Source organism: Cetorhinus maximus, chromosome 21, assembly GCF_964194155.1.
Source record: "Cetorhinus maximus chromosome 21, sCetMax3.hap1.1, whole genome shotgun sequence".
NCBI classification, from domain to species: Eukaryota; Metazoa; Chordata; class Chondrichthyes; order Lamniformes; family Cetorhinidae; genus Cetorhinus; species Cetorhinus maximus.
In genome coordinates, this window is record NC_135899.1 from 12,023,294 (window position 1) to 12,236,038 (window position 212,745).

General features: G+C 45.6%; 2 protein-coding genes across 5 annotated transcripts in view; one reads left to right on the forward strand and one right to left on the reverse strand.

The window, feature by feature from the left end:
- LOC144695515 (allograft inflammatory factor 1-like) overlaps positions 1 to 17,148 on the reverse strand; it is a 24,979-nt gene extending 7,831 nt beyond the window's left edge. Inside the window, exons 1-2 of the mRNA XM_078566391.1 lie at positions 17,018 to 17,148; positions 7,553 to 7,614 (exon numbers count right to left, since the gene is read on the reverse strand). Coding sequence (XP_078422517.1) covers positions 7,553 to 7,614; positions 17,018 to 17,030 — 75 coding nt within the window. The 5' untranslated portion in view covers positions 17,031 to 17,148. The remainder of the gene's footprint in view (positions 1 to 7,552; positions 7,615 to 17,017) is intronic.
- A 42,423-nt stretch (positions 17,149 to 59,571) lies between these two features.
- Positions 59,572 to 180,676, forward strand: LOC144695683 (protein PRRC2A-like). 4 transcript variants are annotated; one of them, XM_078566620.1, is made up of 34 exons: positions 59,572 to 59,737; positions 85,294 to 85,466; positions 92,417 to 92,594; positions 99,769 to 99,889; positions 102,149 to 102,221; positions 104,172 to 104,315; positions 106,394 to 106,632; positions 108,659 to 108,744; positions 111,710 to 111,849; positions 113,270 to 113,360; positions 114,011 to 114,206; positions 115,845 to 115,940; positions 119,235 to 119,592; positions 120,167 to 120,339; positions 121,703 to 122,018; positions 123,903 to 124,089; positions 125,646 to 127,880; positions 128,653 to 128,867; positions 131,435 to 131,583; positions 132,529 to 132,697; positions 134,223 to 134,308; positions 138,272 to 138,508; positions 144,923 to 145,156; positions 146,629 to 146,715; positions 153,023 to 153,124; positions 156,234 to 156,396; positions 158,222 to 158,337; positions 159,436 to 159,572; positions 162,054 to 162,300; positions 170,460 to 170,570; positions 171,821 to 172,000; positions 172,124 to 172,221; positions 173,132 to 173,225; positions 177,266 to 180,676. In XM_078566620.1, exons 2-34 carry the CDS (start codon positions 85,352 to 85,354, stop codon positions 177,482 to 177,484), a joined length of 7,392 nt encoding a protein of 2,463 aa, XP_078422746.1. In that variant the 5' UTR covers positions 59,572 to 59,737; positions 85,294 to 85,351; the 3' UTR covers positions 177,485 to 180,676. The 4 variants fall into 4 exon arrangements, with proteins under 4 accessions (XP_078422746.1, XP_078422747.1, XP_078422750.1 ...); XM_078566621.1 differs by having other exon boundaries at positions 144,929 to 145,156; XM_078566624.1 differs by lacking the exon at positions 153,023 to 153,124.
- The last annotated feature ends 32,069 nt before the right edge of the window (positions 180,677 to 212,745 follow it).

The following is a 212,745-nucleotide window of genomic DNA, read 5'->3' on the forward strand; positions in this document are numbered from 1 at the left end:
TGATTAGTGCTGAGAAATGGAACGTTGCATTTCCGACAAACGTTCTCTCAACAACGACCACTTGCATTCATGTAGCATCATTAATGTAGTAAGATGTCCCAAGATGCTTCGATGGTGTGATTATCGAATAAAATTTGACAAATGGTGCTGTATATTTTATATACCTCAGAGGAATGCAGAGGTGACATTAGTTTCTAAGTGTGCAAGGTTTACAGTGCTTGAATATATCCGGTGGAGACACGATGGGCCGAATGGCCTCCTTCTACACTAACAATTCTTTGATTCTGTGATACATCTTTGCGGTCACAAAATGTCTGCACTCATGCTTACAGCAGCTTCTGTCGTGCCTGTTTACTTTGCTCTGAATTAACTCCCAGGTTTAACCAGTCAAGCACAGTTACCAGAATCACACAAGCAAACACAGAACAGTTGAACAATTTAGTGCCACAGGTGGCCTATGAGATATGGCTTGTTTTGTACCACTGCCCAAGTCAGATTTCTACCCACCCAACTCCTTGCACTGTCTCCTTTTCGGGCTCATTCCATCCCATCATCTCCGAACTGTGGATCTTCTCACTTCCCTTAGTCTTACTTCCTTTCTACAATCTCCAGGCTTTTGAAACCACTGCCTGACCTCACCTCACCACAGATGCTTAATCTACCTCACCTTCACGGCCTTGCACACACTCCCTATTTCTCTGTAACTTTCTCCAGCACTTAACACCCTCTGGGATGTCTGTACACCGCCCGTCTGTGCCTCTCACGATTTGAATCATTCCACTATTGGCAGCAGTGCCTTCAGCTGCCTGGCCCCCAAGCTATGGAATTTTCTTCCTAAGCTCCTCTGCACTTCCTTTAAGATACTCTGTTAAATCTATCTCTTTGACTAAATTGTCAAAAGATCATCTGTCCTAATATCTCCTTATGCGCCTCCACCTCAAATTCAGTCTGTTAATCGCCCCTGTGAAGCACCTTGGGACTTTGTTTCTTATGATGGTAAAGGCGCTACATAAATGCAAGTTGTTGACGTACTTTGTTCAAATCATGATATTGTTTTGCTATGTTGCCCCGACTCTGAACTTGGGCTTTCTCCCCTCAGAAAGGGTGACTTTTGGCAGTCAGTACCATATTCAATAGCATTACCATCACTGAATCCCCTCACATCAACATCCTAGGGGTTACCATTGACCAGGAGCTGAACTTGACTAGCCATATAAATACTGTGGCTACAAGAGCAGGTCAGAGGCTGGGAATTCTGCAGCAAGGAACTCACCTCCTGACTCCCCAAAGCCTGTCCACCATCTACAAGGCACAAGTCAGGTCTGTGATGGAATACCCTCCACTTGCCTGGATGAGCGCAACTCTAAAATTCAAGAAGTTCGACAACATCCAAGGTAAAGCAGCCCCCATCCAACACCTTTAATTTCCTCCATTGTCAGTGCACAGTGGCAGCAGTGTGTGTACCATCTACAAGATGCACTGCACGAATTCACCAAGGCTCCTTTGACAGCACCTTCCAAATCCACAACCACTACCACCTAGAAGGACAAGGGCAGCAGACGCATGGGATCACCGCTACTTGGAATTTCCCCTCCAAGCCACTCACCGTCCTGACTTAGAAATATACCGCCGTTCCTTCACTGTCGCTGGATCAAAGTCCTGGAACTCCCTCCCTAACAGCACTGTGGGTGTTCCTACACCTCATGGGCTGCAGCGGTTCAAGCAGATAGCTCACCACCACCTTCTCAAGGGCAACTAGGGATGGGCAACAAGCGATTGGCCTAGCCAGCAACAGCCACACATCCTACAAAAGATTTTTTTTTTAATCTCTTTTTTTTTCTCTCTGTATTATAAGCTGTTACATTCCATTCGGCTGTGTTTTTAAGTTTCAATTCCTCCCTCTTCCCTGCAATCGACTGTTACATGCCCCACATTTAGCAGCAGACACAAAACACAACAGGGCTGTCAGATCCACGGCGCACTGACATTCACCACACAGGAAATGTTACTCACTGCACCCTGCTCCAGAGCAGGGTTGGGAATATGCTTCTTGTCTTCTGTGTACTGACAGTAGACCACCCAGCTGTCAGGGTTTCGAACATTTCAGACACAGGAAGTCAAAAATGTTGTGGTTAATGTGGCCGATTTTGTAAGCTCTGCAGCCTTGGACAGTCACAACTCTGAGATCACCCAGAGGTGCACAGTGTGGGGGGGGAGTTGAGTGACAGGGTTAATCCTCTCCTAGAGACTTAGGAAAAAGGAGCCATTTCGGCCCCTCAAGCCTGCTCCGCCATTCAACTAGTTCATGGCTGATCATCTACCCCAACAGCATCTTCCCACACTATCCCTTGATGTCTTTAATATCAAGAAATTTATCAATTTCTATCTTGAACATACTCATTGACTGAGCCTCCAGACCACTCTGGGGTAGAGAGTTGCAAAGCTTCACCAACCTCTGAGTAAAGAAATTCCTGCTCATCTCAGTCCTAAATGGTCTGCCCCCTACCCTGAGACCATGTCCCCTGGTTCTAGATGCCCCAGCCAAGGGAAATACCCTTCCTGCATCTACCCTGTAAGAATTTTGTATACATCAAAGAGATCTAAACCCTCGAGAATCTAGGCCCATTCTCCTCAACCTCTCCTCAGAGGATATGGGAACTCAGATGGGACCAGGCTGCCCGGAGAATTACTAGACACAGGAAGAGCTGGTGGAGGGTGTTAACCCCCTCAGATGGGTACAGTTTATTCACTGAGTCACTGGGCAATTTCCTCCATTTAAACAGCTTAATAGTTATTAATATTCACTAACATTAGTACATCAGGAACAAGGTGTTCTTTTGGCCGTTTGACCCTTGTTCCTCCTGTTCAAGTTCAGCTGACCCCTGAATTATGGTGGTGCCATTCACATCCTCCAAACTTCCAAAGTGCTTTGCAGCCAATGCTTAGTTTTGTAGGCGCATGTGGCAGTCCATCTGTGCACAGCAAGAGCTCACAAATAGCACTGAGGTATAAGAGCAGTTAATCTGCCCTTTTTTTTTGAGTGATTTCGATCAAGTGAGAAACGCTGGCCATTGGGGAACTTCCCTGCTTTTGTCCAGATAGAGCTGTGGGATATCTCATGACCGCCCTGGGATAGCTGCAGGGCAATGGAAAGGCCCACTCAGGACCTCACTGGGGTGTCGACCTGGATTACGTGCTCAAGGCCTGGAATTTGACAGCAGCCCCCAACCCCCTCCGGAGCAGGATGGGAGGGGTGGGGTGGGGAGGAGGGGCCCCAAAATTAGGTGCCGTTCCAGCAATGCCATTCACGGCACCTACCCACCCGCCACCCACTGCAATTTTACCAGCGACAGGGGAGGTATCAGGCGGCCCGCTCACCCATGCGCCAGCTGAGGCCCTTAAGTGACCGAGGGAGACCGACACCAAGTGTTCAGCCCGCCAGATAAAACCTGACCAGTTGGTGGCCTGGCAAAAGTGGGGGCGGGTGCCCACTTTTCAGGCTCTCTGTGCCTATCAGAGACCACCCCCTTTTCCAAGGTATTTCCCTCCTCACACATTTCCATCCCTCTCCCCATCCTGTCCACTCTGGACCTCTAGCCCCATCACCTGCAAGACCAGACCCTGCGAGACACCAGACTCCCTTTGTTGCGGCCTCCTCACTTCCCTGGGAGACTAACTGCAGTCCCGGCAGTGGCCATTGCTCCTGGTGGTGCTGGTGGGACCAGAGGCCATCAGCCATTTGATTGGCTGACGGATCACAGAGGCAGGATTTCCTCTCCAGCTGGGGCAGAATGCACACCTCAAGTCAATTAACAGCTGATAATGACCTCGGGGCAAGCAGGCCAAGTGGAGGTGGGCCTCAACTTTTGCACCAGGAGGAGAAAGAGCCTGATCACCACATTTCTGGAGCGGGACTTGAACCTGTGACTTTCAGTGGTAAGAGTGCTGGTCACTGAAAGGCAACACTCTTGTCTACGATTCCAACATATCCACATGGGGATTTACTCTGTACCTAACCCCGTGCTGCACCTGCCCTGGGAGTGTTTGATGGGGACAGTGTAGAGGGAGCTTTAGTCTGTATCTAACCCTGTGCTGTACCTGTCCTGGGAGTATTTGATCGGACAGTGTAGAGGGAGTTTTACTCTGCATCTAAACCATGTTCTACCTTTCTTTTAATATTCATTCATGGGATGTGGGCTTCGCTGGCTGGGCCAGCATTTATTGCCCATCCCTAATTGCCATTGAGAAGGCCGTGGTGAGCTGCCTTCTTGAACCGCTGCAGTCCATGAGGTGTAGGTAAACCACAGTGCTGTTAGGAAGGGAGTTCCAGGATTTTGATCAGTGACGGTGAAGGAACAGTGATATATTTCTAAGTCAGGATGGAGAGTGACTTGGAGGGGAACTTCCAGGTGGCGGTGTCCCATGTCTCTGCTGCCCTTGTCCTTCTAGATGGTAGTGGTTGTGGGTTTGGAAGGCGCTGTCAAAGGAACTTTGGTGAATTCCTGCAGTGCATCTTGTAGATGGTGCACACTGCTGCTACTGTGTGTCGGTTGTGGAGGGAGTGAATGTTTGTGGATGTGGTGCCAATCAAGTGGGCTGATTTGTCCTGGATGGTGTCAAGCATCTTGAGTGTTTTGGGAGCTGCACCCATCCAGGCAAGTGGGGAAATATTCCATCACACTCCTGACTTGTGCCTTGTAGATGGTGGACAGGCCTTGGGGAGTCAGGAGGTGAGTTACTCATCACATGATTCCTAGCCTCTGACCTGCTCTTCTAGCCACAGTATTTACATGGCTAGTCCAGTTCAGTTTCTCGTCAATGGTAACCCCCAGGATGTTGATAGTGGAGGATTCAGTGATGGTAATGCCATTGAACATCAAGGGGTGATACTTGGATTCTCTCTTGTTGGAGATTGTCATTGCCTGACACTTGTGTGGCGCGAATGTTACTTGCCACTTGTCAGCCCAAGCCTGGATATTGTCCCGGTTTTGCTGCATTTGGACATGGACTGCTTCAGTATCTGAGGAGTCGCGAATGGTGCTGAACATTGTGCAATCATCAGCGAACATCCCCACTTCTGACCCTATGATGAAAGGAAGGTCATTAATGAAGCAGCTGAAAACGTTTGGGCCTAGGACACTACCCTGAAGAACTCCTGAGATGATGTCCTGGAGCAGAGATGACTGACCTCCAACAATCACAACCATCTTCCTTTGTGCTAATTATGACTCCAACCAGCAGAGAGTTTTTCCCCTGATTCCTATTGATTCCAGTTTTGCTAGGGCTCCTTGATGCCGCACTCGGTCAAATGCAGCTTTTACGTCGAGGGCTGTCACTCCGACCTCACCTCGGGAGCTCAGCTCTTTTGTCCACTTTTGAACAAGGCTTTAATGAGGCCAGGAGCTGAGTGATCCTGGTGGAACCCAAACTGGGTGTCAGTGAGAAGGTTATTGCTAAGCAAGTGCCGCTTGATAGCACAGTTGATGACCCCATCCATTACTTTACAGACGATGGAGAGTAGGCTGATGGGCAGTAATTGGCTGGGCTGGAATTGTGCTGCTTTTTGTACACAGGATATACCTGGGCAATTTTCCACATAGCCGGGCAGATGCCAGTGTTGCAGCTGTACTGGAACAGCTTGGCTAGGGGTGTGGCAAGTTCTGCAGCACAAGTCTTCAGTACTATTGTAGGAATATTGTCAGGGCCCATAGCCTTAGCAGTATCCAGTGCCTTCCTCTGTTTCTTGATATCACATGGAGTGAATCGAATTGGCTGAAGACTGGGGACTACTCGGCACTTCTGGCTGAAGATTGTGACAAATGCTTCAGGCTTATCTTTTCCACTGTTGTGCTGGGCTCCTCCATCATTGAAGATGGGGATATTTGTGGAGCCTCCTCCTCCAGTGAGTTGTGTAATTGTCCACCATCATTCATGGCTGGATGTGGCAGGACTGCAGAGCTTAGATATGATCCGTTGGTTGTGGGATCACTTCGCTCTGTCTATCACTTGCTGCTTATGCTGATTTGCACACAAGTAATCCTGTGTTATAGCTTCACCAGATTGACACCTCATTTTTAGGTACGCCTGGTGCTGCTCCTGGCATGCCCTCCTGCACTATTCATTGAACCAGGGTTGATCCCATGGCTTGATGGTAATGTTAGTGGAGGATATGCAGGGCCATGAGGTTGCAGATTGCATTCGAGTACAATTCTGCTGTTGCTGATGGCCCACAGCGCCTCATGGATGCCCAGTCTTGAGTTGCTAGATCTGTTCAAAATCTATACCATTTAGCACGATGGTAGTGCTACACAACACAACGGAGGGTATCTTCAATGTGAAGGTGGGACTTCATCTCCACAATGACTGTGTGGTGGTCACTCCTACCGATACTGTCATGGACAGATGCATCTGTGGCAGGCAGGCTGGTGAGTATGAAGTCAAGTATGTTTTTCCCTCTTGTTGGCTTCCTCCCCACCTGCCGCAGACCCAGTCTAGCAGCTATGACCTTTAAGACTCAGCCAGCTCAGTCAGTAGTGGTGTTACCGAGCCAGACTTGAGTGATGGACATTGAAGTCCCCCACCCAGAGTACATTCTGCGTCCTTGCCACCCTCAGTGCTTCCTCCAAATGATGTTCAACATGGAAGAGCACTGATTCATCAGCTGAGGGAGGGCAGTACGTGGTAATCAGAAGGATGTTTCCTTGCCCATATTTGACCTGATGCCATGAGACTTCATGGGGTCCAGAGTCAATGTTGAGGACTCCCAGGGCAACTCCCTCCCAACTGTATACCACTGTGCTGCCACCTCTGCTGGGCCTGTCCTGCCAGTGGGACATACCCAGAGTGGTGTCTAGGACCTTATCTGTAAGGTATGATTCCGTAAGGATGACTATGTCATCAGGCTATTGTTTGACTAGTCTGTGGAACAGCTCTCCCAATTTTGGTACTAGACCCCAGAAGGAGGACTTTGCAGGGTCGACAGGGCTGAGATTGCCATTGTTGTTGCCTCAATTGATGCCGGGTGGTCCATCCGGTTTCATTCCTTTTTTGTGACTTTGTAGCGGTTTGTTACAACTGAGTCACTTGCTAGGCTTTAAGAGTCAACCACATTGCTCTGGTCTAGAGTCACGTGTAGGCCGGTCCCGGTAAGGACAACAGATTTCCTTCCCTTAAAGGTATTAGTCACATCTAGTGAACCAGAGGGATTTTAACAACTATCGATAATGGTTTCATGGTCATCATTAGACTTTTAACTCCAGATTTTTATTGAATTCATATTCCACCAACTGTCATGTCAGGTCCCCAGGGCATTACCTTGGCTCTCTGGATTACTAATCCAGCAATAATACCACTACACCATCGCCTCCCCCTGGGAGTCTTTGAAACTGTCTTGTAGATGCTTCTTGCTGATACTTGGTGCCTGGAATAGACATTCTTTCACTTCCCAATATTAATGACCATTACCTCAATGAGCACAAGCTTATGCAGAATAATTGTTTTATCTCATCCCCATGTTTTTGAGCACCTTTCCCTTCTTTGTCTTTCTCCGTACCTTATTGATTTCTTCCAGGCGGTCATCCTGTTTCGCTTTAAGGATTCCGAAGGCTTTACCACCTGAAATATTGAAAAATAAAAGCTAATATTGAAAGAAGGAATCTGGACAAGGCAGTAGAATAAAATCTTTACTCTGTATCTAACCCCATGCTGTACCTGCCCTGGGAGTGTTTGATAGGGACAGTGTAGAGGGAGCTTTACTCTGTATCTAACCCCATGCTGTAGCTGCCCTGGGAGTGTTTGATGGGGACAGTGTAGTGGGAGCTTTACTCTGTATCTAACCCCATGCTGTAGCTGCCCTGGGAGTGTTTGATGGGACAGTGTAGAAGGAACTTTATTCTGTATCTAACCCTGTGCTGTACCTGTCCTGGGAGTGTTTAATGGGGAGAGTGTAGAGGGAGTTTTACTCTGTATCTAACCCACGCTGTACCTGTCCTGGGATGTATTCCAGTGGTTAAAGTTAAATTTAAGATGTGGTTAGAACGTCTAAGTAAACTGTCGTCAACTTGCAACTCACAAAGATAAAGATCATCAAGGGTTAGGATTCTGGGTAGCAAAATGACTTAAGGTAGTTGCTGTGGCTTTGGACTATTGATGGGGCTGTGAGCTATTACACGGGATCTATGGCAAAGAAACAGGCCATTCGGCCCAACCAGTCCTTGCTTGCTTTTAAGCTTCACTCGAGCCTCCTCCCATCTTTCCTCAACTACATCTACCATCCTAACCCTTCTCCCTCATATGCTTGTCGAGTTTCCCCTTATATTATACTATCTATTCACTTCAACCACCTCTTGCGGTAGTGAGTTTCACATTCTTACCACACTTTAGGCAAAGAAGTTTCTTCTGAATTCCTTATTGGATTTCTTGGTGACTATCTTAGATTGCTGGCCCCCAGTTATGCTCTTCCCCACAAAAGGAAGCATGAGGTCAATGTGCTTTCGGTCATGGCCGCGACAAAGCGAGATGGTTGTAGTTGACGGACACCAGTCATCACTGCTCCCGGGATGTTAGAACAGCAGTTCCACGGGGGAAAATTACATTCACATAGCCCTCTTCGATTGCTGCATCAATGACCTCAATCATAAGGCCAGGAGTTGGGCTGTTTGATGAAAATTTCACAATGCACTTCCTCGCTCACAACTCCTCCAGTGTTCATAGATTATAGAACAATACAGCACAGAAGGAGGCCATTCGGCCCATTGTGGCTCTTTGGTCATGCTATCCGGTTAGCCCCACTCACATAGCCCTGTAATTTTTTTTCCTTTCAAGTATTTAACCAATGTTCTTATACAGCCATTCCTTCATTGGAAAGAAGCAATTGGAAAGCAGTCTACATCAAGGCACATTCACACCAGCCGTAATACCCTGACCTTTTCCTGGCATCGCCATCTTTTGAGGGTCATGCCAGGCCAAAGGTTTAGCTGGACCAACCATGTCAAAACCATGGCTGCAAAAGGAGAACAGGCAACGGGGAGTCTACATTGAATGAGTCCCCGCTCAGTCCCTCAAACCCCCGCTGCCACCTAGAAGGCTCAAGCTAGGATAGCGATGGAGTACACACACCTCATCTCCACCACCAGCTCTACGTTTCCCACCAAGCCACATGCTATCCTACCTTACACTTACACGCCCATTCCTTCCCCCTTGCTGGGTCAGCGTCAATAAACCCACCCCACATGGACTGTGATGACTGAAGAAGATAGCCCACGTCCATCTCCTCAAGGGCATCGATGAATTGGCCATAAGTGAGCCCTTGCTCATGTCATCCACCGCCCTTCTAAAATATGTGATTATTCAGGTTGAATTGGTGAACTGTCCGCAAGCATGACCCAGACCTCCCTGTCGCTTGCCATTTCAACACTCCACCCTGCTCTCATGCCCACATGTCCGTCCTTAGCCTGCTGCATTGTTCCAGTGAAGCTCAACGCAAACTGGAGGAACAGCACCTCATCTTCCGACTAGACACTTTACTGCCTTCCGGACTGAATATTGAGTTCAACAATTTTAGATCATGAACTCTCTCCTCCATCCCCACCCCCTTTCTGATCCCCCTTTTTTCCAATAATTTATATAGATTTTTCTTTTCCCACCTATTGCCATTATTTTGAAATATATTTCCATCCATTGTTTTATCTCTACCTTTTAGCCTATTTCGATCCCTTCCCCCCACCCACCCCCACTAGGGCTATCTGTACCTTGCTCGTCCTGCTTTCTATCCTTAATGTCACCTATTAGCACATTCCTTAGATAATATCACAACCTTCAACACCTCTTTGTCCTTTTGTCTATGACATCTTTTGGCAATCTCCACCTATCACTGGCCCTCTATCCAGCTCTATCTGTCCCACCCCCTCCTTAAACCAGCTTATATTTCACCTCTTTTCTATTTTTCCTTAGTTATGTTGAAGAGTCATACGGACTCGAAACGTTAACTGTGTTCCTCTCCGCAGATGCTGTCAGACTTGCTGAGTTTTTCAAGGTATTTTTATTTTTGTTTTGAATTGGTGAACTGTTTGTTGCTAATTCTCCTTCTGCTACTGTTTCAAATTCAGTTTCCAACAAAACTAAGTCCAAACCCCGAACACCAAAAGCAAAAAATGCTGCAGCTACAGGAAATCTGAAATAAAAACAGAGAATGCAGGTCTGGCAGCATCTGGGGGGAGGGAAGCAGAGTCAATGTTTCAGCTCTGTGACCTTTCATCAGCAATGGGAGTACCCGGAGATGTAAAAGGGAAGGTCAGTGATGTTGGGGAAGGCAGGGGAGATTAAACCACGAATGGCATGAAGGTGATGGGCAAAGGGGGATGGTCATGAGACAAGCAAAGAAACAAAAGAGGGTTTAGAGAAATGTAAATGGGAATACCAGAATCACCACAAAAAAGCCACCATCCAGAGGCAGAGATCAAAAGTAAACCGTTGCTTCACCTGGGAGGAGCGTTTGGGGCTCTGGATGGTGAGAAGGGAAGAGGTAAAGGGGCTGGACCTGCATCTCCTTTGCTTGAATGTAAAGGTGCGGTGGGAAGGGGAGGGGTTGTTAGGGGTGACTGAGAAGTGAAACAGGGTGTCGCGGGGAGGAAACGGTCCCTTCAGAATGCTGAAAGGGGGAGGGCAGGGGAAGGTGTGTTTGGCAGCGCCATCACTTTGGACTTGGTGAAAATGGTGGAGGGTGACCCATTGAATACAGAGGCTGGCGCGGTGGAAGGTGAGGGCAAGGGGAACATTATCATGGTTCGGGGAGGGAGAGGTAGGGGTGAGAGAAGAAGCACAAGAATTGGAATGGACGTGGTTGAGGGCCCTGTCAACCGTAGTGGCGGGGGAACCCTCGGCTGAAGAAGAATGAAGACACATTGGAAGCAATGACACGAAAGTTGCCATCATCAAGAATAGTTCAACAGAGAGGGAGAAACTGGGAGAATGGAATGGAGTCCTTACAGGAAGCAGGGTATGAGGAAGTGTCGCCAAGGTAGCTGCGGGAGTCAATGTTTTTATAGTGAATATTGGTTGATAGCTTATCCCTGGAAATGGAGACAAGAGAAGTCAAGGAGGGTAGGGAAGAGTCAGTGTTGGACCACGTGAAGGTGAAAGAAGGGTGGAAATTGGAAACAAAGTTGATGAAATTGTCAACTTCAGGACGAGAGCACGAAAGGGTACCAACGCAGTTATCAATGTACGGGGAAAAGATGTAAGGCAGGGGGTCCGAGTAGGGCTGGAACAAGGAATGTTCCACGTATCCCACAAAAAGACAGGCATAGCTAGAACCCATACAGTTACCCATATTATTATTATTATCATTATTATTATTGATATTCAGAGGAACTGAGTGGAGTTACAGGAGAAGTTGTTCAGAGTGAGAACAAGCTCAGCCAGGCAGAGGAAGGCGATGATGGATGTGGACTAGTCGGGATAAGTTGAGAGCCCTCAGGCCCTATTGGTGAGGAATGGAGGTGCAGAGGAATTGAACGCCCATGGTGAAGAGGAGACGGTTAGGGCCAAGAAATGGGAAAATGTTAAAGTGACAAGCATGGGGTGGGGGGGTGATGGTTGGGGGGGGGCATCAGAAGAGTCGCAGGTGAGGTGGTTAAAGACTGGACAAGGGGAGAAAAAAATGGAGTCAAAAAAGGAAGAAATCGATTCAATGGGGCAGGAGCAGACTGAAATGATGGGTCCACCAAGGCAGTCCTGTTTATGGATTTTGGGAAGGAGGTTGAAGTGGACTGTCTGGGGTGGGGGCACTATGAGGTGGGAAGCTATGAAGGGAAGATCTCCAGAGGAGATGAGGTCAGCAACAGTCCTGGATACAATGGCTTGATGTTCAGTGGTGGGGTCATGGTCCATAGAATGGCAGAGTTGTTACGCACAGAAGGAGGCCACTTGGCCCATCACGTGTGTGTTGGTTCTCTGAAGGAGCAATTCACCTAGTGTCATTCTCCCACTTTTGCCCTGTAACCCTGAGCATTCTTCCTTTTCAGATAATAATCCAATTCCCTCTTGAATGCCCCTACCACACTTTCATATTCCAGAGGGGGTGGGGGAGGGAGGAGGAAGTGTCAGAGAGTTGGCGTTCAGCCTCTGCAAGGCAGAGTCTGATTCACCGGGCAGCAATGGCACCCCCACTCCCCACCCCCACACCCAACCCCTTGTCAGCAGGTCTGAGACAATGTTAGGGTTGGGCCTGAGAGATCCGTGTGCTGTAAGTCCAGAGGGAGACAGGTTGGGGTGAATGAGAAGAGCAGAGAAATTGAGACAGCCAACGTCGCACTGGCAATCCTCGATGAAAAGATTGAGAGAGGGTAAGAGGCCAGAGGGAGTGGCCCAGGTCGAGGGAGAATACTTGAGACAGGTAAGAGGGTCACTGAGCTGGGAGGAAGACTCCTGACCAGAGGTGTGGGCGGCAGAAGGAGAGTTCAGTGTCGTGTCGAAATCAAAATTCATTGGGCGTAAAGAAGCTGAGTCCTTTGCTGAGGACAGATCATTCAGAGTCAGAAACAAGAAGGTTAGAGGGTGAAAACATAGTGAGGGGTGATGCTGGAAGAAGGGATGGGGTCAGAGAGAAGTGAAGAGGGAGGAGGATCTGGAGGGGCGTTGGTATCCATGAGTTATTGAGGCTAGCGGTCCTTGAAGGAAAATAGCTTTTTGTCAAAGTGCTGGCTGAGGTGAAAGATGAAAGGGAACAGTGGACCAGCTTTGAGATAGGGTCAGTGCTGCTGAAGGGAGAGGCTGAGATTGCACACGTGGAAACACACGGCATTGGCTGCAGATATCAGGCTGTGGAGAGAACCGCGACTGGGAGGATTCTGAATGTCCAGGAGACACCTGCAATCAGGGGGCGGATCCGCAACATGAAGGGTTGGAATTTTAGTTGGAACGCATGCGGAATAAGCTGGAGGCATTTGCTCAGGGCAGAGAAGTGGCCGTGGAAGTGAGTTTTGGTGGACTATCTAACCAAACGAGAAGGGAAACAGAAAACAACGAAGGTGAACGGACAGGATAGAAGAGACGAGCAGGAATGCCGTCGGACTGAAGAGCTGAGCTTCTTCAAGGTGGGCATTCCTGGAAGAGAAAAGTGCCAGTGAATGAAACACGAAGACAAAAACAAACTAACTGCGGAGGCTGGATACCTGGAATAAAAACAGAGAATGCTGGAAACACTCAGCAGGACTGACAGCATCGGTGGAGACAGAGAGAGAGAGAAACAGGCTTTCAGGTCAGCGACCTTCCATCAGAACCCAGAGTATTTAGAGATGTAAGGGGTTAGAAACAAGGCGAAGGGAGGGCAGGGGAGGGGAAGGGAGGGGAGGGAGATAAAACAAAACGGAAGATCAATGATGGCGGGGGAAGGTAAGAGAGGTTTAACAACAAAGGGAATGATATTGTGAAACGCAAAAGGAGATGGTAATGGGAGAAGTAAAGAAACAAAAGACTTGCCCTGAGGCAAAGTAAACGAGGAAGATAGAGATTCATCAGCAATAGCTGCCATCCAGTAAAAAATGAGGTTCTGGTCCGTAACTGCTGAGCTCATTGTCAAGCCTGGAATAAGAGGTAAAATGCCCAGTTGAGCGCTTTTCCTGAAAACTAAATATGAATGTTCAGTTGGGTGATTTGAAACATCGCCTGCTTCAGTTAAAGATAAACGCTCACTCCCGGAGTGAAGTTCCTTTTGCGACTGAGGTTTGTTTGCTGGACGAGGGAAAAAAGGAAGATTAGAAAGAACTTGCATTTCTGTGTTGCCTTTCATGACGCCAGAGTGCCCCGGAGCACTTTACAGCCAATTCAGTGCTTTCTGAGTCGCAAAGGTAGCAAAATGTAGCACAGTCGGTTTGCGCACAGCAAGGTCCCACAAACAGCAATCAGATAATGAACAGACAGTCCGTTCTTTTGGTGACGTTGGTTGAGGAATGCACATCGACCAGAGCCCCCACCCCCTCCTCCTCCTCCTCCCCCTCCGCCACCCCAACAACCCCCACGCCCCTGCTTTCCTTCCATAAAGTATCTTTCTCATCAACCTGAGGGGCCCCACACGTCCTTGGTTTAATGTCTCAGCAAAATAATAAAAGAGACGCTTCTGACAGTGTGGCACTCTGTCGTACTGCACCATCAGCTTTGACTGTGCGTGTGCTCAATTCTCTGGTCCGGGGGTCACGAACCCACAGCTTTCTGATTCGAAGGCCAAGGTGAACTGGCGGGCGGACTGGCGGGCGGGCGGGAGGAGAGAGTAGGGAGGTGTGGTTTAGTCATGCAGCAGTCCTCATATGTTACCGCTTGACACCAGTTCAACCAGGGATATTTTAGACACGGCGGGTATCTCCCACCTCCACTCCTCCCTACCCTAGGCAGGCTGGGTCCTACTTTAATACGCTGGCTTTGCAGCCTGATGACACCTTTGGCCCCCTGCTATGTAATTTCTGCCCGAAAACAGGGTCAAAGCTGCTGACAAAACCTTGTGGGAGGCAGCACACAGGATAGAAAAAGCCAAGGGAAGTGTTTATTCCTTCCTTTGGTGACGATTCCTTTTGGAGTCAGGATTGCTCCACATGGTCCCTGCATGGAATTCTTAGGCTTCCCCAGGTCCCAGCCTCCTCTACCCCCCTCCCACAACTTTGGACCCATTCCCTCCCAGCCAGCACTAACCTTTAAGCTGGAACCATCCCCCATGCGGTGCTCCTGCAGCTTCTGCCTATCCACACGATCTCCTGCTCCTCTGGAAACTTCCTGCTGCCTGCCACCTGTTTTGACCTCTGCCCTCCGCCCTCTGACATGGCGCGGTGCAGACACGTTTAAGTGAGGCCGAGGCATTCGACAGACGGAGCCTCACACGCGACTCCTGGGACTCCTGATTGCTCCAAGCACACCCGGAGGTTAAAGTCAGGTCTACCGGCCAGACGCACAACCCTCTGGGGTCTCGTGTTCCTCCAATCCTGGCCCCTTGCACATTCCCTGATTTTCCATCATTCCAACATTGGCAGGCCATGCCTTCATCTACCTGGGTCCTAAGCTCCAGGATATCCCCCCACTAAAGTTGTCCACCTCTCTCTCTCTCTCCCACCCCTAACCCCAGCCTCCCCCGCCTCTCCTTTAAGAAGCTCCTTAAATCCCAGCTCTTTGGGGATGCATTTTGTTCAGATGTCCTACCATGTAGCTCAGTGTCAAATTTGTACAATCGCTCTGGCGAAGCTCTTTGGAATGTTTTAACAGGGCGCTACATAAATTCACATTGTTGCTTTCTTAACCACCGGACTTTGGATTCTGAATGGAAACAGCTTAAGAACAGAAAGCCACAGCCTCATGCAGCGCACCGGACAATGCAGCAAACAACCCTTCAAAAACGTCGCGAGTTCATTTTGAAGTTATGTCCTTCTGTGGTTGGCAATAATGTTGTCGCTCGAACAGCAATAAGCCTGCAACGCCCTGTCCTTCAAAAGGAAACACAATGTGGCAGAAAGCTTGCGAACAGCTCAGAGGCTCTTGTGTTAAACATGGGCTGGAGGTTATTTTCTCACGTCAGTTTTCGTCTGTTCACATTTTTATTTCAACAAAAAGAAACGCCGAGTTACCCAAAGTGTCTGCGGCGCTCCAAAGCTCCAGAGGATTCCCAACCTGCTCAACTACTTGCAGATAACAACTCGGGTTACAGCATCGAAACAATCCCAGGGAATGGGGAGGGCCAAGGCTGCGGGGTAGGGGGGGTGGGGGTGGATTTTAAAACAAGGATGAGAATTTTAAAATTAAGATGTTGTTTGACTGGGAGTCAGTGTGGGACAGTGGGAGTTGTTGGGAGTCAGTGCGGGACAGTGGGAGTTATTGGGAGTCAGTGCGGGACAATGGGAGTTGTTGGGAGTCAGTGCGGGACAGTGGGAGTTATTGGGAGTCAGTGCGGGACAGTGGGAGTTATTGGGAGTCAGTGCGGGACAGTGGGAGTTATTGGGAGTCAGTGCGGGACAGTGGGAGTTATTGGGAGTCAGTGCGGGACAGTGGGAGTTATTGGGAGTCAGTGCGGGACAGTGGGAGTTATTGGGAGTCAGTGCGGGACAGTGGGAGTTGTTGGGAGTCAGTGTGGGACAGTGAGCGCAGGGGCAACAGGGGGGTCCCAATGTTGCAGTTGGGCCTCAGCAGGTAGCCTCGGAATTCAGGAGGGTTGTGGGGCTCCCATCCCACTCCTGAGGCTTCAGCACAGGGCTGAGGCTTCCTGTGCAGTGCCGAGGGAGCGCTACCCCACCACTGTCAGGTGAGACGTTGAACCAGGGGGGGCCCTGTCTGCCCTCCCGGCGGAGCATAAAATGCTACAGCAGAGCTTTCTTGAGGAAGGGAAGAGCTGAGGAGTTCTCCCTGCTGTCCCCGGGATGACTTTTTTTAACCCCCTCAAACAACAGCGGTTGGGAAGTAAAAAAAAAATGACCCAGTCGCCATCGAATTCTGGGAGCTGTCTGTGAGCAAATTGGCTGCTGTGTTTCCGACATCGAGAGCCGCGGCTGCGTTTCACAAAGTACCTCGCTGGCTGCGAAGCGCTTTGGGGCTCCCCACAGGAGGAGAAAGGAAACGATGAAGCTTGTAAATGACGGGGACTGGTCCAAACCGGGGTTCCGCTTCGAGGTGAGCGAGGCCAATTCGGACCAGCGCCCGTCATTTCCGTCTTGGGGAGGAGAAGGGGTGACATCCCGAGCTTGCGAAAGGCATGATTGCAAATGAAGCCCCTCCTTTGCAGCTGGGCAACCTGCGGCGGGGACCAGGCCCTCTCCCCACCACCCCTAACCCCACCCCACCCCCCCACCCCCTTTACTTCGAGGCCCGTTCACAGGGGCAGGCAAGGCCGACGACAGGAGCATAAATGAGCACAATGAACAGATTGCCCTTATCAAAAGAACGCTGGAGATTCAAACCGCGAGCGGACAATGCTGCAGATACGCAGGAGAACCACCAACGTCTGCAAAGGACAGACAGAGAGCAGTTGAGTTTTTTTCTTCCCTACCTTGAGGGTTCATCGCTGAGCTGACTTTCGCCTTTCAGTCTTTCTGTCTTTGGACAGTAACTTGAGTGATTTTTTTTTTATCAAACCATAAGGAAACAATGAGTCCAAAGGAGAAGTTTAACTTCCTTCTGGTGATGTCACTGAAAGATGCTTACACTTTAGTTTTTCCCCCCCCCCCCCCGCCCCATCTCCCCTTAAAAAGGCAACAACATTCCTCTCTGAATTTTCACAATGACTCTCGCTTAAAATGAAACTGCACAGCCCCGGACCTGCTTTAAGACAGAGTGACCCGAAAATGATGAGCTAGGATTAAGCCCGGGCAGGCTGCTGAGTGAGCTGATCTCAGGGTTGGGAGGGGCTGTGGGGCGCGTGGAGGGAGGTGGGGAGGAGATTTCGGTGCGGGGGGTGGTGGTGGTCTCTAGATTGGACAAGGTCCGGTGCACTGAATCGTTTTTCAGCTGTGTGGCTCTTTGTGGGTAGAGTTAGGGGATTGTGGGTTCAAGCCACGCTCCAGAGACCTGAGCGCAAAATCTAGGCTGATACTCCTAGTGCAGTACAGAGCGAGTGCCGCACGGTCAGAAGTGCTGTCTTCTGCATGAAACTTTAAACCGGGGAGGGGGGTGGGGGGGCCCTGTTTGCTGCTCAGGTGGCACCGTTTAGAACGAGAGGGCAGTGGGAGGGGGGAGGAGCAGGGGATCCTCCTCAATTTCCTGTACCATTACTTATCCCTCAACTATCACTTCTGGTCATTCTCACGTCGCGGTTTCTGGGATCTTGCTGTTGCATAAATTGGCTTCGGCGTTTCCTACATTACAACCGTCATTGCACTTCGAAAACAGTTCTGAATTGGCTGTAAGGTGCTTTGGGGTGCCATTAGGTTGTGGAAGGTGCTATATAAATGCAAGTTTCCATGTTTGTATATGCCACAGGGCCTAGGTTCAGCTTTATGAAAGTTGACCATATCTCGAGCGGGCGACTGATAAGATACCGTACATTTCACATCACAGCCCATGTCCGATTTCTTCCCACCCACCACACCCACCCCTCCGCTTTCTGTCTTCCTTCTTTACCTCTGTCTCAGCTCATCGACTGCTGAAGCTCTCATCCATCCCTTCTTTACCTCTACACTCCAGTACTCCAACACACTCCTGGCTGGTCTCCCACATTCTACCCTCCATAAACTTGAGGTCACCCAAACCCCTGCTGCCCAGAGGGGGTGGTGCGGAGGGGGTGGGGTGGGTGGGAGTGGGGGGGCTGTGGTGCGGAGGGGTTGGGTGGGGGGGGGTGGGAGGGGGGAGGAGCAGGGGATCCTCCTCAATTTCCTGTACCGATGGTGGTGCGGAGGGAGTGGGGGCTTTCAACAGGGGAACGGCCTGGGGCCTGGGTTTTATTCTTTGACGGGTCTGCCCAATCGATTCCCAGAATCAGAGCCAATTCCAGCCAGCTTGCAAGTTCCACTTTTAATATTTGTCTCAGCGCCTCCCGGGGTGCGGTGGGGTGATTCAGTTTCCCTTTCATGAGTCCTATTCTGGGCCCTCAGCTCAACTGATGCGTTTTGCATTCGGTTCTCGCCTGTGGCTTTGCAGCTCGGGCTCCACCGAGTGTTACAGAGAGTCAAAGACAGGATGAGGTCCATCAGGAAGTGGCGCTCGCCCACACTTACCAGTCTAAAAAAAGATCCCAGCGAGTGCCTGGCTGACAGCCTGAACCCAGTGCAACGTGGCGGACGTTTCCAGGTTAACAAAGCATCACTGGGCCCATATTGGAAAAGGGCAGACGCAGACCAAGCATAAAATGTAAAGCTCCAATTTTTTTCACCCCCCCCACTATTTATTCATGGGACATGGGTGTTGCTGGCAATTTGTTGCCCACCACGGTTACCATCAAACTGAGGGCAGCCCAGAGTCAACCCCATTGCTGTGGGTCTGGAGTCACATGTAGGCCAGACCAGTTCAGGCTGTCAGCCAAGCATTTGCTGGTTCTTTTTTTAGACTAGAGTCTGTGGGTGAGCACTACTTCCTGATGGACCTCATCCTGTCTTTGACCCTTCCTCACACTCAGATTTCCTTCCCCAGAGGACATTAGTGAACCTGATGGGCTTTTGCAACTTGTCAGTGATAGCTGTCATGGTTCCCCCCCTCCTCCCCGCCCCCATGACTGGGAGCTACCTAGAGGCTTCAGGTTTTTATTAACTGAATTTAGATGCCAGCAGCTGCCCTGGTGGGATTTGAACTCTTGTTTCCACCAGAGCATTAAGCTGTGTTTCTGGATTACTAGTCCAGTGATATCGCCATGACACCACCATCTCCAGTTGCTTAGCAGCTGTCTCAGGTGCAGTTCCCTGTTTCGTGAATCTGCCTAAAGGCGTATGGATTTTAGAGTAATATTGTGCAATATTTTCTAAAGCACTGGGTCGCTATCAGCTGGAGAATTATGTGCCATTCTGGGCACTGCCCTTTAGGAAGGACATCTAGGCCTCGGAAGAGGGGTGCAATAGAGATTTATTTACTAGAGTTATTTTTTTTTATTCATTGATGGGATGTGGGCATCGCTAGCTGGGTCAGCATTTATTGCCAATTCCTAATTGCCCTTGAGAAGGTGGTGGTGAGCTCCCTTCTCGAACCGCTGCAGTCCCTGTGGTGTAGGTACACCCTCAGTGCTCTTAGGGAGGGAGTTCCAGCATTTTGACCCAGCGGCAGTGAAGGGACGGAGATCTATTTCCAAGTCAGGATGGTGTATGTGTGGCTTGGAGGGGAACTTGCAAGTGGTGGCCTTCCCATATGTCTGCTGCTCTTGTCCTTCTAAGTGGTAGTGGTCATGGGTTTGGAAGGTGCTGTCAAAGGAGATAAAATTGTTTCCAGGACTGTCACTAACCTCATCTCCTCTGGAGATCTACCTCCCACAGCTTCCAACCTGATAGTCGCCCAACCTCGGACGGCCCGCTTCTACCTCCTACCCAAAATCCACAAACAGAACTGTCCCGGCAGACCGATCGTGTCAGCCTGTTCCTGCCCCATGGAACTCATTTCTCGTTATCTTGACTCCCTTCTCTCTCCCCTTGTCCAGTCCCTTCCCACCTACATCCGTGATTCCTCTGACACCTTACGTCACATCAACAATTTCAGTTCCCTGGCCCCAACCGCCTCCTCTTCACCATGGACGTCCAATCCCTCTACACCTCCATCCCCCACCAGGCTGGTCTGAGGGCCCTTAGCTTCTTCCTCGAACAGAGGCCCGAACAATCCCCATCCACCACTACTCTCCTCCGTCTGGCTGAACTTGTTCTCACACTGAACAATTTCTCCTTTAACTCCTCTCACTTCCTCCAAATAAAAGGTGTGGCTATGGGTACCCGCATGGGCCCCAGCTATGCCTGTCTCTTTATGGGGTATGTGGAACATTCCTTGTTCCAGTCCTACTCCGGCCCCCTCCCACAACTCTTTCCCCGGTACTTCGATGATTACTTCGGTGCTGCTTCATGCTCTCGTCGGGACCTGGAAAAATTTATTAATTTTGCTTCCAATCTCCACCCCTCCATCATTTTCACATGGTCCATCTCTGACACTTCCCTTCCCTTCCTTGACCTCTCTGTCTCAATTTCTGGTGATAGACTGTCCACCAATATCCATTACAAGCCTACCGACTCCCACAGCTACCTCAACTACGCCCCGCTTCCTGTAAGGACTCCATCCCATTTTCTCAGTTCCTTCGCCTCCGTCGCATCTGTTCTGATGATGCTACCTTCAAAAACAGTTCCTCTGCCATGTCGTCCTTCTTCCTTAACCGAGGTTTTCCACCCACGGTGTCCAGCCCATCTCCCGCGCATCCGCCCTCATGCCTTCTCCTCCCTCCCAGAAACATGATAGAGTCCCCCTTGTCCTCACTTATCATCCCACCAGCCTCCGCATTCAAAGGATCATCCTCCGCCATTTCTACCAACTCTAGCATGATGCCACCACCAAACACATCTTCCCTTCACTCCCCCTGGCAGCATTCCGTAGGGATCGTTCCCTCCGGGACACCCTGGTCCACTCCTCCATCACCCCCTACTCCTCAACCCCCACCTATGGCACCTCCCCATGCCCACGCAAAAGATGCAACACCTGGCCCTTCACTTCCTCTCTCCTCACCGTCCAAGGGCCCAAACACTCCTTTCAAGTGAAGCAGCATTTCACTTGCATTTCCCCTAACTTAGTCTACTGCATTCGTTGCTCCCAATGCGGTCTCCTCTATATTGGAGAGACCAAACGTAAACTGGGCGACCGCTTTGCAGAACACCTGCGGTCTGTCCACAAGAAAGACCCAAACCTCCCTGTCGCTTGCCATTTTAACACTCTACCCTGCTCTCTTGCCCACATGTCTGTCCTTGGCTTGCTGCATTGTTCCAGTGAAGCCCAACGCAAACTGGAGGAACAGCACCTCATCTTCCGACTAGGCACTTTACAGCCTTCCGGACTGAATATTGAATTCAACAATTTTAGATCTTGAACTCCCTCCTCCATCCCCACCCCCTTTCCGTTTCTTCCCCTTTCCTTTTGTTTTTTCCAATAATTTATATAGATTTTTCTTTTCCCACCTATTTCCATTATTTTTAAATCTATACCTTTTATGCCCTGTTAGTCTTTCCACCCCACCCCCACTAGAGCTGTACCTTGAGTGTCCTGCCATCCATTCTTAGTTAGCACATTCGTTTAGATAATATCACCACCTTCAACACCTCTTTGTTCCTTTGCCTGTGACATCTTTTGATTATCTGCTCCTATCACTGTTTGCTTGTCCCTACAACCACCAGCACCCCCCCAACTTCTCCACCCCCCCACCCCCAACCCACCTTAAACCAGCTTATATTTCACCCCTCTCCTAATATTACTCAGTTCTGTTGAAGGGTCATGAGGACTCAAAACGTCAACTCTTTTCTTCTCCGCCGATGCTGCCAGACCTGCTGAGTTTTTCCAGGTAATTCTGCTTTTGTGCTGTCAAAGGAGGATGGTGAATTTCTGCAGTGCATCTTGTAGATGGTACACACTGCTGCTACTGTGCATCGGTGGTGGAAGGAGTGAATGTTTGTGGATGGGGTGCTAATCAAGCGGGCTGCTTTGTCCTGGGTGGTGTCAAACTTCTTGAGTACCAGGGGTGAAAGATTTCACTTGCATGAATGAGCTGGGATTATTCTCAGAGCAGCAACCGTTAAGAGGAGATTTAATGGAGGCGTTCAAAATCATGGTTTTGAGAGAGTAAATAAGGAGAAACTGTTTCCAGTTGCAGGACGGTCAGTAACCAGAGGAATCGGATTTAAGGTAGTTGACAGAACCAGAGGTGACGTGAAGAAACATTTTTTTTTGACACAGAAAGTTGTGATGATCTGGAATGCGCTGTCTGTAAAGGCAGTGGAAGCAGATTCAATAATAGCTTTCAAAAACGGAATTGTCTAAACACATGAAGGAGACAAGTTAAAGGTCTATGGGGAAAGAGCAGCATGATGTAGCATGATAATTCTACTAAAGAGCTGACAGGGCACAATGGGCCGAATGGTCTCTATCTCTGTGATGTATGATTCTATGGCCTCCAAGGAGCATATTTAATCTAACCCATCCATTGGGAAAGTGACGGGATTGGGTGAAACACTAGTTCCACAGCCCAACCTGTTTTTAATCTTCATTGAAGTCAATGGAGAGCGATATTGAGCAGAATACCTGCGAGCCACATGATCCCATGATAATATCACCCAGGGTGTGGAAGAGGGTGGCACAAATCCCACCTTGGCAGCTGGTGGAATTTAAATTCAATGAATAAAACCTGGAATTGGAAGCTAATCTCAGTAATAGTGACCATGAAACTACAATCAATTGTCGTAAAAACCCATCTGGTTCACAAATGCCCTTCAGAGAAGGAAATCTGCTGCCCTTACCTGGCCTGGCCTACAGGTGACTCTTAACCGCCCCCTGAAATGGCCTTGCAAGCCACTCAGTTCAAGGACAGTTAGGGATGGGTAACAAATGCTGGCCTTCCCAGTGACACCCACACCCCATCAAAGAGTTTAAAAAAAAGTTTGGTTAAAATAGCCACCAAAGGCCCCATCGGGTTAATGGGCAATCCTTGGATTGGCAGAAGATTGTAAGTGACATATCACCAGTGTTGGCTCCATGTTAATTATGAACTTGGACATAGGGAATACAATATTGGAATTGGAGGCAGCCCAAAAGTAAAAGTTTGGCAATGCAAGAAAGCCCAAGAGGGCACTGAATGCTTAAGGGAATTGGGCAGGCAAGTGGCAGATGCAGTTTAATGAGGAGAAGTGCATGATAGAGCATTAAAGCAGGGAAAAAGAAAGAACAGAATCCTGAATTATACAGCATAGGGAGCCATTCAGCCCATCATGTCTGTGCCAGCTCATTGAAAGAGCTTTACATTTAGACTCACTCCCCTGCTTTTTTTCCCATAGCCCTGCAAATGTTTCCTTTCTTTCAGTCTATCCCCACCAGCACTTTAATCTAGTGTAAGCTTGTGCTCTAAGCCTTAACTTTGAACTTTGGAATGGTTTCAGCATAGCTCAAGCGTGCTGTAACTGTGCAGCTTCCAATTATTCTGCAGGTGTTTTCAATTTCACTTACACTCCGAGCTTCCACTCTATCAGCACAGTCAGTCCTAGAGAGGAAACTGGTGGTTTATAGTAATGCCTTATTTCTCTTTTTGTTTTGTTTTTGCTTGAACCTTTTTACTAAGCGAGGCAGGAGATCATGGGATCGATCAAGATGTAGAGATGAAAATGAAACAACAATACACAGGAAGTTTATGATAATTGGTCACACCATAATTCAGTAGAGAGCCAAGAGAATGATCTCAGGTCACGGGGGGACTTCAGTTATGGGCATAGATCAGGAAAGCTGGGCTTGTCCTCTTTAGTGAAGAGCAGGTTGAGGGGAAGGTTGATAGAGGTGTTCAAAATCATGAGGGGTGTAGACTGAGTGGATAGAGAGAAAATGTTGCCTTTGGCAGAAGGGTTGAGAACCAGGCGTCACCGATTTGGCTGATTGATGAAAGCACCAGAGGCAACATAAGGAAAATCTTGCAGAAGTTGGTTAGGATCTGGAATTCACTGTCAGAGAGTGTGGTAGAGGAAGGTTCCATCGTGGCTGACAAAAGGGAATCCGATAATTATAAAAGTGCAGGGCTATGGGTAAAGGGCAGGGTAGTGAGAGCAGGTGAGTTGCTCTTGCAGAGAGTGTGCACAGACACAATGGGCAGAATGGGCCCCTTTCAGTGCTGTAACCATTCTTTGATCCTCTTCCATAATTCTATGCAAAGAAGGTCACTGGGTGCAGTGTGATGGGGACACCAGCAGATGGAAATAGAGAGAGAGGTAGCTGAGTGCAGTGAGACAGGGGTGCAGCAGACAGAGATAGAGAGAGGGGTAGCTGAGTGCAGTGAGACGGGGGTGCAGCAGACAGAGATAGAGAGAGGGGTAGCTGAGTGCAGTGAGACAGGGGTGCAGCAGCAGACAGAGATAGAGAGAGGGGTAGCTGAGTGCAGTGAGACAGGGGTGCAGCAGACAGAGATAGAGAGAGGGGTAGCTGAGTTCAGTGAGACAGGGGCACAGCAGACAGAGATAGAGAGAGGGGTAGCTGAGTGGAGTAAGACAAGGGTGCAGCAGACAGAGATAGAGAGAGGGGTAGTTGAGTGCAGTGAGACAGGGGTGCAGCAGACGGAGATAGAGAGAAGGGTAGCTGAGTGCAGTGAGATGGGGGTGCATCAGACGGAGATAGAGAGAGGGGTAGCTGAGTGCAGTGAGACAGGGGTGCAGCAGACAGAGATAGAGAGAGGGGTAGCTGAGTGCAGTGAGATGGGGACATGAGCAGACAGAGATAGAGAGGGGGGTAGCTGAGTGCAGTGAGACAGGGGTGCAGCAGACAGAGATAGAGAGAGGGGAAGCTGAGTGCAGTGAGATAGGGGTGCATCAGACGGAGATAGAGAGAGGGGTAGCTGAGTGCAGTGAGACAGCGGTGCAGCAGACAGAGATAGAGAGAGGGGTAGCTGAGTGCAGTGAGATGGGGGTGCATCAGACGGAGATAGAGAGAAGGGTAGCTGAGTGCAGTGAGACAGGGGTGCAGTAGTCAGACATAGAGAGAGGGGTAGCTGAGTGGAGTAAGACAAGGGTGCAGCAGACAGAGATAGAGAGAGGGGTAGTTGAGTGCAGTGAGACAGGGGTGCAGCAGACAGAGATAGAGAGAAGGGTAGCTGAGTGCAGTGAGATGGGGGTGCATCAGACGGAGATAGAGAGAGGGGTAGCTGAGTGCAGTGAGACAGGGGTGCAGCAGACAGAGATAGAGAGAGGGGTAGCTGAGTGCAGTGAGATGGGGACATGAGCAGACAGAGATAGAGAGGGGGGTAGCTGAGTGCAGTGAGACAGGGGTGCAGCAGACAGAGATAGAGAGAGGGGAAGCTGAGTGCAGTGAGATAGGGGTGCATCAGACGGAGATAGAGAGAGGGGTAGCTGAGTGCAGTGAGACAGCGGTGCAGCAGACAGAGATAGAGAGAGGGGTAGCTGAGTGCAGTGAGATGGGGGTGCATCAGACGGAGATAGAGAGAAGGGTAGCTGAGTGCAGTGAGACAGGGGTGCAGTAGTCAGACATAGAGAGAGGGGTAGCTGAGTGCAGTGAGATGGGGGTGCATCAGACGGAGATAGAGAGAGGGGTAGCTGAGTGCAGTGAGACAGGGGTGCATCAGACGGAGATAGAGAGAGGGGTAGCTGAGTGCAGTGAGACAGGGGCGCATCAGACGGAGATAGAGAGAGGGGTAGCTGAGTGCAGTGAGACAGGGGCGCAGCAGACGGAGATAGAGAGAGGGGTAGCTGAGTGCAGTGAGACAGGGGCGCAGCAGACGGAGATAGAGAGAGGGGTAGCTGAGTGCAGTGAGACAGGGGTGCAGCAGACGGAGATAGAGAGAGGGGTAGCTGAGTGCAGTGAGACAGGGGTGCAGCAGACAGAGATAGAGAGAGGGGTAGCTGAGTGCAGTGAGACAGGGGTGCAGCAGACGGAGATAGAGAGAGGGGTAGCTGAGTGCAGTGAGACAGGGTAGCAGCAGACAGAGATAGAGAGAGGGGTAGCTGAGTGCAGTGAGACAGGGGTGCAGCAGACAGAGATAGAGAGAGGGGTAGTTGAGTGCAGTGAGACAGGGGCGCAGCAGACAGAGATAGAGAGAGGGGTAGCTGAGTGCAGTGAGACAGGGCTGCAGCAGACAGAGATAGAGAGAGGGGTAGCTGAGTGCAGTGAGACAGGGGTGCAGCAGACGGAGATAGAGAGAGGGGTAACTGAGTGCAGTGAGACAGGGGGACACCAGCAGACAGAGATAGAGAGAGGGGTAGCTGAGTGCAGTGAGACAGGGGTGCAGCAGACAGAGATAGAGAGAGGGGTAGCTGAGTGCAGTGAGACAGGGGCACAGCAGACGGAGATAGAGAGAGGGGTAGCTGAATGCAGTGAGACAGGGGTGCAGCAGACGGAGATAGAGAGAGGGGTAGCTGAGTGCAGTGAGACAGGGGTGCAGCAGACAGAGATAGAGAGAGGGGTAGTTGAGTGCAGTGAGACAGGGGCGCAGCAGACAGAGATAGAGAGAGGGGTAGCTGTGTGCAGTGAGACAGGGCTGCAGCAGACAGAGATAGAGAGAGGGGTAGCTGAGTGCAGTGAGACAGGGGTGCAGCAGACGGAGATAGAGAGAGGGGTAACTGAGTGCAGTGAGACAGGGGGACACCAGCAGACAGAGATAGAGAGAGGGGTAGCTGAGTGCAGTGAGACAGGGGTGCAGCAGACAGAGATAGAGGGGTAGCTGAGTGCAGTGAGACAGGGGCACAGCAGACGGAGATAGAGAGAGGGGTAGCTGAATGCAGTGAGACAGGGGTGCAGCAGACGGAGATAGAGAGAGGGGTAGCTGAGTGCAGTGAGACAGGGGTGCAGCAGACAGAGAAATTGCAGCTGTGGAACGTGGGGTCTGGTGGATGCTAGTGTGACCCACAACAACCACCTCCGCAGTAGGTGACTGCAGCTTGAGGAGTTTCCACTGAGGGTCGATGAGCTGGAGGCCAAGATCCAGACACCGTGATGCGTCACAGAGGGGGTTAGCTTACCTGGACACTTTGTTCCAGAAGGTGGTCACACCCCTTAGGATAGGGTCTTCTGATTTTGTCCATGGTCGGGGATAGGACGGTGACAGGGGTGAGGCAGTCATGGGGATCAAGAAGGTAGGAGTTGAGGATCCTCAGCTTTTGCAATTGTCCAACAGTTTTGAGGTTCTTGATGTCCGTATGGATGGAAGGGGTAGCTGCAGAGTGGACGAGCAAACTGACCATGGTAGAGGAAGCCATTCAAGCCAGGGGCAGGGAGTTATTAGGAATGTAGTGGTAGCTGAGGACAGTATAGTCAGGGGAATTGACACAGCTCTCTGTAGCCAAGAGCGTGAATCCACACGACCATGTTGCCTGCCCGGTACCAGGGTTCGGGACATCTGCTCTGGGGTGGAGAGGAACTTGCAGTGGGAGGGGGAGGATCCAGTTGTCATGGTCCATGTTGGTGCCAATGACATATATGAGACCAGGAAAGAGTTTTTACATAGGGTGTATGATCAGCTCAGGGCCAAATTTAAAAGTAGAACCTCAAAGGTAATAATCTCAGGATTATTACCTGAGCCACAAGCCAATTGGCGCAGAGTAAATCCGATTCGAGAGTTAAATGTGTATCTCAAAGATTGGCATAGGAGAAATTCATGGGGCACTGGTATCAGTACTGGGGAAAGTGGGAGACGTACCATTGGGATGGTCTTCACCTGAACCGTGCTGGGACTAGTATTCTGACGAGTATTATAGTTAGGGCAGTAGAGAAGGCTTTTAACTCTATAGTGAGGGGAAGGGATCATGTGAGGGTATATGTGGTAAGTTAAAGGGAAACTACAAGATAATAGAGCAGGGCAGTGATTGGGTAATGATAACCAAAGTGTGGCAGGAAGGGACAGAGAGTATAAACCTCAGCATGCGCCAATAGATAAGGCCAGAGAAAGTAGGAAGAAACTTAAGCAAGGAGTCAGGAGGGCTAAAAGGGGTCATGAAAAGTCACTGGCAACCAGGATTAAGGAAAATCCCAAGGCCTTTTAGACATATGTAAAAAGCAAGAGGGTAGCCAGGGAAAGGGTAGGCCCACTCAGGGACAGAGGTGGGAATCTGTGTGTGGAGCCAGAAGAAATGGGAGAGATACTAAATGAATACTTCTCATCAGTATTCACCAAAGAGAAGGACTTAGCGGTTGATTTGTCTAGGGAAGATTGTGTAGATAGCCTGGATCATGTTGAGATCAAAAAAGAGGGGGTGTTAGGCGTCTTGAAGAATATTAAGGTGGATAAGTCCCCAGGGCCAGATGGGATCTACCCCAGAGTACTGAGGGAGGCAAGGGAGGAGATTGCTGGGGCCTTGACAGAAATCTTTGTATCCTCACTGGCTACGGGTGAGGTCCCAGAGAACTGGAGAATGGCCAATGTTGTTCCATTGTGTAAGAAGGGTTCAGGGATAATCCAGGAAATTACAGGCCGGTGAGCCTTACGTCAGTGGTAGGGAAATTATTGGAGAAGATTCTTCGTCACAGGATTTATTACCATTTGGAAGCAAATGGGCATATTAGTGAGAGGCAGCATGGTTTTGTGAAGGGGAGGTCGTGTCTCACTAACTTGATTTAGTTCTTCCAGGAAGTGACAAAGATGATCGACGATGGAAGGGCAGAGGATGTTATATACATGGATTTCAGTAAGGCCTTTGACAAGGTCCCTCATGGCAGACTGGTACAGAAGGTAAAGTCGCACGGGATCAGAGGTGAGCTGGCAAGATGGATACAGAGTTGGCTTGGTCACAGAAGATAGAGGGTAGCAGTGGAAGGGTGCTTTTCTGAATGGAGAGCTGTGACTAGTGGAGTTCCGCAGGGATCAGTGCTGGGACCTTTGCTGTTTGTAGTATACATAAATGATTTGGAGGAAAATGTAACTGGGCTAATTAGTAAATTTGCAGACGACACTAAGGTTGGAGGAGTTGCAGATAGTGAAGAGGATTGTCAAAGGATACAATGGGATATAGATAGGTTGGAGACTTGGGTGGAGAAATGGCAGATGGAGTTTAATCCGGACAAATGCGAGGTAATGCATTTTGGAAGGTCTAATACAGGCAGGAATTATACAGTAAATGGCAGAACCCTTAAGTGCATCGACGGGCAGAGGGATCTGGGTGTACAGGTCCACAGGTCACTGAAAGTGGCAACGCAGGTGGATAAGGTAGTCAGGAAGGCATGTGGCATGTTTGCCTTCATTGGCAGGAGTATTGCGTATAAAAGCTGGGAAGTCATGCTGCAGCTGTATAGAACCTTGGTTAGGCCACACTTGGAATATTGCATGCAATTCTGGTCGCCACATTACCAGAAAGATATGGAGGCATTGGAGAGGGTGCAGAGGAGGTTTACCAGGATGCTGTCTGGTCTGGAGGTTATTAGCTTTGAGGAGAGGTTGGAGAAACTCGGATTGTTCTCACTAGAGCAACGGAGATTGAGGGGCGACTTGATAGAAGTTTACAAAATTATGAGTGGCATGGACAGAGTAGATAGTCAGAAGCTTTTTCCCAGGGTGGAGAGTCAATTACTAGGGGACATAGATTTAAGGTGAGAGGAGAAAACTATAGAGGAGATGTGCGGGGCAAGTTTTTTACGCAGAGGGTAGTGAGTGTCTGGAATTCGCTGCCAGAGGAGGTGGTGGAAGCAGGTACGATAGTGGTGTTTAAGAGGCAGCTTGACAAGTACATGAATAGGATGGGAATAGAGGGATACGGACCCCGGAAGTGCAAAATGTTTTAGTTGACGGGCAATATGATCGGCGCAGGCTTGGAGGGCCGAAGGGCCTGTTCCTGTGCTGTACTTTTCATTGTTCTTTGTTCTTTGTAAATATGGTAAAAAGACAGAGTTAAAAGCTCTGTATCTGAATGCACTTAGCATTCATAACAAAGTGACGAATTGTTAGCACAAAAAAAAGTATGTATGACCTGATAGCCATTATAGTGTCATGGTTACAAGGCGATCATGGCTGGGACCTGAATATTGAAAGCTATTTGACATTTCAAAAAGGCAGGAAGCTAGGAAAAGGTGGCAGGGTAGCTCTGTTAATTAAGGATGTCATTAGTACAATAGTGAGAGATGACCTTAGCTCGAAAGAACAAGAAACGTCAACTCTGTCTTTCTTTCCACAGATGCTGTCAGACCTGCTGAGTTTTTCCAGCAATTTTTGCTATTGTTTCAGATTTCCAGCATCCGAGGTATTTTGCTTTTATCTTGTGTTTAAATGACTGCCAGTCCTCTTCCAGGAATGCCTACCTTGGAGAAGTACTGCTCTTCTCTCCGACAGGATTTTCGCTTGTCTCTTTCACCCTGTTCACCACCTGTCCCAGCCCCCACTCCCCCCCTTAAACAGTGTGTATTTCACCACATTTTTCACTTCTCTAGTTCTGAAGAAGAGTTATACAGACTCGAAACATTAACTCTGTCTTTCTGTCCACAGATGCTGTCAGACCTGCTGAGTTTTTCCAGCAATTTTTGTTTCTGTTTCAGATTTCCAGCATCCGCAGTATTTTGCTTTTAAGATATAGATTCAGCTTGGGTAAGAAAATGTCAGGGGTCACTTGTGGGAGTGGTTTATAAGCCCCAAAAAGTAGTTACAGAGTGCAGGAAGAAATAAATGGGGCGTGTAAGAAAGGTACTACAATAATAATGGGTGACTTTAATCTACATGTAGATTGAGCGAACCAGATTGGCAAAGCATGAAAAATGAGTTCATAGAGTGCATTTGGGACAGTTTCCAATTTCTTAGAACAGTGTGTTCTAAAGCCAACCAGGTAACAGGCTATTCTAGACCTGGTCATTTGCAATGAGACAGGATTAATTAATGAACTCTTGGTAAAGGAGCCTCTGGGTAACAGGAATCATAACATGAAAGCATTCATGTTCAGATTGAAGGGGAGAAGTGTGGGTCTAAGACTAGTGTTTTAAAGCTGAATAAAGGTAATTATAAGGGTATGAAGGCAGAGTTGGCTGAAGTAAATTGGGAAGTTAGGTTAAAAGGTAAGACAGTAGAGATACAGTGGCAAACTTTTAGGGGGATGTTGAATAACTCTCAGCAAAGATTTATACCAGTGGGAAAAGAAGGCTTTTTGAGAAGGATGCACCATCCGTGACGAAATAAGGAAGTGAAGGATAGTATCGAATTTAAAGAAACACTGCACAAATCTGCAGCGGTAAGTCAGAAGATTGATCAGATTTTAAGAACCAGCAAAGAATGACTTAAAAAAAATAAAGTGGGAGAAAATAGAGTATGAGAGAAAGCTATTTAATATAAAAATAGATAGTAAGAGTTTCTACAAGTCTTTGAATAAGAAAAGAGTAACTAAAACTAAAACTGGGGAATTGGTAATGGAAAACAAGGAAAATGGCAGAGGCGTTGAACAGATATTATGCATTCACCTGCACTGTGGAAGACCTAGGGCGGGATTTTCCGGCGGCGGGATCTTCCGGTCAATGGGCTTTTGGCTGGCTCACCGCATCCACCACAGCGGGACCTGCTACACTTGGGCCAGGAAAGACCCTGCCTCAGGAAACTTCCCGAAGGTACTTGAAAATGAAGAGGTGAACGGGAGAAAGGAACTTAAAACAATCACCATCACCAGGGAGAAGGTGCTGGGGAAACCATTACATCTAAAGGCTGACAAGCCCCCAGGAGCGGATGGCCTGCATCCTAGGGTCTTAAAGTGAGTGGTAGCACAGATCGTAGATGCACTGGTTATAATCTTCCAAAATTCCTTAGATTCTGGTAGGGTCCCAGTGGATCGGAAAGCAGCAAATGTCACACCTTTATGCAAGAAAGGAGGGAGACAGAAAGCAGGAAACTATAAGCCAGTTAGTCTAATGTAATAGGGGAATTGTTAGAATCCATTATTAAGGAGGTTAGAGAAGGACACTTAGAAAATCATAGTGGGATCAGGCAGCGTCAATATGCTTTTGTGCAAGAGAACTCATGTTTAACTAATTTATTAGAATTCTTAGAGGAAATAGCAAGCAAGGTGAATAAAGGGGAACCTGTAGATGTGGTGTACTTGGATGTCCAAAAGGCGTTTGATAGGTGCAAAGATCAAAGATTACTGCATAAGATAAAAGCACAAGGTGTCGGTGGTAACATATTAGCATGGATAAAGGATTGGATAGCTAACAGGAAGCAGAGAGTAGAGGTCAGTGGCTCTTTTACGGGTTGGCAAGTTGTAACTTGTGGAGTGCCACAGGGATCAGTGCTAGGGCCTCGACTATTTACGACCTATATCAATGACTTGAATGAACGGACCGAATGTGTGGTAGTTAAATTTGCCGATGACACCAAGATAGGTAGGGAAGTAAATTGCCAAGAGGATGTAAATGGTCTATAAAGGGATATAGACAGGTTAAGTGAGTGGGCAAAAAATTTGGCAAATGGAGTAGAACGTGGAAAAACTTGAACTCATCCACTTTGGCAAAAAGAAGAGAAAAGCAGTATACTATTTAAATGGAGGGAGACTGCAGAACTCGGTGGTACAGGGGGATCTGAGTGTCCTGATACAGGAATCACAAAGCGTTAGTAAGCAGTTCAGCAAGTGACTAGGAAGGCAAATGGCAAGTTGATGTTTATCGCAGTGAGAATGGAATATAAAATTAGGGAAGTTTTACCACAGATGTACAGGGCCTTGGTGCAGACCGCATCTGGACAATTATTTATAGTTTTGGTCTCCTTATTTGACAAAAGATATAAATTGCTTATGAAGAAAGGTTGCACGGTTTGACCTATACCCATCGGAGTTTAGGAGATTGAAAGGTGATCTTATTGAAACATATAAGATCCTGAGGGAACTTGATAGGGTAGACACCAGGAGGATGTTTCCTCTTGTGGAGGAGACTAGAACTCGGAATTTTAACAATAAGAGGTCACCCTTCTAAAATGGAGATGAGGAGAATTTTTTTCTCTCAGTGGGTCGTCAGTCCGTGGAATTGCCTTCCCCAGAAAGCAGTGGAGGCTGGGTGATTGAATTTATTCAAGGCTGAGTTAGGTAGATTTTTGATAGACAAGAGAGTCAAGGGTTTTGGGGGGCAGACAGGAAGGTGGAGTTGAGACCACAATCGGATCAGCCATGATTGTCGAAGGGCGGATAAGGCTTGAAGGGCCTTGAAAGAGAGTAACCGAGTGCAGTTAGATGGGGACACCAGCAGATGGGGATAGAGAGGCGGGTAGGTGAATGCATTGAGACAGAGACACCAGCAGATGGAGACACAGAGGAGGTAACCCAATACCCAATCACAGAATTGTTACAGTGCAGAAGGAGACCATTCGGCCTGTCGTGACTGCACCAGCTCTCCAAATTAGCAATTTACTTAATGCCATTCTCCCGCCTTCTCCTCATAATCCTGCGAGTGGGAACAGTTTCTCTCTACCTACTCTGTCCAGATCCCTCATGATTTTGAATACCTCTTTTGAAAATCTCTTCTCAGCCTTCCCTTCTGTGAGGAAAACAGTCCCAGCTTCTACAATTTATCTTCATAACTGCAGTTCCTCATCCCTAGACCCATTCCTGTCAATCTTTTCTGCAGTTTCTCCAATGCCTTCACATCCTTCCTAAAGTGTGGCACCCAGAACTGGACACAACACTCCAGTTGAGGCCAAACTAGCGTCTTATACATGTTCAGCAAAACCTCCTTGCTCTTGTGCTCTATGCTCTCGTTCCTCCGGCCTGGGTATTCTGCTGCGGGGAGGCAACATCACCGTCTCCGAGGTTAAGGAGGTGGTGGGCGGGCGCCTCCTCGTAGCAGACGTAATGTACAAGAATGCTCCACTCCGGTTAATTAACGTGTTCGCCCCGTCACAAGGGGCCGAGCGGCTGGAGGTTTTTCAGCAGCTCCCACTGCTGCTGGCGACCTCCAGGCCGGTCATTCTGGGCGGTGACTTCAACTGCATCATCGATGCGGCTGGACGATCCGGCAGGGCCGACAGCAGATTGGACGCTACGTCCAGATCCCTGATGGAAACAGTTAAGGATGCCAAGCTGCACGACGTCTTCAGCAACCCTGCAGACGGAGCACAGCATAGATACACCTGGTTGCGGCCAGACGGGTCCATTCGTTCCAGGATAGACTTCCTGTTTGTGTCCCGTGCATTCACAGTCAGATCCACCGAGGTCAAGCCGGTGTTCTTCTCTGACCACTGTCTCCTACTGGCGGACTGCCACTTAGAGAAGGACCTGAGGGTGGGCAGGGGGGCATGGAAGCTAAATGTGCAACTGCTGACCCCAGAGAACATTGAGGAGCTCAAGAGGGATTACAAAGGTTGGAGAACCGTGAAACACACTGGTGGGAAACATCAAGAGGTTTTTCATCCTCAAAGGCACCCAGAAAGCTAGAAAGGAACAGAGGGAAATGTCTCGACTCCAGAAAAACATGCAGAATCTGCTCCGGCTGCAGTCGATGGGGGTCGATGTCAAGGAGGAACTCCAAGAGGTGAAGAGCCAGCAAGCTTCGCTCTTTGGCTCGGAGGCCTCCAAGATCATCTTCCGTTCCAGAGTCCGCTCCATGGAGCAGGATGAGACGTGCTCACGTTTCTTCTTCCAAAAGGTACACAGAGAGAGCTCTGCGATCAGCAGCCTGAAGTAAGAAGACGGCTCAGTAAAGTCATCACAGTCTGACATTTTGAGGATCAGCAAATCCTTTTATGCCGGATTGTATGACGTGAAGCCCACAGACAGCACGGCCTCCCAGTCCTTCCTGTCCTCTATCACGGAGGTCTTAGACGACAGTACACGGGAGAGCCTGGACAAACCACTAACTCCTGATGAACTGACTAAGGCCCTTGAGTCCTTCGAGAAGAGTAAAACTCCTGGAAGCGATGGCTTGCCGGCGGAGTTGTATTCGGCTCTGTGGGACTTGATCGGCCCAGACCTGCTAGAAGTGTACGAGAGTATGCTCCTGGCCGACAGCATGTCAGAATCCATGAGGAAAGGCATTATCACCCCTCATCTACAAGCACAAGGGGGAAAGGGAGGAAATTAGAAATTGGCGACCCATTTCACTGTTGAATGTGGACTATAAGATTCTGTCCAAGGTCATCGCCAATCGGGTCAAATCCGTTCTGGAATTGGTGATTCACCCTGACCAGACCTGCACTGTGCCGGTCAGGAAGATGTCTGACAGCCTCACGCTGCTCAGGGATATGATTGCCTATGTACAGGACAAGGGTGTGGATACCTGCCTAATCAGCTTGGATCAGGAGAAGGCCTTTGACAGAATATCGCACACCTACATGGTGGATGTGCTCTCCAAAATGGGGTTTGGGGAGGGGATTCGAAATTGGATCCAACTGCTCTACACTAACATCAGTAACGCAGTCTCAATCAATGGGTGGGAAACAGATAGCTTTCCAATTAAAACTGGAGTCAGGCAGGGCTGTCCTCTCTCGCCTGTTCTTTTCGTGTGTTGCATAGAACCCTTTGCCGAGTCCATCAGGAAGGATCCGGGCATAAGAGGAATGATGATCCCAGGCAGTGGAGGCACTCAGGTAAAAGCCTCCCTGTACATGGACGATGTCGCCGTCTTCTGCTTGGATCCGCTGTCGGTGCGCAGACTGATCCACATCTGCCACCAGTTCGAACTGGCCTCGGGAGCCAAGGTAAATCGTGGGAAGAGCGAGGCCATGTCCTTTGGGAACTGGGCTGACCGATCCTTTGTCCCCTTCACTGTCAGGGCTGACGGCCTGAAAGTGCTGGGGATATGGTTCGGAGGGACCAGGGCATGCGTTAGAAACTGGAAGGAGCGAGTGTCTATGGTGAAAAGGAAACTGGGCATGTGGGAGCGACGCTCCCTCTCCATTGCGGGTAAGAACCTGGTCATCAGGTGTGAGGCACTCTCGCTGTTGCTGTAGGTCTGGCCCATTCCACACTCCTGCGTGGTGGCGATCACTCGAGCCATCTTCCGCTTTATCTGGAGGTCGAAAATGGATCGTGTCCGCAGGGACGCAATGTACAAGCCTCTAGATAAAGGGGGAGAAAACGTGCCCAACATCGCCCTCATACTGATGGCCACCTTTGTGTGTGGCTGCATCAAGCGGTGCGTAGACCCTCAGTATGCAAACACCAAGTGTCACTATGTGCTGAGGTTCTACCTGTCCCCGGTGTTGCGAAGGATGGGTCTGGCCACGCTGCCGCGGAACGCTCCAAGTAGTTGGACCGTGCCGTACCACCTGTCCCTCGTGGAAAAATTTATGCAGAGAAACACCTTTGACCACCAGTCCATCAGGCAGTGGTCAGCACATAACATCTTAGAGGCCCTGCGGGACAAAGAGAGGGTGGATCCTGTGGGATGGTTCCCCGAGCAGACTGTCAAAGTCATTTGCGGAATGCCTCATCGCCAGAACTTTCCAACAAGCACCAAGACGTGGCTTGGCAGGTGGTGAGAAAGGCCCTCCCAGTCAGATCCTTCCTACACGCCAGGAGTCTCACCCCCTCTGCACGTTGCCCTCGAGGTGGCTGTGGTGGGGAAGAGACTGTTGTTCACCTCCTGGGGGATTGTGCCTTTGCAAAGAAGGTCTGGAGAGAGATGCAGTGGTTGCTGTCGAGGTTCATCCCGAGCAGTTCTGTGACACAGGACTCTGTGCTCTACGGGCTGTTCCCAGGGACACACACCGAGACAAACATCAACTGCAGCTGGAGGATCATCAACTCGGTGAAAGACGCTCTTTGGTCTGCCCGAAACTTGTTGGTCTTCCAGCGCAAAGAGTTGTCCCTGACCGAGTGTTGCGGACTGGCACATTCCAATGTCCAGGACTACGTGCTGAGGGACGCACTAAAGCTTGGGGCAGCCGCCACAAAGGCGCATTGGGGAAGGGTTGCTGTCTAAGACCTTTCTGCCACAGGGCACCGAGGGGCTGGGAACTGTTTAAACCCCCTTGGGCTGTACAGCTCAAAATGAAAGGCTGTAAATGATTGTAATATTGTTTGTACTGATGCACCTGGTGATACATTTTGTAAAAGTTGAACCAGATTGTACCCTTGTAATGGTGTTTTTGAAATGGTTTGGAATGTGGTTGAAGATATTTTATGAATTAAGTATATTTTTGCAAAAAAAAAAGGTCTTCACCTGAACCGTGCTGGGACTAGTATTCTGGCGAGTATTATAGTTAGGGCAGTAGAGAAGGCTTTTAACTCTATAGTGAGGGGAAGGGATCATGTGAGGGTATATGTGGTAAGTTAAAGGGAAGCTACAAGATAATAGAGCAGGGCAGTGATTGGGTAATGATAACCAAAGTGTGGCAGGAAGGGACAGAGAGTATAAACCTCAGCATGCGCCAATAGATAAGGCCAGAGAAAGTAGGAAGAAACTTAAGCAAGGAGTCAGGAGGGCTAAAAGGGGTCATGAAAAGTCACTGGCAACCAGGATTAAGGAAAATCCCAAGGCCTTTTAGACATATGTAAAAAGCAAGAGGGTAGCCAGGGAAAGAGTAGGCCCACTCAGGGACAGAGGTGGGAATCTGTGTGTGGAGCCAGAAGAAATGGGAGAGATACTAAATGAATACTTCTCATCAGTATTCACCAAAGAGAAGGACTTAGCGGTCGATTTGTCTAGAGAAGAGTTTGTAGATAGTCTGGATCATGTTGAGATCAAAAAAGAGGAGGTGTTAGGCGTCTTGAAGAATATTAAGGTGGATAAGTCCCCAGGGCCAGATGGGATCTACCCCAGAGTATGGAGGGAGGCAAGGGAGGAGATTGCTGGGGCCTTGACAGAAATCTTCGTATCCTCACTGGCTATGGCTGAAATCCCAGAGGACTGGAGAATGGCCAATGTTGTTCCATTGTTTAAGAAGGGTAGCAGGGATAATCCAGGAAATTACAGGCCAGTGAGCCTTACGTCAGTGGTAGGGAAATTATTGGAGAAGATTCTTCATCACAGGATTTATTACCATTTGGAGCAAATGGGCGTATTAGTAAGAGGCAGCATGGTTTTGTGAAGGGGAGGTCGTGTCTCACTAACTTGATTGAGTTTTTCGAGGAAGTGACAAAGATGATCGATGATGGAAGGGCAGCGGATGTTATATACATGGATTTCAGTAAGGCCTTTGACAAGGTCCCTCATGGCAGACTGGTACAGAAGGTAAAGTCGCACGGGATCAGAGGTGAGCTGGCAAGATGGATACAGAATTGGCTTGGTCATAGAAGACAGAGGGTATCAGTGGAAGGGTGCTTTTCTGAATGGAGAGCTGTGACTAGTGGAGTTCCGCAGGGATCAGTGCTGGGACCTTTGCTGCTTGTAGTATACATAAATGATTTGGAGGAAAATGTAACTGGGCTAATTAGTAAATTTGCAGACGACACTAAGGTTGGAGGAGTTGCAGATAGTGAAGAGGATTGTCAAAGGATACAACGGGATATAGATCGGTTGGAGACTTGGGCGGAGAAATGGCAGATGGAGTTTAATCCGGACAAATGCGAGGTAATGCATTTTGGAAGGTCTAATACAGGCAGGAATTATACAGTAAATGGCAGAACCCTTAAGTGCATCGACGGGCAGAGGGATCTGGGTGTACAGGTCCACAGGTCACTGAAAGTGGCAACGCAGGTGGATAAGGTAGTCAGGAAGGCATATGGCATGCTTGCCTTCATTGGCAGGAGTATTGAGTATAAAAGCTGGGAAGTCATGCTGCAGCTGTATAGAACCTTGGTTAGGCCACACTTGGAATATTGCATGCAATTCTGGTCACCACATTACCAGAAGGATATGCAGGCGTTGGAGAGGGTGCAGAGGAGGTTTACCAGGATGCTGTCTGGTCTGGAGGTTATTAGCTATGAGGAGAGGTTGGAGAAACTCGGATTGTTCTCACTAGAGCAACGGAGATTGAGGGGCGACTTGATAGAAGTTTACAAAATTATGAGTGGCATGGACAGAGTAGATAGTCAGAAGCTTTTTCCCAGGGTGGAAGAGTCAATTACTAGGGGACATTGATTTAAGGTGAGAGGAGAAAACTATAGAGGAGATGTGCGGGGCAAGTTTTTTACGTAGAGGGTAGTGAGTGTCTGGAATTCGCTGCCAGAGGAGGTGGTGGAAGCAGGTACGATAGTGGTGTTTAAGAGGCAGCTTGACAAATACATGAATAGGATGGGAATAGAGGGATACGGACCCCGGAAGTGCAAAATGTTTTAGTTGACGGGCAATATGATCGGCGCAGGCTTGGAGGGCCGAAGGGCCTGTTCCTGTGCTGTACTTTTCTTTGTTCTTTGTTCTTTGTAAATATGGTAAAAAGACAGAGTTAAAAGCTCTGTATCTGAATGCACTTAGCATTCATAACAAAGTGACGAATTGTTAGCACAAAAAAAAGTATGTATAACCTGATAGCCATTATAGTGTCATGGTTACAAGGCGATCATGGCTGGGACCTGAATATTGAAAGCTATCTGACATTTCAAAAAGGCAGGAAGCTAGGAAAAGGTGGCAGGGTAGCTCTGTTAATTAAGGATGTCATTAGTACAATAGTGAGAGATGACCTTAGCTCGAAAGAACAAGAAACGTCAACTCTGTCTTTCTCTCCACAGATGCTGTCAGACCTGCTGAGTTTTTCCAGCAATTTTTGCTATTGTTTCAGATTTCCAGCATCCGAGGTATTTTGCTTTTATCTTGTGTTTAAATGACTGCCAGTCCTCTTCCAGGAATGCCTACCTTGGAGAAGTACTGCTCTTCTCTCCGACAGGATTTTCGCTTGTCTCTTTCACCCTGTTCACCACCTGTCCCACCACCCACTCCCCCCTCTTAAACAGTGTGTATTTCACCACATTTTTCACTTCTCTAGTTCTGAAGAAGAGTTATACAGACTCGAAACATTAACTCTGTCTTTCTGTCCACAGATGCTGTCAGACCTGCTGAGTTTTTCCAGCAATTTTTGTTTCTGTTTCAGATTTCCAGCATCCGCAGTATTTTGCTTTTAAGATATAAATTCAGCTTGGGTAAGAAAATGTCAGGGGTCACTTGTGGGAGTGGTTTATAAGCCCCAAAAAGTAGTTACAGAGTGCAGGAAGAAATAAATGGGGTGTGTAAGAAAGGTACTACAATAATAATGGGTGTCTTTAATCTACATGTAGATTGAGCGAACCAGATTGGCAAAGCATGAAAAATGAGTTCATAGAGTGCATTTGGGACAGTTTCCAATTTCTTAGAACAGTGTGTTCTAAAGCCAACCAGGTAACAGGCTATTCTAGACCTGGTCATTTGCAATGAGACAGGATTAATTAATGAACTCTTGGTAAAGGAGCCTCTGGGTAACAGGAATCATAACATGAAAGCATTCATGTTCAGATTGAAGGGGAGAAGTGTGGGTCTAAGACTAGTGTTTTAAAGCTGAATAAAGGTAATTATAAGGGTATGAAGGCAGAGTTGGCTGAAGTAAACTGGGAAGTTAGGTTAAAAGGTAAGACAGTAGAGATACAGTGGCAAACTTTTAGGGAGATGTTGAATAACTCTCAGCAAAGATTTATACCAGTGGGAAAGGAAGGCTCTTTGAGAAGGATGCACCATCCGTGACGAAATAAGGAAGTTAAGGATAGTATCGAATTTAAAGAAACACTGTACAAATCTGCAGCGGTAAGTCAGAAGATTGATCAGATTTTAAGAACCAGCAAAGAATGACTTAAAAAAAATAAAGTGGGAGAAAATAGAGTATGAGAGAAAGCTATTTAATATAAAAATAGATAGTAAGAGTTTCTACAAGTCTTTGAATAAGAAAAGAGTAACTAAAACTAAAACTGGGGAATTGGTAATGGAAAACAAGGAAAATGGCAGAGGCGTTGAACAGATATTATGCATTCACCTGCACTGTGGAAGACTTAGGGCGGGATTTTCCGGCAGCGGGATCTTCCTGTCAATGGGCTTTTGGCTGGCTCACCGCATCCACCACAGCGGGACCTGCTACACTGGGGCCAGGAAAGACCCTGCCTCAGGAAACTTCCCGAAGGTACTTGAAAATGAAGAGGTGAACGGGAGAAAGGAACTTAAAACAATCACCATCACCAGGGAGAAGGTGCTGGGGAAACCATTACATCTAAAGGCTGACAAGCCCCCAGGAGCGGATGGCTTGCATCCTAGGGTCTTAAAGTGAGTGGTAGCACAGATCGTAGATGCACTGGTTATAATCTTCCAAAATTCCTTAGATTCTGGTAGGGTCCCAGTGGATCGGAAAGCAGCAAATGTCACACCTTTATGCAAGAAAGGAGGGAGACAGAAAGCAGGAAACTATAAGCCAGTTAGTGTAATGTGATTGGGGAATTGTTAGAATCCATTATTAAGGAGGTTAGAGAAGGACACTTAGAAAATCATAGTGGGATCAGGCAGCGTCAATATGCTTTTGTGCAAGAGAACTCATGTTTAACTAATTTATTAGAATTCTTAGAGGAAATAGCAAGCAAGGTGAATAAAGGGGAACCTGTAGATGTGGTGTACTTAGATGTCCAAAAGGCGTTTGATAGGTGCAAAGATCAAAGATTACTGCATAAGATAAAAGCACAAGATGTCGGTGGTAACATATTAGCATGGATAAAGGATTGGATAGCTAACAGGAAGCAGAGAGTAGAGGTCAGTGGCTCTTTTACGGGTTGGCAAGTTGTAGCTCATGGAGTGCCACAGGGATCAGTGCTAGGGACTCGCCCATTTACAACCTATATCAATGACTTGAATGAACGGACCGAATGTGTGGTAGTTAAATTTGCCGATGACACCAAGATAGGTAGGAAAGTATATTGCCAAGAGGATGTAAGTGGTCTATAAAGGGATATAGACAGGTTAAGTGAGTGAGCAAAAAATTTGGCAAATGGAGTAGAACGTGGAAAAACTTGAACTCATCCACTTTGGCAAAAAGAAGAGAAAAGCAGTATACTATTTAAATGGAGGGAGACTGCAGAACTCGGTGGTACAGGGGGATCTGAGTGTCCTGATACAGGAATCACAAAGCGTTAGTAAGCAGTTCAGCAAGTGACTAGGAAGGCAAATGGCAAGTTGATGTTTATCGCAGTGAGAATGGAATATAAAATTAGGGAAGTTTTACCACAGATGTACAGGGCCTTGGTGCAGACCGCATCTGGACAATTATTTATAGTTTTGGTCTCCTTATTTGACAAAAGATATAAATTGCTTATGAAGAAAGGTTGCACGGTTTGACCTATACCCATCGGAGTTTAGGAGATTGAAAGGTGATCTTATTGAAACATATAAGATCCTGAGGGAACTTGATAGGGTAGACACCGGGAGGATGTTTCCTCTTGTGGAGGAGACTAGAACTCGGAATTTTAAGAATAAGAGGTCACCCTTCTAAAATGGAGATGAGGAGAATTTTTTTCTCTCAGTGGGTCGTCAGTCCGTGGAATTGCCTTCCCCAGAAAGCAGTGGAGGCTGGGTGATTGAATTTATTCAAGGCTGAGTTAGGTAGATTTTTGATAGACAAGAGAGTCAAGGGTTTTGGGGGGCAGACAGGAAGGTGGAGTTGAGACCACAATCGGATCAGCCATGATTGTCGAAGGGCGGATAAGGCTTGAAGGGCCTTGAAAGAGAGTAACCGAGTGCAGTTAGATGGGGACACCAGCAGATGGGGATAGAGAGGCGGGTAGGTGAATGCATTGAGACAGAGGCACCAGCAGATGGAGACACAGAGGAGGTAACCCAATACCCAATCACAGAATTGTTACAGTGCAGAAGGAGACCATTCGGCCTGTCGTGACTGCACCAGCTCTCCAAATTAGCAATTTACTTAATGCCATTCTCCCGCCTTCTCCTCATAATCCTGCGAGTGGGAACAGTGTCCAGATCCCTCATGATTTTGAATACCTCTTTTGAAAATCTCCTCTCAGCTTTCCCTTCTGTGAGGAAAACAGTCCCAGTTTCTACAATTTATCTTCATAACTGCAGTTCCTCATCCCTAGACCCATTCCTGTCAATCTTTTCTGCGGTTTCTCCAATGCCTTCACATCCTTCCTAAAGTGTGGCGCCCAGAACTGGACACAACACTCCAGTTGAGGCCAAACTAGCGTCTTATACATGTTCAGCAAAACCTCCTTGCTCTTGTACTCTATGCCCCTATTAATAAAACCCAGGATACTGTATGTTTTATTAACCACTCTCTCAACCTGTCCTGCCACCTTATGTGATTCATGCACATATACATCCAGATCCCTCTGTTCCTGCACCCCCTTTAGAGTCGTACCCTCTATTTTACATTCTCTCCATGTTCTTCCGACCAAAATGAATCACTTCACTTTTCTCCGCATCGAACTTTATCTGCCACTTGTCCGCCCATTCCACTAATTTGTCTATGTTTGTTTGAAGTCCTAAACTAGCCTCCTCATGGTTCACAACACTTCCAAGTTTCATGTCATCCGCAAACTTTGAAACTGTGCCTTGTACATTGAGGTCTGGGTCGTTAATCTACACCAGGAAAGACAAGGGTCCCAACACTGACCGCCAGGAAACGCCACTACAAACCTTCCTCCGGCCCGAAAAGCATCTATTAACCACCGCTCGCTATTCCCTGTCACTCAGCCAACTTGGTAATCATGTTGCTACTGTCCCTCTTATTCCATGAGCTATCACTTTGCTCACAAATCTGTTGTGTGGTACTGTATCAAAGTGAGACAGTGAGACACGAGCAGATGGGGGATAGAGAGAGGGTAACTTGGTGCGGGATCTATTTGGACGATGATGAAAAGGCTGTGAGAGAGAGCGACTACTCTGATAGCACGCACTTTGGAGAACATCCAGCTGCTTGCTGACTGCTTTGCCCAAGCCTTAAAATGCTTTGGCCTTACAATAAGTCTGAAAAGGTCAGAGATTTTATGCCTCCTTCTTCTTCTTCGGCAGTCTCTCAGGGTGGAGGATGACTGGCTTCTGCTCCGTTTCAATGGGTTCTGAGGTGGCCGATGGGTCTGATCAGCAATCTGCAGACCCTGCCACATGCGGGGTCAGCTGGATGAGGTGACTGGAGCTTTGCGTGCTCTCTCCAATGCCTCGACATTGCCTCTGCGCATTCCCGACGAAGTCTCTCAACGTGTACTGAATGAACCTTCCGGAATGATTCTCCGTTTTAATTGGTCACAAGCCTGGGACTCCCATGTGCCATCGGGGATGTATGACCTCTTCAGGGATGCTTTGAGGACATCCCTGAAGCTTTTCCGCTGCCCTCCTTGGGGATCCCCTGGCAGGACCGAGTTCCGAGCAGAGCAGTTGCTTCGGGAGTCTGGTGTCAGGCACACGAAGACATGTCCCACCCAGCAGAGTGATTAGCACCCCCACCCCCCCGCATTGCCGGGCATGTTGGCTTGGGAAAGGGCGCTGCTGTTGGACCCATTTTTCCTGTCATCGGATTTGGAGGGTCTTACAAAGGCACCACTGGTGGGCCTTCTCCAGCAGGTGCCTGCTGTAGGTTGGCCAAGGAAGCCAATAGGAGGTCAGAGATCACTGATGCCAACCTGCCCCTGGCCACTCACTCCAAGACCCCATAGCCACAATCAACAATACACCCCTCAACTCAGCTCAGAAGTTCTGCTATTTCGGGAGTGTCCTCTCCAACAACACCAAGCTGAATGATGATATTGCTCATTTCCTGGTAAAAGTAAGCTTGGCACTTTGGCAGGTTCACCGACAGGCTTTGGGGAGCACTCGGAGTTTGTCCCAAAGCAAAGATCCAAGTGCAGCAGTCAGTGTTTCTTACCTCACTTCTCTGTAGCTGTGAGGCATGGACACCACATAAAGCAATGAGAAACACGGAATCAGAATTACAGAATTGTTACAGCACAGGAGGAAGCCATTCGGTCCATCGTGTCTGCACTCCCTCTCAGAATGAACAATTTGCCTGGTGCCATTCTCCCGCCTTCTCCCTATAACCCTGCACATCCTTCCTCTACAGGTAACAGTCTAATGCCCTCTTGAATGCCTCGATTGAACCTGCCTCCACCACACTCTCAGGCAGTGCATCCCAGGCCCCAACCACTCACTGTGCGAAAAGTTCCCTCTCATGTCATTTCTGCTTCTAGGGCACATTATTTTAAATCTGTGCCCTCTTGTTCTCAATCCATTCACGAGTGGGAACAGTTTCTCCCCATCTACTCTGTCCAGGCCCCTCATGATTTTGAACGCCTCTATCAAATCTCCTCTCAGCCTTCCATCTCCGAGGAAAACGGTCCTAACTTTTCCAATCTATCTTCATAACTGAAATTCCGCAACCCTGGAACCATCCCAGTGAAGCTTTTCTACACCCTCTCCCAAAGCCTTCACATCCTTCCTACAACACGACACCCAGAACTGGGCGCAGTCCTCCAGCTGAGGCCGAACAAGAGTCTTATAGAAGTTCAACTGGATGCATTTCATCTTCATTGCTTAAGTTCTGTCTGCAACTCCAAATGACACGGCAAAATCCTGAACGCTAAAGTTCTTGCAAGGTGCCACGGACCTGGTATTAAGCGAATGCTCATCAGAGTTCAGTTTCACTGGGTCGGCCGGGTTGCTCACATGGAGGATTCCCACTTGCCAAAAGGGGTACTCTACAGCACCACAGGATGTCCCAAACTCAGACACAAAGACATTCGGGAAGCCAACCCCAGAGCCTATAAGTTGGACCCCAACAGGTCCAAATAGGGAAGTCTCTCTCGTCAAACAATCTCAACGTTTGACACGAACAGAGTCGTGTCACAAAGCCAAGGCCGTCACTCACCCCTCCAATAATGATTTCATATGTATCCTGGGTCTGCAATTGAATCTGAAAATCTAGATTTGGTTTAACATTACACATGCTAGGGGAGGTGGTGGTGTAGTGGTAATGTCACTGGACTCGTAACCCTCAAGGTTCAGGCCCATACTTTGCGAGGGGGCATTGGTTCAAATCCCACTGGTGGTATTAATGAGTCTGGAAATGAAAGCCTGTTCTGATCATCAATTGCTGTAAAAACCTACCACTAATGCCCTTTAGGGGAGGAAATCTGCTATCCAAACCTGGTCTAGCCTACACGTGACCCACAGCAGTGTGGTTGACTTTTAACCGCCCTCTGAAATGGTTGAGCAAGCCAAGGGCAATTAGGGATGGGCAACAAATGCTGGCCTTGCCAGTGATGCCCACATCCCTAAGAAAAGAATAAAGAAAAAATAATGAACACCAACCTAAGACGAGGAACAATTGGTCTCCTTTCCAAACACTCGTCAATCAAAGTGATGGGAGAATCCAGCATCATTGTTAAATGGTAATTTTCCTGTTTTGCCAATTATTTTAAACCTGTGTCCCCTGGTTACAGACTATTACTCCATTGAAAACCTTCCCCCCTTATCTACTCGACCTGAGCCATTAATGATTTTGAGTGCCTCCATCCAATCTCCTCTTAAGCTTCCCTTCAGTAAGATGAACTGTTCCAGTTTCTCCAGTCCCACACCAGAGACTCGAGCAGATAATCCCTGAGCGCACACTCCTCGTGCAGTACTGACAGAGTGCTGCACCGTTAGGGCTGCTGCCTGTCAGATAAGACCTTACTGCAAGGCCTCATCTGCTCCTTTGTGATCCCTTGGCGCGAGTTTAAAGAGGAGCAGGGGAGTTGGCCCCAGTTAGTCCTTGCCAATATTTATCATAGAATCGTAGAATGCTTACAGCACAGAAGGGGGATGTTCGGCCCATTGTGTCCATGCCGGCTCTCTGCAAGAGCAGCTCAGCTAGTCCCGCATGCCCGCCCTGTCCCAGTACCCCTGCAAATTTTTCCCTCTTCAGGTAATGATCCAATTCTCTTCTGAAAGCCACAATTGAACCTGCCCCCACCCCCCCACCACATTCTCAGGCCAGATCAGGAACACTCGCTGTTTAAAAAAAGATTTTCCTCATTGCTTATTTTACCTTATATCAGTGTTCCTTGGTAACAGTTTTTTCCTACCTACGCTATCCAGACCCCCCATGATTTTGAACACCTCCATCAGATCTCCTCTCAACCTTCTCTTCTCCAAGAAGAGTAACCCCAGCTTCTCCAATCTATCCACGTAACTGAAGTTCCTCATCCCTGGAACCATTCTCATGAATCTGTTTTGCACCGTCTCTAATGCCTTCACATCCTTCCTAAAGTATGGTGCCCAGAATTGGATGCATGGCTCCAATCAAAGTCAAACTATTCTTTAATAAAGATTCATCATGACTTGCCTGCTTTTGTACTCTATGCCTCTGTAAGTCGAGATGGCTGGGCAGGTGATGTGCTGTAGCTGTACGATGTGGGAGCTGGCAGATCCCATTGCGAGCCGCAGTGACCACATCTGCAGCAAGTGTTGGTTGCTGGAGGAACTCCGGTTCAGAATTGATGAGCTGGAGTCTGAGCTCCGGACGCTGCGGCACATCCGGGAGGGGGAGAGTTACCTGGACGCTTTGTTTCAGGAGGCGGTCACACCTGGTAGATTAAGTACCTCAAGTTCAGTCAGGGTCAGCAGGGTGTGACTGCAAGTGAGGCAGGTAGAGGGATCCTGTGTTCAGGAACAGAGGAGCCTCAGCTCTTGACCTTGTCCAACAGGTATGAGGTACTTGCTCCCTGTGTGGATGAGGAACAGGGCTGTAGGGAGGATGAGCCAACTGACCACGGCACCGTGGCACAGGAGGCCATTCAAGAGGGGGGAGCAAAAAGACAAGTGGGTGGTTGTAGGGGATTCTATAATTAGGGGAATTGATAGCATCCTTTGTAAGCAGAATCGAGACCCGCATGGTATGGTGCCTGCCTGGTGCCAGGGTGAGGGACATCTCTGACCGGTTTGAAAGGATATTGGAGAGGGAGGGGGAGGATCCAGTTGTTGTGGCCACGTCGGGACAAATAACATAGGTAAGACTAGGAAAGAGGACCTGTTTGGGGATTATCAGGCACTAGGAACTAAATTAAAGAAAGGTCCTCAAGGGTTATAATCTCCGGATTACTACCCGAGCCATGTGCAAATTGGCGTAGGGACGCGAGAATAAGGGAAGTAAACATGTGGCTAAAGGAGTGGTGCGGGAAAGAGGGGTTCCATTTCATGGGGCACTGGCATCAGTATTGGAACAGGAGGGATCTGTACCGTTGGGACGGTCTCCACCTGAACCGATCTGGGACCAATGTTCTAGCAAAAAGGGTAAATAGGGTGGTCAACAGGACTTTAAACTAGAAAGTGGGGGGAGGGAAGGGTAAAACTCCAAGAAGTATGACTAACGGGAAACAAAGTAGCAGGTTAGTATGGAAAATTATGAGAAAACTGAAAAGAAAGGAGAGCCCAGGAGAGGCTATTAAAGTCTCCAGAACACAAAATAGGACAGAGTGTTTGGAAAGGGCTAGGAATCTAACTACAAGCACATCAGATAAAGGGACGACAATGAGAAAGGGGGTGGAAAATACAGGACTGAAGGTGTTGTATCTGAATGCACGCAAAATGCACGAAAGTAAGGTAAATGAGCTTGTGGCACAGATTGAAATTGGCAGGTATGATGTGGTGGGCATTACGGAGACATGGCTGCAAGGGGATTAGGACTGGGAGCTCAATATCCAAGGATATACATCCTATCGAAAAGATAGGCAGGTTGGCAGAGGGGGCGGGGTTGTTTTGTTAGTAAGAAATGAAATTAAATCGATAGCAAGAAATGACATAGGGTCAGATGATGTAGAATCTGTGTGGGTAGAGTTGAGGATCGGCAAAGGTAAAAAAACCATAATGGGAGTTATGTACAGGCCTCCGAACAGTAGTCAGGATGTGGGGCACAAGATACACCAGGAAATAGAAAAGGTGTGTATGAAAGGCAAGGTTACAGTAATCATGGGGAATTTCAATATGCAGGTAGACTGGGAAAATCAGGTTGGTAGTGGATCCCAAGAAAAGGAATTTGTGGAATGTCTACGAGATGGCTTTTTGGAGCAGCTTGTAGTAGAGCCCACTGGGGAACAGGCAATTCTAGATTTAGTGATGTGTAATGAGGCAGATTTGATAAGGGAGCTTAAGGTGAAGGAATCCTTAGGAGGAAGTGACCATAATATGATAGAATTTACCCTGCAATTTGAGAGGAAATAGCTGGAATGAGATGTAACGGTATTACAGTTGAATAAAGGCAACTACAGAGGCATGAGGGAGGAGCTGGCCAGAATTGACTGGGAGATGAACCTAGCAGGAAAGACAGAGGAACAGCAATGGCAGGAGTTTCTGGGAGTAATTTGGGAGACACAGCAAAAATTCATCCCTAGGAAGAAGAAGCATACTAAAGGGATGACGAGGCAACCATGGCTGATAAGGGAAGTCAGGGACAGCATAAAAGCTAAAGAGAAAGCATACAATGCGGCGAAGAGCAGTGGGAAACAGGGGATTGGGAAGCCTACAGAGACCAACAGAGGACAACTAAAAAAGAAATAAGGAGGGAGAAGATTAAATATGAGGGTAAACTAGCCAGTAATATAAAAGAAGATTGCAAGAGTTTTTTTAGATATATATAGGGTAAGAGAGAAGCAAAAGTGGACATTGGGCCGCTGGAAAATGACGCTGGAGAAGTAGTAGTGGGGAACAAAGAAATGGCGGAGGAACTGAATAGGTACTTTGCGTCAATCTTCATGGTGGAAGACACGAGTAACATCCCCAAAGTTCAAGAGAGTCGGGGGGGCAGAGGTGAGTATGGTGGCCATTACCAAGGAGAAGGTGCTAGGAAAACTGAAAGGTCTGAAGGTGGATAAATCACCTGGACCAGATGGATTATACCCCAGAGTTCTGAAGGAGATAGCTGAAGAGATAGTGGAGGCGTTAGTGGTGATCTTTCAGGAATCACTCGAGTCAGGGAGGGTTCCAGAGGACTGGAAAATCACTAATGTAACTCCCTCCACTTAAGAAGGGAGTGAGGCAAAACACATGAAATTACAGGCCGATTAGCCTGACCTTGGTCGTTGGTAAGATTTTAGAGTCCATTATTAAGGATGAGATTTCAGAATACATGGAAGTGCATGGTAAAATAGGGCAAAGTCAGCATGGTTTCATCAAGGGGAGGTCATGCCTGACAAATCTGTTAGAATTCTTTGAGGAGGTAATGAGTAAGTTAGACAAAGGAGAGCAAATGGATGTTATCTACTTGGACTTCCAGAAGGCCTTTGACAAGGTGCCGCACAGGAGGCTGCTCAGTTAGATAAGAGCCCATGGTGTTAGAGGCAAGATACTAGCATGGATAGAAGATTGGCTGTCTGGCATGAGGCAGAGAGTGGGGATAAGGGGGTCCTTCTCAGGATGGCGGCCGGTGACCAGTGGAGTTCCACAAGGGTCAGTGTTGGGACCACAATTTTTCACTTTATACATTAATGATCTAGATGAAGGAACTGAGGGCATCCTGACTAAGTTTGCAGATGATACAAGATAGGTAGAGGGACAGGTAGTATTGAGGAGGCTGCAGAGAGGCTGCAGAAGGATTTGGAAAGGTTATGAGAATGGGCAAAGAAGTGGCAGATGGAATACAACGTGGGGAAGTGAGGTCATGCACTTTGCTAGGAAGAATAGAGGCATAGACTATTTTCTAAATGGGGAGAGAATTCAGAAATCTGGAGTGCAAAGGGACTTGGGAGTCCTAGTCCAGGATTCTCTTAAGGTTAACTTGCAGGTTGAGTCGGTAGTTAGGAAGGCAAATGCAATGTTGGCATTTATTTTGAGAGGACTAGAATAAAAGCAGGGATGTGCTGCTGAGGCTTTATAAGGCTCTGGTCAGACCACATTTAGAATATTGTGAGCAATTTTGGGCCCTGTATCTCAGGAACGATGCTCTGGCCCTGGAGAGGGTCCAGAGGAGGTTCACAAGAACGAACCCAGGAATGAAAGGCTTAACATATGAGGAACGTTTGAGGACTCTGGGTCTATACTCGATGGAGTTTAGAAGGATGAGGAGGGATCTGATTGAAACTTACAGAATACTGAAAGGCCTGGATAGAGTGGACATGGGGAAGATGTTTCCATTAGTAGGAGAGACTAGGACCCGAGGGCACAGCCTCAGAGTAAATGGAAGACCTTTTAGAACAGAGATGAGGAGAAACTTCTTTAGCCAGAGAGTGGTGAATCTATGGAATTCATTGCCACAGAAGGCTGTGGAGGCCAGGTCATTGAGTGTATTTAAGACGGAGATAGATAGGTTCCTGACTGGTAAGGGGATCAAAGGTTACGGGGAGAAGGCGGGAGAATGGGGTTGAGAAACTTATCAGCCATGATTGAATGGCGGAGCAGACTCCATGGGCCAAATGGCCTAATTTCTGCTCCTATGTCTTATGGTCTTATGAGTTCTCACCACCAAAGGAATTGAACCTTTAAATTCTTCCACGAGAATTACTTCATCAAAACTGGAAAAAGTTAAAGATGTTTTGAGCAAGGATGGGTGGGAGACAGGAGAGAATGAATTTTTTTTTCATTTTTTTTTCATGGGACTTGGGTGTCGCTGGTGAGGGCAGCATTTATTGCCCATCCCTAATTGCTCTTGAACTGAGTGACTTGCTCAGCCATTTCAGAAGGTGGGCAAGAGTCAACCACGTTTCTATGGGTCTGTAGTCACATGTAAGCCAGGGAAGACCAGGTAAGGACATCAGTTTTCTCTCCCAAAAATATGTTAGCGAACCAGGTGGGTTTTGTGACAATCCATGAGAGTAGACTAGCTTTTAATTCTAGATTTATTAATTGGACTTAAACTCCATGAGCTGCTATGTTGGGATTTACCCACGTCCCTTACAGCATTAACCTGGGCCCCTACATGTCCTGTGACATTACCATTATGCCACCATCTCCCCTGCCACAGTAGAGTTAGCCCTCCCAGGGCCAAAGAGAATGGTGATGGAGCAAGAAAAGAAACAGAGAAATAAAAAATGTGCCCAGAGCAGGTGTGTTGCAGTCTGAAAGTGAAAAAAAGATCAAAATTGAAACGTTAAAAGAAAAGGAAACAAATCTGAAATTGTTGAACTCAGTGTTGAGTCCAGAAGGCTATAAGGCGACTAATTGAAAGGTGAGGTGCTATTCCTCAGGTTTACGTTGATCTTCACCAGAACAGTACAGCAGACTGAGGACAGAGATGTCAACTCAAGAGCAAGGTGGAGAATTAAAATGACAGGCTATGGGAAGCTCAGGTTCACGCTCTAGGACTGAATGGAGTTTTTCTGAAAAGCAGTCACACAGGAGACCGCGTTGTGACCAGTGAATACAGAAGACTAAATTGAAAGAGGTACACGTAAATCATTGCTTCATCTGGAAGGAGTGTTTGGGCCCTTGGATGCTGAGGAGGGAGAATGTAAAAGGGCAGGCATTACATCTCCTGTGTTTGAATGGAATGATACCATGGGAAGGTGTAAAGAGAATATCATTTTTCCTAGTATTACTGTGGGATACTGTGAAGCAGGCTTGTGTGGGGGGCGGGGTGTTATATGTGTGTGTGTGTGACTAATTTAATTAAACTGAAGACAGTCAGACTGCAAGATTTAAATCATCAAAGGGGTTAATTGTAAAAGCAGACATTTTGAAATGGAGATACATGAGCTGAGATGAGGTCCCGGTAGATACAGTATGAATGGGAATTTGCATTAGGAGATAAGTGAAGAGTGATTTGTTAGCTGTTGAATTTCAAAGAGACATAACAGGAAGTTTTACAACTGGCAAAAATAGTAAATAAATAAGGTAAATTTATTAAGTTTATTTTGCCCCAAAGTGCTGGCCATATGACGACATGAAAGATTTTTATATTCCGGGAAAGGTAACTTCTAAAGAAACTTCAGAACAATGAGTTTAGAGATAAAGGGGGAGAAAATATATTTAAGGGAAGATTGAAAGCTGTATGAGGGGAGTGGCCATGTGCGATCTTGAAAGGTGTGCTCTGTGAAGACAGACCTGTGAAAAGCAGCCTCTAGCCATCCAGAGAACTGCTTGCTTGTTTGAGAAAGCAAGGTTTTGTTTTAGCCATGGATTTCCATTGTCGAGTGAGAGGGAGAGAGAAGCTGTGAAATATCTCCCTTATAGCAACAGTGGGTGCCTTGCAATAATATTGCTGGATGTTTTATAGATTAAGAATCTATTTGGACTGTTGTCTGGAAAATGGTGTTTATTTGGGAGTCTAGCCAAGTTGAAATCTTTTGTAAAATGTTGTAAGACTTAATTTTACTGTGTAACTGTAATCTTGTGTGGTTAAGTTTTCTTTTCTTTTGTTAATGAATGTTTTAATTTAATATTTAAAATCTCCAGAAGTGGCAGTAGAATCTTTACTTCTAACTCCAGTGCATATACCTTCTCGTAATAAAATACACATTGCAAATAGTTATAATAGCTTGGCCAAGTTTCCCTTTGGGATTTGGTCAGCCCGGCAATTGCCACCTACCATATCATAAGAAAGCGAACATGGTTTTGGGGTGATTGTAGAGTGGATTGTGGTGGTGGCATCATGCTGGATGTGACAGAAATAACAGAAAATTATCCATTGAATATGGAGGCTGATGGATGGAAGATGAGCACAAGGGAACCCTAGAAACCCTACCATGATTCTGGGAGGGAGGGGGAGGGATGAGAGCAGAAATGCGGGAAATGTGGAGGACAGTCAGGATCCTGTCGACCATGGTGAATCAACCAATCCTCAGTTGGACATTTCAGAAATGTTGGTGTGGAATGTCGCATCATCGCAGCAGATGCAATGGAGATGGAGGAACTGGGAGAATGGAATGGAGCCCTTATAGGAAGTATAGTCAAAGTAGCTGTGGGAGTGAGTGGGCTTATAATGAATATTAGTTGTTTACCTATCACCAGAAATGGAGACACAGATAGTCAAGGAAGGAAAGTGGAGATTCAAACATAGACCATGTGAAACTGAGAGAAGGGGGCAATTGGAAGCAAATCTGATTAAGTTTTCTAACTCAGGGCAAGAGCAGGACACCCCACTGACACAGTCATCTTTGTACCAGAAAAAGAGTTGAGGGTAGAGGCCTGAGTAGAACTGAAACAAGGAATGTTCCACATACCCTACAAAAAGAAAGGTATAACCAGGACCCATTTGGGTACACGTGGCAACACCTTTTATTTGAAAGAAGTGAGATGAGTTAAAGGAGACATTGTTCAATGCGATAACAAGATCGGTTAGGCGGAGGAGGGTGGTTCTCGATGGAAACTGGTTTGGGCCTCTGTTCAAGGAAGGAGCGGACAGCTCTCAGACCATCCTGGTGGGGATGGAGGTGTAGAGGGATTGGACGTCCATGGTGAAGAGGAGATGGTTAGGGCCAGGAAATTGAAAACTTTTAAAGTGAAGGAGGGCATGAGAAGAATTATGGATGTAAGTGAGGAGAGACTGGACAAGGGGAGAAAAAATAGGTCAAGGTCATGAGAAATCAATTCAGTGGGCCAGGAACAGGCTGAAACAATAGCTCCAGCAGGGCAGTTCTGTTTATGGACCTTGGGAAAGAGGTAGAAGCGAGCTGCATGGGGTTGGGGAACTATGAGGTGGGAAGCCGTGGAGGGAAGATTACCAGAGGCGATGAGGTCAGTGACTGTTCTGGAATCAATGGCTTGATGTTCGGTGGTGGGGTCACAGTGCCGGTGGAGGTGGGAGGAAGTGCCAGAGAGTTGGCATTCAGCCTCTGCAAGGTAGTGGTCAGTTCAGCCATATAAATACTATGGTCACAAGAACAGGTCAGAGGCTAGGAATTCTGTAACTCACCTCCTGACTGCCCAAAGCCTCTCCACCATCAGCAAACCACAATTTTTTTGTTGAGGTAACAGAAAGAGTTAATGAGGGTTATGGTTTTGAGGTAGGGTACATGGCCTTCCAAAAGGCGTTTGGTAAGGTGCAGCAAAGTTAAAGCCTGGGGAATAAAAGGAACAGGTGCAGCATGGATACAAAATTGGCTGAGTGACAGGAAACAGAGAGTAGACTTTTGGCAGTACAGAACTTGCGTATTACTGAAAAAGGACATTCAAAGGTTTTTGTCTTGCACTCATCAGGACAACAACTTATACAGCATGAGAAAGAGAGTGCTGATTGGTTGGCAAGTGGACTTTGATTGGTAGAGACATTGCCATGGAGAATGCACCACTGATGGTGAATGGCAGTTAACTGCCAAGCATTGTTTAAAATTAAACCAGGCAGCTTGACCCTGATTGGTTAAGGCATTGCACTGAAGAACAAGTCAGCGAATGGCTGTCACTTATTTTGTTTAGCTGAAACAGGTGCAATGTATATACATGTTCTTTCTGTCTGCAAAGAACACGGCCCTGTTGTACTAATATATGAAGTTTCTTGTAACTCTTTTTCTCATACATTTAATAAATTGCGGTTTTCCCCTTACATTGGTATTCTTACTAAGTGTCCTGATGAGTGCAAGACACAAAACTTTGACATGTCTCTTTTTTCAGCGTAACAGAGAATTTTGGACTGGAGGAAGGTATAAAGTGGAGTTCCCCGGGGGTTGGTATTTGGACCATTGCTTTCCTTGATCTATGTTCATGACCAGGACTTGGGTGTACAAGGCATCATTTCAGAATTTTCAGATGACATGAAACTCGGAAGTATTGTGAACTGTTGGGGGCGGAGGGGTAGATAGCGATAGACTTCAAGAGGACATAGACAGGCTGGTGGATTGGGTGGACATATGGCAGATGAAATTTAATGCAGAGAAGTGGGTTCAGGAGTAGAGGGACCTGGGGTGTATATGTACACAAATCATTGAAGATGACCGGGCAGGTTGAGAAATTGGTTAAAAAGGCATACAGGATCTTGGGCTTTATAAACCATGAGACCATAAGACATAGGAGCAGAAATTAGGCTATTCGGCCCATTGAGTCTGCTCCGCCATTCAATCATGGCTGATAAGTTTCTCAACCCTATACTCCCGCCTTCTCCCCGTAACCTTTGATCCCCTTACCAATCAAGAACCTATCTATCTCGGTCTTAAATACACTCAATGACCTGACCTCCACAGCCTTCTGTGGCAATGAATTCCATAGATTCACCACTCTCTGGCTAAAGAAGTTTCTCCTCATCTCTGTTCTAAAAGGTCTTCCATTTACTCTGAGGCTGTGCCCTCGGGTCCTAGTCTCTCCTACTAATGGAAACATCCTCCCCACGTCCACTCTATCCAGGCCTTTCAGTATTCTGTAAGTTTCAATCAGATCCCCCCTCATCCTTCTAAACTCCATCGAGTATAGACCCAGAGTCCTCAAACGTTCCTCATATGTTAAGCCTTTCATTCCTGGGATCATTCTTGTGAACCACTTCTGGACCCTCTCCAGGGCCAGAACATCCTTCCTGAGATACGGGGCCTAAAATTGCTCACAATATTCTAAATGTGGTCTGACCAGAGCCTTATAAAGACTCAGCAGCACAACCCTGCTTTTATATTCTAGTCCTCTCAAAATAAATGCCAACATTGCATTTGCCTTCCTAACTACCGACTCAACCTGCAAGTTAACCTTAAGAGAATCCTGGACTAGGACTCCCAAGTCCCTTTGCACTCCAGATTTCTGAATTCTCTCCCCATTTAGAAAATAGTCTATGCCTCTATTCTTCCTAGCAAAGTGCATGACCTCACACTTCCCCACGTTGTATTCCATCTGCCACTTCTTTGCCCATTCTCATAACCTGTCAAATCCTTCTGCAGCCTCCCTGCCTCCTCAATACTACGTGTCCCTCTACCTATCTTTGTATCATCTGCAAACTTAGTCAGGATGCCCTCAGTTCCTTCATCTAGATCATTAATGTATAAAGTGAAAAGTTGTGGTCCCAACACTGACTCCTGCAAAACTCCACTAGTCACCGGCCGCCATCCTGAGAAGGACCCCCTTATCCCCACTCTCTGCCTCCTGCCAGACAGCCAATCTTCTATCCATGCTAGTACCTTGCCTCTAACACCATGGGCTCTTATCTTACTGAGCAGCCTCCTGTGCGGCACCTTGTCAAAAGCCTTCTGGAAGTCCAAGTAGATAACATCCATTGGCTCTCCTTTGTCTAACTTACTCATTACCTCCTCAAAAATTCTAACAGATTTGTCAGGCATGACCTCCCCTTGATGAAACCATGCTGACTTTGCCCTATTTTACCATGCACTTCCAAGTATTCTGAAAGCTCATCCTTAATAATGGACTCTAAAATCTTACCAACGACCGAGGTCAGGCTAATCGGCCTGTAATTTCCTGTCTTTTGCCTCACTCCCTTCTTAAACGGGGGGAGTTACATTAGCGATTTTCCAGTCCTCTGGAACCCTCCCTGACTCGAGTGATTCCTGAAAGATCACCACTAACACCTCCACTATCTCTTCAGCTATCTCCTTCAGAACTCTGGGGTATAATGCATCTGGTCCAGGTGATTTATCCACCTTCAGACCTTTCAGTTTTTCTAGCACCTTCTCCTTGGTAATGGCCACCATACTCACCTCTGCCCCCCCGACTCTCTTGAACTTTGGGGATGTTACTCGTGTCTTCCACCGTGAAGACTGACGCAAAGTACCTATTCAGTTCCTCCGCCATTTCTTTGTTCCCACTACTACTTCTCCAGCGTCATTTTCCAGTGGTCCAACGTCCACTTTTGCCTCTCTCTTACCCTTTGTATATCTAAAAAAACTCTTGCAATCTTCTTTTATATTACTGGCTAGTTTACCCTCATATTTAATCTTCTCCCTCCTTATTTCTTTTTTAGTTGTCCTCTGTTGGTCTTTGTAGGCTTCCCAATCCCCTGGTTTCCCACTGCTCTTCGCCGCATTGTATGCTTTCTCTTTAGCTTTTATGCTGTCCCTGACTTCCCTTGTCAGCCATGGTTGCCTCGTCCTCCCTTTAGTATGCTTCTTCTTCCTAGGGATGAATTTTTGCTGTATCTCCCAAATTACTCCCAGAAACTTCTGCCATTGCTGTTCCTCTGTCTTTCCTGCTAGGCTCATCTCCCAATCAAGCTAGCTCCTCCCTCATGCCTCTGTAGTTGCCTTTATTCAACTGTAATACCGTTACATCTCATTCCAGCTTTTTGCTCTCAAATTGCAGGGTAAATTCTATCATATTATGGTCACTTCCTCCTGAGGGTTCCTTCACCTTAAGCTCCCATATCAAATCTGCCTCATTACACATTACTAAATCTAGAATTGCCTGTTCCCTAGTGGGCTCCACTACAAGCTGCTCCAAAAAGCCATCTCGTAGACATTCCACAAATTCCTTTTCTTAGGATCCACTACCAACCTGATTTTCGAGTCTGATGCCCTTTGTGACTGAAAACCCTGCTCCTTCACCGTGGCTCTTGTCTCGTAGTCAACACTCCAATGCAGTACGGGGGGAGTGCTATATTGGTCTTAGGTGCTGACTTTCACATGAGACATTGATCCAGTCTGCCTTCTCAGACTGACACAAACTTGGCTCTATTTCAAAGACAGTAGTTCTCCCCAGTTTCCTGCCGATATCAATAAAATGGATTTTCTGCTCGTTATCACGTTGTTTGTGTGCGGGGCCTGGTTGCTGTGTTTCCAACGTGATGACAGTGACTGCACTACAGCCAATGAGATATTTTTGAAAAGGGCTCTGGGACATCCTGGAGCAGTAAAAGGTGCAATAACTCATGTGGAGGAACAGAGTGTTAAAATTGCAAGGGAAGCAGCAGAGGTAGCTGATGCTTATCAGTGCAAGACAAATAGCTTTGACAAGAGTTTTTTCCAGCAATATGTAAATATCAAATGTAGATTATTTGAGTTTTTTGATGAGATAACAGGGAGGGTTGATGTTGTGTGCATGGACTTTCAAAAGACATTTGAGATTCAAAAGAGTGTTGGATAATTACCTGAAGAGTAAAAATTTGCAGGGCTATGGGGAAATAGGACCAGGTGAATTGATCTTGCAATGAGGGGCTGAATGGCCTTCTGTGCTGTAATCATTATTTGATTCTATCCTGACTGCCAGCCTAGGTTTTATGTTCAAGTCTATGGAGCGGGTTTTGAACCCAGAACCTTCTGATTACCAAAGAACTCATGCATCCATATGTCACATGAGTGAGCGGGTGAATGAAAGAAGGGGAAAAAAGTCAGCAAAAAGGAATAAAAGTAATGAAAGCTGGAGTTTAGTTAAAAAAAAAGACAGCCTGACGTTGAATCCTCCTGTCGCTAGGAGGAGACGTGCTGGCTGTCCGTAAAGAATGTGCCTGCGGGTCGGATCTTGTCTGCCTGCGCGCATCCCGTAGGTCCCGCCCCCTGGCTGAGAGCGCAACACCCCCATTCTAACGACAGTCTAATTTATGATAAGCAGATGCTAACGTCACGCAACGGGCTCCGCCCTCCCCGTAGGATAATTCCGGTCGAGGTGGGCGTGACCCGGCTGCAGCATGTCAAATATATGCTAATCATCCGGCACCCGATTGGCGGGCCGTGCTGCCGCACTGAGAATCATGAATGCTAAATAAGGATGGAGGGGCGGGGCCGGCGGAGCCATAGCCGTTAGGCAGCCGGGTATTTTTTTCAATGATTATATCAAGGGGGGGGGGGGGAGGAGGGAAGGGAAGAGCGAAATAGAGAGAAGGGATTAAAAAAAAAGGAAAGAGGCCGGTCGGCCGCAGAGCTTTACAATCCGTCTCCATCCGGAGCCCAGCGCCGCGTTATTTATTTTTTCATTCGTTATCCTGATAGTGTCGGCCCGGAAGAAGGAGCCCGGGTGAGTATTGCGAGCGGATGGTTGCCGGTTGGACGGTTATTTGGAGAGTCTTTTTGAATGTTTGGTGCCGGGGAGGATCCGGCCTGGAGCCGGGCGCCATTTTGTTTGGAGGATGTTTCAGACGGGACCGGCCGGCCGGCCGGCAGCTCGGCCACGGGGCTGGGGTTTGAGTGAGGGGTGGGAAATATTGTTAAACCATCCTTTTCCCCAGGACAGACAGGGAGAGGGAGTGGAGGCTTCCCTCTCTCTCGCTCGCCCCCCTCCTCCTCCATTTACAAGCCTTATCAAGTAACTCTATGCATCTTTATGTCCAGTAGAAAGCATATTTACAACAGGAGGGAGGTCAGAACCCAGTTTCGATTTTAAATCCTGTCTTGATGCGAATTTACAAATAACCCCACTCACGCCTTGACTGAATTTTCTTACTAAATATTCATTCCCCACCTGTTTGTCTTGAGTTCGTGCTTTTTATTCAAGTAGTATTTAATTTTATAACCCTTGGGTAGGAGGGTGATTGTGGGGTTTTTTTTCCTGAATGTGGAAATAGCCAGAATTAGGGGGTTGAGAGAGAGTGTGGTGGTCGTGTCTCTTTTCTGTGTTTCTCTCCATGTCCCTAATGTAGGGGTATAATCCTTCATGTGCTGGGTTATGGATACTGAGACAGTTGGGTTCCTGCTTTTTGTAAACCTGCCCCCCCCCTCCCCCTCTTTTCCCTTTAATGGTTATCTTGATACAGAGAGCAAGGGCTTTTTATTTATCATTTTTTGAAATGGAGAGAAATGTGTAGTGTAGTGGATTTTGGAAAAGGCTAGATGTGAGTGTGTGGTTCGCAACGTTGCTGTGTATATTCGTGTTAAAGCTGCCCTCTCCCAACTCTCTCTTTAATCTAGTTTAGCTTTACCATCCTTGACCCCACACACAGCCCACTTCATGCTGTTTAAGATTTTTATGATCTGATTTAAATTCATTTTGTTAAATTACTTCAATGCAATTTCATGCTCCTGTTGCTGCTCTTAACATTGGTGCACTCTTGCCCCAGCAGAGTAGACTCTCCTTTCTTCCTGTGCACCTGTTTTGTGGAACTTCTCCCAAAATCCCTCTGCCAATGATTTTAACTTTCTTCCCACCTCCCCCCCCCCGCCACAAGTGTCTGCCTTCCAGTAACATATTCTGACCCGTTCATTACACAACGCAATGGAAATAAAAGTTATGATGACCAACCACTACTAGGGGACAATGAGTGCATAATCAATATAAAAATAATACCTATCTCGTGGGTAATAGAAGATCTTTTAAGTACATTTATAATTTTTTTAAAAACTTGCCTTTAGCATTTTTGATGCCCTGGGGATGTTTGAACATGCCTTGCCATTACTTTTGCAGTGTAGTCGCTGTTCGGTTTTGTAGGCAGATGCAAAAGCATGTTTTTGTACAGTATGATTGCACAAGAAGAGGAGGTAAATCACTGGGTTATCCTTATGGCGATGGTGGTGGCAGAATAAACATTGGTCGGGATACCAGGAGAATTGCCCGCTCGTCTTCGTGCCTATAAAAGATCCCCCTGGCACTGTGATCAGGGAGCGAGCAGTTCATTTTAGTATTTCATCTGGAAGATGGCACCCAGCACTCCCTTAGCCCCACACTGAAATGCTGGTGCAGATGATGTGCCCAAGTCCTGGGGCTTGAAGCTGAGAGTTTTTGACTCGAGCAAGAATAACACCACTGAGCTAACAGAAACTTTACCCCTGCTAAAGTAAAAGCCTTGGGAATCCTTCTAGAATGTTCTGTTCAAGAGTGTCTTGAAACCATGGGTATTTATCATACCACAATGTTGAAACTCTCTCCTGTGCTTGCTGTTTTAATGTGGCTCATTTGAAAGGTTAGTAACACTGGCACCGTGTTATATAATACCTGATACACCTACCTTTTTTCCATTTCCTCCCCACCTATGGTGGTTGTACTAATATTTGAAAGAGTTTCTTCCTCGTTGCCATATAACAGGGATTGTGTGACTGAACATGTCAGTGATCAAATAACATACTACAACCTGGCACCTGGGCTTTATAAATCATGTACTAGCTATTAGGCCACACAATATAATAATGACTGAGTGTGTTGTATATTGAATTCTGTTTGTTGTAATGATTCTGGGATTTTAGTGTTTGAATTCGATCTGTTTTACCATTCACCTTGGCAATATCCCCTACAAAAATGATTGGTTGTTCTTTGTAACCTTGGCATTTGATTTAGTGATCGAGCAAGTCAAATTTTAAGTTGTTTGCAGAAACTTTGGAGATTCCAGTCTGTCCATTATAATGTGAAAATAAAAATTCTGCCTTATTATTACTGTTTTATATGCTGTATTCCACCATGCATTTAATAAGTGACATATGTCCGTTAAAACTGCCTGCAAGAGCCTTCATGAGAAGGAGCTTTTGTTAGGCAGATGGAAGGCTTGAATTGTTGACTTCTGTTTAGAGATTAATTTTGGCTAGATTTTCTTAATTCTCTCTGATGGGATCGATTGTGTCTTTTCCTCCCGTGTGTGTTGTATTTCGTACAACTCCTTGGTTGCCTGCCTCATATCCTGGGTTGTGGATGGCTGCAATCGTTATTGTGATGTCACTATAAGCCTTTTATAAGTAGTACTGGCTGGAGACAGGTCCCCAGGGCTCAACACAAACTTCACCAAAGTTGCTTCTTACTCATGTAAGTGAACCCAAAAAGTTTCACTGACTTCGGCTGAGTAAGTAGCTTCTTCAGATCTCACTCATGTATCAAGCCATTGTAGGTAGAAAATGGTGGTGAAGATTGTGTTCTTGGGTAAGAGTTGTGAATTCTTTAATCGTTTCTGATACAACATTTTGACCTAGGTAAGCTTCAGTGCATATTCTTTTTCTTCCTGTGTTCTCGTATCCAGTCATATCATAAGTTGAGCGTCAGTGACTGTCAGGAAATGCATCTTTGGAGGACATTGGCAGAATAATCTCACTTTTGATGTTTGAGGAAAAGGTTGTCTGTTTCATGCATTGCTACAGTCATTATACAATAAATCTTTAACTGTGCTAAACGTAGGTTTTCTTAAAATCCCATTTCATATGAATAATACCCATTGTGTGCAGAACCAGTTTGGCTTTGATTGTCAGATACTGAAATGGAACAGCTGTAATGCAAAAGCAATGATGTTCCCAGTTGTCATTTCTCATCCTCGACTATTGTCACTCAGATGTTGTAGAGGAAGGAAAGAGACTACTTTAATATTTGGCAGACTCTTAAGACCAGAACAAGTATGTCTGAAGATAGACCTGACTGTTTGCAACCTCGGCATCCTATTTGTCTCTTAGCTGAGCTTCCTGCTTGGCCTCCTCTCCGTCGTCAAGACCGCTTAATCTGTAATATTGCCCAGTTCCACCCCTGTCTTTGCTGCTGAAACCCTCATCAGAATGGTCTACTCCAGTGCTGTCATGGTGGCCTGACTACTTGTTCCATGCACTTAACTTGAGCTCGCTCAAAACTCTGTCTGTATCCTTACTCGCACCAAGTTCCATTCCCCCATCGCCCCTAACTGCTCACTGACCTTCATTAGCCTCCAAGTTCAGTCCAGCCACTTTGAATTTAAAATTCTCCTCCTTGTGTCAGGATCTCCCTCTCTCTAACCTCCTACAGTCCTACAACCCTTTGAGGACTGCATTCCTCCAACAACTGAATACCTTTCCACTTTCCTTTGCCCCACCATTGGGCTGTCCCTAAAGCTGTTTAGGCCCCAAGCACTGAAATTCCCTCCATAAGCCTCTCTGCCCTCACTACTCCCCCTCTCTTTTAAAACCCTCCTTAAAATCTATCTATTTGACCCAGTTTTTGGCTGTATAATATCATCTATGGTTTGTTGTCAAATTTTTCTTGATGAGATGTCTTGGGGTGCTTAACTTTGTTACAGCTGATGTATAAATAAAGTTGTGTGTGTGTGCTTAAATCTGGCATTTGGCTATTCCACTCTGCGTTTGCACCACTTGTCTCTGAGCCAGTGACCTTGTCAGATGGCGAGGGATTCGGTGGAGGCTGCAAGCTGAGATCTGTATGGCAAGGATTGATAGTCGCCTTTTACTGTGGCTTCGTTCTAACCAGAACAGCTATTTTATCTGAAAAGTGGGACTCGGCTGAGTCATCAGCTCATTGTGACGTGATCTTGGCATAAGTGCTTGAAGGCACCAATTTTTGTGTGTACCTGGTCTTTGAATCTCTATTTGTTGGTCTTGTATTTCTTATGGCTTGTATTTTCTGTTGTGGAATATCCTCTTGGGGATCCAAGTGTCCAGTGATCATGGTGTTTATTTCTATTCATGTGAAAAGAAATCTGGTGTGTCGTTTTGCTGGTTCCATTATTTCCTCCTTCCCTCCCTTTTGTCCAGAGCACTTTCTCTTCTGAAAGCAAGTAGGAAGAGCTCCGCGTCCAACAACCTGAGCAGCTGGTGAATAAAGACTTTGTCCACATCGCCCGCTCCCCAGGATCAGTTTTAAAATCGGGGAAGAGTTCTGCTTCATAAATAAACTGAATCATGGTGGCATTGCAGATATTAGACTCATGACGCGCCTTCCAGCATGGTAGTCACTGGATAATGAGCGGGAGAAGGGTCCTTTGTCCCTCCCTCCACTCAAAAGATGCTGAAGCAAATCATAGCTGCCCCAACTGGAACACCTGCTGAGTACCATGGTATTCAATGCAATTGTACCTGGAGCCTTCCTTGCTTGCCTCTATCTGCAGTACAGTTACCAAATGAGCCTCAAGAGGGACAGCGTTCTCTGCTTTCTTGCAGGTTCTATCTTAAACAGTTCCTGTTGTACAACTGGAAGGAAAATGACCTGGAAATCTAAAATAATGGAGACTTAAAATTTCAGCTGGGACCCTTTGCCAAAACTCTTGGTATGCATGTTTTGGAGCAATGGCACTCGTTCCATTGGGATCAGTTTAGCATTCTTGTAAAATCATCTTTTTTTAATAACCTGGCAAATGAGAGATGGATTTTCGTCTGAGGTCACTAGTGAGAGTGTGCAGTTATATGAAATTGTAGAAACTGGGGAGTGAGAGTATGTTCTATATTAAGGTGTCCAGCCTTCCTATGGACTGACTCGCCCAGCTGCTGCTTCCTGTTGTGTGTTTATAATTTTAGCTGTGTAGTTAGGGTGATGTTTCTCTGCTGTGCCTAAATACCAGACTATACTTTTCTCCACTAATGTCAGTGAACAGAGGAAGATGTGCCCCAGTGATTTGTCTGGTTGCTAACTGGCATGCTTTTACTGCACCTTTTTTTGCAGTAAGAAATTATTTTGTGAAAGTGGATGTTCTGGAGAAGGATCAATGTGTGTAACAAGCAGTTGTAGGCTCAGGGTTTTATGATTAGAAGGTTATATAGGGGCTAGTTAACTTTTTTCCAGAGTAGTTAGCATATTTTACCATGTGGCTACTGGAGCAGAGATTTAAAACCAAGTTGGATAAGTGTTTGCAAAAGGGATATCAGGGAAGATGGAGGGAAATGGGATTTGAGTTGGCTAATTGCAGTTGGAGATCCAGTGGTAGCATTGCACTGCTTCACTTTAACTTGAATCCTGTGTCCCAGTTTATGATTTGTTTCAAGCTTGTAAACTGGAAGGTGTTTTCTCACGTTCACCAGGGCTGCGAGCTTATAATCACCTGAATGTGTCAAAAGGCTTGAGGCTTTTGCTGACTTTTGGGGATTGCATTCTCAAATTTACCTTTTAGTTAGGCTGTGCAGGTTTATATAGTGACCGAATTAGTCAAGTCAGGGTTCTAAGCAAATGGGATCCTTTCAATTGTGTTGGAAATTTGAAAATTGTAACGCTTTCCTGTTGGTCCTGAAGGCTTTATTCAGCTGCTGTATGGATTCACGAGTAGCAGCAACCCTCTGGCATTTTGCAAGTGGTGAGTTTTGTTTTTTAAAAAAAGGCTTGCATTTATATAGTGCTTTTCACGACCATGGGCTTGCCAATGAAGTACTTTTCAGGTGTATTCACTGTTGTACTGCAGAAAACACAGCAACCAATTTGCGCACAGCAAACTCACACAAGTAGCAAAGTGATAATGACCAGATAATCATCTTTTGATGTTGATTGATGAATAAATATTGATAAGGACACTGATAATCATGCTCTTCTTTGAAAAAACACCATGGGATCTTTTTATGTCAACCCGAGCAGGCAGATGGGGCCTCGATTTAATGTCATCTCTGGAGTGGCGCCTCCGCACTGGAGTGTCACTGGATTTTTGTGCTCAAGCTCTTGAACCCGGAACCGGATTCAGAGGCAAGGGTGCTACCAACTGAGTCACAGCTGGCACTTTGTGAATCTGGGCAGAGACTGCCAGTTGGCAGCGCGAGAGATGTTGCATCCAAACATCAAGCTAAAGACACTGGATAGTGATTAAATGCAGGGACCCTGGGTCTTTTTTCTTTTCTCTTTTTGGCCTTGAGGCAAACTAGCACTGTAGTTGCTGTCTGGCTGCAGTGGTTTAACTCAGCACAGACCAGGGAATGGACTGGGAATCTTCATGGTCTGTGAAGTTTACTTTTGGGAAGGGCATATGTCAGCTAAGCTGACTTGTAATATTGGTGGAATTTCCACTGATGCAGAGATTAGACACAGATGATATTTTGCACAGGAAAAATGCAGCCAGACATGAAGTGCTTTGCAAAAAGAAAATCCAGCCACTTAATTCTGTGTCTGAAGTATGATCTATGGCCAACACAGTAGTACTCACAACCTTTGTGCTTTCTTCTCTTTTGAAGCATTTGAAGATTTAAGGATTAAAAGGGAGGCAGTGTGTTTTGTAAGACGTGATGTTTCCTGATGGCTTGCTGCAGTATTCTTTTTCACGGTATAGTTAAAAGTAATTCTGCAGTTGATTTAAAGGCCCTGTGATGTATATTCCGCCTCTGGCTCACATACCAACTCACTTGTCTTCCTTTGGAAGCAGCTGCTCAGACCAGACAATTGTTTGATTTCTGGTTGGCTTTCAGTTAACTAATCTGAGGTGGGGCAGGACTTGGCAGGACAAGAGATGCTGCAGGTGGGCCTGCATAAACCTTGGGAGATTGCTTTACCTAAATTGAGTTCCTAATTGCTTGTGTGGGTGTGGTGTGGGGTGAGATGGGTTGGACTTGATTGTGATGCCCCATCAGTTAAAATCGGTCTTGTGCTGTTTAGCTCGCACAAAGTTATGAAGAATGACCAGTTAGCTAGGATACTGGAGAGCCTCTGGCACCCTTGGAACTTGTACCCTGGCTTAAGTTGACACCTTCAAGAGAGGCATTGAGAATTAATTTTTGTTTTTAAAGTTGTTGGAGTTGACCTCGAATCATGTACAGTGCATTCCACATGGGGTAACCATGCCCCTAACATAATGGGACACAAAAATGCATTTGTATTTCAGCTAATGGACGTGTGCTCAGGGCCGTTTGTAAACACCTTGCACAAGAATCCTCACGTGTGTGAAGGCACAGCACAATGAACATCTATGTGTTAGCTTTGGAACATATTAACTTGAAACAGCAAACCGACCATTGACCCAGCTAGGATCACTGGCCTTGTGCAGCAAATCAGTATTAAACTGGGATGCCTGCTTGTTTTATCCGGTTGAAACTTGGAGTCGCATAGCAGAGAATGGCTTTTACTGTTGTCTGCTGGCTGACATCAGTGGGTAAATGGACTGCCGGCATCTTGACTTTTTTTTCCAATGACTTATTTTCCTCATATACAGGCAGACAGCTGAAGCTGTGCATTGTGGCATTATCTTTCCACTATCACAGCTATAATTTCTATAGGTGCAAATGGCCAAAAAAAAAACCCTGACCTGGTTTGAATGTTGAGGGTTAAAATCTGGAAGTTAAGTGTTAGGATAGGGCTTGCAATCTGCAGAAGTGATCTGGTGTGATCATTTGGGAAATGGCTTAATCTCTGCTTCATAGATTTGAAGGCACAAGATAAATGCACATTGTTGATTTAGGGGGTCATAGTTAGGGTGTGCTGCGGTGGGAATTAAACAGTGGCCATTTATCCTATGAGCGTTTAATACTGTGCAGTTGCAAGTTTGAACTGAGTGAAGCAAACACGTATCTTGGCCTAACGATAATTTGCTGCACAAGGTCAGTGCCCTTAGCTTCCTATGTTTCGAAGGTAACACATTTCACTCTGCCATGTTCCTGCATGCGCAAAGCTTATAAACTAGGGCTGGTGGCATTGGCTCATCTGCTTTCCTGCCCTCTTCGTGGGTTGCTGCTACCCTCCCATATCCAGCTCTCGCCTTGGAACTGCATCCTTTTCTCCTCCATCACCTCTGCTGTGTGGTTGTCAGCTTAGTGGAGCTGCAGGGAGAGATCCACGGCATAGGCTCAGTTAGAAGGAAAATCAGGATGGATAGTTTTATATTTGGATGCCTTCTGGCTGCTTTAGAGTGGGAAAACCATGGAGGTAGGTGGTCAGTCTCCCTGTACAGCAAGGATAGTGCTGGATCTCTGTGGCAACATGGGGAGAACCCAAAGGAATCACATTGGCCTTTCACAACGCTGTCTTGTGACATTCAGCTGTCTGCCTCTCTCAACCAGAAAGCATCTACAGTACCCCGTCATGTATCCTAAAGAGAGACAGGTTTGGATTTATATATCTACATCCACAACCTCAGGATAGCAGAACGTACTTTACAGCCAATAATGTATATTTTAATTGTAGTGTCTGTTGTGGTTTAGAAACCATTTTGCACAGAACCAAGTTTGTAAAAAAAATTCTTTAATGGGACGTGTGTCTCAGGCAAGGCCAGCATTTTGTTGTCCATCCTTAGTTGCCCTTGATAAGGTGGCATTGAGCTGCATTTTTGAGCTGCATTTGTAGTCAGTCTGGTTTAGGTACATGCACAATGCTGTTAGAAAGGGAGTACAATGTTTTTGAGCAAGCAACAGTGAAAGGATGGGGGATATAGTTCCAAGTCTGTGTGGCTTGCAGGGGAACTTGCAAGTGACGGTGTTCCCATGTGTCTGCCCTTGTCCTTTTTTTAGATGGTAGAGATTGATGGGTTGGAAGGTGCTGCCTTAAGGGGTTTGGTGAGTTTCTGCAGTGCATCTTGTAGATGGTACACACTGCTGCCACTGTGTGTCGGTGGTGAAGGGAGTGAATGTTTGTGGAAGGGGTGCCACTCAAGCTGGCTGTTTTGTCCTGGATGGTGTTGAGCTGCTTGTGTTGTTGGAGTTGCACTCATCCAGGCAAGTGGAAAGTATTCCATCACACTCCTGACTTCCACCTTTGTTAGATGGTGGACAGGCTTTGGGGAGTCAGGAGCTGTTATTTGCCACAGTATTTCCAGCCTCTGACCTGTTCTTGGAGCCACAGTATTTATATGGCTGATCCAGTTCAGTTTCTGGTCAATCATCAAATTCCCACAAATAGCAATGTGACAAATGACCAGATGACCTGTTTTTCAGTCGTGATGTTAGTGAAGGATAAATATTAGCCAAGGCACTGGGGAGAACTCCTCTTCTACTCTGAAATAGTGCCACAGGATGTTTGTGCTCGCCTGAAGGAGCAAGTAGGGCCCCTGTTTAATGTCTCATTTGAAAGATGGCATCTCCCACAGTGTAGCAGTCCCTCAGCACTCCACTAGAATGTCAGCCTAGATTTTGTGCTCAAGTCTCTGGAATGGTACTTGAAATTGTAACTTTCTGACTCCAAGGTGAGGGTACTACATCTGGGCCATGGTTCTGCCAGATGATCTGACTGCTAATTCAGTGTTTGCACTATAGCAGTAGTGTGTGCCATCTACAAGATGCCCTGCAAGAATTCGCCAAGGCTCTGTGGACAGCACCTTCTAAACCCATGACTACTACCATCAAGAAGGGCAAGGGCAGCAGATAGATAGGAACATCACCTCCTGGAAGTTCCCTTCCAAGCCACTCCACCCTGACTTGGAAATGTATCGCCATTCTTTCACTGTCACTGGGTCAAAATCCTGTAACTCCCTCCCTAACAGCACTGTGGGTGTACCTACACCACATGGACGGCAGCGGTTCAAGAAGGCAGCTCACCATCACCTTTTCAAGGGCAAGTAAGGACGGGCAATAAATGTTGGCCCAGCCAGCGAAACCCACACCCCATGAATGAATTAAAAAAAAACTTTGGCAAGGACTTTCCCAAATCATCCTTCAGTTTAGCTGTTTTAATTACATTGATGTCAACTATGGCTCGTAGTCAGAAAGTTGTGGGGCCAAACCCCACTCCAGAATTTTAAGCAGGTAATCCAGGCCTGCCACGTTACTATACGGGGCACCGTTTTCCAGAGGAGGTGTTAAAACTGAGAATCTTCGGGTGGCATAAAACTTGCAAGCGGTGTCATTCGAATAAGAGTTGTGGAATTCATCCAGTGTCCAGGCCAGCATTTATCCCTCAAACTGACATCTCCTCAACTCATCTAATCACTCCTCTCATTGGAACCTAGCCATGCACTCGTTGACTGCTGTAATTGCCTAAAACAGTGACCATACTTCAAATAGTTTGGTGGTTGTCAAGTGCCTTGAGATATGCTGTGGTCCTGAAAGGTGCTCTGTAAATGGAAGTTTGGTCTTTATCTACACCCTCTTTTACGTTTGACTTTGCAGTTTTGTCAATTTACCTTTGCCATTTGCCATCTTGTACATGTGCATTTTGAGGTCCTCTCTTGCCACAACTGAAGTCTTCCCTCAACAAAATCCTGTGACTCTAGAGATCAGCTTCCTAGCTCTTGTGATTTGAATCCAGGATTTGGGTGTTTACCTTACCCCTCTGTTCTCACTGGAATACTGATGTTGAATCACGGAACAAGGATGGGAGTGCCTATAGTTAAAATGAAAAGGAATAATTCTCGTACGCTTTTTTGCATACTTCAGTTTCTTTTTTTTTTAAAAAAAAAGACTTGACTACTTCAGTGCAAGTTCCAGTAGGATCTAACATTTCTGTACCTGCTACTCTGGCCTGTTTACTGTACCTGTGGTCCAGATGAGGGGCATGAATGCGTCTGGCTTTTCCTAACTGGCTCTTGTTCTGTACAGAAGTTAGCTTTCTCTGTTGTCCTTCCTGTGCTGCCTCCTGTTTGCTGGCTGCATAAAATAAGACATCTGTCACTGTGTACCTGGGAGAAATAATCCTATTAAATTTATAAACAATTGGGGATTATGATTAAAATTACTCGTTCCCAAAGTCACTTCATAATCCTGCTGGGGAAAAGAATCACTAGGGCAGGGTTGGCTGACGTACAACAACTTGCAATACCGCCTTTAAATGTAATAAAGCCTCCCAAAGCACTTAAGTGTCAACAGGCAACATTTGCTTCTGCATACATTGCAGTCTGATGTGTGTTATTACAAGTAAGATACCCTCAATATGCAATAATCAGTTCTGTATTTCACAGCTCACCGCCCTCCAACAGTAAAACCTTGGAACCATGTTCACTACCAGCTAAATATTATTTTACAGGAGTCTTGAAGATTGTGCAAGGTTGCAAGACAAATAGTGATTCATTATTTCCACAGAGCTGATAAATGAGAAAAATAAATTTTGAAGGGTATGGGGACTGAACAGGCAAGTAGGGATAAGTCGTCGTAGATTGTGGAGAAAAAGACTGGATCGGGTGAATGATTTGTCTGTGTGATAACATAGTAGAATGTCATGTGATCTCTACGCACCTGTACCAAATTCAAGATGGAACCCTGGCTGGTTCATTGAGAATGCCACTTAGTGATAGCAAAGTTTATTAGTCTTGATCTGAAGCACTATTGCTCTGATTTTTTTTTTCCCCTCTCTTTTTTTGGTTTTCAATCATCACACTATATACAGACTTCCCTCAAACGTGTTTAAAGAATCCATTGTGTCAAGAGAAGCTAGTGGAGCATTTGCATGGCTCTTTTTGCATGACATATTAGTTAAACCCTCCTTGAACATGCTGAAGTATTGTCTGGATTGAATTGCCATGAATAAAGTCTCATGCTTGGTTGATTTTAAAATTGGTGCTAGATTTCATTAGAGGCTTTGAAGAACAGCAACTGCATTTATACGGCATCTTTAAATGTGGTGAAATGTCCCAAAGCAGTTCAATGGAGCGTTAACAAAAAAAAAAATGTTGGCACTGAGCCTTATGAGATATAAGGGGAGGTAACCAAAAATTTGTCCAAGGCAGGTCTCAAGGAGCCTCTTAAAGGAAGAGAGAGGTGGAGAAGTTTAGGGAGAGAATTCCAGGGCTCGGGGCCTAGGTAGATGAAGGCACCATCACCACTGCCGATTGGGGAGAGATTATCAAAAATGCTCAAGGGGCTCAAATTGGAGGAGCACATGCCTTGGAGGGTTGTAGAGCTGGAGGGGGTTACAGTGTAGGAGGGGTGCAGGTCTGGAGGTGATTAGAGATGGGGGAGGAATGAGGCCATGGACTTATTTGAAAACCAGGATGAGAATTTTAAGATTGAGGGATTGCATAACTAATGAAAATGAGATTTCTGCTGTCATGCAGCACTGCTACAAAAAGTACAAGCAGTATGCACTTTATAAGAGGCAGTGTAGGTCAATGCTCATAGGGGTAATGGATGAACAGCACTTGGTGTGAGTAAAGACATGGGCAAACAGAGGTTTGGATGACCTCAGGTTTATGAAGGATAGAAAGTGGGAAGCTGGCTAGGAGTGTATTGGAATAGTCAAGTTTAGACGTATCAGGTGTGGAGTGTGGCAATGTTAGGGAGGTGGAACATGATCTTAGCGATGGTGCAGATGTGTGGTCAGAAGCTTGTCTTCGGTTTAAGTATGTCGCAGAAGTTACGAACAGACTAATACAGCCTCCGAGTTTCTAGGGAGTCAGTGACTAGGGAATGGAATTTGAGGTGTGGACTGAAGATGGCGGATTTGCTTTTCCCAGTATTTAGTTGGAAATTTCTGCTTGTTCAGTACTGGATGTTGAGCAAGCAGTCCGATCATTTAGAAACGATGAATGGATTGAGAGAGATGGTTGTGGTAGGGTGAAGTTGGATGTTGTTTGTGTATATGATTTTGGGTGATGTCACTGGGCAGCATGAGATGAGGAATGGTGGTTGGAGGGGGAGGGGTGTGAAGGACAGATCCTTGGGGGACACCAGAGGTGATGGTGAGAGAGCAGGAAGAGCAATCTTTGGCTATTCTCTACGATTGGATAGACAACGGAACCAAATGAGAGCAATCCCACCCAGCTGGATGAAGGTGGAGAGGTGATTGAAAAGGATGGCATGGTCAACCATGTCAAAGGCTGCAGACAGGTCGAGAAGGATGAGGAGGGATTGTTTTCCTTTGTCACAGTCGCAGTTGCATAGGATGCCATTCGTGACAAAGTTTTTTTGGTACTGTTGCAAGGGCAGAAACCTGATAGGAGAGGTTCAAATGTGGAGTTCCAAAAAGATGGGCACAGATTTGGGAGGCAGCAACACGTTCAAGGACTTTGGAGAGAAAAGGGAGGTTGGAGATGGTTTGCAAGGACATTGGGGTCACAGGTTGATTTTTTTTTTGAGGAGAGGATAAATGATGGCAGATTTGAAGAGGGGAGGAACACCGCCTGAAGAGAGAACCATTAACAATATTGGTTAACATGGGTGCCAGGAGGGGGAATTGGATGGCTAGTAATTTAGTGGGAGAGCAAGAGCTAGGTTTTGTGGACGAGATGAACTGAGAGGGCATGAGTGGAAGCCATGGAAAGATGCAAATTTAGGGCTGGGCAGTGAGGAATCACCAGAACAACAGTGGCTTTTTAATAGTGTCTTTAATTATTGAAAAGCCCCAAGGTGCTTCACAGGAGCATTATAAAACAAAATACAACACTGAGCCACATGAGAAGGTATTGGGTCAGATGACCAAAAACTTGGTCAAAGAGGTAGATTTGAAGAAGTGCCTTGAAGGAGAAAAGGTGGAAAGATGTAAAGGGAATTCCAGAGCTTGGGGACCTAGACAACTGTAGGTACAGCCACCAATGGCGGCAGTCCACAGGAGGCTGGAATTAGAGGATTGTAGACATCTTGGAGATTTGTGGGGTTGGAGGAGATTGTGAAGGAGACCCTGCTTATTCAGCATTTGTAGTGAACAGCGTTCACAATTGGGACTTGTACTTCAGAACTTGTGTTGAACAGGAAAATAGGATAAAGAGAAGAGGAATGGAGAAAATGATTAGTACAAGGGAGTGTCAGTGGAACGATGTAGCAGATGAGCTTGGTCAAATACTGGAAAGAAATGTGAATAGTTGAAGCATGCTGAGGCTAAAGGAAACATGAGAAAATGGAAGAAGTGGAAAACCTAGAAATGCTGTGCAAAAGATGATGCTAGCAAAGTAAAATGCTTCCGGGGTCAACAGTTATTACTTTTCCTTTGTTTTCTACTGCCAAACCCCCAAAGTGCTCGCTCATGCACAAGTGCAATTATTTGGCTGCTGGATGCTCAAAGTCTTTGTTCATGTGGTGAGACTTGGCAGGTTGTTCACCCACTGGAATACATCACAGCTCGTTCTGACCCTGCCCTCGTCGACTGTTCACACACGAACAAGCTTTCAGGTCGGATTTGTTGATCCAGATCAGGATTGATTGGGACTTCTGGCTGATTTTTTTTCTTGTTTTCCAGTTCAGAGGCACCCGTGTCCTGCCCTAACCTGATCAGCTAACTCGGTACAGGAAACAAGTTCACGGTTTTGTTTCAGCTCAGATACGGACCCCGTGGAAGCCAACCACCACCTATGATATCTTAACCGAGTGGCCATTCATCATGCACACCCCTCGGAAGTTAATATTGGCCAGCTAGTTGCAAAGTGATCGTGACAGCCAAGCCTGACTTTTTTTTGTGCCCTTTCCTAATGCCCATGTCCAGAGTCTACAGCAGGAGGTAGCAAATAGAAGTGGAGAAATCTGGCTGATTTTTTTCATCTTCTAAATCGCTGCTTCCCCTGTGATTCTAATGCTAATTATAGCCCTGGTTCAACTCCTGACACATCATAGACTGGGGGCTTGAATGTGGGACCTGGTGTTAGTATGGCTTTGCTCTCCACTGGGCAGTGCACTTCTGTCCAAGTTGTAAAGCAAAAACTCTTATTACTCCTCTTGCTGGGCTAGACTTTAGACTTTGGATAATGTTGTTGACTGGATATTACTGTAACTTGCTTTTTTGTGGCACCTTTATCCCCTTTTTGATGATCTTGTTTATTCCATTATTACACTATTTATTTAGATAGGAGCAGAACCTGCAGCACCTGTGATAGGCTCCATTTTATTTTTTAAAAATTAGCAAATGACATGTGTCAGCCTAGTCAGTTTCTTTTTCAAATATTACTGCTGAAATTGAGCTTCAGATCACACTTGGCCCAAAGGGTTCCCAATGGGTCACTAGTCACAAAAACAGCTCGGTGTAGCTGTATTGCAATTTCTTTCCTTCTGTTTTCAGATGAATATCTAGTTCATGGTTCATGTTAATATTTTTAGAGGTAATGATTAGTTCTGGGAAGATTGTTATGGTAAGGTAACTAAAATGCTGGGCTTTAGAGATTGCTAGACCACCTTCAAGAAAATGGCAGTTCAGAAGGTTACCATGCTTGTTTAGTAGAATCAGAATAGAAGAGATGGAGCCATTAAACAGCAGGTTGGCTTACTTAGCTGAAGAACTGGAGATATGATGCTGAAAGGATATTTTCCTCCTGTAGGAGAGACCAGAACTTGGGGACATGGCCTTAAATGGGAGACCCCTTATTTTTAAAATGAGAAAATGTTTTTTTATCTAGGAGGATCATGAAGGCAGAAGTAGGTAGATTCTTGACTAACAAGGGAATCAAAGGGTAGTGATGTTGAGGCCTCAGTCAGATCAGCCATTATCTTATTGAATGGCAAAGTAGGCTTGAGGGGCTGAATGGCCTACTCCTCCTAGTTCGTATGTGATGTCGACACTGCTTGCAGAGAAGTGCAGTCCAGAAAGATGTTTTGGGAGTTAGAGCTAAACTAATTTAAAATCTCCCAGTGAACCCTGAAAGGCTGCGTTGTCATGAGTTTGGTGGACCTTAAGGTTCTCTGGTTTCAATTTATCTCTGCGTTTGGAGGGAGAGGAGTTAGTTCCAGTGTGGACCTGGTATGGTTTGCAGTTCAGATGTTCTGGGAAGCTTAGAAAACGGTGGAAGGTCACTGGCTTTGTTGGAGGCAGTTGGGGCTCAGCAGCCCAGGGAACCATTTATAGCTCAATGCAACCAGGAGACTCGAGTTTGAAGGAACCCGAGGGCAGTGCCAACTTCTTAAAGCTAGTGGTTTGCCCAAGAATTGAAAGTGCCAGTAATTAAAGGGAATGCAGCTCTGTGAATCCCGTCAAATGCAGTCTCCGGACAAGAGGTGGGCAGTTGTTGAGGCAGTCTGAGTTGTAATGGCTTTGAGGGAATTTGGAGACCAGATCTTTGAAGGTGAAGAGTTGAAATCCCTCATGAGGGAGAGAGTTTTAATGCGATGTTGTGACTCAAAGGGTCACTGATGTCTGGGTGGCCTGCTGAGCAATCCCTGGGATCTGTCTTGGTTGCATCTTCCATTAATATGCAGTGCATGTTTACCACTTATAATTCTGAATGTTAGAGTACAAGATAAATATTGTGGATCGTTTTACTTTGCATGTTTTGGTTTTTCACTTATTTTGACTTTCGGGCAGTAGCCTACCTGTCAGTGGCATAGTAGATTCATCTTTGTTTCTTTTCTTGCCCTATCGCCATTCCTTTAGGCCCTGTAAGACTAACTTTTCTGTCATTCAATCACTGCTGTCTTCCACCCTATCACAGACTGACCTTTTGTCTTTGTCCCACCCACCCCTTCTATTAAATCTCTAATTTTTCGCAGTTCTGTTAAAGGTCACAGATCTGAAATGTTAACTGTTTCTTTCTCCACCGATGCTGCCTGTCCCGCTGAGTATTTCCAGCATTGTTCCTCTTTTATTTCAAACTTGGCATTACCTTGGTTCTGTCCTTTAATAATCCTTATGAAGCTCTGCTACCATGACACTGTTGTACCATTAACAAGCGCACATCACTGTTTCTACTTATCAATCTTGGATAGCCTCAGCTGCGTTCACTTTGCAGTTCTTTTGTAGATGCTAGTTTTGTTTTAACCTGCCATGATAAATGTTTTGAAATCACTCCCCTAGATGTTTGAGTTTACTGTGCACAGCCTTTCTCTGCCAGAGAGTGTGAAGTTGCTGCACGATTCATCTGTAAGTGGATCATTAATGATGGATTGGAGTACTTTAAGATTCGGATAATTGCATAATCCACCAGAGTAAAGCTTGAACTGTTTGTACCGTTATCCAAAACCCAAGTGTTTGTAGCACATTCTCCAACATCCATGCTGTTTTTTAGTGTCTGCTCTTGAGCCTTTTCATTCAGTTTAGTTTTGCATTCACCTCTTCTATAGCCGTTGCTATTATAGCCAACATATTTTGATGATTTTATGTTTGTTGTAACATGAGATACTTAATAGGACTCTATATAATTGGTATCTGGGGGTGTATTATCTCTAGACCAATTTAACATACTGGTATCAGTGCAACCTTGTCTATGGTGCACTGAACCCAAAATGCTTCAACACTGAGTTTGAGTGTTAGCATTTTAAATTACTCCCACTGCTTTATTATAATCAGTGAGAGACCTATAATCACCCATCTTTCACCAGTTTCTCCAGCCTTAACCCGAGTTTGGAAAGGCAAAATCTACAATTGTGCTACCTGATTTCACTGTTCAAGTGAATAAAGTTTTACGTGTCCGTTGCTGGGCTATCTTGAAATCCTGGTGACCAGATGGTTACCACTCAGCAATACTGAGAGATTCATCCTGTTTTTAGAAAGCTTATAAATGTTTGTGAGATTTTATAGCCGTTGTGAGCCTTGATTTGTGGTAGCTGCTTTTTGTCTGGTGTTGGCAATGAATATTCTGACTGATGTTGGTTCAGATTTTCCATCCCATTGATGTGCAATGATAGTTACGCTGAGGCATATGCAATCCCTGTATAATTGCCTAAATGGATGTGGGCTGCAGAATTTGATTGTATTTGATTTTTCTCTCCTCAGGGTATAGATTCTTGAGCACTGGGTAGCCTCTAGAACAATCTTTGAGCCAGGCTGAGCTCTCTGAGCATCATTGATGAACACCATCTCATTTGTTTTTCTGCCTGATGTTAATACACTTAAAACTCCTGTTTTAAATTTCCATTACCAGCTAGTGTGTTCTCTGGAAAATGAGTGCTGTGGAGATACTTGCTGCAGTTGCAGAGTTCAAAAACTCCTGACTTTTGATCTTGGGACTACTCTGATGTGATATAATTTATAAAATAAAAGCAAAATATTGTGGATGCTGGAAATCTAGAACAAAAATACCTAGAAAAACTCAGCAGGTCTGACAGCATCTGCGGAGAGGGATACAGTTGCCGTTTCGAGTCCGTATGACCCTTCATCAGAACTAAAAAATGTAGAAATATAGAGAATTTATGTTGGGATCCTTCTAAACAGCCTGGAAGATCTCAACATATCTTGGCACAATTTAACACGCACCCTCTGTTTAAACTGACATGATCATCACTGTGTATTTTGTGAACTGATTCCCTTGTTGGGCCAATTTACTCTCAACCCATTAACCACTTGCCTTATCAGTCACTAGGAAAACGTGTGCTGCAGCAGAGGCTTCCTCAGTACAGCTTTTTGATTATTTTAATGCCTAATCTTAATAGAAGTAACAGATGGCACTTGTTTGGTGAAGCTTGAATTGTTTATCATAGCCCCAAAGATGAAATTTCCATTACAAGAGCTCAGAACTACACTTCCTTAATATATCCATAAATTGGAACGCCTGATGGCTTGTTTAAGAAGGACACAGAGATGGTACTGAGCTATAACAAGTAATAGAAGCAGACATAGGCCATATGTCTATATTCTGTATGGATCCAGTAAGATTGTGGCTAATATTTGATCTGAATTCCACCACTTTCCTGGCCTATCTCCATATCCCTCAATTCCCTTTAGTATCCAAAAATCTATTTCCATCTTAAATGTGCTCAATGATTGAGCATCTGCAGCCCTTTAAGGATGCACATAAATAAGCACATGGGCAAAGTGCACGAAGTTGGGTCAGAACCATGTACCAGCATGAGTCACTCAGAATTAGGTGGAGAGGAAACCAAATATATATCCACAGTGTTGTTTTTAACCACGATCTCTGTTATTGGGGTGATGTTTTTCATTTGTGTGTGTGTGTGGAAATATTTAATGTAATCATTGGAAGATTACCGGGACTTTAAAATTAATTATTCAAAAATAACACTTCACCATACATATTATATCAGACAGAAATGATGTCATCTGTAGGTTACATTCCTCGATACAAGCCTGGTAGGACATTTTGACAGATCTTTCCACAATGGTAAGGTTCCTGTCAATAAAGGGAACTTTGAATTCAGTGATTCCTTGACATTGTCTGCATAATGCTGTGACATTCTACTTTGCTGTCTCCAATAGATGGCTTCTATTTACAGCCTCCAAATTTATATAGGTATCCTTGGTGTTATTTAAGTTTTCATCTTTTCTGTTTGTTATAATAATACCTGACACCAAGGAAAAGAGCTGCCTAACTCGCCAGTTACAACTTGCAATCCTTCTATCCTTACTGTACTCATCAAACTGCCTGGCACTAACTCACTAAGGCACTGGCAAAATCTAGTGTCAAAAGCAATCCCAATTCAACTGCTGCTTAGCCCTGGCCACATTGCTCCTGAGGACCTGGGACTATGTTGACCCCAAGGGCAGCAATGGGAGCACTGTAGGACTCGTCACCGAGATGCGTGCATGTTCCACAATTGTGTAGCTTTGTAACATTGACCACCTTTGCTTACACAAGGTTGTCACTTGACTGAAGCAACACAAGCTTGTGCTGCAGTTGAGGGGAGGAGAGCATTGTGTGGTGGAGGAACGAGCCACTAATGCAACTTGATAAGTGGCATCTCCGAGGCCAGAATTTTCTTGCTGGGTCTGTGGTGCTGATTTAAATACTTACTGGTTTAAGAGCATCAGGTGCAGGCAGTATGCACCCTCAAGCCTTTGGGCACCATTCAATAAAATCGTGGCTGATTTAGCTCATGTGCACTTTCTTACCATATCCCTTGATTCTATTTGTGTCCAAAAATATGTTGATCTCGGTTTTGAATATACTTGTTAGCTGAGCACCGATAGCTCTGTAGGGGAGAGAATTCCAAGATTCTCAATCCTCTGAATGAAGAAATTTCTCCTTATTTCAGTCCTGAAGGACCAAAGTCTCTGACACTTCATTCCAAACTCTCCAGCCAGGAAAGTTGGCCTCATCATCTACCCTGTCAAACATACTAATGTTTGTTTAAAGGAATTGCCAAATAAAATTGGAAGAAAGTACTGCGGATGCTGGAAATCAGAAATGAAAACAAAATGCTAGAAAAACGCAACAGGTCTGACAGCATCTATGGAGATACTTTGAGTCCAAAATGACTACTCTTCGGAACTGTTTGGGAACAGAAGTTAAAGATACCCATCGTGCTGGTGGCTCTTCCTCCAATTAAACTGAAGTGGCGTCAGCAACAGCACAGAAAAATGACAAACTCTTAACAGCCTTCTCACTGCACATTTTTAAAAAATTAATGTGGTACAGTAAGTGTAAATGCAGCAAACAGCATTCCTCATCCGTAATTGTCTTGTGATCTTGAAAATTGGGGCCTTTTTTAAACTGAAAGTGCCATAGGAATTAACTTTAATTATGAATCTGTTATTTCAGAAACTTTGAATTATCATTGTTAAAAGTGATCCAGAATTGGGCTGATTCACTTTCTAATGGAATACAGTACAGCTGCTTGGAATATGATAGCCCCATTGGGAACTTGGGAGAGTTTCAGAGCAGCACCTTTGTATGGGATTAACCACAAGTTTGCCAACCAGTTCAGTTTTTAACAGTGCATCAGTTGTCAAAGATGATCCCGTGTATTAAAGATAATGAGCTCTAGCATGATGCTTGGGTATCTGTGTAGCTGCTGCAGGTACATTTTGAGACTGCAATTTCCAAAGTGAAGTTCCTCCTTACCACATTCTGATAAGTAATAGGGTTGCCCTGGGTTGGAGGGGGAGAAGAGTGATTTCTCTTTTGGGTGGGATGACGGAGGAGAGTCCAGTTTGGACACGGTACCAACAGCTTTGCAATGTGGTCCTTTTAACATTTATACTCTGATCCAGCTCAGTGATTAGAGAAGAGTGAAAATGAGTTTATTCAAATCTCAGTCCACCTTTTTGGACATGCCTCCAGCACATGGAACTGCCCATATTTTGATACTAAATTGCCCGTTTCATTAAGAATTTCAGAATGCCTAGCATGGATGCTGGTACAATGAGGGACTTCTTTTCAGCTCTAGGTGCCCATAGCATAAGAGAGCACCTAGTTTGAAAGGTGCAAAGACTAGATCAATCACTACCAGTGCTCAGTTCCAATCACGTAATATTGAGTTCAATAAGTTTGGTATTTGACACAAGAAAAACTCATTTAAAACCTAGCAAGCTCACTGGTGCCTTTCATGAAAAGGAACTTGCTACCCCTACTCAGTCTAGTCTGTGTGGTCCCACCCTGAAAGCTCTCAATAGATGTTGCCTTGTTCATATTGTCAATATCTCAGGAACGTGTGATCCACCTAAAGATTTTACTACACTTGGGAAATGCAGCAGTTAGCAGAGATACAGTTTTTCCCCCTGTTAGTTGGCCTTTTGTAGTGTAAGTGAGCCAGGGTTTGGGATACCATCAGCGTACAAATTTGCTGTTGCGATGGTGGTTCTAGCAGTGCAAGCACATTGATTCTGACTCTGTTTTACACAGCACAACCTGGCATTCCTGCAGAAACCAGCTCCTGAAGCCGAGGGGAGAGTGTGCCACAAACCAGAAACTGGTAGTGTAAAAGCATCTTCAAAGATCCAGTTCTAAGATGCAGGTCTGTGTAGCCATTGGGGAGGGTACAGTAACTAAACTGTGCTGTTGTCTTTCTACGTTTCAACAGAGTCAAGTTACACATGACCGTACAGGTGTTTTCCATAGCATGAGGGCTACTGGGCATTATTGCAAAGCAGTTTCTTGAAATGGTCGTCAACCAACACACCAATTTATCAAACTGCTTGTGTATGATATGGTGATTATAAGCATCTGCCTGCAGTCAAGTTAGCAGTCATTTTACTTTACTTTTGTACAAGTGCTCATCTGATTATGAACATAGTTCATGTCCTAAAGAGTTTGAGATTTTTTAAAAATAGTTTCAGTATTTGAAGAGGATGTGTAATTATTTTTGTGCTGATGGGATTCAACTACGATTTGAGGTATGACTGGTATTTTAGATTCTTACAACTTGGCACCTTGAAACTTGTATGTCATCAGAGGGCTGAGTGCAAATACATATTTTTTTTAAATTTTAATTAAAGCGCTCTCTCCTCCTCCCCCCACCCCCCACACACAATTATTCCTGCAAATACAGACTTGTATTCATTATCATTTCTCTCATGTTTACAAATAAGTCATTGTTTACATGGTGCTTTGAAAATGCATTAATGTTTATTTAAGCAATTGTGCCCATAGGATCTGACTATATAAATGGGCACTTACTCATGATGGAAGGAGAATGTTGGCCAGAACAAAAGAATGGCCTGCTGTTCCTTGAATTTGTACCACAATATCTCAAGCATCCATTGGAAACACTGAAATAGTTTTGTCTAAGCATTTCAGCTGAAAGATAGCATCTTTGACGGTGCCGGATTTCCACTGTGCTGTTTTGAAATGTCATTTTAGATTATTAAAAGGCTCCTGGAATGAGGATGTAATTCTCAACACTTAGAAGCCAGAGTGCTGTTGGTTTTTATTCCTCCCAGATAAGGCTCATTCTAATTTGAATTAGTTAGCAAAAATTGTCCTTTTGTTTACCAGGATATATGTATCTATCAAGAGGCAAATAAAGACAAAAATGTAAATGCAAAATACTGCAGATATTGGAAATCTGAAATAAAAACAGAAAGTGCTGGAAAAACTCAGCTGGTCTGACAGCATCTGTGAGAGAGAAACAAGAGTTAACGTTTCGAGTCTGTGTGACTCTTCCTCAGAGCTAAAGAGAAGTAGAAATGTGATGAAATTTATACTGTTTAAGGGGGTGGGGCAGGTGAAGCTGGATAGAAGGACAGTGATAGGTGGGGGCAAAGGAGAGATTGATAAAGATGTCATGAACTAAAGAAAAAAAGGGAGTGTCGATGGTAGTGGTAAGAGCTAAAGGAAGTGCTGATAGTGACATAAAGGTAAGAAAGCAGAATGTGTTAATAGAACAAGGATAAGCTCTGTGAAAGAACAGCATGGAACAAGTAACAGATGGCCCCTTTGAGGGTGAGGGGGGAGGGAGGAGAAGTTGGGGGAAAAAGGATGGAAAAAGTGATAAGGGGATAAAACAATGAATGAAAATTAAGTGGATAAAAATTAAATAACATTTTAAAAGGGATTGAAAAAGGATGAAGATAGAGGAGAGAGTTCATAGTTTGAAGTAGTTGAACTCAATGTTAAGGCTGGAAGGCTATAAAGTACCTAATTAGAAGATGAGGTGCTGTTCCTCCAGTTTGCGTTGGGCTTCACTGGAACGTTGGGACACTGGAAGACAAAAATGTTTGCCCTAGAGAAATGTCTAAGGTATAAAATCATGACAACTGTTTGGCAGCCCTTTTTATAACGAGCTGTTTGACCCTCTGGTGGCTTTGGGCAGATATTGGAACAGTGTTTTCTGCAAGTGACAATTTGTGCCACTTCTACACTGACCCAGCAAGGAGCATCTGCAAAACAAATTATGAAGGTTCAATCTGTGTCATGACTGATCTCATCTGGACAAATGGTAGGGATGCTACTGTTGGATTTTGTGGCTAGGTTAGGAAGTTTTTTTTAAAAAAAAACAGGCTGAGATTTCTTAATCAGGATCCAGACACCCCTGCTGAATCACAGAACATACACCCAAAGTAAGTCATTTAAGTGACAAAATGGTCCATAGCTAAGTGTGTTTTGGATTGTATGTGAACATTAATGTCAGTTCGGGGTTCAGGGTCTATGAACACATACTTCCCAAATTGTCCATTATTTCCGACAAGTCAAGTGGTCAATTCTCATACCTTCTGTCAGCAAGGATTTTATTTTTCCCCCAAACTCATGATCATCTGAAAAGAATGATATATTCTAATTAAGGTGACAATGTATATTATCAGTTTCCAGTAAGGTGTTGTGCCTTCAGATGTACTGAAGAGGAAAAGAAATTGACGTTAGACTTAGTCTCTTCTATAAAGAGGTAGGAACTCAGTCGTCAACTAGAGTTGCAGAAGATCTTTGAAGCCGTGATCTTGCCCTTGGCAGTCACAGAAGCAACGTGAAGGGGTGTGTCTGCTGAGAAGGCTGGGTGTGAGGGCACTCTGAGGCTTGCAAGGATTTAAGTAAATTTCATTCCCAGGATACCTATTGTGAAACCTGTCAACTGACCTGTTTATGTTGTAAATAGTATTTAATAAATTCATGTGGCATGGGAGTTGTAACACTCAGGCACTCAGTGCACCTTGACTTGATGAGAAAACCTTTATTAAATGTGGACTTTGTGTAGAAACATTTGGTTTTCTCGTATTGCATTACAGAGTAATGTATTGCAGAGTAAAGCATCAAGAATTGTACTGAATTTTCCTGTAAAATGAAATTTCAGTATTTGGGAGAATTTAAATGTGTAGTGCTATAAAATATGAGAACACATCTTATCCTGGAGAATAACTGAATGGGTGGGCTGACTGACCCCCTCTTCTAATTTCCATGTTGTCATCGCTGGTTAATGTGACAATTGGAGATTGAAGTGTCATTTTTATTATTAAACATGGGACTTGTAAATTGGCATGATGAAACTAATATGGCTTTAACCATTGGTAACCAAGCTCTCTCGGTTGTTCACGATGGGCTGAATGGCACGCCTGCCTCTTGTGTGCTGTAACCATTCTGTTATCTTCGTGTAGTGTCTGTCCTCTTTCCTTCCTCTTTCCTTCCCCAGTGTTAGTCTTTGCCAAAGGTTACCAAATGGTTGCTCATGCATGAGGCTCAAGTGTCATTAGACTGTATAACCAAGAGCAAGGATGGTGGTAGTTTGGTGGCCAGCCTCTATCTAATCCATGTTTGCTGGCAGGAATCATTGGACAGTGATCAGCGGTCCTGGCTGGTTTGTTTTCTTTTTTCCTTTCCTATAACTCAAGCAGCTGTAATCTTAGTATTTATCCTTTACTACCCAGCTGGCTGAAATCAGGTAACTCGACACAGCCTTGGAACTTAACCTAGTATCCTCCCAATATGTACAACTCCTTACCACACTCTCTTTAAGCACTGACCTGTTGCTTTGCCTAACTGAATACTATTGACGAGTGAATGTTTACAGCCAATGTCTTGGCAGCAGATCTGAATATAACTCATTTTTTCTCCTTTAGAAGGAGGCACGTTTCAAGGGGTGCCTAAAGGAACCACCGTACTCAATGACCTTCCAGCGAGATGTCAGATCGTTTGGGGCAAACTGCAAAGGGAAAGGATGGAAAAACCAAGTACTCGTCGCTCAACCTGTTTGATACTTACAAAGGAAAGTCCTTAGAAACCCAGAAACCCACAGGTAACACAAGACGGAGATTACTGTGCAATTCTAATGAAACCTGTATGGTCTTGTTCTTGCCCACCTTTGTGTTCATATTTACTTCTGGCACAGTGAGATCAAACCATCCATCTGGTTAATATAGTGTTGTTAGTAGATTTATTTCAAATATTGGTGTCGTACTCTATGGAGAAAGTGTTTTTAAACCCCTGAAGATGCTGTTCATAGAGTGTCTTGCAGCAGAACCAAATCCTGACCCCATCCAATGCCTACACACTCACTGTCAGCAGAGAGATCACTTGGCATGACTGACTTTTTTATCCTCCCCAGCTCTCAGCCAGTCGTGACGGAGATGTTAACCTAACGACAACTAAATATCACATTTTATATAGCTGCTTTAACATAATAAAATTCCCAAAGGGTTTCACAGGACTGTTGCCTAACAAATTTTGACATTGAGCCAGGTAAGGAGATATTAGTACGTATGACCAAAAGCTTGGTCTAAGAGGTAGGTTTTAAGGAGCACCTTAAAAGAGGAGGGAAAAGGAGAGGTTTAGGACAAGATTCCAAAGCTTGGGGCCCAGACAGCTGAAGGCACCTAATAACATCAGCTAATTTGATCCATAATAGAAAATTAAGCCTGGCACCTTTTTTGTTCTGTATGCCATATGATGTCTTCCTCATCTGTGGATCCACGTCAATGTCTATCATTGCATGATTCCTCATTGCTACCCAGATCCTCTCATTCTTTGCAGGCAAATTCTGTGTTTGAGACCAGTTGGTACCTTGTTGTGAGCTGATACTAATCATATGCTGAGACTGAGGATAATTGGAATGGTGCCACTAGTGAAAAATGGAGGACAGTTGTCAGTAGCATTTTAGCTCGGTGTAAATGTGGGTGTTGAACTTTTCAGTGCATACTCTTAAATTGTTAGAAACATGGTGCAAAATCTATAATTTAGTTACACTTTCAAATATGGGCTGTGCCTGAGAGAACGCTTTTGAACTGTGTCATGCAAAGTTAAAATTCTGGTGAGAATAAGCCACAGCAGAAAAGTGTGTATTGGCACATCTTCGAAATATATTGGTTTTTCTTTCGTATGCTAATAATGCACTAAATAAGCTGGGTGGAGACTGAAGAAAATTAACCAGACTGCATATTGCAAATGGCTTTTTAAAAGAAAAAAATCATCTGCTGAATGGTGTGTCACAGGGTGAAGTGCACACCACAGCATTGCTATTGAATGTATCCAAGTTTTCAGTCTCTGCTGCTGCTATCAATCCCTGTTGTTATTATTGGCCTTTTTCCCCCAAAGTAAATTAACTTCCTTGATATGTCATGGCATTGATTCATGCTGGAGTATGCTTCTACTTTGTTGATGCCCTGCCCCACCTTGCCCTAGTAACCATGCTCAGTAGAGCATGTGGCTGAGCAGAGCCCTGTCCTCACCTGACATCAACACACAAAAGGCTCATTTTCCAACAAAGTATTGAATCGGCATCAGAAGCAGGAGCCTTGCCAGTTTTTTATTTCCCTTTCTCCTCATTTTCTAAAACCAGGGCATTGCAGCCAATTGTGGCACTGCACCAGAGACCATGGATTGGTGCTGCAATCTTCCTAGCTCAGTTTCCCATTGTGCAGTAAGTACATTGTTGGCATTGCAAGAGCCATTATGTCTACAAGCCTTACTGTAGTTCTAGTAATAGTCTGGCTTCATAACATTACCCCATCATTTTGCTTTTTTCCCCTCAACTTGATGTTGCCTTCCTGCCCAACCAGTTGAAATCTGTTTTCCTACATGACAATAACAACAGTGACTGCAGTTCAACAACAAAAATTAATTGACTGTGAAGCCCTTTTGGGCTGTGCTGATGTGAAGGATGCAATATAATTGTAAGTTTCTTGCTTAAATAGTGAACCCTGATCTTTTTCACTTTTCATGCACCATGGGACCACATGCTGTAAATAGTATCTGTGGGGTCCCGTTTATTTTACTTCGAATATTTTTTCTTTGGCTCCATTCTGCAAGGTGCCTTTCACTTATCGTGGGTAGCTCCAGTTTTTAAAAAAAGTGAACTAGGAAACCAAGCAATTATAGACCTGTTAGTCTAAAATCAGTTGTGGGGAAGTTATAGGAACCTATAAATTAAGGACAAAGTGTCTGAACACTTGGTGAAATTTGAGCTGTGTTAAGAGCCAACATGGATTTGTAAAGGGTAGATGATGTACCAGTATAATGAACTGAGTTAAATTTTTTTGAGGTAGTAACTAAGTAGAAGGCAGAGGAAAGTCTATTATTCGAGTTTATGGACCTCCTGGAAGCATTTAGTAAGGTCTCATCCCACAGGGATGTGTGTTAGGGCCTCGACTATCTAATATAGTTATTAATGACTTGGGTTGCACAAAGGTGAACCAAATAGTCAAGTTTTCCAATGACACAAAGATTGGAGGCATAGTAAGTAATGTAGTCAGGAGCATAGAGTGAAGAAAACTGGCAGGTGAATTTCAATGCTGGCAAGTGAGAGGTCATCCATTTTGACCCAGTATGATTGATCAGCATTTTTTAAATGATGGAAAGCTAGAATAATGGAGATTCACAGAGATTTGGGAGTCCATGTATATGTTTGCTAGAATGTAGTGGTCAGGTGCAAAAAGATAATCAAAGTTACTGCTGAAATATTAGCATTTATAAGTAGAGGATTAGAACATAATGGACAGAAGTTATTGATTCTCTGGGTGTAGAAGGTTAGGTGGTCATTGATTGAAAATTAGGACTTTGAAAAAGAATTGATGAAGATGATAGAGGAAAAGCTCTTTGCTCAGACTAGTGCAAGCGGACATAAGCAACAGGCCATTTGGGGAGAAGTTAGGAAACACTTCTCCACACCGAGGGTGATAACACTGTGGAGCTCTTACTCACCAAAAGCAGAAGATGCCAGCTCAATTAATTTTAAATCTCAAGGTTGATGGCCATTACCTAACTGAATGGAGGAACCTGCTCAAGGGGCTGAATGGCCACACTGGTCTTTATGGAGTCTCGCTTGCAGAAGGCCCAAATTTCCCTGTTGCTCCCCCTCACTGCTTTAGTGTTTCTCTTTGCTTCCTCTCTCTCCTTCCCTGCTTCCCCACCCCCCAGATATTGTGGCACTGACTGCTGTTGACAACTCGATATGCAAAAGAATTGAATTAAGCTCATGTGGACCTGGCACACCTTTAATATGTTGTAGAGCGCATTGTAGTTCAGAGTTTCTCCATTGGTACAGCTGCCCCAACCTTTCTGGTTACATTCAATGCTAACAAAGACACAATTTATACAGTTTGGCGAGATTTGTTGAGCCATACATTGTTGATGGCATATTGAGCTGCAGGTTGGCTGCTGAGTCGGCTTTCTTACTGCAGTAGATACCAGTTGTAAATCTGGAGCAAAGGCACGGCAATTAAAGTGGGAAGTTGGCAACTCTCAGTGGAGAACAACAATGCAGAAGACTTAGAGGGTTAGCTGCTACTTCTGTAGGGATAGGCAAAAATATAAATACCTTTTTAAAGTATGAATAGTCTTGCTGGTTGTGTTGGTAATTGCTTTGCCTTGTATGGCATGGATTAAATCCGATCAATGGATGTCTAATTTGGTATCCAGCCTGTGTTGTGCTGATCCCGGCTGGTGCTGGAAATGGCCTCGGCCTATTCAAAATTAGCCGCTGTACCAGCTTCTGATTGATTACATAGATCCCTGCTAATTTTTTTCAATGCTTTTAGCATCAGCTCTTTACAAAATGGAGGATTTCTAACTGATGGAGCCAAACACCATTAACTTTTAAAGAAATCTACAGTTGGTGTATGTCAATTTGGGGCGATTGTGAGCCTGGAAAAAAAACCAATCGTTTTGGAATTGGAATCAGAGAATGATTACAGGAAGTGGCCATTTTGTCTGAGTCTGTGCCGGCTCTCTGCAAGACCATCTCAGCTTGCCCACTCACTGCCCTTTCCCCATAGCCCTACAAACCTTTGCCCTTCAGGTGCTCATCAGTTTCTCTAATCTGCCACCCACCTTTTCAGGCAGTGTATTCCTGTCCTAACCACTTGCTGCGTATAGTTGGTACTGTTGGTTCTTGAAGAAAAATTCCTTTTGGTGCCTAGTTGAGGTAGTTAACTGCTGGAAAGTGGGATATTTTTCCACTTGAGGCATGAAGTAGTCTCAGATTGGCTGGCAGTGCGGTCAGGTGTAGAGTAGGGCCCTCTTCTCCAATAATGTACCACATCACTTGCTGCACCAAGATGGGCTTCTGTATTTTCCGCACTGGCTTTTGTCTTGAGTAAAGTCAGTTCAGGATTGTAATTTTCTACAATGAATAGCGCATTAAAGTTGAAACTGCCCAAAACTCATTCCATGTTGGGTCACTTGTATTCAGCAGGCATAGACACCTTTCACCACTTAATTGTGGCCTGAACTGCAACCCAGAGCTGGAGATGTGGTGTCTTAACTGGTATTAACTTGACGCTCCATCAGGGCTCTCTTTTCTGGATGTGGTAGCCCAGGATGCTTTTGGCACTTCCACTTGTGGGGTGCTCGAAAGCTGCTGGGACAGAGGTGGTCTGGCCAAGGCTTGGTGGGTGATTTAAAAGAAAATGTTTAAAATTGGGCCATTACCACCAGATAATTTATTTCATTCCAAATCATTTTCCTGTGACCTGCCATATAATTGAACAGTTTCTGATTAAAACTATTTTGCAGTGAGATAGATGCCTGCTCTTCATTGGGAAGCCCTTTTCTATTTATATATTGCACATGTCTGCATAGTTACTGATTTGTTAATGGTGCTGTTAATTTGTAGCCCTTAAGTAATTCATTTTACCCAGTTGGAGGTGCTTGAATTTTATGGCAGAAAATAGCAAGTGCCTGGGACTGTGTCCCGGTCCATAATGCACTCGGACGTCTGTTTTAAAGTTCGCACTAGATCTAGTTTTAAATTGGTGTATATAAGCTATTTTCTCCTCCCTCATTTTATGAATCTTCTACTTCAGACAAGCTGTATTGAAATGTAGACATTCCACTGCTCCCCCTTAAACTTGTGCACAGCAAGCTCCTACAAACAGTAATGTGATAATGACCCAATAATCTGTTTTTTATGATGATTGGGGGGGTAGGTGGGGGGCATAAATATTGGCCAGCACACCAGGGATAATTCCCCTGCTTTTCTTCAAAGTAGTACCATTGGATCTTTTACATCCGACTGAGGGGGCAGACCTGGCCTCAGTCTAAAGTCTTGTCCAAAATAGAGCGCTCCCTCGGTACTTGACCTTGATTTTTGTGCTGAAGTCCTGGTGTGGAACTTGAAGCCAGAACCTTGTGTTCAGGTGAGAATGTGACCAACTGCGCCATGGCTGAGACAATGGTTTGAAAGGTTCATTTCCCCCTGCCTGTTGAAATTAGCATTCATCTCCATTCCGTTCTACATGTGTGCCTACACAATTGCCACTTCACATGCAATCAATTTTTTTGAAGTGAAGTAGTTTAGAGGATGAAAGTTGTGATAGATATGCTACTTAATTGAAATCTTCCTTTTAATCTGATCTATGTGCAGGTGCATTGAGGCTGGAAGGGTGCATTAATGTGAATGGACACTCAGATCAGCTGGGTTATTAGTTTCTTGTGTTGCTCATGACTCTGCAACCAGATTAAACCTAGAATCATTGCCAAGATTTGGCTTTGATTTTTTTTTCTACTTGGCCTGCATAAGTTTCAAGGGCAGTTAAGAGATAGGCAACAAATGCTGGCTTTGCCAGTGAGGCTCACATCCCATGAAGGAATTTTTTTTTTTAAATTCGAGGGGTTTGGCGGCTTTACGATTTGTGTGCTTCTAATATTTTAACCATTACTCAGTTTGATCTTTTGTGTAGTTCTGCACCTCAAACGCTTTCAGTACACGTCAGTTTAAGGTGGCTATGGAAAATTTTGGGTGCAAAAATGTATTTTGGGACAAAGCAGTTCCTTCACCACCATTCTAGGCTTTTTGAGGGCTTTCACCAATGCAACATTTCCTTTATCCAATTATTTGCTCTTTACTCAAAGATTGTAGCTGTTGCTTGTGTCTAAGCTGCCTTCCGTATGTGGCAGGTAAATTTGTGAGGTCTTTTGGTACTCATTCATGGGATGTGGGCATCGCTGGCTAGGCCAGCATTTATTCTCCATCCCTAAAGAGTCAACCACATTGCTGTGGGCCTGGAGTCACATTTAGACCAGACCAGGTAAGGACAGCAGATTTCCTTCCCTAAAGGACGTTGGTGAACCAGGTGGGGTTTTACGACATTCAGCAATGGTTTTATGGTCATCAGACTTTTAATTCCAGATTTTTAAATTGAACTCAAATTTCAGCATCTGCCATGGTGGGATTTGAATCCAGGTCCCCAGAGCATTACCCTGGGTCTCTGGATTACCCATCCTGTGACAATACCACTACACCACCACTTCCCCTATTCTTGAGTCTGTATAGGAGTCATTGGATTCGGATCCAAATTGGAAATCCTAGAGAAGGTTGCTTTTAAAGCAGCCAGCTAACTCAGAATGCTGAGATTAGATAACTTAAACCCAGTAGCATCTGTTACTAAGACAACAGGGGAAATAACTGAGTATTTTTGAAATTAATAAGGAAGCAAAAGGATTTTGAGTTCTTTGTAATTCCCATTTTAAAAGGAATGCCATCGGTCAGACTACCACATTTTTTTTGTTTGGATGTACTTGCGATTAACCAGTTGAGTAAAGGTGGAGCCCATATGGCACGGCTGTGTTTAGTAGTTCAAGCTGGAGCCTATTCGTGTAGATTAGCATTCTATGCAGGCCTGAACTTTTGTAGTAATTTTCATTTTCCCAGAGCAATTGTATGTTCTCTCTCTATTTCCACTGCAATAATTCCTCTGCATGGCAGCTATGAGATTGCTTACATTTTCTCTCTTTTTCTCTCCTATTTGCCAGTCACCACACGTCATGGATTGCAGAGTCTCGGTAAAGTTGCCGCAGCTCGGCGCATGCCACCCCCTGCAAATTTGCCAAGTTTAAAAGCGGAAAATAAAGGCAATGACCCCAATATTTCTTTAGTACCAAAAGACGGAACAGGATGGGCAAGCAAGCAAGAATCGCAAGACCAAAAGAGGTAAGTGTATTGACTGCGTGCGTGGCCCTTGAACCTCGGGGGCTGGAGGCTGTGCTGTGTTCTTGTTTTCGTGACGCTAATAATGCACTTTTGTTGACATTCTGTAGCCACAGTTTCCGGTACTTTCTAAGTCTTCAAATTATGTTGGAATCTTGCCATCAGCTATCACCTTTTGTGCAGACAGTGACCAAGGATGGGAGCAGATGATGGAACAGGAAAAGAGGCTATCTTTATTTGATCAAGCCTACTCTCAATCTTATCACCATATCTCTCATTTCCTTCTCTCTGCCTAAAGGTATCTAATTGTCTGTAATGTACTGTCTATTTCAGTGGCCTCTCTGGTTTACTTTCTCCTCTGAGCGATTAGTTTTGGGGAATCCATTTGTTGTCACACATGCTCCTGGCTTATTAATTTTTAATTTGGGTTTCCTAATACATGATCCCTTTGACATAGTGAATGATTTGCATGCATTAGTTCTCTTCATAATGTTGAAGGCTTCAGTTGCATGTATTTCAAGTCTAGATATTTTTGACTTAAAACCTGTTTCATCTTTACATTTTCCCTCAGCCCATTCATTTTCATGAGCCTTTATCTCTCTGTTTCTGCTTATGTTTCTAATTAGTCCTGATTTCTCGTTTTAAAATGAGCAGTTGTCAAGACCCAGAGTGAGATTTGTTAAATTCAATTTCAATTCTGTTTAAACTTGCGAATAGCAAATTTGGGACAGACAGCGTGCAAAGACTCTCCAACAGTAATTAGCATATGAAATGGGCTCCTGGAGAAAGCTTTGGAGGTGAAAAAACCCTGGAATCACTTTTTTAAAAAAAAGACTAATGAATGCTGCAATGGGAAACTTTTGCGTCCGTTCTGGATGGATGAGCTTAGCCGGGCTGCATTGCCTTCCTCGTCCATAATTATGATCTTTTTAAATAAGAATTCACTTGGTACTTAGAAATTCCTCTGTGCTATTGTAACAGTTTGCTTTAAATGTTCCAGTAATATTTTTCTCTGCACTATTTTTGCAGTCAGTAATCCACATATTTTGAACAGATCCATTAAAATAGCAAAAAAACCTGTTAATGTACTCAACACATCCATTTAAAATTAACACTTGAGAAATTGTTGCCCCTTAATAGCTGTCAGTACCGTTCTTTAATTGCTCGTGTTTAATTCCCAAGTTAAGACTTTTCGAGTTCTCTTATAGTTTTATGTTAGCAGTATGCCATCAGCGGTACACATGTCATGCTCCTGACGTGTACTACATGAAGCAATATAAAGGTGCAAATTCTGAGTATCAAATCCTATCAGACCAAATTCTGCTGATCCTGTGAGCTGCTACCTAATCTAGGATGCTACTTAAAAGTAACAGTACTGTTCATTTGCAAGTTTCTGCTTTACCACTTTTTTTTAATTGAACTAAAATTCCAGTTGTACTTAAACCCTCACTACACCCCTGCCGCCCGCCCCCGCCCCCACCCCCCCAACTCAGAATATTGAGGGCATTCCAGAAGTCTACTTGGGCAGCTTCAGCCACTTTCTCAGAGCAGATTTCTGTACGTCAGCATGGATTGGCAAGTATCTGTTCAGATCTTTTTCTCGCTGCTCTGGAATTCTAGTAGGGATTTAAGGATGAAATAGTATTACATGTGATGTGGCCATTTGCTCCTTGCAGCTCTTTAAAATTTTATTCAAGTCAATAATCTAATTTTCTCGGTGGAAAATGCCTGTTGTCATCTTCGGGGGGAAAAAAACACATTTGCAAACAAGAGTCCCTACTGGTGTTCAAAACAATTGTGCACTAATAGGGAAAGCAATTTGGGTTACCTGTTGTCCATAGACAGCAAATCCTCCCAGTATGTTGAGATTTGCTGCTCATTGTTGCAGTGTACCCAAAACAGAGGCCACAGGCCTCACTTTTTATACCGTTTGCCCTCTCTACTCCCTTTGGTCTGACATGCTAGCAAATGGAGCAATAGAAAGGAAATAGTGTTTTATTTTTAAATAAAAACTTTGTAACGCTCTTTAAAATAAGGTCCAGTGTTTCTGTTGCAGCCAGAATTGAATTACACCCAGTTGCGCCTGATGTAATAGATTTCCACAAGGCCTTCAATAAGGTGCCCCATAATAGACCAGTGAATAAGGTTAGAGAATGTCAAGGGACAGGTAGCAGAATGGACTGATAGTTGGCGGGAGTAAAAAGTAGTTATCCAGAGTGGCAGAAGCTGGGAAGTGGTTTTCCACGAGGACCATTGTCAGGACCCACTGCTGTTAACAATTTACATTTAACTATGTAGACTTCAGAATTACAAGTACAATTTCTGAATTTGAAAATGATACCAAACTGCGAGGGGTAGTCAAATATGAGGAGGCCTGCAACAAATTACAGGAAGGCATGAATAAACTTGCAGAATGGGCAAATAATTGGCAAATGAAGTTCAACACATGTAAGTGTGAGGTGTGTTTTGGTAGGAAGCATGAGAGGTCACTTATTATTTGGAAGGTGCAAGTCTAGGTTGACCAATCATGAAATGTTGCACCACCAGTTAGCAAGGCTATATATATATATATATATATATATATATATATATATAAATATAAAAAAACAATAGGCTTCATTTCTAAAGGGGATAGGTTTGCTCAAATTCCCTACTTTTCAATTCTATGTTGAACTATGGTTAGACCACACTTGGAGTACTGCATACAGTTCTGGTCACCATATTATACAAAGGATATAGAGACAATGGAGAGGGCGCAGAGAAGATTTGCAATGATGCTACCAGAAATGTGTGGGTATGCATATGAGGAAGGAGTGATTGGCCGGGTTTCTTTATTCTTGGAAAAAAGAAGGCTGAGGGGGGTGACCTAATAAAGATCTTTAAAATTATGAAAGGTTTTGAAAGAGTGGATACAGAAAAAATGTTTCTTCATGGTGGGAAGAGTATAACTAGAGGCTATCAATACAAGATAGTCACCAAGAAATCCAATTGGGAATTCGGAAGAAACTTTTTTACAAAGTGTGGTCAAATTGTGGAACTGACTATCATGGTAGTGTCTGAAGGAAATAGTGTAGATGCGTTTAAGAGGAAACTAGACAAGCATATAAAGGAGAAGAGAATAGAGGCTTGCAATGATACATTTAGATGGAGAAAGATGGCGGAGGCTGGAATGGAGTGCTGGAGTCCTGTTTGTGTGCTGCATGCCTTATGTATGTACTTATATCTGTACTCAATCCGTTTTCAGGTGTAGGCTGAGAAGATTGGAAGTTCTGTTACCTCACTACTTTTCCTTTATGCATAATTGGGCTAATTAGCCTAAAGTTTATCAACCAATTTTGAGCATTCTGTTTGTATCAGAGCATCCTATTGGTGAAAAGGGCAGGCAAAAATCACCTCATGTAGCCTGTGCTAAATATTTATTAGCTTTCCATTCAGGGCTGTGTTTTTCTCTTTTTGTGTGCCCCATAATCCATAGTTCATGGCTGATTTGTGCAGTTCAATTTATTTTTACTGCAAAACCTGTAGCACTGGCTTTGCTCATGGGGGAAGTGCTAGCACAAGCAGATGTGGACATAAAATTGCAGCTGTGAATGCAATAGTTTAATCTTCTCTCACTGCTGCAGCTGCTGAGGTTTTCTGGTTTCTTCATATATGAATCGGTGGCATAACTGAATTCAGTCTTTTTTTTGGAATTGATGGAGTCTGAAGAAAGATGCTTGTTTTATATTTAAAATGTTTTCACCAACTGTTTTCTATTGTCAGTCCTCTTTCTGTTTTAACGGTAATATGGGGGTCACAGGGCTTATTCACACTCTCCTCCCTGCACCCTCCTTTTGAAATTGAGTCCCTTCAAACTGAATTGATTTTTTTTAAGGCCTCACTCGAGCTCTCCCAAGTTGTCATTACCTACAACAAGGCTCTTAAGCCCCAAACTTGGCATTGCCTTGCTAGTAATGGACTAGCCTCATAGACTCATGACAATACAGAAGAAGTTACTCAGCCCATTGAGTCCATGATGGCTCCAGGTAGAACAATCCAATCAGTCCCATTTCCCCTGCTCTACCATGTAACCCTGCAAGTTTATTTCCTTCAAGTGCTCATCCAATTTCCTTTTCAAATTATTCATTTCTCCACCTCCACCATTCTCATAGGCAGCAATTTCCAAGACATTGCCACTTGCTGAGTTTTTAAAAAATGTTCTTTGTTGCATCGCTACTCCTGTCTCTTCTCTCTTCCCTCCCCCCCGCCCCCAAACATCTTTTGCCCAAAAACTTAAATCTGTTTCCCCCCCCTGCCCCTAGCCTGAGTACCATCAGCTTCAGTGCCTTCCATGATGGTGATCCTGGCATCAAAATCAAATATCTCATGGACAGGTAACTGTTCAACCTGAAATGACTCCAGGCAAAGATCTAGGTTTCCAAGGAAACCTAGATATATTGATTGTATTTTATCCTGCCACCTGATCTTCAGAAGCTTCCAAAGGCAGCCAAGTCTCGCATTCTCCAAGGAAACTTTGCGACCTCCTGTTTGCTGATGACAGTGTACTTTAGAGTGGTACATGTGATGTAGCATGGACGTGTTCTCCAACACATCATAACAACTTCGTTCTTATGATCAGCACAAAGAAAAGTGAAGTAATGTACCAGCCCGCTCCAGAAAAACCCTATCCCAAGCCGCAGGGTTTTAGCCCATGACCAGAACCTGTCAGCAGTGGATAAGTTCACTTATCTTGGCAGCACACACTCTGAAACTGTCTATATTGGCAATGAGACACATGCAAGAATTGCCAAAGCAAGTGTAGCCTTCGACAGACTTCAAACATCAATCTGGGAATGAAGAGGAGTAAGTCTGCCTACCAAACTGAAAAGTCTATAGAGAATAGCCCTGTCCACTCTGCTCTACGCATGCGAGACTTGGCTGCCTTTGGAAGCTTCTGAAGATCAGGTGGCAGGATAAAATACAATCAATATAACTAGGTTCTTACCTGAGCTGGCATGCCAAGCATCCATGCTATATTGAGACAGTTGCAACTGAGTTGGGCTGGTCATGTAGCCAGAATGCCTGACACCAGCTTACGAAAACAAATCTTCTATGGAGAGCTTGAGTCTGGGATACACTGTCATGGTAGTCAAAGGAAGTGCTACAAGGATGTTCTAAAGGCTTCACTTAGAGCAGTTTTGATATCGACTTTGAGCCCTGGGAGAAAGTTGCTCAGGATCACTGAACCTGGAGAAACCAAGTAAAAATATGGTGTAGCCTCAAAAGCAAGCTTGTTCTCGGAGAAAATGCAAGCAGGCAAAATCCAAAGTCCAAACTCATCGTCTGTAGTATCCTGTCCTCTTTGCAGCAGAATCTCTGGGTGCAGGTCAGTCTTAGCAGGTAGCTTCATGCCCACTGAAACCCTACCAAACACTGCAGATGATGAATATGTTTGACTTTTGAAGTGAAGGTGACCCAAGAGAAGGGCTGCCATTCTATTACGATATTCTCTCTCTGCCTATTTCATTTTCCTCCTCATTTCCCCCCTAATTATAGAATTTGACTTGGCTCCTGCTTGAAGAATTCACCTGTCGTGCATCACAATATTCCCTATCTCCCTTGTTACCCAAGGAGCCTTGGCTTTAGTTCCCCAACCTTTTTTTTTTTGGCCTTATTGGAATGTACTTAGCCTCTTGCTGAAAAATCCTGTCCTTTAAGGATCACGTTGTTTGTTTTCCTATCAATTTTTGGTTCCGTTTTCCCCTAGCTAGATCCATTTTCATCCCATTGAAGTTATCCCTCTTCCAATTTAGATGTTCTACTTTGGATTTTTCCTTCTCCATTGCTAGTCTAAACCTTATACTTCATTTGATCACTCCTGCCCAAGTATTCCCTCACAGACACTTGGTTCACTTGACCCACCTCATTCGTCAGCACCAGGTCCAGAAATGCTTCTCCTCAAGTTGGACTGAAAACATATTGGTCAAGGAAGTTCTGATGAACATATTTCATAAATTCCTCTTCCTCCTTTTTTCTTTACTCTAACATTATCCCAATTGATATTTGGGTAATTAAATTCACCAATATCACCACTTTGTAATTATTGCCCATTTCTGATTTCCCTGCAGACTTCTTCCCCTATCTGTCTCATTATTTGGAGGTCCATGGAATAGCTCCAGTAATGTGATCATACCTTTCTTGCTTCTCAACTCTAACCAAATGGATTCTGTCTTTGCTCCTTGTGGCATTCTCTTTCCAGCGCTACAGTGTCAGATTAATTCACCATGTTCTGCCTTTATATACCTGCATTCTAACTCTGTTTTTGTATCCCTTAGTTGTTCTTAGTCTGCTTCTACCAAATGTAATACTACTTCCTTTGCTAGCACTATCCAACACACTCTCCTTTTTAAGTACCTTATTCCCCTCTCCTGTATGCTGGTACCCATCCCCTCAATAATTAAAGTTGCACACTAGTGAACTACCCTGCAAGGACATTGGCCCCACTCCTGTTGAGGTGCAAACTGCCCCTGAACTGATCCCAATGTCTCAAGAATCTGAAGCCCTCTCTCCTGCACCATGCTTGAAGCCATGCATTGATCCCCCCTTTCTTTCTAGTCTCGCCAGTCTAGTCAGCCCGATACTGGGACTAAACTAATCCAGAGATTTCTACCTTGGAGACCCTACTTTTTAACTTCCTCCCTAGCTCCTGAAAACTTAACTGTCGGACCTCCAGTACATGCTGTCTCAGTCGTTGGTACTGACATGTACCAGAACTTCTGGCTTATTCCCTTTTCTCCCTGAATATTCTGCCCTGTCTGTGATACCCTTTACCCTGGCAACAGAGAGGCTACTTACCATGCGGTACTCGCAATGAAGGTTGCAGAAATGTCTTTCTTTCCACACAACCGCCCACCCACCCAACTATGGAATCCCCTCTAACGACTGCATTTCTACTCTTATATTCCATCCTGTGCAGTTCCTTAGCCATTGGTGCCATGGTCTGGATCGCAGTGTCCAGTGCTAACAACTTGTTTGAGTGGCATCTTTTCCATTCTTCATTCTTGGCAGCTAGCTATACTAGCCTTGGGTACTCCTTTTAATAGTGTGTATTCTTTCTCTCCTTCCGGTATAATTTTGAGTGATAAAGTGGGTAAAAACTTGTGTTCAGCATTTCCAGGTTGTTCTTTGTTGTTTTCAGTACCGATGCATCAACAGCTCAGCAGCCGGAATCGCAGCTGCCGCCGGCTTCACAGACGTCTGGCTCCAGTCAGCCGAAACGTCCAGCAGCAGCAACAGCAGTGGTAGCCGCTCCACAGGAGGTAGGTATTGCATGTGGTTCAAGTTTGCTTGTGTGGGCATCTAGCATTGGTTCATGGCTGGTGTTGACATGTGCCAACAACATATTTAGTTTACTGTTTCTGGTTAATAAAGTATAGATGGTCTCTTTCCCGCCCCCCCCTCAACAAAATGATGAGGTTGTCTCGACTTGTAGATCATGTGATTGTGCGTTCAAACCCTTAACCAGGATTTGAGCCTAGCCTAGACTGACACACTGGTGTGTGAAGGGGGTGGCATTCTCTGGATGAGATACTGAAATGAGGCTTTTTCTGCCTCTGAGTGGTCAGAGGTCCGTAGGAATTTCTGGCCAATATTTGGCATCAGGGCCAACTGAGATGCATTCAAGCGTACTGAGGGAAGTGAGGCTGGAAATTGCGGAGGTGCTGGCCATATCTTCCTTAGACTTGAGGGTGGTGCCAGGGAACTAGAGAATTTGCAAATGTTACACCCTTGATCAAAAAAGGAATGTAAAGATAGGGCCAGTAACTACAGCCCAGTCTGTTTAACCTCGGTGGTGGGGAAGCACCGATGTTAGAAACGCGAATTCAGGACAAAATTAATAGTTACTTGGGAAAATGTTGACTAATTAAGGCAGCGTGGATTTGTTAAGGGCAAATCGTGTTTAGCTGACTAGCTAGAGTTTTTTGATGAGGTTACAGAGAGGTTTGATGAGGGTAATGCTATTGATGTGGGGTGAAATGGCGCAGAGAGACAATTTAAAATGAAGGGTACAATTCTGAAGTGGGTGCAGGAGCAGTGGCTGGGTGTATATGTGCATAAATTATTGATGGTGGCAGGAGAGGTTGAGAGAGTGGTTAATAAAGCTTACGGGATCCTGGGCTTTAGAAATGGGGGCATAGAGTACAAAAGCAAGGACGTTATGTTAAACCTGTATAAAACAGTGGTTAGACCTCAACTGGAATATTGCATCCAGTTCTGGGGGCCATTCTTTAGGAAGGATGTGAAGTATTAGATTGAATCCAGAAAACATTCACGAGAATGAAGTTCCTCATCCCTGGAACCAGTCACATAGAAAGATTGGAGAGACGGGCTGTTCTCTTTGGAGGTTGAGGGGAGATTTGATGTATTCAAAATAAGGGGTCTGGTCAGAGTAGATGGGGAGAACCAGTGTCCATTGGTGGAAGGATCAAGAACAAGAGGGCACAGATTTAAGGTAATTGGCAAAAGAAGCAATACTGCCATGAGAAAAATCTTTTTCGTAGTGAGTGGTTAGGATATAGAATGCACTGCTCAAGAGTGTGGTGGAGAAGGGGATCAATTTCGGCTTTCGAAAGGGAAATAGATCATTATCTGAAAAGAAAAATTTGCAAGGCTACAGGGCAAAGGCAGGGGGGTGGCATTGGGTGAATTGCTCCTTTGGAGAGCCAGCACAGATACAATGGGCCAAATGGCCATATTCTGTGCTGTAACTTTTCTATCATTCTAGGATATTTCAATCTTATAAAGGAAACAGATTAGCTAGTCTTTTACCTCATGTCTCTCGTGCAACATTGCTGATAGAAATACTTCTGCATTTGCCTAGACAACAATCGCTGGCCCCTCCTTGCCTCTTAAAAATCACGTGCTCTCTTTGTGGAAAATGCAGAGATTTTCAAGAATGATTCTAGGGATGAGAGATTTTGGACAAACTGGGCTTCTTTGGAGCAGAGGGGAGATTCGATAGGGTTAATAGAGAAACTGTTTCCACTAGCAAGAGGATCAATAACTAGAGCATGCAGATTTAATGTAATTGCCAAAAGAGTCAGGGGGAGATAAGAATTTTGTTTATAGTGAGTTATGATGACCTAGAATTCACTGGCAGTAGATTCAATAGGAACCTTCAAAACAGACTTGGATATTTCCTGAAAAAGGAGAAATAAATGGCAGGGGAATAGGAGGAAAAGTGGTGGGTTGGGACTGATTGGTTGAAGAGCTGGTACAGGTAGGATGGGCTGAATGGGCTCCCTCTATGCTGTAAAATTCCCCAGACTATCTGCATCTTTGTGTCCCCACCCCCTGCTGCCACTACAACACTTTGTGGCTGTATCCCTGGCTATCTGCTGAATTGTTTCTGCAGCCTGTGAACAAGTACAAGTAATCAGTTTATCAACTCCAACACAGGTTGAAAGTATACTTGTGAAATTTGAGTAACTACATTGTTGTTTTAAAAAAAGCTAAAAACAAAATTGTGTTGGAGGTTAAGTAAATAGCCATAATTTTTTCTTCTCTATTAATTGCAGGCCACCCCTTCAGCACAAAGCGGAGCAAAATCCTGGGCACAGGCGAGTGTTACACATGGTGCACAAGGAGATGGTGAGTTTAAATCAACCTGCCAAAATGCTGCTTATAAGCCGAGTGATTCATAACTGTGATGGCGGCAGTCCTACAGGTCTGCTGTACATCTATGCAGTGTTAAATGTTTCAGTTTTCCACTGATGGTGCTTCTCATTGAGAATTGAAGATTTCACTTCAATAATCCAGTTCGAAGTAAAATGACATCTGATTTCGACCAAGTTCCTTGGTTCAGAGATAGCAGCAGACATTGATGGCATTGAAGCGCATCCATATACTGCACTGAGAGGGGCACTTTGGCAATTACTTTCATTTTCACCTCATTACCTTCTTTTGTTGAGTCATAGGCAGGTTTTCTGTGACGGGCCTTTGCCCACTTATAAATAGGGTAAGACTTGAAGCTTATGTCAGGATAATTGAGAGACAGATCATGACGAGCTTTTCAATCTCCACTGAGGTAATTAAACCAGGTCCTTTTGATTGATGAAGGGATGTTTTCTGAGCATAGGATTCTCAAACGACATACTGGGAATGGAACACTTGCCAGTTTGGTTCTTCCCAGGTCAGGCACAGAACAGAGAAAAATGCAGAGCAAAACTCTTGCTTTCTGCCCATACCGTGTGTCTATCAGTTTCATGAGATCATCTCCTGTTGTACCACTTTCCCATTATCCTTGGCCACTTTTGAGCAAGGTAGAAAACTAGTACTGATTTTGTCAGATGGCTATGAAGCTAGGCCTTAGAGGTAAACAGTCAAAGCCACTGTGCTGCCCAATCGAAGAACTGAGATTGTTTAAGCCAATTTGTGTACCTTAATATTTCTTTTAAGCTAGAAATAATAACCCTGAAATTATCTGATCAGAGGTACTATTGTGATGTCAATGTTGTGACCTGATTGGCTGATTTTATTATAGTGGCTATGTTGCCTGGTGTACAGGTGGGTACTTTTTTTTTTAAAATAACTACTTTCACAATCAAATAAATATAGTTCCTTCAGACTTGTTCAGAAAGAATATCTATTAGTAAAGTTTGATCCCATGTTGTTATGCATACTTATTTTAAAAGAATCATCTTGGGTCTAATCTGAAGATTGCTAGCACATCTAATATTGAGGTCTGACCCCCACATTGAGATTGCATGTTCATAATAAAGTCATCTAACTCTAGTTCAGATCGATGAAACTTAAATACCACCTTGAGGCCTTGTCTTACACTGCTTCAGTCGGTTGGGATTTGGAACTGGTATTTGCACTGGCTCAGATTGATGTCGTTTTACTTGTAACGTGTCCACTCAGCTCATTCTCCCCTGGCTCAGAAGGTTGTGGGTTGAGGCCCTACATCAGAACTTGCATGGATAATCTGGCTGACACTGCAACATACTTAAGGACTGTTATACTGTTTGGGGTGTCATCCTTCGGAAGATGTGCAAGCCAGGGTTTACGACCTTGTTATTCCTGGGTGGTTGAAGGTCCCCTGGCACTGTTTGAAGAGCGAAATGTTTTTCTGGTATCTTGGGTAATATTCAATCCTCAACCAAGTAGAAAGCAAAAGGTTAATTGCTTGCATCAATGCTGTTTGTGGAAAGTTGCTAGTGTAGCAAGGCATTTGGATGTATTTATCGGTCATACAGGAACATGCTGCTTGAAAGGGAGGTGGAAGTAGATTCAGTAGTAATTTTCAAAGAGGGGTTGGGTAAATACTTGAAGGGGGGTAAGAAAATTATAGGACTCTAGGGGAAGAGTGGGCAAGTGGGAATGTTTGGATGTCTCTACTAAAGAGCCGGAGCAGGCCTGATGAGCCAAATAGCTGCCGCCTGTGCTATATCGTTCTAAGATTCTCTGAAAGAAATCATTGTGTGGGATGCTTTGAAACCTCTCTGCTTGAAAGGGACTATCTAAATGCTTGTCTGCTGAAATGGGGATCTCCACTGCTTTTGGATGAAATGATTTTTAGTGAAATCCTCTTGTGTTTAGGTGGAAAGGGATCAAACCAACAGTCGCCATTCTCTCGCGAGGAATTTCCAACCCTGCAAGCGGCTGGAGATCAGGACAAAGTTGGCAGAGAAAGGGACATTGCAGATCAGTCGTATGGGCCCGGACCAAGCCTCCGCCCTCAAAGTAAGTCTCTTGCCTCTAGTGGTTTGCAGTTGCTGTAGTTTTTTTTTATTTGAGGTATGGCCAAAGTGTGAGATTTCATGCTGCGACTACAGGGGAGCTCCAAACATTTTTTTTAAAAACTAGTTGGTCGTGTGGAATCAAAGCATAGTTTTCTCTAGGGATGTGGATCTTTTGTTGAATTGCTTATAGTGTGTGAGATGATGTGGTTTGGAAAAGCAACCAAAGCTGCTAGGAGTCCTCCAGTTCCTTGCCCTGGTAGCCATTGTTTTGTGAGTGACCCTTAAAGCTGAGTTTTGGCAGGCTGTTCTTCACAGAGCGGTACAGTCCAGTTCAATCCTCTCCATGTACGATTCATATAACCTGTACTTTATAGAAAGGTTTGCTGATTATGTTGGGAAGAACTTCATGTAAAGGTCAGCTGAAATCTGAGGCATTCCCCCTCCAAAGCTATAGACACTGAGGGTCAATTGAAAATTTCAAAACTGATGTTAGTTAAGGGTATTATGGGTTGCAGAATCAAGATGGGTAAATTGTTAAGATGCAGATCTAATTGAATGATGGAATAGGCATGAGGGACTGAATGGCCTACTCCTGTTTCTATATTACTGGTGAGGAACAGGAATGTGGATTTTTTTTTTTGTTTCACGCACCCATTCCGACAAACTAACAATACTCCTCCCAGGTGGTGCTCAAACAACTGCAGTATCTGTATGGATATCCTGTTTGAGATTGTCAAACTACACACAGACTGGGGCAGAAAGGAGGTTCTAAAATAAAGGTGCTATTTAGGTTTTTGCCACACAAGTTCCCAACAAGGTTTTTTTAATTTGCCTTTGGGATGTGGGTGACAATGGTAATGCTGCTTTTAATCCCCATCCCCAATTATTGTGAGAGAGTACTGGTGGGCCACCTTCTCCTTGAATGTGTGGTTTTCATATTCTCCGATATTGGGTGGGTAATTTGACACTGTAATGCCGTGCTCTCAGAACTAGCCTGTCTTTTTGGTAAGGTGGTGTTTGTTCTTGAAGAGTCTTAAATATTGGAAATCTGAAAGAAATTAAACGTACAGCACATCAAGGCAGCAAATAAGTTATGGAATAGAAATTTCATCAGAACTGAGGTTAGATCTATGCCGGAAAGACTTAATGTGTCTTTCACTTTACAGCTGCTGACTGTATAATTTCATGCATCATTTTTATTTGAACTCTACTTGACCACAGCAAGAGGGGAAAAAAAAATAAGATTGGCACGTCGTAACTAGCTTGCACTTATAAAAAGCTGGTCAGGTGGCCCCGTAGCCCTTCTGGCTTTGGTGGGGTGGTGGGGGGTGTTTGTCATTCAGGGATTTCTTTCAGAAGTGAATCATGACTGCTTTAAAAGCAAGAACTCTGATCTTTAAAGTAAGGTGTTATTAGAGAGGCTTGAAATTACTGTTTGTCTGTCAAGATGGGTAACAGATGTGGTGTTCTAATTATATGTATAACAGGGGATAAGATCAGTATAAATAAGTTCAAATTTCAGACAACTTTCCCTCATTGATGTTGGTTTCCTTTATGCCTTATTAAAAAAGAAAAATATTGTTCCAAACTGCATGGAAGTTTCTAAAGCAAAGAGGTAACAGGAGTTTCTTGGGTTCTTCTGCCCTTGCAAGCCAGCCAGGAAAGGCACTGTGGTGAAACAAAATGCTTCAGGTTACTTGCCTAACCTCTTGGTTTAATTGCCTCCGGAGCTGGGAGGTGGAGCTGGCCAGGGTTACCACTCCATATCATGTGGGAATTGTCTGTGCTATGCTTAAATCAGTCACCTGCTGACTCTAGCTGGTGGGCTGTCATGTAGAATGATAGCTTTGGCGCGAGTGCCCCTAAGATCAGAATTCGACAAGAATCAATGCTGTCGGGAGTAGGGACAGATTATTCGCACAAAAATAACTTGTATTGGAGTTCAATTTAAAGGAGGACTATGTAACCTGTGCAGTTTGATCTGCTCACTTTGAATCATGCTCTTGAAGTGTTGGCTTCCCTAAAATTCTGTACCATATGTTAATGTTTTTGCTTTTACCATTCTCCTTCCACCCACAGATGTGACCAGCTGGAGGGAGGGTGGTGGGCGGAACTTGGGTGCTCCGGGTGGCTCTTTGATCGAGGGGGAAACCAAAGAGCTAAGCCCAGAAGAAGCAGCAAGCTCTATAGCATCCTCAGCCGACCAGAAGGTGACTGCGAGGATGGCCGAACAACCACCTAGACCAGGGGTCGGTGTGCCACAGCAGGCAGTTCCCCAGCCATACCCTCCACCATACAGGGGGATGATGCCGGCTTTTGTAAGTAACTGAGACCTTGGAAGGGAGGAGAACTGGAGGGTGGAAGGGAACATTAGGAAAACTTGCAGATGTTGGTTGCCAGTCGTTCACACACAATGCTATTGCATATGGGGAGTTGGTGGCAGAGTGGCATTATCACTGACTAGTATTCCAGAGACCCAGGGTAATGCTGTGGGAAACCAGGTTCGAATCCCACTACAGCAGATGGTGGAATTTGAATCCAATAAAAAATCTGGAATTCAAAGTCTGATGAGGACCATGAAATCATTGCCGATTGTTTTTTTAAAAAAAAAACCATCTGGTTCACTAAAGCCCTTTAGGGGAGGGAAGTTGGCAATCCTTACCTGGTCTGGCTTACATGTGACTCCAGACCCACAGTGTGGCTAACCTTTAAATGCCCTCTGAACAAGGGCAAATAGGGATGGGCAATGAATGCTGGCCTAGCCAGCGATGCCCACATCCCAAGAACGAATAAGAAAACTAATCTACATGCACTTGAACTAATGGGATTTATTTTCACTAACTGGGTATAAACCTATCCTGCAGCTTTTCATAATGTATCCCCTACTTTATGCATTCCCCTGTTTAATACCAAGGCTTTATTTCTCCTAGAGTGTGAATTGTTTCTGGCTGTAGCATTAAGGCCTGGTTTAAATTTAGTGACAGAATTGCCTTAGTAAGTAACACCACTGTTTAACTTGCATATCATGGAAAGCTCACATAATGTTGCAGTTGCCCTTTAACTTCACATTGCTTACTGGAGCTCCTTAATGGGATCAGGGTGTCGGTCAGTTTGCTTATTTTTAAAAATACCTTTGGTGGCAATTCAAAGCCACAGTGCTGCATATGACCTGGGTTGTGCAATAGCAAGAAGGGTGAGTTAAGTGATAAAGTAATGGTTTAAAAAGCGTACCCATTGGCAGGGTCACCACACCAGGACATCCATGGAGCAGCAGGCAGCTCACACTTAAGTTCTGGTGAATTAAGTTCCAATATAGCCTTTTCTACTGACAAATTTGCTTCTAAAACGTTATCTTAGTTTTCAATTAAAGAGATGAAAGGTGAAGACCACACTACCAAGTTTGGAAAGAGTAGAAATAGAAAAAAGAATGGATAAATCAAGTTGAAGTTTGTTGCTAAGGTTGAATTTAAGAATCTGTAGATTGTAGGAGGGAAAAACTGAGGGAAATGAGAAATTCCATGGTTTTGAATAGGAGAGGGGTGTTATTGCAACTTGCTGTAACTTTTAAACTATTTTTGCCTGTTGAAAATACCACAACGATTACACTGAGTTTCTGCTGAAGGATATATTGTATGTTGGCTGTTCTTTGTTCAGTTTGGGACTAGACCACAGAAAATGCCAGGACAGCTAGCTAGCAGTCAGCTCCAACTATTCCATACAAAGGAATAATTGGGCATTTGTGAGCATTTTGTACACCTGATGTACTTTATCACCTGTGACCAAGCAAACTTAAACACTTCAAAGTGACACTAACTGTGTCCCAATTGTCAACCCTTGAAGTTTTGAACCACCCTGTGCCTTGGCTTGATTTAGTTCACAGTATATGGGCCTCTGGGTCAAAATGCTGTAAATTCGAGCCTCGCTTTGGGAATTGAACACAGACACATTAGTGCATTTGTGAGGGAGTGGTGCTTTGTGAAAAGTGCAATGCTATGGTGGTTCGGGTGAACATTAAACAACGCCACAGCCTTTCAAAGAAGAGCAGAAGGCTCTGATGCCGGGATTACATTCCTGCCTCCATCAAAGCCATCGAAACAAATTAGCTCATAAATTGTTCATCAAAATGGCTGTGTTTCCTTTTATACCAGTAACTACACTTCAAATTAAGTGCAGCTGTAACATTTTGAAATACCTGAGTCATGACAAGACTATCCAAAAACACATTTTCTTTTGAATGACTGAGAGAATCATGGTTGCCTTTTATCTGGCCTGGGTGTTTTTTTTTAAAAAAATCTAGTAGCTTAACCTCTTGATCCCTCTCTGTTGTATTTTTACTGTTTTCAGATGTATTCCCCATATTGTGGTTTACCATTTCCTACACCTTACGGACCACAGGGACCATACAGATACCCACCACCCGATGCCAGCAAGTAAGTTTTTCTCATTAAAGGATTGATTGTAGTTGCGTGCACGGAAGGTAAAGTTAGTACTTAAGGAATTGAAACCTTGCAATTGTGTTTTTATGTACTGGTGTCAGACTTGTTTCGATGGTAGCACTCTGAAGTCAGAAGGTTATAGGTCCAACTCCCAATCTAGAGACTTGAGCACATTACGTGAATACAAAATTATATTAGCATTATGAGGCAAAAGCATTATAAAGCAAAAATAGCATCAACCCACAGAAGGAGATATGGAACAGGTAACCAAAAATTTTGTCCAAGGCAGTGTTCCTTCAAATTTGTTTGCTGTGCACGGCCTGCTTGTTGCAGTCCTTTTAAGATTGCTGCACATGCTTGTGTGTCACATTCCCAATTTGTTCCACAGTCCCACACCCATGTAATTGACGGGGAGCGTTGGTCAGGGGTAGTTTGAAGGAGCATTTTAAAAGGAGGGAAGAAGCAGAATGGTTTAGGAAGGAAATTCCAGAACTTAGGGCCTAGGCAGCTGAATGCATGGTCGAACAAATTAGATTGCAAATGACGAAGCATTCAAGGAGTGCAGATATCCTGGAGGACTGGGGGACTTGATTAGGGAGGGGTGAGGTGATGGAGGAATTTGAAAACGAGGATGAGAATTTTAAATCTGAAGTGATGCTTAACCAGGAATCGATGTCGATCGCTAAGCACTGGGGGTGATGGGTGAAGGGGGCTTGTTGTGAGTTCAGACACAGGCAGCTGAGCTTTGAATGGCCACCAGTGCAGTACTGAGGGAGTCCTGCACTGTTTGATGATTGTTAAACCAAGGCATTGCTCCAGCAGTTAAGTGTAAAAGACTATCCATTTCACTATGCAAAGAGAGCAGAGGAGTTCTCTTGGTGTCTAGGTCTAGGTTATCCCTCAACCATCACAAAAAAAAAAGTTATTGGATGTTTATTTCATTGCTGTTTGTGGAACTTTGCTCTGCCTTGAGTCTCACACAACAGTGCTTATACTTCAAAAAGTACTTAATTGGTCCTTGTGATATCCTGAAAGGTGCCTCCTAAGTTCTTTACTGACTTCCCTTTTCCAACTTCTTAATTACCATATTGTTTTATAACCTGTAACATTGAATTTGTAGTGTTTTATTTAAAATTTGAAGTCTGATTTAGCTTCAGTCATAAACCAACATTGTTCTGGGCAGCATTTGTTGCTGGTAAGAACATTTTCTTTAAAGAAAAAGGTACCAGTGATTGGGAAAGGGAATGTGCAAACAAGATGGCAAAACGCATTTAAATTTCAGATATTTTACAGGGGAAATACACACTAGTTTTCTAACCCACCCATCCATCAGGTGCAAAACAGACACCAGATTTTTGCTCACTTTGGAAGTCAGTAGAGAGAAACGTTGTAAGTCCAGCGGCCTAGCCAATCGCTTGGATTTCCTGCCTGGCGAGTTCGGTTAAAATTGACTTTTTTTCCTGTTCTTTCTCCTTCTGCTCCCCTCTCACAAAACCATTTTTTTTTTTCCATGGATTTAATTTGACTGTAGAGTTGCATAGTTTGCAACACAAACTGGCCATTTGGCCTAACTCTGTTTATGCTCTGAAATTCTTGGTTCCATGCTTGTAAGGCTTCATCTTCCATTTCGAGCATTTAAATCTGGTTGTCGTATGTAAAGAAAGCATAATAAGTGGTTCAGTGGACATTTGGAAAGATATTGAGCCATATAGACAAAGGAAGGTAATTGGTTCAGTTTCTTGCAGCTATGCTGCTGGCAGCTATCGGGTAGGCAGACTGGAGTTGCTATAGTGAGAAGTACCCTTTAAATGGGGAAGGTATCACCTTGGAGGCTGGTTCCTAACTTTGCTGTACAGTTGAGTGTGGACCTGGGCTGTTGCGAGCTAGGACAGCTCTTTGTTCCTGAAATGCTTAAATGGCATACACTGCTGTTAACCGCAGTCAGGGACTATACAGCATCAACTAGTCTTTTGTAAAACCCTGGTTTGCTCTCAAATGGAGTAATCTGTTCAATTCTGTGCTCTGCACTCCAGGAAGGCTTTAGAGAGGATGCAAACAAGATTTACAGGAATGCTTCCAGGGATTTCAATTGAAGAATCTGGGGCTGTTCTCCTTAGAGAAGAGGAGGTTGAGAGGAGATTTGATAGAGGTGTTCAAAATCATGACGCGTTTGACAGAATAGATGTTGAGAAACTGGTTCCATTGGTGGAAAGGCCAGAGGGCATTGATTTAAGGTGATTGCTGTTGATTATTTTGTCAACGAAGGAACATTTTTATCCAGCAAGTGGTTAGGATCTGTCTGAGAATGTGGTTGGAACAAATTTCATTTGAGACTTTTAATGGAGAATTAGATGAGTTTGTGAATGGGAAAACATTACAGGGCTTTGGGAAAAAGGCAGGGGAGCAGGAATCTCCAAATTGCTATTGTAGACAGCTGGCACAGACACAACAGGCTGAATGGCCTCCTGTGCTGTAACCATTCTGGTTCTATACAGTGCCTTTAATGGAGGAAAATGTTCAGAGGAGCATTATGAAACAAAATTTGACATCTAAACAAACGGGCGATCTGGGCAGATGAACAAAAGCTTGGTTAAAGAGGTAGGATCTGAAAGCAAGATGAGTGGAGAAATTTGGGAGGGGGAGAATTCCAGATTTTGGGATCTTAGCAGCTACAGGCACAATGACCAACTGATGGAGCACTTAAAATTGGGGAGGAAAAAAAATGACAGGAGTGAGATGCTAGCGAACGACCAGCTTGTGGTACTTGGGAACTGTATCCTGGCGTCATGCACCAATCGAAGTGTGGGAAGAGAACTAGAAACCAAAATTCTTGTATAGGGAGAATCTTGAAATGCATCTACTGTGGGTTTGAATCAAACTAATATTTATCTGGCGATTTTTACTTTGCATATTTATCTGTGTATAAAATAACAGACATGTCATCTGCATATCTGCATAGGTTTCCTCGTGTTCCAGGACCTCGACTTCCTCAACATCCAACACGGATGACAGAAGCAGTGAAAAGACCCTCCATCCTCAAACAGGACGACTTGAAAGAGTTTGATGAGCTTGAAAACGAGACTGATGATGGATGGGCTGGTAAATCTCCAGGGGCTGGGAGAAAATTCCCTCTTGCAACCTTCATTTTAATTCTTCAGCTACCAGCAAATCTGTGGGAACTTCTGTCTCCCTCTACCAAACAGTATTTAAGCTTCAAGCGCAGGGGCCATGACACTGAAACAGACAGTGGCATAGTTTAATTGTGGTAAAGTGCTGGGAGAACCACTATTATTACAGTATCGACCATAAACCACTAAAGTCCTTCAAATACAATTTTAATTAAAAATGAACTATTTTAACCATTCATTCTGTTGGCTCACTTATCCCTCTCCCTTTCCTCCCCCTCATTCTCTGTTCTATTAATTTTAACTCTTTATTTGGTGTCTAATCAAATATAATATACTTTTTCTAATCGTAAGAGCTACTTAATTTCTTTCTTCAACCTCCCATTGGTTTTAGGGATGGGACCTTCATCTTTATTGGTCGACAGCTATCTTTTTAGTGGCTGGATGTGTTTTCAAATTTGACTTTATCAGATACTGGATTAGTTTCTCACTTGCTAGTGTGTGGCAAACGTAAAGCAGGCAGTGCCACAAAGTAAATTAGTTGGTAACTCTTGAAGCCTGTCAGCAGTGGTGCGGAAGGATTAAGTGCCGCAGTGTGGCCTATTGCAACAATGGCTCTGTTCCATCCATTTCAGTGCACTTGGGTGTCTGCGGAATTTACCCTGAGCTGGCAACGGTGGAATAGCAATGATATTTGTCGTGAAATTGGAAGCCTGGGGACTAGAAAAAACCTCGTGATTACACTGTTGCTAAGCCGTAGTAACTGGAGAAACTCCACCTCCTGGGATGGTGGGAGCAGAGCAAAGGGAGTTTATGTTGCATCTCAATGAAACTTAAAATTTTTTTTTAAGGAGCTAGACAGGGTAGGTGCAGAAAGCATGCTTCCCCTGACAGGGTGGGGTTGGGGGCTGGATCTAGAACCAGGGACACAGTCTCCGAATAAGGGGCAAGCCATTTAGGACTGAGATGAGGAAGAATTTCTTCATTCAGAATGTAGTGAATATTTGGAATTCTCTATCCTAGAGGGCTGTGGAGGCTCAGTCATTGAGGATGTTCAAGACATAGATCAATAAATGTCTAGAAATTTTAAAGAAATGAAGAAAACAGGTTGTCTTTGGGAATGACATCAAGGGATTGTGGGATAGTGCAGGAAAATGGCATTGAGGTAGATGATCGGCCATGATCTATTTGAATGGCGGAGCAGGCTCGAGAGGCTGAATGGTCTACCCCTGCTCTTATGTTCCTTTCAGAAGGGGAAATGCATAGTTAACTCCCTTTTAAACAGTTTGTTTATTGATCTGGACCAGGGACAATTAGTTATGAAACTGAAAATTGAGGCTAACATTGATCATTTGCGTGTTCCACTTTGTTGATGTGCATCTTTTCTTCTCCAGGAGCACACGAGGAAATAGACTACACTGAAAAGCTAAAATTCAGTGATGACGAAGATGATGATGACGCCGAAAAGGGGAAATCTGATAACTGGTGAGTGTGAGAAGCATTAATCAACCCTAATGATTACAAAGAAGCATAGAATTTGGAGAAAGTGAGTTTTATTTAACACTACATTATTTTATACTGCAGTTAATTTTTTTTTTATAAGCTCTTCTAATGAACTTGTGCTAATATGGCTAAACCCTATAAAATCATATGTATAACACACATTTGCTTTGGAAAAATCCTTTGCAGAGGCCCTAGTTTGATTACATTGCATTGCAATAAGAGGGTAATTAGTCCAGGGAGTCAAGTAAACTAGTCCCAACGGTTTTCCCAAACACAATCTATTTTCTTCATTTCTTTGATTTTTTTTTCTCTAATCGAGCTTACTGGGTTCTTCAAGCGCTACATTGTGCGTTCAGGGTCATTCTGTTACCTATTTCTCTACTCTGAAGCCTTTCCCTTCAGTTGAGTTTTAATGCCCCCCGCACCCCAAGCCACTGCAACTCTGCTATCCAATCTTTCTCTGATTCCAGCTTTTTGTTTCGATGTTCTGCTCCCCAGCCGGAAATGACCATTCTTGTGTTTTGGCCATCTGATTTATAAATGCTTTGTGGTGTTTTAGTTACCCTGATGCAAGTGATTGCAAGGCTTGCAGTGTGTGGAGCTGAAAATAACAGTCTTATTCCTTTGCACAGGGATGGCCAGACGAGTCGGCCAGATCGGCAAGAGTTGCGCACCTCTGAGAACAGGAAGGAGCCCCCCTCGGAGGAGCACTTGTCTGTCAAAGCGGCTCGGGGTGAAGGTCCAGCCCCTGCCCAGACAGAGCTGGGGCCACCCGGGTCACAACCACCCAGAGTTTCTGCCAGCTGGGGCCCTGCTGTGGATCACCAGGTACATGGCCAAGTGGGTCCATATAATTTGCCACCTTTTTATTATTGGTATTTGTACGGGTTTTTTTTCAAGATGAGTAATCTCAGCAAATGGGCACTAAAGGCTTCATCTAATCTGTGAGTTATTGTTTTGAAATTGGTTGATGATTGGAATTGAGTTAGTTGAAACCCTGTTGAGATAAACTTTGATTTCACGAGTGACACCTTAAAAGCTGTGTTTTTTTGTCACCAATTTCAGCGTGGCAAAATGTCAGTGTTGGAAATGGAAGACTCATCTGTGAAATGAGTTTGAGCCATCCAGTCTGTTTCTTCAAGATTGTAGATTCAAGGATGAAGCTACCACTGGTTAGCACTAAGTCGGCAACTACTTAGGCTGCAGTTGTGGAAATGACAGGGAGGGGAGGGTGCCTGTTTGTGTTTGCGGCTGAGATGATTGTTGGGCAGGTTGGAGGGCATGCAAAACTCACAACTAAAATCTTTATTTCTGCACTATACTAGTTGTTAAAACCATAGCAGCACTTCTCTGCTTCACGACTGAGGGAACCATTTTGCAGGTAGCTGTGTGATATCTCCCTATCTGTGGCCAGTTTTCAAGGCCAGACATGATGAGTAAACAGGTGTCACTTCTGTTGAGGTGGAAACTGCTAGGTAGGAGATTCATTAAATAACCATATGTAAAGGCTTCAGTGCTGCATCAACTATTGCTTTGACAGGTTGGCCAATTTAAAATCTTCCATGTGCCAATACCCTGAGCTAATTGCCCCTAATGGCTTAGTGGGCTAAACGCAGCACATTGTGTGGTTCTGGATCAAGATTCAGGAGGTGCCCAGGTTTGATTTTTAATTTCCACTGAAACACAATCAGGGCATCGGTTCAAGTGCTGAAACTGACCTGAGAAAAGACTCATCTAGTTAATTTCCAGGGATTCCTGCTAGGAAAACACATTTGTAAATGGCAAAGTATGTGACTGAATTGTGCTCCACAGTCAGCCTGTTGATGCTTGCTGTCGAGGCTTACAAATGAGGAGTAGCCACTTAGCAACATTCTTGAGAGCAACTTGCAGCTGTGTTGCTAACTGTATCCCAGTATTTAAAAAGAAAAGATGAAAAAGCCCCTGTCCATCTTACTGTAACATCAATCAATGCAGGTTCTTTGATGCAAACACGTAATTGTCTCAGTGTAGCATCTTTTCCTGATTCCTTGAAGTTTCTACTCTATTGTACTGTATCTGGCTTGAATATGCCTAAAGGAGCTTCACTCTATCTGAACTGAGCTAGGAGTGCTCAATGAGAAGTGTAGAGGGAACTTTACTCCAATCTGTACTGTATCTCACATGGAACTGTTTGATTCTGGCACTGTCTGAAATGCAAAGTGTTCTTTCAGCATTAACATTGAGTGCAAAATCCTAAAAAAAAATGTAATTTAAAAAAAGTTTAATTTGCCACTGATCTTTGATGTTTGGAGAGAATTTATTTCTGGTGATTTGTGCAAAAGATTTTAGATATGCAAGTCTGCCTTTTTAAACCTACATCTCTTCCCCCTCCACCCACCCTATCCACAACCTACCCCTCATTCCCACCAATGCCTACCACTGGGCTAAAAATCCAACAGTTTAAACTCAGTGACTGTGTCTTTTTAGGGTCGAAGAACAAGCATGTGCTCACCTCACGAGCATCAGGTTGCTCAAGGGCCGTACAGCATCTACAGGCAGGCCGCTTCCCCCAGCATACACCAGGTTTGTAGGGTTAGCAATAGGTTATGACAGATCACTGACTATTTTAAAGCTACAAAAGTCTTCTAATTTGAGATGTGAGGTGGGAGTCCATAGCCCAGCAAGTCATGGTTGAGAGAAGGGTCTTTTTGAGGCTGCAACCTCTTGTAAGGGATCTGACCCCTGACTGTGAGGCAGCCTAATGTCTTGGAGAGGCTACTTGTGAAGAACGTGAGGTTTGTAACTTCAGACTGCCTGTGGACAGGCTCATAGGACAATGTGATGGTGTACCACTGTGTAATTTTGAATCATCAAATGACTAAACATGAATAAACTTTAAATAATTTTTTTCTCCCCCTCCCCCTCTCACCCGTCTCCTCTCTCTCTCTCTCTCTCTCTCCTTTGGCCCTTCTCTCTCTCTCTCGCTCGCCCTTCTCTCTCTCTCTCTCTCTCTCTCTCGCCCTTCTCTCTCTCGCGCGCGCGCTCGCCCGCCCGCCCTTCTCCCCGCGCGCTCGCCCGCCCGCCCTTCTCCCCGCGCGCTCGCCCGCCCGCCCTTCTCCCCGCGCGCTCGCCCGCCCGCCCTTCTCCCCGCGCGCTCGCCCGCCCGCCCTTCTCCCCGCGCGCTCGCCCGCCCGCCCTTCTCCCCGCGCGCTCGCCCGCCCGCCCTTCTCCCCGCGCGCTCGCCCGCCCGCCCTTCTCCCCGCGCGCTCGCCCGCCCGCCCTTCTCCCCGCGCGCTCGCCCGCCCGCCCTTCTCCCCGCGCGCTCGCCCGCCCGCCCTTCTCCCCGCGCGCTCGCCCGCCCGCCCTTCTCCCCGCGCGCTCGCCCGCCCGCCCTTCTCCCCGCGCGCTCGCCCGCCCGCCCTTCTCCCCGCGCGCTCGCCCGCCCGCCCTTCTCCCCGCGCGCTCGCCCGCCCGCCCTTCTCCCCGCGCGCTCGCCCGCCCGCCCTTCTCCCCGCGCGCTCGCCCGCCCGCCCTTCTCCCCGCGCGCTCGCCCGCCCGCCCTTCTCCCCGCGCGCTCGCCCGCCCGCCCTTCTCCCCGCGCGCTCGCCCGCCCGCCCTTCTCCCCGCGCGCTCGCCCGCCCGCCCTTCTCCCCGCGCGCTCGCCCGCCCGCCCTTCTCCCCGCGCGCTCGCCCGCCCGCCCTTCTCCCCGCGCGCTCGCCCGCCCGCCCTTCTCCCCGCCCGCTCGCCCGCCCGCCCTTCTCCCCGCCCGCTCGCCCGCCCGCCCTTCTCCCCGCCCGCTCGCCCGCCCGCCCTTCTCCCCGCGCGCCCGCCCGCCCGCCCTTCTCCCCGCGCGCCCGCCCGCCCGCCCTTCTCCCGCGCGCCCGCCCGCCCGCCCTTCTCCCCGCCCGCCCTTCTCCCCGCCCGCCCTTCTCCCCGCCCGCCCTTCTCCCCGCCCGCCCGCCCTTCTCCCCGCCCGCCCGCCCTTCTCCCCGCCCGCCCGCCCTTCTCCCCGCCCGCCCGCCCTTCTCCCCGCCCGCCCGCCCTTCTCCCCGCCCGCCCTTCTCCCCGCGCGCCCGCCCGCCCGCCCTTCTCCCCGCCCGCCCGCCCTTCTCCCCGCCCTTCTCCCCGCCCGCCCGCCCGCCCTTCTCCCCGCCCGCCCGCCCTTCTCCCCGCCCTTCTCCCCGCCCGCCCGCCCTTCTCCCCGCCCGCCCTTCTCCCCGCGCGCCCGCCCGCCATTCTCCCCGCCCGCCCTTCTCCCCGCGCGCCCGCCCTTCTCCCCGCCCGCCCTTCTCCCCGCCCGCCCTTCTCCCCGCCCGCCCTTCTCCCCGCCCGCCCTTCTCCCCGCCCGCCCTTCTCCCCGCCCGCCCTTCTCCCCGCCCGCCCTTCTCCCCGCCCGCCCTTCTCCCCGCCCGCCCTTCTCCCCGCCCGCCCTTCTCCCCGCCCGCCCTTCTCCCCGCCCGCCCTTCTCCCCGCCCGCCCTTCTCCCCGCCCGCCCGCCCGCCCGCCCTTCTCCCCGCCCTTCTCCCCGCCCGCCCTTCTCCCCGCCCGCCCTTCTCCCCGCCCGCCCTTCTCCCCGCCCGCCCGCCCGCCCTTCTCCCCGCCCGCCCTTCTCCCCGCGCGCCCGCCCGCCATTCTCCCCGCCCGCCCTTCTCCCCGCGCGCCCGCCCGCCCTTCTCCCCGCGCGCCCGCCCGCCCTTCTCCCCGCCCGCCCTTCTCCCCGCCCGCCCTTCTCCCCGCCCGCCCTTCTCCCCGCCCGCCCTTCTCCCCGCGCGCCCGCCCGCCCTTCTCCCCGCGCGCCCGCCCGCCCTTCTCCCCGCCCGCCCTTCTCCCCGCGCGCCCGCCCGCCCGCCCTTCTCCCCGCGCGCGCCCGCCCGCCCGCCCTTCTCCCCGCGCCCGCCCGCCCGCCCTTCTCCCCGCGCGCGCCCGCCCGCCCGCCCTTCTCCCCGCGCGCGCCCGCCCGCCCGCCCTTCTCCCCGCGCGCCCCCGCCCGCCCGCCCTTCTCCCCGCGCGCCCCCGCCCGCCCTTCTCCCCGCGCGCCCCCGCCCGCCCGCCCTTCTCCCCGCGCGCCCCCGCCCGCCCGCCCTTCTCCCCGCGCGCGCCCGCCCGCCCGCCCTTCTCCCCGCGCGCGCCCGCCCGCCCGCCCTTCTCCCCGCGCGCGCCCGCCCTTCTCCCCGCGCGCGCCCGCCCGCCCGCCCTTCTCCCCGCGCCCGCCCGCCCTTCTCCCCGCGCCCGCCCGCCCGCCCGCCCTTCTCCCCGCGCCCGCCCGCCCGCCCTTCTCCCCGCGCCCGCCCTTCTCCCCGCGCCCGCCCGCCCGCCCTTCTCCCCGCGCCCGCCCGCCCGCCCTTCTCCCCGCGCCCGCCCGCCCGCCCTTCTCCCCGCGCCCGCCCGCCCGCCCTTCTCCCCGCGCGCGCCCGCCCGCCCTTCTCCCCGCGCGCGCCCGCCCGCCCTTCTCCCCGCGCGCGCCCGCCCGCCCTTCTCCCCGCGCGCGCCCGCCCGCCCTTCTCCCCGCGCGCGCCCGCCCGCCCTTCTCCCCGCGCGCGCCCGCCCGCCCGCCCTTCTCCCCTTTGTTAGTATAACCTTTATTCTCTGTCTTCTGAAGTCTTGAGATTAAAGGTGTGGCTTCAGTACCTTCTGCAGTTCCCATCTGTTGACAGAATAAACTAAATGCTCCGCTATATTAAGGTTGCTTGAATCCATCCATATTAAGCCTGGTGTTTTACTGCACACAGTCTGTGCATGGGATGTCATGTACTCGGTCTGCGCTGTACATGAGAGCTCGCAGTCATTCTACAGGGCAGCTTTAACCTGGCTGGCACTTGTGGGCATCCCTGATATGGTTAATTCTAATGGGAGGTCCACTTGTTTCCCACTGGCAGACTGCAGTTCCCCAGGACAAAGCCAACCCTGCCCTGGCTAATCAAAAGGCTCCGGTGGGTGAAGACGAAGACGAAGCCTGGCGTCAGCGGCGGAAGCAGTCCTCCACTGAGATCTCTGCTGCTGTGGAGCGGGCGAGGAAGCGGCGCGAGGAGGAGGAGCGCCGCATGCAGGAAGAACGGCGGGCTGCCTGTGCAGAGAAGCTGAAGCGCCTCGATGAAAAGTTTGGAGCCTCTGAGAAACGCCAGAAGTCTGAGCAGGAGAAGGAGGAGGCATCAGAGGAAAAGGAGAACGAAGAGCCCGTGGGCTCCAATAAACGGCAGCGAACAGCCAGCAGCAGCAGCTTTGAAATGACGCAAGGTACTTAAATTTTTAAAAATTATTCTGGGAATACTAGCATCCTGTTTATCAATCTTCGCTGCACTCTTTCCCGCCCCCCCCCCCCACCCTCCTTCACTGGGTCCCACACACTATTCTCCAACTGATCACCCAAGTGACCCTCTGCATCATTTTGTGATGTGCAAGTTTAGTAATTGCCTCTATTTGCCCCCTTCCCTCCTCCAAAGGAAGGCTGAAATGCCTCCACGACAGCCTGACTAGAATGGGGAATGTGCTGCGCGAGGGAGACAAAGATGTGTGTTTTTCCCAGCTTCATCCAAGTATGTCTTTAACGTCAAACTTGGCCACCCTCCACCGTTGTCCTGACTCCCGGCTGTTGGACTGGAAGCGTCTCGTGTGAGCAAGAGCCCTTGGCTTTGATCTGGTTGATGTTTGCCGGGAATTTGTCTCCTGTTTTACAGACAACTGTGATCCATACAGCAGCTGTCTGCTTCGAGCCTGGGACATGCCTAAACATCCTGGAGGGACCAGAGTGGAAGAAGTTGGATTTAGTACCAATTTTTTAATTTTTTTTTTTTTGCCTTTTGCTTTGCAGCTGAACCCCTACCCCCCCCTGAAAAGGAAACCGTTGAAGTGAAAGAGGAGGCAGGGGCGGTAAGAGTTGAGTCCAAGGTGGAAGCAGTGGTACCAGGGAGACAACCTCAACCTTCCCAGGGCTACTCCAAGTACCAGAAGTCATTGCCACCCAGGTTTCAAAGACAGCAGCAGGTAAGTTTCCTATGATCTAGTCATGGCAAGCAAACTCTTCCATCCTGCGTTTAAGGCCGTGTGTGATTGAATCACACAGGTTGCCTGTATTGGAGCAGTTTACATGGAAAACCAAGTTAAATGCTGCTAAATTTCTTTAGGTTTCATTGTTTTTAATGTAAACTAATGAGTAATCTGTGGGCACTGCCCATGCACAGTTGATGAAGAATACATGACTGCATATAGTGAACACTAATCCTAGCCAGAATGGAAATGATTGGTTACTCCTCCCTCAAAGTCAATCATGCTGCAAGTAACTGCCATTGATCTTGTGTGCATAGTTTGTATGGAGCTATCGACGGTTCCCCTTAATACCATGAACTAGTAGGATAGATAGAAACTATTTCTGCTGCTTTGTGGTTTTAGTACTAAAGCATAGTGAAAAATTTACAGCCAGATTCTTTCAGGAATCAAATTAGGAAGCACGTTTACACAGTGTGGTAAGTTTGGAACTCCTTACAAACAGCAGTTGATGCTAGGTCAATTGTTAATTTTAAATCTGAGATTGAAGAACTTTTGTTAACCAAAGGATTTAAGGGATATGGGACAAAGGCAGGAGAATGGAGTCGGATCATCCATCAGCCATGATCTAACTGAATGACGAAACAAATTCAAGGGGATAAATAGAATACTCCTGCGTTCCTATGTCCACCTTTTGCTGGATTAATCACCTTGTTTGTGTTGGGAGACTTTTCTGCAGTTGTGGTCACAAGCTCCGTTTGCTTGTAGAGCAAGAGATCTTGTAAATTGACTCTGGCCTGTGCTGTGCAATACTGCTGAGTCGTAAGGCCTGCCCTGGCACTAACTCCAACACTTGTAGTGTATGTAGCCCTTTGGGGGTTTTCTTTTTACAAGGTGATGACTCCATTGGGAAGAGCTCATATACTTGCTATGATGCTGCCTTGTGAGCTGGAGTTTGCAGCTACCTTGATAGTTGATGTAGCAAGACCTGGTTGGAAGAAAAGTGTGATCAGGAAGTAATGTCAGGGGAGCATACTAGGCAAGATTTTTAACCAGCCTTTATTTGAAGACCAACTTGTCAACCAGAGACCTCTACTGGAATGTGCAAGTACAAAGATCAAGCGAGAACAGCATTAGGCTTGGCTATGATGCCTCTTGCAGTCAAGAGTCTGCCAACTCTCACTGTAAATGAGGGATGGTCTGCTGAACCAGAGACAGGCCATGAAACCGTATTCCTGTAGCCGCCTCTTTTTTAAAGTCAAGGAAAAGTACCAAGTTGTTCTAGGTCTTTTTAAGGCGTAGTAACTTTATCACCACAGCACATGGCATTATTTGTAGCTTGAGTTTTATCTTTAAAATTCAGGAGCAGCTTCTTAAACAGCAGCAGCAGTGGCAGCAGCAGCAGCATCAGCACCACCAACAACAGCATCAGTCTTCCCAGCAGACCCCTCCACAGCAACCACCACAGCCGCAGCCTCTTGCCATGGCCCCGTCAGCGCCTATGCACCCACAGCAGCAGAAGCCCATGTACCCAGGTTCCATCGGCCGTCCACCGCCGCCTCCAATGCCCCCAATGGGCTACGACCCGCGTTGGATGATGATGCCTCCATACATGGATCCTCGCATGCTGCAAGGCAGACCCCCAATTGACTACTTCCCACCGGGTGTTCATCCTTCGGGTAAGTGGGGAACTCCCAAGTGGGGGGAGGATTTCCCGTGCTCTTCTATGTTTTTTAAATGCTGGAATCACATAGCAGGTTGTACAATTTTAATTGGAGAAACTTGCAGAGCTTGCCTTTGAATAATGAGCCAAGCCAAATCGCTTACCCTCATTGGCATTGTGTTTATGGCAAAGCAGTTTGTGCTTCAAGTCATCCTGCAGTGCAGTGATGGCTGTTGGTTGTCCCAAATTCAACTAATCTGATGTGCAGTTTCCAAAAGGTGCAAATGTGGCTTCGTATTTCTAGCTGCAGACTTTCCTCTATGTCCTTGGGCTGAGGGGGTGGCAGAGCCCATTTCAACCACATGCAAACCTTATTGGCCCCTAGTCGTCATATCATAGCCCCACTGGTTGGTATATTGGCTGGCAATGTTTAGTCTTCAGAAACAAACATGAAACTACCTCACCGATTTTGTGTTCTGCTGCCTTTCGCATGGGATTTGTTCTTACTCAGGACTGCAAAAGTAATCTGTTTGGCAGTCATGCAATTGAAACTACAGCATGTGAAGCAAATTCTCATTAAAACCTTCCCCTCCATAATAAACATGGAAAGATTTACAGCACAGAAGGGGAGGCCATTCAGCCCCTGTCTGTACTAGCTGAAAAAGATCTTCTCACAAGAAAAGAGCTATCCAATCTAATCCTACCTACTCACTCTTTGTCTGTAGCATTGTAGTTTAGGATACCTCAAGTGCTTATCCAAGTGTTTTTTTTTAAATGGAATTAGGATTTCTGCCTCCACCAACCTTTCAGGCAGCGAGTTCCAGATCCCCATCACACTCTGGGTGAAAAGAAGTACTCTTCAACTTTCTTCTAATCCTTCTACCAAGTGCTTCAAATCTGTTTTTCCTTGTTATTGACCTTTCTGCAGCGGGAAATATGTTGTTCTTATCCATTCTGTCTAGGCCTCTCATTATTTTATATACCTCAATTAAATCTTCCCCTGACCTCCTGATTTCTAAAGAATCTTTGTGTATGCCCTGCATGCAGGTTCAGGGGAGATGGTGGAGTGGGAGATGGAGTGGTGGTAATGTCACAAGGCTAATGTTCTGGTGAGGTGGCAGCTGGTAGAATTTAAATTCAATTAATAAATTCTGGAAGTGAAAGCTAGTCTCAGTTTCATGGTCACCATTACTATCATCGATCGTCATAAAAACCCAACCGGTTCACTGATGTCCTTTTAGGGAAGGGAATCTGCTGCCCTTACCTGGTCTGGCCTACATGTGCCTCCAGACCCACAGCAATGTGGTTTGACCCTTAACTGCCCTCAGAAATGGCCTAGCAAACCACTCAGTTCAAGGACAGTTAGGGATGGGCAACAAATGCTGTCCTTGCAAGCGACACCCAGATCCCATGAAAGAATAAACTTCAGAAAAAAAGGTTCCTGGACTACTACTCATTTGACAGCACATACAAAATTTACTCTCTCAGACTGTGTTTCACAAGACACCAGGTTCTTAAAGTTGATGCTAGAAGAAAATGATGCAACATTAATCACTTGGCCATATTGGGCCCAGATGGGAAGTGCAATAATCTGATTAGGTTCCTGTTTCATTTGAGGGAAAGAATAGCAATGCAAAATTCCCTGTGGAATTGTCAGAGCTTGTATCAGAAGAGGTAAAAGGAGGAAATTGATGGAAAACCTCTTGGTGGTTTCGGCTTACTGGTCCCTGTATTACCGAAAACTGTCCTTTTCACTTTTGGTTTTATATTTGGATCTTACGGGTTCACTTTTTTTTAACTAGAATTTTTGGTACCTTGTGAAAATGGCATGCCATTAGATTAGACACTGTACAAGAGCAGGATGGACTACATCTAGATTAATGGCTATTTTTCTTTTTAGGTTTAATGGCTCGTGAGCGTTCAGACAGCGGTGGTTCTGGATCTGAACCCTTTGACCGACACCCTACGAGGGGTACGCCTCCTATTGACCCCAAGTTGGCCTGGGCTGGCGATGTGTTCCCATCGGCAGAGATGCGACCTTTGGCTTCACCTATAAGACCACATGAGGAAGATGACAAAGGCTTGAGGTCTGTTCAGATGCACCTCGGATGTGACTGCTTTTTTCTTTAAGTACTACATGGCAATGCGTAAATGTGCCATGTGTGTGAAATAGAGGCATACCAACCTGAAGGTGCCTGGCATATAATTAGTTAGCTGCTCTCTACCTGGGCTCTGCACTTGGATTCAGCATGTCTAGGCAATGGCAGGGCTACAACAGTATTGTCAAAGGTCCTCGTTGCTGATCATTAGCTAATCACTTCACCATTGATGTCAGCTGCCTGGTCCCTAGGCTGTGGAATTCCCTCCATCAGTCTCTCCACACCTCGACATCCTTCTCTTCCTCTAAGATGCTCCTTAAAAATTCTTTGCCCAAACCTTTGACCATCTGCTTTAATATTTCCTTACGTGGCTCGGTGCCAAAGTTTGTTTGTTAATGGCTCCTGAGTAGCACCTTAGGTTGTTATACTATGTTGAAGACAGCAATTTAATGCAAGTTACGCAAGACAGCGAGTAGTGGTAGATGCCAACTTTTGTGGTCAAAGATTTCAGAAGAAGTACTTTGGCATCAGACACCCTCTAGAACCTCAGTGAACGGCACACCATTAGAGGGGCATTAGAAACTCTGGGTTAGTGGTGGTGGTTGATGTATCTTCAAGAATGTCTCATATTGAGACAAGCTGCGCACATTCCTTGACTGTCTTGATGATAAAGCTAGTTCTCTTCACCGTGTGGAAGGGAGCTCACTGCTTGTCACTGGGTTTGAGAAACTAAATGTGGACATTAACATTGCAATAATTTTCTTTCTAGATTCTAAGAACAATTTAAAGATTCCTTATTCACTGTCAGCTTGTGCAGTTTTAACGGATATTTTCCCTACCCGATTATTCTCATTCAGATAGCCTAGTGGGGAAGGATAGAACTGGAGCCTAATTTTCACACACTTAAAACTTTTTTAATTGCAGAGACATGCATTACAAATGTGCACCTCCAACCCCAGCAAACACGGTTTCTCCTATATATAAGGAGCCCAAGTAAATCCCCAGTTGATATCTAGCACCTAGATATAATTAAGCTCTCAATTAATTTACAGTTGACGCCTCTAACCAGGGTTCAGTGGCTAAATACAACTTGGTTACTGTATCATTAAGACCAAAGTTAACAGATCCCAGCCAAGACAACAATAGTGGAAGTAGTGAAACGAGATCGGGGACAGTTCAGCCAGGCTGTCTGTCTTTGTTGGGAATTGTGGACTTGCAAGGAAGATGAGACTGGGTTAGCTGTGATGTTCAGCGCACGCACAAAGTCCCTTTCCAAATTCCAAACAGATTACTGACACTCCCTGTTTAAGCTCCAATAAATACTGTTCATTTGGATGGGCGAATTTGTTGAGGTGTCATTTGGGAGGGGTTAGTGCTGAGGGAAGGGGCAAGAGTAGGGCAGCAGGCATGTTTAAGTGTATAGTGTCCATGGTGTTATTTTTGATAGTCCAGTACTATCTATTATAAATGGCTATTTGACACTTTATGCAGTGTAACAACTGCAACAATATCTGTTCCTCATTGACTTTTTTTTACACACACAGAAGTGAAACCCCACCAGTCCGGCACCGAGACAGTGGACCGCCTCAGTCTTTTGTGAGTGGTCTCCAGGTTTCAGAGAGTGGGCCTCGACATGTTCCCCAGATGCAGCGATATCCACTGATCGAACGCATGGATGAGCAGAGACAGACCCCCTGGCAGAATTCCCTGCCCAGTGTTCAGGCAGAGCTGGAACGGGATAGACGGGTAGAGATGCCTTCACAGCTTCAGCATTCACATCCACAGCGCAAGACAGAGCAGGAGTCGATGTCTCTCCGCAGAGAAACTGCCCAACTGCAGCACGAAGACAAAAAGATAGAACCGCTTGTCATGCATGTGTCTCGAGAATCCAGCCAGCTTACTAATACTGTGAAGAAGGCAGGGCCCCACATTCAAGCCCCAGAGGTTCTACAGCACAAGGAAGACCACGCTGCCAAAGAGAACAAGCAGGATGAGAGCAGGAAAGGAGACAAACCCAGCCGTCAGGATGTGCACAGACCTCAGCGGAAGGAACCAAAGACTGAAACCCGTTGGGGTCCGCGGCCAGGCAGTAAAAACCGTGATGATATGGGGGACAAACCTGCTCGAAGAGCCGGCCCCATCAAAAAGCCAGTACTGAAGGACATGAAGCGAGAAGACAGCGAGCAGGAAGTGGAGAAGGGAAAGTCTTCATCAGGAGAGAAAGTTATTGTCAAGGGGAAGGACAAGTCACAGGAGTCCAAATTTGAGGCTGACCCATCAAAGCAGGATTCTTCTGCAAGTTTGAAAGTGAGCCAGTCTGGCCCTTCTTTGTCTGCCTCCAATAAGGCTTCGCAAGGTCCCCCCATTTCCAATGTGCAGGATGACAGAGGGAAGGCCAAGTCTTCTGGAAAGGATCAGAGGCCTGAGAAAATGAAACCTTCCAAACCACCTCCAAAGGACTTCAACAGTGGCCCTCCACCCCCTCGGCGGAATAGAGAGCGGGATCATTCGTTTGACCGCAGCTATTCAGGACGGGGCCGGGGCAGAGGGCGCGGTGAATTCTTCTCGCGGGGCAGGGGCTACCGGGGTGCCTACGGCGGCCGGGGAAGAGGTGGCAGGGGCCGCAGCAGAGAATTCCGAGGCTACAGGGAGCCCATGTACAGAACGGAGGAAGGTGGCCCGAAGGGCTCGTTCAGGCCAAGGAACCCCAGTGAGACACGCAGCGAGGGCTCGGAGTATGAAGAGATTCCCAAGCGACGCCGCCAGAGGGGCTCCGAGACCGGCAGCGAGACTCATGAGAGTGCCAGTGATGTAGCTCACTCCGATAAGGAGGTCTCTTCCAGCTCCAAAGAGGCACCCAAGGAGTTCAGAAATTCGGATCACGGACGTTCGGACAAGAAGAACAGATCTGAGCCCCCAAAGTTTAGCGATAAAATGCCTCCCCGCCTCAGTGACTCTTCACGTGGCAGAATCTTCACCCCACGCGGAGTGCCCTCTCGGCGAGGTCGGGGAGGTATGCCCCGTGGTGGTGGTGGCGGTGGCCGCCCTCAGCAAGGCGGCTGGGGGCCTCCTTCAAAGATGTCCCCCCCCAAGAAACAGCCTTCCAAAGAGCAGGTGAAAGCCCCAGAAAGCAGACCCACTGACATCGCCCCGGGCAAAGAAGTGGAGAAGAGCCTCTCCGAGAAGCCGCCGCCACAGGTCTGCGAGTCCGTCGTGCCCGAGGGGCAGCCTCACCGGACAGAGAGACCCCTTGATAAACCGCCGAGGAGGCGGCGTCACGGACGCTCCCAGCAGCAGGACAAGCCGCCACGGTTTCGCCGCCTGAAGCAAGAACGGGAGGTGGCTGCCAGAATGAACGGAGAAAGGAGCCTTTTCCCAGCCGAAGCCTTGCCACCAAACCCGCCTCCCAACCCGCAAACCGAGGAGATCAAGGAGGTCATGCGCAACGCAGCCGGCACCAAATCCCCAGACCTGTCCAACCAGAACTCTGATCAGGCCAACGAGGAATGGGAGACCGCTTCCGAAAGCAGTGACTTCACAGAAAGGCGGGACAAAGATGGCATGTTTGTGAAAAACGCCCCCGGAGGCATCAAGTCAATCGATCCCAATGCTACTCAGAAGAAGGAATCGTCCAAGCGCAGCTTCTCCAGCCAGAGACCTGGAATGGACCGACAGAATCGGCGTTCGAACCCAGGGGATTCCGGTAGCAAGAGCAACCGAAATAGTGCCGGCTCTGTCAGGAACGAGAAACGCAACTGGCCCTCTCCAAAGAATAGGAGGTGGGTGAGCTATGGTGTGGGGATTGGGATAAGGGAATCACAGAAAGCTGAAGGTTTTTTAAAAAAGTCATGATCTTATTGAATTGCAGAGCAGGCCCGACCATTATTCCGCACTTCAATTTCTTGCGCCCATAACAAATTGTGCTTTCGTAACAAATCAAGAATGCAAAATCTAGGGTCTTGGGTATGGATACTGTAGTTGGTCCTGGTTATCTGGGATAGAGAGTAATTGAAGAAATCTGCCAAGATTCCTAGTGTTAATGTCTGTTCAGTGACTCCTGTAAGGAACTACTTATGTAAACTTCAAGTGAGGACAGAATTGCACTTTTCCCTGATCTCCCCTGACTCCCTATCCACCCACCCACCTCCGTAATAGAGTATTGCTGACACTTAATTGGATAATATTTGAACGAGATGACAGTGTGGGGCCAGGGTATTTGCACCGGACAGTGGGATTAATTTTGGCTTTCTTTAGCAGAAAACTGATGCTGACGTTTTGGGTCAAGTGTTTTGTTCTGTGCTGTAAGTTTGTACGGTTCTAAGTGTCTAGGCTAGCACAATACTGGAAGTCGCTGATTGACTGTGAAACCATATCGTGGTATGAATCAGTGACCTCGGCAAAGTGGGACAGGAAGAGATTAATCTGTCTGTACGTCACTTAACCTTGTTGACTAGGTGTGAAAATTTATCAGGCTGTTTTAGCTTTCAGTAAGCATATTCAGACAAGGGCATACGGCTACACTGTAAAGAGTTTGAACTGTTGTCTTGACAGGCCAGTGGAAGAACGGACAGCTCCCCTCCCTGCAGCTCTTCCTCAGAATGCAAGCGCAGTGTTCAGAGTGGACAGGATCATCCCCAGCGATTCTGCCGCCATCCAGAAAGCCATTGCAGAAGTCAACAGCCGGCACAAGGATCGCAAGCTGGTGCCCAGCAAAATGAAGGAGAAGAATGACATGCTGACACAGTTCGATCTGAACAATTATGCAAGTAAGTCCATAAAAATGTTCTGTAATTGGGTGTGTTGAGACAATGTGTTTTGGTTTGAGTTTATTCTGAACATGTTACTGCCCATCCCTTTGAGAAGGGGGTGGTGAGCCAACACCTTGAACTTCTGTAGTCCACCTGATGCAGGTGGTATAAGGAAGGAAAATCCAGGATTTTGACCCAGTGACAGTGGAGGAATAGGGATATAGTTCCAAGTCAGAATGGTGAGTGGCTTCGAGGGGAACTTGCAAGTGGTGGTATACCCATACATCTGCTACCCTTGTATTTCAACGCGATGGAGGCCGTGGGTTTGGAAGGTGCTGTTAAAGGATGTTTGCTGAGTTGTTGCAGTGCGTCATAGATGGTACACACTGGTGGAGGAGGGAGTGAATGTTTAAGGTAGTGGTTGGGGTGCTGATCAAGTGGGCTGCTTTGTCCTGGATAGTGTCGAGCTTCTTGAGTGCTGTTAGAGCTGCACTCAAACAGGCAAGTGGAGAGTATTCCATCATACTCCTGACCTGTGCCTTGTAGTTGGTGGACATGTTTTGGGGAGTCAGAAGTTGAGTTACTCTGCAGAATTCCCAGTCTTTGACCTCTTGTAGGCACAGTATATGGCTGGTCCAATTAAGTTTCTGGTAACCTCCAGCATGTTGATGTTGGGGGATTCAGCGATGATGATGCCTTTGAACTTTAGGGGGAGATGATTAAGTTCTCTCTTGGTGAAGATGGTCATTGCCTGGCGAGCACATGAAACTTTCACTTGATGGAACAAACCTAAATTGTATTTGGTAATTGGTTGGTGATTCACATTTGATGATTTGTTAATACATCATTTAAAATCTTCAGTGGCTGCGTAAAATGCTGCAGTGCGTGGAAATTAGCCATACAGATGAGGAAGAGTCTCAAGTTTGTCTTCGAGTTCTGTGGTGAGTTAGCTGATTTCAGCCAGGATGGTGGTTTCCAAAACCCTGGGTATAAAGTTGGGCGAGGGTCCCCAAAAAGGGGTTGGCATTTCTAGGAAGAAACTAAAGAGGAAAAGAAAAGGTTTTGCCTGTACAATAGGGTGGCTGGTCGATTTTATTATTTGTGGCTTACTCCTTGAGGCGTGACAGAATGGGAATTGTTCACCACAGTGCTACCGTCTCCTATCTGTGTTCAAGTATCAGAACTTCGCTCTTGTAGTTATCTGACGCCACGACAAGATTACGATCCTGTATAGGCCTTAACAACAATCCAGCAATAGTACTAAAGACTTAGTCTCCAGGACTAGCTGCGCCCGTAGCCAAGCTGTTCCAGCTGCAACACTGGCATCTACGCAGCAATGTGGAAAATTGCCCAGGTATGTCCTGCACAAAAAACAGGACAAATCCAACTTGGCCTATTACTGCCCCATCATTCTATTCTGGATCATCAGCAAAGTGATGGAAGCGGTTGTCGACACCGCTATCAAGCGGCAGTTACCTGCTCAGTGACGCACAGTTTGGGTTCTTCAAGGGCCACTCAGCTCCTTGAAGAACATTGAACAATACTACACTAGAAATTCAGCTTGGGTTATATATTGAAATGCTGAAACATAGAAGGAGGCTATTTGACCCAGCGAGTCTGTCAAAAAGCAATCTAGTTAGCCTCACTCCCCAGTTCTTTCCCCAGGGTTGGAGGGGTGGGGGTTTCATCATTTTAGTCATACTGACTCCAGTCAGTTTAACTTCTGAAGTGTAAAGTCTAGAATGCTGCAAGTTGTTTCATCCTACTCTGGAAGAAAGAGTCTTTTGACATTGTTGATAATGTGGACAGTGGCAGCAGTATGTACCGATTACAAGATGCACTGCAGCAACCAAGGCTCCTTCGACAGCACCTTCCAAACCTGTGACTGTACCACCTAGAAGAGCAAGGACAGCAGGTGCATGGGAACACCACCACCAAGCTCCCCTCCAAGCCACGTGTCATCTGATTTGGAATTATATCACCGTTCCTTCACTTTGGCTGGGTCAAAATTGTGGGACTCCCTCCCTATCAGCACTGGATGGACCCGCACCAGATGCACTGTAGCAGTTCATGGTAGCAGCTTACCGCCACCTTTTCAAGGGCTGTAAGGAATGGAAAATAAAAGCTGGCCTTGCCAGCAACAACCACATCCTGCGAAAGAATAAAATAAAACCACAATCAAATTGCATTGAAGCCCCACAAACAGCCATGAGATAAATAACCAGATAACCTGTGTTAATGCTGTTGGTTTGAGGGGTGACTGTTCACACTGGGGGAACTCCCCTGCTCTTTTCATATTGCGTTGGGATCTTTCATGCACTGTCACAGCACTTCAGATGCTGCAGCACCTCCTTGGTGCTGCAATGAAATGTCAGCTGACATTATATGCTCAAGCCTATGAAGAAGCTAACTACGATTTTTGGAGTGAGGTAATGGTGACCTGTATGTCAATTTTAGGTGTATTTTGAGTCCCTGTTTGCCTCCCCAATATAACTTTCTATTTCATGGAACAGCTCAGAAAGAGGCCATTCGACCCATTAAATCTGTAGGATTTGGTTTAAAAACCATCTTTTCTCTTGTTTTAGGTGTGGTGATTATTGATGATCACCCAGCAGCTTCTGCAGATGATGAGTCCATATCTCCCTTAAATGACGGCTTCACCCGTGTTCTTTCAAAGCGACAGAAGAGAATCCTGGACGATGAGCGCCGCAAAAAGGAAGAGCATCTGCTGCAGGTAACTGCACTAAGGCAAACTCACGTCAGGAGCACAGTGCATGTTTAAAAATTATTCTGGAGAACTGATGGTGAGCAAACGTGATGAAGCCACAGGATAGTCTCATTGCTGCGGGCAGGGTGAATGTAATCAGTTATGTTACTTGCTTGAGTCTGTGATGAGCAGAGTACATATGCGGAAGGTGGCTAAGGACAAGATCGTGCTTGGCTGTAATATTCTCCATGGGGTATCAGTATTGGAACTCCTATCCTGAATAGAATCAGGGATACAGAAAAAGAGGGCACAAAATCAAGGGGGTGCAAGAATCTAATTATTGATATATTTGTGCAGAGTTTGAAGGCGGTTGTAATAAATGACCTCGCTATCTGAGCGTTGTTGCTGTTGGGTCTGTAATCCAGTCAATGCACATATTGGTGCCGATTGCCATGGAGTTAGTAAACTATTTCAGCGAGGCAACAAATCTGCCAGGTTTTACTTGATGCTGCCTCGTTGTACAGTGTACCCGCAGAGGAAAATTGGCAGTGATATCTATGGCTGAAAGGGTTAGGAAGCTATAGAGAAATTGAAGTACAGATGCGTTTAATGAAAAGAAATTGAATGTAGCTGCTCATTGCCCCCTTCTTCTTCCGCCCCACCCCCACCCCCCCTCCCCCCATCCAAGTAGACTGCTTGGACCTTCTGGCTGAATGTGACAATGACTGACAGATAACAAAACAAGTGGGAAACGGTGCTTGTAGAACCTGAAACCCTGTGAGCAGAGACCATTTGCTGTTTTTTGCCTTCTGCTACATGTGAATGAGATGGAAGGCCTATGACTGCGAGCTAAGTTTGGGAGGTGGAGAGGGAAGTGGCCAGGCACTAAGGCATTGTATTCTGAGTGATATGTGTTGGGTAGCTTATGGTGTGTGATTCTTCCTAATGCGTGATGTACTTTTCATTCACCAGAAGGCTGGTAAAATTTGTGCAATGGATCCTCTGCATCCTTCATTACCCGGCTTCCCCAAAAAGCAGTCGAAGAAGGTGACTCTTTCAAACATCGAGTCTGAAGAGAGCTGCAAGGGTCAGACTAATGCAGCTGATCTGGGAACCCAGATTTGGAACAGCACACGTTCCGGTATGTGTCTCTGTATTATAAACAAGAAGGTAACATGCGTGTGTGGATGTGAAACTTCAAATTTTTTTTCTTTACAATCAAAACTTCTCCCGTGATCCATGTGGGAACCTGTAAGTAATTGAAGCTCTGACGAGGGAAAGAACCATAAAAGTAGGGCAAGTTATTTATCAGTGTATAACACTTGCGCATCATGTTGCAAGAAATGCCTTTGCTTCCAAGCACAGCTTTAATTCTGGCTGCAGTTTTTCATTAAAATGTCTCAGGCACATTACCAATTGCCTTGCCCCACATGTGACAAAAAAAAGTATGGAAAATAATTAATACTAACCTAGTTAAAACAGCTGTAGGAGATCTCCAGATTCCTGCCTTGTGGTTGGGTCAATAAATCATGAGCCAGAGTTTCAGTTCCTCATAACAATTGAATTAATCCTGTTGGCAAGTGGACATGTGTGAATTATAGATGAGGATAAACTGGGTTTGATCATGATGGCCCCCATCCAATAACCTTCAACATTTGCTGCCTCCAATCCCACTTGAATAATATTGCCAGGAGCTGTGTACACTGATGGATTGACAGCCCAGCATGTGTCTGAACATTCGAGAAAGGTGTAATATTGTTTTTTTTTTTAAATAGGGATCTTTGCAGCATTTCTACAGTTGGGCGTTTTAATTTTCCTGATGTTCTCAGTCAAGTTTTTGGATCCAATAGAGGTTTACATTGCAGGAGCAAACCATTTGATTGCATTTCCTGTCCTTACAATTCAAAACGCAATGCACTTGAGTGCGGTTGGGAATTTAATTTTACAGGGAAAATTGGGTTGTCATCTCTGAGTCAGTGGGGAGCCTCTGAGTCAGATGGTTGTGTGCTCACATCCCATTCCAGAAATTTGGGCTCCAAATCTCGGCTTTCAGGTGAGTTGTTAAACTGAGGACCTGTAAAAGATTTCTAAGCTATTTTAGAGATGAGATGGTGAGTTCCCTCCACTGCCCCTCAACCAAAATCACTATATAAAATAGATTATCTAGTCGTCATTACATTTGCTGTTTGTGGAACTTGCTGTATGCAAATTTAACAGCTGTGTTACAAGAGTAACTACACTTCAAAAATAACTTAATTGGCTGTGAAGCACTTTGGGATGTCCTGGGGTTATGAAAGTGTTGTATAAATTTCTTTATAGTGAGTCTTATACGCACTCCTTTGGTGATCCAAGTACTGGATACTTGGCGCCAGTGGCTACAGCTGACTCCCAATTAGAAAATGGAGTTCAGTTCCAGCAAGGGCTTAATTCACCCAGAAGCTTCAACATTGTCCAAATCAAAGACCCTACCTGACCTGATAATCAAGCCCACTGCATGTAAAGGCTATATCTAAGGTGCATAAAAATGGTTCAACACAGCAATCAAGAAAAAAACAGAAGCCCCCAACTGTGCTGGGTTGGGGTGGGGGTGATGGAGTGTGTGTGATTTTGCTCTAGATATTGAGTGGTTTCAACTGTTTAAAAAAAAATGTTTCCCAATCTTGCAGTTGGCTCCCTGACTCCTCCAGCAGCCTCCGGTCTGGATACTTGGATCAAACCTCTAAATGTCTTTGCAGAGGCAGCCAGTGCTGAGGTAAGAAACATTCCCCAGGCACTTGCAGTCAACGTGCTCCAGTTGCCTTATTCTACTAAGAGGTATTTATTTCTGGAGTAATCTGCAGATGCAAGCATGTAGCTGTATTTTCTGCAACCTGTCTGTTTGACAGGCCAAGGTAGACAGTGAAGCACTGGCAATGGACATCATCTTCATTACTTAAGTGGAGCTAGTTAGCCTTGTTGGTAGTTCAAGCTCCAGTTATCAGGGAAATATCTAGAGGAAAGCACAGTGGCACATGGGTGTCCCTGGGGGACAAGCTGTGCAATAGATCTCCAAATTACAGGCCTATCTTCCCCTCCCCTCCCTCAAATCCACTTGTTTAGTTACATCTCACGACTCTTTCTCTCTCTCTCTCTCTCTCTCCCCCCCCCCCCCCACCACCACCACCTTGTAGTTGCAAACACTCTGGAATCACAGACATACAAAGCAAGTGCTTAACAATGTTTCATTGCTTCTCTCAACAACTCAAATGAAGTAGGTAACAGCCATTTAAAGCAGAAGGGACCACATTTGTTTCTCTCCACTCCCTGGTTCATTTCTTGCACCTTCCCACCACCATGCCCGCTCTCTCAACTTCCCAAAGTTACTGGTGAATTAGTTGAAATAAAAACAAGAAATGCTGGAAATACTCAACAGGTCAGGCAGCATCTGTGCAGAAATAAACCGAGGTAACTTTTCAGGTGCCTGGGAAGCTTTAAAGGTGTAATAGGTTTTAACCAAGTGGGGGTGGGGTGGACAAAAGAGCAAAAGGGAAGATCTGTGATCGGTTGTAGAGCCGGAAAGATTAAATGACAAAAGAGTTGGTGGTGCAAAACTAAGGGAGTAGGAATTGTTCAAGTGAACAAACAACAGATGCGTCTGTAGGAGGTGTAATAACAGAATTATGAATAGCTGCTGTCCAAAAGAAAAAAGAAGCAAGAGATCAAAACTAGCAAAGAAAAGGGGAAACAAAAGAGGGGTAGCAGTTATAGTCTGAAATTGTTGAACTCTCCAGACAATAACAGCACTACCCTTGTTAGCAGGTTGGATGACAATGTTGGGGTTAAACCCCTGATAATATGACCCACTTCTCACCCCATGTGACTCTTTTCCACGGCACCTTCCTATGGAAGCACACCTGTCCTTTTACCTCCTCCCTTCTCACCATTCCAGGTCTCAAACACTTGTTCCAGGTGAAACAGCAATTTACTTTGGTTCATTTTAGTACACTGCATTCGCTGCTCACAAATACAGCCTCCTTTACCTTGGGTAAACGTAGACTGTAATCTCTGCCCCTGTTTTGTTTTCTTTTTCTTTGCCTGTTTTGCTTTCACTAACCTTTCACTCTGCTTTCTGATGGCAACTGTTCAAGATTCTGCCTTTCACACCTCCTCCAGGTAAACCTTTTTGTTTGCTCACTTGTCGTTTTACCACTCCCTTATGGCTTTGCATCAACAACCCTTTTGTCATTTAAAACAAAAACAATTACCTGGAAAAACTCAGCAGGTCTGGCAGCATCGGTGGAGAAGAAAAGAGTTGACGTTTCGAGTCCAACATGACCCTTCAACAGAACTGAAGTATAGTTAGGAGAGGGGTGAAATATAAGCTGGTTTAAGGTGGGGGGCGGGTGGGGGAGAGAAGTTGAGGGTGGGGTGGTTGTGGGGACAAGCAAGCAGTGATAGGAGCAGAGAATCAAAAGATGTCACAGACAAAAGGATCAAAGAGGTGTTGAAGGGGTGATATTATCTAGTTTCCAGTTTGCGTTGGGCTTCACTGGAACAAGTCCTTGGCTTGCTGCATTGTTCCAGTGAAGCCCAACGCAAACTGGAGGAACAGCACCTCATCTTCCGACTAGGCACTTTACAGCCTTCCGGGCTGAATATTGAATTCAACAACTTTAGATCTTAAACTCCCTCCCCCTATCCCCACCCCGTTTCTTCCCCCTCCCTTTTTTTTTTCAATAATGTATATAGATTCTTCTTTTCCCACCTATTTCCATTATTTTTAAATCTACAACTAATACCTTGCCAGTCTTTCCACCCCACCCCCACTAGAGCTGTACCTTGAGTGTCCTGCCATCCATTCTTAATTAGCACTTTTCTTAGATAATATCACCACCTTCAACACCTCTTTGGTCCTTTTGTCTGTGACATCTTTTGATTCTCTGCTCCTATCACTGCTTGCTTGTCCCCACAACCACCCACCCTCAACTTCTCTCCCCCCGCCCCCCACCTTAAACCAGCTTATATTTCACCCCTCTCCTAACTATACTTCAGTTCTGTTGAAGGGTCATGTTGGACTCGAAACGTCAACTCTTTTCTTCTCCACTGATGCTGCCAGACCTGCTGAGTTTTTCCAGGTAATTCTGTTTTTGTTTTGGATTTCCAGCATCCGCGGTAGCTTTTTGTTTTAACCCTTTTGTCATTTAATCTCTCCTGCCTCCCCACCCTTCCCCTTTTCCTTGTTTAAAACCTATTAAATCTTTAACTTAGAGTCATAGAGGTCTACAACACAGAAAAAGGTCCTTCAGCCCATTGAGTCTGCACCGGTCAAACAAGCAACTATTCTAATCCCATTTTCCAGCACTAGATCCATAGCCTTGTATGCCATGGCATCGCAAGTGCACATCCAAATACTTCTTAAATGTTGTGAGGGTTTCTGCCTCTACCACCCTTTCAGGCAGTGAGTTCCAGATTCCCACCACCCTCTGGGTGAAAAAATTCTTCCTCACACCCCCTCTAAACCTCCTGCCCCTTACCTTAAATCTATGCCCCCTGGTTATTGATCCCTCCACCAAGGAGAAAAGTTCCTTCCTGTCTACTCTATCTGTGCCCCTCATAATTTTATACACCTCAATCATGTACCCCCCCCCCCCCCCCCACCCTTCAATCTCCTCTGCTTCAGGGAAAGTAACCCCAGTCTATCCAATCTCCCCTCATAACTAAAACTCCAGCCCAGGCAACATCCTGGTAAATCTCCTCTGCAAACTCTCTAGTGCAATCACATCCTTCCTATAATGTGGATTCCAGAACTGCACGCAATACTCTAGCTGTGGCCTAACCAGCGTTTTATACAGTTCCAACATAACCTCCCTGCTCTTATATTCTATGCCTCGACTAATAAAGGCAAGTATCCTATATGCCGCCTTAACCACCTTATCTACCTGTCCCACTACCTTAAGGAACTGGTGGACACGTGCACCAAGATTCCTCTGATCCTCACTACTTCCAAGGGTCCCACCATTCATCGTGTATTCCCGTGCCTTGTTTGTCAGTTTGCCTTGTTTTCCCAGTTCTGATGAAAGATCATCCATCTGAAACATTAATTCTGTTTTTCTCTCCACGGATGCTGCCAGACTGGCTGAGTATTTCCAGCATTTTGTGTTTATATTTTGGATTTGTGGCACCTGCAGTTTTTTTGCTTATATTGTAAATTACCTGGTCTTGGCTGAGGTGGCAGTGCAAATGTACTTCATTTAGTCACGTAGCCTCTGATTAGAGGGAGGAAATTGGCCAGGATTCCTGCTTCTTGGTCGTTTATTCAGTGACCAATGCTGCAAAGTTTGGATGTCATGAAAACAGGTTGAAGTTCCCCCATTTCCTCCTCCCCTCCCAACTCTCCTCCTCTAAAGGTTGAATCGCCTGCTGACTCTCGCTGTGTAAGCTCACACACAATGGTCACTTGAGAAAGGTATTGGAGAGCAATTGGCATCCCTGGAATGATATTCCCACAAGGACCTGACTTATTCGGGAAGTGAGGGGAGATCGATTTACATTTAGAAATACTGTCCCAGTCTTTGAAGGGTTAATTAACTTCGTAAGTGGGCGTGAAACTACTGGTTGTGATTTACAGTTGCTTAGGAAAAAGGTAATGAGTTAATGCCTTACATTTTAGAAGGACAGTGTAGTTTATGTATTTTGATTAAACTGCAGCGTGTATGTCTCTGCCCTTTGTTTCAAGGCCAGCCAGACTGACAGTGGGGTGGATTTGAGCAGCGACTGTCAGGTCTCATCAACCAGTTCCTCGCAGCGTAGTTCTCCAGCCAGCAGCCTGAAAACAGAAACCGGGGAGCGTGTCGGGCTTATTAACCGGATCAGCACAAAAGTGGTCGAGATTCGATCGGCAGAAAACCAGCTCCCAGAACCCAAAGAGCAGAGACAGAGACCTGCTAGGTCAGGAGCACTGAAAGAAAATAAGGTATAGCACTTGCTGTCATGACATAGCCTCTATAATCACCTTCGCTGCTACACAACACCTCTCCTGAATGCACGTATTCTACTGATTACCAGTCACTTCTGGTAGTGTCCTTTTCTTTCCTACCCCTCCCTGCCTGCCCCTCAATTCCCATTCTCGGTAGCCATTCTTCATTTGTGATCCTAAACAGTGAGCTTCAGCAGGCGAATTGCTTCTGAGAGGGAATTCCAGCCCTTCTGATGCTGTTACCAATAGCCTGGGTGTGTGCACACAAGTGCATTCATGGAAGTACTCTATTTACTTTCAGGTTGGGGTCTTTGGAGAGTAATTTAAAGTAAGAATTTTGACCGACTTATTCCAGTGCTGCCCTGCTCTTTCCCCGGCAGACTGCATTCAAACACTGGGCTTTCTGATTTGTGTGATGCAGGGCAATGTATTTTTTAAAAAAAGCTTCCACAGTGTTGAAAGTTGAACCTCATTAACCATAGGATTTGAAGGATTATTAATGTGACACCTTGGGTTTTAGACTGTTGCAAAGCAAGCACATGGACTACTAGTCTACAGAAGTCACTATGTATCCTCACATTTAAGAAGTATTTAGATGAGCACTTGAAACGCCATTGCATGCAGGGCTACGGGCCAAGTGCTGGAAAATGGGATTAGATAGGTGCTTGATGGCTGTTATGGACCCGAAGGGCCTGTTTCTGTGCTGTCTAACCGACTATAGTGGAAGGGTTGTTAACTGCTGATCCAGCATTTCTTGTCTTCGTTTAAAATCCCTTCATGGCCATGATTCTCCTATCTTTGCAACTTCTCTCAGCAACCCCCTCTTGCGCCCTCCCCCCAATATTCTCCATTCTCTGGCGCCTTGTGCATCTTCATCTCCTCCTCCTTTAACATTGCCAGCTGTGCTTTCTGCTGCCAGGGCCCAGTAAACTGGGCATTCCCTCCCTAAACCCATCTTCTCCCTCTCCACACCCTACTTAAAAACCTACTACTTCTGACAGTTTTTGGTCGTACTTCTCCTTCCTCCCATAACTACTCAGTTAGCTTGATGTCCAGCTTGGGGAATTTTTCTACGTTAAAGGTGATCTAAATGAGCTTGGAACTGCATGAACTCCTTTTATTCTGGTGATCAGCTAATAAAGGCAAATGATGCTCCAGAGAGAATTCTAGATGTGTGGGCATTGAAGAAGCAGTATGTGCAGCAGAAGGTGATTTTTATTCATGGGTGGAGGGAGAACTGGATGGTTAGGAGTAACAACAATTATAATGAAGATCAGTCTCCCAAGGATAAACAATGGAGTAATTGTGGTTTTTAGTTAATCCAAATTCACACTGTTAATCTTCTGACTATATGGTCTTAGCTGTAGGTTTGAGTTGTGCCCCATTAGGAGTCTTTTTTTAATATTTGAGAATTGTGTCGATTAAATGTGGTTTGGGCCTGGGCTATGGTGAAATTGGAAGAGAGACAAGTTTAGCACTGTCCAGACCTTAACCCCTCCAATCTCCTTGAACTTGAGAATTTTTCTTGGCCCTAGACAGGAGCAAATTTAAAAGGAACACGTTGTCGAAATGATAGTTCAGATCAGATCTCCGTAGCAAATAAGGATCAATTTCAAGACCACCCATAAATAGCCTAATGGCCTGGAGCATGTTCCTCCTAACTACTTCTGGCAAGTAGATTTCAAATACAGCTCTTTGTAGCTTAGAGGTGGATATTGGTGGTAATGCTTTGTCGCTCACAACCCTGCTGGTGAAGTCCATCTGTACATTGATGCATTTTATATTCCATGCTGAGTTGGTCAGATGCCAGAAGCTGAAGTACAGCTGACTCTGCCTATCAAGATACATAATCATATGACCAGTCTAGCAGCAAAGTACTGTTGAGTGGTGGAGTACACTGGTGTAGCTAATGAGCTTCCAGGATTAGGGAATACATTTTCTCATTTGGCGAAGTCTTAGGATAGATAATGGAAAGAGATGAATCCAGCTGATGCCTGCTGTGATTGGATTTTTATTTTCTCCTTTCAGTATTCTCCTCTCTGCTCCTGAGGGTGCTTACTTATACTGTTGACGCTGCTGTATGGCCACCAGAACTTGCCTGGTAACTTGCATAATAATCCGTCTTGATCTGAGTACATTGTGGGCAGGACATTGTCATGGTGGTGAGGTAAAACCTGATTCCACCCTGCTCCAGTTTCTGTGCACGTGCCACACCCTCTTTTTATCGCAGGGTTACTTCACAGTGGACGTGTTGGCTGATCTTTCTCCTCCGAGCCAGCCCAGGTGTCACTGGTGCTGATTGTCGCACATCACTAATTCTCCAGAAGTAGCAACCATCCTTAATGTTGACCAAGCTGGTTTCTGTAAGGGATGTAACACATGTGACCAACCTGAAGACAGGCATAGTACCACTGGACCTCTCAGCTGTGACACACTGGCCTGCTCCTAAAGCTATCCAGAATGCTTCCATTCTGGGTCAGGAAAGCTATTGAAACACTCCTTGGCAACAGATATCAGGGTCCACCTTGGGTGCAGGAGAAGTGCTTGGTTGGAGTCATACCTGGCACAGAGGAAGATGGTTGTGATTGTTGGGCGGTCAATCTTCTCAGCTCCAGGACATCACTGCAGGAGTTTCTCAGGGTAGTGTCCTAGGCCCAACCATCTTCAGCTGCTTCATCAATGACCTTCCTTCCATCATAAGGTCAGAAGTGGGGATTTTCGCTGATGATTGACAATGTTCAACAGCATTCGTGACTCCTCAGACACTGAAGCAGTCCATGTCCAAATGCAGCAAGACTTGGACAATATCCAGGCTTCGGCTGACAAGCAGCAAGTAACATTCGTGCCACACAAGTGCCAGGCAATGACCATCCCCCAAAAGAGACAATCTAACCATAACCCCATGACATTTCAATGGCATTACCATCACTGAATCCCCCACTATCAACGTCCTGGGGGTTACCATTGTCCAGAAACTGAACTAGACTAGCCATATAAATTCTGTGGCTACAAGAGAAGTTCAGAGGCTAGAAATCGTGCAGCGAGTAACTCGCCTCCTGACTCCCCTAAGCCTATCCGCCATCTACAAGGCATAAGTCAGCAGGGTGATGGAATACTCCCCACTTGCCAGGATGAGTGCAACTCTGACAACATTTGAAACTTGACAGCATCCAGGCAAAGCAGCCTGCTTGATTGGCACTCCATCCAAAAACACTCACTCCCTTCACCACTGATGCACAGTGGCAGCAGTGTACACCATCTACAAGATGCACTGCTGGAACTCACCAAGGCTCCTTACACAGCGCCTTCCAAACCCACGACCTCTATCATTTAGAAGGACAAGGGCAGCACACATGAGAACGCCACCACCTGGAAGTTCCCCTCCAAGCCACTCACCACCCTGACTTGGAAATATATTGCAGTTCCTTCACTGCCACTGGGTCAAAATCCTGTAACTCCCTCCCTAACAGCACTGTGGGTGTACCTACACCACATGGACTGCAGCGGTTCAAGAAGGCAGCCCACCATCACCTTCTCCAGGGCAATTAGGGATGGGCCAGTGATGCCCATATCCCATAAATGAATTTTTTAAAACAGGGACAGGCCAATGGACACAGGGCGCCTCGTGTCCCTCTAAAATTATATTCAGTGTATTCAATCTCCACAATGCCAGTGCCCAAAAAGAACTGCATTTAAGAGACTTAAACCATGATTTCAGCCCAAAATACTTGGGAGTGACTCTAGATAGGACTCTGTCCTGGGAACTTTTGAAGAAAACAGCGGCAAAGATCAAAACCAGAAACAGCCTGCTAACCAAGTTTGCTTGATCTACGTGGGATGCTGCTACTACGACACTCCGGATCGCAGCGCATCGCCCTATCAATTTTGCCACAGAGTTCTGTGCACCTGTCTGGCAAAAGTCATCTCTCGCACATCTTGTTGACACAACTGAATGCAACAATACATATTGTAACTGGAACTCTCTGTTCAACACCCCTCCACTGATTTCCTGTCCTCGTAAACAACACCTCTGCCATACATCCGCTGACTGATGAAAACCCACAAGCTGATTGAAACCATCCGTGCTGTACTTCACTTACCACTCCATGATGTTTAAAGTTTTTCCTTGATTTTACAGCTGACCTGACTTAGGGGCTGTGCTTGATTTCTCCCTTGTTTTTGTTAATTTAGTTTATTGTTTTGACTCAAAAGAGTTACCACTCCATGATGACCTGTTCAGGCCCCCTACTGATCTCCTTCCATCTCGGCACTCCATATGAAGTGCCCTTCTTGAGCAAGATCTACCAGCAGACATCCTTTGGATCAAGGAATGGGAAACACGGGAAGTCACTAACAAGTTCTTGTGACAAGCCTCATCTGTCGAATGGCAGGCTTTGAACTACAACAGTGAGAGTGGTCCTTGGTAGATGGGTTCTGGACAGGTGAGGGTCCCTGTGCAACCAACCTCCACCACTGGGGCCTCAGTACAAATCCCTTATGCACTGGAAAGACACACACGATGCTGCACGTCGCCGAGGAATGTCCCCTCTGCAGGCTAAGTGAAGGATTAATCACCAACTCAGCAAATGAGGAGGTTGTTGCTTGGCTTCAGGGATTTGCATTCACTAAATAAATAAATTGCTGCACATTAAAGTCATCGGGTTCAATATGTGTCGCCCACTCCAGCATACAAAATTCTCTCCTGGTCAATAAATGGACACAGGTGCATAAAATCATAGATTGGCCTCCTTCTGTGCTGTAACCATTCAGCCAGTAGTGTCAATGCCAGCTCTGCAAGACTAATTGACCTCGTGATGCTCCCCTGTCTTTTCCCTTCAGCCCTGCAATGTTTTTTTACCTTTAGGTAAAGATCCAATTCTATTTTGAAAGTCACAATTGAATCTGCCTCCTCCACACTCAGTGCATTCCAGACCTGAGACACTTAACGATGTCAAAAAGCTTTCCCTCATTGCTGTTGCTTCTTTTGCCAGTCACCTTTAGATCTGTGTCCTCTGGTTCTTGATCCTTCCACCAATAGGACCAGTTTCCCCCTATCTACTCTGTCCAGACCACTCATGATTTTGAATACCTCCATCAAATCTCCTCTCAACCTTCTCTTCTCCAAGGAAGTAACCCCAGCTTTTCCAATCTGTCCACGTAACGGAAGTTCCTCATCCCTGGAACCATTCCCATGAATCTTTTCATGCACCTTCTCCGGTGCCTTCATATCCCTTTCTAAAGCATAGCACTCAGAAGGGGGTGGAGTACCCCAGTAGAGGGCGAATCACTATTTTATTCAAGTTTATCATAACTTCTTTGCTTGTGTACTCTGCCCCTATTTGTAAAGCCCAGAATCCCAGAATACTTAATTAACCACATTCTTAGTCTGCCCTGCCACCTTCAATGATTTGTGCACATGTACCCCCAGGTCCTTCTGCTCCTGCACCCCCTTTAGAATTGTATCGTTTCTTTTATATTGCTTTTCTCCATTCTTTCTACCAAAATTTATCACTTCTCACTTCTCTGCATTAAATTTCATCTGCCAGTTGTTCGCCCATTTTACCAACTTGTTCACAATGCTTGCAAGTTTTGTCTTCTGCAGGTTTTGAAATTGTGCCCTGACAGCTAAATCTTAGTTATTAATATACATCAAGAAGAGCAAGGGTCCTAATACTGACATCCCCCCACCCCCCTGAAGAATTTCATTGTAATGGAACAATTTATATGTATTTCCTCATTGCATGCAGCTTAAACACTTGGAAAAAGCAGTGTCTCTAAATAAGAAAAGGATTTTTTTCCCTTTGTGATGTTCTTGGTGACAATGGAAGGACATGTATGGCTATTCTGAAGTGTCTTGTTTACATCCCTAAGCAGATTTTTTTTTCTCTGACAGTTACATGTATATTTGCTGTAGACTATGCTTTGTGTAGAGGCCTGTGATCTGAATAACATTTGGCTTGATTCTGAAGGAGTGATCTTTGGCAGGTGCTGATGACTGGTAGAATACAGCCTGGCTTTATGTTCATTGCAGGCTTGGTCGCTGAAGTTGTCTCCACCTCCCAAGGGGGGGTGGTGGCCCTGAGCCAAGAGCTACAGTGGAGCAGGCCAGCATGTGGATCTTCAGCCTAATCAATTATTTGTTTTCACTGGTGCAATTGATTTCCAGTGATTGAAAGCATTTTGTGCTTAAAAATTGGAGTATTCAACCATTTGAATTTAACAAAATAAATACCAGTGCACACTTAGTGTTTTAGAAACTACTAAATGATGTGGATGAACTGACTTTTAATGAAGGGGAATAGACTAGTAGATAACCTTTTTGTGTGAGTTTGTGGTTCTACTGTTATGGTGCTGGGACAGATTAATTCTTGGCCTTTTTTCTTTTATACATTAAATGTCTTATGTGTCAAGTTTCAGGACCCTGCCAGTGAGCTGAGTAAAGATCATAAACCTGGACCAATAGGAAATGAGCGTTCACTAAAAAATAAGAAGGCAAGAGAAGGACATCCGAAAGACGGTCCTGACACCGCTGCGAAGGCAGTCGGCTTTTCTATGAGCGGCAGACCCAAATCCAAACCCGACCCTGACTTACTGCTGGAGACTGAGGTCACTGTACCACCTATCCAATTTGGAGTAAGTGCAAAGGTGAGTCACTTGATTCTTTTTTTCAATGGTCCAGTTGCGAGTTTGATTCCATGTTCAACTTGGTCATTGGCAGGTGTAACTTCCTCAACAACAGTAACAGCTGTTATGTCCCTCAAATGTAATTCAAGGGTAAAGAACAGATCCGAAAAGAAAGGAAGAAAAGTGGGAAAATGATTGGGGGTATGGACACCGACTGTATGGAACAGTGTTTTTGAGGAATCTTTCGAAACTCTGGAGAGAATTTAGGGCAGGGCTTCCATATGGAAACCACCATTCGCAGTGAAGCACAGAGAATGGGGAATGAATAATAGTGCCAGAGCAGCAGAGGAGGTACACTCAGCAATGTATAATCGGAGGAGCTCACTAAGGAAGGGCAAGGCAAAAAAGTAAAAATGATGTTGGCCCCTCAAGTTTGAAATGGGGAATATGCAAACACAGAAACAGGAGTAGGTTCAAGCCTGATAGACCATGGCTGATTTGTATCTTAACTCTTATCAATCTGCCTTGGTTTGTTTATGCTGATGATTTAATAAGCTTGCTGAAAGACAAGGTAACCTCTGTGTCAGGTAGTGGATGCACACTGAGGTTGCCCCTGCTTTTGAGCTAGTCCCACCAACATGCATTGTGCTTCATTTTGGCTCTGTTAGCACTCTTGCCTTTGGGTGGGGATGTCCAACACCAACATTGAAGTGCATAAACTTGAGGTGACTATCCACAGAGTTGAGTGCTGTATTGCCAGATGTGCCATCTGCCTGATCAAGTAGATTTTGGAGATCCCATGGCACTATCCAAAGAGCAAGAAGCTGTCCTGTTAACTCTGCCCAAAATTCTGCCATCAATCAATTTTATCAGCGCATCTCATTGCTGACATAGAGTTGGCTGCTGCATAATGGCCAGTGCACCTCAGGAAGTTTTCATTTTCATTTAAAAATGCTGGCCTTGAGTGAGGAACAGCTGAACCTTGCATACAATTCATACTATTGAAAAATAAGATTAACTCCATATAGGAGTGTGAAACGGCGACTTGATAGATCAGAGGTGAGACTGGTTAATGGTGAAGGGGTGGGGGCATTAATAATACTCTTGGCACATCACCATAGAGTTATAAGGAAATAATCTGGAATTGCCTTGGAAAAATTCGAGAGATCGACTGGCAGTACAGTAATGATGGGCATGTGACGTGCTGGAACAGGCAGATGTAATGATTTGTACAGCAGTTGTGGACTGTGGAGTGCTGGAGTCCCCAATTCAAGTGCAATGGCCCCACTGCAATGGCGAGAGAACTTGCCATCACAGGCGAAAGAGCAGACAGTCCCTAATGTTTCACCTGCTTTCATAGCTCGGACAGGTTGCTAATTTTTGCTAAGCTAATCTAAAGGAGAGGCGGTAGCTGTTATTAAAAGTTACCAAAAGAACCATTTTTAAGTGTCTGTTAGTATTCAGTAGACTATTCATTTTGCTTCCTTTTTCAGGATTCTGACTTCAGTTTGACTGTGACTACCATGCCTAGATCAACAGGTTCACCACCCAACAACCTGCAGAATGCTGCCAGCAATGATGTACGTACTGTGTCTGCAACTTCATTTACACATCCTTTCTAATTCCTTGCTGGTACAATGCTTTAGCAAACATTGCTACTTCATAAGCTGCTCTTGAAGAACATGAACACCCCCACCCACCCGCAGGACATTTGCATTGCCATAGAGCATTCCTTTATTTAAGGTAGTTCCAAGGTTCATCGCTGAAGTAAGAGGCAATTTTAGCAATGTAAGTGAGGAAGTGGCGCAGGGATATCTGTGTGTTGCGCACTATCAAAGGGCCCATCTTTTTTTAAATCTAAGATTTCAACGCTGCTCTTTGACTGTTCAGACTTAATTCCCTACTGGCATAGATGGTGAGAGACACTGACCATTGTCAATCTGAACTGTATGGACTAGAATGCTTCACCTTTGATCTTTGACTTGCTGTGCTCTGAAGTAGTATAAGAACACAGATAGGAGCAGAAGATGACCATACAGCCCCTTGAGCCTGTTCGCCATTTAATATGGTTGTGGCTGCTTCAATTCCACTTTCCTGCTCGCTCTCCAGATCCCTCGATTCCAAGACATCAAAAATCTCTCACTCAGCCTTAAGTATACTCGGCAATGAGGCATCCGCAGCCCCCTGGAGTAGAGAATTCCAAAGATTCACAACCCTCTGGGTGAAGAAATTTCTCATCAAAATCTTAAATGACCGGCTCCTTATCCTGATTCTCTACCCTCGTGTTCTCGATTCTCTAGCTAAGGGAAGTGACCCCTATGTCTATCCTGCCAAGCCTCTTCAGAATTTTAAGTTTCAGTGAGATCACCTCGTATTTATCACCTTGCAAATCCTCATGCTTCCTTGCTCACTTCCTCCCTTTCGCCAACCCTCTCCTGACCCCCTTGCTCACAGCAAGGGTCCGGATGAGGGAAGCAGGGATTGGAAGGGTGGTGGCGAGCGGGAGGTTCAAGGAGGGAAGCATTGGGTGGGAGGGAGGCAGCAAGAGGAAGGGTCAGGGAGGGAAGCAGCGAACGGGAGTGTTGGAGAGAAAATCAGTAAGCCAAAGGGAGGCGGTGAGTGGGAGGTTTGGGGATGGAAGGGGGTGCAAGCGGTGGGGGGTGATTTGGGAGGAGAGGGGCAAGCCAGGTAACAGCTCTTAGTTTATTAAGAGTTAGGATTTTTGGGCCATTTAATACCACTGATCTAGTCATACTGCTGCAGCTGGTTTTGTCGAATTATTAAAGGAAGATTGATCCTGAAGAAATTCAACACATTAAAAACACCAAGGGCATTCCTAGGGAGTGAGTGAAAAGTTTTGGGTTCCTAGCCCAGATCTCCAAATAATACTGCAGAGGTTATTATGAGGTTATCTCAGGCACATTTTAAACCGCGCATACTTCCACATACTACCTCTTATCAATTCACTTTTTGTTTGCATTGCATGAGCCAGTTTACTTTTTTTTTAAAAAAAGTCTATGAATTGTGAAGTAATAAACTGATTCACCATTTTTAATCTAAAATAAAACTAGGTGGAATGAACTATTTCCCACTAGTTTCCCCTAAACACTACCTCAACAAGTCATTCCCTGTCCTGGGATTCTGTTCTCTCTCCGCCACAATGCTGTCTTCCCCAGGTCCCTGATGTAGTCTTCCCCCTTCAATATTCATTTAATTTGCAGGGTCACTGTCTTTCTGACCTTCAAGCTCCAGTTCACAAGTGCCAAACTCTTTCCAAATTCAGAGACACTTTACCTCTGACTCCTTATATTTGTTGATGTGAAGAAGTGACTGAGCTATTTTCCTCACTACTCATAGCAGTTTTAAGTAAATACTCAATAAATTGAAACAATAAAAGATGCATTTTCCACATTTTCTATCAATTTAAAAGGCAAGCCTCCTTGGCTCATTTTTTTTTTTTGAGCTTGTCAAATTATCTTGTCTTGAGCCATCACTACAAATTCAACTTTTCTTACAAATTATTAAAATATAGCTCAATATATGAAAAAAAAATGCTCCCTCGTGTATGGTAGTGCTGTGGTTATTGTACTGAATTTAAAACCTAGAGATTGAGTTCAAACATCGCCATGGTAAATTTAAAATTGAATTCAGTAAATCTGGTCACTTGTGGACTGGCATGTTACCATGTCAATGGCTGGGGATGGTATTCTTTCTTTCATACCTATTGTAACTTTTAGGGAATATTTATTACCTATAGATTTTTTTGTTTCTACTGGTGATCTCATCATCTTGATATTGGTGCACATAAAGTTAATTCCACATATTGGGAAAAACTTAGAGGGAACATTGGGCAGCGGTAAACCTCGCAATCATCCACTGCCCATTATTCTATATTTGTAAATTAGCTTACACATACAAGCATAGGTGAAGATTCTGAAAGCTATCAATGTCCTTAAGCCCTGTTGTTAGCAAGAGGAGTTCTTGAGCAGCAAGTTATCTGACCTTTGGCTGGCTTAAAAACCATTGGGAATTCAAATATTTCCTTTTCTGAAGAAGCTGTCTTTTGAGGGATATGTTTGCATCAGCTTCGTTCTGGTACTTTGCCAAATACTCATCCAGTTCTTTGAAGCTGGGTTTTGATGGCATGTTCTTCCATGGAGTGTGGAGCCCAAATCTATCCTGATTTGCCACCCACAAACATGTTCTTTGCAACAGGAGCCTTGCCCTTTTCTTCTTCACCCCATCCCGAGCCCAGAGGACAATCATAGGAACCCTATCACTTAATCCATGCTGGCCTAGAATGTTGGACTTCCTGGTCTTATTATATGTGCTACCTGACTAACTGGGCCATCACAGGGAACTGTACTTTTTAAATGCATGCATATTTACGGGGAAATGGTGGCCTGGTGGTAATTGAAAGCCAGTCTCCGTAATGGTGACCATGAAACTATTATCGATTGTTGTAAAAACCCATCTGGTTCACTAATGTCCTTTTAGGGAAGGAAATCTGTCATCTTTACCTGGCTTGACATACATGTGACTCCAGATCCACAGCAATGTAATTGACTCTTATTACCCTTTGAAATGGCCTAGCAAGCTACTCCATTCAAGGGCAATTAGGGATGGGCAACAAATTCTGGCCTTGCCAGTGACGCCCCCATCCCATGAAACAATGAAGTATACTTTTGATTTCTTTCCTTTTTGGGTAGGGTGGGTGATTGTGCCACTGCAGGAGTGTGGTGAAAAGCCAACACCTATGGTGCTAGGCACCACCAAGTGTAAAGAGAGTAGTATTGAAGATGTGGCGGTAGTGGCACTTTGTTTGCTAAGCTTAGGCTTTAGCCTGCAGAATACATAGCATACAGAATGCAATGTGAAGCATGAAGTTCTCCACTTTGGTGGAAAAAAATAAAAAAGCAATGTGTTTTGCAGAGAAACTTTGAAATGTTTACATTGAGGGACCTGGATAGTCTCATGCATGAATCACAGAAAATAAACATGCAGATACAGCAAGTGATTAGAAAGGCAGATGGTATGTTAATTTTAATTGCATAGGAGCTAAAGAAGTCTTCGTGCAATTGGACAGGGCATTGTGAGGCCACACCTACACTGTTGTATGCAGCTTTGGCCCCTTGCCTAAGGAAGGACGTACTTGCCCTAGTGGAAATATAACAAAGATTCACTAGACTGCTTCCTGGGAAGGAGAGACCAAGTGGGTTCGGCCTATACTCCCTGGCATTTAGAAGAATTAAAGATGATCTAATTCAAATATAAGTTATGGGGCTTGACAGGGTAGACACTGAGAAGTTGAATCCCCTTTGGGGAATCTGGAACACTGGCGCATCGTCTCAGGATAAGAGGTCAACTTTTTAGGACTGAGATGAGGTGAAATTTCTTCACTGCGGGAGTTAATCTTTAGAATTCTCTACCCTGAGATGCTCAGTTTTTGAATACATTCAAGACAAAGATCAGTAGATGTTTAGGTACTAAGTGAATTGAGGGATATTGGGAAGATATAGTTGAGAAGGAAGATCAGCCATCTTGTTGAATGGTGGAGCAGGCTCAAAGGTCAAAATGGCCTATTCCAGCTCCTATTTCTTTGTGCAAAGAAGGAAGGAAAGCCCAAAAGCAGAATGTAGCTGCATTGTACCTGCTCACAGGAAGATGTGCAGAGATTGAATTGAAGGAGACCCGTGCAATAAATGGAGTCAAAATTGCTGCACTTTTTTGAAGTTTGAGATATATGGACAATAAATATTATAAGATGAGGAACGTTGGCAGCAATAAAGTAGCCTCCTGTTTGCAGTGCTGAATCTGGCTCACTTTTCCTAGTGGCGGATTGATAGACCCACAAAATAAAATAACTTACGGTTGTGAAGATGGATGTTATTTTTGGGAATATGGTGGTATTTTGTAAAGAAGGCTGTGTTTGCATGATTAATTAAACTGGGGGAAGGTTAGTAAAGACAGCTTGTCATCTAAGAGATGAAAGGTAAAAGGGTTAGATGCATGCATTTGTAATGAGAGGCTATGGCAAAGTTGGAATTACAAGTAAATAAGTTGTGTCTTGAAGTTTGCATTAGGTGATCAATAAAGACTTTTCAGCTGCTAAATTTCAAAGGGAGTTTAAGGGACCTTTCAAACTTGCAACGGTTTCATAAATAAACAAGAGAAGGTTATTAAATTTTATTTGACCTGAAAGTAGAGACAATAGGAAAACATGAAAGATTTTTATATTTTGGGAAAGTTGGGTTCAAAGAGTGTTTGAAAATAATGGAATCCAGGATGAAAGGGAAAAAGGATATTTAAGGAAAGATGTTTTGTTTAGCTGAGTTGGATTGGCTGTGTTGCGGTGATGTCCTAAGACTAGCTCTGTGCTTGGAAAAGGTGTGAAATCTGAAACAGCCATCCAGTTTCAAGCCAGAGAAGTCTTTGTTTTCAGGAAGCAGCCTGTTTCTGAACCTTTCTTCTTTGGATTTCCACAGCAGAGTGGAAGAGAGCGAGAAGTTGTGTGGTATACTTTATTAAAGTGACCAGTTTTTGCCTTGGTAATATTGCTGGATTTTTATGGTTATAAGGGAGCTGTTGCCAAGTAGTAACTTGTGTGTTCTGACCAAGTGGGCTTTATTTGGAGAATGTTGAAATAATCTTAAAACAATGTAATTTTAATCTTGTGTTGAAGTTTTTTTTCTTAACTTTTATTTTAGGATTTTAAATTTTTTTTTAAAATTACGATCAGTAAGACAAGTTTCCTTCTGGAATTTAGCTTGCTCAGCGAATAGCGTCGGCTGTGGTTGTAACAACAATTCAGCTGCCAATAACGGGGAGAGGTTTAATATAAATTAAAGGGAAGCTGCCATGTGTTTTGCCAATCTTTTGGAATCCAAACGAAATAAGCTCCATTGGAAAAGCAGCTATAATCACTTCAGAAGAGCAGGTTATTCTGCTGATTTTACCACTTCCCCTTTTACGTGACTTCCTCCTCAAGATCCTGTTCTCCAGCTGTTAGCAAATTGAGCTGGCATCATTAAATGAGCAAAGTGTGTCTTTTAAGATGTCAAACTGGCGGATTTACTACCAGGTTAAACACTTGCAGGGTATAACCCTTTCTGATGTAAATACTGGGTCTGTAAGGGTCCAGACAGACAGGCTTCCAGAAATTCTGGTTAATTGCAGTGCCTGCAGTAATTACATGTAATTGTTCTCATCATATGTGCACACTGTGAGCCTGCTCCCCCATTTAGGCAGGAGTCTCTTGTGAGGACAACTTCTGGTACAGTGGCCTAATCTGGCCAATGTATTTTTATCAACAGTAAGACTACTCTAATGTTGGGTTTAATGGGGTGGTGGACCACCAGTTCCTAAATTCAGAGGAATATATTTTAAAAAACACTTCTTAGTGTGCTTTGCGTGACCGAGCAACTATTGCACAATTGTCCATTATTCTTAATAACGATTCCCTGTGTGTTTAAAAAGTCATTGATGAAAAATGTGTTGCTGTGGAGTGAAAAGTGGCTGGTAAAGAATTCAATGGATGTCATTTTAATGTGTATCACAGAATTCTGTTTTCCAAAACTCTAAGTCATGTTTCAGAAGTGAAAATGTAGCCTTCGTCTCTGCATTGATTGAAGATCTTATTCCTATTTTACAAAAGACAGCGTTTTCATCATTTTTCCCCAATTTATTTGCCCCATCTGTTCCCCTGCTAAAGATGCTTACTCCTGCTGGCCTGCAAATCCATTATATGCTACATCGCCAAGTGCCCATTCTTCATGCATCAACCTAAGATAGTAAGCGTAGGTAGGCTATTTCACCGCATGGGATATCAGTCAGCTCATTATTTTATCAGGAATGGGGCATTGATGTTTCTTATGTTGATCTTCCCAGGTGCCTTTAGCTGCCCCACTGCCAGTCCCCACCATTGAGACCCCACCACAGGACAGTGAGATGGCTCCTGTATCTCTTCCCAGCACTGAGTTGACTCTTAAGGTAGGATTTCTGATTCACTGTTGACAAAGAGCAAGCAGTTCTACTAGGCTAAGTCACTCATGAGCAACTCTATCAAGTAATTAGAGGGATTCAGGTCAGTGCCTATACCAGACATACCTGAAAGAATTCTATTAAATTTGGGGGGTTTTGTTGAGCCGTTCGCATGGTGACCTGGAGGAATCCTACGAGCACAACAGTGCACTTTTTAATGTTTGCTCAGTTACTAGTTAAACATGTACAGAAACATGTTTGCGTCTACAATTCTACTTTGCAGAGAATCCACACCCCCACTGCAGGGGTTAATCTGTATTCCCAATATAGAGCGTGCGCACTCTCGCCCTTCAGAGCACATCACTTAAAGAACATGTTGCCAGAACCAAGGTTCAGGATCCCAACCCCTTTCACCTCCCCACCGCCAACCACTCCCGACCTCCCAACCAAGTGTGCGTAGGGGTAAGACAGGAAATAAATCTGCTAAAAATACATGGCTTAACAGAGCAGATCACTGATGGGCTTCCCAATGTAGAACCATTCCTTTTAGGGCTTTGAACTTTTGAAGGTGAGTGAGAAGAATCCCAACCCCTAGTGACACATTTATCAGTGGGCTTACTCGTTGAAAGTGCTCAGGAAGGCTGTGAATCGATCTGTCAAGCATTTGAAATTTCCAGGTCTGCACATGAACAGGTGGATTGGTTCCTCGCTCTTGGCTACTAATTGTATTATTTTAGGGCCACCTTGACACTGAGATTCTTCCTGCAAGCATGGTTGCTAATTGTTGCTAGACAATTAATGAGCTGGGTTTGAGCCCATGCTAGACGGACAACAGATGCTTGGAGTAAGAGCAGCCTAGTGCAGACGGTGTATTTTGCTGTCAAAATTGGAGGATGTTAGTGCCAGCCTCCTGGTCCCAGCATGGACATTGCACCACTGGTGGGTGAGTTTATCAGCATCTGTTTTGCCTCTCTGGAACATAATCATGGTGGACAACAAGCCCTGGATGTGTGAGCAAGCACTCTTGTACCCAGCCTTCAGGTAATGTTTCTGAGCTGCTGCTGTCTGATGTTTTCCAGTTGGCTGCACTGTGGGCATTGCCTTTACAATGGTCGATTTATATGTGGGGCAGGCTGGTCAAGCCAACCACCTTGATGTTCTAGACAAAGTACATTGTCATATCTTGTGATGAGAGACTTGCAAGTAGTGAAGTTGATCAGGCAATATGATAGACATTCCAGTTTTTCCTTTTGTATGTTAATGTGTAAACGATTGTTTCTGTTATTCCAGCAGCTTTCATATTTACTCAGTACAAAGAGGGTTAACCCAGAATATAGTCAACATTTTGCAGCGTGGACTTTCAGCCCATCACACCTGGCTGGTCCTGTTCTCTGAAAGTCACATTTCCATGTCTTTCCCTCAGCCTTTTTAAAATATTTTCTTTTCATATGGTTATCCATTTCCCCCTCTTTTAAAAAGAGAGAAAGCTGTGAAAATTCTGCTTCTGCTGTTGTCCTGGCAGGGCATGGCACATATGCTAACAAAACCTCTTTAAAAACAATTTTTTTTCCTGCTCCTTCCATTGTTCTTATGATCTGAAATACTGCCTTTTAATAAGCAATGCTAACTGGCGGAAGTAGTTTTTCCCTATTTACCTTTTTTGAAAGCCCATAATAGTTTTGAACATCAAGACTTTGAAATCCCTGAAACCTTGTTCCACTCTCAAAAGTTATTGGGGCTGAAGTTGAGGCTGCGCAGACTAACTTTGATATTTATTCCCCCGCCCCCCCCCCCCCCCCCCCCCCACCCTTAAGTATCCTTAAGTAACTTGTCTTCCTAAATTAGTATAAATTTAAATTCCCACCCCCACCCTTCTGTTTTATGGCCCCTAAAACCTTGGCCACTACCAATGTTAGACTGACTGGTTTATATAGTTACCTAATTTATCCCCTTTTCCCTTCCTGAACAGAAGTGTCATTGTAACCCTCCCAAGTCCTCTGGCACAATCCCCGCAATTGATAGATTGTGGTCAGAGCCTCTGCTACTTCCTCCGTCTTCCTGCAGCATTCGAGGATGCAATTTGTCAAGATCCTGCTGCCTTTTCCACCATGAACACTACATCTTTATCTGTAGTTATTCTAATTGCTTCACTTTCTCATCTTGCACTCTACCACACTTCTGTGCAAACCAAGGTAAAGTACTCATGCAGTACTTACTCACCCTGCAAAATATTTCCATTTTCATCTGGTTGCGCTGCTCTCTTTAAGCTATTTGTCTTCTTGTATAGATAATGTTCCTTTGTTACCACAAGTCTTTGTTAATACCTTCCCTTAGCCTTTCAGTCTACTTTGTTTTTCTTATTCAAGTTTGATTGTTATTATCCCTGGATTTGTCACATCCCTCCAATGCTTGGTTTAATTTGAACTTCTCTGGTCATTCAAGAAGTTCCAGCTTTTGCTGTACTACCTTTATCTCAATGTGGCAATTATGCCCTAAATGCCTCCCGTTTTGAAGGTTTCCCATTCCACTGTCCTGTATTGTTGAACAATTGGTACTTGGTCCTTGTTTCGTCCTAGGAGCTACTTCCCCACTCTAGATAAAGACGTGCAGCTAGCTTGTCATAGTGTTGTATCCGTGTTTTCAAAAAAAGAAACTTCCTGGCCTGATACCTATTTAGTGACAAAAATATCTCATTTTGGGATATTTTTAATTCTTCATCTCAAACTATCACCACCAGTACTCTATTTTCAAGCTACAGCCTCCATACACAAGCCTGGGTTTGGAAGATAAAATCTATAGTTCAACCACTTGAGTGCTAGGTGAATGTAGTTTTTCCATATTTGCCTTTGCCCTTTGAGGAAATCCCAGTGATAGTTCTTGAGATTGATTTTACCACTTCTTTTATTCTTCCATGGGATGTGGATGTAGCAGGCAAGGTTGACATGTTGCCCATCCCTAATTTCCCTTGAGGTGGTGGTGGTGCACCACCTTCTTGAAGTGCTGCAGTCCAGTTTAGTACAACCAAGTGGCTTGTTAGGCCATTTCAGAGGGTAGTTGCATTTTTAAAGCAGCAAGTACACAAGAGGCTATTTTGCTCATCATTCTCTTTCCTCCTCAGATGGAGTCTGCTCGCAAAGCATGGGAGAAATCTCCAGGTGTCACAGAAAAAGATGTTTCTGCAAGCGTGGCTAACACAGATATGGCTGAGATTACTGATGACTACCATTCTTTTGTCAACTCGATACCCGTGGCCTCTGTGGCACCATCTGCCACCCTCTCAGGTTCAGTATCTCAGTACTTTGATCTAATGCCTATGCTGTTTTCCCCACACCACTCTGTGCGCACACTTTCCCCATTTACTTGTTCCCCCATTCTCTGCGTCTTGCTCTCTCTCACTTGCTCTCTGCTCTTCACCCACGCTTCTTATTCCACTCTCTTTAGATGTCACAGTACATTTGTTTTTTTATTCCATCCTTTTTTCTGACTATGCTTCAATTTGTCTTCTCTGCATGTCATTTCAGCTGTTTAACCAGCTATTGATATCCATGTAAGCACTTTAACAGCTCTTTCCTTTTGTCCTTGTAAACTTTCTGTGTCCTCCACCCTCTCTCTCTCCCCGCCCCCCCCCACCCCCCCCACCACTTTTTTTTCCTGTTCTGTTTACTTTTCCAATGCTCCAATATATATTTCAGATGTGTCCATTCTTTGTGTGTGAACCCTGACGGTTAGAAGGAAAAAAGCTCACCGTTTATATTGCATCGTTTACTGCTCCAGGATGTCCCAGAGCCCTTTTCAGAAATATCTCATTGGCTGTCGTGCAGTCACTGTCGTCACGTTGGAAACACAGCAACCAGGCCCCACACACAAACAACGTGATAACGAGCAGAAAATCCATTTTATTGATATCCGCAAGAAACTGGGGAGAACTACTGTCTTTGAAATAGAGCCAAGTTTGCGTTAGCCTGAGAAGGCAGACTGGATCAATGTCTCATGTGAAAGTCAGCACCTAAGACCAGTATAGCACTCCCTCCGTACTGCATTGGAGTGTTGACTGAGAGACAACAGCCACGGTGAAGGAGCAGGGTTTTCAGTCACAAAGGGCATCAGAGTCCAGCCTGACCTTGTCCTCTCCAAATGTTCTCAGCCACAGTTTTCCTCTGTGTGTCCCAGCATTTTTCTGCCTTTATGGCCAAGTTAAATTTTAGCCACCCCCACCGCCTCCGCTGCCACCCTTGATGAGCCCAGGGAGATCAGGAAAGCCCAGAAATACAATTTTTTTCACACCAAGTTATTGTGACCTGGAATGAGCTGTCTGAAAGGGCAATGGAAGCAGATTCAACCGAAACATTCAAAAGAGAATTTAATAAATACTTGAGAGGTCTAAGTTTACCCAGGAATATGGAGGAAGAGGAAGGGGGGTTGAGATTAATTGGATAATTATATACTGAGCTGGCATAGCTGCAATGAGCCAAATGGCAGTCTCCTGTGCTGTATAATTGAGATATCCTGGCCTAGATGGCCCAGCTGCTCACTAGGCAAGAGCATTTACTGGTGAAGTCACTGGGGAGCAGCCTATTAAAGACACATAATGCAAATTCGAATATCTTTTAAACAATGTTCTTTTGAAAACTAAAGTCAATAGCAAAGTAGCATTTTCTCAGTTTTGGTAGGATGAGGTGCCTCACAGCATAATGTTTATACCATGTGAAAGTACTGTACAACAGCACCATCTGCTGGTGAAAAATGATCCAAGAGAAACAGCTTGCTTTTTTTATATAAAGCCTCTAGGAATAGAGTGGAAATCATATTGTCAGGTCCCCATTGAATGTCATTAACATAATTGCCACAATTCTTAGAGCACAATGCCACAACCGTCATCCGAATTTCGTTCCACAAACAAAATAATCATGTCTCTGGGCTCAGTATACTTGAGTTGAGCTTGAGAGTTTCTTGAGGCGTTTAACATTGCTTTTGGCCTTTCTTCACAGCTCCCTACAATGTCAGAATTTAATATACAGAGTACTTGTGTGTTCTCATTGATAGAGAAAGCACCTGAACTATTTCATTACTTTCACAAAATTAATCCATATTTCTCCCCTACCACAGCGCCAAGTAGCCAGATTCCACCTTGCTACATGGAAAGCCATTTCTACGGCAGCCAGCCTCGCGGGATGCATCCCTCCATCTCTCAGCATCAGGCGTTCCAGTCTGGACTCTCGCGGGTAAGATCATGATAATCCACTATTGCATTGAAAATTTTGGCATGAGCAGTCACCGGCATGGCCCTTCTGCTTCTAACAGACCATCAGACGTGCAGGGACACGTGTCTTGATATCTTGGGGCAGGTTTCCACATTCTTTTTCAGAAGGCTTCACCTTTGGAACCGCCGCTGGTTTTTGCATTGAAAAGAAAGACTTGCAATTCTTTCCTGACCTCGGGATGTCCCAAAGAGCTTTACAGCTCCTTTTTGAAGTCTAGTTACTTTTCTAATGTAGGAACTGCAGCAGCTGGTCTGCAAACTGCAAGGCCCCACAAACAGCCATGTGGTAATTGCAGTGATACGAAACTCAACCGAAACTCAAATAGCCAAAAATATTGGCCAAGGCATCTGGGAGACCACACACCCCCCTCCCCGCCCAGCTCTTTGAAATGGCAGCATTGTGTTGTGCCGAGGTCTGTCAGTCTTGAACCCACAATCTTCTGACACGGGTGGAATTGCTAAAGCCTGAACTGTGGCTTAATGCACAGTCACTTGAACCCAGTGTGCAGGTCTCACAGCACACACACAAAGTTAAGCTTGCCAGAATTGCTGAGGCTGTGGTGTCTGTGAATATCCATTTTTCTTTTTAAAACCGTGTCTGCCAAAGCACCGTTGTTTAGCAGATCTAATGAGTTTCACTGGAGGGCAGTGCAGCTGAAGTTGATTCCATCTGTGTCGATACCCACACTTACCAGCAGGGGGCTACTGCATGGTGCTTTGGAGTAGGCACCACCATTGACTCCCCCCACCATCCCTTAAGTTCATGGACTTCCAAGGCCAATTGTGGCTCCTCTACAGTTTTCCCCTAATCGTTAATTCCATACAGATCAGTGTTCAAATCAGAAGCTTTCAAGGTCTAGTTTGGTATCACAATGAGCTTAACCCATGCTGATAAGTTATGCACATTGTTCCCCCAGTTTCATAAGACAACTTGAAATAATCTTTGACAATTTATTCACATGTTCTTTAAGCGTTTCCTTCCCTTCAAACACAAAGCCACTTCCAAGCAGCTGAACTAGAGAAGAGCTGAACTGGTGCAAACTATTCTGTTGTATTGCAGGCAATGCCGACCCAGCAGATCACACTTCCCCTTCACACTCCTCTTCAGGGCCAGGCCCAAGTTTCTGCTCTTAGCATCCGACAAGGAACACAGGTCTCCCAAACACAGGATATGTTCAATTCCCTCCAGTCTTTCAGGTAAGGCTTTCCTAGCCATTGCAGAGTGTGCATCGGAATAAGACAATAGACCGCTAGGTTCAATGGGTCTGCACCTTTTATAAATTTCCCTTTTAACGTGTGACTGATTTTGATGTATACAATAAATAGAATAAGTGCACTCGTACCTGTTAACTCTTCAGTTGTAAGCCTTCACCAGAGCTCATTACCATTTGCATTGTAATTTTATCCTGCAGTTCAGTTGTACGGGTCTCCTTTTAGAGCTGCATTCATTGCATTCAGTATAAAGCCATTCAGTTTAATATTAAGGCTGCTGCTTAAAATACTGATAGCAGCTTAGAGAAGAGAATTAAATGCTGTAAATGAGAAGTCCAGTTTCTAGTTATGAACCGATGTAATAAGCTTTGCAGTATTGTAATAAAGCATTTACATGGAAGCTAGGTAAGTACATGAGGGAAAAAGGAATAGAATGATATACTAATAGATGTGATGAAGTTGAATGGGTGGAGGCTCGTGTGGAGCATACCAGCCGTCTTTTTTATTCATTCTTCGGATTTTAGTATCGCTGGCAAGGCCAGTGTTTGGCCTATCCCATATTGCCCTTGAGAAGGTGCTGGTGAGCCGCTGCCTTGAACCACTGCAGTGCATGAAGTGTAGTTACATCCACAGTGCTGTTAGAGAGTTCCAGGACTTAACTAAGTGACATTGAAAGAACGATGGTATAGTTCCAAGTCAGGATGGTGAGAGATTTGGGGAGCAACTTGCAGGTGGTGGTGTTCCCATGTGCCTGCTGCCCTTGTCCGGCAAGGTGGTAGAGATTGTGGGTTTGGAAGGTGCTGTTCAAGGAGCCTTGGTGTGTTGCTGCAGTGCATCTTGTGGATGGTAGATGCTGCTGCCATTGTACACTGGTGGTGGATGGAGTAAATGTTTAAAATGGTGGATAGGGTGACAATCTGCATTGTCCTGGATGGTGCTGAACTACTTGAGTGTTTTTGGAATGGCACTCATCCAAGTAACTAGGCAGTATTCTATCACATTCCTGACGTGCCTTGTAGACGGTGGGCAGGCTTTGGGGAGATGGGAGGCAAGTTGCTCGCCACAGAATTCCCAACCTCTGACCTGCTCTTGTAGCCACAGTAGTTGTATGGCTGGTCCAGTTAAGTTTCTGGTCAACGGTTAACCCCAACCCCCCAGGACGTTGATGGTGGGGGTTCATTGATGATAATGCCATTGAATGTCATGGGGAGATGGTTTGATTCTCTCTCTTGTTAGACATGGTCATTGACTGGTCATGAATATTATTTGCCACCTGTCAGCCCAAGCCTGGGTGTTGTCCAGGTCTTGCTGCATGCGGGCATTTGACTGTTTCAGTACCTGAGGAATTGCGAATAGTATCAACTATTGCAATCATCAGTGAACATCCCCACATCTGACCTTACGTTAGAGAGAAGATCATTGTTGCAGCTAGTTGGCCCTAAACCAGCATCAGGAACTGCTGTAGTGATGTCCTGGAGCTGAGATGATTGGCCTTCAACAACCACTTCCACCTTCTTTTGTTTTAGGTATGACTCCAACCAATGGAGAGTTTTCTCCTTTGACACCGACTCCAGTTCTGCACGGGCTCCTCGATTCAGTCATATGCTGCCTGAATGACAAGGGCAGTCACTCAAGTCATCTCTGAAATGCAGCGCTTTTTTTTTTTGCCCATGTTTGGATCAAGGCTGTAATGAGGTCAGGAGACAAGGTGGCCCTGGCAGAACACAGACTGAGTATCTGTGAGCAGGTTATTGCTGTGTTTGTGCTGCTTGATAGCACTGTCAACGACACCTCCCATCACTTTGCTGATTGAGAGTCAACTGATGGGATGGTAACTGGCTGGATTGGATTTGTTTTTTGTGGACCAGATCTAACCTGGGTAGTCCTCCACACTGTCGGGTGGAGGCCAGTGTTGTAGTTGGACTGGAACAGCTTGGCTGGGTGCATAGCTGCTCCTGGAGAACAAGCCAGAGGCCAAATCGCCTGATTCTCTGCTATTTAAGTACTATGTAAAATATGGCTTAATGTTCATCTGACACACCGTTCCAGTCAGTAATGCAGTCTAATGAATGTACTGCTGTGGTTAGGATAATCCTGAGGGTTTTGGAGACTCTTCTCTGCTTTCCCCAGATACTTTAGGGTTTGTGAACCAGACCAATAAACTGGCCATCTGCAATCATGCAGATGCAGTCTTCAGATTGGCATAGCCTGCTCACTGATGCAGTGGGAAAAAAATTATGATTCTTGAGTCACCCTGCCTAGATTGCAACCCTGGGTCTTGGAACTCAACTGGAATGTAACCGCTGTTTGTAGTTGCTGTGATTCATGGGAATGAGGTGGGGTGGACCACTTTAGAAAATGCAAGGTCCAAATACAAAAACTCCTATTATTTGTTGTGGGTTCAGCGTGTTTACATTCTCACAATTTGCTGTTTGCATGCTCTTGACTGTCTGTCCTATTTGACAGGTCCCAACAGTTGTATCTTCAGCCTGGACTCTCCCCTCCCTCTGCAGCCATGGTGCAAGGCTCTACGCTGATATCAGGGGCTCCAGTAAAAGGCCAGTATGTTGGCTTTTCTGCAGTGCAGGCTGCAGAGGTAGCGAAGGCTCAGCCGGGATTGCCCTACCAGCACGCAGCTTGCACTCCTCCAATGTCTGTCATCTACAACACTCAGCTGGGCAACTCCCAGCTCATTGACTCTCAGCTGATACAGGTAAGTGGCCTGTTCTGTCCGTCTATTAGAGAGATGCTCACTGCCAGTATCTTGGGAATATTTAGAAATGAAGAAATAGACCAAGGAAGTCCTTCCTCTTTTTTTCGCAACCCAATCCCACCCACCTCACCACATTTCTCTATCCTTTCTTGCTTCAGAAGCATGTCCAGAGGCCGCCTGAACCGGTTTCTTCTCTGATTCAGTCTTGGTCATTAACCAGTTCCACTGGTGTCTTCCCCACCACCCCCATACTCCTAACTTATAAGCGCTTTCCCCTGGTATTACCATGGTGAGCTGTTAGAAACATAGAAAATAGAAGTAGATTATTCAGCCCTTCGAACCTGCTCTACCATTCCGTATGATCATGGCTGATCCTCTATCTCGACGCCATATTCCTTCTCACCCTGTATCCCTTGATGCCTTGAGTCTAGAAATCTATCTATTTCCTTCTTAAATATATTCAGTGATTTGGCCTTCACAGCATTCTGTGGCAGAGAATTCCACAGGTTCACCACCCTGAATGAAGAAGCTTATCTTCATCTCAGCCCTAAATGCCTACCCCGTATCCTGAGATTATGATCCCTTGTTCTAGACTCTCTTTTCCCCCCCGCCCCAGCCAGAGGAAACATCATCCCTGCACCCAGTCTGCCCAGCCCTGTCAGAATTTTATACGTTTCATTCTTCTGAACTCCAGTGAATACAGGCCTAGTCTGCCCAATCTCTCCTCATACGACAATCCTGCCATCCAGGGAATCAATCTGGTGAGCCTTTGCTGCATTCCCTCTATGGTAGGTATATCCTTTCTTAGATAAGGAGACCAAAACTGCTCTCACTACTCCAGGTGTGGTCTCAGCAAGGCCCTGTACAGCTGCAGTAAGACATCCTTGCTCCTGTACTTAAGTCCTCTTGCAATGAAGGCCAACATACCATTTGCTGCCTTAACAGCTTGTTGCACCTATATACTTTCTTTCAGTGATTGGTGTACAAGGACACGCAGGCCCCTTTGTACATTAACATTTCCCAATCTATCACCATTTAAATAATACTCTGCCATTCTGTTTTTCCTACTAAAGTGAATAACTTCAAACTTACCCACATTATACTGCATCTGCCATGTATTTGCCCACTCACTCAACCTGTTTAAATCGCCCTGGAAGCCTCTTCGCATCCTCCTCACCGCTCACATTCCCACTAATTCTGTCACCAGCAAACTTGGAAACATTGCATGTGGTTCCGACATCCAAATCATTGATATATATTGTGAATAGCTGGGACCCAAGCACTGATCCCTGCAGTACCCCACTAGTCACCACCTGCCACTCTGGAAAAAGACCCGTTTATTGCTACTCTCTCTATCCTGTCTGCTGAGTAATTCTGAATCCATGCCAATATATTACCCCCAATCCCATGTGCTTTAATTTTACACACTAACGTCTTATGTGGAACTTTATCAAAAGCTTTCTGAAAATCCAAGTACACCACTAGTTCTCCCTTATTTAACCTACTAGTTATGCCCTAAAAAAAACTCCAGTAAGTTTGTCAAACATGATTTCCCTTTCATAAATCTATGCTGACTTTGTTTGATCCTGTTGATATTTTCCTTCATCACATCCTTTATAATGGACTCTAGCATTTTCCCTGCTACTGATAAGCTAACAGGTCTGCAGTTTGCTGTTTTCTCTCCCCCCTCTTTTAAATAGTGGGGTTACATTTGCCACCTTCCAATCTGCTGGGACTCTTCCCGAATACACAATTTTGTAAGCTGACAACCAATGCATCCATTATTTCCATGGTCACCTTCTTTTAATACCCTGGGATTATCGGGCCCTGAGGATTTATCGGCTCTTGGCCCCATTAATTTCTCCAATACTATTGTTTCAGATATACTAATTTCCTTCAATTCCTCCTTCTCACTAGACACTTGGCTCCCTAGTATTCCTGGGAAGTTATTTGTGTCTTCCTCCATGAAGACAACTAAAGTAGTTGCTTAATTGCTCTGCCATTTCCTTGTTCTCTATTATAAATTCTTCTGTTTCGGACTGTAAGGGACCTATATTTGTCTCCACTAATCTTATTCTTTTTGCATATTTATGAAGCTTTTACAGTCCACTTTTATGTTCCTTAAGTTTACTCTCATTCTTTCTCCTTCCCCTCTTAATCAATCTCTTGGTCCTCCTTTGCTGAATTCTAAGCTGCTCCCAACCCTCAAGGTTGCTACCTTTTCTAGCAACTTTATATGACTCTTCTTTGGATCTAATACTATCCTTAATTTCTTTTGTTAGCCATGGTTGGGGCGCTTTTCCTGTTGTGCTTTTACACCAGAAAGGAACATATAACTGCTGCAATGTATATATTCGTTCCTTAAATATTTGCCTTTGCCAATCCACCGTCATGCTTTTTCATGAAGTTCCCCAAACTATCCTAGCCAACTCACGCTACATATCTTCGTAGTTTCCTTTTAAGATTTAGGACCCTAGCTTCAGATTAGATTCCATCATTAGGATGGAAAGTGAAGTATTTCCTCATATTATAGTCACTGTCCCCTAAAGGACTCGCAAAGGAAGACACAAATAACTTCCCAGAAATACTAGGGAACCAAGGGTCTAGTGAGATGGAGAAATCAAAGGAAATTAGTATTACTAAAACAATAGTACTGGAGAAATTAATGGGACCAAAAGCCGATAAATCCCCAGGGCCCGTTAATCTATGTCCCAGGGGCTATTAATTAACCCCTTCTCATTGTACACTACCAAATCTAGGATAACCTGTTCCCTTGTCGGTTCCTTGACATACTGGCCTAAAAAAACCATCTTCTGTACACCCTAGGAATTCATCTGCCACAGTATTATTGCTAATTTGGATTGCCCTGTCTATATGTAGATTAAAGTCACCCATGATTACCACCCTTGTTACATGCATCTCTAATTTCCTGTTTAATGCTCTCCCCTACCTTATCACTACTGTTCAAAGGCCTATAGAAACATAGAAAATAGAAGCAGGAGTAGGTCATTCGGCCCTTCGAGCCTGCTCCACCATTCAGTATGATCATGGCTGATCCTCTTATCTCAAAGCCATGTTCCCACTGTCTCCACATACTCCCGATACCCACAGACAACTCCCACTAATATTTTCTGAGCCAATATCTTCTCTCGCTATCGCAATGATTTCATCCTTAACTAACCCCATGCCACCTCCTTTTCCTTTTTGCCTGTCCGTCTTAAAAATCGAGTACCCTTGGATATTCAGTTCCCGTCCATGGTCACCCTGCAGCCATGTCTCTGTAATCACAATCATTTCATACCCGTTTACATCTATTTGGGTGTTAATTCGGCTACCTTATTGCGAATGCTCCATGCATTCAGATACAGTGCCTTTAGACTAGTGCCTTAGTCTCTTTAACTTTTTTTTGTACAATGGCCCTATTTGCTGCTCGGCCTCGTTTCCTCTGCCTTGCGCTTCTACTTTTCTGTCTGTCATTCCTATCTTTGTTTCCCTCACTTGTGTCTCCCTGCTCAGGTTCCCATCCCCCTGCCAATCCAGTTTAAACCCTCCCCCACAGTACTAGCAAATACCCCTGCAAGGATATTGGTCCCAGGCCTGCTGGGGTGCAACCCGTCCAGCTTGTATAGGTCCCATCTTCCCCAGAATTGGTCCCAACGACTGGATCAACTATCTCCAGCTTCCCTTTCATCTTGAACGAACAAACCACTGATGTTTGGCTGAAAGTAACAATTTGCAGATATTTACAGAAGTGAGGAGGGATAAATGAGACCAAACGGGCAGTTGTCTTATGAATTTTAGCCTGTTGTTGCTGAAGGACTGGTAGTAACAGCATAGACTGCAGCTGCTTTGCAGCAACTCCGGGCTTAGTAAGTGATGGGGAGCTCTGCAGCCATTCTTTAACCATAGACCTGGGGGAGGAGGAGATTCCAACATCTGCCTCGACAAAAGTTAAATTAGCACTATATTTTTTTTAACTACTTTTCTCAGCTTAAAATTAACCACCTACTCCAGAACTGAGCTACACAAGACAAGAAGGTTCTAGATTTCACTGCTGGCTTGTGCTGAGTAAAGTGATCTTGAGGAGGGTAGTGGTTGATGGGTGCTGAGTAACCTTGATGATGTTGAGATAATGAGGAGGGGGTGGGGGGTAAAATTTGACCATGGTTACTACTTCTGATCATAACACAGTAGCACTGTCACTGTCGAGTGTGCATAAGCAGAAGGCAGCCACCACCATCTAAATTTGCAATTAGTAACCACTTTGAGATGGAGAAAGAAGCAGCCTACAAGTAAGGGATGTGTTGAGGGGGTGGGCAGAATTATTTGTGTGGTTACACTCAGATACACTTTTAAAGTGTCATATAAAAACTGTCATGTTGACAATTCAAAAACCTTTAAATAAGGGCTCATTTCACTACCAAACTTGTATTGGTGCCATGTTGTCATTACTCAAATCCTTTAACCTCAAATCCTTTAACCTCAAATTAAACAAATGCTAGTTTGCAGAATTATGCACATAATATAAATATACACCAGAGTCAGTGGCTTCACTTTGTGCTTCACTTGACGACTTGTAGTGCTGGAGTGCCAAATCTCACCTTTGTCCTGCTCTGTCCAGATTTAGCAATGATTTGTGTACAGTCGGCCTACATGCATTCTCGGGTAGTGATGCACAAGTCCCTCACACGGTGATTTCTCAGCTTTTAGAGAGAGTGCTTCGGTTCAGGCTAGCGAGCTTTCCTGTCACTCAGCCAACTTTGCATCCATGGTGCCATTTATTCCATGTTCCTTTCATTCCATGGCGTTCAGCTTTGCTGACAAACTTATCATGTGCTTTACCAAACACCTTTTGAAACTCTATGTACACCATATCAACCGCATTATCCTCACATACACTCTCTCTGTAACCTGATCAAAAATCTCAAATAAGTTAGTTGAACACAATTCACCATTAACAAATACCCACTGGCTTTCCTTAATTAATCCACACTTGTTCGCGTGCCCATTAATTTTATCACAGGTTATCACTTCTAAAAGCTTTCCCACCACTGAGGTTAAACTGACTGACCTGTATTTGCTGGTTTAGCCTTGTCTTTTTTATAAGGGTATAACATTTGCAGTTCTCCAGTCCTCTGACACCACAAATATATCCAAGGAAGATTGGAAAATTATAACCAGTACCTCCATAACTTCCACCCTTGCCTCCCTTAGCATCCTCAGATGCATTCCATTCGGTCCTAGTGACTTAAAGTATAACCGGCCTTTCTAAAACCTCTTCATCAATTTCTAATCCATCCAGTATCTCCCCTTTCACTGTGGCATTGGCAGCATCATCTTTGGTAAAGACATATCCAAAGTCCTTATTTTTTTTACCTCAACTGTATCCTTGTTCTCCATGCATAGATAGCTTTTTTTTGGTCCCTAATTGGCTTCACTCCCTCCTTTCATCACCGTTTTACTATTTGTATGCCTATTGAAGACTTTTGGATTCAGCATCTTCTCATACTCGCCTTTGCTTCTCTTATTTGTTTTTTCACTCGCCTCTGAACTTTCTATATTCAGCCTGGTTCTCAATTGTATCATCTAACATCTGACATATTTACATCAATTTTTTGCTTCATCTTGCTCTCTATCTTTCTCTTTCGTCATCCAGAAAGCTCTGTGCTTGTACTACCTTGACTGTACCGGCCTTTTGTTCTGTTACAGATTTGCCTGCTAAGCTTTGATTCCAATTTACCTGGGCCAGATCCGTTCTCAACTCACTGAAATTGGCCCTCCTCCAATTAGGTATTTTTATTCTAGATTGTTCTTTTCCATAGCCAACCTGAACCTTATACTATGATCACTATCCCCTAAATGTTCCCCTACTTGGCCCACTTTATTTCCGAGAATCAGATCCAGCTATGCCTCCTTTATCGTTGGACTGGAACCATACTGATCTAGAAAATTCTCCTGAACTCCCTTCAGAACCTCTTTCAGAACTCACTGGATTCCAGGAGGGTCCCAGCGGATTGCAAAACCGCTAATGTGACGCCCCTGTTCAAGAAGGGAGGGAGAAAAAAGCAGGAAACTATAGGCCAGTCAGCCTAACGTTTGTCGTTGGGAAAATGCTACAGTCCATTATTAAGAAATAGCAGGACATTTAGAAAAGCTTAACGCACTCAAACAGTCAACATGGTTTTGTGAAGGGGAAATCATGTTTAACAAATTTGCTAGAGTTCTTTTGAGGATATAACCAGCAGAGTTGATGAAGGGGAACCAGTAGATGTAGTGTATTTGGATTTCCAGAAGGCATTCGATAAGGTGCCACAAAAAGGTTATTGTAAAAGATAAGAGCCCACGGTATTGGGGATAATGTATTTGCATGGATTGAGGATTGGTTAACACACACAAGACAATCGGGATTAATGGGTCTTTTACGGGTTGGAAAGACGTAACTAGTGGCAGGCCTCAAATTATTTACCATCTATATTATTGACTTGGAGGGTGCAGAGTGTAATGTATCTAAGTTTGCTGATGATACAAAATAGGTGGGAGGGCATGTTTGTGATAAGGACATAAGGAACCTGCAAGGGGATATAGACAGGTTGAGTGAGTGGGCAAAAACTTGGCAGATGGAGTTTAATGCAGGAAAGTGTGAGGTTATGCATTTTGGTAAGAAAAATCAAAAGGCAGACTATTATTTAAGTGGAGAGAGACTCCAAAAAAGTGCAGCACAGAGGGATCTGGATGTTCTTGTGCATGAAACAAAAACGTTAACATGCAGGTGCAGCAAGTAATTAAGAAGGCAAATGGAATTTTGGCCTATATTGCTAGGGGGTTAGAGTTTAAAAACAGGGAAGTCCTGTCACAACTGTGCAGGGTGTTGGTGAGGCTGCACCAGGAGTACTGTGTACAGTTTTGGTCCCCTTATTTAAGAAATTATATACTGGTATTGGAGGCATTTCAAAAAGAGATTCACTAGGCTGATTCCTGAAATGAAGGGGTTGATTCCTCAAAAACAGCTAAACAGCTTAGGCCTTTATTCATTAGAGTTTAGAAGAATGAGTGGTGATCTTATTGAAATGTACAAGATTCTGACGGGGGCTTGACAGGTCAGATGTTGAGAAGATGTTTCCACCAGTGGGGGAATCTTGAACTAGGGGACACAGTTACAGAATAAGGGGACATTTAAAACTGAGATGTGAAGGAATTTCTTCTGAGGGTAATGAATGTCTGGAATTCTCTACCCCAGAGAGTTGTGGAGGCTAGATCACAAAGTATTTAAAGAGGAGGTAGATAGATTTTTGAAATATAGGAGAGTTGAGGGCTATGAGGAACTGGCACGAAAGAGGAGTTGAGGCCTGGGGCAGATCAACCATGATCTTATTGAATGGCGGGGCAGGCTTGAGGGGCCGAATGGCCTACTCCTCCTATTTCTTATGTTTCCCCCCTCTGCCCTTTACAGTATTACTCTCCTGGTTTATATTAAGATAATTAACATCAATGGACCATAATATTATGCAGGGTATAAAACAGGCACCTGATGCCATTGATTTCCTGCTTGGTGAGTCAAGTCTAAATTACTCCCTACAATTCTTATAACTCTTGAACTGCATCAAAAATCTCTTGACCCATCAGTGCTCTTTGTTAACATGTGAGGCAGGGCCGTGAGTGAGTGGTCTGCAACAGGGATCACTGGATGGGGAACTGGAACAGGATGGCTGACCATCTCTGCCTTTTCCCTCTGTGCTCCCTAGCGTAAGGGACTGAGCCCAATGATGAGGTGCAGCACTGCAACCTTGGCTGCGATCTTCTAATTCAGCAGAGAACAGGGACTTAATCTTTCTTCGCCTGTATATGTCACTGCACTCTAGTCGGATACGTGTTCCCACTGAGCCATTGTTCTTTTTGAACTGGTAGCATTCAAACTTCTCAATGTGTCAGTGCGGCTGCTGTTTTCCCCTCTTGCTCCCCACCCCAAACTACAAACATATTAAACTGCAGCTCCACCTTTGCAAAAGAGAGAGTACCTGGAGAGGGTAATATTGTCCTCCATGCACAGCTGAAGTACATGTTTGACTCAATATACCTGTCAGGCTGTGTAGCATTATACAGGAATTATTGATGTACTCTGATAACTCAATGAATGCTAATGTGGCTGACCTTTTGGACAGATGAGACAAAGCATGGCCCAGCCATCGGACTTCTATTCCTCTCCACTGCAGCAGCCCAATCAGAACAGCTACTTTGCTGCAGCACCAATGTCCAGTGGCCCCCTCCACCAGGTAATCCTCTACAGTGAGTTTTATTGGTACTAATTGTTGGGGAGGGGGGAGGTGGGGGTGGGGATAGTTGTGGTTGGGAAGCCATTCAACGTTGTTTGAAAAATCAAAACTATTAAACTTGTGAAATTTAAAGCCTTTGGGGTTCTTGCAGGTCAAAATGATTTGAGATCTGAAGTAAGTAGATGTGAGAAATAGCATCTTTATCTTACCACCATTTTAAAGCATTTTATATAATTTATTTGTGAAGTATACTGACTGAGACAGACACAGCAGCCCTTCTACAGGACTGTCCCAAAACAGCAATGAGCAGAATAAGCAGCTCACGCATTTACTTTGACAGTGTTAGCTGAGGAAAGCCCAATCGAAAAAAGGAAGACTTGTGTTTATATAGCGCCTTTCACAACTTCAGGATGCCTAAAGCGTTGTATAGCCAGTGAAGTACTTTTTGAAATGTAGTCACTCATGCTGTGGGAAATGCGATCGCAAATTTGTGCAAAACTCAGCCGAATCCCACAACTGCACTGTGATAATGATCAGAGAATCTGCCTCAGATAATACTAATTGAGGGTTAAATATTGACCAGGACACACACAACAGTACTGCTCTTCTCTGAATTAGTGCGTTGGGGCCTTTTGCACCCACACAAGAGGGCAGACGGAGCCTTAGTTTTGCTTCTCATCCGAAAGACGTCAGCTCCAGCATTGCAGTGCATGCTCGGTACTGCACCAGAGTGCCAGCCATGATTTGGTATGCTCAAACCTTGGAATGGGATTGAACACAGAACTCCCTGACTCTTGAGGTGAGGGTGCTGCCCATTGAGTCACTGTTGACGTTGGCCAGGACAGTTGGACAACACTCTGCCCTCCCTCTGTGACAAATCAAGGGATCTGACCCCTGAAATACAGGTGTGATGGGCTGCCATCCCAACAATGTGCAGCATGATTCCATTGCACTAAAAACACCGCCCAGATTATAGACTCTGGCCTTGCAGTGGACTTGTGTGAATTGCAGATGCACAATTGTAAACCAGCTATTTGATTGTAAAGGTGAATACGCTGAGGTTTGCTATTACAGTTTTCAAAACAAAACAGTAAATCAGATGGTGCTAAGGCTGATTACCTAACCAGGGTCTTTCAAGGCTTTAAAACTGGATCATATATCTTGACACAGCCATTTATTTATATCTTAGTGTTTACTGTGAGGCTCTAGCCTTCATTCCTGTGCTCATTTTAGAATGCTTTTCTTGACAGATGTTGGTCCCAATGTTGGGCTCCCAGTTATCTGTCCCTGGCTTTGGGTCCATGCAGCAGCCCCTGGTTCAACTTCCGCAGTCTCTGCATCACTCGCAGGCGCAAACCGTCCCTCCAGGGCCCCCCCGAAGAGTCCTTCACTCTAGTTTTCATACTACTGCACCAACTCTCGGGAGAGAGGTAAAAAAAAAATCAAACGTTTCACTTTTTTCCGTTTTAAGTGCTTAAAATTGCAAGTTATGTTTGCAGCCCTGTTACCATACTTACAAAGCACATTAACCAAAACTCTCCTTTTTAACGCAGATTAACCCAGTGGATCCTAAGACATTTCACTTGGATAGGAAAATGAATCCGTCTCCTGGGGCACTTGGCTACGCTGTCCCATCACCTGCAATGTTCAGGTGAGAAGCTAGGAGGTGACCCCCTGTAGATTTCGATGTTTATACAGGACTTCCATTGGTTCCTGTTTCCATCCTAACATTAAACCTCATCTTTATTATTTTAAAACTTTCAAAGTGATTCTCAAAGCTATAGAGGAATAATTAGTACTTGATAATAGCAGTGCTAGGCTAAACAGACAGAAGCTCCCGGGTTTTGGGGGTGGTGGATGGCTAGAGAAGGGCAATCAGCTGAGCTCCCTGCTCCTAGTTTATGAAAATTCACTGGGAAAACACTAGGTACCTTCTCCACCCTGCTGCCCAGCATTGCTTACTGACTGGCAGTTACATTCCTGTTCAAATGCCAGGCATTCAGTGCAGGCAAGATGTGAAGCCACGTGCAATCCAGTACCAAGCCGAGGCACTATCTCCATTCTCACAGGACAGTGGGATGGTATGGGGGACCGGAAAGCCACAGGACCATCTACTGGTGAAAGTGCTGTCAGCAGAAGAGGAGAAAAGGGAGGGAGGTTAGTTTTTTTTTCTAAAAGAGAGAAGCTCTTGAGTTTTCAGTCCACACCTTGGCACTGCCAAATTTAACATGAAGATAAGTGAAGATGAAGAGGAGAGTTGGCAAACTGGTTCATCTTCCGTGAAAAATTGCTATCCCACCAAATCTGCGTTTTCCCACTTCCAGAGTGATTCGAGTTACCCTTCCCAGTAAACCATTTCCAGTATTAATCTTCTCCGATGCCTCCTGATGTCAGTACTGGACTTTACAGGGCAGCTTTTCCTTTTCATGCCGCTGGGGCAGTTTTAGCACTGGAGTATAGTGAATACAGGAAGATCAGGCAGGGACACTAAGGCTGCTGTGTTCACATAGTGTCAGTGGGAACACATTGGGTAAGCTTTTCTCTTTTATGTATCTTTCCAGGCCTGGATCGACAAGCCCCAGGGGGAAGTCTCCTGGACCAGCCCAGTGTGGCATCAATCCTATGCCATGTTTCAGAGGGAATGTGTCGCAGCAGGTAAGAATCTTTTTTTTTTTCTTTTTTGGACATGCTCTTGCCTGAGTTTCAACGTGCACCTTGGGCACTTGCACTCCTTCCTGATATTACAACGGAGCATAAAACCTGTGGGATTCCTGCCCACCACATAGGTTACAATCATCTCCAAAGCCTCATTGCAACATCTTGTACTCAACTCCATTCTATCCCAGGGTCTCTAAACTTTGAAACATCCTTCAGAGTCTTCCCTTCCTCCTAAGAGTTGCAGGCAAAATTCCTTCTGCCCATAGCCTGAACTTGTCCAAACACTTGGAAACCAGGTAATTTTTGAAGATGCAGAACTAGATTCTCTTTTTTCCCCGAGTTTTTGAATGTCTCAGCCTGGAGTGACTGGGAGCAGAGTCTGGTAAATGTCTGCTTTGCTCTCAGACGCTGTCTTTACTCTAGCTCAAAGGTGCAATTGTGACCGTGCAGTGGTACAAGCCACACACTGCCACTTCACGACCCCATTATCCAAGCAGTTTGGAGTGCCTGTCTCCCAGCCTTCCCATTCCTGGTGACCAAAGTCCTCTCTGGGCCAATCGATGGGCTCCTTCCACCCAAAGCTGCCAAGGAAGCTGACAAAGATGATAAGGTATGGGGTGGGTTAGAGGGTGATGAGAAATATTGAAATGTGGCACTCGCAGCCTGCCCTCTGGGTGAGAATGGGATTCAGCCTGTTAGCAGCGTTGTGCCAAGGCTTATTTTTAATGTAGGAGTGCCAGGACTTTGGAGAAAAAAATTAAACTGGAGGTAGTATGTTGTAACAGCGCTGCAAACAACTGGTACTTCACTCTTGCTGAATAATTCAACATGCTATCTCAGGACCCAATTTGTCAATATACTGCCAAATCTTTTTCTCCACTTTTCAAGCGGGCAGAGATGAGAGGTTCCAGTTATGAGACGAGACTGGAGAGGATTATAACTCTTCTAATTAAAACAAAGAAAATTGAGAAGAGTTCTCGGGTATTCTAAAGATTTGTTAAAATTCTACAGGCTAATGAAGTGGCAACGAAGGATAGATTTAAGATCAAGCGAAGAGTAAGTGCAGTCTACCAGAATCGACAATGAAAGCAAAATGCATAGTTTTAAAAACAAAGAAGGTTGATTGGCCAAATGCTGAATAATTCTCTGATTCTTTGTTCACTCACGATCTGCCTTTTGATGACCCCCACACAGTGCTATCACTGAGTGCAGGAGAGCTTGCAGCAGGTAAGGAGGTGCAATGGCCTGGATCCCTCTAGCAGCAAGAGCCCACCTCGGGGTAGTGTGGGGAGAAAGGCAGCCAAGAACGGTACCATTCAGTCAAAAATATTGTCTGTATTTCTCTCTTAGCCCAATGTGATAAACTTAATCATGTAATTTTGAAAAATCATCTTTTAAGGGTTGGGCTGATTGCAGATTATTTTCAAAATGTTTTTGTGCGTGTTGCTTTTTTCCCCCTCAGTGTTATGAAGAGCTAATTTAACTGGGGGCACAGTTTGCCAAGGGCCCTCTGTTGAGGTGATTCAAGTAGGCTTCCTTAATGTGGTGGCGTCACTGCCTGCCCTTGCCTGAAGTCCACATGCAACACTTGCTAGGAAGTGCTTGCAAGATTGAGGTCAGGTGCAGGATCCCTGGCCGCCCCAAGAGGGTGGTGCTTCAGGCTGACCTGGTGCAGACCAGGTAGCAAACCTGGTGCTTGTCAGCTGTGTATCTGATCATACAGTACCTCTAAACACTGGGGCATCAGGGCGCTTTCGAGGACGCACATTCTTTCACCCCACCACCTCCCCCTCCCCAAGTCGAATGTAGCGCTTCTGCTGCATTGTAACCAATCTTGTGGTCTTTACAGGTGGAATGGGGTCTACTCTTTGTAGAGTAAAGAGTTAATGTTTATGTTAATTAGACAAGATGCTAATGATATAATCATGACATCAGATATTGCCTAACACCTAATTGCTTGAAACATACTTGGGCCGGACACCCAGAGCATACTACCTGAGTGGCTGGCCTGAGTATGTCCGAAGCAATCAGGTGTTGGGCAGTATGAGCAGCAGAAACATCTGACAAGTATTGATGACTTTCTAGTCTTCATGAAAAAGACTGGTAATTCCGAGAGTGATGTGAGAAGACAATCTCCAAAAACTCCATGGTGGTTATTTGGGTATAATAAAATGCAGAGCACGGGCACAAGAGTCAGTATGGCGGGCTGGAATCTCAAACAAAACCTGGAAGAGCTAATTTGACGTGCCATACTTGTGCCATCAGCAGTCAAGAATCTACAGAACCATTACTACCATCAACATTTCCACCGAGATTTTGGCAAAGTGGTCTAGGATAGCGGTCCACAGTTCGCCAATGAACACTTCAGACAGTTTGTCGAAGAATGTGGATTTCACCATGTGACCAGTTCACTACACCATCCGCAGGCTAATGAATAAGTGGAGAGAGGCATAAGAACTAATTAAGATGCTTATGAGAAAGAAATAATGATCTAGATTTGGCCTTGATTATAGGGCGACGTAATGCACTTTCGCCAGCAGAACTACTAATGAAGGAGAAGCTAAAGACTCGACTTCCTTCATTACAGCACAATCTCCAACCTAACATCACCTTTAGAAGATCATGAATGAGTAAGACATAAGGAGGAAACTCAAAAGGCTAAACACTATCTACGTTAGTACCTGAACTAAAGGCATGGATAAGAGATCGCCAGGCTGAAGGAATCTTCCGATAGCAAACTCAGCAGCGGCAATCATATCTCGTTCAGACACCACTTGGAGTTCTCCGGAGAAACAGACAGGCTCTGATACTGTTCAAAGCTGCAAGAAAAGAAGCATTTGAGTACTACCAAGATTGGGATGACGAGATAGACTCTACATCAGACACCTCAAGAAGGGACACAAGTTCAAGAACCAAGCGTAGACCATCACCCTCGACTTAAAGAACTAAAGACAAGATCAGGAAGAGGCATAAAAGCACAAACAGGCTCAATTTGTGATGTTTAAGACTTTGAGAGGAGATGGTGGGAATGTAAATAGTTTAACAAAATAGTTTAATAATTTTTTTGAAAGTACACTTGGGGGATGTAGAGTAATAGGTTAATGTTTATGTTAATTAAGCGATGATGATGATGATGTAAGCATGACAGATCAGATGACCAAGGGACTCTGAAGGAGCATGACACAGAACAGTCTGGGTAGAGAGAGTAATGTTTCTAACCATGAGGTCTTGGTTGTAAATAGTTGCAAATAAATAGTTTTATGAAAAATTTAATACAGCCTCTGTCCAAGTCACTCATAGTGTAAGAGGAATCTTGTTTGGTCCAAAACCAACACAAAGCATTGGACAGCGATCCAAACCACACCTCAAAGGGATACCCCCATCATGACTGTACTTCAAGTTTATTTTCTTAAGTTTGAAAGAACCATGTGTAATTTCAGTATTTAAATATTATTTCTGTCCTTTTTCTGGATTTATTTGTAAGTTTTAGTTTGGACTGAGAGCTGGTTTTAGCAAATAGTGCAGACTCACTTCCCTGGAATTCTGTACGAATGCATTGCCTGCTACAGTACTGTTTTGAATCCTGACACGTGGTAACCCCAACTGCAAAGCGCACACATGTAAATGTTGGCAGAGGAAAGTGTTGGGCTTAGATGTGCTGCCCTTCACAGTTGAATATCCTGCAGCACTCACTGTTTGGGGTCTTGTACCTCTTAAGATGGGCACTAGGAGTTGCTGCTTGACCTCTCCCTCACCCCCACACTGCACCCATGCATCTGTGCACCAGTCAGAGACAATATAACTGATTTTAAATTGCTTCCAACCTCTCATTTTGTTAAAGGATAATTCTGGGAAATTATTCAGAAGTAATGCTTCCTTTCTTGCTCCCCACGCGCACCCCCCCCCCCCCCCCCCCCCAACCACCCCTTCATAAAATGACCTAGTTTCAGGCGGAAATGTCAGTGTGCTGCATGCATGACCAAACTGCAGGCCTATCACAATAAATTGTGCTCTTGTTTTTTTTAATTTCCTGCTAGGCAAAGCAGCGAGCAGAGGTGCTGCAGAGCACACAGAGGTTCTTTGAGCGAGTGACCCCCCGCAACAGCAGTGATGCCGGCCCTCTCCCTGCCAAGGAGCACCAGGAAGGAGAGAGCGTGCCGTCTCACAAGGATGAGAAATCTTCGAGCGACCCCAAGCCAGTGCGAACGGGGCCCATCAAACCCCAGAGCATTAAGCCGCAGGATGAGAAACTGTAACAAGCGGCTGGATACTGCAGCCTCTCAAAACTGAAGAAATCTACATCTTTAAAGGGGGTTTATTTGTCTGTCTCAAAAAGGAATATGGCTTTTTTTTTTAAAAAAAAGACAAAACATTACTGATTTCAGTGGACTACACAAGTTGTTTTGCAAAAAAAAAATGAGCCAACTCCAACAGCGATAAGTGGATTGAGTGTGAAGCTGAACTGGGAGGAAGGAAGTGGGGGAAGGAAGAGGCTAATAAGTCCTTTTTTAAGAAGAGAGAGGTCTAGATTTCTCTACCATAATGAAGCATTCATCTTATTGGTAACTAGTAAGTCCTTGTAGATCCACTTAATAAATGCCAATCCCTTATAAGGCAGCTGCTTTTTTTGTTGAGGGACAAAGCATATAATGACTAGAATTGGTTTGAACACAAGGTGTTTAGAGTAAAAGGGCCACGTAATAAGTCGAGCATTTCAAAAGTACTACAGACAGATCTGCTTTGGCTTCTGTCTTGTCAATGTTGCAAAAAGAAACGGTTGTGAATGTTTTTAAATAGTGGTAGATGGGTACAAATGACCATTTCCGTTACTGTTTTTACTCTGTGGCTGTTAAGATGGTGCTGAGCGATGTAATACACTCCGGATCAACTAAATGTCGTCTTTTTTTTTTCTTTCCCTTTCTATGCTGCCCCCTCCACACCCCAGACCCCCGGTTTTACAAAGTCGTGAAAGTGGCTTTTTTTAATACAGTTTGAGATTTTCTTTCCCCCCCTCATTGGATGCTGTATGTTGTCAGTATCGCCAAAGCACAGACATCATCCCCAAGGCTTTTCAACGTTCAACATTAATCTGTTTCAAATCCAGTACTGGTTTTAGCTTTCCACCTGTAGACACACTGCTCTGGGAGCACAGATGTGGTGAGGGTGGGCGGGCAGTGAGATAAAATTGTTCTCATTTAAAACTGAAGTGGCTGCTGTAGTGGAGCGAAGAAACTTGAGGCTAACAATAAACAAGCGAGCTCAGAAAAAAATCATTAAATCCTGGTTTTCCAAGAATGTTGCCCTCTGCCCTGTAACCTAGGTCTCGCTCTTCAGGCTATGTTGTCAGATTTGCAGTCACGAGTGGATAGAATGCAGGGTTATTTCTTTGCACCCCCCCCCTGCCTTTTCCTGATGCTTAACTACCAGGAGAATGTAGTTTAGTTCCAGGCCTTGTGAACTGAGAAGTGGTGGGGGAGCATTTTCTGCACTATTGTCAATGCTGAGGGGCATCCTTGCCAATTGTGGCCTTCAAAGCCATCATATTTCAAGTCATTTTTTATAATCTGGGGGTTTTTTTTTGGGGGGGTGGGGATGTGAGAAAGAGTGGTGTGAGTTTCATCTTTCTATCTGAGGGGACAACATGGGTGGGTGGGAATTGGTTGGTAAATGATGTCTGTGGATGAGAGAAGTCCTAATCCTCAATGGTAACATGTGCCCTGTAATTCAGTATCGTGGCAGCTTGGGGGTGGGGGTGTGGTTAAGTAAGTGAATACACCGTAAACAAGAAACCCAGGAAGCTGATAATGCAAAAGATAGAAGCAAGTGATCACCCTAGGAGCTCAATTCCCCTTTTCTGACACCGATTTTGGAATTGTGGCAAGGCTGTATTGACATTTCAAAATCGAGGGTTTTAACTGGCTCTCAAGCTGCATTCAGTGTTGCTGTACAATATTGCTGCTTTTGTGCCCCAAGTGCAGTTTTTTTTAAATGAATCTCCCACAGTGAAATTCCTACAAAAAAAGAGTTCTATTCCCTTTTTAAGAATGCATTAAATGTTCAGGATATGCTTTTACCTCTTGCGTGGCTCTCCAGGCAGAACCCTAAGCTAATTTGTGGAATACTGTTTCCTGAATGGAAAGCACAGAGATCATCTTTCTAATTCCGTGTCTCCCTGAATGGCTGAACGCTGGAGGATTGCTGGCTAGAGGAAGCCCGGGCGAGCTTTCTTCTTATTGGTATGTTGCTTCGTCTGCTGTTCCCACTCTCTTTCAGGCTAACAACAATGCCAGTACGCAGAATATCTGCTTCCAAGCAGCCTGTAGTCTGCTGTTTCTAGAGGGCAGAGAGACATTAAACACCAGGATACCCTCCATTTATTCCGAGAATTAGAGAGCAGCTCACTGTATTTCCAACTTGACCACCGTTGCCCGACACCTTTTTTAAAACTACTAGAGCAGTGAGCCAAGATCCGAATAACTTTTGGTTTGGCCTTCCAAGCTCGGAGTGCAGATAGAATTCATAGGTTACAAAAGCAGCCCGTGCACCTCACCTAGTGCTTTTTTTAAAAACCCAAATGATGGTCATCATTGCAGGGTGAGTATTTTAGGGCATTGTTTCAATAATCAAAGCACATCATGTAATGCTCATGATGGAAATGAGATGCTTGTCCGGGTTGAGGTGCTGTTAAGGTTGCAGGTAGGGAGGCAAATTTTCTGTAACTGACCTGCTTCAGGACATTTGGTCTGTGTCAGACCATTGCAAAGTCCAAGATGCAAATAGCAGTAAGCTATTAATGTATAAATATATATATATCTCTCTATATAATTTTAACAAGACATGCCAATGAGAGACTCTGGGGTGTACTTTCAGTTTGTTGTGGTTTGCTGAAATGTTCAAATGCATGCTTGTCACCCTAAAGTTGCTTTTGAATGACATCTTCATCTATTAACCAAGTTAGTCGGGGTTGGTGGGGATGGGGTGGGGGGTGGCGAGGATACAGTACAGGGCTGAGGGCAGCACACATGAATGACCAATTTTCCACAAGTCCCAATATTCTCCAATTTAAAACAAAAGCAGTCCAATAGCTCCACCATGTGAAATGCAAGGGATACAAAAGGCCCATCAGTATTTGTACCACTCTATCACTATTTGTAAACTTCTCATGTTCAGAAGAGGAGGAGGGAGGAAATGCAAACAAAGCGGGGAGAGAATGGGCAGGGGCTGGGGAGGGGGGGGTGGGGGTGGGTGGGGGGGAACAAAATCCTTTTGGTGATTGTGTGTGACCTCATTTGTGATGGGCCAGAATTGTTGTGTGAAATGTCACGAGTTGAAAAGTTCTCTCTGCTGCATCGTTTACCTGGCTCCAGTTTCATGTACTGTCACACAGTGTAATTTATAATCCTAATAAAAACTGGCTGTTCCTAGGGCTGCAGCAAACTTGCTCCTCAGTATTTTTAAATTGCAACTTTCTTTTTAAAAGAAAAGACTTTGGTGGGGAGAGAAAGAGGTGACGTTCAAACTGCAATGCACAAAACATACAAGGCTGACTTTTGGATTCCTCCTTGCACGGCCACATTCAATCTCCCAATCCTGGGTTTAAAACCTTCGCCCATTTAATCTGCCCAAAAATGTTAGCTGTGGGAAGCAAGCAAATATACAGAATTCATCCAATCTCCACTTGGCGGGGGGAGGGGGGGTTGGGTAGAGACAGGCATTGTTTCCTCCTGTGGGATTATCTGATTCTCCCAGCCTCAATTTATCTCTGATCGTATTTCCAACCAGGAATTTATTGGTTCCTTTTGAGTTAATGGCCTCGACCTCACTTTTTCAAGATGTTTGTCCAACATGCGTGCTATTTGGGCAGGAGGTAGCGATTGTTTTGAAGCTGACCTGAAGCTTGTTTTATTTGTGCTTTATTTATTCTTTTATGGGACGTGGGCATTGCTAGCAAAGCCAGTCGATCGCTAATTACCCTCTAGTAGCTTGAGGCCATTCCAGAGGCCAGTTAAGAGTCGACCACATTTGTGGGTCTGACATCACATGTAGACCAGGCCTGGTAAGGACGGCAGATTTCCTTCCCTAAAGGGCATTAGTGAAGCAGATGGATTTTTACAACCATCAGAATTTCTTGGTCACCATTACGGAGACTAGCATTCAATTCCAGGTTATTATTAATTGTTTTCAAATTCCACCTGCCATGGATTTGAACCCATGTCCCCAGAGCATTAGCTCTTGCCCTCTGGATTACTAGTCCAGTGACATTACCACTCAGCCACCATCTTCCCCATGCCTTTTGGCACCAAGCCTTCTAGTACTGTGCTCACTCAAGTCAGAAGATGCCAACATTACTACCTCCCAAAGCAAAGATCTTTGCTGCCACTAAAGTGGATCAGTCTTTCCATGACTCGAGTCACAGAATCATTCATGAAAGGCTGCAGCTGCTGGAAATCTGAAATAAAAGCAGATAATTGTGAAAAGCATTCTGGTCAGCCAGCACTTGCAGGGAGAGAGAAAGTGAGTTAATGTTTAATGTCTGAAGAGGTCTAATCTATTTCTCTCCTTGGATGCTGCATGATCTACTGGGACTAATATTTGTATAAATATAGAAAAGAAAATTTAATCCAGGTGCTTTTAAGACGATTAAAGAATTCAATACTTCCTCTGGTGGGATAGTACAGGATAAGGGAGAAGGGGGTGGAAGGAAGAGAGTGGAATGGGGGCTGTGGTGGTAACCTTTAAAATTAGAGCTCAACTTGAGGTGGTCAGGAAACCCCATCCCCCGGCCACAACAGCTAAAGAAGCTTGGGGTCAATTTAAAAAATTGAAACTAGATAGTTTTGTTCGGCACGGACATTGATAGGTAGATGGAGTTGAGACAACAATCAGCCAGTGTCTAATGATGGGACAAGTTCAAGGCGTCTTCCAGCATTTTCTGTTTTTATCCCAGAATCATACTCCTCCTTTTCTTGAAAATAGGATTCCCAAAGCTGCAGACAATGTTCCAAAATACATTTTTTAATTCATTCATGGGATGTGGGTGTCACTGGCTGGGCCAGCATTTATTACCCATCCTAATTGCCTTTGAGAACTAAGCCATTTCAGAGCATACTTGAGAGTCAACCACACTGCTGTGGGTCTGGAGTCACATGTAGGCCAGACCAGGTAAGGTTGGCAGATTTCCTTCCCTAAAGGGCATCAGTGAACCAGATGGGTTTTTACAGCAATCAGCAATAGTTTCATGGTCATCATTAGACTTTTAATTCCAGATTTTTTAAAATTCAAATTTCACCATCTGCTGTGGTGGATTTGAACCCGGGTCCCCAGAGTATTACCCTGGGCATCTGGAGTACTATGTCACCACCTTCCCCCCCCGCCCTATGTCTCATTGATACTGTGTGCATTTGAACTTGTGGATCTGGGTCACTTCCTTAGTGTGAATGTTTTAGATTTTGTGGTTATTCGTGAGTACAACCATACTCAACCAGTCCATGTTTGCAAACAAAAACAAAACGTCTGCTGTTGGATGTGATTCCGTAATTGGACAGCATGTGCTAAACAATCCTGAGTGAGCTAATGGCTACACTAGCAACCAATTTAAGGTAATCAGTTCAGTTCATAATGTGGCTTATTTATGCTCACTCGATACAACATATGCAGCTTCCAAACCCATAATCTCTACCGCCTAGCAAGACAAGGGCAGCGGATGCATGGGAACCTCACCTGCAAGTTTCCCTCCAAATCACACACTAACCTGACTTGGAACTATTGCCATTCCTTCACTGTCGCTGGTCCAAAATCCTGGAACCCCCCCTTCCTAACGGCAATGTGGCTTACCTATACCATATGGACTGCAGCAGTTCAAGAAGGTGGCTCACCACCACCCACTGCTTCAAGGCCAATTAGGGATAGGCAACAAATGCTGGTCTTGCCAGTGATGCCCACATCCCATGAAAAAGTTGAAACTATCACTAGTGAATGCAATCGACTAAATTGAAAGAACAGAAGATATACATCTGCTTCACCTGGAAGGATTGTTTGGAGCCTTGGATGGTGAGAAGGGAGGAGATAAAAGGGCAGCTGTTGCACGGGAAGGAGAGGAGGGTGTTTGGGGTGGAACAGGTCCCTGAGGGAATGGTCCCTTTGCAATGCTGAAATGAGTGGAAGATGTGTTTGGTGGAGATCTAGGAGGGAGTGAAAGGGCTGGGGCCAGAAGTGCAGGAAATGAGGTGGATGTGGCCATGGGCCTGCCAATCAGAGTGAGGGGAGGAATCCTCAGTTGAGGGGAAAGGATGACATAATGGAAGCATTGGTATGGAAGGTTGTATCTTCAGAACAGCTGAGATGGAGAAGCTGGGAGAATGGAATGGATTCATACGGGAAGTGGGATGTAATGAGATGTAGTCAAGGTTGCTGTGGGTGTCTGGGGGCTTATAATGAATATTAGTTGGTAATCTGTCTCCAGATCAGAAAAGTGGAGGAAAGGAAGATTTGGAGATGGACCACATAAAGGTGAGGGAGGGTGCAACTTATAAGCAAAGTTGATGACATTTTCCATTTCCGGGCAAGAGCAGAAATGGCACTCGTAAAGTCATTTTACCGGAAAAAGACATCAGGCAGGGGGCACAAGTAGGACTGGAACAAGGAATGATCCACACCCCACAAAAAAAGTCAGCTAGGATCCTTGCAGGTACCCATTGCAACACCTTTTATTTGAAGGAATCAACTGCCGTTGGAGAAGTTGTTCAGAGTGAGAATAAGCAGAGGCAGGTGATGGTGGATGGAGACTGGCTGGGCCTCCGTTCAAGGAAGAATCAGAGGGCCTGTCCTGATGGGAGATGGTGTTGTAGAGGGTTTGGACACCCATGTATTTTTGGTCCCTTCTCTGCATCTTGTTAGGAGAATGTTGTGTTACTTTTCTCCCATCTTGGAAGTGATGGGATCTATTTCTATCCAATAGCAGATCTGAAAGAAATGGGCAATGGCAGCAGTGGGAATGTAAATCAGCCAGGGTTCCTGCTCCAGTGAGCCGTTAAAGAATCGGCACTTGGGGCACATTAACATCCGCGGGACCAAACTCCAACAAGTCAGAGCCTGCAGGAGACTAGAAAGATTGGAACTGTCAACAACAATTTACATTGATGTAGCACCCTTTGAGTAATAAATCATCCCAAGGTGCTTCACTGGACTGATTCTTGCCACCAAGCCACACAAGGAGATAATAAGACAAAGGGTTATGTTTTAAAGAGCGTCTTAAAGGAGGCGAGAGAGATGGCATGTTGCGGGAAGAAAATGCAGAGCTTGGGGACTTGGCAGCTGAAGGTAAACTGCCATTTGGTGGAACAGTCAAAAGCGGGGATGTTCAAGAGGTCAGAATTTGAAGTGTGCCAATATCTCTGAGGGTTATGGGGCTGGAGAGATTATGGAGATGGGTAATCCAGCATATGGGAAAATGGCATTTTTTGGCATTGAGTGCCATGTCATGGGCATTACCAACAATAAGGATCCACCAACAGATAGCTTTAAGTGCCGGAATCAAATTCTCCAACAGGTAGATACACAACCAGACCTGGGGGTTCACCTTAAAAACAATCTTCAATGGGGATTCAACATTAATAGGTAACACACAAAGTGAATGGGGTTCTCCGATTTCTGAGGTGGAGGATTTGGTATTGCAACAAAATATCAAGGGTTATAGCTTACCAAACTTTTGTTCATCCAACCCTGGATTGTATAAGTTGTGTGTGGGATCCTTATATAGCGAGAGATAATATCCAAAGACATGCTGCACGATTCAGTAAGGGAAATGCACCAGTGTCACATCCTTGATCAAAGCTTCAGAATGAGAATCACTATAGCAAAGGAGGGAGAAAATAGACTCAGCATGTTCTATAAAATAATGAATGGCCTTGGGGAGAATTGACAGAAGCAAGTACCTGGTACCCTCCGACAATGATAATTCACGAGGTAGTCATCTATACAAACTACAAACACTATCTATTCCAAGATAGTGCATCCACAACCTTTCTTGCAAAGGACAATTCCACAATGGAACAAGCTGCCAAAGGGAAGAGTCACATCCGAATCATTTGAAATCTTCAAGACCCATCTTTAGATTATTTCCATTTAAAGGTTTTCATTACCAGGACTATATCGTTTCAGCAGGTCATGCCTGGCTTAGCTGTCACAATCCCAACTGATGTTAATACTGGACTAGTCGGACCCCAGAGTGAAACCTGGCTTGATAGATCCTAACTTTGGTTTTTTTTTTCAGAAACTGTGGCAGTCAGTTACTGAACACATTCACAGGAGTCTGCCAGTGTATTTTTAACACAAAGAATAAAACATTTATTAAACAAGAAAAATGAACTATATTACAATAGACAAAAAAGGTTGGAAAGATTTCAATACAAACACCAGAAAATGATTCAAACTCATACTATTCTTTTATCCCAGCAATATCCTTACAGGCACAAAACCCCGCGAAGATTTACCATTATCTTAACTGCAAAACTGGCACAGTTGCAAACTGTTTCTTCTGCAAATTTCTGAGCATTTACTAGATGCTATTTCCGCAGCTGGAAACTCTCCCTGAGACACCCACAAACGCAATCTAAACTCACTATTACTTCAACTTCAGAGCAAATATGTGAGTTCTCTAAACTCAGTTCCCCAGCAGTCTTGCAGGATTTCTTACTAGAGAGCTTAGAACTTGTGCCCTTACTTTCTGGCATGCTTATACAACTGCCCTTCTGTCTTCCCTGTGTCTCTGGAACCCTGTTGCTAGGCCACATCACAGTTTTTTTCTATTTCATGTTTTTTCCCCTAAATTCACTGAACTACTAACCCCTTTGCAACCCATCTCTTCAAGTGTTGTAAAACCTCATTAAAAATGCATGTATACAAACAGGGCCTCCAGACTTTCGGGCACCAAGCTCTCAAAAAACTCTGAATGAAACTAGAACCATGTTTCATCTTTCTTAACACACAAATACAAATTAAACTTAAAGTTGTACGGGGTGGTGGGGTGCTGGCATTGTCACTGAAATTTGAATTCCATAAAAATGATGACATGAAACCTAAAATCCCATCTGTTCACTGATGTCTATTAGGGAAGGAAATCTGCTGTCCTTACCTGGTCTGGCCTACATATAAACCAAAGCAATGTTGTTGACTTTTCAATGCCCACTCAGTTGTATCAAACTGCTAAAAAGTCTAAAAGGAATGAAACTGGATGGACCACCATCGGGCATCGACCTAGGCACCGGAAACGATAACAGCAAACTGAGCCCTGTCGACCCTGCAAAGTCCTCCTTACTAACATCTGGGGGCTAGTGCCAAAATTGGGACAGCTGTCTCCTAGGCAGGTCAAGCAACAGCCTGACATAGTCATACTCACGGAATCATACCTTACAGATAATGTCCCAGACACCGCCATCACCAGCCCTGGGCATGTCCTGTCCCACTGGCAGAACATACCCAGCAGAGGTGGCGGCACAGTGGTATACAGTCAGGAGGGAGTTACCCTTGGAGTCCTCAACACCGACTCTGGACCCCATGAAGTCTCATGGCATCGGGTCAAAAATCCTGCTGATTTCCATGTACTGCCCTCCCTCAGCTGATGAATCAGTGCTCCTCCATGTTGAACATCACTTGGAGGGAGCACTGAGGGCGGAAAGGGTGCAGAATGTACTCTGGGTGGCGGACTTCAATGTCCATCACCAAGAGTGGTTGAGTAGCACTACTACTGACCGAGCTAGCCAAGTCCTAAAGGACATAGCTGCTAAACTGGGTCTGTGGCAGGTGGTGAGGAAAAAACATGCTTGACCTCATCCTCATCAAACTGTCTGCCGCAGATGCATCTGTCCATGACAGTATAGATAGAGGTGACCACCGCACAGTGCTTGTGGAGACGAAGTCCCATCTTCACATTGAGGATACCCTCCATTGTGTTGTGTGACACTACCCCTGTGCTAAATGGGATAGATTTTGAACAGTTCTAGCAACTCAAGACTGGGCATCCATGAGGTGCTGTGGGCCATCAACAGCAGCAGAATTGTACTCGAACACAATCTGTAACCTCATAGCCCAACATATCCCTCACTCTACCATTACCACCAAGTCAGGGGACAACCCTGGTTACATGAAAAGTGCAGGAGAGCATGCCAGGAGAAGAATCAGGCATACCTAAAAATGAGGTGTCAACCTGGTGAAGCTACAACACAGGACTTGCCAAACAGCATAGACAGCAAGTTATAGACAGAGCTAAGCGATTCGACATCCAAAGGATCAGATCTAAGCTCTCCAGTCCTGCCACATCCAGTCGTGAATGGTGGTGGACAATTAAACAACTCACTGGAGTGGGTGGCTCCACAAATATCCCCATCCTCAATGATGGAGGAGCCCAGCACATCAGTGCAAAAGATAAGGCTGAAGAACTTGCCACAATCTTCAGACAGAAGTGCCGAGTGGATGATCCATCTCGGCCTCTTCCAGAGATCTCCAACATCACAAATGCCAGTCTTCAGCCAATTCAATTCACTCCACACGATGTTAAGAAACAGCTGAAGGCACTGGATACTGCAAAGGCTATGGACCCTGACAATATTTCGGCAATGGTACTGAAGACTTGTCCTCCAGAACTTGCTGCGCCCCTACCCAAGCTGTTCCAGTACAGCTACAATACTGGCATCTACCCAGCAATGTCAAAAATTGCCCAGGCATGTCTTGTACACAAAAAGCAGGACAAATCCAACCCAGCCAGTTACCACACCATCAGTCTACTCTCAATCATCAGTAAAGTGATGGAAGGGGTCATCAACAGTGCTATCAAGCAGCACTTGCTTAGCAATAACCTGCTCACTGACGCTCAGTTTGGGTTCCGCCAGGGCCACTTGTCTCCTGGCCTCATTACATGGACAAAAGAGCTGAACTCCCGAGGTGCGATGAGAGTGACTGCCCTTGACATCAAGGCCTCATTTAACTGAGTGTGGTATCAGGGAGCCCTAGCAAAACTGGAGTCAATGGGAATCAGGGGGAAAACTCTCCGCTGGTTGGAGTCATACCTAGCACAAAGGAAGATTGTTGTGGTTGTTGGAGGTCAGTCATCTCAGCTCCAGGACATCACTGCAGGAGTTCCTCAGGGTAGTGTCCAAGGCCCAACCATCTTCAGCTGCTTCATCAATGACTTTCCTTCCATCATAAGGTCAGAAGTGGGGATGTTCGCTGATGATTGCACAATGTTCAGCACCATTCATTACTCCTCAGATACTAAAGCAGTCCATGTCCAAATGCAGCAAGACCTGGACAATATCCAGGCTTGGGCTGACAAGTGGCAAGTAACATTTGCGCCACACAAGTGCCAGGCAATGACCATCTCCAACAAGAGACAATTTAACCATCTGCCCTTGACATTCAATGGCATCACCATCGCTGAATCCCCCACTATCAACATTGTGGCGGAAGGACGGACAATAAGTGGGCAATAAGTAGCCAGCGATGCCCACATCCCATGAATGAATAAAAAAGGACATTGTACTTAACACTAGCGCTACCCATATAAACGTTGGCAGAGTATGGCTATCAGTCTGTGATGCCGACACAACTAAAGCAAAAGCAGAAACATAAAACTCTCACATAGAAAATGTATTTCCAGATTGAGGAAGGAGCTAGGTAAGATAATGAAGAGTTAAGCAAGTGATACATTCCACAAATTGCGTATGTGTGTGTGTGTGTAAGAATGTGTATTTATGTATATACCTGTACTTATATAGGCACATTAGTACATTACGCACATGTACATACATATAGTTGTGGGTGTGTGTGTGTGTGTGAAGTGGATGTTCCTGAATATTTAGTTGTCTAATACAGGTCAGTGTTAGGTTACATCTGTTGCTTTGGAGTCTGTAACTTGACAACCTAATGCATGTCGCTCCCATCCGCAGCCCCAGCCAACACCTGCCCCCATTGGCTCAAACGCCAACTGTTCTTTGAAAGCATTTTCCTTCTTTAATCTCCCACTGCCTCGATTAAAAGGAGAGCTGGAACTTACGGCACTGAGGAAGTTATGCTCTAACAGTAGAGAGCCCTTGTTACACCGCACCTCAAGTAGCACGTTCCATCCTGGGCACCACACCTCAGGAAGGATCGATTGGCCTCAGAGAAGGGGCGGCGCAAATGATACCAGAATGATAGCGGGCTGTCGCGGGTTAAGTTGCAAAGGCAGGTTTGCACAACGTGGGTCAAATTCCTTTTAAGTTTAGAAGGTTGAACGGTGATTTAAAATGACAAAGGGTTTGGATGGAGGTGATACAGAGAAACTATTTCCTCTGTTGGGAGAATCCACAACAAGCGGGGGCGTAATCTTACAGTCATAGCTAGGCCATTCAGGAATGAAATCAAGAAATAATTCCCTCTCACAAAATCTGGAACTCTCTTCCCCATATAAGACTCTGAATGTTGGGGGCCAAACAAATCAGAAATTTCCAGTACCGAAGGAGGCCATTCAGCCCAACATGTCCAGGATAAACAGCAAAAGGAATTAACAATCCTTAATATTGCTGAAAAGAGAGACATGTCGCTGAATCTTTTCGTCTTGCACTGGGGACAAACACAAGAATGGCAAATTTCAAACGATTGCTATAATTAATACTCCAGGAGAAAAGGGTGCTGATAGGTTGGCAAGGTAACTCCGATTCCTGTTCTTTGCAGAGAATGGGTCCCTGCGTATGAATGTATGTCGCTTCTAGCCAGCATGAATGAGGTGGGTTACGAGCTTGACTGATTATCTTAAATGAGTTGCTAGTGTAGCTTCGGACACACTCAGGATCGTTAAGCAAGTGCTGCCCAACCGTGGAATCATATCTAACAGTAGACATTTTGTTTTGGGTTTTGCAGGTGCTTACTTATATATGCAGGGACCCGTTCTCTGCAAACAAAAGGAATATGTTCAAGCCTTATGCCTATTTTGAGTTACCCAGGAACTTGGAGAGCCTAAAGTACCCCATTGTTTTCTCCATGGCAACATCTCAGCCAATCAGAGTCAACTTGCCAACCAATCAGCACCCTTTTCTCTTGCAGTATAAATTGTTGTGATCTTTTGAAATTTGGCTTTCTTGCATTTGTCCTGATGAGTGCCAAGATGAAAAGTTTCAGCGACATGTCTCTCTTCTCAGCAAAACTCAACTTCTGGAATACCAAGTCCTTAATTCCTTGACCAACTTGTCGTCTGTTTTCTTTATGACACCCACCCCACCAACTACACCACCACCCCCCCACCGCCTCCCCATTTTTCTTGCATACTCCCTCCCCCAATCAAAAAAAAATCTCCGAAAGATACCATTATAATTACTCTCACTAATCTGGATTTCCAACATTAGAATTTTGTATATCTCTACTTTTTATCTGAGTCTTCATAATTAAATGGTGTAAAGTAGTTCAGTATCTGAGGCTGCAGACTTCAAAATGTCAAGCCTGTAGGACCGGTTATAATTTTGCTAGCCTGCATACCTGCTGTTTCAGAACTGTCTAGTTCCATTCAGTCTAAGTGTGGATTGATGAAATATTGAGTTAGTACATCAGCCTCTCACTTGAAATGTTCAAGGCTGAGATTGATAGGTTTCCGATTGTTCAGGGTGTCAAAAGATATGGAGCAAAGACAGGTAGACAAAATTGAGGTGCAGATCAGCCGTGATCTATCTGAATTGTGGAACAGGCTCGAGGGGCAGAATGGCCTCCACCTGTTCTTACCTACCTGCAACAGGTCTGTATGCGAGGTGAGTTTTCGATTGCTCATCACAGACCCATGTACGACTTTTTCTGATTCCTATACCTGGTGGGTGTAGGTAACACTGAGGAAGAACTCAACATAACACAGGAGAATGTTAGAAAACTTGCAAACTGGGCAGTTAAGTGGCAAATGAAGTTTAACACAGATAAATGTGAGCCGATGCACTTTGCTAGGAAGAACGGAAATATCACATACGCATTAAAAAATAATAAACTGAATGGAGTAAAAGAGCAAAGGGATCTTGGGATAGGGGTGAACAAATCATTAAAAGAGGCATCTAGGGGCCGCAATGTAGTTAAAAATGTCAACAAAGCACGTGGAGTAACTTTTGGAAGTGTAGAATGCAAAGGTAGTGAAGTTATGTTGTACAGGGCTCTGGTCAGACCGGACTTGGAGTACTGCACACAGTCCTGAGGTTGAATTTTTCATTTGAGTGCAGAATGCATTACAGTGCACAAATGGCCACACTTTGATTTTTTTTTTTACCCAACCGCAGGTCATTTTCCTCTGGTCTTTTTGCGGGTCAGGAATGCCTGCTGTCAAAAAGCACACCCGCCCCCACTGAGGTCGCGTTCCCCATTTCGAATGGGGTGAGGTGAAAATCGGATTTCCTCTCACACACACCATTTTCGTCTGGTGGTGCGGGGTTTCGAAAGCCTATTCAAAGCATGCCCGGTTTGAGAGTTTGTGAAGAGAATGGAAAGCCTGCTGAGGAGTTGGGAACATTCCGAAAGGTAAGTGTGAAATGTCTTGACACCTTCAAATGTCACTATTAGATGTTGTAATGTAGTGTAGATGTGTTTTTAGTACAGCGATTCATCACTGAGATCTGTCCTGCAAAGGTAACTTGACCCTTACATTTACTAGCATTGTGTAATTGTTCAAATGCATTACAGTAGTTTTTCCAATGGAGAAAGTACCATAATGTATTTTTTAAAAAGTAAAAGAAATGTCCTCTGCTGTCATTTTTTTTGTGTTCTGATTTAGTTGGACTGCAAGATCTGGCTGTTTAATATAAATCTGCTTCTGAAGGTAAAAAAAATGGTCTCCACCTTCTTCCCCTCCATTGGTGGTTTTGAAATGAAAATGGGTATCTGTTCTGTCAGTGAAGCTTGAAGCTTTAGTTATGAAAGCTGTTTCATTATGTTTGCTTGACTGGGTTTCAAAAGGTTATCTTATTGAAACTTTTATGAGCCTACAATAACAGAATATGTCTTTGGTGTGGTTCCTTGTTTGTTTACAAATCTAATCAGCACTTGAAGGATTACAACTTTTTTTTCCCCTTGGGTTTTTTGGTCCAGCACCAATGTTAGTGAGTTTGAATTCAGGTTTCCCTAGATTATTAGAGGTTGCCATCGACATCCACATCCCATGAAGAGTAAAAAAAAAGTGAGTGCAAGTAGGCATGTGTGTAATTGTGTGTGTGTATGTTTAAGTCTGCGTGTAATTTTGTGTGTGTGAATTTAACATCGCCCGACTACATTCCTGCCTCAGCTCATCTACTGCTGAAACTCTCATTCATGCCTTTGTTACCTCCAGACTGGACCATCCCAATGCACACCTGGTTGATCTCGCACCTTCTACCCTCTGTAAACCTGGGGTCACCAAGAACAATGCTGCTCGTGCCTTGCCCCATTCCCCTGTGCTCGTTGACCTATTTTGATTCCTGGTGAAGCAACATTTTGACTTGAAACTTCTCATCCTTGTTTTCAAACCCCCCCCTCCCCCACCCATGGCCTCACCCTTTCCTTTCTCTGTAATCTCCTCCAGCCCCACAAGGGAAATAATAATTGGGGACTTCAACTGCCCTAATATCAATTGCGATACAAACAGTTTGAAGGGCACAGAGGTGCAAAATTCTTGAGCTGCATCCAAGAGAACTTTTTTAGCCAGCACGTAACAAACCCAATGAGAGGGGGCGCAATTCTAGACTTGGTCTCAGGAAATGAAGCTGGGCAAGTGGATGCAGTAGCACTGGGTGACCATTTTGGAGATAGTGAACATAATATAGTTACATTTATTATCATTATGGAAAAGGACAAAGATGGAACAGGAGTAAAAGTTCTAAATTGGGGGAAGACAAATTTTACAAAGTTGAGAGGTGAGCTGGCGAGAGTGGACTGGATACAGTTATTAGAAGGAAAAACTGTGTCAAATCATTGGGAGGCATTCAAATTCCATAGGCATAGTGTAGCCATGTCCCCACAAAGAGAAAGGGTGGTGCTGCCAAATCTAGAGCCCCCCCGGTTATCCAGAAGCCTACAGGGAAAGATAAAGCAGAAACAGAAAGCTTATGACAATCACAAAAGATGTAATACTGCAAAAAGCCTAGAGTAGTATAGAAAGTGCAGGGATGATGCAAAAATGCAAATTAGGAAAGCAAAGAGAGGATATGAAAAAATATTGGCAGGTAACATCAAAGAAATCCTAAGGTGCTTTACCAGTACATTAAGAACAAGAGAATAACTAAGGAAAGGGAAGGGCCTGTCAGAGATGTACATGGTCACTTGTGGGTTCATGCAGAAGATGTGGGCAGGGTTCTCAGTGTGTACTTTGTCTTCGCTAAGGAGAGGGATGATGCAGACATTCTAGTTAAAGAGGAGGGGTGTGAAATATTAGATACAATCAGCATAGTGAGAGAGGAAGTACTGGAGGGACTGGCATCCTTGAAGGTGGATAAATCACGAGGACCGGATGGATTGTATCCCAGGCTATTGAAGGAAGCCAGGGAGGAAATAGCGGGTGCTCTGAGGATCATTTTCCAATCCTCACTAGAGATAGGCGAGGTCCCAGCGGATTGGAGGACTGCGAAAAGGGTACGAGGCATAGGCCAGAAAATTATAGACTGGTCAGTCTGACTTCGATGGTGGGCAAATTATTGGAAACAATTCTGAGAGACAAGATAAGCTGTCACTTAGAAAGGCACAGATTGATCAGGGATAATCAACATGGTTTTGCTGGGGAATATTGTGTCTTACTAACCTAATAGAATTTTTTGAGGTAGTAACAAGGAGGATTGATGAGGGTAGTGCAGTGGATGTTGTCTACATGGATTTTAGTGAGGCCTTTGATAAGGTCCCACATGGCAGACTGGTCAGAAAAGTGAGATCCCATAGGATACAGGGGAAGGTGGCAAGTTGGATCCAAATTGTCTCAGTGACAGGAAACAAAGGGTCATGGTCGATAGATGTTTTTCTGAATGTAAAGTGGTTTTCAGTGGGCGTTCACAGGGCTCAGCGTTGGAGCCCTTGCTGTTTGCTGTATACATTAATGATTTAGACTTAAATGTGGGAGGCATGATTCGAAAATTTACAGATGACACAAAAACTGGCCGTGTAGTTGATAGTGAAGAGGGTAGCTGTCAACTCCAGAATGTATCAATAGTTTTGTTGAGTGGGCAGGAAAGTAGCAAATGGAATTCAGTCTGGAAACGTGTAAGGTAATGCATTTGGGGAGGGCAAATAAAACAAGGCAATACTCAATAAACGGGAAGTTATTGAGAAGGGTTGAGGAAGTGAGAGACCTTGAAGTGAATGTCCACAGGTCCTTGAATGTGGCAGGACAGGTGGACAAGATGGTCAAGAACGCATTTGGAATGCTTTCCTTTGTTAGGCGAGATATTGAGTACAAAAGCAGGGATGTAATGATGGAACTGTATAAAATGCTGGTTAGGCCACAGCTGGAATTTTGTGTATAGTTCTGGTCACCGCATTACAGGAAGGACATAATTGCTCTGGAGAGAGTACAGAGGAGATTTACAAGAATGTTGCCAGGGCTTGAAAATTTCAGCTATGAGGAGAGATTGGATAGGTTGGGGTTGTTTTCCTTAGAACAGAGGAGGCTGAGGGGTGACCTAATTGAGGTTACAAAATTATGAGGGGCCTAGATAGAACAGACAGAGAAAACTTGTTTCCACTAGCTGAGGGGTGAATTACCAGGCTGTATAGGTTTAAGGTGATTGATAGAAGGATTAGAGGGGACATGAGGAAAAGCTTTTTCACCCAGAGGGTGGTGGGTGTCTGGAATTCACTGCCTGAATTGGTGGTTGAGGCTGAAACGCTCGACTCATTTAAAAGGTACCTGGATCTGCATCTGAAGTGCTGTAACCTGCAAGGCTACGGACCAGGAGCTGGGAAATGGGATTAAAATGAGCGGCTAGTTTCTGTTTTCTCTTTTTTTGGCCGGCGCAGACATGATGGGCTGAATGGCCTCTTTCTGCACTATAACTTTTCTATGGTTCTAAACCTCCAAGATATCCAAGTGTTTGATGGGACAGTGTAGAGGGAGCTTTACTCTGTATCTAACCCTGTGCTGTACCTGTCCTGGGAGTGTTTGATGGGACAGTGTAGAGGGAGCTTTACTCTGTATCTAACCCCGTGCTGTACCTGTCCTGGGAGTGTTTGATGGGGACAGCGTAGAGGGAGCTTTACTCTGTATCTAACCCTGTGCTGTACCTGCCCTGGGAGTGTTTGATGGGGACAGCGTAGAGGGAGCTTTACTCTGTATCTAACCCTGTGCTGTACCTGTCCTGGGAGTGTTTGATGGGACAGTGTAGAGGGAGCTTTACTCTGTATCTAACCCCGTGCTGTACCTGTCCTGGGAGTGTTTGATGGGGACAGTGTAGAGGGAGCTTTACTCTGTATCTAACTCGTACTGTACCTGCCCTGAGGGTGTTTGATGGAACAGTGTATTGGGAGAGATTTACCCTGCACATCTCTGACTCTCTTTCCTCCTCAGGCACTGTAAACTCTTTGATCAAGATTTTGGCCATCTGACCTAATTTCCTTTTTCTCTTCCATAGGATGTGGGCAAGGCCAGCATTTCTTGCCCATCTCCCTAATTATCCTTGAACTAAGTGGCTTAGGCCATTTGCAGAGGGCAGTTAAGAGTCAACCACATTGCTACAGGTCACCTGTAGGCCAGACCTGGTGAGGATGGAAGATTTCCTTCCCTCAGGGGGAATTAGTGAACCAGATGGGTTTTTAACCATAATCAATGATAGGTTCATGGGTCACTATTACTGAGACTAGCTTTGAATTTCAGATTTATTAATTGAATTTAAATTCCACCAGCTGCCATTGTGGGATTTGAACCCATGTCCCCAGAGCATTAGTCTCTGGATTACTAGTTCAACGACATTACCATTATACCACCATCTTTCCCCATGGTGCGGTAGTTTTTGATGTGGCTCAAGGGCAAATTTTTGCCTCATAACGCTCCTGTGAAGCACCTTGGGATGTTTTATTATGTTACAAATACAAGTTGTTTTTATTGTTGTCTCTGTGTAAGTGTGTATGTAAATAAATGTGTACATGATGTGTACATGTTAAAGATAGTGCAGAGGAGATTTAAAGGAATGTTACCAGAGCTTGAAAATTGCAGCTATGAAGAGAGATTGGATAGGCTAGGATTGTTTTCCTTAGAACAGAGGATGATCTAATTGATGGGTACAAAATTTTAGGGTAGACAGGAAAGACTTGTTTCCACTAGCTGAGGGGTCAATTACCAGGGGGTTTAGGTTTAAAGTGATTGGTAGCAGGATTAAAGGGGACAAACACTCAGACATGACAGGGCTGCCACTAAAGAGGATGTGTGAGTTCCCCTCCAGCAGCTCCGCTAGCAAGTACATGTAATCTGACCAGCAGAGAACCACTGCTCCCTCTGGATGTAGATGTATGGGTCTGCTGTAGGGTTAAGGCTAAACCCAGGGAAGTGATCCTGCCCAATGTATATAAGCCTGTCGATCGGAAAGCCAGCCCCAAAAGGAGCAGGACAAGAGCAGCTCTGAGTGTGAAGTAAAAGCATCTTCTGATCCAATTGAGAGAGATTGCTTGCTATGATTATTCAATGACTCAATTACGACAATAACAAGGTGCATTTATGTAGCGCCTTTAACATCCTAAGACATTTCGCAGGAGCGTTATCAGGCAAAAAACTGACATTGAGCCACATAAGGAGATGTCAGGACAGGCAAACCAAAAGCTTGGTCAATGAGGTAGGTTTTGGGTCGTGAAGGAAGAGAGTGGAGGTAGGGAGAGGTGTAGGGAGTGAATATCTAGAACTCGGAGTGCCAATTAAAATTGGGGATTATCGAGGGGCCAGAATTAGAGTCATCAGACTACCAGGATGATAGGTGAACTAGAAGTAATAGTTTGCTCCTCGGTTCCTATGTCTCTCACGCATATAAACTACATTCTACATACATACACACACATACACACCATCACACACATTATATCAAAACATGCACAGGGTTTGCAGATGCATATCTTACCTATGGCTCCAGTGGAGCGAGCATGCTATGATCAGTTTTGTGGAGAGATTGGGGAAGCTGAGATTGTTCTCCTCTGAGCAAGAGAGGTTAAAGGGAGAACTAACAGAGATATTCCAAATAATGAGGGGGTTTTGATAGAGCAGAAACTGTTTTCCTCTGGAAAATGGGCCAGTAATTCGAGGTCACAGATTTAAAATAATCGGAAAATAAACGAGAGGGAAAACGAGGAGAAATTCCTTCAGGCAGAGGGTTTGTGATGTCTTTTGGTTCCCTGGATTATCACACTTTTAAACTTGAACGCTGGAGCTTCAGCGAGCGCATTCCTTAGATCGCACCACGTGCTGTGGACCGATACATCCCCACACAGCACCAGTCCATGGCACAGCAGTGGGTGATGTGGCACTCTCTGTGTAGTTGTGTATACTGTGGTATTAAGGCGTTCGGGACTGTAAGAGTTAATGTGGGACTGGGGAAACAGTACCACCCACATTATGGTGTAGAGAGTCACATGGGAGTAGTAGAGTAATGGGTCTGGTAGAATTTAGCATGAAGATAGTACCTAGCCAGGACTGTGTCCTCTATATAGGTACATAGTTATGTGTTATTAATGAAGTTATTTTCAAGCATACAACCCTCTAGGCCTCTCCATGAGCCCACATACAACCTGCATGAACACCTACTTCCTAAATCATATTGGAATAATATAACAGGGTTGTTAAGATCTGGAACACTGCCTGAAAGATTGCTGGATTATGGGGACAGAAGCTGAAGTGGAGGGGGTCCCACATAGGGCAGCTTTTTTTCAAAGTGTCCCTCAGTTCTGGTTTGAGGCGGTTCAATCCAATCCCCGTGGCTCCGGTGTGAACAGGCTGGGGGGTTTTGCCCCCTCTCCTGGCGTCCTTAAAGGGCCACCTGAGAATAGCACAAACTCCGCCCGGGCACAGTCTAAAATTCTCCTGTCTGCCATGAGTCATCCCGCACAGATTGACACGTCAAGGACTCGGCACACCTCAAGGACTTACCCGGAATGCTGTCTCAGACCAGATCAACCAAACCTGTTCAGCCTGAAACGAAGGCAGAATCTGCTGTGACCGCAAAGGAGGCTGTCAGCAATCTTCAAACAGACAAGTTAATATTTATACTGGGGGGGGGCCTCCCATTAGCATTACCAACCTTAAATTAAAGGACACGAGTAGTCAGGAACAACTCTGACACCAGGTTTTTCTCGAATTTATTGTGAGTTGTCAGTTTTTGTGCTGGTAAATATAATTATTCTCGCATGACCTATACACAGACAGTGGTGTGCAATTGAATGAATGCCAAAGTTTGGACGAATGTTACACCTGATAACATTGTCTCACCCTGTTCTGGAACAGTTTTGATAAGAGTAAATAAGGAGAAACTGTTTCCACTGCGAGCAGCATCAATCGCCAGATGACATGCAGATTTAAGGTAATCGGAGAGAGGGGAGATGAGGAGAATTTTTTCCCTACACACAGCGAGTAGTTGTTGTTGATCTGGAGTGTGTTGTCTGAAAGAACAGTGGGAGCAGATTCAATGGTTGACATTCAAAAGGGCAAATTGGATAAATACTTGAAGGCGAAAAAATTTGCAGGGCTTCGGGACGAGCAGGGGGAGTGCAATTAATTTGGATAGCTCTTTCAGAGAAGTGGCACAGGCACGATGGGCTGAATGGCCTCCTACTGCGCTGTATGATTCTAGATTCTGTGATTCCTCGAGCTAGTTACAAACATTCTCATCTCCACCTTTATGCCTGGATCTTTCACAGATCACAGCAGACACAATGAGTCTAATTTGTGCATTATTTACACTCCCTGTTCCCCACCCAAGAACACACGAAATAGGAGGAGTAGACTACACAGCCCATCGAACCTGCTCCACCATTCAACACGGTCATCGCTGATCTTTGGCTTCAACTCCAGTCTCTTGCCCTCTCCCTATATCCATGGATTCCCTCAGAGACCAAAAATCTGTCTATCCCAACCTGAAATATACTCAATGATGGAGCATCCATAACCGTCCAGGGTAGAAATTTCCAACCCTTTGAGTGAAGAAATTTCTCACCACAGTCCTAAATGATCCTTATTCTGAGACCGTGCTCCCCTGTGTTTTGGATCCCCCGACCAGCGGAAACAATCTCTCAGCGTCCACCTTGTCGAGCCCCTTCAGAATCTTGAATGTTTCAATGAGATCGCCTCTCATTCTTCTAAACTCCAGAGAATACAAGCCCAATTTACTTAGCCTCTCATCATGGGACAATGCTCCCATCCCAGGCACCAACCTAGTGAACCTTGGCTGTATCACCTCCAATGCAAGTTCCTTAAATAACCCCTCCCAGAAAGTGCCATTTCTTTCACACTTCAGAACATTTCAGCTCTCTCTCTCACGGCCTCTTGCCTCCGATTAAAATCCAGTGGTACAAAGCGCTTTTCATACCAGGTCAACGCCAGCATTGATGCTACAGCAGTTCCCAAAACTAATCCCAATGCCTTAACTCACCTTTCTCGCTCCCGTATTCTTCTCTACTTTAAATATTGATCAGCCTTTCCCTCAAAAGACGCCTCTGCCTCAACCACTCCCTGCGGTTAGCGCAACCCACACTTGAACCGTGTTAAGGTTCGAATAGAAACCCCTTAAGCAAATGGCCCCTGAGCCTAGAACAAGGTGTCATAGCCTTAAAGCTAGAGCTAGGCTGTTCAGTCAATGCCCACACGCACTTCTTCACACAACGGGTAGTGGAAATCTGATACCCTTGCCACACCACCCCACTAACCCTGCCCACCCACCCACCACCCCCACCCCCTGCAAAAAAGCTGTTAAGAGTCTGGGGTGGGGTGGGGGGGTGGGGAGGAAGCTGGGCCAACTGAAAATTTCAAAACTAAGATTGACAGGTTTTATCAGTCGGGGGAACCAAAGCAAGTAGGCCGAAGTTGCGACGCTAATCATCCTCACTCTAATTGAACATAGGACAGGCTCGAGGGGCTGAATGGCCTCCTCCTGTTCCCCTGATGTTCTGTATCACTGACTCGCCAAGCAGAAGAAACAGTTCCCTCCACATTCAAACCATTTCACATTGTTGAAAAAGTGAAACAATACAAATCTCTCTTCTGCCTTAGCAGGTACTCGACACTGTCTCAAGTCCCGCCCACCCCCCCCCCCGCCCCTAAATATAGTTTCACACCTGACCCCAAGCTCAGCACAGACTGAAGATCGAACTCAAGTCACGCCAAGCAACCACCCCGCCCCACCTCCAACCCCGCCCCCGCAAAACTCTCACTCTTTCAACCCTTTATTAAAAATCTGTAATAAAACATTGCCAATTACTGCGTCAGCACATGCCCTAACTTGAGTAAATGAGATGCGACAGACAGTCCTCTGCACGCCCTGCCTCTCAAACGTTCAACATGGCAACTCAAAGTTAATGGTTTAGTCAAACCCCAAATAGCTTCCTGCTCACACGGGTTGCCAACCTCTCCAGGATTGCCCTGGAGTCTCCAGGAACTGAAGAGCCATCTCTTGGGGCATGGCCGAGAGAGAGACACGGAAGAGAAAACAATCGCTGAAAGTTGTCTTATTTTTCCAATTTTGTCCAACCCTTTCATTTATCCGTTATAAAAATACTTGAGGTGGGGAAATAAGGGCGGTTCACTGGAGTGGGGCAGTGAATCAAGCGATGACATCTCCAGGGATAGATCTGGTCAGAGTTGGCAACCCTACTTGGTACCAAGGAATTCTGTCAGGGACGCAGGCCGATTTTAAAAGAAAAATCATTTCCCCCCCACTCTGGTCAGAAACAGTCAGTAATAAATAAATCACAGTCACAGCTCTGCACCATGGTAACCATGACAGCTAAATCCATGCACTTTCCTTCACAGTGTCTCTCAGTGATGTTTAGAGAATTACCCCCCACCCCCCACCCCCTGCTTCCTGTGAGTGGTGCTGTCAGCTGCTGATGGTCACAGGTTTGCCCGAAGTGGGCCTGGCCCCTTTGTTGGGAGCCGGGAAGTTGCACGTTAAAGGAAAACAAAACAAACAGAGAGCCGTTGAGTCCAGCACCAGTAAATAGCAGAGAGAGGGAGGAAATGAGAATGACAGGGATAGACAGAGATGGGGAAAGAGAGAGAGAGGGAGAGAGGGAAAGACTGCCAGAAAGCCTGGGAGCTTGATCCTCACCACACCTATCACTGGCCTATCTATCCAGCTCTACCTGTCCCACCCCCCCACAACCAGCTTATATTTCACCTCATTTCTATTTTACCTTAGTTCTGATGAAGAGTCATGCGGATTCGAAACTTTAACTGTGTTCCTCTCCGCAGACGCTGTCAGTTTCTCCAGCTATTTTTGTTTTTGTTTCAGATTTCCAGCATCCGCAGTATTTTGCATTTAGCTCAATCCTCATGTCCAACCCACTTTCTCTGTGCTGAGAGGGTGTTTCCCCTTGTGTGGGGGCAATCCCGAGCCAGGGGGCACACCATTTAAAAATTAGGGAGATCGGCCATGATCTTATCACATGGCGGAGCAGGGCCCGAGGGGCCGAATGGCCCAATCCCGCTCCTAGCTTGTGTGTTTTTAATGCTGTGTTCTCTTGAACACAGCACGGCTGCTGCATCAGGCGCTCTGGGCCGCCGCGCCCTGATTGGCTGCCTTCCCAAGTGGGAATTCGGCACGTGACCCTCCTGCCGCCCACCGCACCTTCAGGCTCCCGCCTTTGGGCGCCCGGCACGGCCCTCCTCGAGGTGCCCTGCCTTCCCACACCCAATCGGAGAGCGGGAAGACACGATCGGGGTGTAATGAAGTCAACGTAGAGCTGCGACAGGGTGTGGGAGCGGGTGCAGGGTATTTTGTTTTAAAAAAAACCCAGCATGTACGGGAATCCTGCCGGGCAAATTAGGGATCCCCCCCACCCCCTCTCCGCCTCCTCCCCCCACCACCGCTCCCGCTCCAACAATATCCCTGCACAGCACACATCCGCCCTCCAAGATGCTGTTATATAAACAAAGGCCAGTTCAGTGACACAAACGCCACTATCAACCCGGCAGCCCTGCAAACATTGTGGAAAAGATCGCAGAGCGGGGTCAACCCATCGCCCCTTAAGGGAAAAAATTCAGTTCAAATATTCCGGGATCCATCAGGGCAAACTGGCCACCTCGGTAAGGGAGAACCTGTCAGATAATCGTAGAAAATTTGGCTCAATTTGAGCCCAACCCGCCCAAAACTGACAGGAAGGGGAGGGGGGCTTTACCGTGCACCCTCCCCCCATCCTATATCTCTCTCTGCTGCAGTTCCAGAATCACGACCTGCTGCTGGACATCCGTTGAAGGACACCTGCAAGTGAGCTACGCAGATCCCGGCCCAGACAGTCACCCACGGCTGTGACGTCTGGAGGCTGAATTTTCTTCTATTCATTCACGGGATGTGGGCGTCACTGGCTAGGCCAGCATTTATTGCCCATCCCTAATTGCCCTTGAGAAGGTGGTAGTGACAACTGACCGGCTTGCTCAGGCCATGTAAGAGTCAACCACATTGCTGTGCGCCTGGAGTCACATGTAGGCCAGGCTGGGTAAGGACGGTAGATGAAGGGGGGGCATTCATGAACCAGATGGGCTCTTACAACAATGGTTTTGTGGTCACCATCAGATTCATTTAATTGAATTTAAATTCCACCAGCTGGGGAAGTGGGATTTGAACCTGTGTCCGTTGGATTACTAGTCCAGTGATGTTACACTACGTCACCACCTCCCCTGGTTAGTAAGGGAAAAGCTCAGCTGGCTGTGAAGAGGGCCCAGAGAGAACTGAGGTCAGTGAATCGTGCACCATCTCGGGCCTCCGCACCAGGTGTGGCACAGGCTGCCATGCCAGAGTGGGGCTGATGTTGTAACACAGGGTAGACCACCAAGCGGCAGCCATCATCTCAGGAGACAGCCACACAATAGATGTTACAGAGAGTAATTTCAGGTGGTGGGGGTGTAAAACGGTGGGATTCCTGCCCAGTGAGTCAGGTTACAATGCTGGTCACACACACCCCCTACCCGCCCAACCCCCCCCACCCAAAGTCCATAAAGACGACTGGCAGCTTGGATCAAATTCACCCTGTCTTCCCAGCTGTGCTAACACTTTATTTCATTAATAACGTAACCCTTTGTTTAGCCTGAGCCAGGTTTACATGCTGGTTAATCAGCCGCCAGGATACCATTTAACCTTGGCAGCCTCCATTACATCGACAAGTCTGGTCATGGACTTTGTTAGCTCTGCTGTTGCTGTGTGGGCTGGCTGGGGTGAGGCAGAGGGAAGCAGGTATTCCTCCCCTCCCCAACTCCACCCTACAAGCAGAATGCAGCAAACAGTTCAGAAATACTGCACTCACGTCATCATTAATACAGGGTTTCTTTTTATGAAATTTCAACACTTCAAGGTGAAACATTTTGGTGCTGGAACACTTATCTTTTCAGGCACACGGTGTCCCCATCAAACACTCCCCCGGGCAGGTTCAGCACAAATTCAAGAATAAAACCTCCCCCCATGCTGTCCCATCAAACACTCCCAGGACAGGTACAGCATGGGGTTAGATACAGAGTAAATCTCCCTCTACACTGTCCCATCAAACACTCCCAGGACAGATACAGCACGGGGTTAGATACAGAGTAAAGCTCCCTCTACACTGTCCCCATCAAACACTCCCAGGGCAGGTACAGCACAGGGTTAGATACAGAGTAAAGCTCCCTCTACACTGTCCCCATCAAACACTCCCAGGGCAGGTACAGCACGGGGTTAGATACAGAGTAAAGCTCCCTCTACACTGTCCCCATCAAACACTCCCAGGGCAGGTACAGCACAGGGTTAGATACAGAGTAAAGCCCCCTCTACACTGTCCCATCAAACACTCCTAGTGCAGGTACAGCATGGGGGTTAGATACAGAGTAAAGCTCCCTCTACATGGTCCCTACCCTCTCTCTTTCCTGTACTGTTTCTTGACTGCAGTATATAAATGAATGCACACAGTGCAGACAAGAATTTAGCACCACCCTTGACTAATTTGCTACAAATAAACCAGAGAAGGATCCCAACTGGTGTGATTCTGGAATGTGGGTCCATTCCCACTTACAATCACAGTCTGACTATTCCAGATTATGGTCTAGTAAAGCATCCTGTGATCTCACCTAGTATCGTTCCGACAGCAAAAGGCTTTCACTGACTCTAATAGCAGCCCTACCCACCATTCTGCCAGCTTTGTTGAGATTTGCCTTCAATGTTTTCTTTTTAAACAACAGGCTCCACCAGTAAGCAGAGAATATCCTGGCAATACTACCCTAGGTCCTTCAGTACATCAAATTTCAGAAAAACAAATCTGATCCCCAACCTAATTTAATACTGGAGTGAAACCATTACATTCTATGTTCACACGTCAAACTATGCACACGAAACAGTCAAGTTTCAGCACTCGATTAGACTTCAGTCTGTAACTCACTCCCCCCAGGTATCTATTATACCATCTACAAACCATCTAAACCCTCGATTAGATTCCAAGTCTGTAACTCACTACCAGGTATCCATTATACTATATATAAACCATCTGAACCTCTCGATTATATTCCAGTCTGTAACTCACTACCCCCAGGTATCCATTATTCTATATATAAGCCATCTGAACCCCTCGATTAGATTCCAGTCTGTAACTCATTCCGAGGTATCCATTATTCTATACATAAGCCACCTGAATCCCTCGATTCGTTTCTAGACCATAACTCACTCCTTTCCTTATATATTAACAATTTATACCTACAATATTTGTAGCATGTACTGTGTCAGTATTTACAGGGGGTCCCCAGGAGTCTGGCAGTATTTACAGGGGGTCCCTGGGGGCTGTGTCAATATTTACAAGCAATCCCTTGTTGTGTATCAGTATTTACAGGCGGTGTTCGGGAATACATCAGTATTTACAGAGCGTTCCTGGGACTACATCAGTATTTACAGGGGGTTTTAAGACTGTGCCAGAATTTGCAAGGATTCCTAGGAGTGCGTCAGTATTTACGGGGTCTCTGGGGAGTGCGTCAGTATTTACGGGGGTCACTGGGAGTGTGTCAGCATTTACGGGATCTCTGGGGAGTGTGCCAGTATTTATGGGGGTCACTGGGAGTGTGTCAGCATTTACAGGGGGTCTCTGGGGAATGTGTCAGTATTTATGGGGGTCACTGGGAGTGTGTCAGCATTTACAGGGGGTCTCTGGGGAATGTGTCAGTATTTACGGGGGTCTCCGGGAGTGTGCTAGTATTTATGGGGGTCACTGGGAGTGTGTCAGTATTGACGGTGGAGGGGGTCTCTGGGGAGTGTGTCAGTATTTACGGGGTCTCTGGGGAGTGTGTCAGTGTTTATGGGGGTCACTGGGGAGTGTGTCAGTGTTTACGGGGTCTCTGGGGAGTGTGTCAGTGTTTACGGGGTCTCTGGGGAGTGTGTCAGTGTTTATGGGGGTCACTGGGGAGTGTGTCAGTGTTTACGGGGTCTCTGGGGAGTCTATCAGTGTTTACGGGGTCTCTGGGGAGTGTGTCAGTGTTTACGGGTCCTAAGGGGAGTGTGTCAGTATTTACGGGGTCTCTGGGGAGTGTGTCAGTGTTTACGGGGTCTGTGGGGAGTGTGTCAGTGTTTACGGGGTCTCTGGGGAGTGTGTCAGTGTTTACGGGGTCTCTGGGGACTGTGTCAGTGTTTACGGGGTCTCTGGGGAGTGTGTCAGTGTTTACGGGGTCTCTGGGGAGTGTGTCAGTGTTTACGGGGTCTCTGGGGAGTGTGTCAGTGTTTACGGGGTCTCTGGGGAGTGTGTCAGTGTTTACGGGGTCTCTGGGGAGCGTGTCAGTGCTTACGGGGTCTCTGGGGAGCGTGTCAGTGCTTACGGGGTCTCTGGGGAGCGTGTCAGTGCTTACGGGGTCTCTGGGGAGCGTGTCAGTGTTTACGGGGTCTCTGGGGAGTGTGTCAGTGTTTACGGGGTCTCTGGGGAGTGTGTCAGTGTTTACGGGGTCTCTGGGGAGTGTGTCAGTGTTTACGGGGTCTCTGGGGAGTGTGTCAGTGTTTACGGGGTCTCTGGGGAGTGTGTCAGTGTTTATGGGGTCTCTGGGGAGTGTGTCAGTGTTTACGGGGTCTCTGGCGAGTGTGTCAGTGTTTACGGGGGTCTCTGGGGAGTGTGTCAGTGTTTATGGGGTTTCTGGGGAGTGTGTCAGTGTTTACGGGGTCTCTGGGGAGTGTGTCAGTGTTTATGGGGTCTCTGGGGAGTGTGTCAGTGTTTATGGGGTTTCTGGGGAGTGTGTCAGTGTTTACGGGGTCTCTGGGAAGTGTCAGTGTTTACGGGGTCTCTGGGGAGTCTGTCAGTGTTTACGGGGTCACTAGGGAGTGTGTCAGTGTTTACGGGGTCTCTGGGGAGTGTGTCAGTATTTACGGGGGTCTCTGGGGAGTGTGTCAGTGTTTACGAGGTCTCTGGGGAGTGTGTCAGTGTTTACGGGGGTCTCTGGGGAGTGTGTCAGTATTTACGGGGTCTCTGGGGAGTGTGTCAGTATTTACGGGGTCTCTGGGGAGTGTGTCAGTATTTACGGGGTCTTTGGGGAGTGTGTCAGTATTTACGGGGTCTCTGGGGAGTGTGTCAGTATTTACAGGGGTCTCTGGGGAGTGTGTCAGTGTTTACGGGGTCTCTGGGGAGTGTGTCAGTGTTTACGGGGTCTCTGGGGAGTGTGTCAGTGTTTACGGGGTCTCTGGGGAGTGTGTCAGTGTTTACGGGGTCTCTGGGGAGTGTGTCAGTGTTTACGGGGTCTCTGGGGAGTGTGTCAGTACTTACGGGGTCTCTGGGGAGTGTGTCAGTACTTACGGGGTCTCTGGGGAGTGTGTCAGTGTTTACGGGGTCTCTGGGGAGTGTGTCAGTGTTTACGGGGTCTCTGGGGAGTGTGTCAGTGTTTACGGGGTCTCTGGGGAGTGTGTCAGTGTTTACGGGGTCTCTGGGGAGTGTGTCAGTGTTTACGGGGTCTCTGGGGAGTGTGTCAGTGTTTATGGGGTCTCTGGGGAGTGTGTCAGTGTTTACAGGGTCTCTGGCGAGTGTGTCAGTGTTTACGGGGGTCTCTGGGGAGTGTGTCAGTGTTTATGGGGTTTCTGGGGAGTGTGTCAGTGTTTACGGGGTCTCTGGGGAGTGTGTCAGTGTTTATGGGGTCTCTGGGGAGTGTGTCAGTGTTTATGGGGTTTCTGGGGAGTGTGTCATGTTTACGGGGTCTCTGGGAAGTGTGTCAGTGTTTACGGGGTCTCTGGGGAGTCTATCAGTGTTTACGGGGTCACTGGGGAGTGTGTCAGTGTTTACGGGGTCTCTGGGGAGTGTGTCAGTATTTACGGGGGTCTCTGGGGAGTGTGTCAGTGTTTACGAGGTCTCTGGGGAGTGTGTCAGTATTTACGGGGGTCTCTGGGGAGTGTGTCAGTATTTACGGGGTCTCTGGGGAGTGTGTCAGTATTTACGGGGTCTCTGGGGAGTGTGTCAGTATTTACGGGGTCTTTGGGGAGTGTGTCAGTATTTACGGGGTCTCTGGGGAGTGTGTCAGTATTTACAGGGGTCTCTGGGGAGTGTGTCAGTGTTTACGGGGTCTCTGGGGAGTCTGTCAGTATTTACGGGGGTCTCTGGGGAGTGTGTCAGTATTTATGGGATCTCTGGGGAGTGTGTCAGTGTTTACGGGGTCTTTGGGGAGTGTATCAGTGTTTATGGGGTCTCTGGGGAGTGTGTCAGTATTTACGGGGTCTCTGGGGAGTGTGTCAGTGTTTACGGTGTCTCTGGGGAGTGTGTCAGTATTTACGGGGTCTTTGGGGAGTGTGTCAGTGTTTACGGGGTCTCTGGGGAGTGTGTCAGTATTTACGGGGTCTTTGGGGAGTGTGTCAGTATTTACGGGGGTCTCTGGGAGTGTGTATTTACATGGAGTCACAAGAACACATGAAATAGAAGCAGCAGTAGACCACACAGCCCATCGAGCCTGCTCTGCCATTTACAGAATCACAGAAGCACACAGTGCAGAAGTGGCCCTTCGGTCCATTGAGTCTGCACCAACACGTGAAAAACACCTGAGCTACCTACCTAACCCCATTTACCAGCACTTGGCCTATAGCCTTGAATGTTATGATGTGCCAAGTGCTCATCCAGGTACTTTTTAAAGAATGTGAGGCAACCCACCTCCACCACCCTGCCAGGCAGCGCATTCCAGACCGTCACCGCCCTCTGGGTAAAAAAGTTTTTCCTCACATCCCCCCTAAACTTCCTGCCCCTCACCTTGAACTTATGCCCCCTTCTGACTGACCCCTCAACTAAGGGGAACAGCTGCTCCCTATCCACCCTGTCCATGCCCCTCATAATCTTGTACACGTCGATCAGGTCGCCCCTCAGTCTTCTCTGCTCGAACGAAAACAACCCAAGTCTATCCAACCTCTCTTCATAACTTAAATGTTTCATCCCAGGCAACATCCTGGTGAATCTCCTCTGCACCCCCTCCAGTGCAATCACATCCTTCCTACAATGTGGCGACCAGAACTGTACACAGTACTCCAGCTGTGGCCTCACCAAGGTTCTATACAACTCCAACATGACTTCCCTACTTTTGTAATCTATGCCTCGATTGATAAAGGCAAGTGTCCCATATGCCTTTTTCACCACCCCACTAACATGCCCCTCCGCCTTCAGAGATCTATGAACACACACGCTAAGGTCCCTTTGTTCCTCAGAGCTTCATAGTGTCATGCCATTCATTGAATACTTCCTTGTCAAATTACTCCTTCCAACGTGTATCACCTCACACTTTTCAGGGTTAAATTCCATTTGCCACTTATCTGCCTATTTGACCATCCCGTCTATATCTTCCTGTAGCCCAAGACACTCAACCTCACTGTTAACCACCTGGCCAATCTTTGTGTCATCCGCAAACTTACTAATCCTACCCCCCACAGAGTCATCTATGTCGTTTATGTAAATGTCGAATAATAGGGGACCCAGCACAGATCCCTGTGGTACGCCACTGGACACTAGCTTCCAGTCACTAAAGCATCCTTCTGTCATCACCCTCTGTCTCCTACAACTAAGCCAATTTTGAATCCACCTTATCAAATTACCCTGTATCCCATGAGCATTTGCCTTCTTTATAAGTCTCCCATGTGGAACCAATATGACCATAGCTGATCTTGCCTCCCGCCTGCTCCCAATACCCTTAATTCCCTGTGAAACCAAAATTCTGTCTATCCCAGCCTTAACCATATTCAATGACGGAGCATTCATGACCCTCTGGGGTAGAGAATTCCAAAGATTCACAACCCTTTGAGTGAAGTGATTTCTCCTCATCTCAGTCCTAAATAATCAGCCCCTTATCCTGAGACTGTGCCCCCATGTTTTAGATTCCCCGTTCAGCAGGAATAATCTTTCAGCCTATCGAGCCCCTTCAGAATTTTGTAGGTTTCAATGAGATCGCCTCTCATTCTTCTAAACCCCAGAGAAAATGGGGCCAATTTACTCAGCCTCTCATCACAGGACATCCCAGACACCAATTTAGTTAACCTTTACTGTACTCTGGGCGCAGTCTCTAGTGGCAAATAATTCTAGAATTTTCTGTCTCCCAACCTGTCGGCCACAGAGCCTTTTAAACAAATAGCACACCCACAAATGGTGAAGAACGCAATTCACTTTCTCCTGGCTCCTATCTTGTTGGTGGGGCTGTGTTTTAATAAAATTGGCAGTAATTAGAGGAGCCACAGTCTGAAAGCTGAGGTTCATTGCTTATCAGTTTAAATCTGACTTCCCACCACCCACCCCCAACTCCAAACCGGCCCTCATCCATGTCCTAAAGATGGTGAGATACTGACCCTATCTACCAGTATCTCCCAACACCAGGCCTTCATCAATGTGCAAAATAGGGTCAACCAGTGGCAGTGGGGTTGGGGGGGACGTGGCCTTCAACTATAAAGGCGTGAAGCCCAATGTCAACCTCACCCAATGCCCAGGAATGTGGCAACGGAGAGGGTTGGGGGTTGGTCACTGGATAGTGGAGCCCCGGCTGGATTTTAGGAGGTGTCACCCTACATCTCGGCCAATGAGCAGAACAAAGGCCAGGGTCCGAACTACGAGCTTTCCCTGTCTGTATGGATTAGGTCTGCAATGTATTGCGTGAGGCATGCTCCATCCAAGACAACGACCACCACACACAGGGTGGTCCCCAAGGCAGAGTTTTCCCCAACACAGTGTACTCCCACACGGAGCTCCGCCATGCAGAGTTGCTCAATGCAGAGCACTCACCCCATACAAAGCGCTCCCTCACGCAAAGCTCCCCCCATGGACAGTGCTCCTACACACAAAGCTCCCCCCATGGACAGTGCTCCTACACACAAAGCTCCCCCCATGGACAGTGCTCTTACACACAAAGCTCCCCCCATGGACAGGGCTCCTACACACAAAGCTCTCCCCATGGACAGGGCTCCTACACGCAAAGCTCCCCCCAATGGACAGGACTTCTACACACAAAGCTCCCCACCACCCGACATAGGGCAGTCCCCCATATGGAGCTCCCCCATGTGTAACACTCCCCCCACACGGAGCTCCCCCAAGAGTAACACTCCCCCCCACACGGAGCTCCCCCAAGAGTAACACTCCCCCCATACGGAGCTCCCCCAAGAGTAACACTCCCCCCACACAGAGCTCCCCCAAGAGTAACACTCCCCCCACACATAGCTCCCCCAAGAGTAACACTCCCCCCACACAGAGCTCCCCCAAGAGTAACACCCCCCCCACACAGAGCTCCCCCAAGAGTAACACTCCCCCACACGGAGCTCCCCCAAGAGTAACACTCCCCCCACACAGAGCTCCTCCATGAGTAACACTCCCCCCACACGGAGCTCCCCCATGAGTAACACTCCCCCCACACACAGCTCCCCCAAGAGTAACACTTCCCCCACACGGAGCTCACCCATGTGTAACACTTCCACACACGGAGCTCACCCATGAGTAACACTTCTCCCAAATGGAGCTCACCCATGAATAACACTCCCCCATGCGAAGCTCACCCATGAGTAACACTCCCCCACACGGAGCTTACCCATGTATAACACTTCCCCATGCGGAGCTCCTCCATGTGTAACACTCCCCCATGCGGAGCTCCCCCATGAGTAACAGTCCCCCCACATTGAGCTCCCCCATGAGTAACACTTCCCCCCACATGGAGCTCCCCCATGTGTAACACTCCCCCATGCGGAGCTCCCCCATGAGTAACAGTCCCCCCACATTGAGCTCCCCCATGTGTAACACTCCCCCATGCGGAGCTCCACCATCCACTGGGGTCCTGCCCACCGAGCTCCGGCACACAGTGCACTCTACCACGTGGAGCTCCCCCACACAACGCTCCCCCACGCGTAACTCTCCCTCACAGGGAGCTCCCAATCAACTTAAATGGGGGCAGGTTTTGCAGCGTCTGGGGCTCCACTGGGTAGGGCAAGCATGAAACCGGCCGGGATAGGGCCATGTGCTCCACACCTCACCTACATTCCCGCAGCCCTGCATCCAAACGATCCCTCGGACCACCCCTCTCCCCCCCCACCCCCAACACCTCCAACAGGCTCGTAAACAGGAAAACCTGCCGGACTAATCAGGAGAAGGACTTGCAGCATTAATCCCTCGGAAGCCAGGATATCAGGGTCAGCTGAGAGAGATTTCCAGAACAATGGTGCAATCTGTTTATCAGCAACCTTCAGTAAATCAGAGTATTTGTTAATTATTTTTTTTTAAAAGAAAAGAACACCCTTCGAGTGCTGGGAATTGGAAATGAAAGTAGAAAACTCTGGGAAGGCACAGCAGGAGCGTGAGCAGAGTGGAATAGATGGGTAGAAGTTGATGGAGAGGCCCACGTTCAGGTCCTTTCTGCTGTATATGCTTCTTAAATTTTGCCCTCACCAGCTGGAGAGACTTCCAATCTGACTGTGGGCACAGACTGGCGGGGATCTCCAATATCACGTGTTAAAACAGTTGACAAAATTAACCACTAGGCCCAGAACACTTTTGTTTTCCTTTATTATTTTGTGGGATGTGTGCATCGCTGGCAAGGACAGTATTTGTTGCCCGTGCCTTAATTGCCCTTGAACCGAGTGGCCTTGCTAGGTCGTTGCAGTCAAGCGTCAACCACACTGCTGTGGTTACCAGGTAAGGAGGGCAGGGTGGTTTAGACTACTAAAGAACACAGATGGGTTTTTAATGACAATCGATGATAATTTTGTGGTCACCATTACTGAGCCTAGCTTTATAATTCCAGATTTATTAATTGAATGCAAAAGCCACCTAGCTATCCTGGTGGGATTTGAACCCATTAGCCTGGACGTCTGGGTTACTAGTCCAGTGACATTACCACTATGCCATCACCTCCCCTACTCCAACACCAAGTCAAGGTTAGGAACCTTTCTGATCC

Coding starts and splice junctions, on each gene's coding strand:
- LOC144695683 (XM_078566620.1), top strand. CDS start 85,352: ATGTCAGATCGTTTGGGGCAAACTGCAAAGGGAAAGGATGGAAAAACC. Junction 120,340..121,702: donor GGTTTCAAAGACAGCAGCAG/GTAAGTTTCCTA, acceptor TTTAAAATTCAG/GAGCAGCTTCTTAAACAGCA. Junction 134,309..138,271: donor CAGAGGCAGCCAGTGCTGAG/GTAAGAAACATT, acceptor CTTTGTTTCAAG/GCCAGCCAGACTGACAGTGG.